Genomic DNA, 288,358 nt, shown 5'->3' with positions numbered 1-288,358 from the left:
CCCCGATGTGATGGCGGTCGGATGAACGTCTGACCGCCATCATAATGAGGCCCTTAAGTTCTGAGATGTGAGTCAAAGCGGGTGAAAAGAATGATGCTTTCTTTGTTATTATTTTGTTTTCATTATTCAAGCACAATCGTGTTCACATCACAGTTTCTTTCCAGATAACATTCTGAAAATGCCAATTATTCAAAGAGGGTGCCTAAAGTTCAGAACAATGTGCTCCTCTGCTTCCTTGCAAGACAAAATCATTAATTACTGATCAATAGCAGTTTAATAGGATCTGCTGAATTAGAATTAGTATAGATTTCTTCCTTTCAAACCATAAGTCATTTCTATGTCAGTGGCATCCCTATCTTATCAACAATTGTTAAAATGTTCAAATAGCTAGGTCATATTGGTTATATTGCCTCAGAATGTGCTGCATAATGTAACTTACTTCACACTTGAAAGTTATCACTGATCTCCTGATTGAAAAATGAGGTCTCAATAAAAAAAATAGCATGCTGTCAGGGTGCAACTTAGCAATATTAAGTTGCACCCTGACAACAGGGGCAGCCCTCTTACCAATAACAGTAGAGCACTTAAATGGAGAGCAGAAAACCACTCAAAGTTTGCATGAATGATAATTGAGGTATTCAAAAAGATATTCCCATACTTAAACATCATGATATAGAAATGTCGTCAGCAAGAATATCGCTGTCAAGAATATTGATTTTAAGGTACATAACATTCATTTTTAAAATATTGAAGTGTTAATATTGTTTGCAAAAATATAGTTGTTTAAAATATTGTTTTTTAATTATTGGTATGTATTTTAGTATACATGTTAAATGTATATGATGTAATTTTTGTTGTAAAATTATTGTTTATGTTTACTATATGTGTTACATTTTTAGTAGTTATTAAATTTAATTTAATTACGTTTTGTGTTTTTAGTTCCATTTCTTTTTTGAAGAAATGTTGTTTATTTTTAATGTTGAACGTACTGGAGTGGGAATAGAACATTTTAACTCTAAACTATCCAACACTTCCCCTACTGTTGTACTGACAGGAGTGGAAATAATAAAGTATACCCCTCCGCTATCTAACACTTTCCCTACTGTTGCACTGACTGGAGTGGGAATAGTTAATTTTACCTCTCCACAATCCAACACTTTCCCTACTGTTACAGTAATTGGAGTGATAATAGTAAATTTTACCCCTCCACTATCCAACACTTTTCTTAATTTTGTACTGGCTGGAGTGGAAATAGTACATATTACCCTTCTGCAATCTAACACGCTCCCTATTGTTGCACTAATTGGAGTGGGAATAGTAAATTTTACTCCTCCGTATTACAACACTTTCCCTACTGTTGCACATAGTGGAATTGGAATAGTAAATGTTACCCTTTGATAATCCGACACTTTCCCTACTATTGCATAGAGTGGAGTGGGAATAGACAATTTTACCACTCTGCAATCCAACACTTTCCCTACTGTTACACTCACTGGGGTGGGAATAGTAAATTTTACCTCTCCGCAATCCAACACTTTCCCTAATGTTGTAATGATTGGAGTGGGAATCATAAATGTTACCCCTTCGCCTCCAACAGTTTCTCTACTGTTGTTCTGGGTGGAATGGGTACAGCACTTATTACCTATCGACAATCCAAACTTTTAATACTGTTGCATTTATTGGAGGGAGATTTGTAAATTTTACCCAGTTTTTATTATTTTTGCGTTTTGTGAAGTGGAAGTGGTATACTTTTTATATATTATTTTGATACTTTGCTTAGTTTTGTATAAATTGTAGTGGTAATAGTATATGTACTAAATTTTATATTTTTTAATTATATAATATTGTGTTTATGTATAATTTGAATTTTAACCTTTTTAATTATTAATATTTGTAATGTGTAAATTAATTTTTACTAAATATAAAGAATTTCAAGTTGTTCATTTTTTTAATTAAAACAGTTTGTTTTTTAAAGAATTTGGGGGTCTTTCAGACGGCAGTTTGACCTTATCCGTCGGCTCATCGGATGCGGTCCAACTGCTGTCTGCTGGTGCGGTCCGATTGATGCAGTACAATGTGTGAGGTCGGAGGCAGCAAGTGGAGGAACAGTCCAACGCTTTCTGACCATCGGAGGGTTAGTAATCCCAACAATAAGGGTGGTGTCTGCTCATGCACCGCTGTAGGGATTACAATGTTGCTTTCTGTCTGCCCTTTTTTGGGCGGTTTGCCCGCAATGAAAAGGCAGTAAGAAAGTGACCTTGGGGGACATTAACGGGGACACCATGCCCCCTAGCCCTCCGCTATGAAGTCTGGGGGGGCACACGGTGCAGGGATGTTTTTACAGTATACACTTTCTATCACGGATTGTGCTGCAGCCTGCAGAACAAGCTAGAATAGAAAATATACAATTTGCAACTGCCGTACAGGCGGTCACATTTTAATAAGGTAAGCTGGAATGCCACCTCCTTTCAGTGCTCTTCCGCTTTCTCTAAGGCATCGTAATGATGCCCTATATGTTAATAGTATATGTGTGTGTGTATGTATGTATGTATATATATATATTCACTGAAAAAACCAAAGGTTTCAGGGGTGTTATAGTTAGGAATTGGCATTTAAAAAACCTTAGAAATTCACTGAAAAAACCATAGGTTGCGGGGCTGTTATAGTTAGCTGGACATTTCCCTCGTACAAAACCCTAGAAATTCCCCTGTTATAGTTAGTTCAGCTAACTATAACTCGCGCCCCCGCAAAGCACTTCTGATGACGTCACATATTACATCACTCATGACATGGTCACTGACATCACTCATGACATCACTGATGACGTCATCCAGTGACTGTGTGTTTCTGTAAAGTTTAAATATGTTTTATATATTTATAGTGAAAGGCCTGTGGAAGAATGAGTGGCTGTACAAGTGTGTGAATGGATGATTTTCTAGGTGCGTAACTGACTCTATAAGTGAGTCATTAAATGTAACTTGCTGCAGACTAGTGACTAAACTGTGTGAATGTCTGTATGTGTCTGTCTGTTGGTGTATGAGTGACTGCATGGTTTTGTGAATAGCTATATGAGTGTCTATATGGGTTATTGATAGGTTGTCTGAGTATCTGTATGGGTGCCTGAGTGTTTGTGTGGGTAGGGTGTGTGTGCATAGATGTGTTAGTGGGTGATTCTATGGGTGCATGGTTTTAAGAGTGCATCTGTGATGAACTGCATGGTTGAGTGAGTGTATGTATGGGTGTGTTAGGGATTGAATATATATCTCAGTGGTACATGTGTGACTAACTACATATATGAAAGGCAGTATATATGCGTCTAAGAGTATATAAGTGGGTATATGTGAGAGTGTGTGATTGTGAGAGTGGCTGTATGGATGAGTGTGTGCTTGCATCAATGATTGTATAAGAGCGTAAGAATGTGGTACTATTTTTATGAGTAAGTGAACTTGAGTGTGTATAACTGCATAGGTGAGTAAATGGGAGTGTGATTAATTATTTGCATGACTGACTAGGTGTGAGAGTACATCTATGGATGATTGGTGGTGTGTGAGTTTCTATGTAGGTGTATAAATGCATATGATAGTCTTGTACGGAGTGACAGTAAGTATGAGTGACTGTACAGGTGAGTAAGTGGAGGTGTATGTAGACCTAAGAGTTAATGAGTGGGTATGTAGTTATTGGTATTGGAGTATCTATGGTTTTGAGAATGTACGTCTGAAATTTTGAGTTGGTGTGTCAACGGTTAAATTAGGGTGTGAGAAGATGCAGTAATTTATCGCATGGCTGATGTCCTCAGTGATGTCATCAGTGATGTCATTTGCAATGTCATCAGTGATGTCACTGACCATGTCATGAGTGATGTAATATGTGACGTCATCAGCAGTGCATTGCGGGGGCGCGAGTTATAGTTAGATGAACTAAGTATAACAGGGGAATTTCTAGGGTTTTGTACAAGGGAAATGTCCAGCTAACTATAACACCCCTGAAACCTATGGTATTTTCAGTGAATGTCTAAGGTTTTTTAAATGCCATTTCCTAACTATAACGCCCCTGCAACCTTTGGTTTTTCAGTGAATTTCAAAGGTTTTTTAAATGGCAATTCCTAACTATAACCTGCATGAAACCTATGGTTTTTTCAGGGAATTTCAAAGGTTTTTTAAATGCTAATTCCTATCTATAAATTATCTCTGAAGATATCATGTTTAATGATTTTGATTGGATGTGTATATTTATCAAATTCAGTGTGTCAATTTCATTAATTAAATTTTTTTTAAATACTTTTTTATCACCATTTTTTAAACTTATTTTTTCAATTAATTCTTTTAAAAATTAAAAAATATTATTTGAACCTAATGTGTTTTTCAAACATATTTTTTTATATTTTTCAAAATATTTTTTTAACTATATGTTCAAAACTTTATTTTATATATTTTTTCAATGTTTTTGGATCCGTGCACCCTATGCGCACCGTTCTCGATCCCTACGCGGTAGCATCTGCGCATGGTATGCATCGGGTACATGGTTAGTGCGCGATTCCAATGCGACCGGTACGTGACTCCCAGCGTATACGCGACACGTTCGATGTACGTAACGCGACGTTTACGCGCTTCCGCGATGCGTCATCTGCGTCTATGACGTGGTAGGTGCGCGGATCCCGTGAAGTATTTAACATTTAAAAAAACATATTTATGTATTTCATGTGAATTTTAATTGAAGACAAACTCTAAATTAGTCTTAAAAGTAATATATTTGTACATCTAATCCTATAATTTTTTTTAATTCAATTTTGCGGATGAGAGTTGGGTGCGTGCTGCGTAAGCGCAGGGTGCGCGGATCCCATGTGACCTGCAAAAAAAGAGATTTGATTGGTTCATTACACTTCCTGTTCTAAGTATTGAAATACCCTACCCCATTCAATCATTCTTCTTTCACCTTCTTTGGAGGAGCATCTCTTTGTAGAGAAGAACATTCTTTAGACTAAGTTTACACTTAGCTCTAACCTTTTTCAACTAAAAATGGCTTCAGGGCAGCAGGCATCACCTGCATCTCCTCACTCATCTGAGGATGAATTTTTGGAGGAGGCACCACCCAAAGAACGTTTTTCTTCAGTGGTGTGGAAATGTTGTACTTTTCCCGAGGGGCAGAATAAGACCTATGCCACCTTGGTCATGTGCAAGATTTGCAAAAGAATGCTGTCGCGAGGGGATCCTAACAAGAAATACTCGTGCGGCACGGCAAGTATGATGAAGCACCTGAGGACCCTTCATCTAAACAATCTTGCACGACAAGAGTGCAAACGGATGAGAAACACTCCTGCTCCGGCGCCTTCCACCTCATCGCAGCCGAGCACCTCAAGAGTGCATCCATCAGCCCACAATTTGAACATCCATCCTCAATTTCAATATTTAAAAGTGCTCTGCACTAAGTGCAATGCGACTTTGTGCTACGGTGAGCAGTCGTTCGATCGGATCTGCCACCGGCAAGAAAGTCACATTTGCTAGTAATTTTTTTTTTGTTTAGTTTTTTTGTTCCCTGAAGTTCATTTTTTGGTTCCTCCTGTTTTTTTTTGTGTTTTCTTTCCAGAAAAAACACAAAAATCACAAAATTGTTAAGAAAAATCCAAAAAAATATATAATAGAAGAAAGAAGAAAAAAAAAGTTCTTGTAAGAACTAACTTTCCTGGTTTAAAAAAAGAGCTACATTTCTTTGTTAGTGTGTGAAAGTTTAGATGAATGTATGTGTAGTACGTAATTGACTGAATGAATGCATTAGTAGCGTATGGTGAATGTATAAGTGCAGAACTATGAGGAAGTGCTGCAGCATCACACAGTAACCTCTTTAACTACAGTGTGCTGTAGTACTTCCGAAGCACAGGGATGCAACATATGTACATAAATATGTTGCAAATCTATGCTTCTCTCTGCACAGCTGCTTAAACTGCAGCCATGTGGTGACACAGGCACCCTTGCACCATAGTGCAAGGATATCTGTGTCATGTGCTGTTTGTTTTTCTGCAGGAAGACACACCTTCCTGCACAAAAATGCATTTTCTCCTTCAATGTATGCTGAACATTTCAGCATGCATTGAAGATATAAAAATGTGGAGAAATGAAAACAATTCTCCTTGTTGTGCTTTCCTACACCAATTTTAGAATGGTGCACCATTCACACACATATCGAGATTCATGATTTCTGATAAATCTAGACATGTGTCTTGTTCTATGAGTTTTCAGTGCAATCATGCACAACAACACTAATAGAACACCCTTTCAACGCAAAGTGGTGTGCATAATGAGGTTGTATTTACATGGAGTATAAAAAGTGCACAGAGTGCCTTTTCCTCTCTTTGTAAATATGAAAGAGTGTCTTGTTCAGTAACTATGTTACAAAAAGTGACATATTTCCGTTTCTAAAATTCATTGCGAATGATAGAAGGTAAGCACAGAGTTTTGTCTGCAAAGATGTTCAAAGAAGAATGATTGAAATAATTGTGGTCCTTCAATAGCTAAAATAGGAAATATTATGAACCCCTCAAATCTCTTTTTTTGCAGGTCACATGATATCTGATTATGGTCAGATTTCAAAACTACATAGGTATAAACAGAGTGTTTTTAGAAACATGTTTCAACTTTGTAGCTTCTTGCACACCTCCTCATTCTGCATATTGAGACTTAGTTAAACTTACCTTCACAGTAATAGGAATAAAAAATGGTACACATTTTTTTCACATTTTCATTCCAATCTAAATTCATAAAAATTGCTTATTTTAAAATTTGAATCTGTGAAAGAAAAGTAAAAAAAAATTATAACATGTAATAATAATTTTTTTACAACACAGCATAATTTCCACAAAGTAATTTTTTGTGCCTTTTTTGCTGTTCTCAGAATATATTAAATTTCACTAAAAATAGTGATTTCAATCATACTCATCACTTAACAGCGGGCAAAAAAAAACAATCTCAAAGATTGTTAAAAAAACCCAACATGCTATTCTCAACAAAAAAAAACAAGATACAAATCACAGAAATATCGAATGCATACAGCTAACAAAATTTTATAAGTTCAACTTACAAAAACTGTAAATGTTGTTGCTTTAAAATATTTACCAAATCTAAGGATGAATTTTTGGAGGATGCACCACGCCCACAACATTTTCCTTCAGTGGTGTGGAAATGTTCTACTTTTCTCGAGGGGCAAACAAAGACCAATGCCACCTTCATCACGCGCAAGATTTGCAACGAGGGGATCCTAACAAAAAATACTCGTGCGGCACGGCAAGTATGATGAAACACCTAAGGACCCTTCATCCAAACAATCTTGCACGAGAAGAGTGCAGACAGATGAGAAACACTCCTGTTCTGTATCTGTAAAAAAGAATCACAAATAAATGTATATTAATAACTTTCAAATTTATACTATTCCATTACTGTACAAACACATTTTATATAAAAACTGACTAAGAAACTATAGCCCTGAACCACAAGTGTGACGATCGTTAAAACACTACGTGCATAGTGCATACTACTTTGAAGCAGTTCATGCCCTAAAGCCTACCTCACTAAAAGACTACATGCTAACTGACTAAATGATTACAGTACTATAAGGAGACACACTGGGTGAGTGACAGGGTGTTTGCTAGAAGTGTATGAATACTAACTAGGGAATTGAAGGTGTGAAAGACAACTGTGTAGGTGATTAGAGGACTGCATCTATACTGGATAGGCATTTAAAGCAGTCCATGTGCTAAGGCCTGGCTCACTGCATGAGTACTTGGGTACTGACTGAAAGATTAGAGTACAGCAAGGAGAGTGCCTAGGTGAATTTATAAGTGGTAGGCTTTTCGCACAGGGAATGGATTAGTACTTGGTACTGAATGGGTCACTAGAGGAGTGCAAAGGGAGTGACAGGATGTTTGCTGGACTGTATGGATACTGACTAGGGAATTGAAAGTGTGAAAGACAAGTGTCTAGGTGGTTAGAAGACTGCATACATAGTGGATAGGGGTGTGAAGCAGTCCATGTGCTAAGGCCTGGCTCAGTGCATGAATACTTAGGCACTGACTGAATGAATAGAGTACTGCAAAAATAGTATCTTGGTGAATTTATAAGTGTTTGGGTTTTGGCACAGTGAATGGATAAGTACATGGTGCTGAATGGGTTACTAGAGGACTACAGAGGGAGTTACAGGGTGTTTCCTGGAAGTGTATGGATACTGACTAGCGAATTGAAAATCTGAAAGAAAAGTGTATAGTATGTTGGAAGACTGCATGCATACTGCATAGACATTTGAAACAATCTATGTGGTAATGTATGGTTCACAATATGAGTACTTGGAAACTGACTAAATTATCAGACTACTGCTAGGTTAGTGCCTGGGTAAAACTTTAAAATGTTCAGTTCTGGCACAGTGAAGAGAATAGTACATGGTACTGCACATTAGTGTCAAACCCTGACTCATTTTATCAATGCATAAGCAAAGAATAGCTTCTAAAGCTACTAAAACTTGACAACATGACCGATTTTAAAACAGTTATCTGTCATCAAATACACAATGTTACCAAATGCTTCTCTCACAATCCTTACCCAAATGTACACAGACTCACAGTGTGATTTCAGACAAGCATCACTATCCCTAGCAGTTTACCAAAACTCATTCACTAGTCTAGAAGAGGTAATGGTACTGCACACAATCTACATACTTAAGTACAGCACTTAGTGTCAAAGCATGCCTCATTTAATCAACGCATAAGCAAAGACTGGCTTCTAATGCTATTAAAACTTGACAACATGACAGGTTTTAAAAGAGTTATCTGCTAAAGAATACAAGATGTTACCAAATGCTTCTCTCACAGTGGTTCCCAAATGCACACAGACTGACTCACAGTGTGATTCTAGACAACAACCACTATACCTCGGAGTTTACCAAAAATCATTTACTACTGTGGAACTGATAAGGGAACTGCACACAATCTACATATTTCAGGACTGCACTTTTATGTCAAAGCCTGACTCATTTAATAAAAGCATAAGCAAAAACTGGCTTCTAATTCTACTAAAACTTGACAACATGACACATTTTAAAACAATTATCTGTCAGCAAATATATGTTACCAAATGCTTCTCTCTCAGTGGTTCCCAAATGCACACAGACTCACAGTGTGATTCTAGACAAGCAACACTATCCCTAGCAGCTTACCAAAACTCATTCACTACCGTGGAAGGGGTAAGGGGACTGCACACAAACTACATATTTCAGTACTGCACTTTAGTGTCAAAGCATGAATCATTTTATCAATGCATAACCAAAGACTGGCTTCTAATGCTACTAAAACTTGACAACATGACAGGTTTTAAAAGAGTTATCTGTCAGCAAATACATGATGTTAACAAATGCTTCTCTCACAGTGGTTCCCAAATGCTCACAGACTCACAGTGTGATTCTAGACAACAACCACTATACCTAGGAGTTTACCAAAAATCATTCACTACTGTGGAAGTGGTAAGGGAACTGTACACAATCTACATATTTCAGGACTGCACTTTTGTGTCAAAGCCTAACTCATTTAATCAACGCATAAGCAAAGACTGGCTTCTAATGGGATGTATGATGTTACAACGCATGCTTTTACAACGCATGCTGTTACAACAACATATTTACAACGCAAATGCAGTGACAACGCAAGTCTTTACAACGCAAGTCTTTACATCGACTTGCACTAGATGGCGTGCTAACATTAAAAAAGTGTAATTTACTATTCTAACTCCAGTCCACGTAACAGTAGGGAAGGTGTTTGGATAGTAAACTACACTATTTTTAATGTTAGCACGTCATCTAGTGCAAGTCGATATAAAGACTTGCGTTGTAATGGCATGCGTTGTCAATGCATTTGCGTTGTAACAGTTTCGTTGTAATGGTAGTGCGTTGTAAAAGTTGCGTTGTAAAGGTTGTTCCCCTTCTAATGCTACTAAAACTAGACAACATGACAGGTTTTAAAAAAGTTATCTGTCAGAAAATACACGATGTTACCAAATGCTTCTCTCTCAGTGGTTCCCAAATACACACTAACTCACAGTGTGATTCTAGACAAGCACCACTATCCCTAGGAATTTACCAAAACTCATTCACTACAGTGCAAGTGGTAAGAGAACTGCACACAATCTACATATTTCAGGGCTGCACGTTTGTGTCAAAGCCTGACTCATGTAATCAAAGCATTTGCAAAAACTGCCTTCTAAGCCTTTTAATGCTACTAAAACTTGACAACAAGACAGGTTTTAAATCAGTTATCTGTCAGCAAATACACGATATTACCACATAATTCTCTCACAGTGGTTCCCAAATGCACACAGACTCACAGTGTGATTCTAGACAAGCATCACTATCCCTAGCAGCTTACCAAAACTCATTCACTACTGTGCAAGGGGTAAGGAGACTACACACAATCTACATATTAAAGTACAGCACATTAGTGTCAAAGCATGACTTATTTTATCAATGCATAAGCAAAGACTGGCTTCTAATGCTACTAAAACTTGACAACATGACAGGTTTTAAAACAGTTATCTGTCAGCAAATACACGATGTTACCAAATGCGTCTCTCACAGTGGTTCCCAAATGCACACATACTCACTGTGTGATTCTAGATAAACAACACTATGCATTGCACTATACCAAAACACATTTCTTCATCTAGAAGAAGTACTACATTTTAGTATAGAAACATAACATAACTCATTTCACAAATTCATAAACAATGACTGGTTTCTAATTCTACCAAAATATAAAAACAGCACAGTTATCTGTCTGCAAACACATGAAAAACACAAATGCTTATCACAGAATGGTTTCTACATGCACACACACTGTCAATAAGATTGTAGAGACAAAAAGTACTCCCTACACTTTAGCAGGAGAAATACATTAGTCTGATTAAAATCAAAATACTCTACATACATCCCCTCACAATTAAATAACTCACCTTTCAAGTTGTTTTGTAGATTAAGAAGTATATCAGTCACACACCAGATATTCTTTTACAGAAGCTCTGCACTGTGCACCTCTCAGCAAAAACAAAGAATGGAAAAGTTTCCCTTTCATTTTCCACACATATACATGTAAACATCAAATCACAATCCTTCACACATAAACTCAAAAGCAAACACACATTTCTATTGGTTAAACATTTCAACCCTTTCCAACTGAAATACATTTCAACTCTTCCCCCAATCTGCCTTCTGCCTCTTACCATAAAAACAGGTCATGAAACACTGCACTGAGCACACAGGTCACAAGGTCAGCACACAATGTTGCTAAACAAGACAGGAAGTGTGCTTGACTTTTCAACATATCAGCTTATCATATATAATGTTCCTTACAATCTGTTTTTGTTAACCAATAAGAATCATACCTTTAACAAACAGAAATATACACCCTACCTTTCAGTGTAGAAAGTAGTCATACAACCAATGATTTCTTGTCTTTTAAAAAAAAAAAAATTCTGTGGATCCGCTCACCCAACGCGAGAGAATCCGTGCACCCAAGGTGATAGGATGCGTGCACCGTGCGCACATTTTCGCCGTTTTTTTTTCTTCTAAAAGGGGGCCCCAGGTGTCCTTCTGGGACCCCCTAAGCACCTCTAGAGGGTCAGAATATTTCCATTCTGCCCCCTTTATATGTTTTACACACTTATTCCCCTTGCTTCTTCAGCCTAGCTTCTACCAAGTCAGAAAATGTCCGCCAACAGTTCCTGGTTTCGAATGTAGACAGACACTCAACAGCCAATTAGCATTCAGCGCGCGATCGGGAGGGTGCGCGCTTGGTTCGGGTAGGGTGCGCTTACGGTGCCGGTAGGGTCCGCGGATCCTCCCCGGCCATAGATATTTATGTACTTTTAACTCTAATTTTCTCAGGAACTACTGAACGGATTCACACCATTTATGCAAAAGGCATGAGTCTGAACTAAGGACTATCTCTTTGCCAAATTTGGTGTCATTCCGTTCAGCGGTTCAGGCTGTAGCTGCGACAACAGATCCTATGGGAAATTGCATAGGAAAAATGCGTTTTGGGACCCCCCATTTTCTCGGCCCCCGCTTGATGAATCACCACAAAACTTTTAGGGTAGGAGCGGAGCGGAGCGGAACTGGCCAAAAGTTTGGAAATTTTCGTGAGGATTCGTCAACCGGCGCCAGACTTATTGGGAATAGAATGTTGCGGATTTCCTATGAAAATAAGTCCTAACTATAACCAGTAGATAATATTATATATATATTTGTTATTTTTGTATTATTTTTAAATTATAATATAAATTACATTTATTGGTTTAATAATGTTTTTTAAGTAGATATATGTAAATATTATATTAATTATTAAATATGTGTGTTTAACTTTTTTAAATTAAATTGATTTGTAAAACACAATATTTATTACAACTATTTTAATGACATCCATATTGTATTTTCTGTATTTTTGTACTTACCATTATAAGTATACGGTGAAGATATTTTTTACATCAATATTTTGGTCAGGATATCTTGGTATAGGGATATTTTGGGGGTCAATATTTTGTCAGTGGACCAATAATTGAGTCAGTAATCAGAGAATTAGAAGGCATCCTGCTCTCTGGGATTCGAAATAACTTGTTCATGCTGACATTATTTGGCCAAATGATTGCTAAACCTGTCTTTCATTAGAAAATGATCAAAACAACCAGGAGCAGCATGATTGTTGACCAATATTATTGGTTCAGTGCCGAATGTTGGCTAAGGATTATTTGGCACTGGCACTAAAAAAGGGACACCATTGCTCCATGGATGGGGAATTAATGTTAAAGAACCACATAAGAAACTATAAAACATTGATATTGAACAAAAAATATTAACTGCGATTTAATATCTCGGACAATCTAAAGCAGGCCACTGAGTTGAGACCAAGAAATTCTGGGAATTTGTGTAATTGGGTTACAATGGATTATGGAGTGGCCACAGATATGTTCTGGGGTCCATGAATGTCTTGCCTTACTTCAAGAAATTGTACACTTGGAGTACAAGTGATTCATCAAAAAGGGCATGCCATAAGTGCCATCGGGATCCAGATGGCTGCTTAAAGATACCCTTCTTAGTCTCAGCTATGGAAATAGTATAGCTTGCCACAAATCAACCAGGTCCCTTCATCAAATGGAAACCAGTGGATTTCATAGAAATGAACCAGACGTTTGGGTCTCTGTTGTTAACAGAGTCTTTAATGGAATATCACCTACTAATGTCCCCAGATCAGCTGCAATCCCACAATTACTCCTTTGCACAAAAAGGTGGCCAAACAAACCCTGCCAATTAAAGAGTGGCATCACTAGTGGACATGGCAGAAGAAATGATGGCCATGTTCTATTGGACCGCATATAAGACTGGCTTGAAGCAGAAAGCATACTTGCTAACTTATAGGATGGCTTCAGGAATGGCATTGGCATTGTTTTTTTTTTTTTTTTTTTTTTTTTTTTTTTAAACCGTTTATTACAATCTCGAATATATACAGGTATGGGCCTACAACCTTCCGGCCAGCCGCTAAAGTGACAGCAATTAGTGACATATATACAATAAGGCACTTGGCGTTACAGAGACGCTATCAGGAGATCTCAACAACGTGGGCCACATGACTCTGAGCTCACAATACGGTTTCGTTTTATACAACACGAACAACAACAAAAAAAAAAAAAAAACCACACCACACCCGCAAGGCAACCCGAGAACAAGAGTGACAACATATGCTCCTCAAATGGGGGGACCCCAACCCTACACTAAAATCGAAGGAGGGGAAGGGAAATAGGTCCGGGACTGGGAAACCACTGTGCCCGGGATTGGGGGAGGGGGTCATCTAGGGGCATTGGCATTGTTGACCAGGCTTTGAGACTTCAAATCTGCTTTTGATTGAATGGAAAGCGTGGTTTGCTTTACATTCTCAAGGTATTGACAAACTCTGATAGGAGCTATAAAGGACTTAGATACTGACACCATGGCAACAGTACACTATAGGCTGCAAATTTAAAGTATTGAAGCTTCTCCTATTATGGCAGCAGTCAATCAAGGTTCTGTTATTGCACCCCTAGTATGGAGTCTATTTTTAACTGACATGAGTTCCTATCTTAATGGCTTAAATATAGGCCTGGGCAGAGCGCGTGTAGTCTTACTCCATGGAATTTTGCAGAGTTGCCGAAAAACTCAGCCGAATTCCGTAGATTTTCGTGAGCGGGACGAATATTGCTTGGTCACCCTAATAATAGTTTAATACAAGCCAGAAGTGACCGACCAGCAGATACTACTCAACATTTTGCTCAGGTGGTAGTAGCTACCAACCTATCTTGCATCAAAAGCTATGGGGCCGATTGCGATGGCGGTCGGATGTGCGTCCAACCACCATTGTTGCAGGAACGGAACCGACCGACAGATTCTCCGTGGTCCAGCCTGCAAAATTAGGATCCGACTGCTGCGGAGGTGGTCAGAAACATGGCTCTTTGTATTGAGGCTTGTGCTGCGGCCCAAAAAAGGTCCTCAGCACAAGCCCTAATACAAAAAGGCATGTTTTCAAACATCCCTGCACCTGCGGCAGGCACCATGCAGTGCCTGCCACACAATGCAGGGATGTTAAGGGGGACACCACAGGTACCCTCCAGAGCCAATAGCAGAGTGCCGTGGGGATAAGGGAACCAAATGTGAAATGGCTATGGGAAAAGTAGATTGAAATCCCCACGGTGGTGCCTGAGAAAGCACCGCCTCCATTGTGGGAAATGTGATCCGACCGACGCCCGACGGGCTCCTTGAGCCCATCAGAAGCTGCTGGTCGGTCCCTGGGCCAATGCTGTCTGACCAACCACATGCTAATGCAGGAGTCTGATTGCAGTTTGAGATGTCGGTGGGACATCATAATGGGATCCAAAGTTTCTGTAGCATACTTTTTTGATATATATAATACAACTTTGCTTTTGTTTGCCCACTTTCTTGTATGTTTACAGAAGGAATTGTATAAATTGATTCTAATAATTGAACAAAACAACATTAGCCACCTGGGTTCTTTTTGTTTAGTAAATGAAAAAATATTGCATTTACCTGCAGGATTTTGTTTTCACCTACTCTGTTCAAATTAAAAAAGACACCCCACAATGCCTTACATGTGTGGAAGCCTGATGTGTCATCTCCACCCTAGCCCCTTCAGGCCTTGTGTCAAGAAGGTGTGACCGGCAGCACCCTGAGGCACAACAGGAGCCCAGCAGTCCACAAACGTGCAGCCATAAAAAAGCTGTTACCTTCAGGCGTAGTAGGTGTTATTGACAGTCCTAAGACCAGGCTGCACGCAGGGACCGACAGGGACTGGCCTCAGGGTCTCTGCACACAGTCCATGCTCAAAGGCCAAGCTGCAGCCAGAAACCCTAAGGAACTGGCCTCAGGGTCTCTGCACACTGTCCATGCCCCAGGTCAGGGGGCCCCATCATTTTGATCTATGTCATAGAGGGGGTGGGGACTGGTGTTTGTCACCAGGGTGAGGACATCTGGTTAGGGCATAAACCTGACAGAATACATACCATGCTCCGCACTCTAGATCAGGCCCTTAATTAACGCAAATAGTTCTGTGGGTAAAAGTTCCATCAATCACCTTAGTGACTCATTGCCTTTTCTACATTGCTGAGCGCTGTCATGTAGTCCTTTTACTGCTTAGTTACTGCAGACTTTTTGTCCTACTTCTATGTTTGTGGAAGTTTCACTTTTTTTGTTTGCAGAATCTAGTCACCCTGTAAGACCAGTAGGAGATACCATTTAAACCCTCTGTAGGGATGATCATGTGGTGCATGTGAGAATTTACCTCTCTCATTGCACCCCTCACTCTGTAAGGCTAAGCCCACCCACTGTTTACACAGCTTTTTTGGCTCTAGGAAGTTTTAAGGACCTGGCAGAACATTGAATATGCAGCAGAAGCACTTCGGCTAATGGGAGGTGGGCACGAGCAGTTGGAGAAGGATGGTGTGTAAATCAAGAAAGGAGAAAACCTTCCTCCATCTGTCAGCTCCACTGGGGCATGTTCACAGTCAAGCGTGGGTGAGCACAGGAAATGCCTGGATATGGCACATCTCTGCTTTTAAGGAAGCACACACACCTGATCAATGTGCAGGTCCCATTCGCTTCTGACACTCCCCCATTCACCCCCACCACCTTTTGCTCTCCACAAATATACTGCTCCCTCTCCTTTTGAGCCGTCTTCTATGGCAGCTATTTTCTCCATTGTTAGGATTAGGGAATCCAGAAAGAGTACCTCCCCCAACAGCCGGAAGCGATGCCAAGAACTCCTTTACTGCTCATGTGAAAAAGAGGCATAGAAAAATGTGTTTCTGCAATACATAGCAGTGGCGCATGCACTACGTGCCAGTAAATCCACTCCACCGGCTGATGCAGAGTTTTTGCTAAACTCCATGCTCCATATGCAAAAGAAACAATTAATTGATGGAACACTGGACAATGCAAACATTCACCCCCAGTCACAAGGATATGGGTTTAATCTATCATTCTTCTGCTCACCACTCCACCCCAGTTTGGACTCAGAATTATGCAAATCAGACTTGACCCTGTTCCTTATGGGAACAGTCCAGCCCGAACTGCCAAGCCAGGTCCTCTCTGGACTAGAAACAAGCATCCTGGGACCGGTTTCAGGGCATCACCCTTAATCAGTCAGGCTAGCTTGACTCCAGTGGTGTAGTGAGCACAGGATCCACGTCTGAGCATACCTTTCCCACTTAGGGCGACATATGCAAAAGCAACAATTGATGAAGGGAATACTGGACAATGCAAACATTCACCCCCAGTCACAAGGATCTGGGTTTAATCCATCATTCTTTTGCTCACGACACCACCCCAGTTTGGACTCAGCCATATGCAAATGTGTCTTGACCCTATTCCTTATGGGAACTGTTAAGCCCAAACTGCCAAGCCAGCTCCTCCCTGGACCGGAAACAAGCATCCTGGGACCGGTTTAGGGCATCATCCTTTATCAGCCAGGTTAGCTTGAATCCTGGGGTGTAGTGAGCACAGAACCCACGTCTGGGCATACCCTTCCCAGTTAGGGCGACATATGCAAAAGAAACAATTGATGGAGGGAATGCTGGACAATGCAACCATTCACACCCAGTCACAAGGATCTGGGTTTAATCCATCATTCTTTTGCTCACCACACCAACCCAGTTTGGACTTAGCCATATGCAAATCAGTCTTGACCCTGTTTCTAATGGGAACAGTCCAGCCCGAACTGCCAAGCCAGGTCCTTTCTGGACCAGAAAGAATCATCCTGGGACCTGGTTCAGGGCATTACCCTTTATCAGCCAGGCTACCTTGAATCCAGTGGTGTAGTGAGCACGGGACCCACATCTGGGCATATCCTTCGCCAAGCAGAGTGCGGAGTGCCAAAATTCAGCAAATTCTGTCTGCGGAGCAGAGTTTGCTGCCCACCCCTAATTAAATCTTGATGCTTCAAAGAGCTGGAACAAAAAGTTGTCACTTTTATTATTTGCAGACAATTCTGTCACAATGCCTTTAACAGAGATATTGATTTGCTACCTAACCAGGGGCATAGTGACTGATTGTAAAACATACCGAAACATAATTTATGATTGTGAGACCTCTTAGCCATCTTGCAATAATGTTATGGTTCTATCACCAGCTAATTAAAGAGTCAACTATTTTGATAACAGATATGTACATTCACTCTAGATTGTCCTAGGTGTAACAAAGGGGAAAATCCACTACTGTATTGAGACAGGCTGCTACAGATGGCTTAACATGTAAGATAGGACTGGGAGGCAAACTAATTAGTACCATATTTCACATCTGTAAAATAAAGGCAGATGTAGCAGCCGTCTACGAAGCCGAGTTTTGGGGGTCATCTTCATTTCACTTCTATAAAAAGAGTGAAAAATATCTTTCAAAGATAAATTTTTACATTAAGGTCAAAGTACCCATTAATTCCATGACATCTTGAGCTTAGTTTTGGTATCAATTCAACTTACGATTATACCACTCCCAATAATTTATTGGCTGAGGCTGCATAAGAACTCACATGCCAAAGCAGGTATTTGGACAAAATATTGAGTTATAAATGTCAGGAGATAGAAATATTGGGCAAAAAGATTGTGATACAAAATGTCATTATGCAGAAAAATCGTTGCCAAGAGTATCACTTTTCAGGTAAGTAATATCGTTGTTAAGCATATCATTGTCAATATAATTTCAATAATATAGTTCTAAACAATATTGTTTTTTAAATTATTTTAATGTATTTTAAGATGTATACTCATTTTATGTATGTTAGAATTTGTAATTTAATTGCTATCAGTACTCTGAAGTGTCGTAGCAGGTTGTTGGGTTTGTGGGGGAATAAGATGGAAAGCTAATTAAGTAATAAATTATGATTAATTAATACATTATTATTATAATTGCTTATATTATTATTATTATAATTGCTTATAAAGCGCTACTGACACCCTACGGGTAACCTGGCGCTATGTTAGAGTGTGTGCTGGGTGAGCAAGGACTCCTGTCAGAATAGAGTTAGAGGGAGGAATGGTAGATGGCCCGGGGATATAGCCAGGTTTTAATTCTTTTTCTGAACTGCGTCAGATTGTCTGTCTGTCTGATGTCCAGTGGGAGTGTGTTCCAGAGTCGGGGGGCTGCTATGCAGAATGCTCGACCTCCTGACTTAACTTTCCTAACTCTCTGCACCCTCACGAGATTAGATGAAGAGGAGCGGAGCAGCCGAGGTGGAGTGTACCAGCTAAATCTTTCCTGCAGAGTTTGGCCCCTGTCCATGTAAAGCTTTAAACAATAGGCAAAGGGCTTTAAATTGGATTCTCTGGAGGACTGGCAGCCAGTGTAGCTCCGAGAGGGCTTGCAAGGTAGAGGAACGACGTGGTCGTCCCAAGGTTATCTTTGCCGCCATATTCTGTATTCTCTGCAATCTCTCAATCAGATACTGTGGTGAGTTTAGAAGCAGAGCATTACAGTAATCTAATCTACCCAGGATGGTGCTTCAGGCTATCAACATATCAACATCCTTGCTTCTGATGAGAACAGTGGGAATATTTTCCGAAAGGCTCGCATCAAACTGAAGCAGCTCCCGACTATCTTGTTAACATGCTTCTCCAGCGTCAGTTTATTGTCAAACGTTACACCCAGGTTACGTACAGCAAGGTTAGGAGTCAATGATGCGCCATCCGTACTTGGCCAAAAATGAGATGGGAGCAGAGGAGGAACTCTTCCTGTGGCGCAGTATAGAATCTCAGTTTTCTCACAATTAAATTGGAGGGAGTTCTCCCTAAGCCAAGTTGCTATATCCTGCAGGCATGCATGAAAATCTGTTACAGGAACCGAATGCTCGCCTTCTAAGGACAAGATAAGCTGAGTATCATCAGCATAATTAACTAAATTGACGCCGTGAGATCTTATAATTGTAGGTAGGGGGCTCATATATATGTTAAAAAGGATGGGACTTATTGCCGATCCCTGTGGGACACCTTGCGGTATGTTTGAAAAACTGGAGCGGAAGGGAGGAAGAGCAATTGCCTGCTGTCTGTTAGAAAGATAGGAGTGAAGCCACTTAAGAGCGGTTCCCGTCACTCCCACCTCTTCCAATCTGGACAAAAGGATCCCATGGTTTACCATATCGAATGCGGCGGACAGGTCGAGAAGTATCAAAACCGCCGCTTGTCCCCTGTCCGCTCGCATTCGTAGATCATCCATAACGGTCACCAGGGCCGTCTCCGTACCATGTCCTGCACGGAATCCAAATTGCATCTTATCCAGGACATCGTTACTTTCTAGGAACTGGGAGATTGCTTTACTAACCACTTGTTCCAGAATTTTTATTGGGAATGGTAGTAGAGAGATTGGCCTATAGTTTTTCATGCAGGTTGGATCTAGTGTTGTCTTCTTCAACAACGGCGTCACTGATGCCTGCTTCCAACATGTAGGTACTGAGACCCTCCATCAGGGACTGATTTCAAATTCGCCGTAATACCGGAAATAGCTCCGAAGACAGTTCCTTCCAGACTTTATGTGGAAGGGGGTCCAGTGGCGATCCCGAGGAGATACTCATGGCCATTTTTTCAAAGTCCCCCGGAGAGAGAGCATTAAAATGATCCAGAGGATGTAGTATCCTCCTTTCTGCATGGTTCCATGGGCCCAGTTTTTTGGGTGAGTGTCGTGGAACAAGATCATTAATGATGTTCCCTATTTTCTCCTCGAAAAAGGAGGCCAGTCCATCACACAGTGTCTGACTAGGCACAATCTCATTCTTGACACACTCAGGCTTGATCAGAGTATCTACAATCCTAAAGACTTCCTTAGAATTATGTTGTGCCTTCAGGATACAGTTTGCAAAATACTCTGTCTTTGCTAGCACGATTTCTTTTCTATATCCTGCTAAGGCAAGCTTCCAGAGGGCCTTATCCCTCTCGGTATAATCTCTGCGCCATCTCCTTTCTGCTTGTTTGCAGCTGAGCTTCAAGGTTCTGAGGTTGTCTGTGAACCAGGGGGCTGACGGTCTACCAACTTTTTTATGAGTCTTTAGAGGGGCAACTCGGTCTAGCTGGGAGATGATATTGTTACAGTAGTCTATATAGTTCTCCTCCACTGTCTTACCAATGTCATAAGTCTCAATTGGTGCAAGAACCGGGGGGGTCTGTACTCTCTTTAAGAGGCCCTTCCAGTTCCTGCTTTGAAATACTCGATCGGTCTTTTGATGTAGTTTATTCAGTCCCAAATTATACAGCTGGAAAATGATCAGACAATGGTCTGACCAGCATACTGGTAGAACTTCAAGAGGTCCCATCAACTGTTCGTTAAAGAACACCAGGTCCAGCGTGTGTCCCCCCTTGTGGGTGGATTCCTTCACCCACTGCTGTAAATTGATAATTGATTGTAACTAAGGACCTCATTACAATGGCGGTTGGATGTCCTCACGAGCCCTTTCCAAACGCTTATGCCGGGAAGCTTCTACCCGCCATATTACGATGCAACCACTGCAGCAGTCGCATAAACGGCGGAGTACAAACCTCCAAATATGTCACTGTAAATGCATGCAAAACTCATAGGAAACATGTGAATTCTACACGTATAAATAACATATGTAGAGATATGCCTTGTGCACCATGTATCGCATTACTGGAGTGTAGCGTGTTGTGCACAGTCCAGTTAATGAGGATGCATACCATATGAAAACTTTCCTATATTCCAGCGCCCACAGGATCGTAGTCTTCGGGGTGCAGCTGCCTAGGTTTAGGGGGGACCTAGATGAAGGGATCCACAGTGGAGGCTGCTGGAAAGAAGATCTCTGTTATGTTATGTAATAATGTTTATATTTAGAGTTTTATATTTTTTTCAAAATGAATACGGTTATTCAAATATGTAATGTGTTTGAAGTGAAGTCGTTTGCCTACTGTTGCACAGACTGGAGTGGTAATAGTAAATTTAATCCCTCCAAAGTCCAACGCTTTCACTGCTATTGCACAGGCTGGATGGGAATTGTAAATCTTACCCATCCTAAGACCAACGCTTTCTCTACTGTTACACAGACTGGAGCTGGAATGGTCAATTAAACTCCCTCAAAGTCCAATGCTTTCCCTACTGCTGCACAGACTTCAGTGGGAATAGGTTATCTATTATTCCCAGACTCCAATCCATTCCTTAACATTGGTTAAATATATGTTTTATTAATATTTGTTTATAATTTTAATTTAATGGTATCTTTTTATATATTTTTAGTTTAACCCCTTCCATGTCCTGGACATAATGGTACATCCAAAGCTGGTGCACTCAGGTGCCAAGGACGTAACTGTTATGTCCAAGGCACACTACTTAGAAATCCCTCTGCTGCAAACAGCAGAGGGATTTCCTTTTTTTTCAGCTTCAGGAGCTGGGGATGATTTTCCCCAGCTGCCTGAGTGTTCTGCTCGATTTTCCCGGCTTTCTTGTGAGGAAAAGATGATTAAATGTGACTTCAGTCTCTTACCATTCAAGTCTAAGGGTTAGAGTAGTGAATGGAGCCTATTTACTAGGCACTTCGACATGATTCTGTGCTCTTCCCCATAGCAGGGCTTGCACACATAGCCTAGGGGATAGATTCGTTAGTATTAGGGATAACCTGTCCTGTAGTGAGGGTATTTCACGGAGCTGTGCTGAATTCAGGCCTGGTAGGCCTCAAACGGGAGAGACTCCATCTTTCTTTCTGCTCCGGCAGCTTGGGATGCTTCTAGGTCAAACGTAATGTTTTAGTTATGAGGTGTTATTCGCTTGGAGAGAACCGGTTCAGGCCGGCCCTTATCGAAGGATTGTATTTTTCTTCATGCCGAAGACACTACATCAGGCCGGCCGGCTGGGAAAGTGTCCTTGGTACGGGAGGTACAAGAATTTGGTGGGCGGCAGGTTACGGGCCGGAATTTTCCATGAGGAAACGCACCTCTATATTAGTGAAAGTCTGAGGCAGTTACATGTTCAGTCCGTAGGCGGCATCTAGCCGTTAGCAGTAAAGCTACTACTTATTCCAGGGAAGACAGACGCCAGAGAGGAGAGAGAGTAGCCGATAAGGAAGAGGTCCCAGTGACTCGGAGAAGGGTGATTCCAGGCGAGCCGAGGCACAGACGAGAAGGGAACCTAGATGACCACTGAGTGCAGGCTACATACTACCAAGGTGATGTCGACCCTTTCTTATTAGAGTGTACAACTTAATCTTTCACTTTTCTTTGCAGGTTATGTGTTATATCGTGATGTTATGTGAATGTGTATGTAATGAGTAATAAAGTATCCAGTTTGTAGTGAACCAACATGTGCTGAGTGTTCTTGTATAAGAGGGTAGCCTATTCTTCTAGTCAGCTGCGGCTACATGAACAGATGTTAACCCTGATCAGGTAAGTGGTAACTGAATAAGGGAAAGAGGAGCCCCTCGAACCTGAGAACAGGCTAGGCTCGAACTGGCAATCCTTGTGTGATCTGATGAATAGTGAGACTGATTCCCTTTTGTATGTTATGGTGATCATAGGATAAACTGTCGTATGGGCAGAGAGGTCTGAATTCGTATGGAATCGCGAGGCCGCCACTTGTGCTGAGACTGCCGTCTGGGTAGAGAGGTCTGGGTTCGTATGGGACCGCGAGGCCGCCACTTGTGATACTGTCGTATGGGCAGAGAGGTCTGGATCCGTATGGGATCGCGAGGCCGCCGATTGTGCTGAGACTGCCGTCTGGGTAGAGAGGTCTGGGTTCGTATGGGACCGCGAGGCCGCCACTTGTGATACTGTCGTATGGGCAGAGAGGTCTGGATCCGTATGGGATCGCGAGGCCGCCGATTGTGCTGAGACTGCCGTCTGGGTAGAGAGGTCTGGGTTCGTATGGGACCGCGAGGCCGCCACTTGTGATACTGTCGTATGGGCAGCGAGGTCTGGATCCGTATGGGATCGCGAGGCCGCCGATTGTGCTGAGACTGCCGTCTGGGTAGAGAGGTCTGGGTTCGTATGGGACCGCGAGGCCGCCACTTGTGATACTGTCGTATGGGCAGAGAGGTCTGGATCCGTATGGGATCGCGAGGCCGCCGATTGTGAGGTCTTGGTATGCATAGTAGGAATCCCCTGTCCTTAGGTGATAGATATATGTGGTTGCAGGATTGTAAATAGGTTCTAGGGAGAGGGTAACGTTCTGGCTGGGTTAGTGAGGCTCTGATGAGCGGGTTCTATCTGATCCGAAAACCCAAGCAGAACATTTGGCGTCACGAACCGTTTACGAAACCTGTGTGCGTTGTGGTTGTATTGTGTTTGCCTTCGGCGCGTGCGTGGTTTTGTTTGTATATTATTTGTATATACCTGCGTGTAGTTTTCTTTTCTCTTTCTTCTTTTTCTTTTTCTCTTTTTTTCTTTCTTTTCCGAGATGTTTTCTAGAAAATCGAAATCTACTTTTAAGTTGCCCGTTGATATTCCCGGCTGGGATTCAACGCCTTATGAAGCCTTAGCCCGTGAGTGGGCTGATTCTACTGGTTTGAGTGAGAATTGGAATTCTTTTTTGGAGCTGGCGGAGCCGGCTAATGTGATTACTTGTTTACAGAAGGCGCCGGTATCTAAGGGTGATGAGCTTCCCGTTTTGGGGCGCAGAGGTTGGATTGTTCTGTCTGCGTACAGAATTCTGCATGAGAGGTTGTTGAAGTTACAGAACTTGCATAAGGATTTGGAAACGAACTTTGTTGAGATTCAGAATGCTCATACTTTGTTGCGGTGTCAGAATAAGTTGCTTGCTGACAAACTTGAGACGTACCAAACTATTGCCGAAAGGGCGGCTGTGCGAATTGCTCGTTATAAATACAAGAATCGGCGTGGTCGGGTTTCGACGCGAAAGGTGCGTCTGGTCGTGGCGAAAGCCGGACTGGATTGGAATCCTGATGAATGGGATGGTATTATCTGGAACTCGAGTGACTCTCCTTCCTCGGGTGAGGAATCTGCCAAGCGCGAGTCTTCTCGCTCCGGCCGTGCTTGTAAATCTGCTTCTTGCGCCTCTGATGGTGCACCCCGTGATTGCGCTCGTCCTTCGAGCGGGGTCGATGCTTCTTCCACTGATTGTTCCTCTACGTGTACTGGTCGAGCTCCTTGTGATGCTCGTCCCGCGGTCTCGGTGCATCCAGTTTTTCGGCGGAAGGTGCAGCAGGCTCCCGGTGCTCCGAATGGTATTGCTTTAGATTCTTTGGAGGATTTTACTCAACAAGAAATTAGTGATATTTTGCAGCGATTTCGGCAGCGAGCTGGTGAGACCTTACTCACATGGATGGTGCGCCTTTATGAACTGGGCGCTGCTGGCATTATGTTGGATGCTGGCGATTGTTTGAAGTTTTGTTCCTTGAGTTCGGATTCTACTGTACAGGATCATTTTCGTAACTTTAATGGTGGTGGTCAAATTTCTTTGCTTCAATTGGCGACTGAGGGTTGTAATCAAAAATATCCTACTGAGTCTGACTGGCCTATGAATGACAAACCGTGGTATACTTTGCGCGATGCTGCACAACGTTTCAAAGAGGAGGTGATGAAAACGGCAATTTTTCTGAATACTGCTGACAGGTTGCTTGATGGTTTCTTGACATCTTCTGTGCGGAATCGTATTATTCGTTCTTCCCCTGTTGCTTATAAGCAGGTCATGATGACTTTATTGATTAATCAGACTGGTAACATGTTATCTGTGGTGCTGGAATCGGTACGCCAACTCGGTGAGTTGGGTGAGTGGTTTAAACCTGAACGGCAGTCCCGGCCTGACACTCGTACTCCTGGTGACAATAAACTTACTAGACGTGATATGTTTTTTGGTCTTATGGCCGATGGTGTGCGGAAGGAGGACATTGATGGTGAGACTACTTCTCGTTTGTGGGAAATGTTTCGCAAACGTGGCTTGGATCGAAAGGAGGGTGCCCGGCGTGTTCGGACAACTGAGTGTGATCGTGGTTTTTCTGACGGTAGCGGTGATGACGACCGCCGTGGGCGCTCTGATCGTCGTGATGATCGACGTTATGTACGTGATTTGTCCCCCCGTCGTGAGAGAGACAGGGAGAGAGAGGGGGAAAGAGAGAGGGGGAGAGATGATTATGTTAACAGCAGACGTAGAGATGATAGGGATCAATCCCCAGAGTTGAGAAGGAGAGAGGATCGACACATATTGGCCGATCGAAACCCGCAGTACAATGCAGAGAACAGTAATCCATTTCGTAATGGAGATGGATATGAACAGGAGGTATCGATACCTAGGAAACGTGAGAGTCTTTATCCTGATTTATCCTGGTACACAGAACACAGTAAAAAGGACTAGGAAATAGGTCAAGCTCCAGTACACAGATGGGCTCACAGAGATAATAGACCCTATGTAGATATTGAGATTTATTGGAGACATCGTAATATCCAAAGGGCCCGAGCATTGGTAGATACAGGAGCGGAGGCCACTCTTATTCATGGAAAATCAAAGAAGTTTAAAGGTCAGCCTTTTACAATTACCGGATTAGGTGGAAAGGAAATTCCCGCAGTTCAAACCTTACTTGAAATGAGAATAGGTAGAATTCCTAGAAAAGAATACTCTGTATTAGTGGTGCCACTCTTAGAATTCATAATTGGAATTGATATTTTGAAAGGAATGACTTTGCACTTAGATGATGGATGTTACCAATTTGGAACTAAACATTATATATCATCCAGGCCTGTACGGGTTGGTCGTTTAAGAATGCCCCCCATAAAAGTTCCCCAGGCGACAAAAGTGGTTCGTCAGAAGCAGTATCGTATTCCAGGTGGTCATGAAGAGATTAGTACCACTATTCAGGAGTTGGTGGACGCAGGAGTTATAACCCCAGTTACTTCTGCTTGGAATAATCCTGTTTGGCCTGTACGTAAGAGTGATAATTCTTGGCGCATGACTGTTGATTATCGAGAATTGAATAGACACACACCCTCTTTGACTGTTGCAGTACCGGATGTTATTACCCTAATTGAAAGAATCCAAAAACATCCAGGTACATGGTATGCGTCCATTGATATTGCTAATGCTTTCTTTTCGATTCCGATTGCCCCTGAGTGTCAGGAACAATTCAGTTTTACGTGGAACGGGCGTCAGATGACGTTTAGAAGTCTTCCCCAGGGCTATGTGCATAGTCCTACGATATGTCACCGGCTGGTGGCAGAGCATCTGGCTGAGGTACCGGTTCATCGGCAAATTCAGATATGTCACTATATTGATGATATTTTGATCCAAGGCGAATCACAAGAGGAAGTTCAGACCCAATTGGATAGAGTCATTGAGTGCTTGCGTGAAAAAGGTTGGGAAATCAACCCGGATAAATTACAAGGTCCGTCCCAGGCTGTGAAATTTTTGGGCATTAATTGGCATGAGGGGCACCGAGAAGTGATCCCTCAGGTTAAACAGAAAATTCTTGATTTTGCAGTTCCGAGAAATAGGAAAGAAGCCCAAAGCTTCATTGGTTTGTTTGGTTTTTGGCGCCAGCATATTCCTCATTTGAGTCAAATATTGGCCCCTTTGTACCAGGTCACTCGTAAAAAGAATGCATTTGAATGGGGTAAACCACAGCAAGATGCGTTTAGTCTGGCAAAAGAAGCAATTCAGCATGCTCTGGATTTATGGCCTGTATGTGATGGTGAGGTGGATTTGAATGTGTCTGTACAAGGCCTTTATGCAAATTGGAGTTTGTGGCAGAAACAAGGCAAGAGTAGAGTACCGTTAGGTTTCTGGACTAAAAAGTTACCTGATGCTGGTGAGCGTTATACACCTTTTGAGAAACAGTTACTTGCATGTTATTGGGCTCTGGTGGATACTGAGCAATTGACTTTGGGACATGATATAGTTTTGCGTCCTGAAATTCCTATCATGCAGTGGGTTATGAGTTCGCCGAAAACTCACCGAATTGGACACGCTCAAGAGGCGAGTGTGATTAAATGGAAATGGTATATACAAGACAGGGCACGTGTGGGACAAAAAGGAGTTGCATCTTTGCATGAGCAGGTGGCACGGGCGCCATCAACTGAGACTGAGAGTGAATGTTCCGTACCTTTAGTACAGGAGTCTCCTGTTAAGTGGGGTAAACCTTTTGATGATTTGTCCGCAGAGGACAGAAACCATGTCTGGTTTACGGATGGTTCAGCAAGGTTCATAGGGACGAAACGGCATTGGAAGGCAGTGTCCTATAATCCGATCACACAAAAATTGCTGAGTACAACTGGTGAGGGTAAGAGCAGTCAATTTGCTGAACTCTATGCTGTTTATCAAGTTCTGAAACAAGAGTTACCTGGCACATGTCGTATTTTTACCGATTCTTGGTCTACTGCCAATGGACTGGCAGTTTGGTTACCGACTTGGCATTCCTATAGTTGGAAAATCCATTCAAAAGAACTGTGGGGAAAAGAATTATGGCAGGAGATTTGGGAAATGCTCCCACAGAGTACTGTTACAATCTTCCATGTGGATGCTCATACCCCGATAGACTCTCTTGACAAATTCTTTCATAACATTGCAGATGAGAAATCTAAAATTGCTGAGGCAGTGGTGGACACGCAAGATTCTGATATTGCGGGATTGGCGAAATGGGCCCACCAGAAAGCAGGACACTTTGGAGAGAAAGCCACTAGCAGGTGGGCTGCTGATCGAGGAATTTATATTCCCCTAGATTTAATCAAAAATGTTATTCTATATTGCCCCATTTGTCAGCATATCAGGCAGCGCAAAGTGCGCCAAATTGTTAAAGGTCATTTACATCGCGGGAAATTGCCCGCTCAAATTTGGCAGATTGATTACATTGGTCCACTTCCTATGAGTAGGAAGCGTCAATATGTTTGCACCATTGTTGATACATACAGTGGCCTGTTGGTGGCCCTTCCCTGTAAGCAAGCTACCCAATTGAATACTATTAAAACATTGGAATTGATTATGATGTATTATGGTGTGCCATTCCAAATTCAGTCTGATAATGCATCCCATTTTCGTGGAAGATTGGTACAGGAATTCTGTGTGGAAAACAATATTGAATGGGTGTTTCATATACCATATTATCCACAGGCCTCGGGTCTTGTGGAGAGGTTGAATGGCCTGCTGAAAGACCAATTGCGCAAATTAACAGATGACAAGTATAAGAATTGGCGAGACTTTTTGCCTCAAGCGTTATTGATTTTAAATAACCGTCCTTTTCTAAATGCTGAATCCCCACTTATGCGTTTGTTTCCTCCGAATGTTGATGCTAAGCCCAATGAAATCAGAGAGACTGTGATGTACTGGGAGATTACTCCCGGAGCTTTGGCTCCATGTAGAGCGACCCCAGGGTCGGCAGGTTTAGACTTGCATGCCATGAATGACACCGTTATAAAAAGTAAGGATCGAGTCATCATTGAAACCGGTGTTGGTGTTCATATACCAACTGGAAATTTCGGATTAATCGCCCCTAGATCGGGGCTGGCTGTAAAAGGCATTCAGGTGCTTGGAGGAATCATTGACAGTGATTATCAGGAAGAGATTAAGGTGCTCCTGCTGAATAGCAGTGAGGTTGACTTACTGATACATCAAACTGACCGAGTGGCTCAATTGCTAATAATGCCTGTCTTCAGTGGTGAGATGACAAAAGGCACTGCCCCAACGTTGCTAACTGTACGAGGCCAGAAAGGTTTTGGCTCCACAGATAATCCTGGGGCCAGAGTTTGGGTGCAGTCGCCTAAGAATCCCCCTGAACAAGCAGAAGTCATTGCAACCGGTCAAGACAACACCATTTTAGTTATGAGACCAGGGAAAGATAGCTGGGAAGCAGTCCCGGCTGACAAATGTTACTTACGAGAATGAATAATGCCTGTATTTGATTCTTTTTCAGATCATTCTTTGGACTGTTGCTGCAGGATGTGTCGGCGTTGGACTCCTTTTGGGCTGGTACGACAAGAGAGGAGGGATCCCATCAACCCGGGCTGAGTTGAGAACCCGAGTGTCGCGTTCCTTCACTGCGTGGGATTCGTCGCCGAACTTTTGGATTACATTGGCCAAGCAAGTGACTAAAACCCCTCATTTCTGCTTGACACCGATGAGATCGGTGACGGATATACTGGCAACTTGTTTGGTTGCTGTCCCTGCTTCATTGGAGACTTTGACTCATATTTTTAATATATCAAATGCTCGCCCCAATGTTCTTCTGGGCGATTTCGCTGCCCATGAGTATTGCCCCTTGTGTACTGTACAGTCAGACCCGATACCGCCCATCCAGTCCCAAATAGTTACCTATAATATCACACAGGGTGATTTATGTTTCTTCCTTACTTGTGATCCTAGGGTGATTTCTGAATGTATGCGTTTAAGATTGAAAGGTGCCACTTCATTCACCGCTCATGAACGAACTTTGTGCCTTCAAAGGACACCGAAAACATGTACTTCTGTTCAGAATAACATGACTTGCAAGAGTATGGTAGTTACCCCCAGTCACTATCGCACGATGTTACTACCTGCCGGATGGCTTTTCTCATGTGGTAATACTTCCTGGCCATATATCCCCGCAAATATTTCTGGAGGCCCTTGTGCCATTACTAGACTGAGCTTGCTCATGTTCTCATCACATCCGAATGCCAACTCTCGTGTGATTAGAGATACAGTGAGGTTACAGGAGGATTGTGACTCATCTTTGCATTTATATTCCAAGTCTGAATACCTTAGCCTGGCTGTTTCAATTGTTGGTGTTCCTGCTTTGGCAGTTTATAATGCCAAATCTATTGGGAAAATGGCCTGCTGGATGGTAAAATCCATCAATCATACTTCTACAGTCCTGTCTGACATGCTATTAGACGCCCAGGGTGAACGAAGGGCTATCCTGCAAAATCGAGCGGCTATTGATTATCTTTTGCTTAAACATGGACAAGATTGTTCTGATTTTGAGGGTCTTTGTTGTTTTAACTTGTCGGATCATACAAAATCCATTCAAGCTCACATTGATAAACTACATGACTTGACAGAAGAAGTTAGAAAACACATTGACCAGGGCTGGTTTGACTGGCTCTTTAATTGGTTACCTGATTTGCATTTGTTACGTCAAATATTAGGAGGTATTCTGATTACTATCGGCATTTTGATTTCTATCTGTTGCTTTATTCAGTGTATTCCTTCACTACTTCAATTCTGCACACCTGGTACTAGACATAGATCAGTTAGTCTTGTTTCATATTATTCTTCCACAGATATTAGTTCCGTTTAATGAATGTATAATAGACTGAAGTCAAGGGTGAAATGTTCTGCTCGATTTTCCCGGCTTTCTTGTGAGGAAAAGATGATTAAATGTGACTTCAGTCTCTTACCATTCAAGTCTAAGGGTTAGAGTAGTGAATGGAGCCTATTTACTAGGCACTTCGACATGATTCTGTGCTCTTCCCCATAGCAGGGCTTGCACACATAGCCTAGGGGATAGATTTGTTAGTATTAGGGATAACCTGTCCTGTAGTGAGGGTATTTCACGGAGCTGTGCTGAATTCAGGCCTGGTAGGCCTCAAACGGGAGAGACTCCATCTTTCTTTCTGCTCCGGCAGCTTGGGATGCTTCTAGGTCAAACGTAATGTTTTAGTTATGAGGTGTTATTCGCTTGGAGAGAACCGGTTCAGGCCGGCCCTTATCGAAGGATTGTATTTTTCTTCATGTCGAAGACACTACATCAGGCCGGCCGGCTGGGAAAGTGTCCTTGGTACGGGGAGGTACAAGAATTTGGTGGGCGGCAGGTTACGGGCCGGAATTTTCCATGAGGAAACGCACCTCTATATTAGTGAAAGTCTGAGGCAGTTACATGTTCAGTCCGTAGGCGGCATCTAGCCGTTAGCAGTAAAGCTACTACTTATTCCAGTGAAAACAGACGCCATCTTGAAGGCGGAGAAGAACCGAGAGACAGATGCTTTCCTAGCAGAATAGCCAGAGAGGAGAGAGAGTAGCCGATAAGGAAGAGGTCCCAGTGACTCGGAGAAGGGTGATTCCAGGCGAGCCGAGGCACAGACGAGAAGGGAACCTAGATGACCACTGAGTGCAGGCTACATACTACCAAGGTGATGTCGACCCTTTCTTATTAGAGTGTACAACTTAATCTTTCACTTTTCTTTGCAGGTTATGTGTTATATCGTGATGTTATGTGAATGTGTATGTAATGAGTAATAAAGTATCCAGTTTGTAGTGAACCAACATGTGCTGCGTGTTCTTGTATAAGAGGGTAGCCTATTCTTCTAGTCAGCTGCGGCTACATGAACAGATGTTAACCCTGATCAGGTAAGTGGTAACTGAATAAGGGAAAGAGGAGCCCCTCGAACCTGAGAACAGGCTAGGCTCGAACTGGCAATCCTTGTGTGATCTGATGAATAGTGAGACTGATTCCCTTTTGTATGTTATGGTGATCATAGGATAAACTGTCGTATGGGCAGAGAGGTCTGGATTCGTATGGAATCGCGAGGCCGCCACTTGTGCTGAGACTGCCGTCTGGGTAGAGAGGTCTGGGTTCGTATGGGACCGCGAGGCCGCCACTTGTGATACTGTCGTATGGGCAGAGAGGTCTGGATCCGTATGGGATCGCGAGGCCGCCGATTGTGCTGAGACTGCCGTCTGGGTAGAGAGGTCTGGGTTCGTATGGGACCGCGAGGCCGCCACTTGTGATACTGTTGTATGGGCAGAGAGGTCTGGATCCGTATGGGATCGCGAGTCCGCCGATTGTGCTGAGACTGCCGTCTGGGTAGAGAGGTCTGGGTTCGTATGGGACCGCGAGGCCGCCACTTGTGATACTGTCGTATGGGCAGCGAGGTCTGGATCCGTATGGGATCGCGAGGCCGCCGATTGTGCTGAGACTGCCGTCTGGGTAGAGAGGTCTGGGTTCGTATGGGACCGCGAGGCCGCCACTTGTGATACTGTCGTATGGGCAGAGAGGTCTGGATCCGTATGGGATCGCGAGGCCGCCGATTGTGAGGTCTTGGTATGCATAGTAGGAATCCCCTGTCCTTAGGTGATAGATATATGTGGTTGCAGGATTGTAAATAGGTTCTAGGGAGAGGGTAACGTTCTGGCTGGGTTAGTGAGGCTCTGATGAGCGGGTTCTATCTGATCCGAAAACCCAAGCAGAACACTGAGGCATTTATTTTTTCAGTGTAGTGACGATCGGCGTGCAAGGCGTGCCAACGTCACTACACTGAATGTGAAAGTGAAATGAGCTGATCGCTCAATTCACTTTCACTGCCTACATGCTACTGGGGCTATCTCAGCCCGCCAAGCATGTAGGCAGATGGGAGAGGTATCATTGGAAAGGAGAGACTCTCTTCCCTAGCGGATCTATGCATGGAGATTGCTGCAGGAGGACGATCCCCAAGCATAAATCCACCTACAAAACACCAGGGAGGAGGGAGCAGCTCCTTGGGCCAGAGAATTTGCTCCCTCCATAGAATTTGGACATATTCAGTCTTTCTGCCTGCCCGAGGGGGCAGAAAGCACACTAGATACTCGGGATTCTGTTTGTATCCCCTTAGCGTTGGGGGCTGCCCTAAATGGGCATTATAATGCCCCTACCTATCGCAAACATTGGCACAGTTTTTCTGCCCGTAATCTGCTCGGGGGGGGCAGAAAGCCCACTGGGCACTGTGGATTATTATTATGTTTTTTTTTTTTAATTAAAGAGAAGGGTGGGGGCTGCCCACAATGGGCATGCCATTACCCCCACTCCAATACAAAAAGGGACAGTGTTTCTGCTACCCCCGGAAGTAGATGGGGTTTATTACCCTAATCTGCCCCCCGGGGGGGCAAGAAGCCCACTGGACACCAGGGATTTTTGTTCCTATCTAAAAGAGAGATGGAGGCTGCCCAGAGCGGGCATGCTAATGTCCCCATCCCCAAAACAAAAGGGACAAACCTTCTGCCCCCCTGGGGTAGAGGGGGTTATTACCCACAATCTGCCCCCAGGGGGACAGAAGGCCCACTAGATACCAGGGATTTTATTTTGGTAAGGTAATGTCCCCACCCACAAATATGAGAACAGAAGTCTCCCCCCGGGGGGCAGATAAAGGTAGTAGCCCCTGATTTGCCCACCTGGGGGGGCTAAAAGCCCACTAGACACCAGGGATTTTTTGCTTTGAATATGTAGGAGTGGGGGATTCCCAAAATAGTCATGCCAATGCCCCCACCCACCCAAACAAAAAAGGGACAGTCTTTCAGCACACCTTGAGGGGCCAGATTGGGGTTATTACCCCTGATCTGCCTCCAGGGAGGGCAGAAATCCCACTAGAAACCAGTTATTTGTTTTTTAATAAAAGATGGGTGGGGCTGCCCATAATGGGTGATGCCATCGGCCCCCTTCCCCCAAAAGTAGCCCCAATTGGGCTGCCCCCTGGGGGGCAGATAGGGGCAATAGCCTCCAATCTGCCCCGGGGGGGGGGCAGAAAGCCCACTAGGCACCAGAGATTTGTTTATGGGCATGTCAGGGAGAGGTCCCTTAGGCAAGAGTTGCTCCCCTTTATTTTTGTGAACACATTTTGATGGGTTCTGCCCCCCCCCCCTTGGGGGCAGATTACCCATATTTGTCGGCTCATCTGCCCCCAAGAGATCAGAAAACTACTAGACACTAACGAAAGTTTCGGTGTGTGTGTGAACTGGAGTTCGGCTTATGGTCTGTGTGCACTGGCGTTTGGCTGGCTGTGCGTGAACCTGCATTTTTCTGGTGGTGTGTGGACTTGCACTTAGCTGGCAGTGTGTGTGGACTGTCGCTTGGCTACTGGTCTGCGTGGATGGCAAATGTCTGGTGGTGTGTGTGGACTGCCACTTGGTTGCCGGTGTGCATGGATGTCACTTGGCTGGCAATGTTCGTGGATGGCATTTGGCTGGTGGTGTACATAGATGACGCTTGACTGGTGGTGTGCATGGATGGCGTTTGGCTGGCGGTGTGGCTTGTGTGAATCCTCCAGTGTTTTATCACCCAGAATCCCCTGCAAACCTTACATTTAGATGGGCTATTTCCTGTTGTGGTCACTATTCCTACCCACACAAGTGAGGTATCATTTTTATCGGAAGACTTGGAGAAATGCTGGCTGGGTGGAAGTTTGTGGCTCACCCTGGATTCCAGAAATATCCTCTATAGAAATGTGAGAAAATAGTGCTTTTTTGGGAAAATGTTTGAGGTTTGCAAGGGATTCTGAGTAACAGAACCTGGTGATAGCCACACGTCAACCCATCCTGGATTCCCCTGCGTGTCTAGTTTTCTGAAATGTACAGGTTTGCTAGACATCCCTAGGTGCCAGCTGAGCTAGGCCCAAAATCCACAGCTAGGCACATTGCAAAAAATGGGTCAGCTTTCTGTGGAAAAAGTGATGTGTCCATATTGTGTTTTGGGCCATTTACTGTTGCGGGCACTAGGCCTACCCAAACATGTGATGTACCATTTTTGCTGAGAGACTTGGGTGGGTGAAAGTTTGTGGCTCTCCACAGATTCCAGAACTTGCCATCACAGAAATGTGAGGAAAATGTGCTTTTTTGACAAAGTTTGAGGTTTGAAAGGGATTCTGAGGGACAGAACCCGGTGCGAGCCACACAAGTCACTCCATCTTGGATTTCCCTGAGTGTCTAGTTTTTAAAAATATACAGGTTGCTAGGTTTTACTTAGGTGCTGACAGAGCTAGGGCCAAAAATCCACAGCTAGGCATATTTCAAAAAAAGGGTCAATTTTCTGTCGAAAAATGTGATGCGTCCACATTGCATTTTGTGCTGTTTCCTGTCACAGGCACTAGGCCTACCCACACAAGTTTGGTACCATTTGTATTGGGAGACAGGAAAACACAGAATAATAGAACAACTGTGATTTCCCATTGTTTTTCTATGCAATTATGTCTTCCAAATGTAAGACAGTGTGTAAAAAAGAAGACATTTTGAAAAAATGCCCCCTAATTCACATGCTAGTATGGTTACCCGCAAATTCAGAGATGAGCAAATAACCACTGCTTCTAAACTCCATATCTTGTTCCCATTTCGGAAATACATAGGTTTCCTTGATACCTATTTTTCCCTCTTTATATTTTATGAAATGCATTGCTGTATACCCGGTACACAATGAAAAACCATTCCAAGGTGCAGCTCAGTTATTGGCTCTGGTACCTCATGTTCATAGTGAAATTACTAGCCCTATATATCCCCATGGAAGTAACAGTATATTAATTTAAAAAAATAGCATAGTTAGAAGAAGTAAAAATGTAGGCACAAATGGCTGTTTTTTTCAACTCAATTTTAATATTTTTTTATTTCTACTGTTACTTTCTATAGGAAAACCTTGAAGGAGCTACACAACGGAGCCCTTGCTGAATTCAGAATCTTGTCTTCATTCCAGAAATGTATAGCTGTCTCGGATCCATTATTAGTTTCTAGCCATTTCTACCTCTAGCTGGAAGGAGGTTGAAAGCCCAAACATTAGAAAAATAGGCTATGTCCCAGTAAAATGCCAAAACTGTATTAAAAATGTTGATTTTCTGACAAATGTCTGCCTGTTCCTAAAAGCTGAGAAGATAGTACTTTTAACACCACAAACCCTTGGTTGATACCATTTGCAGGGAAAAAAAGATGCTGTCTTCTACACCATGTCTTTCCCATTTTTCTCCAAAAACTCAACATTTAGCTGTATTTTGCCTAATTTCTCAGTCCCCTCTAAGGGAATCCACAAACCCTAGGTACCTTTAGGATCCCCAGGATATTGGAAGAAAAGGACACAAATTTGGTGTGGATACCTTATGTGGACAAAAAGGTATGGGGGCCTTAGAGCTAACTACCCCAAATAGCAAAAGAAGGGCTAAAGGGGGCGAAAAGGCCTGGCAGCAAAGGGGTTATATTTTTACAATAATTATTTTATTTTGAAGGTTTTGTATAGCGCGAACAAGACCATTGCGGGTATCAGAGCGCTTTACAGGCAGATGTGAGTAATAGAGACACGCAAAGCAAAAAATATAGTTTCGCATAAAACAGTAATAGTAAAATAACACAAAAAGACAAATATATACAGGATACACCAATAGCTCAGGTGAATTTAGCCATGAGAATAGATGTCCCTTCTTTTTTTAATAATGCCATGGAAGGGTTTCGTCTCGTTTCTGGGGGCAAGGCATTCCAAATCCTGGGGGCCATTCCTGAGAAGGTCCGATTGTAAGTTTTCTTCTTAGAAAATCGTTGTGGTTTCAGTAGCAACTTATATGAGCTCCTGGTGGATCTTTTACCACAGGAGAGCACCAATTTGTCAGCTAAATAACTAGGAGTTTTGTGATGTAATGCCTTGTGTGTCATACAGGCGATTTTCCAGTGTATTCTTGCCTCGAAAGATAGCCAGTTGAGGGCACGAAGGTTAGGGAAAATGTGACAGTTTCTTTTGGAGCCTGTGATGAGTCTAGCAGCTGAGTTGATTGAAGCTTTTAAAGGGGCTGTCATTGACCTGGGAAGGCCACAGAGAGCTACACTCCCATAGTCCACTCTAGGGATTACTAGCGCTTGAACTGCATGTTTGAAGTCATTTGCGGGTAGGAAGGGTTTGAGTTTTCTCAAGGTGTTCCTCTGAAAATTTGCTCCTTTTGTGGAGGCGCTGTTGTGTTCCTGCATATTTAGCTTACTGTCTAGAGTTACTCCCAGTGATTTCGCTGAGTCGATAATGAGAGGTTGACCGTTGAGTGCTGTCAGGTGTTTCATCAACTCGAAGATGATGGTCGATTGGCTGGGCGGGGGGCGATTAAGAGGAATTCGGTTTTGAGGGTGTTTAGTTTCAGATGGTTTTTGGCCAACCAGGACTGTATTGGTTGGAGCCTTGCATTGAGAGATTTAATTTCCTCAAGACAGTGGATCTTTATATAAAGTTGTGTGGCATCTGCATACATGTGATAATGGATATTTGAGGACCTGATAAGCTCGGTGAGTGGTTCCATAATAAGGTTGAAAACTTTCGGTGAGAGGGATGATCCTTGCAGTTCTCCTAAGGTGACTGGAGTGGGCTTGGATAAGGATTGATTGATCTTGAATCTTTGTTTTCTATCTTGGAGGAAGGAGGAGAACCAATTAAGCAGAGACAGATAGACCCATTCTGTGTTTCAGGAGGTCAAGTTGTCGTGTTTGACGGTCTTGAAGGCCGGGGATAGGTCAAGCAGGATTAGTAGACAGGCTTTGAATTGGTCCAGGATTGTTCATGTGTCATCTATTATGTGGGTCATGGCTGACTCAGTGCTGTGTCCGGCATGGAATCCCAATTGGTATTAATTGAGCAAGCTGAATCGTTATATGTGGTTGCCAAGTTGCATGTGAACACATTTTTCTAGCAATTTGGCCAAGGTGGGAATGTTGGATATTGGGCGATAGTTATTCAAGTCTGCAGGGCTTGCAGATGGCTTCTTTAGAATTGGGCATAGCTGGCCTGCTTTGAGGATTTCAGGGATAGTTCCTTAGAGGAGCGATGTGTTTATAATCTTGGTCCATAATGGCAATATCATTGGGATGAAGTCTTTTAAGTAGTTTGCGGGTAGAGGGTCTGTGTAGTGGTTGGAGGGATTCAGGGCTGTAAGCGTTTTCAATATAGTTTCTTCGCTGTAAGTACTGAAGGTGGACCAGGAGGCGTTGTTTTTACGGTCGAACTTTGAGGAGCATAAGTGAGGGGCTTCTGGCGGGGACAATGAGGTGACCATGCGAGTATCTGTATGGGATAGTAGGTCGTTGCGCAAGTCTGACTTTAAGTTTTCTGTCTTCCTAGTGAAGTAGGAGGCAAATTCCTCGCAATTGGGTAATGCGTCTGTGTTAGCTTGGCGGAAGTGCGAGCCACCTTTCGATTGAGATTTGATTAGATCGAATAACTTTTTGGGTCGATTCTTGGCTTGGTCTTATTGCCTACTGAAGAAGTCTGCTTTTGATCTTCTAATCTTTCTGTAATAAAAATTTCTTGTGCTTCTTAATAGTTTGAGATGGACAGAGGATGGTGCCGATCTCCATCGTCGTTCAATTACTCTTAATGAACGTCTTTCTTCGTTTAGCTTACCATCATACCAGGGTTTTGAGTCTTTTGTGGTGACTCTTTTTAACTGTAAGGGGGCTATGTTGTCTAGTACCCTGCTCATGGAGTGGAAATAGTGGTTAGTCAGATCTTGTACATTAGTTAAACCCTCCGGTGGAAGCATGAGGCTAGGACTAGAGGATGTGTGCAGGTTGGGAACTACATTATTTAGGTTTCTCTTCCAGATTTTCTTTCTTGGGGGTCGGACAGAAAGTGGTTTAACTGATTCATTGATGTGGAATGTGATGATGTGGTGGTCTGACCAGTCACAGGGGAGGATCGATTCCAGCTGAGTGCAGTCCGCTTTGGAGATTACAAGATCAAGGGTTGAGCCTTTATCATGAGTTGGGCTGTCGCAGATTTGGGAGAGGTCAAGGTCTGAAAGGAACACTTTGAGGATATTAACCCCTGGATCATCAAGGTTATTCAAATGGAGGTTTTAATCTCCAAGGAATATTTTAGTCTTTTGTTGACCTGCATTTGTAGCTATGATATTCATGAGATGTTCAATGAAGGTGAGGTTATCCCCGGGAGGGTGGTAGAATGCATGTAATGACCATATTGATTTGTTGTTATTAGTGATCTCTAGGCCCATGTATTCACAGGAGGTAGGTAATTGTGAGTCGGAAAGAATCACAGAGAGGTTGCTCCGATGTATGCAAGCAATACTGCCTCCTGGTCTCTCCATTCTATCAAGTCTTTTGATGTGATAGTTTTGGGGTACAAGAATGTCTAGGATGGGTGTGGATGATTGGTTTAGCCATATTTCTGTCAGAATTATAATGTCCGGATCTTTCGTGAGTATGAGGTCGGCTATGTCAGTGGCATGTCTTGAGGCTGACCTACAGTTTAGAAGCATACATTTTAGCCGAGGTTTGGTAGTAATTGTTATGGGGTCGTGTACTATAGGGACTCGCATGAGGTTGTGTTTAAGGGTGGGCGACAATTTCTGTTCCGCTCGCGAAAATTAGACATTTTCTTGTTCCGCGCGGAACGCAAAAAATGTCGAAACTTCCACGATTCGCGAGGGAACGGAAATTGTCGCCTAGGCAGGTGTGCTGCTGTCTCCCCATATCTACCATTAGCAATTTGCTGTCATCCTTGATGGAGCTCTGTGCATCCATGAGTTTCTCGAGCGCAATCCCCGTGTAGTTTCTGACACCAGGAGGTTCTGTCTCCTCATCTGCTGCTCTGATCCGTCTCTGGCCCTTTATAAACAAAAGGCATGTGAACTGCATGGACGCCCTGCCCGTTTGGCCCCGCACCACACACCAGTGGTGTGCAACGTCTTCCCGCCCTTTCCCCCACTATGATGGACAGCTCACTCGAGGGACCACGGCGCCCGTTGGCGCAGTGGCAACGTTACAGACACACATGGTCGCTGTAGACAACTCTTCTGGCCCTTTACGCAGCTGTAGTGTAGGAAAAGCACATACGTTTACCCAACGAGGTAGCACTTACTGATTAGCCAGTAGAGTACTCCAGTTGAGTAGAGGTATTGCACAAAACGGTGGCATCTTCTTGGGCGCCCGTTGGCACAGTGGCAACGTTACAGACACACATGGTCGCTGTAGACAACTCTTCTGGCCCTTTACGCAGCTCTAGTGTAGGAAAAGCACATACATTTACCCAACGAGGTAGCACTTACTGATTAGACAGTAGAACCCAGCTTTCCAAACTTTTCGTGTTGGTGACACACCTTTTTGGCAAAAAATTTACAGGGAGACAGTAATGCGAGCGAGCGCAGCGATCAAGCCCGGACCACATAAGGGGGGTTCCGGGGGGTTCTCCCCCCGAGAAATTTTTGAAAAAGTAGTGGGCAAATGGTGCATTTCCAAGCAAATTTGAGAAAGCAGGAAGGTTAATAAAGCAATTGTTAATCTGGTCTAACAAAGCCAGGGACTGGCAAAACTGAGTGTAAGCAAGGTTAGGTTTGTGCATGAAACAAGAATATAATCATGCACACATTGACACTTGCCCCAGTGATTTACGGCACAAAAAGGGCAGGTGCACAACCTGCCAACCCTTTCAACCACGCACAAAGTCCACCTGCTGCCTTGCTGAATATGACTTATACAAAAATCAGATCAGGAAGGGGGAACACACCCACACACACAACCCCACACACACAACCCCTCCCCCACACACACAACCCCTCCCCCACACACACAACCCCACACACACACAACCCCACACCCACACAACCCCCCACACACACAACCCCACACACACACACACAACCCCACACACCTCCACTCAAAAACACACCCCCACACACACACTCCCACTTTCAGGGAAAAAAAATCAATATAACTGAGAGACATTCAACAGCAGTCCATAAAACCTTTAGGACTGCCCACCTCGACAAGGAACAAGGCCTGTTGTGCACAGTTTGACCATCGTCAAGGTTAACAGCTGCTTACAAGGAAAGACAGAACCCTACTTTTAGCATTCAAACCTTCAACCATCCAAACATGGGCTGGTGATGGCAAAACGCGCATCTTTACTCTTTACCAGTGCTACAGGATTGTTGGCCCAGTTTGGAATTGTATTAAAAAACCTGGGGGCAAATCGTTTGCTCCACATTTGTGAATCAGGACACAATAGGTCTGCTGTTTATCAGTTTCACTTCCCTTTTTTGGCCACTCCTAAATTCCAAGTGCAAATATGCTGATTGCCTGTTCGCCTCCCCCGTTCACTAAACTCGATCAGCTTTCGTCCAGTTTGCACACATGTAGATGTGAAAAGTGTAAGTTTGGAAAAGTGCACATTTTGGTCATGCCCAATATGGGCATTTTTTATTATATCAAATCCATTAGAGAACAAGCTAGAACTAGCTATTGGTGTGATCTTGGGCGAACCACTTAGGTTTTAGTGCCTCCGTCATCCTATTAGCCGAAGTTATCAGTGCTTAGAAACAAGCTAAGAATAGGCGCTACGTAAAACACAGGTTGTTGCTTTTACATGCAACTCCTGGCCTTCAGGTTCCAAGGTGGCCACACACACACACTTTGTTTCCTGGCTGTAATATACTGAAATGAGAGCCAGGTGTCACGTCGAAGGTACCCACTAGGGCTATCTCTGCGAGGGGCAAGGCTTTCCTACATCCTCTGCTTCCAATCTCCATCTAAGGTAGACAATGTTCCATATTTGTTATATATTCAGGTGTAGGCCCCAGTGGGGGTGATGGGTGGGAAGGATTTGTGTCGCATGAGTTTCATCGGGAGGCAAGAGCAGAGCTGGAAATCTATACTGTTTGTATAGCATATACAGCTTAAACTCGGCGAAGGGAGTTTAAAATACAGAGATTTAGCGGTTTAAAAGTGCCCCAAAATGGTCTAAGCTTCACTACTTACCAACCGAGTGCCTGGGATGGTGGGGTAGAGGCGGCTCCGATATCACTGTGTCCCAGCAAGGCCGCGCGCTGAGGGCCGTGAGCAGCGCCGTAGCACTCCCGGTGGGGGGGGGTCAATACTCACTTGAGCTCCTGTCCATGAGGCTCCACTCTGCAGCTGCTCCGCCTTCCGCCTTGCATGTCACGTTTACATCGCGATCACTGAGTGAGGGGGTTTGAGTCGCATTCCCCTAATATCGGCCGGCCGGCAGACATCAACGCGTCGCATCGCGCGACACACCTACGTGTGGGTCGCGACACAGTAACGTGTCGCACCACACAGTTTCGAAAGCTGTGCAGTAGAAAGTACTCCAGTTGAGTAGAGGTATTGCACAAAACGGTGGAATCTTATTGGGTAAATATGCAGGGCAGGATTCATTCTGGCGCGATGCTCCTGTCACAAAAATTAAACCCCAACAAGAAGCACTTTTATTTGACCTTCAACTCAGGCACCTGCTTTATTTATATCTGTAAGTCTTACAGATATAATTCGAAATAAAGCATGTGCCCGAGTTGAAGGTCAAATTCAGTAATGCATTAATCAGCACACCAAAATCTCAGCGATCACGCAAAATTTCGCGTGATCGCGGAGATTTTTTGCCATTTCGCGATATTTTGCGAAAGGTACTTTTGCTAATTCCGCCTACCCTTAGTTGTGTTCCACCATACCACTGGAAGTGTGTTTAATAACTCTGAAGGTATATGAAGGGATGAATTGGATTATATATGTTTTATAAATATAAATATAATATAAATATGTTTTTGTAAAAAAAAAATGTTTTACTTTTTTATTTTATGTGTTGGTAATTTATTTAATGTTTTGTGTTTTGGAATTGAATTGTTAATATTGTTTTCTGATCCATGTTTTATCTATATCTATATCTATATATATATATCTATATATATATATAAATTCACTGAAAAAACCATAGGTTTCAGGGGTGTTATAGTTAGCTGGACTTTTCACTTGTACAAAACCATTGAAATTCCCCCGTTATAGTTAGTTCAGCTAACTATAACTCGCGCGCCCGCAATGCACTGCTGATGACGTCACATATTACATCACTCATGACATGGTCAGTGACATCACTCATGACATCACTGATGACATTTCAAATGACATCACTGATGACATCATCCAGTGAATGTGTGTTTTTCTGAAAATTAAATATGTTTTATATATGTATATCTCAAGGTCGATGGAAGAATAAATGGGTATATAAGTGTCTAAATGGATGATTTGTTTTTGAAAAATTGATTGTGTAACTGACTGATTAAGTGTATCATAGTGAATACATGGCTTAGTGAGTAATGTTTAAATATGTAAATATCTGTATCAGTCTCTCACTTTGTGTATAACTGGCTGCATGGGTTGGTGAGTAGCTACATGGGTATCTATATAGGTTATTAGTTGGTTTTTTGAGTATCAGTCTGAGTGTCTGCATGGTTCGGTGGGGGGTATTACGTAGTGCATAGGTGCATGAATGAGTGACTCACTCTTTGTATGTGTTGAAGACAGCATGCGTGCAGGACTGTATGGGTGGATGAGTGTGTGTATGGGTGTGTTAGTGAGTGAATGACTGTCTCAATAGTGTCTTTATGAGTAACTACATATGTTTTAAACTAGTATATGTGACTATTGGTGTATATAAGTGAGTATATGTGAGAGTGAGAGATTGAAAGAGTTCCTGTATGAATAAGTATGTGTTTCTATAAGTGATTGTTTAAAAGACTAAGTATGTGTAAGTTTCCGTAGAAGTAAGTGTGGTGGTGTGTGTATAACTGTATATGCAAATAAATGTATGTTTGATTCTTTATTAGCAAGAGTGACTATGTGTGTGAGTAACTCTATTGATGAGTGGCATTGTATAACAGGATGTATAGGTGTATGAGTACATATGATGAGTGAATACATGTATGAGTGACTGTATAGGACTGTTGGTGAATGAGTGGATGTGTATGTGGATCTTAGAATTACTGAAGAGGTTGTTGTAACTGGTATTGGTATGTCCATTGTTTTGAAAAGTTTAGTCTCTATTTTTGAATGTGTGTATCAAAGGTTATATTAGGGTGAGAGGAGGTCTGCCACTCTATCACAAGGAGGATGTCATCAGTGATGTCATCAGTGATGTCATTTGAGATGTCATCAGAGATGTCATGAGTGATGTCACTGACCATATCATGAGTGATGTAATATGTGACGTCATCAGCAGTGCATTGCGGGTGCGCGAGTTAGAGTTAGCTGAACTAACTATAACGGGGGAATTTCAATGGTTCTGTACAAGTGAAAAGTCCAGCTAACTATAACACCCCTGAAACCTATGTTTTTTTCAGTGAATTTCTGAGGTATTTTAAATGCTAATTCCTAACTATAACGTGCCTGAAACCTATGGTTTTTTCTGTGAATTTCAAAGGTTTTTTAAATGCTAATTTCTAACTATGCCTACAGAGATAGGACATGTGAAGAAAGAAGAAAAAATGCACAGAAAGAAAAAAAAGAAGTGCAGAAAGAAGCAACAGAAGTCCTCAAAGACGAAGAATAGTGCAGGAAGAAGGATAACGTGCAGAAAGAACAAAAAGATAAGCAGAAAGAAGCCTTGTTGCAAAATCATCCTGTACCCTCAACTTTTTCAGACGGATACTGGTGGTAACTGAGTCTGACTAACCAGTCCTAGAGCCAGTGCTATGTTAAAAGACACTTAGAATACAGTGAAAACACCTACATACACTAGGAACATTATGCGTTGGGGTCCCCCTGTGATTAGCATGACCTCCTCTGTAAGCCCCTTGTATATAATAGGGCAGGGGGGTCAAAACTACCTCTTAAAACAGGCCACAGGGCGTTTTTGCACACGTTATCTCAGGCCCCGTCCCCTCCCTTCACCACTGTGTAAACACGCCCTGTGTCCGTTTTTAGTTGGGAGATTAAGTTCATTTGAATCCCTAGGGTCCAACTAGCCCACTAGGTACCTCCAGTAAGTGCCACAGAGCTGCGTTGCAGAGAGGTGCAAAAAGTAGCAGGGCCTGGACCACCTCTCTGCAATGCAGCTCAGTGGCGCTTACTGGAAGCACTTGGTGGGCTAGTTAGCCCTCAGGGGCCCTCAGTATTGAAGGGAAATTATATCCCCAATTTAAAACGTGCCATAGTGCGTGTTTGCACACGTCACCTCAGGCCCCGTCCCCTCCCTTCACCACTGTGTAAACGCGCCCTGTGGCTGTTCTAAGTTGAGAGATTAAGTCCCCTTGAATCCTAAGGGTCCCTAGGGTCAAACTAGACTACTAGGTACCTCCAGTAAGCGCCACAGAGCTGCGTTGCAGAGAGGTGTAAAAAGGGGCTTGGCCTCAGAACACCTGTCTGCAGCGCAGCTCCCTGGTGCATACTGGAGATGCCTGTTGGGCTAGTTGGCCCTCAGGGACCCTCAGTATTGAAGAGGAATTAATTCCCCAACTTACAACTCGCCAGGGGGCGCGTTTGCAGAGTGCTGCAAGGAGGGGGCGTGGCCTCCGGCACGATGCCAGTCTTTTATTTATTTTAATTTTTTAAGAAGGGGGGCTGTGTGGTTCCCCTTCTTATTCTAATTTATTGGCCCTGATGACCCCATCCCCCAGGGCCTGTCTCCTAATTATATTTTTTTGACCCCAATCCCCAGGGCCAGCCACTGTTTTTTATTATTTTTAAAAAATATATATTTATAGACACACCTAGGACATGCTGGACAAACCGTACGTACCTATCACCATGACGATTTGCGTGATATTCATTAAAAGGTGACTATGCATACAATGAATCCACGTGGAATGTATTTACACCACTAGTGAAGCTCTGACATGTCTGATGCCCTACCGTGCCTAATCCCGGTAGACACCCTTGTCGTTTATTTATACAAACATGGGTAGCTATTGACGGGCACATTTAATACACATGCACACCAAGCCATTCAAAGGGGATTCGACAAAAATTCGACCAAAACTATGCAAGAAACCCCCCTCACGGTTAATGAAACACACATCCACTGCCGGATGTGTAATACTTTTTATTTTACTCTCTGGAAAGGGGACGAACATCACTTGAGAGTCACAGCGCGCTCCTGGCAGAGCCCAATCCTGTGTTACACCCACCATTGCCTGCTGAGTGTCACACACCTCTGTGTTGTATTCCACTAGCTAGTGCATATGCTATGACACTCTCTAGCCCATGTGCACTGTAACACCACCCTGGGAATATGTCATGCCACACTTGTCTTCGCGCGGGTTATATTGCCCCATCTAACGTGCCTTCCTCGATGCCTATGTTATAACGCACAGTGCTATGCCATACATATTACAATCTGGGATCCATATCTTTGTCACAGTGCATATGCAACGTTACACTCCCCAGCACATATTTTATATTACAACTTTAGAGACTAGTTAGGTTACACAACACTGCCCTGTGCATATTACACTCCAAGGCGCATATCGCATAGCACGCGCTAGTGCCTGTGCTATCTCGCGCTCTCCAATGAATCTGTCATTGCGCACAATGTATTGCATATTATATTTCACGCCCGGCTCATCTTATATCACACTTTTTGGTGCATAGTTTATACCATACACTATATCTAGTTTTCATTTTCAATCGTGCTCTCAGGACTATGTTCTATATAACACTGTGTTCACCTACCCTTTTCACGGGCATTACATTTTGCGATAGGGGGTGGAGGGTCAGGGGGTGTTTCTGCCAAGTGAGCCCGGAGTCACAGTCACAAACGTCCTCTTCTTCCTGAATAAAAGTGAGATTATGCTGCATACTTGTTCATATTTTAAGTAGTTCGCACAGACACACGTTTTAAAAACAATAAAGTTCCTAATACCCGCCTTCTCTGAACAGTTAGCTTGCTGCCCCATTCCCCTCCTCCCTATCCTCTGTTGTGTGAATCCATGGACTAGCCTCCTCCCTCCTGCCATGCATGGTCTGATGTGCTGCCACTGCCCTCAATTTAGTATGATGTACCAGTCCACTCCTCCTGCCCTCCATTGCCCAATTCTATGCCCCATCATTGACCTCCTGCTTAAACTCTGTGCTTAGCTTGCTGACCCTATTCTCCTTCCCCCTGCCCTCCGATGTCTTTGTGTATGCCCCTGCTCCATCCTTTTTGCCCACCATGTTCCATGGACCTGCCACTCCTATCTACTCTGAGTGTTCTGTTGAGCTGCCACTCCCCTCCCACCTGCCTAGCATTGTCAGATGACTGTAACCTGTCCCTGCCACCTCCACCCTGCCTGTCCACATGCCATGCCCCTATCCTCTTCATCCTGTCCTACATGGTCCATTGTACTGCCACACCCTTCTGCCCTCCCTGGTCTGTTGTGTTGCAACTGCTCCTCCTGTCTGCCCTGTGCGATCTGTTGTGAGGCCTCTTCCCATGAACTTTCTTGTCTGTGCACAGGTCCTGACCCTCCCTTCTATCCTCCATCGTCCTTTGTGCATGCCCCTGCACCCTCCTTCTTGCCCATCATAGCCATTGTGCTACCACTAACACTCCCACTTGCCATGCATGGTCTTCTGTGCTGCCATGGCCCCTCCCACCTTCCCTGTGTGGTCAGTTAGCTGCCCCTGAACCCCTCCCACCTTCCCTCCATGGTCTGTGTGTATGCCATCACAGTCTCACTGTTGCTCTATATGGTGTGTCTTGCTTCTAGTGCCCATCCTGCCTGACCTCCATGGCTATCTTGCTGCTCCTGCCCTGCCCCCTTGCCCCCAGCCCTCTGTTTACATGTGCAGACCCCTACTCCTTCCCTCCTGGCATGTCTGTTCCATTGTAATGCCCCTGATCCATCCCTCCTGCCCTTTATGGTCTGTTATGCTGCAGCTTTCTCTTCTGTCTGTCCATTATGGTCCTGCCTCTTGCCCCTCTGTTCTCTGTTGTCCATGTGCATGGTCCTGTCCCCTCCCTCTTGCTTTCTATGGATTGTTGTGCTGCACTCCCATCCTGCATGCCCTGTGTGGTGTATTGTGCTGCTGCAAACCCTGATGCCTGACCTCCAGGGTCAGTTTGGTGCACCTCTCCATGTCCCTCCTGTCCTCTGTTATCCAAGTCCATGTCCCTACCCCATTTCCTTCCATGATCCAATGTACCATACTTGCGAACATTTTGAACTTGGTAAGAGGGAGATTTTGAAAAAAAACTGGGGTATTGATTTTCCCCTTTGAGTTACATTGAAAAAGAGGAGATTGTAGACAGGAGACAGATAAAATAAAGCCCATTTGAGCTTAAAAACATTGGACGTTTCCTGGCTGAATCGGGTCTGTTGGCATGTATGGTTGTACTACCATTGCCTCTTCCTTCTGCCCACAATGGTCTATTACATTGCCACAGCCTCTCTTGCAAGTCCTGTATTGTTGGTTTGTTGCCCCTGCCCCCCTTTCCACTGCCCTCCATAGTCTGTTGTGCTGCCACGGCCCTTCCTGCCTGCTCAGTGTGGTTAAATTGTTGCCTTTGCGCCCTCCTACCTGCCTTCAATTTTCAGAGTCCGTGCCCCTGGCCTCTGCCTCTCAACAGTATCCTAATGAACAACTAAATTGCTAACATTCTATATTTATTACAAAAGTGTGGAACGCCTGACGTCATCTTGATGTAATCAAAACTGTAATACCTAGAGCATTTCCTTTAGAAATTACATATATGAGAGGGTCTTATTGGCATCAAAATTATGGTTAGTGCTCTAAAAGACTAAAATAAGGACATATTTTCTGAGTTTTCAAATAGCGAGAAAGCACTTTTAAATTATTTGTTACCTTTATGTTTTTTTATCCAGTTGACCACTTGATTAAATGTTGCACTTAGGGGAGAGGATGTGGTGTTACTTCCAGAACTGCAGACTTTGCAACTGGGGAACCAGGTTGGAGTTTCTGCTTCAGCTCGACATTCTGTGATTCTGGTCAAATCACTTAGTCTCCCCATGTCTACAACCAAAATGAATTTGTTCTTGTGTGATGTAACCAATGCTCATGTAAAGCACTCCAATACCTGACAAGTCTGCACGATATAACACTGCAAAAACACAAAATAATAAGTGTTTTGCACACTTCTGTCATTGGGCTATATTTGGGCTACATCTGGGTGATTTTGGGCTACATTTGGGCTCTTTTGTCTCCGGTGGCCATCTTGGGAGATTTATTTGTTATGAAGTTTCCTAATTTCCTCATGTACTGCAGTCTCCTCAGTAGGAAATGCTTTCAGTTTTTTTACTTTGATTCCATCATGAAGGTATTCAGATATGTCACACATTTGCCATAAATTCTGAATGTTAGCACTCTAGTTGCTCATTAGATCACTGTAGTAAAACTACTGTTCGCCATGGAAGTCTGCTCCTGGTATTAAAAGTGCATGTTTCAGTCTGCATGTCAGAATTTTTGAATGAAATAGAAGAGGATTTGAAAAGTCACTCAAAATGTGCCCTCATTTTCTTTCTTCAGCATTAATCATAATTTCTATGGCAAAATGAACCCCCTCATTGTGTTCCTTTTTAAATTAAATGTTTTAAGTTTTACCAGTTTATTCCAATCAAGATGGCTTCAGGTGTGCCATACTTTTGTCATAATGAAGACAGTAAGCGCTCTAGTTGTTTTTAAGAACACTCTGGGACATTCTGTCATTGGACTATACTTGGGCTACATCTGGGTGATATTTGGGCTACATTTGGGCTCTTTTGGCCATCTTGGCAGACTTATTTGTTATGAAGTTTCCTAATTTCCTCATTTACTGCAGTCTCCTCAGTAGGAAATACTTTCAGTTTTTTACTTTGATTCCAAAGGCATTCAGATGTGTCACACATTTGCCATATATTCAGAATGTTAGCACTCTTTTTGCTCATTAGATCACTGTAGTAAAGCTACTGCTCACCAGGGAAAACTGCTGCTGGTATTGAAAGTGCATGTTTCAGTCTGCATGTCAGAATTTTTTAATGAAATAGAAGAGGATTTGAGAAGTCACTCAAAATGTGCCCTAATTTTTCTTTCTGCGGCACTAATCATACTTTTTATGGAAAAATGAACCCCCTCATTTTGTTCCTTTTTAAATTAAATGTTTTAAGAGTTACCATTTTAATCCAAGCAAGATGGCTTCAGGTGTGCCATACGTTGATCATAAGTAGGACTGTTAGCGCTCTAGTTGTTCTTTGGAACACTCTGGGAAGCTGCAGTAGAACACAAAGGAATCAACTGACAGTCTCTGCCCTTGTTGGATGTACATGTTTTACTGAGAATGTCAGACTTCATTCTCACATGACTGAGAAAGATAATGTGAATTTACAGAAAATAAGCTCTCAGTTTAGCTTATAGATCACCTTCCAAACCTCTGTGGGACAAGCATGAGAAAATATTTTTCTCTCAATCATGATATCCCAGCAGAAGGCTTTTTCACATGGTGAAATCACCTTAGAACATACCACAATTCCTAAAATGAGTATGGTACCATTAACAAATGATTTATAATGTAACTAAAGTCTTAAAACCTTCTATTAACTGCAATGCTTTTTAATGAGGTGCTATCATGTATATTGGTCCCAAGATGGCTGCCAACACTTCGTGGATGAAGTGCTGACAGCCAATCAGATCTCAGGATGAGATGTGTGGTTAGGCTCCGCCCACATATATATATCATTTTACTTTTGATTTTCTCAGGAACTACTGAACAGATTGACACCAGACCTGCAAACGGCACATCCCTGACCTGAGGACTACCTCTCTGCCAAATTTCAAGTAATTCTGTTCAGCCGTTCGGGCTGTACCTTGGACTAAAGGTCACTATGGAAAATTGCATGGGGAAAATGCGTTTTGGGACCCCCCTTTTTTCTCAGCCCCCGCTTGACGAATCCCCCCAAGACTTTCAGGGTAGGAGCGGAGCGCCCCACCTATTTTGAAAATTTCGCGAGGATTCGTCAACCGGCGCCAAAGTTATTCCAAATAGAATGTTGCAGATTTCCTATGGAAACACGGTCCTAACTATAACTATCTACTGGCGACTGCCAGTAGATAATATATATATATATATCTATATATATATATATTCAGTGAAAAAACCATAGGTTTCACACATGTTATAGTTAGCTGGACATTTTACTCGTAAAAAACCAATGAAATTGCCCCGTTATAGTTAGTTCAGCTAACTATAACTCACGCGCCCGCAATGCACTGCTGATGACGTCACATATTACATCACTCATGACATGGTCAGTGACATCACTCATGACATCACTGATGACATCTCAAATGACATCACTGATGACATCATCCTTGTGATAGAGTGGCAGACCTCCTCTCACCTTAATATAAGCTTTGATACACACATTCAAAAATAGAGACTAAAATTTTCAAAACAATGGACATACCAATACCAGTTACAACAACCTCTTCAGTAATTCTAAGATCCACATACACATCCACTCATTCACCAACAGTCCTATACAGTCACTCATACATGTACTCACTCATCATATGTACTCATACACCTATACATCCTGTTACATAATGCCACTCATCCATAGAGTTACTCACACACATAGTCACTCATGCTAATAAAGAATCAAACATACATTCACCTGCATATACAGTTATACACACACCACCACACTTACTTCTACGGAAACTTACACATACTTAGTCTTTTAAACAATCACTTATAGAAACACATACTTATTCATACAGGAACTCTTTCAATCTGTCCCTCTCACATATACTCACATATATACACCAATAGTCACATATACTAGTTTAAAACATATGTAGTTACTCCTGAAGACACTATTGGGACAGTCATTCACTCACTAACACACCCATACACACACTCATCCACCCATACAGTCCTGCACACATGCTGTCTTCAACACATACAAACAGTGAGTCACTCATTCATGCACCTATGCACTACGTAATACCCCCCACCGAACCATACAGACACTCAGACTGATACTCAAAAAAACAACTACTAACCTATATAGACACCCATGTAGCTACTCACCAACCCATGCAGCCACTTATACACAAAGTGAGAGATACACTTAATCAGTCAGTTACACAATCAATTTTTTAAAAACAAATCATCCATTTAGACACTTATATACCCATTTATTCTTCCATCGACCTTGAGATATACATATATAAAACATATTTAATTTTCAGAAAAACACACATTCACTGGATGATGTCATCAGTGAGGTCATCAGTGATGTCATTTGAGATGTCATCAGTGATGTCATGAGTGATGTCACTGACCATGTCATGAGTGATGTAATATGTGACGTCATCAGCAGTGCATTGCGGGCGCGTGAGTTATAGTTAGCTGAACTAACTATAACGGGGCAATTTCATTGGTTTTTTACGAGTAAAATGTCCAGCTAACTATAACATGTGTGAAACCTATGGTTTTTTCACTGAATTTCTAAGGTTTTTTAAATGCTAATTCCTAACTATAACGTGTGTGAAACCTATGGTTTTTTCAGTGAATTTCTAAGGTTTTTTAAATGCTAATTCCTAACTATAACGTGTGTGAAACCCATGGTTTTTTCAGTGAATTTGCAAGGTTTTTTAAATGCTAATTCCTAACTATAACGTGTGTGTAACCCATGGTTTTTTCAGTGAATTTGCAAGGTTTTTTAAATGCTAATTTTTTTTTTTATTCTTCATTTTTTTCAAACCTATTTTTAATTTAATTTTCTTTCATTTTATAAAGACTATGCTTAAATTTTTAAAATCCTTAAATATTTTTTTTTAATATATTTTTTAAAATAAACATGTAAAATTTATTACCAGATTTTTTATTTTTTTTTTAGTACGCGTACCGTAAGCTCACGGTAAGCGTACGGTTTACGCAACGTCCGTAATCTATCTACGCTGCTTGCGTATAGTTACGCAATTTGCGTAGCCGCGCGTACTGCGCGTGGGACGCGTGCGCGCTTACGCCACACGCGCACGTTACGCGGAAGTGCCGGGGAGTGACTGTTATGCGCATGCGCGGAAGCGCGTGTCTTTTTTACGCGCACGCGTACTTTTTGCCGTAAGCGTACCGTAAGCGTACCGTAAGCGTACGGTAGGTCATGTGATCATGAAACACAACTTTTGATTGGTTGAAACTACTTTCAGTTCTAGAACTCTCCTACACCACACCCATTCCCCTCATTTCTGCTTGTGATCCCTTGGGAGAAGGAGCTGGTTTGTCTTTGGGATACGATGGCAGAACAGCAGAGCTCTTCTGAGAGTGAGCCTAGCACCAGCAGCACTGTCTTGAGGCAGAGATCGAGGAAACAAAAGCCTTCTTATGTTTGGGATTATTTTACTTTTCCAGAAGGCCAGCAAAAGGTGAATGCACCCTTAGTTACTTGCTGTCTGTGTAAGCGTGTACTTTCTAGAGGTAATCCTAACAGGAAGTATTCCTTTGGGAATCACACCATGAAGAGGCACCTCCAGGATGTACACGGAAGGACACATGGTCATCTTTTTGGAGGTAACTCTTCAGAAAGACGAGCCAGTACATCCACAGCAGCTCAGCCTGGACCATCATCTGCAGGGCTGACTCCTTCTTCTGCAGGTCAGGTGAGCCCTTCATCTGTGGGGGGAGAATCTCCTTTTGCTGGCCCTCTGGAAATGAACCTTCGATTTCGGAAGGTTGATATTCATTGCACATTTTGTAAAGGTCTAATTTGTCATAGGGAGACCAGTGTTTCCCTAGTGAACAACAAAATAGATCAGCACATTTGTAGCTTTGAATGATTTTCCCATGCTTCCTTTCCTCTGTCCCTGCATGAACACAACGGTTCTTTTAAGAGCCAACCTTATCTTTCATCTTTTTTTTACATATGTTTTTTAAAACCTTTTTTTTTTTTTTTTTACCGTACGCGTACGGTGCGCGTACCTTTTTTTTATTTTTTAAAAAAAACACTAAAAATCAATTATCACATTACAAGGTCCTTGAGAGACTACAATTATTATTATTGACTTACCATACTCACTCAAAAAAATATTTATTCATTTGTTTTTTTAAAAAATAGTTTTAAAAATGGTTGTAGTTTTCGAAAATTTTCTATATCGATCTGAAAAAAAAGAAAAAAGTATTAATATTTTTTTAACAATTTATAATACAGTATACATATTTACATTTTTTTCAAAAAAATATTTTTGCCTTATTTTCACCAGAGCAAGACGCAATAAATCTCTGCCTATAATTCCTCTATGCACACAGAGTCATGTTTTCACATTAGTCCCAAAACGAAATTTCTTTGCCATTTTGAAAGCACACTTACTGCTCTTTTTTTTTGGCAAGTGAAAATCACTTTTACAGACTGACACATTATGAAACCACTTTTTTTGATTTATTTAAATGCACATGTCCAAGCTGTTTTTTTTTCAGACCACCACCATGTGCATTCTCTGTGACTGCCTACACTCCACCAAGGGCAACCAGCCTTAGTGATGCTGAATGTATTTGCATTACAGACTTAAACCTGAAAACCCCACTGGCTTCTAAATACTGTGCATGACTATACATGGCAAGCACATGGGTGTGTGCTAAGCCTCTGCTTCTTCCCCAAAAAATTCGCTCCCCCTTTCCATCTAATGCAACTGTGAAATCACCAGAGCAAGACGCAATAAATCTCTGCCTATAATTCTTCTATGCACACAGAGTCATGTTTTCACATTAGTCCCAAAACGAAATTTCTTTGCCAATTTGAAAGCACACTTACTGCTCTTTTTTTTTTCGGGGCAAGTGTAAATCACTTTTACACACTGTCACATTATGAAACCACCATGTGTAACTACAACAAAAACAATTCCCATTTCTATTATTCATTTCTTAAGTTACCACATACATCCCCTCTCAAACTCTAAACTCACCTTTAAAATTAGTTAGTTGTGAAAGAAATGTGACACTCAAACAGCAGATTATCAGAGCCAGGATCTCTGTTGTGTTCACCTCTCTCCTCTCAGCAGAACCAGATAATGGCAAACTTTCCCTCTATTTTTCCACACATATACATGTAAGTTTCAAATCTCAGTGCTTCCCCCTTTTTTTCAAATGTAATCACACATTTCTATTGGTTGAAAACCAACCCTTTTCCAAAAGTACCCTGCCCCCAACTTGACTTCTGCCTAGTACCCTTCCCCCAACTTGACTTCTGCCTGCTACCATAGCAACAGCTCATGGAACACTGCTGTGTGCAGTTAGGTCAGAAGTTCGACACACAATGTTTCAATTCCACAGAGCAAGAGTGCTTGACTTTTCAAACCTTACAGCAAATCCATAGTACTGTTCTTTGGTTACACATTTTTTTGTACCAATACAAAACATGCTTCTATTAATTTTCACATACAGCCTAGGTTTTATTCTAGAATGGTATGAAACAGCCAATCAGTTCTTTTTGTTTTAAAAAAATATGTATGCCTCCATTTCCAAACTGTCTTTCTTTTCATATTGCCATTCTACTGAAAGACACCTCCTGAGTGCATCCAGTTCTCCTTTGAAGATGTTCACAGTGTGGATTGTAGGGCACAGCTATGTCTTCTGGAGTGAAAAGTTTGCAGAGAAAACAGATATGGTGAGAGACCTTGCTTTGCCAAATGTAGACATTAAATGGATTGGTCAGAGAGGGTTAAAGTGGCACCAATTGATGCCATTGGTGAAATCCTTCATTCAAATCCAACACCCTGACCTCATAATAGTGCACTGTGGTGGCAATGACCTAGGCACTTTGACTGGGGTAGGTCTGGAAATGCTTATGAAGGACACCTTTGCACAACTGTTTACACTTTTCCCTAAAACTGCCTTTGTGTTTTCCAACATATGCCAAAGGCAAAAATGGAACTGGTCCAATCATTTCTGTCCACAGATTGACAAAGCAAGAAAGCACGTCAACAAATCTGTTTCTGCTTTCCTCCGTGACTATGGTATGGGTGCCATTTACCACAACAACTTGCGTTATGACATGCAAGACATTTATAGAGGAGATGGTGTGCACTTCAATGATGAAGGGAACAGAGTCTTCCTCTTGAACCTTAGACTCTGCATCGGTACTTACTTGTAGGTACCACTAAAAAAATGACTTCATAAACACAACAGCTCTTTTTAGAGCTCCCTAATTTCTAAACTCTTAAATCTGCTTTTCATTTATCTATTTTTATTTTTTTTACCGTACGCTTACCGTAAGCTTACCGTACGCGTACCCCGTGATTTTTTTTAAAATCAATAAATGTTTTTTTTGTACTTTTCTGTCCTTCTTTGACCCCCTTACAAATGTTAGGGGGTCTGTAACTCTCCTCATTGCCCCCTTTCCTTGTTTTCACTCTTTTTTTTCAGAGTGAAATACACAAAATGGCGGCCGCCGCTTCCTGGTTTCGGCCGATTCGAATGTTTACTAAGATCTAACAGCCAATCAGAATCGCGCTCGCGCACGCCGCCGTACGCTTACCGTAAGCGTACGGTAAGCGTACCGTAAGCGGGCTCAGATATATATATTGATTTAAAGGCTATTTTCTCAGAATCTACTGAACAGATTTACACCAAACCTACAAAAGGCACTTCCTTGACCTAGGGACTACCTCTCTGCCAAATTTTGAGTAATTCTGTTCAGCCGTTCGGGCTGTAGCTCGTTCTAAAGGTCCTATGGAAAAATGCATGGGAAAAACGCGTTTTGGGACCCCCCTTTTATCTCAGCCCCCGCTTGACGGATCCCCCCGAGACTTTCAGGGTAGGAGCGGAGCGTAGCGCCCCACCTATTTTGAGAAATTCACGAGGATTCGTCGACCGGCGCCAAAGTTATTCAAAATAGAATGTTGAGGTTTTCCTATGGAAACGTGGTCCTAACTATAACTACCTACTGGCGACCGCCAGTAGGTAATATATATATATATATATATATATATATATATATATATATATATATATATATATATATATATATATATATGTCAAAAAAGAGGCTCCATTTTGCCGGGGGCCCCCAATCCTGCAGGACGGGCTCTGGGACCAGGAATGGAGATCCTGGAAACTGCGGGTTTGCCACCAAAGATAAAGAGCCCAACACCGACTTGCTGAAAGCTGACTTTATTCGTCTTGCAATGCGGAAAAGAAATACACTCATGAATCCTTACGCGTTTCAGCCTTAAGCCTTGCTCACAGGTGAGTGCAATTTTATATATATGTAGTCCAAGTGGTCATGTGGTTTGCTGTTATGACCACAATCCCCAGAATGCATCAATTTTACGTTTATGCAACAAGACATGGCACATATTCCAATTCTGCCTTAATAGCGTTTTTTTGCAGCCAAAGTCCAGAAATATCACTTACATATCTGCAGATGCACACTGGTAAAGTTCTATTCTGCACAGTGCGTGTTCCTCCGCATCGTTATTTTACTGCTTGTCATGCGGTGCCACCGGAGAAAGAAACATCCCTCTCTTCTCCCTTTCTCAATCAAAATGCTGCCACATTGCTACGGAAATCCTTCGTGCTGGCGCTTTTGAGAGCGGATCATGCCCCCTCCATTAAATGTCAAAAAAGAGGCTCCATTTTGCCGGGGGCCCCCAATCCTGCAGGGCGGGCTCTGGGACCAGGAATGGAGATCCTGGAAACTGCGGGTTTGCCACCAAAGATAAAGAGCCCAACACCGACTTGCTGAAAGCTGACTTTATTCGTCTTGCAATGCGGAAAAGAAATACACTCATGAATCCTTACGCGTTTCAGCCTTAAGCCTTGCTCACAGGTGAGTGCAATTTTATATATATACATACATCGATTGTCAAGGTGCTACCACAATGCTAAGACTAAAACCAAAGGAACACAAACCTAAGAAAAAAGTCCTTAGAAGGGGAATCCCTAAGGGTCCGCTATGTCTCCCAGATTATTTTTATTATTTTCTAATATGGCCAGCTCAAAAGTTCTCACTGAGATATTTGAGATACAAATGCACACTTACAATGGTTAAGAATTTTGGGGCATATTAACAAGGAACAGGGAAAATTAACGCTAAGGGCGCTTAGCGTTAATTTTTTTAACGCCCGGCTACGCTGGATAATATCACCTGGTTATCGTGTTATTAACAACGCTAACCTCCTAGGCGATAAAAAATCCAGCGATAGCAGCATTTTGGGAGGTTACAAGGATAGGGATATCCTTGTTGATAGCCCATGGTGGACCTAGCCATGTAATCCACCTCCCACTGGATTACATGGCTAAGTCTGAAAATTAGCAGACATAAAAAAGCAGCGTTAACCGTGGTTAGCGCTGCTTTTTTTTTGTCTCTGACAGGGTTAGCGTGAAGCTTGATAATAGGAGAAATGTCGCTTAGCGACATTTCTCCTATTATTTTGCTCTGGAACGCCCACTTTGCATCTCATTAGAGATGAAAAGGGAAGCGTAGTGAAAAAAGGTGCTAACATGCGATTTTGCATGTTAGCACCCTGTTGTTGATAGGGCGATATTTTTATCTCCGCTTCTTTGGCTTTTAAAGCCAAAAAAGCGGAGATAAAGCCCTTGTTAATATGCCCCATAATATTTTACAACAATAGAACCTAATGAGTTGCCATTTACTGGTGCCATCATCACAAGGATTTAATCGATTCATCAGGCACATCAAAAAAGTACATAATCATATACAAGACAATTTAAAAGGGAGGTTCACTCATAAAAGAATTATACAATCAAACCTTAATAAATATCAGGTTCAGAAGATATCAAACCATTAAACTAGGACATCAAATTGGCATTAATAGAGACATTGTCAACTTCTGATGACAATTAATACCTTATAGAAATGTTTGTCAATACTATTATAAAAGTATCAATGCATGTCACTCAGTGCCGCTTTCTGATTAAAAGGGCACCCCTTATAATGTTCACAACAGCAGTATAGATGTCAATAGAGACCAATAGGGGGGCGTGGCTTGACACCCAATGGAGTCGGCGGTCCACGGGTGAAGCTCCCTGGTGGATTTCGGAGCCATCACGCTTACGACCCGTTTCGCGGCGACATAGTGACGAACCTGTGCCTATGAAGACCGGCGGAACAAGATGACATCTACAACACGTTTCAAAAGCCCCAGCAAGTAACTTTATTTTGCATAAGTGTGCCTCACATCGGTCGCGCTATTCCGCGGCCGCCATTTTGAAAATTTGCCGCGATCGCGTTTCACTTCAAAACGCATACATTTGTTCCATTAAGTGTCTCATGATGCTCCCAGGACTATTTCATCCTTGTCATATGCTGTTTTTCTCTTTATGGATCCGTCTTTGATGCTGCACAATGTTCTTAAATATTTTTTTTTTAACCTGATGTGAGGTACTGGGTCTGACAGCCATTTTGAGGTGTTCACTTAAGTTTGTCAGAAACTCTATCGTCCTTTTCCGTACATGGCTGACTGAGACTTGGCTCCTTTTGTTAACAATTCTTCGCACTGGTTGTTCTGCAAAATTGTGGCATCACTTAGCTTTTTGAACAATTCAAGATAATTCAATGTTGCTGATACTGTTGGCGAAGTCTCTGTGGTTTTTGTATATGAGCGGCCATTTTGAAAACTTCGGTACTCTTCCTCAGGAAGTACCCTTCTTCATTTATGGGAAGTTTTTTGGAGGAAATTTATTTATTTATTTATTTTTCCTTCTTGATTTATGTGCAGAATAAGAGTGGCTCGCCATCCCTCTTCCAAGCAGCATATCTTCATAAAAAACTCAAAAAATGTTTCAGAATTTTCCAAGTTTGAAGACTCCCTATCATTTACTTCTCAGTGCCTTGAGACAAATATGGATCCTACCTCTGGCGCCCCTGGGAAATCTATCTCCAAACGCCTTAAAAAAGACCCCCCTTCACCGCCTGTGTCTATGGAGCTCCTACTTGAGGAGATAAGAGCCCTCCGACCTTTTATGGAAGAAACCAACAATAAGTTGCAGACTCTCACAGATAATTGGTCTCAAATGGATATGAGGGTCTCCGCGGTTGAGAACACTGTTGCTTCCTTAAAAGAAACGTGCACCACAGTCTCTCAACTCAAGTCCCAGGTATGCACGCTTCAGAAGCAGGTCGAGGAACTTGAAAAACGGAATAGACGGAACAATCTACGCATTTATGGCCTGGGAGAAGGTCTTGAAGGATCCGACCCAATCTGCTTTTTCAAATCCTTCCTTCCTAAACTTCTTCATCTGCCTGATGGAACTTTACTCAACATCCAAAGAGCTCACAGGTTGGGACGTCTTCCATCTCACGTTTCTTCCCCACAAAGACCAAGAGGAGTCATTTTATATTTCTTGGAGTATACTGATTTGCTGAAAGTCCTTTCTGTGGTCAAAGCTTACCCAAGACTTACATGGTCAGGCTCAGCTCTATTCTTTGCGCAGGACTATGCTAAAGCTACTGCTAGTAGACGCAAAGCTTTCCTCGGCATGAGAGCTGATCTCCATTCCATGGGAGCTCGCTACGGCCTTTTCCATTCTTGTCTTTTTAAGGTTACGTATAACAATAGAACTACGACGTATGAAGACCCGGCAAGGCTATAGAGCTTCATCAATCCCTGCAAAACGAATGCCATGGATTTTTCTTAACCCTCAACCTCTTCTATCACATGACAACAATTTTTCTTTTCACAGTTTCCCTAGTTTTTGATGTTTCTCTTAAGATATCTTGATCTATGAGTTTGTATCCTTCATAGATTTTTCTTTCGTCATATGTGTTGTTTCTACAGAAATATGTTTCCCGCCTAAATTTGTTCTCATCATCGTTGCTATTATTGTTCAATATTTGATTCATCGCTTGTTCAATTCTCCTCCTTTCTTATTTAATTTTAATACTTTTGTTTGTCGCATTTACAGGTTTTATAATCCCTTATCGTGATGTCTCCTTGATCCTCCGTTTGGCTCCCCCAGATTTGTGGCCCTCTCCAAGTGGTTTCATCCCCCCCTCATATATTTTTGAGTCCTCTTCTGTAGGTATGTTACCATCATGTCCTATCGTGGATCTGTTCGTTGTAGTCTTTCTTGTTTCTTGTTTACCTCTATTGATTCGTATTTTCTATTTTGATGGTGTCCTTGATTTGTTCATCCCTTATTGTCTTTTCACTCTTGTTGATGTTGCGGTCAATACAATTTCTATTTCTCTTATCTTCTTATCCTTTTACTGCCTACCTACTTGGTTTTTCCCTCTCCTCCTTCATATTTTCTTCTCTTGCTCTTTTTCAGGTTTTTTGATTCTTATACTTTTTCTTACTTCAATATTGCATTTATTCTTTTCAACTTCTTCTCCTTGACAACTTTGGTTCATCTTACTTACCATTACTAATGTCATTATAGTTGATTACATGGAACGTTAAGGGTTTACACTCTCCCATCAAGAGGCAGAGAGTCCTGACTCATTTAGCTAAATTGGGCGCTGAAATTGTTTTTTTACAGGAAACTCATCTCTCGGCCCCAGAGTCAATAAAGTTAAAAAGAGGATGGCTAGGTGTTCTGCTTGGGTTTTTGGATTGGGTAGAACCTGCTCTACAGAGCCCTTCTGACCCAAAACAGAACGTTACCCCCTCCCTAGGGTCTCTTTGCACCTTTATAACCACATATATATGTACCACCTAAGGACAGGGAATTCCTATTATACATTTATACCGAGGCTTCACAGCCCTGCGATCTCAGCAATACACACACAGTCTCGCGGCCTCAGTCAGACCCAGAATCTCCTACCTATCCGGCAGCAACACACACAGTCTCGCGGCCTCAGTCAGACCCAGAATCTCCTACCCATCCGGTAGCAACACACACAGTCTCGCGGCCTCAGTCAGACCCAGAATCTCCTACCCATCCGGTAGCAACACACACAGTCTCGCAGCCTCAGTCAGACCCAGAATCTCCTACCCATCCGGTAGCAACACACACAGTCTCGCGGCCTCAGTCAGACCCAGAATCTCCTACCCATCCGGTAGCAACACACACAGTCTCGCGGCCTCAGTCAGACCCAGAATCTCCTACCCATCCGGTAGCAACACACACAGTCTCGCGGCCTCAGTCAGACCCAGAATCTCCTACCCATCCGGTAGCAACACACACAGTCTCGCGGTCTCAGTCAGACCCAGAATCTCCTACCTATCCGGCAGCAACACACACACAGTCTCGCGGCCTCAGTCAGACCCAGAATCTCCTACCTATCCGGTAGCAACACACACAGTCTCGCGGCCTCAGTCAGACCCAGAATCTCCTACCCATCCGGTAGCAACACACACAGTCTCGCGGCCTCAGTCAGACCCAGAATCTCCTACCTATCCGGTAGCAACACACACAGTCTCGCGGCCTCATTCAGACCCAGAATCTCCTACCTAAACGGCAGCCTTAGCACGAGCTCATCCTATCATTACCGTAGTACACAACAGGGGAATTGGGATCACCATATATCAGATCACACAAAGACTATTAGTTGAGCACAACCTGTTCTCTAGTTCGAGGGGCTTGTTTTCCCCCTCATCCAGTTACCACTTACCTGACCAGGATTAACCTCTGTTCATTTTGGGGCAACTCTGACTAAAAGAATAGACTATCCTCCTATACAAAAGTACACAACACATGCTAACGTACAATAAGCTGAATACTTTATTTAAATGCCACATGCACATTCGCAGAACACATTATATATATATATATATATAGACAACCTGCAAGGAAAGTGAAAGGTTAGGTTGTACACTCTAAAGAAAAAGGGGTCGACTTCACCTTTATGGTACGTAGCCCGTGCTCAATGGTCATCTAGGTTCCCTTCTCGTCTATGCCTCGGCTTCGCCTGGAAGTCACCCCTCTGCAGTTGTGGGTCTGCTCCCTTCTCCCTCTCCGAGTCACTGGAACCTCTTCCCCGTCGGCTACTCTGTCCTCTTTAGATTCAAGTTCGTCATCTGTCTTCCCTGGAATAAGTAATAGCTTTTCTGCTAACGGCCAGATGCCGCCTATGGTCTAGAAGCAAGTGCTCTTATCTTACTCAGGCTTTCATTAATATAGAAGTGCATTCCCTCATGGAAATTTCCAGCTCGAAACCTGCCGCCCACCAAATTCCTGTACCTCCCCGCACCAAGGACACTTTCCCAGCCGGCCGGCCTGATGTAGTGTCTTCGGCATGAAGAAAAATACAATCCTTCGATAAGGGCCGGCCTGAACCGGTTCTCTCCGAGCGAATAACACCTCATAACTAAAACATTCCCCCTCCCTCTAGAAAGGTCCCAAGCTGCCGGAGCAGAAAGAAAGATGGAGTCTCTCCCGGTGAGGCCTACCAGGCCTGAATTCAACACAGCTCTATGAAATACCCTCACTATAGGGCAAGTTATCCTCAAGGCTAACAAATCTATCCCCTAGGCTATGTATATAGACCCTAAGCTATGGGTAGGAGCACGGGATTGTGTCAAAAGTGTCTAACAGATAGGCCCTATTCACTACTCTAGTCCTTAGACATGGATGGAAAGAGACTGAAGTCATACTGGTCACTTTACAATACAGAAGAGCCGGGAAAATCAAGCACTACATTACACCCTTGACTTCAGTCTATTATACATCTTACTATATGGAACTGACATCAGTGGAAGAATAATATGAAACAAAACTAACTGATCTATGTCTAGTACCAGATGTGCAGAATTGAAGCAGTGAAGGAATACACTGAATAAAACAACAGATAGAAATCAGAACAGCAGTAGCAATCAAAATGCCACCTAATGTGTGGCGTAGCATATGCATGTCCGGCAACCAATTAAAGAGCCAGTCAAACCAGCCCTGATCAATGTGTTTCCTAACTTCATTAGTTAAATCATGCAATTTATCTATATGTGCACGAATGGATTGTGTATGATCAGATAAGTTAAAACAGCAGAGACCTTCAAAGTCTGAGCAGCCATGTCCATGTTTAAGCAGAAGATAATCAATGGCTGCTCTATTTTGCAAGATGGCTCTACGTTCACCCTGGGCGTCTAATAGCAAGTCAGATAAGACTGTAGAAGTATGATTAATAGATTTGACCATCCAGCAAGCCATTTTCCCAATGGATTTGGCATTGTAAACCGCCAAGGCAGGGACACCAATAATTGAAACAGCTAGACTAAGGTATTCAGACTTGGAATATAAATGCAAAGATGAGTCACAATCCTCCTGTAACAGTACTGTATCTCGAAGCACACGAGAGTTGGCATTTGGATGTGAAGAAAACATCAACAAACTTAACCTAGTAATAGCACACGGGCCGCCTGAAATGTTTGCGGGGACATAGGGCCAGGAAGTATTACCACATGAGAAAAGCCATCCGGCAGGTAGCAACATCGCACGATAGTGACTGGGGGTAACTACCAAACTATTGCAAGTCATATTGTTCTGGACTGAAATACATTTCGTCGGTGTCCTCTGGAAACACAAAGTTCGTTCGTGAGATGTGAAAGAGGTGGCGCCTCTTAACTTGAGACGTAGACATTCAGAAATTGCATTAGGATTACATGTGAGGAAAAAACATAGGTCGCCTTGTGTAATATTATACGTAGTTATTTGGGATTGGATGGGGAGTTGCTCATTCGGCAGTTCAGTACATAAAGGACAATATGCATGGGTAGCAAAATCACCCAGAACAATATTCGGACGAGCCTTTGAAATGTTGAAGATGCTCATTAAAGTTTCCAGCGAGGCGGGGACAGCAACTAGGCAGGTCGCCAGGATATCGTGCACAGATCTCATCGGTGTCAAACAGAAGTGAGGGGCATCAGTCACTCTTTTCGCCAGGAGCGTCCAAAAGTTCGATGACGAGTCCCACGCATTGAAGGAATACAACACTCTGGTTCCCAATTCATCCCGGGTTGATGGAATCCCTTCTCTCTCTCCGAAGTAGTCCGAACGGTGTCCAGTACCGACACATCCTGCAGCAACAATCCAAAGAATGATCTGAAAAAGAACCAAATACAGGCATTAATCATTCTCGTAAATAACATTTATCAGCTGGGACAGCTTCCCAGCTATCTTTCCCTGGCCTCATAACCAAAATGGTATTATCCTGACCGGTGGCAATAACCTCTGCTTGTTCAGGGGGATTCTTAGGCGATTGCACCCAAACCTTGGCCCCAGGGTTATCCGTAGAGCCAAAGCCTTTCTGGCCTCGTACAGTTAGCAAAATTGGGGCAGTGCCTTTCATTATTTCACCACTGAAAACAGGCATAATGAGTAATTGAGCCACCCGGTCGGTGCGGTGTATCAACAAGTCATTCTCACTGCTATTTAGCAGAAGTACCTTAATCTCTCCCTGATAGTCGCTGTCAATGACCCCTCCAAGTACCTGGATGCCTTTTACAGCCAGCCCCGATCTAGGGGCGATCAATCCAAAATTCCCCGGTGGTATATGAATACCAACACCGGTAGCAATGATGACCCGATTTTTACTTTCCAGAACGGTGTCATCCATAGCATGCAAATCTAAGCCTGCCGACCCTGGGGTCGCTCTGCATGGAGCCAGAGCTCCGGAAGTAATCTCCCAATACATCACAGTTTCATTGATTACATTAGGCATAGTCTCAACCTTTGGGGGAAACAAACGCATAAGTGGAGATTCAGCATTTAAAAAAGGACGATTATTCAGAATCAATAGTGCTTGGGGTAAAAAGTCTCGCCAATTTTTATACTTGTCATCTGTTAATTTACGCAGTTGATCCTTTAGCAGGCCATTCAATCTCTCCACCAGGCCTGAGGCCTGCGGGTAGTAAGGTATATGAAATATCCATTCAATATTATTTTCCACACAGAATTCCTGTCCTCGACGGATAAATCATCAAAAGGTCTACCCCACTTGACAGGAGACTCCTGTTCTAAAGGTACGGAACACTCACTCTCAGTCTCAGTCGATGGTGCTTGCGCCACTTGCTCATGTAAAGACGCAACTCCTTTCAGACCCACACGTGCCCTGTCTTGTATGTACCATTTCCATTTAATCACACTCGCCTCCTGAGCATGCCCAATTCGATGAGTTTTTGGTGAACTCAAAACCCACTGCATAATAGGAATTTCAGGACGCAAGAATATGTCATGTCCCAAAGTCAATTGCTCGGTATCCACTAAAGCCCAATAACAAGCAAGTAGCTGTTTCTCAAAGGGTGTATAACGCTCACCAGCATCAGGTAGCTTTTTGGTCCAAAACCCTAATGGTACTTTACACCTGCCTTGTTTCTGCCACAGACTCCAGTTTGCATAAGGGCCTTGCACAGACACATTCAAATCCACATCACCATCACGTACAGGCCAGAGATCCATAGCATGTTGAATTGCCTCTTTCGCCAGACTAAATGCATCTTGCTGTTGCTTACCCCATTCAAATGCATTCTTTTTACGTGTAACTCGGTACAAAGGGGCCAATATTTGACTCAAATGAGGAATATGCTGGCGCCAAAAACCGAATAAACCAATGAAGCTCTGGGCTTCCTTCCTATTCCTCGGAACCGAAAAATCAAGAATCTTCTGTTTAACTTGAGGGATCACCTCGCGGTGTCCCTCATGCCAATTAATACCTAAAAATTTTACAGCTTGAGACGGACCTTGTAATTTGTCCGGGTTGATCTCCCAACCTTTCCCACGCAGACACTCAATGACTCTATCTAATTGTGTCTGAACATCCTCTTGTGTTTCGCCTTGGATCAAAACATCATCAATATAATGACATATCTGGATTTTGGGATGAACTGGTACCTCAATCAAATGTTCTGCCACCAGCCGGTGACAAATCGTAGGACTATGCACATAGCCCTGAGGAAGATTTCTGAACGTCATCTGACGCCCATTCCACGTAAAACTGAACTGTTCCTGACACTCAGGGGCAATTGGAATAGAAAAGAAAGCATTAGCAATATCGATGGACGCATACCATGTACCTGGATGTGTTTGGATTCTTTCAATCAGGGTGATAACATCCGGTACTGCAGCAGTCAAAGAGGGCGTGTGTTTGTTCAATTCTCGATAATCAACAGTCATGCGCCAGGAATTATCACTTTTACGCACCGGCCAAACAGGATTATTCCAAGCAGAAGTAACTGGAGTTATAACGCCTGCATCAACCAACTCCTGAATGGTGGTACTAATCTCTTCATGACCACCCGGAATACGATATTGCTTCTGACAAACCACTTTGGTCGCCTGGGGAACTTGTATGGGGGGCATCCTTAAACGACCAACCCGTATAGGTCTGGACGAGATATAATGCATCGTTCCAAATTGGTAACACCCATCATCAAGATGCAATGTCATTCCCTTCAAAATATCAATTCCAATTATGAATTCTAGAAGTGGCACCACTAATACAGAATATTCCTTTCTAGGGATTCTACCTATTCTCATTTCAAGCAAAGTTTGAACTGCAGGGGTTTCTTTTCCTCCTAATCCGGTAATAGTAAAAGGCTGCCCTGTAAATTTCTTTGATTTTCCATGAATAAGAGTGGCCTCCGCTCCTGTATCAACTAATGCTCGGGCCCTTTGGATATTACGATGTCTCCAATAAATATCAATATCTACATAGGGTCTATTATCTCTGTGAGCCCATCTGTGTACCGGAGCTTGACCTATTTCCTAGTCATTCTTACTGCATTCTGTGTACCAGGACAAATCAGGATAAAGACTCTCACGTTTCTTAGGTATCGGTACCTCCTGTTCATATCCATCTCTATTACGAAATGGATTCCTGTCCTCTACATTGCACTGCGAGTTTCGATCGGCCAAACTGTATCGATCCTCCCTCCTTCTCAATTCAGGGGATTGATCCCTATCATCTCTACGTCTGCTGTAAGCATGATCATTTCTCACCCTTTCCTTTTCCCCCTCTCTCTCCCTGTCCCGCTCTCGACGAGGGGACAGATCACGTACAGGACGCCGATCATCACGACGATCAAAGCGCCCACGGCGATCATCATCACCGCTACCATCAGAACAACCACGATCACACTCAGTCGTCCGAACACGCCGGGCACCCTCCTTCCGGTCCAAGCCCCGTTTGCGAAACATTTCCCACAAACGAGCAGTAGTCTCACCATCAATGTCCTCCCGACGCACACCATCAGCCAAAAGACCAGTAAAGATATCACGTCTAGTAAATTTATATTCACCAGGAGTACGAGCGTCAGGCCGGGACTGACGGTCAGGTTTAAACCACTCACCCAACTCACCGAGTTGGCGTACCGACTCCAACACCGTAGATAGTACATTACCAGTCTGGTTAATCAACAAAGTCATCATGACCTGCTTGTAGGCAACAGGAGAAGAGCGAATGATACGATTCCGCACCGAAGAAGTCAACAACCCATCAAGCAACCTGTCAGCAGTGCCCAGAAAAATAGCCGTTTTCATCACTTCCTCCTTAAGACGTTGCGCAGCATCACGCAAGGTATACCACGGCTTGTCATTGACAGGCCAGTCAGATTCAGTAGGATACTTCAAATTGGAACCTTCAGTCGCCAATTGGAGCAAAGACATTTGACCACCACCATTATAGTTACGAAAATGATCTTGCACAGTAGAATCCAAACTCAAAGAACAAAACTTCAAACAATTGCCAGTATCCAACATAATACCAGCAGCGCCTAGTTCATAAAGGCGCACCATCCACGTGAGCAAAGCCTCACCAGTCCGCTGCCGAAAGCGCTGCAAAATATCACTAATTTCTTGCTGGGTAAAATCTTCCAAACAGTCCAAAGAAACACCCTGCGGAGCATTGGGAGACTGCTGCAACTTCCGACGAAAAACCGGGTGCGCAGAAACAACGGGACGAGCATCACAAGGAGTCCGAGCAGTACTAGTAGAGGGACAGTCAGTGTGAGAAGTATCAATCCCGCCTGAAGAACGAGCGCAATCACGGGGTGCACCATCAGAGGTGCGAGAAGTAGACTTACTTTCAGGACGGGAACGAGAAAACTCATGCATAGCACATTCCTCACCCGAGGAACAAGACGTAGTCGAGTCCCAGATATTACCATCCCATTCATCAGGATTCCAATCCAGTCCAGCTTTCGCCACGACCAGACGCACCTTACGCGACGAAACACGACCACGCCTGTTCTTGTACTTATAACGAGCAATCCGCACAGCCGCCCTTTCGGCAACCGTTTGGTAAGTGTCAAGTTTGTCGGAAAGCAACTTATTTTGACACCGCAATAAAGTATTAGAATTCTGAATCTCAACAAGGTGTGATTCCGCATCCTTAAAAGAGACCTGCAATTTCAGCAACCTCTCATGCAGAATCCGATACGCAGACAGAACAACCCAACCTCTGCGCCCCAAAGCGGGAACCTCCTCACCCTTCAAGACAGGTGCCGTCTGCAAACAAGTAATCACGTCAGCCGGTTCCGCCGACTCCAAAGAAGAATTCCAATTTTCACTCAGACCAGTAGAATCAGCCCACTCTCGGGCCAAGGCACCATAAGGCGTCGAATCCCATCCGGGAATATCAACGGACAATTTAAGAGTAGATTTCGATTTCTTAGAAAACATCGCGAAAAAGAAAGAAAAGGAAACGCAGAGAAAAGAAAGGAAGAGAGAAAGAAAGAGAAAGAAAAAGTATACACGCAAATATACAAAAAAGAAAACCACGCACACGCCGAAAGCAAACACAAGACAACCACAACGCACACAGGTTTCGTAAACAGTTCGTGCCGCCAAATGTTCTGCTTGGGTTTTTGGATTGGGTAGAACCTGCTCTACAGAGCCCTTCTGACCCAAAACAGAACGTTACCCCCTCCCTAGGGTCTCTTTGCACCTTTATAACCACATATATATGTACCACCTAAGGACAGGGAATTCCTATTATACATTTATACCGAGGCTTCACAGCCCTGCGATCTCAGCAATACACACACAGTCTCGCGGCCTCAGTCAGACCCAGAATCTCCTACCTATCCGGCAGCAACACACACAGTCTCGCGGCCTCAGTCAGACCCAGAATCTCCTACCCATCCGGTAGCAACACACACAGTCTCGCGGCCTCAGTCAGACCCAGAATCTCCTACCCATCCGGTAGCAACACACACAGTCTCGCGGCCTCAGTCAGACCCAGAATCTCCTACCCATCCGGTAGCAACACACACAGTCTCGCGGCCTCAGTCAGACCCAGAATCTCCTACCCATCCGGTAGCAACACACACAGTCTCGCGGCCTCAGTCAGACCCAGAATCTCCTACCCATCCGGTAGCAACACACACAGTCTCGCGGCCTCAGTCAGACCCAGAATCTCCTACCCATCCGGTAGCAACACACACAGTCTCGCGGTCTCAGTCAGACCCAGAATCTCCTACCTATCCGGCAGCAACACACACACAGTCTCGCGGCCTCAGTCAGACCCAGAATCTCCTACCTATCCGGTAGCAACACACACAGTCTCGCGGCCTCAGTCAGACCCAGAATCTCCTACCCATCCGGTAGCAACACACACAGTCTCGCGGCCTCAGTCAGACCCAGAATCTCCTACCTATCCGGTAGCAACACACACAGTCTCGCGGCCTCATTCAGACCCAGAATCTCCTACCTAAACGGCAGCCTTAGCACGAGCTCATCCTATCATTACCGTAGTACACAACAGGGGAATTGGGATCACCATATATCAGATCACACAAAGACTATTAGTTGAGCACAACCTGTTCTCTAGTTCGAGGGGCTTGTTTTCCCCCTCATCCAGTTACCACTTACCTGACCAGGATTAACCTCTGTTCATTTTGGGGCAACTCTGACTAAAAGAATAGACTATCCTCCTATACAAAAGTACACAACACATGCTAACGTACAATAAGCTGAATACTTTATTTAAATGCCACATGCACATTCGCAGAACACATTATATATATATATATATATAGACAACCTGCAAGGAAAGTGAAAGGTTAGGTTGTACACTCTAAAGAAAAAGGGGTCGACTTCACCTTTATGGTACGTAGCCCGTGCTCAATGGTCATCTAGGTTCCCTTCTCGTCTATGCCTCGGCTTCGCCTGGAAGTCACCCCTCTGCAGTTGTGGGTCTGCTCCCTTCTCCCTCTCCGAGTCACTGGAACCTCTTCCCCGTCGGCTACTCTGTCCTCTTTAGATTCAAGTTCGTCATCTGTCTTCCCTGGAATAAGTAATAGCTTTTCTGCTAACGGCCAGATGCCGCCTATGGTCTAGAAGCAAGTGCTCTTATCTTACTCAGGCTTTCATTAATATAGAAGTGCATTCCCTCATGGAAATTTCCAGCTCGAAACCTGCCGCCCACCAAATTCCTGTACCTCCCCGCACCAAGGACACTTTCCCAGCCGGCCGGCCTGATGTAGTGTCTTCGGCATGAAGAAAAATACAATCCTTCGATAAGGGCCGGCCTGAACCGGTTCTCTCCGAGCGAATAACACCTCATAACTAAAACATTCCCCCTCCCTCTAGAAAGGTCCCAAGCTGCCGGAGCAGAAAGAAAGATGGAGTCTCTCCCGTTTGAGGCCTACCAGGCCTGAATTCAACACAGCTCTATGAAATACCCTCACTATAGGGCAAGTTATCCTCAAGGCTAACAAATCTATCCCCTAGGCTATGTATATAGACCCTAAGCTATGGGTAGGAGCACGGGATTGTGTCAAAAGTGTCTAACAGATAGGCCCTATTCACTACTCTAGTCCTTAGACATGGATGGAAAGAGACTGAAGTCATACTGGTCACTTTACAATACAGAAGAGCCGGGAAAATCAAGCACTACACTAGGGGAGATCTTTTTCTCCCCAGGGTACAGAAGACGTAATGGAGTTATGATATTATGTCGTAAGTCCCTTTCGTTTTTCCTTTTATCTCAAGAGTCAGATGCAGATGGCAGATGGGTGAATGTCAAACTATCCTTGAAGGGGGTTCCTGTCTCTCTTTTAAATATTTATGCCCCTACAGGTGGTACATCCTCCTTTTGGCCCACTTTGGCTAAACAAATCACACAATGTATACAAGATAATTTCATATTAGCTGGTGACTGTAATCAAATTTTTGATCCGTTTCTTGACAGAAATTCAAAATCCCCCTTTGTTCCTAATAAATCACACAGATCTTTTGTGCAGGATATTTCCCAATATAAACTCCTGGATGCATGGCTTCTTTGCAATCCGACTACTAGAGAGTATACTTTTTATTCCCCTTCTCACCATACTCAGTCAAGAATTGATTATATATTTGTTTCACATAATATCTCGCAAACTCTTACAAGTGCTGAGATTGGCCCTATTTTATTGTCAGATCACGCTCCAGTTTTAATAGGCCTCGACATCCTTCCCCCGGTCACTGGTCCTAGAAGGTGGCGTTTTAATAATGCCCTCCTCCTAGATCCGAAATGTACTCCTTCCTTCACAACATTTTCTTATGAGTTCTTTGAAATAAATCAAACCCCTTCTATGCCACTTGCCACGATATGGGATGCATTTAAGGCCTCGGCAAGGGATTTCATAATAGGTTTTGTTGCCTCGAAAAGGAAAATCTCCCGTAAGTTCACTAACGATCTCCTTCAGGACATTAAGCATTTGGAACATACATATTACACTTCACCTTCAAAAGATTGTCTCACAACCCTCTTAAATGCCAAATTACAATTCAATAAAAAATCAACGGAATATGCCTCTTTATTAAAATCAAGTGCGAAATATTATAGGGGTAAAAATAAAGCCGGGAAAATATTAGCCAATTATTTAAAAGTTAAACACAATAAGTTGAATATCGAATCTATTTATGACACTCAATCAGTATTACAATTTAAGGATGCTGAAATTTTGAATGAGTTTTCCCGTTTTTTACAAGTCATTATACACTTCCGATTCACAACCTTCTAATACTTCTCTTTCTCATTTTTTCTCCAACATCCAGAAATCTCCACATAGCATACTTGATTTTTCCTCCTTAGAGCTTGACTTAACCGGTCAAGAATTACTAATAGCTTTGCAACATCTTAAAAAAGACAAAGCCCCGGGACCAGATGGTTTCACTGTAGAATTTTACCAACACTTCTCTAAACTCTTATTGCCTAGGCTACACTCCCTACTTACTTCTTTCACCACAGTGGGTAGTTCCTCAGGCTCTTTTTCAGAAGCACATATATGTCTCATTCCCAAGCCTGGCAGAGACTCTAAACACTGTAAGAACTATAGGCCCATATCCTTGCTTAATACTGACTATAAAATGTTTGCTAAAGCGCTGGCGATTCAATTAGACTCCTACTTACCTGATCTGTTAGGGAAAGAGCAATCTGGATTTGTCAAAGGCAGATTCATTACCGATAATACAAGGCTCCTTTTAAATGTTTTATCTAAGTCTAGACTATTCCCTAGCGGCGATAGCATTAGATGCCGAAAAGGCGTTTGATAGAGTTGAGTGGCCTTATTTATTCCACACACTCCATTGGTTTGGCTTTGGCCCTAAATTTATATCACTGATTTCTCTTCTCTATTCTAACCCTCGGGCGGCGGTTTGCGCTAATGGGTTAGTCTCCGCATTTTTTGATTTACAGAGAGGTGTACGTCAAGGTTGCCCTCTTTCCCCTTTTCTCTTTAATTTGGCATTGGAACCTTTTCTTTCTAAATTACGCCAGAACCCAAAATTACAAGGCTTTCTAACTCCTAATTCCCATATTAAACTTGCGGCTTATGCCGATGACATTTTGCTTTTTATATCAAAGCCAAACGATTCGCTTCCTGCCTTTTTGGCGGAAGTACAAGCTTATTCCCTTATTTCTGGATACAAATTAAACGAAGATAAATGTGAAATTTTACCCTTAAATAGGTTCACATTTAAGTCGTATTTCAGTGCTTCTAACTTTACTTGGAGTCCCAATCATATTAAATACTTAGGTCTACATGTTACTTCCTCAATTTCTGATACAGTAGCTTTATGTATGAATAAATGCATATAAAAGATTTCGGATCTAACTACTAAGTGGCATCCTCTTTACTTATCCTGGTGGGGTCGCCTAGACACTATAAAAATGATGCTATCACCTATAATATTATATACTATTTCTAATATCCCGGTGTCTATCCCCATTAAATTCTTTAAGAAAATTAATTCAACCCTCTCTTCCTTCTTATGGAATAAGAAGAAGTCCTGAATGTCGATACTTAAATTGACACGACCAAAAATAGAAGGGGGGGTCAACTTTCCCGCCTTCCAGGCGTATCACAAAGCATTTCTTTTATGTCAAGCTTCACTTTGGCTACTTAGTACTACAGAGGACTGTCCTTTATGGACTACGATTGAGCGTCTTTTCTTATCCCCCTTCTCTTTTTCTGAATACCTCTCTTTCTCACGCAAACCACAGAGTGCATGCACTCCCATAATTAAGCTGACCTCCAAACTCTTGGATACTACACATGCTTCTACACCTATTACCGTTCATTCCTTTCTTAATTCTACAATTTGGCATAACAAATCCCTGACTATCCACAATAAGCCATTCTATTGGAAAAGTTGGCGACAAAAAGGTTTAATATGGATTCATCAATTATTCTCCAACTCAGATTTCCTGCCCTTTTCTTCACTCAGTCAATCATTTAGCTTACCGCCCACATTTATTCATAAATATAATTTACTCAAGAAAGTAGTGATGGATACTTATACCCAGTTATCTAATACTCCTACTGTTTCCACTATTTCCAGACCCTCCTCACATCTTCATACCCTGCTGAAATCTATCCCTAAAGCCTCTATTATCTATAGCTATCTACGGAATACAAGCAACCCTAGACAGAAATCCAAAATAGAGGAGGCTTGGGAAAGGGACTTAGTATTATCCTGGCCAATATCTCTTTGGAACAGTATATGGGTTAAGATACGTAAATCCTCTAGAGCAGCTAACATAGTACAAACGTTATTCTTTGTTTATAATAGGTTGTTATTTACACCGAATGTCTTAAGTAAAAGGTTTACGAATATACCAGATACTTGCTGGACATGTTCTTCTCCGAATGCAGATTTATTACTTATCTTATTTTTCTGCCCAACTGTATATATTTTTGGAAACAGGTATGGTCCCAAGTTAATTTAATTTTTGGAACTGACATTTCTTTTTCCATTATCCATGTTTTTTTAGGTAGTCTTTCATTTTGCTGGGAGAAAGTTACATTAATGTAAAAATTACTGATTCATTGCTTGCGGTTGCTTTTCAGCAAATTACGGCTAATTGGAAAGATTTCACAAAAATTTCTTACAAAGCATGGTGGTATGCTGTTTGCCATAATCACAGATTGGACACTTCCTTTGTTTATCCTTTACATTTGGCACCGAAACGTCTGGAATTGTGGTCTCCTGTTACATTGTTTTTAGATGAGTGTGCCAGACGCCATTTCCATTTGAAGCCCTCTCAGCAGGAAGTTCTTAAACCCCCTTGACTCCCTTATACGTTCCTAGCTTATTTAATATAACTGGTTTTCTTTTCATGATACTCCATTCATTGTGTTCCGTTTTCTATGCTTGTACCTATCAATCCAATTCATTTGTTCTTTGCTACTGTAATATACTACGATGTACTGATTCAACCTTAACATCGTGAATAATGTATTGAAACCTTTATTTATTTCTTTATTTACCAATAAAGCTACCTTTTGAAAACTTAAAAAATAGAGACCAATAAATATAGATACCTCAAATCTTCTCTATAAGTGCAGGCATGTCGCTTTCTCAATAGTGGGAGCAAAAATCTTATGAGTCGTTTTCTATGAACAGTGGTGCACAGCTTAGCAGTAGAATGAATTTATAGTTGTGTTTTAAAGAAATATTATATTGTCGTTCTTTGAATGTAATGTAGTTTGTTTTTAAGCAAATAGTATCAGCTGTGTTATCTGATATTTCTATATCCATTGTGTAAGATTTAACTGTCTGTTAGTGATTTTAGTTGCAAACAATACAATCTGACTGGCTGACTGGCAATACCTGAGGAGGCACCTGCAATAAAACAAAACTCCCCTGTCTTTCTACTATATGCTTCACACATTTTATTCATTGCTGCCTAATTATCCTATCCTTTGGTACATGATTTAGTCAAACTAGCTGTACAATTTGGGCAAATCTTGGTGCATGATTCTAGTGGAACTGCCTATAGAAAAGAAAGGACATTGCAGTAGTAAGAGAAATATGATTTAATTTTTATGGTCTGGGGTGCAACCAGTTATTCATTAACTTCAGGCAAGATTCAGTCATCTGAGGACTTTATGATAGAGTTATTCAAAAGCATCTATGGAGGCGCATTTGGCAACCCAGATTTAAGCTTGGTTCTGAAATCTACATTTTTCAATGTTTGTTTTGGTTGGGATAGAAATATTTGAAACCATCATGAAGAGGTTAAAATATATCTAAATTTACCACGCTCCCTACTGTAGTCCAAAATGTCAAAAGACATCTGACCTCTCCAAGAAAACTGCAGTAAATCTACTGCATCTTCTGACTCTTTGGACTATTGGGGTGATCATTTAGCTTTGTGTGACTTGTAAATGTTCGCTGATTCGGCACACGAGTTGCCATTAGCCTTAGGTACCTCCAGCAATTGTTGGTGTGCTGCATGGCTAGGTGCCCTTAGCCACCTCTCACACACACATTTCTCTTCTCATTAAAAGAACTCCAAGGATCTCTGCTTCAATCATCTTAGAATTAGGCCTAGCTAAAATGTTAATTGTGGCAGCGTAATCAGAGTAATTCTAGTAATTACATGTTACTCTTGTGCTGCGAAACTACAGAAATTATGAAATTACGTCAGCTTGGATGCAAGGGTGAATTTGCACTAAGAAAATAGCACTACATGCTTGATTACGCCTCATATAATTTCAAGTACTTTTGAGGTAACTATGAGTAATTATGCTAGAGAGAATTGCGCCAGTTACGCCCATCCCTACTTAGAACAGGGTGACTCTGGTCCGTGTTATAAATAACACGGCCATGTTTGATTTTTAAGTTCATCTGCTATTGTGTTATGTATATCCAGTGTCAAGAGTGGATCAAGAGTCAAGAGTGGATCAGCGTTAAACTACTTCATGCCTCCATAATACCTTAGATTTAGATCTGCTTATGCTACATATGTGATGTAATTCATATTTTCTATCATTACTTCTTGTTTTTAAATACGACTTATGAAACGTTACATTTTGCATGAAATACTACCAATAACCTTTTACTGTACTCTAAAGGAGTGCACATATGTAGGTGTTAGGGTCTCATGTCATTGACAGGGAACATGACCAATAAATCTCATCACTGAGGAGACCAAACATAGTTTCTGATCGTTGGCGAATCACAGTTTTTGACCAATCATAAGTTTTGATGAATGTGAAGAGACCAATTGTCATTTCATACCAAATGGAAAGGCACCAATCACAGATTCTGACGAATTAGGAGACACCCAATCATGTACCATGACCAATGGGTGGACAGGACCATGTGTGACTATTGTGCTGCACTTCACTGGATTGGCCCAAAAAAGCCACAACCTATCTGTGAGTGCTTATGTTCCTATCTAGAGGAGACATGCCTGGCCTCATCCTGCTGTAGCAGAACCAAGGCTCAATTGCATATGGCTAGAGTAAGCAAAAAAATGATGGACTGGAATGGCGCCCTGAATGATCACCAACGGCTGCGAATAATTTAAGCACTCCGCCAATCTCTCAGGTGATGGGTTCAGTACCCAGCCACTTAACCGAAATATAGACACCTTGTTCTGGCTTTTACTCTTCAGTAAGTAAAGCACAACGCCAATTTCTTTGCGTTTGTTTCTGCACTTTACTCATTTTCTGGGTAGTCATAAGTTATTGCAGCGCCATAGCATTTAATCACGGATGTTTGTGCTTTGTAAACAGTGACAGGAATGAGGGCTGGAAAACAGAAATATGAATTAATAATGCACTCTGTTCCCAGTCGCTTGCCTCTCCAGAGTAAAGGCGGGGCGGTGCACATTTTTCAAATACAACAGTGTGCTTTTGCAAACCCTGCCAATTGCATCTTAATGAAGCTCTCAAGATTGGAAACATTATGTTTTAATAAAAGGTTTGATCTCCCCAATTATGATCGCTTTAATGTTCACTTACGAAAAGGCCATTTCCACAGCGCTGGGGCGCGGGCTAATATGACAGAGTCAGACGACTCTCCTGACAATTAGCCCTCAATGGCAGGCAGCGAGGACAGGCAAAGACAGACCTATCGGGTCACTTTTCTTCTTTGCCCCTCATTTTACTCTTAGTTTAGTATTTTCGTTATTGTTATTCCTTATCATTCGCATGCCCTGAGTTCCTAGCATACTTTCCTCAGTTCCATTGTAACCAGAAATGTTGTTTCATTTCCTATTATATCCCACTTTTCCATTTGTTTCTGTCTCCTTCCACTAGGTTATTCCTCAGTGATCCTTCCTGCTCCTGTCTGGTCCTTTATTTTTCTGTTCCCTATCTGCTTTACCCTGACACTTCGTCAGCAAAGCATTTATTTAAAAAAAAAATATATATATATATATATATATATATATATATATATATATATATATATATTATCTACTGGCGGTCGCCAGTAGATAGTTATAGTTAGGACCGTGTTTCCATAGGAAATCTGAAAATTCTATTTTGAATAACTTTGGCGCCGGTTGACGAATCCTCGCGAAATTTTCAAAACTAATGGGGCGCTCCGCTCAGCCCCTACCCTGAAAGTCTCGGAGTGATTCATCAAGCGGGGGCCGAGACAAAAGGAGGGTCCCAAAACGCGTTTTCCCCATGCATTTTCCCATAGGACCTTTAGTCGAAGGTACAGCCCAAACGGTTGAACAGAATTACTTGAAATTTGGCAGAGAGGTAGTCCTCAGGTCAGGCATGTGCCTTTTGCATGTATGGAGTCAATCTGTTCAGTAGTTCCTGAGAAAATTGCAGTTAAAAGCACATAAATATCTATAGGCGCGCACCGTGCGCGAGCGTAATTCTGATTGGTGGTTACATGTCAGTCAACGTTCGAATCGGTCGAAATCAGGAAGTGTCGGCCGCCATTTTGTTTGTTTTGGGTGCGAGAGTGAAAAAGAGAAGTGGCGAACGTGAAAAGGGGGCAGGGTAGAGAGTTCCTGACCCCCTAGCCTTTGTCAGGGGGTCCCTAAAGGACCCCGAAGGGTGAAAAAACATTTTTCTTTTTTTGTTTTTTAAATCACGGGGTGTGCACACGGTGCGCGCACGGTGAAAAACCTTAAAAAAAAATAATAATAATACATACATAACTTAGCATTTAAAAAACCGTACAAATTCACTTAAAAAACCATAGGTTTCACACACGTTATAGTTAGGAATTAGCATTTAAAAAACCTTGCAAATTCACTTAAAAAACCATAGGTTTCACACATGTTATAGCTAGGTGGACATTTCACTCGTAAAAAACCAATGAAATTCCCCCGTTATAGTTAGTTCAGATAACTATAACTCGTGCGACCGCCACTCTATCACAAGGATGATGTCATCAGTGATGTCATGAGTGATGCCACTGACCATGTCATGAGTGATGTAATATGTGACGTCATGAGTGATGTAATATGTGACGTCATGAGCAGTGGATTGCGGGCGCGCGAGTTATATTTATCTGAACTAACTATAACGGGGGAATTTCATTGTTTTTTTACGAGTGAAATGTCCACCTAACTATAACATGTGTGAAACCTATGGTTTTTTAAGTGAATATATATATGTATATATGTATATATATATATATGTATATATATATATATATATATATATATATATATATATATATATCGCTTCGCACTAAAACTGGTAAACTGGCAAATAGTTCAGCTCTCCAATTTGTTTACTCCTGCGCTCTACCTTACAAGCAGTTATTATCTCCTTCTGTGCACCTCCTTCTTTCTTTTGTTCTTGCTCAGCGCTTTGACACAGACTTAAAAAAACCATAATTGCACAAACACCAGCATGGCGTCATCCTATTCCCTCCTTCCCAGGAATCGCCTGTCTCGCAGGCCTGCCATGTGGGACGTGGACAATCAGGCTGATTTGCATACGGCTAGTCCCTGACCGCAGAATGTAGTCTTCGTTTCCCATGTGTGCAGTGCTTTAAATGGGGAAAAATAAGTGCAGGTACTCATTAGAATAGAGGCGTGGCAAGTGGGCGGGGCGAAGAACAATATATGATCTACCTAATGACTTCTGTAGAAGTTACAGCACGTGTCAAAACACACGAGAAATGCGTTTATGGCAATAAAACAGATTAACCCATTACACATAATTACATGCTCCTCGGAAGCAGAGCGGAATCTGCCCTGGAGGAGAAACCTAACCTGCGCCTGCCGTGCTGTGGATCAGGGTACCAGTACTCTCCCTGGCTACAGAGAAGTGCCGGTACTGAGGGCAAAAAAAAATCAGAAGTGCCGGTACTCATTACCGGTGAGTACCAGCCCATTTAAAGCACTGCATGTGTGATGCCAATGACCCATCCCTCGGGCAGCATACTGTGTGGCTCTAAACTCAATAGAAGCGGCCTTATGTGTTTGATCTATCGCTGTAGTGTATCTTGCAGAAATAAAGCTTCATCACACTATATCAAAAACCTCCTTCTGGTTATTAGGGTTCGAGAGACACTGCATACGCAGTTCACTGCTCCTGTGAGAGCAAATCCTTCCATCCAAATATGACCCTTAACAATCCTCAACATCTATATCTATATCTCTCCTCAGTTATTGAAAACGCCTTTTCTTTAAATCTTGTTTTGTGCTATACAAATCTTTATACATACATGTATGAGGCCTGTGGCCATTTTTTTTACACATGAATGCACATTTTGAAGTATAAGGTAATCTCTCTGAAATGGTTACATCTCAAGGTCAACCTGGACAATTAGGTAGAAATACACCTCTCCTATGGTGGAACACAAGCATCTCATCAGCATCATTCTCTTTCACACTAGTCATCAAAACATTCGGAGGGCTTGCACCATTGGGGGCGCTGCCCCCAAAGACAGATTCCCAATGCCTTTCTGTGTCGGAAAGGCCAGCACAGAAAAGCAGTGGGAATATGCCATTGTAATCCCTTCGGCCGGAAAGAGCTGGCCGAGGGATTACTGAAGGCTTTCCGAATGGAGGACGGGTTCTTCGAGCCCGTCAGATGCCATTCAGAAATCTGATTTGGATTCCCTTCTGACCGACCTCATCAAAATGGGTCAGTTGGAAAGAAAAACGGCTAGAAAGATGCGGGCCGAAGGGCTCTGACCGATGATCAGAGCCATTTCCGCCCGCATCATAATCGGACCCTAAGTAGGGAGGTGGAACAGGAACATGGGAGCAGTTCTGTTCAAAGGGCCCACCTAAAATGCAGCATTTTCCAAGAGTTCCTCTCTAGCAAGGGCCTTGCATAACGGCATCACTGGGCGTCAATGCCTGGAGCAGGTCCTACCCTTTGGCAGTGTATCACGATCCCACCTGTCGGAAAGTCATCCATTTTGCCATGATCACCCCAATGTTTTGATTGGTACTGTTGGTTACTGACTCTGAAAGTGCTCTGGTCTCTGCTATTCAGGCCCAGGACCAGTGCTCTGCCCTTAAGAGGTATATGGTAATTGGCGTAATTATACTTGGTCAAGACAACCTACCTGTAACTCCCTGGTATATGATAGGGCACGTATGTTTAGAGACCCCAGTGGACTTAATGCACTTAAGAGTGCACTGCTGTGCTGTCTGATGACATTTTAAAGTCAGCCCTGCCTTTTACAGGCTTGTTACATACAAGTCATCCCTAAGGTCTACCATAGGTGCCCTAAGGGTAGGGGGCCTTGTTATAAAAAACAGAGACATAATAAAATATGTTATATCTGCCCTGGTGGGGGTAAAAACGGCCAAAGTCTTTACCCCATTGTAGTACTGCTGGCTCAATAGGCTCATATGGGAAGGCTTTATTAATCGTTATTGAAGTCTAACTTTTGATTGGAAGTAGATAGCAACTTAATTCAAAGTATCAAAATAATAGTTACAATAAATCCAACAACATACCAATGTCAGATGTATTACAACTATTGCAGGAAGTAGTTTTAGATCTTGTTATCCTGAAGTTACCTAAACCAACCCTTTAGCAACCTCTTCTGATTGGCAAGCCTCTGACAGCCTGAGCCAAGCTGATCCCTGAGTCGGTATGAAGAGGCCTGGGGCTGAAACAATACAGCCATTTGGTGAGATGAGATTTGCTTCCTGGAGAAGCTAGGGGCAGGAAGGGGGCTGGGGGATAAACTATACTTTAAAGGTAGAAGCACAGATGTCAGAGGACCCAGGCCAGCCCCCAATCCCTTGATCCCCAGCTAGATGGGAGCCCCCCTATTTAGATTAGGAGAGGGGCTGGAAGGGGAGTGTAGGGAAGAGTTAGCCACACCTGTGGGTTGGGCTAGCCAGACCTGCACTCCAAGGAGAGAAGTTCTGCATTTTGAGTTTCAGAGGACTGTGCATTCTGGGTCAAAAATATGCCACACTTCCCAGGAAGTGGTCATAGCAGAGGGTGACAACTTGAACACCATTAGTTGGCGTGTCCCCCTCTCTTGATGCTCAGAATGGGGAATAAATATGTGAGATCTGCGGGGAGCCCTTCAGATCACTGTGTGAAACATCTGGAGAAGGACTGGACTGCACCACAGAAGGCTTGCACTCGTAAGTACTGCATCTGCTGCACTCTCAAGGCTCCATACAAGAAAGGACTGTGTCTATCTTAAAAGAAAAGAAGTGGACTTGCTGAGCAGGAACAGGCAGAAAAGTTCTAGAAGAAGCCACCTGCAAAATCCACTGAAAGCACTACGCCAGCTGGCCAGCTACAACTGGATTTTCCTAGACTGACCAAGTGCATTGTGGGAGATTGAGTCTCAGACCCCAAGAAGCAAACAAGAGCTTCTGAACCCTTGGCTGGTGCTGTTGGACACTTTTTGACCCAAAGGCAACCTTTCAGAAGAAGATCTGAATGTTTGGGAACTTTATCCCAAAGTTTGATAAAAAGCTCCAGGAGAGGACTGTCTCGACATCGAGAGTCATGCTGCCGCTGTAGACTTCAGAATTGGCCTGACCGCATTGGTTTGTCCCACTGAAAGGTCTCCATCATTGACGTCGAGGACAAAGACCTCCAAAAACCCACTGGGGCATTTTGCTGAAGCAGGCCACTGTCGTCGAATCAAGCATCGGTTTGAAAGACACAAGGACCCACCAACTAGCCCGTCAACAAAAGAAAAGCTCCAAAAAAGTGACTAAGTGTGAAGGTATGATCGTGACATGGACCTAGCACTCATCGTATCCAACACATGCTCCATCACGGTCGGCCTGAAACATTGACTTTATCCAGGTCCAGCGTGACCCGATAACTGTGAGTTGCGCTTTAAACTTTTTGGCAAAAGGGAGCACATTTTTTAATTTAATCTTTAAAAATTCTTATCTCTCGTTCCCTACATTGGTTTTTTATCATTTTGGTGTCATTTGAAACATAAAAATATTCTCTAGTTTTAAAATTGGTGTTGGATATTAATGTGTTGTGTCTTTTACTTATTTACTGTTTTGGTGATATTTAATGCTTTACTCACCTGCCTCCTAAGTTAAGCCTGGCTGCTCATCCGCCAACCTACCAAGGGTTGAACAAGGACTAATTTATTGAGACTTGACTGGACCGTATTAGTGATGACGTTAGTATTACTAGCTGTAGGTACCTACCGTCACCTACTATTAATCCAGAGTGCCCAAATCTAGTTCAAAGGATCTGGAACTAATAACATTCAATAGTGACAAAGGAATCAGTAGTTCCAGGTTCCGATGTCTCCTTTCCATCATCTGTAACTCACTCCAGGCGTGGAGGCTCAGTGACAAAAATGACCCCATGGAATTACCTGCTGGACCTACTTTAGTACCTGCTCTGCTTAAGACAGTTGAAGAACAATACCAAGGTATAGATTCAAATCATAGTTCACTTTGAAACAATAAAAGCATTAAATAGGGAGATGGTACAATAGAATTGGTGCTTCGATAAGGAGAGGTCCTCCTGGTGGTGGTGCCAAATTTCCGCAATAAAACCCAAAACTTAGGGGCATATTAGCAAGGGCTGGCGATATAATTATCGCCGCTTTAGCATCCATTTTCAGGCGATAAGCGGTGATAATTATATCGCAATATCATCAAGGACACGCTAGCACGTGTTTCTTTGATGTAGAGCCCGTTTTTTTACAGCCTCGCCTCGCATCGCTAATGAGATGCAAAGAAGGCATGGCTGTGAAAACAACACATGAAAATATCTCAAAGGCAGCTCCGCGATATTAACAAGGAGGTGCAGCGATAAAAAAAATCGCGCTACCTTGGCCTTAACGCTGGAATTTAATGTCTGTTAAATTCTAGACTAAGGCATACTAATAATGGTAGGTGGATTATGCTGATACGACCACAGGGTCGTATCAGCAATGTTATCGCTGTTTTCCATTGTACATCGCCGGAAAACCAGCGATGTTCCATGGTAAACACCGCTATCACTGACATATTATCTCCATAGCGCTATGTGTTGCTAATATAGCGTTATCATGGCGATAATTTTCAGCGATAGCCAGCGATAATATTTATACCGCTATGTGGGGCCAGCAATAATTATTGCTGGCCCTTGTTAATATGCCCCTTACTCTTTTCAGTGCACAAGGAACACAACAAGAAGCAAAGTTCTTTTTTGCTGGGAGGGCAGAAAATATTCGTACCACTTCTGATTTTCAACACTGTCAATATTTCGTATGTGTGCCAAATATGCTTTGAAGATAAAGCAACTGAACTTAATTGTTCAGCTACTTTGTCTATAGTCATTCCACAAGGGCTCCAAAGGTGTAAATAGTCGTTTTGCTCATTGATGTAGTTAAATTATATACAAGTGAAGTTTTATTTTTGCCAATGCAAAACCAATAGCTCACTAATCAATTATTTTGCATTTTTCCCACGTTTAATGCACTTTCGGCTGAAAAACGGGCAAAGGAGTTCCCCAATAACGAAGATAGGAACGTTTGTTAACCAAGATGTCAATGATGAGCTGTACTCACTCAAGAGAGAGGAGGTTTTAGTTAGAATATATTAAGATGCCAGGTCCTTGTCAAATAATCATACAGCAGGTGCAGTGGTACCTGGGTCCACTGTCTTTAATGGCCCACTCATTCCAGATTATTTCTGTGTTTTACTTAAGCCTGGGCAAAGCACTACGCTACGCTCGCGTAGTTTGCGAAGTTCGCGCTACTTCGCACTACGCGAACTGCACGTAGCACAGTGCGAACACGCGTAGCGTAGTGTTGCGTAGTGCTGCGGTCATTTTTTGCTTGCTCGCGGTCCTCAACGTCAAGTTGGCGACCGCGAGCAAGCAAAATGACATCCCGGCGAGACTTTTTCCTTGTTCGCGATCAGCAACATCAAGTTGGCGATCGCGAGCATGGAAAATAAACCTCCCGGCGAGATTCCCAATGCGAGGAGGTCAGGTTTCTCACTGCGAGTGGTCGCGTATGCTCGCGACCGCTCGCGATGAGAAACTACCAGTTTGCGTTGAGAAAGCTGCCGCTGGAGTAAAAATTTACTCGAGCAGCAGAAAACTACAGCTCGCACTGTGCAAGATGCCATTTTCACTGATTGCACAGTGCTGGTTGCTTGTCCGCACTGTGCAATCATTGAAAACGACATCTGGCACAGTGCGAACAAGGTACTACGCAGTTCGCGAAGTGCTACGCGTAGCTTGCGTAGTGCGAACTGCACTTTGCGTAGCTTCGCGAAGTGCTACTTCGCGAACTACGCCCAGGGTTAGTTTTACTACTCGACCAGCAGTCAAGGAGTCATTTTTTCCTTGTTTGCATTAGGGTCCATGGCACCCCCTGATTTGTCACTGGTCAAATCTCTTGCTTTTGTAGGTATCAGAGGACATGTTATAACAGCAGGGCTACTTTCCCAAATAACCAAGCAGATGAAACAACTTGCAACACCCTGATGCCCAGTTCATTAGGGCACTGACGTAATTCATGTCCATTTAGCCCACGTGATGTAAAGCTAGTGCTCTAATTTTTCACAGACGGATATATGGTGCATACGGAGATTCCAGCCTCCTCCTTTTGAGCAAGCCTCCTTAAACTGATGAGCGTCCAACACATTTTCCATAATTCAGAAGCCAAGCTAGAATTTTGAGATAATCATTTTTTGCAGTCTTATATAGCGCAAATTTGGTCCAATGGCACTGGAGCACTTTACATGAGCACCAAATTATATCTCACATTTTTCTTTAGGGTGAGGGGGGATTACATGGGCTGAGTGGGACTCGAATCTGGTTCCCAGGTTTTAAAGTCAGCAACTCTACCATTCTGCCACATCTCCTCCCAAATCATGGATTAGGCAAATCAATATAATTTAGATTCACAGTTTGTAAATCTATCTCTGTGGTTATTCTGAATACCTGGCTTAGATCAGGACCTTCTAGACACTTAGACCCTGATTACGAGATTTTGGCCGAACGGTGGCACGGCTGTAGGGCCCCCTTTGCTTCCTCACCGCCAGAGGAACCGCCATGAAAAGTTTGGCTGAGAGGAAATTAGCAATGTGCTTGGCGGGACCGTGGCGGTCCCGCCAAGCATATTGCGGCCTCTGACTGCCGCTACTACACAAGGGAAAGGCGGTTCCCTGGCGGACCGGGCGGTGCCAGGGCAGTCAGACTACCCGAGTCATAATTGGGCAGTCAGATGGCCGGTGCGGCGGTGGCTGGATCCACCATCGCTGCTCCACCACAAGTCTGACAGTTCTCGAACCACCAGTCTCATAATAGGGCCCTAAGCTGGGATCACATCTAATGGTGCTGGAACCATTTTCAGGGTGGGTTGCCACCATCAATGTTACATCACTGAAATGTGAATAATTGTGAAAAGTTCAAGGGCCACGCAAAGAACTAGTGTAGTAAATGAGCCACGCCCATTTGGCAACAGAATGGTATCTGTGGTATGTGGATGACTGTGCATTTTGGAGCACACTGTCACAACTACATTACTAAAATATATTGTGGTAGCACACTGTCATTTACAAACAGCACATTGTCCCTTGAAATTACCCGTAAATTTGCAGAGATGTACATTTTTACTGTTAAACCTATACAGAAAACAAATGATAATGTGTGGAAATCAGGTGTCAGTGAATACTTGTCATTTGTACATCACCAAGGGAAGTGTCCGGATTTGTTTTCATCTTATTACATTCTTTGTTTCCATCAGGCTTCTGATTTCCAAAAAAACACCACTCAATTTGTGTTTTCCTGACTGCTGACATATTTGGAAATATTTGTACAGTTCATTTATAGCAATTTACATTTTGTTGGGTGGTAAAAAAAATGTACTTCCTGCTGCCTTTCTTTTCCAGCAACATTCTCAGATAGATCGTTTTACAAAATCTTCTCACTTTTCAGTCAGAGAAAGAAAAGTAAGCACCAACTTCCACGTTACAAGAATAAGCAAGACAAAAGACACGGTAGAACAAACTGAAAAGGCATCCATATTGCTCATTTGCCTTCAGAATTTCAGCACGGATATTTTAGGGGTGGCGCAGCGTCCCTACTTCCCTCGCCCACGCGCGCATAATTTTAAAATCTTCGCCACCGCTGTGTCCTCGCTTGACCCTAAATCTAAGCGGCCATATCTGAAACCTGAGTTGCTCGATGTGTGAAATTATTGATATGCGCCTCCCGCTGTAGGTGAAAAGCTGCACTGCGCGTGCAGTCAACAGCAAGCGGTACGCAACTAGGCCACTCATCTGTGCAAATGCAGTCGGAGCGGATGGTCGGAGCGCAGTGCAGGGTACTTGCTTCAAAGATCTCAGCGTGGCGTGGGACTTGCAAGAAACACCTTGGTCTCCGCGCGGCGCTTTGCATTCCATCAGCATACTCCTGCTGAAGGAAGAGTCGAAGCTGCAATGCGGATGTAACCTTTCTTCACGGTAGGTAATTGGCACCATTTCTTCACTTCGCCAAAGGGAAAAGGTGTGCTGAGCTCCCCATGCCCAGAGACATGGGGTTTTCAAACATTTTTGTTGCTGTTTTATATTTTAGTTACTGGCCCTGGGGCGATGGAAGGCTGAGTCACTTGCTCAGTGGTAATAATTTTACAAAAGAATAGGAAACGAATCACGCAAAAACTAAAACACTGAGTGACAGAACAGCAGATGTGAAATGTCATTCACAGGCTTTTACATGTGCCTTTTTTAATGAGAGAGCTGCCAAGGAGACTGATATTCGCTTGCAAGACCCGGAAATGTGACACGCGCTCTACATGCGACAGATATGACATTTAAAGTGAAAACGCAATCTGCAAATCACGCCAGACACATTCCATTGCAGTGTGTTACATTACCTTTAAGTTAAGTTGACTTTAACCCCTTGGCTGCGGCAGGAATTCCGCCGCAGCGCTGGGGGGGGTTTGGGGGCAGCGCGGTGGCGCTGTGCTCATGACGGAGCCACTCCGTCATGAGTCACGGTTGAGCTGTGCTCATGACGGAGTGGTTCCGTCACGACTCCGCCCACTGCGCTAATCGCCCGCACAGGCGGGGAATTAGCGCCGCGTGGGCGGAGCGGCGGCCAACGGCCGCAGCATGACGGAACCACTCCGTCATGAGCACACGGCACCCGTGGCTCATGATGGAGTGGTTCCGTCATGAGCGGGGAAGGGGTTAATAAAGGTGTGTGTATGTATCGAAACCACTTCGCTTTGACACTGTACAGCAACCGAAAACCCCGTTAAAAAACCTCAAATACCATCTCTCTCTCTCTATGTATATATGTATATGTGTATATATATATGTGTGTATATATAAATATATATTCTATCTTGGCGTGGATGGCACTGTGCAAATCCTATGCTTAAAGATTTTGATAGAAAAACAGACATTTGAGGTGAGCAGATCTAGAGTGTCGCTGGTGTTGAGAGTGCTCCATACAGGAACTGCTTTCCACCTAAACTTGAGAACTACCCAGAGTTCTCTGCTTCTTTTTTGCATAAATATATATATATATATTTATTTTTTTCACAGACTGGCCCACTCGGTTGACGCTGGCACTCTTAGTTTAGGGGCGGTGCGTTTTCATCCGGCAGGGCCACGCCGGTGCATATGAACAAAGTTTTACAGCGGATTTATTTCCAGATGGTAACTGCCATGCCCCAAGGCGTTTCGGTCCAGTCACTTGGACCTTGTTCACGGGAAAACTTTACACAAAAAGGGGGCGTTATTTGTTTCAGTTAGCACACAGTTACTTCCTGGTTTTTTGCTGTGCATTGTAGTTAGTGTAGTTTACATTTTCAAAAAGTGCTCAGTGCAATTATTTAAAGTGATTTGTTCATGCCCAGTTCTTTGTGTGAAATTAAAAAAAACATTTTGTATTAAGTTTATACATTTATATTGGCAGGCATGACTGTATGTCCAAAAGCATCAATTCATTTGCCACTCCCCGGTGAGCTAGTTTTGATATTCTATTTACATGAAGTGTTACATCTTCAAATTTAATCAAATGAGATTTGGGCGATGCAATTTCATTCTCTAATGAGTGATGTATAATGATCTTCTTTTGACAGCTCTCTGGTGAGCATTTCATAAATGCTTGTTGGTGCACATTTTGATGGTTTTGGGTCTTTTTGATAGTTTGTTTTCAGGTGTACATAAAGTTCTTCGTCCTGGTTAAGACCTCTACGAGTTAATTTCCTGAATGCCACAATATGTTTTGACTTCTTTTGTCTCAGAATTTTTTTGCGATTCCCGCCCCTTTCTGATTGTGGGATCTGTTCGGTGGCCCAATATTTCAAGCATTCCCATTTGCTGTCATGTTCCTTTTCCATATGTTTGGCTATAGCATTCGAGCGATCCTTGTGTTTAGTAGCTCGAATGTGTTCAAGAATTCTTTTCTTTACTTCAAAGATTGTGCTTCCAATATAGCGTAATTTGCAGGGGCACTCAACCATGTAGATTACATATTTACTTTTACAGGTTAAGTGCTGTCTGATCTTCCATTTGGTTCCTTTGTTGATGTCAATTTCCTGCTTTTGTACTGCAATTTTGCAAGCCTTGCATTGTTTGCATGGCCAGAAGCCTTCTCTTTGTATCCATGATGTTGGTGATGCTTCTTGGAAATGACTGTGTGTTATTTTTTCTCCAATGTTATTGGCTCTGCGGTACGTGATGTTTGGATGATCCCCAATGATCTTTACCCAATGCTGGGTCAAGTTTTAAAATGCTCCAATATTTTTTTAATGATCTTGGTCAGGCTTTTATTTTCTGCACTGTATGTTGTTATTAATCTTATTGTACTTGGGTTTTCAGATTCATTCATTTTTGTTGTTCTTGAGTTGTTTAAAACATCACCCCGTTTTTGATTTAATACTCTTTGCAGACTCTTTTCAAGTACTTTTTTGGGGTTTAAATCTAGTGCTTGCTTGTTTACTGTGTTTAAGAAATTCTGAATCCGCAGAGCAGTTTCTCCTAAGTCTTAAAAATTCTCCATATGGGATGCTCCATTTTAGTGATTCATTGTGGAAGCTTTCCCCATGTAATATCGCACTAGTGGCTGTTTTATTGCGATGTAAGGTGGTATGTGAGGAGTCTTTTTCGACATATATGTCTGTGTCCAGGAATGTCACTTTTTTAGTGCTAATTTCAAAGGTGAACTTTAATTTAGCTTTGTTGTTGTTTAATTTATCAAAGTATTTTAAGAACTCTGAGTCTGTGCCATCCTAAATGATCAGGAGATCATCTATGACATGAAGTCATAAGATGGTCTTTTCCAAGAATTCATCATTTTCTGAAGCCCAAGCAATTTATTGTTCAAACCATCCCATTGTTAAATTGGCATAATTGGGGGAAAAGGAAAATCCCATGGCACAACCTTTAATCTGTTTAAAAATGTGTTTATTAAACAAGAAGATGTTGTTGTATAGGCAAAGGGCAATCATTTCTATTAGCATGTTGTTATGCTGATGGTATTGGATATTTCTTTTGCCTAAAAAATTCTTGCATGTTTGGAATCCAATTGGATGTTCAATATTCATGTATAACGAAATTACATCCATAGTAACAAGCTTAAAAGTCTGTTGCCATATGATTCCTTCCAATTTTTGTAGGAGATCTGTGGTGTCTCGTAGATAGGAGCTAAGGTCTTTAACCAGGGGTGCCAGGAAGTGGTCAATGTAGTTTGAAATCGGTTCTAATAAGGAGCCATTTGCCGAAACTATAGGTCTCCCGGGGGGATTGACTCTGCTTTTATGAATTTTTGGTAGGCAATATAAAGTGGCTATATTTGGATGATTACACATGAGTTATTTTTGTTCTTCTTCATCTATTAGACCTTGATTTAGCCACTGTTGTAATACAATCTTAGATTGATTTCAATTTCTTTATATATATATACACATAGATAGATATAGTGAGCGATATAGACATAGATATAGTTGTAGATACAGCTAAAGTAATATATTACCTACTGGCGATAGCCAGTAGGTAGTTATAGTTAGGACCACGTTTCCATAGGAAAACCTCAACATTCTATTTTGAATAACTTTGGCGCCGGTCGACGAATCCTCGCAAATTTTTCAAAATAGGTGGGGCGCTACGCTCCGCTCCTACCCTGAAAGTCTCGGGGGGATCCGTCAAGCGGGGGCTGAGATAAAAGGGGGGTCCCAAAACGCGTTTTTCCCATGCATTTTTCCATAGGACCTTTAGAACGAGCTACAGCCCGAACGGCTGAACAGAATTACTAAAAATTTGGCAGAGAGGTAGTCCCTAGGTCAAGGAAGTGCCTTTTGTAGGTTTGGTGTAAATCTGTTCAGTAGATTCTGAGAAAATAGCCTTTAAATCAATATATATATCTGAGCCAGCTTACGGTACGCTTACCGTACGCTTACGGTAAGCGTACGGTGGCGTGCGCGAGCGCGATTCTGATTGGCTCTTAGATCTTAGTAAACATTCGAATCGGCCGAAACCAGGAAGCGGCGGCCGCCATTTTGTCTCTCGCACTTGGTGCGAGCGGACCCAACCCTCCCTCTTACCTGCAGCTCGGAGCTCCGCTCCTCCATCTCGCGGCTCCGCTCAGCGCATTGAACTCATAACATTCTCTCGCAAAACTTGTTGGCTTGAATGGACGGCGCGGGAGGTCCTGGCAGGGAAGGGCGCCTCCGGCTGCCGTGAGCTCAATATCGTCCCTGAGCCCCGACGGGAAGTAAGAGGGCCACGGGTGGAACCCCACCGAGCCCCGTGCTCAGACCCTAGCGAGAACGGGGAGGCTCAACCCCCGCCAAGAGGAGAACGCGTCCTGGGCGGAGGGCTGGGCGTGCGTGCACCGGAGACCGTAGCCGGCTCTGCCAGGACGCTGAAGGGGGCAGGCGGGAGATACAAAATGTAAAAATAGGCGAGTCCCTGCCACTAGGTCCTCCAGGATCTAACGGCGGCCGGTACGGGCTGACGGGGCTCCGTTTTGTATTTTTGCCAGCTTGTTTTCCGCGCTCGCCGTGTATCACCCTGCCAGGACCTGCTTGTATATATCTGATATAAAGAGCATTTCCTGCAGCGGCGGCAGAGGCTCTGGCAGGGCTCCCGCTTTACTTGCGCTCCCCCCAGCACAGGTCTGATGCATTACACATTGCAGCCTTGTGTGGGTTGCAGCCGTTCGTGTGAAGATTATTTGCACAGGGGAGGGGTTAATTATACTAATGCATTAATGCTGGTGCCTAATATTGTGATTGCATAAATATGAGTGGATTCGTGATCAGTGTTAAAGGAGCAACTGCATCTATTTAGGAAAGAAGAGGAGGAGGTGTTGCAGAAGGTCACAGGGTGCGACTGAATGACATGAGGAGGTGGTATTAAGGTCACAGGGTGCAGAGGGTCACGAGGTGCGAATGCATGCTGTGAGGAGCAGCCAGGCGCTGGGTTACAGGTTGAAGTGTCAGAGGGTCACAGGCTGAGCTGTGTACAGCACAGTAAATTATTTGAGAGAAGGGCTAATGAATAATTTTCCCGCTTGTCCAGTGAAGGAAAGACATGTGCTTATGTCTTCAAGTACTTGAACAAGGCCTGCAATGTTTCACCATGCAGTACGGTCATTGTGCTACACCTGGACATGCTCAGGCTGTTGATGGGAGTCCGGAAATATCATTTGCATGTACAGTACTGTCGACGCCTTCCTCCTGCACTCTGAGGAGAGAAAGAAGCCAGACTGCGCAGATGTGGCAGCCTGACGAATATCCCTTTAGTCAGCAGTCAAACAGACATAGACAATTAAACTGTTGAAAGGTGGGCGTGAGGGAGGGGCGGTGATCCCCCCCCCCCCCCTCTCAACGCCCCCGGACAATGCAAGAAATTTAAATTTACATATTTTGGATTTGGGGTCTATATAGGAGTGCGTTATGCCTTTTTTTGTTTTCAAACGCAGGTAGGAGAGGGCACAGAATAGAAAAGGCACCCAGAGGACATCACATGTAACCCCCCACATCCCATGGGCAGTAGCGTAGTCAGGGTACCATGGGCCCTGGTGCCAGTAAAAATAAAAAAAACACTATCCACACTTACCCCACCCCCTGTGCTTTTGGTGGCCGAAGGCCACCAAAAGCATAGGGCTTATGTTAAGGGCAAAAAACACTATCCACACTTACCCCACCCCCTGTGCTTTTGGTGGCCGAAGGCCACCAAATGTACAGGGCTTATTATAAGGGAAAAAAACTTAGCATTTAAAAAACCGTACTAATTCACTGAAAAAACCATAGGTTTCACACACGTTATAGTTAGGAATTAGCATTTAAAAAACCTTGCAAATTCACTGAAAAAACCATAGGTTTCACACATGTTATAGTTAGCGGAAATTTTACTGATAAAAAACCAGTGAAATTCCCCCGTTATAGTTAGCGCAGGCAACTATAACTCACGCGACCGCAATCCTCTGCTGATGCTAATACTGTATTTAGACACTTATTTGCCCATGTCTTCTTCCATACATTTTTAGCTATACATATATTACAAATATTTTTTTTTCATAAAGACACATATGTCATCAGCAGAAGATTGCGGTCGCGTGAGTTATAGTTGCCTGCGCTAACTATAACGGGGGAATTTCACTGGTTTTTTATCAGTAAAATTTCCGCTAACTATAACATGTGTGAAACCTATGGTTTTTTCAGTGAATATATATATATATATATATATATATATATATATGCCTTCACAAGATTTTCACCAGATATGAGGACGCACTCCGTAGCAGGTAGGTAAACCTTTTATTTGAAAAAACATACAGCTTTTCATCCCGATTGAAGTCCCCGGCCTGACGCGTTTCAGGGAAACCTTTCCTTTTCTTTAGAGGCCTCCATGAGCAGCTCCCGTTACACGCCTGCTTTTCACTCTGCGTGCTTCTAAAAAGTCTTAATTGGCCTCCGGTGTGCCATGTGAATAGTTCGTTATTCTGTTGCACGCTGGTTATTGCAGTTCATTAGTATTACCCTCCAGTGGGTTGAGTTGCTCATGTCGATTGCAGGACAATTCTAGCAGCCCCTTATTGAGCCTCTGGATGAGACTCTGAATGTTTAAATTATTTCCCTGCTGCGCCGGATTTGAAGGAACACAGTTTTTCCCTCACACGAACCCGTTTCAGCTCCTCTGGGCGGTGCGATCAACTCCACGGCCTGGCGACGCCGTGATTGTATGCCTTCACAAGATTTTCACCAGATATGAGGACGCACTCCGTAGCAGGTAGGTAAACCTTTTATTTGAAAAAACATACAGCTTTTCATCCCGATTGAAGTCCCCGGCCTGACGCGTTTCAGGGAATCCTTTCCCTTTCTTCAGAGGCCTCCATGAGCAGCTCCCGTTACACGCCTGCTTTTCACTCTGCGTGCTTCTAAAAAGTCTTAATTGGCCTCCGGTGTGCCATGTGAATAGTTCGTTATTCTGTTGCACGCTGGTTATTGCAGTTCATTAGTATTACCCTCCAGTGGGTTGAGTTGCTCATTTCGATTGCAGGACAATTCTAGCAGGCCCTTATTGAGCCTCTGGATGAGACTCTGAATGTTTAAATTATTTCCCTGCTGCGCCGGATTTGAAGGAACACAGTTTTTCCCTCACACGAACCCGTTTCAGCTCCTCTGGGCGGTGCGATCAACTCCACGGCCTGGCGACGCCGTGATTGTATGCCTTCACAAGATTTTCACCAGATATGAGGATGCACTCCGTAGCAGGTAGGTAAACCTTTTATTTGAAAAAACATACAGCTTTTAATCCCGATTGAAGTCCCCGGCCTGACGCGTTTCAGGGAATCATTTCCCTTTCTTCAGAGGCCTCCATGAGCAGCTCCCGTTACACGCCTGCTTTTCACTCTGCGTGCTTCTAAAAAGTCTTAATTGGCCTCCGGTGTGCCATGTGAATAGTTCGTTATTCTGTTGCACGCTGGTTGTTGCAGGTCATTAGTATTACCCTCCAGTGGGTTGAGTTGCTCATGTCGATTGCAGGACAATTCTAGCAGCCCCTTATCTGGTGAAAATCTTGTGAAGGCATATATATATATATATATATGCCACAAGGAATCGCCTCACCAGCCGCACAGCGTTTCAGCGCGAAAGACGAACACGGACCCAAAGTAAGTGCTTGGTGGTTTTATTTAATCAAAAACCCAGTAGCTGCCATGACGCGTTTCGGCCTTCAAGAGGCCTTGATCACATGACGCTGTCTGGTGAAGCCAGAGTTTTTAAAGTGCAAGTGCAAAGGTTAATCATGACATCATCACAATAGATATAGACAACATACTATATCCAATACATTTGTGCAAATGCGCAAAACAGTTAAATGCATTAATTCATCATGTAATTGCAATAACTTCTAAAGCCGCAAATAAAAGTCAAATGCTTTAAAAATACATGTGTGCTGGCCAAAGAAATTTTAAATTATCAAGACTGATGAGACATTCTGTGCAGCTCAATTCGATCTGATAAACAGATCTGAAATTTCTAGTCTATATAAGTTACACCCGAGAACTCCCTGGTAACCCATGCCTGCACAGAAAAAGCCGAAGCTAGTAATAACTGGATCAATCCGGTTAAACTTAATCATATCCTTGCCTCAAATCAATCAGGACATAAGATAAACAATTTAGAAAAACCCATGTAAAAAAGGGAATGCGCAAAGTGATGGTCAGATCAAACCAAAGGAAATTACATACATGTATGAAGTGTTATTCCTTGTAAAAGTGCTAATAAATAAAAAGAGGGGGACATAAGAAAGAAAAACAACAACAAATTGACTACAAAATTTGTGCAATACATAACAGCTAGATGGAAGAAGCTGTCATGGAAATTCATCTACTCAGGAGGAAAGACGAGGTTAAAAAATATATATATATACATATATATATATATGCCTGGAAGCTACCTGGAAACATAATAGGGATGGGTAACTCAGAGTGCGTCAGCGAGAGACACCTGATACAGGATGTTATAGCCAGGTATGGAAGTCCTCACTCGAATTCAACCCATTGGGTGCCTTCGAGTCTAGCTCAAGGATGTACCTAGTCTCCATTCTCCTAAGCAAAGCTTCCCTGTCACCACCGCGCCTCAGTGGAGGTATTGTGTCTATTACAAAGTAGCTGAGGTTTTCAAGGTTACTGTTGTGCTTTTCACCAAAATGCCTGGCTACTGGATAGGACGCATCATGGTTAATGATGGCTCTCATGTGTTGGAGTATGCGCTTGTGTGCCTGCAATTTGGTACTCCCAACATATTGCAGGCCACACGTGCACTCCAGCACATACACTGCAAAATCTGTCTTGCAAGTGAGTTTTTTAGATATTTTACAGGGATTTTTAGAAAACGGAGAGATGTAAATGGACGTACTTTTGCCCAAGGTACAAGCCTTGCAAGAAGAGCATTTAATAAAGCCCTTGCTGGCCTGTAGCCAATTGCTTGCATTGCTCTTGAGCTCCGGACTACTCTTAACCAACATATTGCTCATGGAGCGTGCCTTGCGAAAAGTGATGGCAGGATTCTTCGCCATGCTATTGCCAATCACCGGGTCTTGTTGGATCAATGACCAATTTTTCTTTACAATTTTACGCAAGATATTATGCTGGCGACTATAGGTTACAATCAGTCTAGATGTATCATCCTGGACTGCAGCAGGACTGGGAATGCTCTCATGGCTCGTCACTGTGGTGTTAATACCTAGGATTTGATCCCTGACTAGAGCCCTAGTCCGGGATATTGCCTTGTCAAGAATAGTAGGGGAATATCCCCTGGCAAGAAACCTAAGCTTGCTCTGTTCCTGAGCAACCCTGCAATCTTCATCTGTGCTACAAATCCTTTTGATGCGCAGCATCTCCCCGTAAGGGATGCTGCGTATAAGATGATCAGGATGGTGGCTAAGTGCATGCAGAACAGTGTTGCCTGCCGTGTCTTTTCGATATAACTTGGTGAGGAGTCTCCCTTCAAAGACGAAGACCTCCACATCAAGAAAATAAACTTGGCTCTGACTTAAAACAGCTGTGAACTGTAAATTGAGCTGATTTGTGTTAATGGCTTGAATAAAGTCACAGGCTGAAGTTTTGGAACCCTTCCAAACCACGAAAAGATCATCAATATAGCGATGCCAGGCAACGATGTTATTGGCCATGACATCCCTATATTCCTTGTGCAGGACTTGCTCTTCCCACATGCCCATGTGCAAGCACGCGTAGCTTGGGGAAAAGCAAGCCCCCATTGCCACGCCTCTCAGTTGCTGAAATACAACATTCTGAAACAAAAAATAGTTATTATTGAGGCAGATGTTAATCATAGTTAATATCATTTTGCAATGGTCCTTCATGTAGATCGGTTCCATCTTAAGGAAGTGTTCCACCGCCTTGATCCCGTCTTGGTGGTGTATACTGGTATACAGGGCGGTTACATCCAATGTGATCAGCCAGAAATTCTCCTGCCATTCAATGTCACTGATTTTTCTCAGGAAATCGTTAGTATCCTGTATGTAGGAAGGTAATCCCCTTACATGTTTCTGCAAGAAGAAATCAATGTACAGTGAGGTCTTTTCCAAGATACTCCCCCTGGCCGAGATGATCGGTCTTCCCGGCGGTTTGGCTGCATTTTTATGTATCTTGGGGATCAGGTAGAAAACCGGCATAATTGGGTGATTGACCTTTAAAAATTTCAATTCCTCAATGCTGAGGAGGCCCGCACTCTTCCAAGCCAACAGCATGTTATAAAAGTCGTTCCAAGCAGCTTTTGCCACCTTCCACTCTGTTCTTTTGTAGCAAGCTCTGTCATTGAGATGTAATAGGGCCTCTTCCACATACAGTTGTCTTGGCCATAGCACCACATTACCTCCTTTGTCCGATTGACGGACGATGATATTGTCATCTTTTTGAATTTTCTTCATGAGTTGTCCATATCCATGATTCCAATGTTGTTGGGCCTGCCGAGCACTGTTGACTGATTTGTGCAATGATTTCAATTGGCAGGTTACTCTTTCATTAAAGATTTCTATATTGTCATGCACCATGATAGGATTAAAAGTGGACTTCGGTTTGAACGGAGTCATCGCTGGTTTGTTGGTAACAGGAAATGAATCCCATTGCGAAGGATCCTGAATCCGACCCTCCTCATGAAGTTGCTGCAGATCACAAAGGAGATTGAAATCCCCCACCGTTCCCGCTGGAGGACTTGCAGAAATATCTTCACTCAATGTGGTGACCATTTTCTTTCTGTTCAGTTCGAAAAATTTGCGTAGCTTTAATTTGCGTGTAAATTTGTAGATGTCTACGCGAGTTTGCGCATAATTAAAGTTATCCGCTGGACAGAACGAAAGACCAAGGGCCAAAGTCTTCTCCTCATTGGAACTCAACTGCATGTCCGTGAGGTTAATGACAGCTAATGGTGCAACTGCTGGGATCATTGTTTGCGAGTCCATCGCTTCTGTGTTCTTTTGCCGCTCTGAGGTTTTGAGCCGCTGTTGGATTTTGCGGTGTTGCCTGCGTTCCCTTCGTTTGACGTTGATGCGTCTCCTTCTGCTCTCGTGATCTGTGCCCGTGGTCTTAAAGTGTGGCGTCTGTCCTGCCGTAAACAATCTACCTCTTGTCCCATGGTAAGTTTTGTAAACCCCAATTCTTTATTGGTAGAGGTATGCTCATTTTCCGATTCACTTCCTGGAATGGAGCTTAGATCTGATAAGGAAGATGATGTGTGACCCACAGGATTGCTTGTCGTGGACGCCGTGGCAGATTGGCGCGCTTTTTGTTTGTAGGTGACAAATTTCCTGGCAAATGTAAAAATTTGACCATTCTGATAGTCCATTTTGTCCCTTTGGAACTTGAAGGCCTTGCGTTTTTTGATAGATTCCTCTTCCTTATCCAAACGGGTGTGCATTTCCTCCCGAAGCCTCTTTTCTGCTTCCGAGGGGCCCAGCTTACTGATCTGCTCATTTAACTCCTCTATAACAATTTGGGTTTTCAAGCGATCACTTTCAGCATATTTCACTAAGATCCTCAAGAGATTAGCAGAGGACTGTAGATTGCATTCCGCCCAATCTGCCAACATTTGAGGATCAGGATTTTCATAGCTGGGTGCCAGCATAATGCGCAAGCCTCGTGGCACACGCCCGACTTCCAAGTAGCGCGACAGGGAACGGTGCTCCCACCATTTTGAAGTTTCAACACGCATAGCTTTCTCCAGTTTCTTAAAAAGTTCTTTTAGATCGGCATGGCCCGTCCTCGGAACCTCCTGGGTACTGACCGACACCGAAACCGTGCCGGGTGAGTCATCAAACATTTCTAATGCCGCCTCCTCACGGCTTCTCCCAGCGTATATATCCACCCCAATCGGCTCCGTTCGTAGGACCCCTGGCGCATCTTTATCCGGTGCAGTGCTGTGGCCGAGCCATGCCGTATTGTATCATCACCAAGGATTCACTTCGCAGTGAATCAAATAGCACGCACTCACAGTCTGTTGAATTATCCCAATTTACTTTATTTTTCTTTTAGAAGTTCTCCAGTCTCCAAATCAACCAACGCGTTTCGCCATCCACCGATGGCTTGGTCACGGTAAGTCTGGTACATAACATTTGCCCAATAAAAACATTTGTTGTTAGTCATGTGGGTGTTGATGTCACACCTTCCTCGAAACATGGAATTCTGGTATATGTATTTTTTCACCATACATACATTATTAACAAGGTGTTTGCAACTACAACCAATTGTCGATATGCGGGTCCCTTGCCGTTATTATGTTTTATTTATAACAGAGAACCGGTTCTCAATGGGTTTCACAAGGAACCCATTATTTTAGTAATTGACGTCTCGCTACTTATATGCAAGGTTACCAATTAGTGTTGGTGTGATACCCTCTAGTGGGTTAATCCTCCCAATATTGATGTAAAAACACATTAATTTGTGTCCCCTCTAGTGGGGAACGACTCTCGTCGATTTAGTACATAAAAGTTCTTACTAACTGGAAAGGATGTGTCTGTATGGTATCGACCAAAGGGTGATTTTCATGTGTATTATTTACATGTGTGTTTTTTTTGTGTATGTGTTTTTTTTGGCTATAGGTGTGTGGGTTATGTGTTACTATATAAATGTGACTAACAAAAAGTTAAAACAAACTTAAAAAAACATTTGTGCTTAAAAACGACTTCCTCTCCTGTTCACAGGTATCCCACTAATTAAAGTAACATAGTGAGTCAATGTTTCTACAAGTGGACGTACAGTTCCTCACTTTGGTTGAGGCCCCATGGCGTAAAGGTCCTGAAATTAAGAATCTGGTACGATTCTCTCCGTCTTAAGGTCTTTTCCCGGTCACCCCCTCTTTCATGTAGGGGTATAGTCTCCAGGGCATAGAAACATAGGGATTTCCAATCTCCTCCATGGTTGATCTCCATATGTTTCGCCACAGCATTACTCCTGTCTTTGTTGACCGTGGCTCTGACGTGTTCCAAGATTCTCTTTGTGAGTTCGCATTTCGTACTTCCTATATACTTCAACGAGCATGGACACTCGATTACATATACCACAAACTGGCTTTTCACGTGATTAGTTCCTTTATCTGCCACATTTTTTCGTTTGGTAGTTTTACTTCTGTTGTGTTTTTGGCAATCTGACAAACTTTACACATGTGGCACTTTTTAAAGCCTTTCGTTGTTAACCATTGTGTGCCTTTCTTTTTAGTTTGATCTTGATGGTGACTATGTATCAGTTTATCTTTCAAATTCTTTGCTCGGCGATAAGTGATTTGGGCATGTTTGCCCACAATTTCTCCTACTGTCGAGTCCAATTGTAGAATTTTCCAGTTTCTCCGAAGGATGTTCGCTATTTCTTTTGATTCCTTGGAATAGTCCAAAATTAATCGGATTGTTGTGTTTTCTGAGTGATTCACATTCCTGTTGGTAGATTTATTGATCTTTTGCTGGTTCTCATCAAGGATGTCCTCCCTTCTTTTTTCATAGGCTCGCTTCCAACATCTTTGGATGTTTCCTTTTTGGTATCCTCGGTGCTTGAATCTGTTAGCTGTGTTGTTGCTGTGTTTTTCCCATTCTTTTTCTTCTGAGCAAATTCTCCGTAAGCGCAAGAATTCCCCGTATGGGATGTTATTCTTGACCGAAGATTGGTGAAAGCTAGTTGCATGTAATGTTGCATTTGTTGAAGTTTCTTTCCTATGCAGCGTGGTTTCTAGTTTGTTATCCACGATGTAAATTTCCGTATCTAGGAAGATCACTTTTTCCTTGCTGATATTGTATGTGAATCTTATGTTTGCTTCTGTGGAGTTAAGAATTTTGAAATATTCCTCAAATTCTGCCGTTGTCCCATCCCAAATTATTAAAAGGTCATCGATATATCTTAACCATTTCATTACTTTGTTGACATATTTATCATTTTGGGGGTGCCATGCTATTTCTTGTTCCCACCAACCCATGGTGAGGCAGGCATATCCGGGACTAAAGGAAAACCCCATTGCGCATCCTTTGATTTGTAAAAAAATGTCTTTTCCAAAAAGGAAAGTGTTTTGAGTGAGGCACATATTGATCATGTCCATTAGCATCTGATTGTGCTGTTTCAGTTTTATGTTGCGCTCTTTGAGAAAGTAACTGCATGCTAGTAATCCAATGTCATGTTCGATGTTTGTATAAAGTGACGTGACGTCCATTGTTATTAGCATGTAGGATGGTTGCCATGGTAGTTCTTGTAGGTGTCTCAGTAGGTCAGTAATGTCTTTTAAATATGAGCTTAGGTTAAAGACAAAAGGCATCAAAAAATGGTCGACATAGTTCGCTACTGGTTCCATAAGAGAGCCTTTGGCAGACACTATTGGTCTGCCTGGTGGTTTCAATGGGTTCTTATGTACTTTTGGCAGGAAATAAATTGTTGCCATTATGGGGTGTTCAGTGCTCAGGAATTTTCTTTCGTCGTCATCAAGTAAATTCAGTTGTTGCCATCTTTGTATTTCTTTGTCTAAATGTTCCTTGAAGACTCGTGTTGGATTCCTATCTAGTTTTTTGTAATATTCTTGATTTTTTAGTTGTGAATGTGCCTCTGTCACATAGTCTAGGGTATCCATAATAACGATGTTTCCACCCTTATCTGCCATTTTAATAGTTATTGATTTATCTTCCATTAAATCTTTGAGGGCCAGTCTCTCTGCTTTTTTCAGGTTGTCTCGGAATTTAGTCCCTCTTATTTTGTACATATCCTGTACAACTGCCTCCTGAAAGATGTCGATTTTATTGCCGGGGGGTAGTTGGGGATAGAAACGTGATGGAGGTTTTTTTCCGCTTATGCCCGCTCCTGTCTGTGGGCATGCTGTGGATTCTTCAATGATGTCTGCTTTTTCCATTATATCTAGATTAACCAAAGTTAGAAGAGCTGTCATATCCGTCGTTTTTAGGATTGGTTCTTCTATCTTAGATGGTGTTTTGGTTTTTCGTGTTGCAGTGTGTTTCGTCAGCTCTTGATTTTCTTTGAAGAGTTTGGCAAGTTTGATTTTCCTTATGTATTTATATATATCAATACGTGTTTGCGCTAAGTCCATCGATTGGGTTGGGCAGAAATTAATCCCATGTTTTAGTAAGGATGTTTCATTGTTGGATAGGGAGCGTTTTGATAGATTCATAATGACTAACTCCTCTTTGTCATCTGATTCATCTGTCCAGTTTATTTTGATGTCTTCTGACGCATGCTCCTGGTCTTTGTCCCCATTTCTTCTGATCCAGTTTTTCCTTTTTCCTCTTCTTGTTGGTTTCTTGCTGTTGATACCGGTGTTCGTGGGGTCCATCTGCGTCCTCTTCCCCTTCCGCGTGCGATTCGGAACTGATTTTGATTTTGTTCCCATGATCTCTGTAGGAGAACTAATCTCATGTCTCCTAAAAAACTACTTGTCGTTTGTTCTTCAGTTTGTTCCCCATCGTTATCACTCGCGCCTGTTGAAGTTAATGATGTAAGACTTGAGGAGCTTGGTGCCCCCGTTGATGTTCTGCCCTGATTTTTGAAAATGTCGAATTTTTTCGCATATGTGAATATGCGTCCTTGCGCATAATCTTCTTTATCCCTTTGGAATTTCGATTGTTTTCTCATTTTTACTAACTCCTCGTGTTTTTCTACATATTTTTCCAGGTCTTCTTTTAGTTTGGTCATTTCAGTGTTCATTTCTTCAGACGCTAGATCTTTTTCCAGTTGTGATAGTTCCTCTTTGATTTTTAATAGCGCGAGTTCAATGTGTTTGATCAAGATGGCGATAAGGCCTAGTGACGAATTCAACACAAACTCTCCCCACTCCTGCAACAATTCATTACTTGCATCTTGTTGGCTGGGCATTAGTGATATTCTAAGTCCTCTTGGGACCCAACAAGATGCAAGTAATGAATTGTTGCAGGAGTGGGGAGAGTTTGTGTTGAATTCGTCACTAGGCCTTATCGCCATCTTGATCAAACACATTGAACTCGCGCTATTAAAAATCAAAGAGGAACTATCACAACTGGAAAAAGATCTAGCGTCTGAAGAAATGAACACTGAAATGACCAAACTAAAAGAAGACCTGGAAAAATATGTAGAAAAACACAAGGAGTTAGTAAAAATGAGAAAACAATCGAAATTCCAAAGGGATAAAGAAGATTATGCGCAAGGACGCATATTCACATATGCGAAAAAATTCGACATTTTCAAAAATCAGGGCAGAACATCAACGGGGGCACCAAGCTCCTCAAGTCTTACGTCATTAACTTCAACAGGCGCGAGTGATAACGATGGGGAACAAACTGAAGAACAAACAACAAGTAGTTTTTTAGGAGACATGAGATTAGTTCTCCAACAGAGATCATGGGAACAAAAGCAAAATCAGTTCCGAATCGCACGCGGAAGGGGAAGAGGACGCAGATGGACCCCGCGAACACCGGTATCAACAGCAAGAAACCAACAAGAAGAGGAAAAAGGAAAAACTGGATCAGAAGAAATAGGGACAAAGACCAGGAGCATACGTCAGAAGACATCAAAATAAACTGGACAGATGAATCAGATGACAAAGAGGAGTTAGTCATTATGAATCTATCAAAACGCTCCCTATCCAACAATGAAACATCCTTACTAAAACATGGGATTAATTTCTGCCCAACCCAATCGATGGACTTAGCGCAAACACGTATTGATATATATAAATACATAAGGAAAATCAAACTTGCCAAACTCTTCAAAGAAAATCAAGAGCTGACGAAACACACTGCAACACGGAAAACCAAAAGACCATCTAAGATAGAAGAACCAATCCTAAAAACGACGGATATGACAGCTCTTCTAACTTTGGTTAATCTAGATATAATGGAAAAAGCAGACATCATTGAAGAATCCACAGCATGCCCACAGACAGGAGCGGGCATAAGCGGAAAAAAACCTCCATCACGTTTCTATCCCCAACTACCCCCCGGCAATAAAATCGACATCTTTCAGGAGGCAGTTGTACAGGATATGTACAAAATAAGAGGGACTAAATTCCGAGACAACCTGAAAAAAGCAGAGAGACTGGCCCTCAAAGATTTAATGGAAGATAAATCAATAACTATTAAAATGGCAGATAAGGGTGGAAACATCGTTATTATGGATACCCTAGACTATGTGGCAGAGGCACATTCACAACTAAAAAATCAAGAATATTACAAAAAACTAGATAGGAATCCAACACGAGTCTTCAAGAAACATTTAGACAAAGAAATACAAAGATGGCAACAACTGAATTTACTTGATGACAACGAAAGAAAATTCCTGAGCACTGAACACCCCATAATGGCAACAATTTATTTCCTGCCAAAAGTACATAAGAACCCATTGAAACCACCAGGCAGACCAATAGTGTCTGCCAAAGGCTCTCTTATGGAACCAGTAGCGAACTATGTCGACCATTTTTTGATACCTTTTGTCTTTAACCTAAGGTCATATTTAAAAGACACTACTGACCTACTGAGACACCTACAAGAACTACCATGGCAACCATCCTACATGCTAATAACAATGGACGTCACGTCACTTTATACAAACATCGAACATGACATTGGATTACTAGCATGCAGTTACTTTCTCAAAGAGCGTGACATAAAACTGAAACAGCACAATCAGATGCTAATGGACATGATCAATATGTGCCTCACTCAAAACACTTTCCTTTTTGGAGAAGACATTTTTTTACAAATCAAAGGATGCGCAATGGGGTTTTCCTTTAGTCCCGGATATGCCTGCCTCACCATGGGTTGGTGGGAACAAGAAATAGCATGGCACCCCCAAAATGATAAATATGTCAACAAAGTAATGAAATGGTTAAGATATATCGATGACCTTTTAATAATTTGGGATGGGACAACGGCAGAATTTGAGGAATATTTCAAAATTCTTAACTCCACAGAAGCAAACATAAGATTCACATACAATATCAGCAAGGAAAAAGTGATCTTCCTAGATACGGAAATTTACATAGTGGATAACAAACTAGAAACCACGCTGCATAGGAAAGAAACTTCAACAAATGCAACATTACATGCAACTAGCTTTCACCAATCTTCGGTCAAGAATAACATCCCATACGGGGAATTCTTGCGCTTACGGAGAATTTGCTCAGAAGAAAAAGAATGGGAAAAACACAGCAACAACACAGCTAAGAGAATCAAGCACCGAGGATACCAAAAAGGAAACATCCAAAGATGTTGGAAGCGAGCCTATGAAAAAAGAAGGGAGGACATCCTTGATGAGAACCAGCAAAAGATCAATAAATCTACCAACAGGAATGTGAATCACTCAGAAAACACAACAATCCGATTAATTTTGGACTATTCCAAGGAATCAAAAGAAATAGCGAACATCCTTCGGAGAAACTGGAAAATTCTACAATTGGACTCGACAGTAGGAGAAATTGTGGGCAAACATGCCCAAATCACTTATCGCCGAGCAAAGAATTTGAAAGATAAACTGATACATAGTCACCATCAAGATCAAACTAAAAAGAAAGGCACACAATGGTTAACAACGAAAGGCTTTAAAAAGTGCCACATGTGTAAAGTTTGTCAGATTGCCAAAAACACAACAGAAGTAAAACTTCCAAACGAAAAAATGTGGCAGATAAAGGAACTAATCATGTGTAAAAGCCAGTTTGTGGTATATGTAATCGAGTGTCCATGCTCGTTGAAGTATATAGGAAGTACGAAATGCGAACTCAAAAAGAGAATCTTGGAACACATCAGAGCCACGGTCAACAAAGACAGGAGTAATGCTGTGGCGAAACATATGGAGATCAACCATGGAGGAGATTGGAAATCCCTATGTTTCTATGCCCTGGAGACTATACCCCTACATGAAAGAGGGGGTGACCGGGAAAAGACCTTAAGACGGAGAGAATCGTACCAGATTCTTAATTTCAGGACCTTTACGCCATGGGGCCTCAACCAAAGTGAGGAACTGTACGTCCACTTGTAGAAACATTGACTCACTATGTTACTTTAATTAGTGGGATACCTGTGAACAGGAGAGGAAGTCGTTTTTAAGCACAAATGTTTTTTTAAGTTTGTTTTAACTTTTTGTTAGTCACATTTATATAGTAACACATAACCCACACACCTATAGCCAAAAAAAACACATACACAAAAAAAAACACACACATGTAATTAATACACATGAAAATCACCCTTTGGTCGATACCATACAGACACATCCTTTCCAGTTAGTAAGAACTTTTATGTACTAAATCGACGAGAGTCGTTCCCCACTAGAGGGGACACAAATAAATGTGTTTTTACATCAATATTGGGAGGATTAACCCACTAGAGGGTATCACACCAACACTAATTGGTAACCTTGCATATAAGTAGCGAGACGTCAATTACTAAAATAATGGGTTCCTTGTGAAACCCATTGAGAACCGGTTCTCTGTTATAAATAAAACATAATAACGGCAAGGGACCCACATATCGACAATTGGTTGTAGTTGCAAACACCTTGTTAATAATGTATGTATGGTGAAAAAATACATATACCAGAATTCCATGTTTCGAGGAAGGTGTGACATCAACACCCACATGACTAACAACAAATGTTTTTATTGGGCAAATGTTATGTACCAGACTTACCGTGACCAAGCCATCGGTGGATGGCGAAACGCGTTGGTTGATTTGGAGACTGGAGAACTTCTAAAAGAAAAATAAAGTAAATTGGGATAATTCAACAGACTGTGAGTGCGTGCTATTTGATTCACTGCGAAGTGAATCCTTGGTGATGATATATATATATATATATATATATATATATATATATATATATATATATATATCAGTTATCCGATTATTTCTCCTCCAAAATAATCAAGCAGCACACCAAAGGATTCTTAACAAACGGGTCTCCTTTATTCCAACGAGACACTATATATATATATATATATATATATATATATATATATATATATATATGCAAAAAAGAAGGAGAGAACTCTGGGTAGTTCCCAAGTTTTAGGTGGACGGCAGCTCGTGTACAGAGCACCCTCAACACCAGCGACACTCTAAATTTGCTCACCTCAAATGTCAGCTTTTCTATCAAAGTTTTTAAGCATAGGATTAGCACAAGGCTATCCACGCCGAGATAGAAATGGACAAAGTAGTTTGCCATTTGTACAGCAAACTTTTTAAGCATAGGATTAGCACAGTGCTATCCATGCCGAGCTGTTCAAAGACAAAAGCCATTTATCACTCCAGGGGTTGCTTTTATTCATATTTATTTTTCTTCGAGCAGGTTTCTGAGCAAAGTTCCAGTCTTTGGCTTTTCCTTAGCAGAAGCAGCAACTGTAGGCCAACCCCACACAGCACACAACTAAGGGGCAGTACTCCTCCTCACACCTCTCCAGCTCTTCTCCTTGGCAAAGGTTCCTTTTGAGTCCATAAGTGATCTGAAGTTCTGGGGTTTAAGGTCTACTACCTATACCCCATTTTGTATTTGTTCTTCTTTGTGCCAGGGTCTCTGAGCCTAGTACAAAACAGTTCTGTACTCACTGGTGCAGTATGACCACAGGGTGTGGAGACAGCATTGTTCAAGGAATACAGGCCTTATTCAGGTGCAAGGAAAACTCCTCCCACTGCTCTAAATGCAGCCAAGGTCTGTTCAGCTCAGTTCAGGTCATCCAGGCAGGGCAAGGCACACCTCAGCTCTCCCCAGTGACTGTCTACAGTGAATGCACATCCCCCGCTCCTGTCTCTCCAAAACCAGACAATCAATCCACAAAGAGACAGAGGCACACAGAATGGTTAAACAGGAAAATGGCTACTTTCTAAATGTGGCATTATCAAACACACATTTTAAAATCCATCTTTACTAAATGATGTGTTATTAAATTCTGAGTTCAGAGAGCCTAATCTTTATTCTTCTATATTGTCCCAATGGGAAGTTATACTTGTAAGATGTTACAAAGTATCTCCCATGCTATCCTGTAGCCTTTCAATAGTGAAACACAAAATTGGCAGAATTTCTCTATCAGGGCATGTCACACACACCAGTACATGTCCTACCTTTCTCATACACGGCACCCAGCCCATGAAGGTACCTTGGGCCTACCTGAGTGTTGTCATATGAGTAAAAAAAAATGGAAGGTTAGGGCCTGGCAAGTGGGTGCACGTTCCAGGTCGATATGGCATTTCAAAACAGTGTACAGACACTGCAGTGGCAGGTCTGAGTTATATTTGCAGGGCTACTTTGGTGGGTGGCACAATCATTGCTGCAGTCCCATATTAGCATTTGATTCACAGGCCCTGGGCACGCACAGCGCACTTTACTAGGGACTTAACAGTAAATCAAATAATGCCAATCATGGATAACCAATTGCAATAACAATTTTTACAGGGAGAACTTTCACTTTGACACTGATCAGCAGTGTCAAAGTGCCCAAAGCAACTAAGCCGTACAAAAGGGGGTGGTGATGGACGGAGCATCAGAACCAATCAAACACTCACACCCAGTCAACAGATCTGGGTTTAATCCATCACCGTTCTTTAGCCCACTCTGCCACCCCAGTTCAGACATGGCCATATGCAAATCAGTATGACCCTGTGCCTCATGAGCCAGGGACTCACGTCTGAGCATACCCTGCCAACTTATGACGAACAAAGCAGTACAAAAGGGGGTGGTGATGGCTTGGCAGTTCGGGCTCCGTCCATCAAGAACGGTGATGGATTAAACCCAGATCAGTTGACTGGGGGTGAGTGCTTGAAATGTTCAACACTCCGTCCATCATTTCCTTTGGTATTGCTTTGTTCGCCATAAGATGGCAGGGTATGCTCAGACGTGAGTCATTTGCTCACTTTGCCACTGGATTCAAGCAAGCCTGGCTGAAGACGGCTGAAATGCCTGAAACCGGTCCTAGGAAGCTTGTTTCCTGTCCAGGGAAGACATGGCTTGGCAGTTTGGGCTGGACTGTTCCCATGAGGCACAGGGTCAGACTGATTTGCATATGGCCATGTCTGAACTGGGGTGGCAGAGTGGGCTAAAGAACGGTGATGGATTAAACCCAGATCAGTTGACTGGGGGTGAGTGCTTGCAATGTTCAACTCTCCGTCCATCATTTCCTTTGGTATTGCTTTGTTTGCCATAAGTTGGCAGGGTATGCTCAGACATGAGTCCCTTGCTCACTTTGCCACTGGATTCAAGCAAGCCTGGCTGAAGACGGCTGAAATGCCAGAAACCGGTCCTAGGAAGCTTGTTTCCTGTCCAGGGAAGACATGGCTTGGCAGTTCGGGCTGGACTGTTCCCATGAGGCACAGGGTCAGACTGATTTGCATATGGCCATGTCTGAACTGGGGTGGCAGAGTGGGCTAAAGAATGGTGATGGATTAAACCCAGATCAGTTGACTGGGGGTGAGTGCTTGCAATGTTCAACACTCCGTCCATCATTTCCTTTGGTATTGCTTTGTTCGCCATAAGTTGGCAGGGTATGCTCAGACATGAGTCTCTTGCTCACTTTGCCACTGGATTCAAGCAAGCCTGGCTGAAGTCAGCTGAAATGCCAGAAACCGGTCCTAGGAAGCTTGTTTCCTGTCCAGGGAAGACATGGCTTGGCAGTTCAGGCTGGACTGTTCCCATGAGGTACAGGGTCAGACTGATTTGCATATGGCCATGTCTGAACTGGGGTGGCAGAGTGGGCTAAAGAACGGTGATGGATTAAACCCAGATCAGTTAACTGGGGGTGAGTGCTTGCAATGTTCAACACTCTGTCAACAATTTCCTTTGGTATTGCTTTGTTCGCCATAAGATGGCAGGGTATGCTCAGACATGAGTCTCTTGGTCACTTTGCCACTGGATGCAAGCAAGCCTGGCTGAAGACGGCTGAAATGCCAGAAACCGGTCCTAGGAAGCTTGTTTCCTGTCCAGGGAAGACATGGCTTGGCAGTTCGGGCTGGACTGTTCCCATGAGGCACAGGGTCAGACTGATTTGCATATGGCCATGTCTGAACTGGGGTGGCAGAGTGGGCTAAAGAACGGTGATGGATTAAACCCAGATCAGTTGACTGGGGGTGAGTGCTTGCAATGTTCAACACTCCGTCCATCATTTCCTTTGGTATTGCTTTGTTCGCCATAAGTTGGCAGGGTATGCTCAGACGTCAGTCCCTTGCTCACTTTGCCACTGGATTCAAGCAAGCCTGGCTGAAGACGGCTGAAATGCCAGAAACCGGTCCTAGGAAGCTTGTTTCCTGTCCAGGGAAAACATGGCTTGGCAGTTCGGGCTGGACTGTTCCCATGAGGCACAGGGTCAGACTGATTTGCATATGGCCATGTCTGAACTGGGGTGGCAGAGTGGGCTAAAGAACGGTGATGGATTAAACCCAGATCAGTTGACTGGGGGTGAGTGCTTGCAATGTTCAACACCCCGTCCATCATTTCCTTTGGTATTGCTTTGTTCGCCATAAGTTGGCAGGGTATGCTCAGACGTGAGTCCCTTGCTCACTTTGCCACTGGATTCAAGCAAGCCTGGCTTAAGACCGCTGAAATGTCAGAAACCGGTCCTAGGAACCTTGTTTCCTGTCCAGGGAATACATGGCTTGGCAGTTCGGGCTGGACTGTTCCCATGAGGCACAGGGTCAGACTGATTTGCATATGGCCATGTCTGAACTGGGGTGGCAGAGTGGGCTAAAGAACGGTGATGGATTAAACCCAGATCAGTTGACTGGGGGTGAGTGCTTGCAATGTTCAACACTCCGTCCATCATTTCCTTTGGTATTGCTTTGTTCATCATAAGTTGGCAGGGTATGCTCAGACGTGAGTCCCTTGCTCACTTTGCCACTGGATTCAAGCAAGCCTGGCTGAAGACGGCTGAAATGCCAGAAACCGGTCCTAGGAAGCTTGTTTCCTGTCCAGGGAAGACATGGCTTGGAAGTTCGGGCTGGACTGTTCCCATGAGGCACAGGGTCAGACTGATTTGCATATGGCCATATCTGAACTGGGGTGGCAGAGTGGGCTAAAGAACGGTGATGGGTTAAACCCAGATCAGTTGACTGGGGGTGAGTGCTTGCAATGTTCAACACTCAGTTCATCAGTTCCTTTGGTATTGCTTTGTTCGCCATAAGTTGGCAGGGTATGCTCAGACGTGAGTCCCTTGCCCACTTTGCCACTGGATTCAAGCAAGCCTGGCTGAAGACGGCTGAAATGCCAGAAACCGGTCCTAGGAAGCTTGTTTCCTGTCCAGGGAAGACATGGCTTGGCAGTTCAGGCTGGACTGTTCCCATGAGGCACAGGGTCATGTCTGAACTGGGGTGGCAGAGTGGGCTAAAGAATGGTGATGGATTAAACCCAGATCAGTTGACTGGGGGTGAGTGCTTGCAATGTTCAACACTCCGTCCATCATTTCCTTTGGTATTGCTTTGTTCGCCATAGGTTGGCAGGGTATGCTCAGACGTGAGTCATTTGCTCACTTTGCCACTGGATTCAAGCAAGCCTGGCTGAAGACGGCTGAAATGCCTGAAACCGGTCCTAGGAAGCTTGTTTCCTGTCCAGGGAAGACATGGCTTGGCAGTTTGGGCTGGACTGTTCCCATGAGGCACAGGGTCAGACTGATTTGCATATGGCCATGTCTGAACTGGGGTGGCAGAGTGGGCTAAAGAACGGTGATGGATTAAACCCAGATCAGTTGACTGGGGGTGAGTGCTTGCAATGTTCAACTCTCCGTCCATCATTTCCTTTGGTATTGCTTTGTTTGCCATAAGTTGGCAGGGTATGCTCAGACATGAGTCCCTTGCTCACTTTGCCACTGGATTCAAGCAAGCCTGGCTGAAGACGGCTGAAATGCCAGAAACCGGTCCTAGGAAGCTTGTTTCCTGTCCAGGGAAGACATGGCTTGGCAGTTCGGGCTGGACTGTTCCCATGAGGCACAGGGTCAGACTGATTTGCATATGGCCATGTCTGAACTGGGGTGGCAGAGTGGGCTAAAGAATGGTGATGGATTAAACCCAGATCAGTTGACTGGGGGTGAGTGCTTGCAATGTTCAACACTCCGTCCATCATTTCCTTTGGTATTGCTTTGTTCGCCATAAGTTGGCAGGGTATGCTCAGACATGAGTCTCTTGCTCACTTTGCCACTGGATTCAAGCAAGCCTGGCTGAAGTCAGCTGAAATGCCAGAAACCGGTCCTAGGAAGCTTGTTTCCTGTCCAGGGAAGACATGGCTTGGCAGTTCAGGCTGGACTGTTCCCATGAGGTACAGGGTCAGACTGATTTGCATATGGCCATGTCTGAACTGGGGTGGCAGAGTGGGCTAAAGAACGGTGATGGATTAAACCCAGATCAGTTAACTGGGGGTGAGTGCTTGCAATGTTCAACACTCTGTCAACAATTTCCTTTGGTATTGCTTTGTTCGCCATAAGATGGCAGGGTATGCTCAGACATGAGTCTCTTGGTCAATTTGCCACTGGATGCAAGCAAGCCTGGCTGAAGACGGCTGAAATGCCAGAAACCGGTCCTAGGAAGCTTGTTTCCTGTCCAGGGAAGACATGGCTTGGCAGTTCGGGCTGGACTGTTCCCATGAGGCACAGGGTCAGACTGATTTGCATATGGCCATGTCTGAACTGGGGTGGCAGAGTGGGCTAAAGAACGGTGATGGATTAAACCCAGATCAGTTGACTGGGGGTGAGTGCTTGCAATGTTCAACACTCCGTCCATCATTTCCTTTGGTATTGCTTTGTTCGCCATAAGTTGGCAGGGTATGCTCAGACGTCAGTCCCTTGCTCACTTTGCCACTGGATTCAAGCAAGCCTGGCTGAAGACGGCTGAAATGCCAGAAACCGGTCCTAGGAAGCTTGTTTCCTGTCCAGGGAAAACATGGCTTGGCAGTTCGGGCTGGACTGTTCCCATGAGGCACAGGGTCAGACTGATTTGCATATGGCCATGTCTGAACTGGGGTGGCAGAGTGGGCTAAAGAACGGTGATGGATTAAACCCAGATCAGTTGACTGGGGGTGAGTGCTTGCAATGTTCAACACCCCGTCCATCATTTCCTTTGGTATTGCTTTGTTCGCCATAAGTTGGCAGGGTATGCTCAGACGTGAGTCCCTTGCTCACTTTGCCACTGGATTCAAGCAAGCCTGGCTTAAGACCGCTGAAATGTCAGAAACCGGTCCTAGGAACCTTGTTTCCTGTCCAGGGAATACATGGCTTGGCAGTTCGGGCTGGACTGTTCCCATGAGGCACAGGGTCAGACTGATTTGCATATGGCCATGTCTGAACTGGGGTGGCAGAGTGGGCTAAAGAATGGTGATGGATTAAACCCAGATCAGTTGACTGGGGGTGAGTGCTTGCAATGTTCAACACTCCGTCCATCATTTCCTTTGGTATTGCTTTGTTCATCATAAGTTGGCAGGGTATGCTCAGACGTGAGTCCCTTGCTCACTTTGCCACTGGATTCAAGCAAGCCTGGCTGAAGACGGCTGAAATGCCAGAAACCGGTCCTAGGAAGCTTGTTTCCTGTCCAGGGAAGACATGGCTTGGAAGTTCGGGCTGGACTGTTCCCATGAGGCACAGGGTCAGACTGATTTGCATATGGCCATATCTGAACTGGGGTGGCAGAGTGGGCTAAAGAACGGTGATGGGTTAAACCCAGATCAGTTGACTGGGGGTGAGTGCTTGCAATGTTCAACACTCAGTTCATCAGTTCCTTTGGTATTGCTTTGTTCGCCATAAGTTGGCAGGGTATGCTCAGACGTGAGTCCCTTGCCCACTTTGCCACTGGATTCAAGCAAGCCTGGCTGAAGACGGCTGAAATGCCAGAAACCGGTCCTAGGAAGCTTGTTTCCTGTCCAGGGAAGACATGGCTTGGCAGTTCAGGCTGGACTGTTCCCATGAGGCACAGGGTCATGTCTGAACTGGGGTGGCAGAGTGGGCTAAAGAATGGTGATGGATTAAACCCAGATCAGTTGACTGGGGGTGAGTGCTTGCAATGTTCAACACTCCGTCCATCATTTCCTTTGGTATTGCTTTGTTCGCCATAGGTTGGCAGGGTATGCTCAGACGTGAGTCCCTTGCTCACTTTGCCACTGGATTCAAGCAAGCCTGGCTGAAGACGGCTGAAATGCCAGCAATAGGTCCTAGGAAGCTTATTTCCTGTCCAGGAAAGACATGGCTTGGCAGTTCGGGTTGGACTGTTCCCATGAGGCACAGGGTCAGACTGATTTGCATATGGCCATGTCTGAACTGGGGTGGCAGAGTGGGCTAAAGAATGGTGATGGATTAAACCCAGATCAGTTGACTGGGGGTGAGTGCTTGCAATGTTCAACACTCCGTCCATCATTTCCTTTGGTATTGCTTTGTTCGCCATAAGTTGGCAGGGAATGGTCAGACGTGAGTCCCTTGCTCACTTTGCCACTGGATTCAAGCAAGCCTGGCTGAAGACGGCTGAAATGCCAGAAACCGGTCCTAGGAAGCATGTTTCCTGTCCAGGGAAGACATGGCTTTGCAGTTCTGGCTGGACTGTTCCCATGAGGCACAGGGTCAGACTGATTTGCATATGGCCATGTCTGAACTGGGGTGGCAGAGTGGGCTAAAGACGGTGATGGATTAAACCCAGATCAGTTGACTGGGGGTGAGTGCTTGCAATGTTCAACACTCCGTCCATAATTTCCTTTGGTATTGCTTTGTTCGCCATAAGTTGGCAGGGTATGCTCAGACGTGAGTCCCTTGCTCACTTTGCCACTGGATTCAAGCAAGCCTGGCAGATGACGGCTGAAATGCCAGAAACCGGTCCTAGGAAGCTTGTTTCCTGTCCAGGGAAGACATGGCTTGGCAGTTCGGGCTGGACTGTTCCCATGAGGCACAGGGTCAGACTGGTTTGCATATGGCCATGTCTGAACTGGGGTGGCAGAGTGGGCTAAAGAACGGTGATGGATTAAACCCAGATCAGTTGACTGGGGGTGAGTGCTTGCAATGTTCAACACTCCGTCCATCATTTCCTTTGGTATTGCTTTGTTCGCCATAAGTTGGCAGGGTATGCTCATACGAGAGTCCCTTGCTCACTTTGCCACTAGATTCAAGCAAGCCTGGCAGATGACGGCTGAAATGCCAGAAACCGGTCCTAGGAAGCTTGTTTCCTGTCCAGGGAAGACATGGCTTGGCAGTTCGGGCTGGACTGTTCCCATGAGGCACAGGGTCAAACTGATTTGCATATGGCCATATCTGAACTGGGGTGGCAGAGTGGGCTAAAGAACGGTGATGGATTAAACCCAGATCAGTTGACTGGGGGTGAGTGCTTGCAATGTTCAACACTCCGTCCATCATTTCCTTTGGTATTGCTTTGTTCGCCATAAGTTGGCAGGGTATGCTCAGACGTGAGTCCCTTGCTCACTTTGCCACTGGATTCAAGCAAGCCTGGCTGAAGACGGCTGAAATGCCAGAAACCGGTCCTAAGAAGCTTGTTTCCTGTCCAGGGAAGACATGGCTTGGCAGTTCGGGCTGGACTGTTCCCATGAGACACAGGGACAGACTGATTTGCATATGGCCATGTCTGAACTGGGGTGGCAGAGTGGGCTAAAGAACGGTGATGGATTAAACCCAGATCAGTTGACTGGGGGTGAGTGCTTGCAATGTTCAACACTCCGTCCATCATTTCCTTTGGTATTGCTTTGTTCGCCATAAGTTGGCAGGGTATGCTCAGACATGAGTCTCTTGCTCACTTTGCCACTGGATTCAAGCAAGCCTGGCTGAAGTCAGCTGAAATGCCAGAAACCGGTCCTAGGAAGCTTGTTTCCAGTCCAGGGAAGACATGGCTTGGCAGTTCGGGCTGGACTGTTCCCATGTGGTACAGGGTCAGACTGATTTGCATATGGCCATGTCTGAACTGGGGTGGCAGAGTGGGCTAAAGAACGGTGATGGATTAAACCCAGATCAGTTGACTGGGGGTAAGTGCTTGCAATGTTCAACACTCTGTCAATCATTTCCTTTGGTATTGCTTTGTTCGCCATAAGTTGGCAGGGTATGCTCAGACATGAGTCTCTTGGTCACTTTGCCACTGGATTCAAGCAAGCCTGGCTGAAGACGGCTGAAATGCCAGCAACCGGTCCTAGGAAGCTTGTTTCCTGTCCAGGGAAGACATGGCTTGGCAGTTCGGGCTGGACTGTTCCCATGAGGCACAGGGTCAGACTGATTTGCATATGGCCATGTCTGAACTGGGGTGGCAGAGTGGGCTAAAGAACGGTGATGGATTAAACCCAGATCAGTTGACTGGGGGTGAGTGCTTGCAATGTTCAACACCCCGTCCATCATTTCCTTTGGTATTGCTTTGTTCGCCATAAGTTGGCAGGGTATGCTCAGACGTGAGTCCCTTGCTCACTTTGCCACTGGATTCAAGCAAGCCTGGCTTAAGACCGCTGAAATGTCAGAAACCGGTCCTAGGAACCTTGTTTCCTGTCCAGGGAATACATGGCTTGGCAGTTCGGGCTGGACTGTTCCCATGAGGCACAGGGTCAGACTGATTTGCATATGGCCATGTCTGAACTGGGGTGGCAGAGTGGGCTAAAGAACGGTGATGGATTAAACCCAGATCAGTTGACTGGGGGTGAGTGCTTGCAATGTTCAACACTCCGTCCATCATTTCCTTTGGTATTGCTTTGTTCATCATAAGTTGGCAGGGTATGCTCAGACGTGAGTCCCTTGCTCACTTTGCCACTGGATTCAAGCAAGCCTGGCTGAAGACGGCTGAAATGCCAGAAACCGGTCCTAGGAAGCTTGTTTCCTGTCCAGGGAAGACATGGCTTGGAAGTTCGGGCTGGACTGTTCCCATGAGGCACAGGGTCAGACTGATTTGCATATGGCCATATCTGAACTGGGGTGGCAGAGTGGGCTAAAGAACGGTGATGGGTTAAACCCAGATCAGTTGACTGGGGGTGAGTGCTTGCAATGTTCAACACTCAGTTCATCAGTTCCTTTGGTATTGCTTTGTTCGCCATAAGTTGGCAGGGTATGCTCAGACGTGAGTCCCTTGCCCACTTTGCCACTGGATTCAAGCAAGCCTGGCTGAAGACGGCTGAAATGCCAGAAACCGGTCCTAGGAAGCTTGTTTCCTGTCCAGGGAAGACATGGCTTGGCAGTTCAGGCTGGACTGTTCCCATGAGGCACAGGGTCATGTCTGAACTGGGGTGGCAGAGTGGGCTAAAGAATGGTGATGGATTATACCCAGATCAGTTGACTGGGGGTGAGTGCTTGCAATGTTCAACACTCCGTCCATCATTTCCTTTGGTATTGCTTTGTTCGCCATAGGTTGGCAGGGTATGCTCAGACGTGAGTCCCTTGCTCACTTTGCCACTGGATTCAAGCAAGCCTGGCTGAAGACGGCTGAAATGCCAGCAATAGGTCCTAGGAAGCTTATTTCCTGTCCAGGAAAGACATGGCTTGGCAGTTCGGGTTGGACTGTTCCCATGAGGCACAGGGTCAGACTGATTTGCATATGGCCATGTCTGAACTGGGGTGGCAGAGTGGGCTAAAGAATGGTGATGGATTAAACCCAGATCAGTTGACTGGGGGTGAGTGCTTGCAATGTTCAACACTCCGTCCATCATTTCCTTTGGTATTGCTTTGTTCGCCATAAGTTGGCAGGGAATGGTCAGACGTGAGTCCCTTGCTCACTTTGCCACTGGATTCAAGCAAGCCTGGCTGAAGACGGCTGAAATGCCAGAAACCGGTCCTAGGAAGCATGTTTCCTGTCCAGGGAAGACATGGCTTGGCAGTTCTGGCTGGACTGTTCCCATGAGGCACAGGGTCAGACTGATTTGCATATGGCCATGTCTGAACTGGGGTGGCAGAGTGGGCTAAAGACGGTGATGGATTAAACCCAGATCAGTTGACTGGGGGTGAGTGCTTGCAATGTTCAACACTCCGTCCATAATTTCCTTTGGTATTGCTTTGTTCGCCATAAGTTGGCAGGGTATGCTCAGACGTGAGTCCCTTGCTCACTTTGCCACTGGATTCAAGCAAGCCTGGCAGATGACGGCTGAAATGCCAGAAACCGGTCCTAGGAAGCTTGTTTTCTGTCCAGGGAAGACATGGCTTGGCAGTTCGGGCTGGACTGTTCCCATGAGGCACAGGGTCAGACTGGTTTGCATATGGCCATGTCTGAACTGGGGTGGCAGAGTGGGCTAAAGAACGGTGATGGATTAAACCCAGATCAGTTGACTGGGGGTGAGTGCTTGCAATGTTCAACACTCCGTCCATCATTTCCTTTGGTATTGCTTTGTTCGCCATAAGTTGGCAGGGTATGCTCATACGAGAGTCCCTTGCTCACTTTGCCACTAGATTCAAGCAAGCCTGGCAGATGACGGCTGAAATGCCAGAAACCGGTCCTAGGAAGCTTGTTTCCTGTCCAGGGAAGACATGGCTTGGCAGTTCGGGCTGGACTGTTCCCATGAGGCACAGGGTCAAACTGATTTGCATATGGCCATATCTGAACTGGGGTGGCAGAGTGGGCTAAAGAACGGTGATGGATTAAACCCAGATCAGTTGACTGGGGGTGAGTGCTTGCAATGTTCAACACTCCGTCCATCATTTCCTTTGGTATTGCTTTGTTCGCCATAAGTTGGCAGGGTATGCTCAGACGTGAGACCCTTGCTCACTTTGCCACTGGATTCAAGCAAGCCTGGCTGAAGACGGCTGAAATGCCAGAAACCGGTCCTAAGAAGCTTGTTTCCTGTCCAGGGAAGACATGGCTTGGCAGTTCGGGCTGGACTGTTCCCATGAGACACAGGGACAGACTCATTTGCATATGGCCATGTCTGAACTGGGGTGGCAGAGTGGGCTAAAGAACGGTGATGGATTAAACCCAGATCAGTTGACTGGGGGTGAGTGCTTGCAATGTTCAACACTCCGTCCATCATTTCCTTTGGTATTGCTTTGTTCGCCATAAGTTGGCAGGGTATGCTCAGACATGAGTCTCTTGCTCACTTTGCCACTGGATTCAAGCAAGCCTGGCTGAAGTCAGCTGAAATGCCAGAAACCGGTCCTAGGAAGCTTGTTTCCAGTCCAGGGAAGACATGGCTTGGCAGTTCGGGCTGGACTGTTCCCATGTGGTACAGGGTCAGACTGATTTGCATATGGCCATGTCTGAACTGGGGTGGCAGAGTGGGCTAAAGAACGGTGATGGATTAAACCCAGATCAGTTGACTGGGGGTAAGTGCTTGCAATGTTCAACACTCTGTCAATCATTTCCTTTGGTATTGCTTTGTTCGCCATAAGTTGGCAGGGTATGCTCAGACATGAGTCTCTTGGTCACTTTGCCACTGGATTCAAGCAAGCCTGGCTGAAGACGGCTGAAATGCCAGCAACCGGTCCTAGGAAGCTTGTTTCCTGTCCAGGGAAGACATGGCTTGGCAGTTCGGGCTGGACTGTTCCCATGAGGCACAGGGTCAGACTGATTTGCATATGGCCATGTCTGAACTGGGGTGGCAGAGTGGGCTAAAGAACGGTGATGGATTAAACCCAGATCAGTTGACTGGGGGTGAGTGCTTGCAATGTTCAACACTCCGTCCATCATTTCCTTTGGTATTGCTTTGTTCGCCATAAGTTGGCAGGGTATGCTCAGACGAGAGTCCCTTGCTCACTTTGCCACTGGATTCAAGCAAGCCTGGCTGAAGACGGCTGAAATGCCAGAAACCGGTCCTAAGAAGCTTGTTTCCTGTCCACGGAAGAAATGGATTGGCAGTTCGGGCTGGACTGTTCCCATGAGACACAGGGTCAGACTGATTTGCATATGGCCATGTCTGAACTGGGGTGGCAGAGTGGGCTAAAGAACGGTGATGGATTAAACCCAGATCAGTTGACTGGGGGTGAGTGCTTGCAATGTTCAACACTCCGTCCATCATTTCCTTTGGTATTGCTTTGTTCGCCATAAATTGGCAGGGTATGCTCAGACGTGAGTCCCTTGCTCACTTTGCCACTGGATTCAAGCAAGCCTGGCTGAAGACGGCTGAAATGCCAGAAACCGGTCCTAGGAAGCTTGTTTCCTGTCCAGGGAAGACATGGCTTGGCAGTTCTGGCTGGACTGTTCCCATGAGGCACAGGGTCAGACTGATTTGCATATGGCCATGTCTGAACTGGAGTGGCAGAGTGGGCTAAAGACGGTGATGGATTAAACCCAGATCAGTTGACTGGGGTTGAGTGCTTGCAATGTTCAACACTCCATCCATAATTTCCTTTGGTATTGCTTTGTTCGCCATAAGTTGGCAGGGTATGCTCAGACGTGAGTCCCTTGCTCACTTTGCCACTAGATTCAAGCAAGCCTGGCAGATGACGGCTGAAATGCCAGAAACCGGTCCTAGGAAGCTTGTTTCCTGTCCAGGGAAGACATGGCTTGGCAGTTCGGGCTGGACTGTTCCCATGAGGCACAGGGTCAGACTGATTTGCATATGGCCATGTCTGAACTGGGGTGGCAGAGTGGGCTAAAGAACGGTGATGGATTAAACCCAGATCAGTTGCCTGAGGGTGAGTGCTTGCAATGTTCAACACTCCGTCCATCATTTCCTTTGGTATTGCTTTGATCGCCATAAGTTGGCAGGGTATGCTCAGACGAGAGTCCCTTGCTCAGTTTTCCACTGGATTCAAGCAAGCCTGGCTGAAGACGGCTGAAATGCCAGAAACCGGTCCTAAGAAGCTTGTTTCCTGTCCAGGGAAGACATGGCTTGGCAGTTCGGGCTGGACTGTTCCCATGAGACACAGGGACAGACTGATTTGCATATGGCCATGTCTGAACTGGGGTGGCAGAGTGGTCTAAAGAACGGTGATGGATTAAACCCAGATCAGTTGACTGGGGGTGAGTGCTTGCAATGTTCAACACTCCGTCCATCATTTCCTTTGGTATTGCTTTGTTCGCCATAAGTTGGCAGGGTATGCTCAGACGTCAGTCCCTTGCTCACTTTGCCACTGGATTCAAGCAAGCCTGGCTGAAGACGGCTGAAATGACAGAAACCGGTCCTAGGAAGCTTGTTTCCTGTCCAGGGAAAACATGGCTTGGCAGTTCGGGCTGGACTGTTCCCATGAGGCACAGGGTCAGACTGATTTGCATATGGCCATGTCTGAACTGGGGTGGCAGAGTGGGCTAAAGAACGGTGATGGATTAAACCCAGATCAGTTGACTGGGGGTGAGTGCTTGCAATGTTCAACACTCCGTCCATCATTTCCTGTGGTATTGCTTTGTTCGCCATAAGTTGGCAGGGTATGCTCAGACTTGAGTCCCTTGCTCACTTTGCCACTGGATTCAAGCAAGCCTGGCTAAAGACGGCTGAAATGCCAGAAACCGGTCCTAGGAAGCTTGTTTCCTGTCCAGGGAAGACATGGCTTGGCAGTTCGGGCTGGACTGTTCCCATGAGGCACAGGGTCAGACTGATTTGCATATGGCCATGTCTGAACTGGGGTGGCACAGTGGGCTAAAGAACGGTAATGGATTAAACCCAGATCAATTGACTGGGGGTGAGTGCTTGCAATGTTCAACACCCCGTCCATCATTTCCTTTGGTATTGCTTTGTTCGCCATAAGTTGGCAGGGTATGCTCAGACGTGAGTCCCTTGCTCACTTTGCCACTGGATTCAAGCAAGCCTGGCTGAAGACGGCTGAAATGCCAGAAACCGGTCCTAGGAAGCTTGTTTCCTGTCCAGGGAAGACATGGCTTGGCAGTTCGGGTTGGACTGTTCCCATGAGGCACAGGGTCAGACTGATTTGCATATGGCCATGTCTGACCTGGGGTGGCAGAGTGGGCTAAAGAACGGTGATGGATTAAACCCAGATCAGTTGACTGGGGGTGAGTGCTTGCAATGTTCAACACTCTGTCCATCATTTCCTTTGGTATTGCAAAGCAACTAAGCCAGAAAAAACAAAATCAAGCCCTGCATCAAAAATACAGGAGGTAGAGGCAAAAAGATAGAGGAAACCATGCCAAGTATGCCAAGTCTAGCAACTACGTATTTTGACTTGGAGATGATAGGGAGGGTTGCTCCTTTTCATAATTACGACTCTCGCAGAGAGCCAGTCTCCAGTCACAGTTAGAGGGAAAATGATTTTTGTATCTGTCAGGTAGAGGAATGACAGCCCTACCATGTTGAAACTGAGGATACTGGGTAATCTTACAGTGAGGCTAAGAGAAAGTATTACAAAAGGGCATGGTGAATTGTGAGAAAATATATATTTTGGCTGGTAGATTTTCTGCAAGCACTGGCTAGCACACAGGAAATATTTGGCACCTCAACCATCAACTCCTCAGAATTTTTTTTTCACTTGGAAAGACTCCTTCTAAAAAAGAAATCCCTACTGTAAAAAGGATCCAGACTTCTGAGTCCCACTGGAAGAAGAGGGCTCATACATGGACTCAAGTTCTTAATAACGTCTGAATCCTGCTTGCACACAGGGACTGGAACCGCTCCCCAAGGGACAAGTGGGAGGTTTCCTTTTTTCCTGTTTTAGTGACAGAAAGGACTCCTGACACCAAGAGGGCCCAGCTGAACAAAGAGGAATCGACCCCACAGGAGACCTGGCAGGACAGAGAGCTGATGCCCACTATCCATCCCTGAGGAGCTAGTGGCTGCAAACCATACCAGAGAAGCTTTGCCAACAGTTGGAGACTAATCCTGATGGTGTATCCAACCTCTGCTCCTTCGTTGTTGGCCTGATATAGCGCCTGGGTCTACCACAGACTGTTGTTTTTCCATGGCAATAATTTATTTTGGGTGCTTCTTGCTTTAAAACATTAACATTCATATTTCTGGTTTCCCTTAACCTATGTTGTTGATCGTGGAGTCTTTTAACTCATTAAAATGTTCTCTATTTTTCTAAAATTGCTTTGGTAATTTTATTATGTTGTGTTCTTTACTTTAAATGTGTTGGTGCTGTTTGGGCTTAGTACACACTTCTCTCAGGAGTGCCTGCTACCTGTGCCACATCTGCCAGGTATAAAGCAGAGATTTTCACAGCACTGTGTTTTGACCTTTTGACCTTACCAGAGTGGGTTTATTGAGTTGGTAGGATTCCCAAATCACAAATGAATAACCCTATTTCTGACATTGGTGTTCATCTTTTGGATTAGGAGTTTGTCCAGCATTAGCCATTTAGTTTCAAAGGTTAATAATTAAAAACCCCATTCCGGTTTTAAATTGGAAAAAAGCATTGGTTTTTTTGCAAGAGGTATGTTAATTCAGTTAAAGTTATATTTTAAATTTTGTATATACTTTGATCATATTTTGGCCTTGATGTTTTTTTTTTAGGAAGATAGAGGTGGATCTGTCTGCTCTTAGTGGCATTACGATGGTGGAGATGAAGGCCATATGCAAGGAAATAATCTGAAGCTATGACAGAAAGCCAATAATGAAGAATATGAGAAGTCTTTCAGGACCTGGGAGAAGGTCTGCAAAGCACAGAATACTTCCTAAGAGTAACGGAAATCTGGATGAGCTAGAACGACACTGGTGAAAAGGAGTATTTTCCCCAAGCAGCATATTGTCAAGGGTGGGAAGAAATATGTCCTTTTGCAGTCTGTCATCGTGAGAACTGGAAACTCGCAAGCTGGAAACTGGAGAACAGGAAGGCTGGTAGAACATTGAAAATTAAATTAGCCACCCTTTGCCCTGGATGAGAAAAAGGCTGCCTTGGCTCCTAAGCAGTAAGAGGAAACAGCAGCCATTGAATTGGAGGAGAAAACGTTGGAATTGAGGAGCAGAAAGCCTCCTGGCTCATGAAAGCCAACTTGAGGTGGACTTGAGGACCAAGAGAGCATCAGAGTCCACTGTGGATGGTGCAGCCAATTTGAGGTTCCTAGAAGATGTCTTCACAGAATCATTATTCCAAAAGTTCATGTGCCCTACAAATCTTGGGGGATGATATAGATAGGTAGTTTGCTGCTTATGCGGTTGCCTTGTGCATACACAAAGTACCGGAAGAGAGTTGGTGAAGGGGAGGTGGGTCTGAGGAGGGGAGGGACACCCTATTGATAACAAGACATAAATGCCCCGTCATTCACAAATAAATTTGGTCTCACTCCTGAGAAAGACCACTTGAAACTTAAAGAGGTCCAAAAGCTGTCACAGAAGTCTTGCAAAGAATGTGTTACTGTTTTAATTAAAGTAATTGATGCTTCTGTGAACAGCAACAAACTAACTAAGTATGAGGGGATGTATATACTTTTTGGGGGAGGGAGCACATTCTAATTCATTGTTTTACAGAGTCAGAGTTATGTTAGAACCTAATTGAGTCTAGGTTCACTGACTTTAAGGAGCTTGGAAATTAGCTTGACCACTGGCAGAGCACTAAACTGGCAAAGCGGGTACCAAGGAATGACCAGAAGAAGGATGGTTTTGGCCCTCACCTGAAGGTTAAAAGAGAGAACCCCTCAGTGGCCCAAACTTCTGACCAAGGAAAAAAGTCCCAACCTACTTCATAGAAGTGGAAAGGTTGGAAACCAGGAATGACGAAGCCTTTTGAGAGATGCAGTTGCTCTGACTATCATTAGTCAGAACACAAGAATGGATATTACTCATGCCCCAGGAAGACATTCCATAATGAGCTCTCTGAAGGTGTAATTAGTGTAGCGCTAGGAGTCATTGATTCCCAGAAGGAATGGCTAGAGCAGGCTCTAGTGTTCATTTGTTGGGAGAGGACCCAGAAGGTATTCAATGATTTTATAGAGTTCTAGGAAGTACTTTCAGAGAGTCATAGGGCAGCCTTCGCCAATTGTATGGTGGCACTGCTAGATTGGCTGAAGACCAATAGATTGCAGTGCAACCCTGATAAGACCGAAGTCTTATTACTTGGGCGGGATCCCCTTTCCAGCTGGGTTGGGGTCTGGCTTGACAGTATTCCTCCGCTGAGCCCTCCAACTGCGGTGGCCAGAAATCTGGGTGTGTTGTTTGAATCCCAGCTTTCATTCGGAGCACAGGTATCAGCAGTGGTGAAATCCTGTTTTGGGATTTTTCACATGTTGAGGAAGTTTCTTCACCTGCTTCTTCATGAGGCTAAAATTACAGTGGTCAGAGCACTGATTTTATCTAGGTTGGACTACGCTAATGTCTTGTAACTTGGTCTCACGGATTATCTGATTCAGTGTTTACATGCCATGCAGAATATGGCAGTCCGCCTACTATACAAAATTCCAACATACACTCCGGTGTCATCTTTCGAGGCAAACTTCACTAGCTACCAGTTCATCAGCATATTAGGTAGAAAGCTGTGACCCTAACATACCAAACCCTCCACAATAGGGGACCTAGGTACCCAAATTAATGTGTCAAGGCTTACTGTCCAGGGAGGCAGTTGTTCTCTAGCTCTGTGGGTCTTAGTGTGACTGTGTAGTGATGATCCTTATCTATCTATGTACAACGCTAAGTTAGCATAACCGCGTTTAAATGTTAGAAAGCCATCTTGTCGCTTTTGCTGCTTTTGCACACGACACTGTAGTCACATGTTATTAGAATTGAGAAATGCTTACTCGACTTTGCTTCACATGAAAACTGTCTGTTGTTAACATCTTGAACAGTGAATAGCGACCTTGGTCTGCACACAGTGTAACAGAAACAGTCTGGATCGCTAGACGGTGCATGTTGTTGAGTTCAGGTTGATCGGCCCACTAGTTTAGCCATAACACGCACGCAGCTGCGAATACCTGAAAGTCGAATGCTTTTAATATTGCAGTGCTACATGTTTTCAACACATTCTGAAGAAGAGCGTTCCTAGGAGCAGAGCATAGCTGATCCTGTGATGTGAACTCTCTGAGCTGATCTGTACGGTATGGGGTTCCCCATTCAAGCCTAGAGACCTTTTATTAGTCTAATAATACTATTAGTGTGTTAGAGAAAGGAAGGTGGCCTAGAGCCACTGTCATTTTAGTATGATTGCTCCTTTCATTTTCTATGGTATTGTAACTATGCTGATGGTTTTGATTTTAATAGTTTGTCTGCTAATGTTAGCCAAACTGCTGCATATTAGGACACGAGGTTTATAAAATAAACTCTTTAAACTTTTCCCGTGTCTCTGTTTACTCTGTTGTGGACTGGTACGAGAAAAATTATGAAAAGGAGTTTCTGATTCCCACCATTCCTGAGAAATATACTAAGTCGCTTGTTCTGGGTTGTCTATACATTGGGACCGCCGAGCTAAATCTCGGATAATGAATGGGACACTGATGCTGGCCGGATAGGGGTTCTGAGGTGAGTTTTTGGTACACCGCAATTCACTGAGGGCCTGGGTTCCTGCGCATAGTTCTGCGCATAAGCAGAATCCCTGCAACATGGCGCACCTAACGTTTGGTCTATTGATTTGAGACGCCTTAGTAGTGCTTGTATTAGTCCACAACACCCTCACTCTGGTTTCCGGATAACGGGAGTGACGGTTTAACCTACCTGTGTTTCAACTAAATAGGTTCATTCAAGCTTGATCATTAAAAAGGTTATTTAATCTGAACCCTAGTGCTACTGATATATTGTAGATTTACTGTTTGTGTCCTAATGGCGGTCGATATTCCGGCTCATAGCCGAGCACCCCTGAAACGTCATTTGGCGAATGATGGGGTGCCAGACGATGGTATGACTGTGATTTTTGTTGTGAGTGCCGATGCCTTGTTTCCGTTTGAGTTGTTCTACTCCTGGGTTACTTTTCCGGCGATCAGTGATGACGATGATACGTTCCACAATTATACTCACACGGCGTTACCAGCCAACTATACGCCATATAGGACTCAAGAAATTCCTATTTCTGCCTGGCAGCATAACATTTGGTTTAATGGCGCCCTTCCCCATGCGGTAACTCCGGCGAGAATGGGCCCTTTGTCAATCCCAGGGGCCACATGGCCGGTGTTAGCCGGATTTACGCCTCATCCCCGTTACCTGCAGGTAGCGGTGGCTGAGTTGCGCGTTCTGCACACTGCCCTGATTACAGTACATAGGGCTCTAGTGCAGTACGTGTCACGCAACGTGCAGGTGGTCGCTACTGCTGTTGCGGGACAACCGACGGACCACCACGCGGTGGTCATCAGTCCTGTTATGGTCAATTCGGTGGTAGGCAAGCGGCCCCAGAATATGGATGATTTCCCTTATTGGCTTGCTGAGAAATTTGATCAAATAGAAGCGGTTTATCCGCGTACATCTCCTGTGGAGAAGCACAGGATCCTTACCATTGCTTTGCCTAAAAACTTAGTCCCAGATATGGCAAATTGTGAAAACTGGGGTAAGGTCTTTGCAGCGACATACTCGAAGTGCTATGGCACTCCGTCACTGTCGGTACTGCTCTCCGTTATCAAACGTGTTCAGGAGACTGCTATTGAATTAGGTATGCGGCTTGTCGGTGTCTTTGATGTGGTTGCTACCATGATATTGGGCAACCTCAAAGGAGATGCTATGCAGTTCCAAGTGCTTAATAAATTAGACGCAGTGGACGAAGACGACAAGCCGAGGGAATTCGCAAAGATTATTGCGATGGCCTATAAACAGGTTGGTCGTAGCACTTCAGGGTTAAGCCACCTGTGAAAAATCCTGATTCTCAGCAGACAAAGGCAAACTCGTCTGGTAAGGACGAGCGCCCTAACTTTCCTAAACAAAGTTGGAGGGCGAAAAAACAGGAAAAACAGCAACAGAAACAGGGGTCTCGTCCTGCCACTCCCGTTCAGTCAAGTAGTGAACACACTTATGATTTGCGCGATCGTGCTACTATTAAGTCACCTGATAGATTTCAGGCTTCTGAACAACGCTCTCCTCGTTCTTCACAGGAAACATCGGCTTCACAATCCGGTGGCGGAGGCGCTGGGAAAAGTCGGGGTGCACCGCAAGCATGTGAGCAATCCCGACAGACTGACGGCAAAGGCAAGCAAGAAGACTCTGCACGTCAAAGACCCCCGTTTCAGAAGAAGGAAGTTGCTGCTCTGACAGCGAGGTATGCCTCAGATGGTACGGACGCAGCTTCAGAACCTAACATGGGCGCTAACGCTGCTGGACAGCGCGGCGGAAGTTACAGTAGTGCGACAAGCGCTGCGTCCATATCTGGTGGCGACAGCAACTGATATATTCGTGAATATTGAAACTGCTGACACTCGTGTGTCTTCCCCTGATAGGCTATATAATATAGTTCTTCACATTGAAGGTGACATACGACGTACAATTCAAGGTTTTTTTTTGGGATAATCTGACCACTACCTATGATATTTTGTTGGCGGAGGCAGATTGGCCCCCGGCTTTCGTTTTGGCTGCTCCTAGAGGGGAGGAGGTAATCCTTCCGTCCTTTGCGCACACTGTGCCTAAGGTCCTAGCTGATAAGTATGCCGGGGAATGGGCTCAGGTGCAAGCGCCTGCGTAATATCGGACTCAGGTGGGCTGGGATAAATTTTGCCCCGGCCATGAGATTCCGTTACGGACTACGCCCCAGCCACAAGCCCAATACTCCATGCGTCGTGAAGCTAGATCTCACGTAGCATCTATCCTTGAACTATTGGAATATCAGGGAGTAATCGAAACATGTGTGTCACCTATGAATAATCCCTTGTTTACTGTGACGAAGCCTGACGGGTCGTACCGCCTAGTTTTGGATTACCGGCACCTTAATTCTCATTGCCGGACCTGTGCAGTACAGAACACCCATAGTTCGGCTCTCGTCGATAGTCTCGTGAGAAAAAGGTTTAAAACCACACTTGACATTTCCAATGGCTTTTACAGCCATAACCTGTCCTCTCTTAGCAGTGAGTGGACGGCTTTCACCTCTGGTGGCAAACAAAAACAATTCAAAAGATTGCCAACGGGCTATAAAAACAGCCCAGGAGTCTTTGCCGCTCGCGTGGTCTCCCTCTTGGAGGATGTAGACCCGGATGCGTACTCGTACGTGGATGACATTTATCTCACGGATGACGAGTTAGACCCGCATCTTCAGCGCGTTGATCGCATTATTGTTTTGTTTGCAGACTTCGGTTACAAATTCAATTTTGCGAAGTCGCACATTGCAGAGTATACAGCAGAGCTTTCCAAAGTATGTGTCGCGACACGTTACTGTGTCGCCTGACCTTCGTGGGTGTGTCGCGCAACAGGAGCCTTGGCCCTCGCAGTGAGGGCTTGAAGGCAGGGGCGCAACGGAATTGAGCTCAAAGAGCTGTCTGTGTGTGCGCGCGCCCAGGCTGAGACAGCTTCCCACACACACAGACAGCTTTGAGATTATCGCAGCCGCACCCGGGTACTTCACAGGTCTTTACAAGACCATTAACGAGGCTTTGTTTTTTTTTTCACCCCTCCATCTCCACATGGCGAAAGGGACAAATCCTTTGTTTGTCACCGGTAACCTTTGCCGACTGTCCTGCTGCGTGGATATTTCCTTTTCTATGCAGTGCAGGAGAAAAGAAGTTTGTTTATTCCTGTCACCTTTCCCGACCCCTGCAGCAGTTTATCACACCAGGCTGTGACACACTTTGACTAATAAAGTAGGTAGGAGAATTTGTCACTATTTGTTTTTCGATTTAAAATGTGCACAGGACCAGCAGGACACATACTTTGTGCGTGCTTCATTTAAACAATTTTTTTATCATTATCATGACCGATGCAGGATAAAATAAGACAACACAACATGCCCAGATAACGCTGGTGATTAATGATCCTGCTGGAGGGCAATCGTTTGTCTGTCCGTAGTTTTTAAATGCAGATCAACTGTATTTTATGTGGAAGCTCAGTGGGTTACTGCCTTTGTCACAGAGATCCTTGTGCTACTTGCAGTTCAGAAGTTACAATCCTAACATAGGACAGTGACCAATGAACTGTCACCAAAGAGCTGCATACAAACATGAATGGTGTAGTTAGAACTTCGCTTATTTTTGTTTTGTGATATAGTTAGAACTTCCTCAGTCTTTCATTATTCTAATGTTGCTGAAATGAGTATGTTTGGGCAGATATACATTTTTATCAGTAAAGCTGACCCCCATGTAATACTCTTTAAATCCTAAAGTTGTTTCCCCACACCAAACCCTCTTAAAATATATTGCCCACCAGTATGTATGACGTGATTCATACACCTTGTCATCCTCATTGGCTTATGTGACATTCCCTGTAGACTGATTTACATACTTGTATGACTCATTGTCTCTGTATAATGTGTGCGTGGTGTAAAGTACTGACACACTACACTGACATGAGTAGCGCTATACAACAAATGAAATGCATATGAGAGAGGGTCTACGTAAAGATGAGGGGCACTGTTGGAGGGTGGCAGCGAGGGAATCTGAGGAGGAGGTGGTGGTGGGAGGGGCTATGGAGCAATGAGGGGCACTGTTGGAGGGCGGCAGTGAGGGAATCCGAGGAAGAGGTCATGGGGTGGAGGGGGGGAGCTAGGGAGAGACGAGGAGCACTGGTGGAGGGTGGTAGAGAGGGAGTCTGAGGAGGAGGTCATGAGGGGGAGGGGCTACAGAGAGATGAGGGGCACTGGTGGAGGGTGACAGTGAGGGAATCCGAGGAGGAGGTCACGAGGGGGAGGGGCTATGGGGAGATCAGGGGCACTTGTGGAGTGTGGCAGTGAGGGAATCCGAGGAAGAGGTCAATGGGGGGGCCATGGAGGGATGAGGGGCACTGTTGGAAGGTGGTAGTAAAGGTATTTACGGAGAAAGAGGTTATTAGTGTGGCGCCAAAAAAGACTTTCGCATCAGCGCTAAACCCGGCCCTGTCATGGCCTTTCTGTTTTTGTTTAATTAGCAGTCTGGTCATACAGGCTACTGTGGAACATACTTTAAAGTGCGTGCTAATTATATTTACTGCTTTATTCAATGTTTTAAGTTTGAAGGTGATTTTACTATTGTTTTTACCGGGAAAAATGAAAGTGGAGCCCGATGGTGCCTGATATGGGGCTAGGGCCCAAGGTCAGCTGTGAGATAAGGTGCACTGGAGAGGAGTAGTGGATAATCAAGCCTGTAAGGGAGTGCGTTGCAGAGTCCGGGGTCAGGTGGAGGTAGTAATGAAGAGGGATTCTCCCTGAAGGCTCGCTCAGAGGGAGCCCGAGTAGTGTCAGTTGCCTGATACTACCACCTCAGGAACCTCCTTTTCCCATCAAAGGAACATTTCATAGAAAAAACACTTTTTGAGAGTGATAATATTTAGAAAGAGATTTGGAAAAGAGTGCGTTTTACTGGGCCTTGTAAGACTAAGAAGAGATAAAGGAGGGCACTGAAGCAGGCCTGCCTAGACATATATGCGACAAATCGATCCCGCAGTGGCCCCCCCAAATGCACCCTTGGCCCACCCAAATAAAAATTCCTGGAGCCGGGCCTGATCAGGATAATTAAATAAGAGGTCGCAGGCCATGGGGCCATTTTTACCAGCCCTTTTCTACCTTATTCCATGTCCCTCTCTCACTTACACACACCCAACACCCCAACCCTTTTGGTTAAGACATGTCATTAAACAATCCCTAACGCATGGCTAATGCAACATGTTCACTGCTCTTTAGCAGTTACTGCTTCAAGCTGTTTCAGGCAATACTCTCACCCCTGCACACTGCTGTTTACAAAAAGCTGAACTAAACAACAGGCTTTTCCCACTGAACGATGAGTTGAACAACTGTATTACTTTTACCAGGTAATAACCCGACAAAGCAAAATGACAACTATCAATTATTTAACAAATCCTCTCAATTATCTCACAGCTTTAATGACTGCCGCTGAAAACAAAAACTAAAAATCAATATTAGTCACTGCCAGTAGCACAAGAAACCAAACATGAAAGTTATATGTTTGTTTAGCAGGTCTATCGTAAGTACATTTGAGCTCATTACAATATTTAACAAATTAGATTTTGCTTCGGGGTTGTGCAAAAAAATTATGCAACCCGATGCAAAATCAGGGCCTTAACATGTATTTATTTTTTTAAATCCTGCCACAAAGAAACTGGCAACAAGGAGAAATGCGGCAGTAAATCTGTTCTACTCAACTGGTTGCAAAGTCTGTATTTTAAAATATCATGGGGTTAAGGCACCTGTGGCAGAGATCTTTGTGTGCTCAGTAAAGCTCGGGGAATAATAATAATGGTAAAATAACTATTTGCTGGAGAGGTTTGTGTTTTGTCTAGTCCCAGTTTTGGATCAAAGTAGCATTGAGGGTTAATAGGTCTCCTGGAAAGCACATTATGTAACGCGCAGATGACAGATTTTTATTGTATGTAAATGGGCAAGTGAGTTAGCGCTTTGAACACAGAGATCCTTTTGTTACTTGCAGTTCATACATTGTAATTCTTCTAATATAGCACAGTGAGCCAAGAAGGACATGTGGCTCCTACACCTTGTAACTCTCCCCATCTTATGTAACACTCCCTTGATTTACACACATCATTTATTGTCAATGTATAATGTGTATGTATAAAGCACTCTGACACTACAATGGGATTAGTAGCACTATAGCGCTGTAAAAGAAACAAAACAAAATAGTGGCATTTAAATTGTTTGTGTAAATACTGGGACAGACTAACAAATCTGACATTCCTACACACAAGCATATCTCTTATATAAAAGGACTGAACAAAGTCAAAAGCATGCCTGCCTCTTGTGTGATGTGATGTGATAAGCTATGTGCCTTTGTTTCTCCTCCATTTCATTTAGATGTGAGGCTCCTGATAGCTCCCAGCCTGGATACTCCAAGAAAAGGAGACCTGATGGCCCCTTAACTTCGACCTTTGTTATAGGCCCAGCTGGAATCTGATAAGCCCCTTCCCCGTCTGTACATTGCTGCTTGGAACAAAAGCAAACAATGTGCAGGCACTGTTGAATGTGTCCCGGTGTCTAAAAATTGCACCAAGACAAGTTTACCATATTTCTGTGGGGCCCAATCTCATAGCAGGGTAGACTGCGATCACCCTGTGAAAAGAGTGGATAGACTCAGTCTACCCTCAACTTGTGCCCGGTCTACTACATAGTGCCAAGAGATGCATGTGCATCTCTTGACGCTATGTAGCAGCTATTGCTCATTTTAGTAATGATGAAGTTCACCTGTGTGCCCTAATACTGAAAAGCGAGGGCAAGAGATCTTTGCAGTGTAAGTTAGTAGATAGGTACATAGTACATTTCCTTTACAACGAACCATGAAGCGGTGTTTAGGAAATTATTAATATGCTAGTTAAAACAGGTGCATTTAGAAAACTGAGGCCCAAGCTCCTAACTAGCAGGAAGGCCATTTATTTTCTTGATCTGTGCGTAAGTGGATGAGCTCAAAGGGGTAAGTACACATCACTTATCATTTTGCTGGCTCGGTGAGTGAGGTGAATAATAAAGCCGATCTACAAAGAAAACGAATCAACAGGGTTGGGGCGGGCGGGAGGAGATGGAGTGAGTGAAAACACCAGCACTCGTGTGGAGTGCTCAAAGACAAAGAAAATAGTAGCTCCTATAACGGGAGTAGTGGAAGGACGCAAGCACTTGGTCCATGTTCAGGGGAAGGGTCAAACACAGGAAGAAGCATGACGCTTTTATGCTATGGACTAACGGGAACGACGGATATGAGAGCACGATGGAGCAAACAAGTGGTAAGGCAATGGGCGGGCTGAAGCCCACAGATTGAAAACATGCTGTTCGAGACAGCACATGCGCAGCCTAGACGGGACCTAAAAAAAAAAAAAGGACAGAATATGACAAACAAGGCCAACATGCTTAAAGTTGATTATTATATAATAGCTCACCAGCAACTTAATATTTGGCCCAATACAGGAAATAGGTTTTCTTTTGATAACGTGGCGAAACAAAACTCCACAACCCAACCGACAGTTGATCTAATGTACTGCCTTGTTTTTTTTAACTGGGAATTATTCTAATTTGATTCACATGTTTCTTTTTAGTATTTAAGAAGGAAGAAACGTTTGCCAAAACCAACACTCCATATGCTGTGGGGGTGCCCTTTTTGTGCTGTAAATCACTGGGGCATGTGTCGATGTGTGCATGATTATATTCTTGTTTCAGGCACAAACCTAACCTTACTCCCTGTTTTGCCAGTCACTGTCTTTGTTAAAAACAGATTCACAATTGCTTTATTAAACCTTCTTGCTTTCTCCAATTTGATTGAAAATGCACCATTTGCCCACTATTTTTTAAACCCCCCCGAACACCTCTGTGGTGATTCCGGCTCACTCGCTACGCTCGCTCGCATTACCGTGTCACTAAAGCAGGAATGTCAAAAAAGTGTGTCACCAGCATGAAAAGTTTGGAAACCTGTGGTATACAGTGTTGTTCTTGGGGTACGAACTCAACAATGAAGGTCGAGGATTGGCTCCGCACTTTCTAGAAAAGGCGCATGCCTCCGTGCTCCTACTTCACTGAAGAAATTACAATCCCTGCTGGGTTTTCTGAATTTCGGTCGAACGTATATCCCGGATTATGCCCAGCGTATCAAGCCGCTTTACGCCTTGGTACAATCTACTTTTTCCAAATCCTGTTGGCTGCATGAGCATTCAGCTATATTGCAGTTATTGCAAGCTGATCTTCTTGCTTCTAAGTACTTACTGACACGTGATAACCACACTAACCTGGTCATAAGAATTGTGCCAGGCGCAGTGGGTTTCACATACTTAACATTCAATGAGGGCGACACCGTCCCCATTGCTTACAAATCTCACTTGTACACTTCAGCTGGATACAATGGGCCACTTCCTTGACCTCGCCGGACGTCACCTTTATATTTGACGCGGCACTTCAGACTCAGGAGTTTTTGCAGTATGAATTCGTTCATCCGACTCCTCTGTCCTTGCGCCCGCTCGAGGATTACCATTGTGTCATATACACTGACGGGTCTGCGCAACCCGCAACTGGATCTAAGCACGCCTATTCAGCGGCTTGCGCAATTGTAGTTGGTACTTTCGTGAATGGTGAATTCATGTCCGATGTAGTGCACACGCATTCATTGGGTGATTGTACCACTCAGTTGGCGGAGCTACGTGCCCTGGTGCTCGCACCGGAGTTTGCTGATCCCCGAGTCACTACACTTATAGTGAGTGACTCCTTTTATTGTGTTCAATCTTACAACGACAATCTACACTTTTGGTCTCAGAATGACTACCATGATTCCAAAGGTAGCACTATGAAGCATAAACTGCTTTGGGTTCGAGTGGCAGATCTTAAAGACCGTCTGCCTCTCGTGAATGTAATTCACACTCTTGGTCACCAACGTGTTGGTGTCCATACTGTCGGCAACAGCTTAGCTGACGAGGCAGCAAAAACAGCAGTGGCGACATACTTAGTAGCAGCAGTTACAAGATCCAAAAGTAAGATCGATGATGACATCTTGGCAGCTATTGCTGCTACAGAGCAAGGCACGAAACCACCGAAAGGTTTCCCTGCTCGTTACCATTATCGCTTAAGTCCTGATAAAGTCCCTGTAGTGAGGATTAATGACGTTGGTGACAGATTGATTCCCAACGCGGACTGCAGACCTTCTTTGATATTAGCGGCCCACGAGGGCATCGCGTCCGCGCATGCTGGCGTTGCGGCTACTATATCTTTGTTACAACAACGTTACTGGTGGTGCGGTTTGTACAAACAAGCCAGGGCTTATGTTCTTAATTGTGATATTTGCCAGCAGATTAGACCTTCTTCTGCGGCACGCCCACCACAAACTCAGTTGTACATATCTAGTAAACCATTGGGTTGTGTTTATTTAGATCACTGCGGTCCTTTTACCTCTGATACTGCTTTCAAATACATCTTGGTTGCAGTGGATTCGTGCACACGTTTTCTGTGGGTATGGCCACAAAGGAGTGCTGATTCTCGCACTGTCATTAGGGATTTGCGTGTCTTTGTTGGGAGTTTTGCGTGTGGTACCTTTCATTCTGATCAGGGCCCGGCGTTCGCCTCTAAGGCGTACAAAGAGGCCATGAGAAATTTGGGGGTCCAAGTCAAATTTTCGTCTCCCTACCGGCCTGAGGGCAATAGTGTAGTGGAGCGAATGAACCGTGACTTAAAGCTATCTTTGACAGCCCGAGTTTTGGGTACTGGCCGGAACTGGCTTGCCCACTTGTATGACGTGCAACGTGCACTTAATAATCTCCCTAGAAGGTCTCTGGGTGGGCGGACCCCATACATGATGCTCTTTGGTGTTTCTAATGTTTGTTCCAGACCTTGATGGTCTAGACATGGCGGCGTCAGCCGCACCCTTTGACGTAGATGAACACTGTGCTGTATTGCAGACTCTACAAGAAGCCAGGAACAGTCTAGCGAAGGAACACGTACCCTCCTCATCTGAAGCTGAGGTTCAGATTCCGGTAGTCGGCTGGCTACCCCGAGTTGGTGATCTGGTCCGTGAGAAGGTGGAGAACAAGAAGGAGTTCGGCCCCCCTTATCGTGCATCGGTTCCAGTGCTTGGAGTGCAGGGTACAGGAACTGTCATTTTACCTCCTCTTCCTGGTCGAAAGGAGAACAGGTACATTTCGATTGACAATGTCAAACTACAATGAGTGGCCGATTCTTCTTAGTATGACTCCGGCAGTATCATGCCCTTCGATGCTGAGGAATTCTATTATGGCCCGAGCTTCTGACATAGTGCCTGATGTTGCCGTCGAGATGCAGGCAGTTACTGGTCCCTTGTTGCCACAAACACCTAGTGGCGTGCTTGAAGAAATTGAGTATGCTTATCCTGCGGATGTTACCTTGCCTGTTTTACAATCCACCACAGTTGTCCTCTCACAAGACTCTTTTGATTCTCGTTCAGTGACTTCCAGTGCCCCGTCCAAGGTTTCGATTTTTGTGGCTTGGTTCAAGAGACATTTTTTGATACCCCCTTGGACATACATTTGGCTGGTGCTCATATGTGTTTTTTTATTTATGTCCATTGGCTTTGTGGTGGTGTTTTTTAGACTTATCAATGGACACTACCTGAATGAACGCTCTGCGATTCGACTAATTAATGGAACTTTGGCCCCCCACTCCTCATCACACATAATGAAGAGGGACCAGACTTTTGTGAACATTACTGCCTGGCCTGTACGTGATGGGATTGCTTGGGATGCTGTTAAATTCCAAATCCATGGCCCCACTGAAGTGATTAATGTGCCAAATGTATTTCGTGTTTCTATGGGTGATGTCGTTAAACAAAACATTCACTCAGATGATTGGGATGTTCAAGCCATAGAAGCACTGTTTTCTGATTTGAAATATTATGCTGCGTTTGCTGCTGAGGATTTGTATTTAGATACTGCTAATTATGATGAACAATTTTGTTATCAACATTATGGCACACATTTCCTGCATAAGGCAAATACGTTTAGAAATTTTGTAAATTTTACACAATAGGAACACTGCCCCGCCCCTAGGATGGGCAGCTCTACCACGCAAGTGGGAAAGTTCACTTATTTTTCTGATTTTAGTGTAGCCCATCCAGCGTCCTTTTATTTTAAGGTTGCGCCCGAGGCTGCTTCTAAAATTAGACTGACACACACCAAATTATTGTATTCCAAGTCCTTTATGGACGAGTTGGCAATTGGCGGGTATGATCTGTGGAAAGCTACGGTCGATCTTAAATCGGTTTGGGGTTCCAAACGATGGCAAGTACAGGGAACAGAGGCTTTGCATCGTGCCTGTCTCATCCCGAATCATATGTTGTTTTTAAATTCCTCCATTTTTCAGACGACCTGTTTTGGATTGGCTACCTCTAAAAAATGTAATTCTCCCTCCATGCCCGATCTGGGTGCTTATCCTAATTGGGGTAATCATACGGGTCTGTCCCTTGATATGTTGCAGACACAGGTTTCCAACACTACCTTCAATATTTCTACAATGAACCCGAAGGGGTGGTTGGTGTGGCAAACGAGTGCGGACTCAACATAGGTTTTTGGATTTGCAGCAGGGGTATACACAGGTTTGTGTGGACCCCCGTTTTGAATCCTCTCACACTGTAACTACCTACTAAGTGGGGAAGTTATGCCAGTCTTGGCTGCAACATTCCACTTTAGCGTCTGTTAAGCTCCATTTAGCGCGATTAAATGACAAAATAGATTTGATTGATTTTGTTAAGGGTCCTGCTGTTGGCAGACCCAAGCGATGGGTGTATGCTGTTTATAACGAAGTTTGGAAATTGTCACAGATTGAGGCTGCTTCCAGATTACGTGCTATTGATCAGGCCAATATGGAAAAAGTGCTGGCTGTTATAGATAATAGCATTAACACCCTGTCTTCCAGAATCTATACTTTAGATAACATTGTTTCATCAGTAGTAGACATTGTGCAGGATGATTTATCTGTATTGTATCATGGTCAGAACCAATTGCGCTCCATTATGCAGTTTGCATGGACATTGCGAACATTGAAGACAGGGAAAGTCCCTTGGGATTACATGAATACTTCATCTTTATTCCTTCCCTTTAATTTGACTGCAAAGCAGCAATTCATGTCCATGAAGGATGCTACATATTCATCGCTTCACATTGAAAAGTTAGAACCTTTGCCTTTCTCTGTTGCAGAACTGAATTCGGCCGTGTGGCTTGTACATGGGTTGATCACTCTACCGTTCCCCCTGTTCAAATTTAGTTTGTGCATGAAACATTATGCCTTGGGCAGGTACGAACAATTGGGTACTGCTTTCTTACATGAAGTCTGGTCGCTCCCTTTCACGTACAGATGTGTGAGGGACGGCAAGGAGGTTTACTTGAAAGGTGAAGAGTGCACTTCCGCACCGGATCACTCTGTTGTGTGTAGGCACATTCAATTGCATGGTGCATGTAATGTACAGGCCCCTAATTTAGCTTGCGTCCTGAAAGGGATCCCTGTCCCTGTTATAACCCCGTCTTTTACGCTGCTTGCTAACTGTAGTTATTTGCTGTTAAATAATGAAGCTTGCTGTGGGATGTCAGTGGGAATTCCCTACATAGTGACTGTCTCACAGAGGGTGGTTTGCTGTAATAACGTCCTTTTCCCGCCCCCGCATGGCCGGCTGGATGTATCCATATGGCCTTCAATTCCAACCTTGAAAGCAGAGTTCAATAAGATGAGCAGAATAAGGGCTCTATTGTCTCAGAAAGAGGTCGCTTTGACTTCGTCCCGGGAAACATTTGTCCTTCACGTAGCAAACACGCGCACTAAGGTGCAAGCGCTTTTAAATACTGATCTTCCCCTTCATTTTGGGACCTTGATACAGACTATCTTTAATGCCTCTTCCACAAGTGGCATAGCTCATTTTTTTTAAATCGTGGGCTCCGGCCTCGTGACCTCTTTTCAAACTATTTTTGGAGTGATCCCGGCCTTTTTTCATTCTATTTTTTCCAGTGTCTTCAGAGGTCTCCCTTTACTTCTTGCCCTCGTAGCTGGAATACTGTTGTTGATCTGTGCCTTGCGCTATGGATGCACAACTTGTGTGGCACAACAACATGTCCCGGCTGCACCATCTTCGTAACCAGATGATTGAATTCTATGGCACCTTACCACTGGCGACTCTAAGCGTAGCCTATGGATTGTCCTTCCGGTTTGCCTACTTTACTTGTGTGAAGCCTGTCTTTCATTGCCTAGATTGTCCATTCCAATGGGCTCTGGATTTGTGTCTGTCAAACCCGGTGTCTCCTGATCCGGATTATGATCGACTTATGAGCCCCCTAGTGGCCCACGAGTCGGACTGTTCTGGCGTCGGGATAATGGCCTGTGCTGCAGCGCATGGAGTTCTTGGTAATTGGGACATCGGAAATGCAGCGATTGATTTCTTGGCGAACAGTTATCTTGAGATACCCACCGGTTGTCCTCGCCAGGTGCTAGAGCACGTCTGTTCTATCCCCGTCCTGAACTGGATGGCCGATACTTTTGCGGAACGTTCCAATGATTTCCTCTTGGAAGCAGTAGCAACGTATTGTGCTTACACTTTGATGGATTGACTTCTGTACTTTCGTTCGGTACTCAGTCCTTGATTTTTTGATTTTTGTGGTGTGTGATTTTTTCACCTCCCTTCTACGTTTTTTCTCTTTCCATTGAAATTGTTTTTCTCGTACTTTTTTCACTTCCCTTATGTGGACTTCTAGTTCATGCCCTTGGTTGCGTTCTATCGAACTTGAACTCTGCGTTCTTGCTAGTGCGCCCCCAGTGGTTACTGGTCCAATCATGGGGGTATGTAGTGATGATCGTTATCTACCTATGTACAACGCTAAGTTAGCATAACCGCGTTTAAATGTTAGAAAGCCATCTTGCAGCTTTTGCTGCTTTTGCACACGACACTGTAGTCACATGTTATTAGAATTGAGAAATGCTTACTCGACTTTGCTTCACATGAGAACTGTCTGTTAACATCTTGAACAGTGAATAGCGACCTTGGTCTGCACACAGTGTAACAGAAACAGTCTGGATCACTAGACTGTGCATGTTGTTGAGTTCAGGTTGATCGGCCCACTAGTTTAGCCATAACACGCACGCAGCTGCGAATACCTGAAAGTCGAATGCTTTTAATATTGCAGTGCTACATGTTTTCAGCACATTCTGAAGAAGAGCGTTCCTAGGAGCAGAGCATAGCTGATCCTGTGATATGAACTCTCTGAGCTGATCTATACGGTATGGGGTTCCCCATTCAAGCCTAGAGACCTTTTATTAGTCTAATAATACTATTAGTGTGTTTGAGAAAGGAAGGCGGCCTAGAGCCACTGTCATTTTAGTATGATTGCTCCTTTCATTTTCTATGGTATTGTAACTATGCCGATGGTTTTGATTTTAATCGTTTGTCTGCTAATGTTAGCCAAACTGCTGCATATTAGGACTCGAGGTTTATAAAATAAACTCTATAAACTTTTCCCGTGTCTCTGTTTACTCTGTTGTGGACTGGTACGAGAATAATTACGAAAAGGTGTTTCTGATTCCCACCATTCCTGAGAAATATACTAAGTCGTTTGTTCTGGGTTGTCTATACATTGGGACCGCCGAGCTAAATCTCGGATAACGAATGGGACACTGATGCTGGCCGGATAGGGGTTCTGGGTTCTGAGGTGAGTTTTTGGTACACCGCAATTCACTGAGGGCCTGGGTTCCTGCGCATAGTTCTGCGCATAAGCAGAATCCCTGCAACAACTGCTTGCTTTCAGAAACAGAAGAGAGAAGGTTACTTCTTTACTGTTAAAGCAGCTAAACTGTGGAATAAAGAGCCAGATTGCCTTAGACCGATCCCGGAAGTAGCTACATTTAAAAATTAGCTGAATTTTTTTTATCCAGACTTTATTTATTTTGAAGCTTGTAGAGCACACAGATACCTCCAACGGAGGTGTCCCGGTGCTAACTGCGGATACAAGGCGGTATAGGCAGGATGCCGCATGCTACAGGTGCTAAGGAAAGCCAAAAAGCCAGGTTTTTAGAAATTTACGGAATACAGATTCAGAGTTGGCCTTCCTAATATGTTCGGGCAAGGAATTCCAAAGATAAGCAGTTCTTACCGTAAATGACCGGCCACCTAACCTAGCTTTTGCGAAGTGTGGAGTAACTAGGAGTTCTTTAGGGGGGAGTATGGGCAACGATCTCCTGTCTATTCACCTTTGGCATGCCGAAAAGCACCGGGACACTCCTCTGATTGACCTTGTGCTATAGAAATGCTTTATTCATTCATTCATAGTGAAAAGGATCTATCTCATTGTTCTTAGGGACCCCTGTGTTAGCAAGACCTTGGTAGGGGAAAGGTTGGTCTCCCCAGAGCAGGAACTTCAGGGAGAGGTCAGTAGAGTAGGGAATGTCCACAGCAGGGAGTAGAACCACCCAATGGCCATGGTCTTCTTAGACTAGAATGGAATAGGTGTCCAGAGGAAGGATTTGTCCGTATTGCCAGAGGATTGCTCCCTTGGCAGTGAAGTGTTACAGATGGGGAAGAAATCAGTGGGTGAGAGCTTCCAGGGTGCCCCACTACAGGTCTCTAAGGGTACTGGCCCTAAGGTTATCATACAGTGATCCAAGAGCAAAATAAGGGGTTTGAGAATGAGTGGGCCATGGGATACCTGCTCGGATAGGAGAGTATCCAAAGACTAGCACTGGTGAGGCTGCTTTTTCCTCAAGGTGCTGCCTCTGCTATCACAGAACCAGGCAGCAGGCCAGATCTGACATGATGCAGACAGTGAATATCACCCTTGTATCCTCACTGGAAGTCCTGGACTGCTAGGCAAGTATTTGATCTCAAAGTACAGGCCCTGAGTTAAAGGGCTGATCTTAAGGTGTCACTAATAGGGTGGTGAAACTGAAAGTGGAAGGAGGATAGCTGTTGCCTGAGGTTACAACCCTCCCCGTCTGGAAGCCATAGAAGGTCTGAGAGGACTCTAGGAAGTTCCTTAGCCAGTGGCTTAGGGACAGAAGTGTTGTAAGGGATCACTGATATTGCCCTCGCAGGAAATTTTCAGGAATCCTTCTGTAGGCCTAATAGTGGAAGACGGTGGGAAGGCTTGACACTGGGATGTGCCCCCCCTTGTACAAGCTGATTATTCTGAAAGGGCCTGAAATGTGTCCAGAGAGATCTCAGAGATGGGAAGGTGACTCCCTCAGGCTCAAATTGAGGTCTACACAATGCACTGTATTTGAGCATTCACCTGCGACTGCATAGTCAGTGACCTGATTCCATAAATTACAGTGGTCAGTTGTTTGTGCATGTTGGTGGCCTTGTTGGCATGCCTAGCCCCTAGGTTGGGGACACAGTTCTGACATGGGAGGAGTAGCTGACCACATAAACTTGTGGTACTGTTCACATACTGAGCAGGCTTGTGTTGGTTGTCTCTAAGGTGTGGTCTGAAAGTCAGGTGAAGGGTTCATTATGTTCAAGGTTATTGGCCAAGGCAGATGTTGACAGAAGGATATTGGTGGGCTCAGAGGGTCACAGAACAGATGTGTACCAATACAGAGATGGTGAATTGTCCTCCTTCTATTGCCTGGCCAGGGAATTTTATTAAGGGATTGATTAGTCTACCATACTTTTCCCTGGAGGGATATTGTGAAACACATCTACTTTTTCTGCTTGGCCAACCCAATTATTTCGCCTATTTTCTGGATCCTATTTGTGCTGGGCTTAGGATTCTGTGCACTTTACTACTGTTAAATAGCTGTAAACTGCCTGTACTTCCCCTTTAAAACACGTGCTATACATTGGCACTCACTATTTATCCTATTTAACTTCTCTAAAGGTCCATTGTGAATATTGCCTAAAGTGCACCTAGGAAGAATACAAAAAAAAGTGATGGATGAAATGCTTGAAATCATCTCATCCACTGGTAATTGCCTAGAGCCACATTCCGAACTATAGTTTTCTTTGCTCACCAAGCTACCTCACACCCAGTCATTTGCAAATCAGGCTTGGTCCTGCTCCAAAAGGAAAAATCAAGCCCAAACTGCCAAGTCAAGCCCACTATGAACGGGAACACAAGCACCCCAGGAATTTTTGCCTAATTTTTGGGCCTCATCAGAGGAGTGAATCCTGGTTCCAGTGGCGCAATGAGTACAGGACCCACGTCTGTGCATACGTGTCAGACTTAGGGCTTTGAATGAAGAATGCAAAAAGTGATGAATAGAATGCTTGAACTAATCTCAGCCATTTTCAAAGAAAAAAGAAAAGCGAACAGTAAAGAGAAGAAGTATTTTAACATACCTGAAAAAAATAAGAACAAGGAAGAGGGAAAAACAAACTTTCCCCTTTCCGCTTTTCCCCTCAGCCCAGGCCCAACACCTCAAGCTTTATGCCACCCCACCTTTCTGCCATCTATGAAGTGCTTCCTTCGCTTCTGATTCAGATAAAAAAAAAATGATTGCCCCCCAGTATAGCCTTCAGACGTGCTGGTTCCTGCAGAAATACTTGATCTCCAGTGGTTTTTAGTGGATCAATCAACTGCCTAAGCTGCCATCGCCTGTCCATTGTTGCTTTGCAAAAGTCCGAACGGAAAGAAATGGAGAGAGACTCAACATCAACCGGTGATCTAGGACTAGCCTTCAGAGAAACAGCTTGTCGCAGCAAAGAATTTCCAAAATAAATCTGAAATGGCCTAGGGTAACGAGTATTTTGCCTGCGCTGCACCAACGGTAGTCTATGAGCCCTTTGTACCTGGTAATCCGAATCCCAGTCCCCAAGATCCGGGAAAGCCTTCTGTAATATCTGTACTATAAAGGCTCTGGGGTCTGACCCTTCTTGCCCTTCCAGGATTCCAAACATTTTTAAATGGTGCCTCCTCTGTCGGCTCTCTAAATCTTCAAGCTTAATTTGCATTGCTATTAGCTGGTCATTATGCTGCTCAACTGAGCTAGTTCCTTTAGAAGTAGCTTCCTCCGTACAGACTACCCTTTGCTGTAATTCCGTTATCTCATTTGTCAGAGTCCCAACTTTTGATGTCACTTCTGTCAGAGACTGCTGGATATTATGGTTATCTGCCCTAACTTGAGCAAAAAGCTCTGGTGTTTCTTCTCTTTGGTCTTTCAGAGTTCCTGGACCCTTTTGCCTTGAAGATCTTCTACCATATGTGTCATATGAGATGTTTGAAAGGGCCCGGATGCCGGGGACACCCCATATGACCCGGGGTACATGTTTTATCAGGCGATATTCTTAACGCTGACTCCGAGCTGGATACCGTGTCATCTGCCCTGGCCACTGCCGTCCTGATAGCACTGCAGACATCATCCATTAAGCCAGCATCCGATAACCTAGATATCATGGTTTTTATCCCGCCTTTGGCTTGAACCCACCGCCGCATGGGACTATCGACTGATACATCTTTGGACTGCGTCAACCTCCCATTGCCTGACACCTGGTTAAGCCCGTTATGAGCCTTCTTCACATCCTTCATTATTTTACGTTTAAAGTTCTTCTTTCTAACAACCGCTGGTTGCGCGGTTTGCTTTTTCCTTGTCCCTGTTTGGTATTGCCGACTTGTGGTGCTGGGGTGCTCTGAACCTTCTGTTGTTCTTGATCCCCAGCGGGTATCACAGAGCTAGACAACATGTTAATATTGATACCCAACATTGAGTCAACACCATTAGGGGCAATACTTTCCCCAGAAACAATAGAAGAATTGTGCTCAACCCCAGACGGCACACCGTTCTGCTCTGAAGTCCGGCACCTTGTATTGTTGGTATTGCCCCCTATATGTCAAGATTCTATTGCACCATCTTCCAAAGAAACAGGCTGAGATGCTGGCTCTGTTAACACAGCAGTAGGTATCAGCATTTCCTTCAGTCCCGATTCCCCTTACATAACACCTGAAAATGACACTTCATTTTTTCCTTCAATAGCAACATCAGATTTGGCAGACTGATTCAGAAGCCTCCCTCGCAGTGACCTCCAATATCATAACAGAATTCCCACTGCTATCAGACCTGTCCATTTCTGCAGCTTGAAACTGATAAGGCTTCTGTGAATGGTTTACTTTAAGAGAGCCAGGGGAAATGAGCTCCGCATCACTTTGTAGCTCATAAATTGCATGAGTAACAATTTCTGCTAACTTGTTGCCAGTAATTGCTTCAGTAGCAGCTTCCAAAGAAAATAGCTCCGCTGACTTTCTTGACTGTAGAAAGCACAATACCGGCTTGCCAAGCCCTATGACATGCTTAGAGGGATCCACCCTCAAAACCTCCACATCCCCGCCACCCAATCGCCCCCTGAAGTCACTGCTGTACTCACCGGTAGTCGATAAGCTGCCCGAGTGCCTCTGGCTGAAAGCTTCGGAAGAGCCATGACCCGGGTGCTTCAAAGTTCACATGCGACTGCGGCGGCAGGGTAGAACCGAAAAAGAAGCACAATGGAGATCGCCAAGCTGCAAAACGCGCAGCCACATACGTCGACGGCAAGTGCCTGAAGCCAATCCTCACAATCGCTTGCATTCAGTGCGGCAAGACTTCTAAGCCGTGAGTCCGTGCAGCGGCAGTTCCCCTTTTCCTCTTTTTACGAAGCCGAATTAGTCCTTTGATCTAATCCTCATAGCGTAGCGTTTGAAGAGACATGGGGACAGTAGTCTCGGGAGCCCCTCCGTGTGCTGGTTCACAGAGACGGCGTCAATCCGCCATCTTGCCTCCTTCCTTTTTTCTTTGAAAATAGCTGAGGGGGCGGGTTTGCCTCGGAAGCTGCCTTGGAGTCTCAGTTCCAGTTAGCTGCCAATCCAGCGGCAGCTGTGAGAAGGGGATGATTCCTCCTTTCAGATGCAGGGGGGTGGGTAAGTTTGATAGGGGGGAGGAGGTGTGGGAGGTTATTGGAGGGGGCAAAAAAGGAAAAGGTCAACATGAGGGTATCAAGAAATAAAAGTGAAAATAGGGTTGATGAAAGCTGTACTAAGTTAATTAAGTTAGACATTAAAAAAGGCGCCAGGGAATCATTATCGAGATGGAGTGGATTAAAAGTTTGGCGTGGAATGTGGCAGGTCTGAATAGCAGAATTAAGAGACAATTAGTCGCTGAAGAGTTAAAAATGTATAATCCTCAGATAGTTATGCTAACGGCGATACATCTCTCTTAAAAGGATCGTGGATTGTTAAAACAATTAGGATTCGAAGTGGTAGTGTGTTCAGCACAAAGTGCCTCTATACGGGGGTCGCCATATTGAAGCATAAACGGTTTACATGTGCAGTTTGTAAGACAATGTCTGATAAAGGTGGGAGATTGGCAATAGCACAGATGGCGATAAAGGGAAAGAAATATGTTTTTTGCTCACTGTACTGTCCCAATATAGATGATCCTACTACTATTGATGTAATAAATATTGAAATGCTGAATTGGTGGGGGAATGGGCTGTGATGGGAGATTTTAACTGCGTTATGGATTATGGGTTAGACACAACAACACGAGGTGCTTTTCATAGGATGCGGAGGACATGGGCTGCGATCGGGGAGTTGGGTCGGCTACAGGCTATTAGGGATGTTTGGAGAACGTTATACCCAAATGTATCGGGCTATACGTATTACTCCACTCCACACAAGTTGTACTCTCGAATAGATATGACTTGGGGGTCAGATCAAATCTTATTGTCAACTGACATGGAAATGTGTCCAAGAGTCACCTCCGATCACAATCCTAGCCTCCTTTCATTTAATATTTTTGCTGAGAATAAGGTGCCTAGATCCTTTTCCTTTCCCAGGTATTTATTATCAGATGAGGAGTATGTGGCTAGGATCATGGAACAACTTAAAGTATTTTTTAAGGAAAATACAGGGTCGGTGTCTCCAATAGTGGTCTGAGACACATGTAAGGCAATTATTAGGGGCTTCACCCAACAATATATTTGGCGGCAAAATAAAGATCGAAAAAGTGCAATTAAAGAGACTACTCTAGCTATTCGTATAGTAGAAGATCAACATGCAGAGGAAGCTTTGAGGGGCACTGATGACATGCAGCAATTGGGGCTTATTTTAATTGATCTTAGATCAGCCTTGAAGAAGACATTTAGGGAGAAAAGTATGATAAGATTCAGTAAATATCGTCTGTCACAATATGAATACGGTGAGAAAATAGGCAAGATCCCCGCCTTTAAGGTAGCAGATGATAGGTTAAAGACTCATATAAAGGCTATCAAGGGGCCTAATGATATATTGTATGAGCACCCACAACACATATTGGAACAATTTGCTCTATATTATCAAGAGTTATATACCTCAACGATCCAAACTAAGCAGGAAGATATTTTTAATTATATTCAGAATAGCTCTCTGGCAAGTATGGGGAGAGAAACATCCGACTCTATGGCCAGGGACATTTCAAAGGAGGAGATAGAACTGGCAATTAGTGCTTTACCATCAGGCAAGGTGGCGGGGGAAGATTCCATACCTTTGGAATTTTATAAGATCTTTAAAGATGTCTTGTTGTTACAATTCAGTCAGGTAATAAGGTTCATTGGGACAAGTAGTAAGGTCCCCGAGTCATGGAATGTGACGCAAATTGTCTTTTTCTTGAAAAAAAAGTAAACCAGCGGATGAGTGTGGGTCGTATCGGCCAATTTCACTCATCAATGCAGACGCAACATTTTTCGCAAAGATCCTGGTGAATCGGCTAGCCCCAGTAATGCCTAGTCTGGTATCCCCTCATCAGCATGGGTTTATTCAAGGGAGAGACACTACTGCCCACGTTAATATGGCAGTGGCTGCCTTTGATGTGGCAAATACAAGGTCAACCCCACTCGGTATGATTTTTCTAGACGCTGAAAAGGCGTTTGATCGAGTGGGGTGGGACTTTCTTTGGGCCACACTTTCAGCGTTTGGAATCAAGGGCCAATTTAAGAAATGGGTACAAGCCTTATACGACAAGCCCTGCGCTAAATTAGCATTTTCGATATTGCAGTCTCCTATCTTTCCGATTCTCTGTGGTACCCGTCAGGGATGCCCCCTTTCACCTTTGCTATTCGCCTTAAATATAGAGCCATTTATCTCTGTTTTTTAAAGTCATCCCCTAATCTGTGCTTCTACATCAGGAGCAAACTCTCTCAAGGTTATCGCATACGCAGATGATATTGTGGTCTTCTCAACGGAACCTGGGGATGCATTGAAAGTGATAGTGGAAGAAGCTGGTGGGTTTGGTTCAATTTCAGATTATAAATTAAATGTCGATAAAACCCAAGTTCTTCTTAATTATAAACCTCTAGCTTCAATGCATGGGGTTTGTTCTGTTGCTACTTATTTGGGGGTCAGGATGTCGGCACAGGTAGACAGTATATTTTCTCTAAATTATGAAGTACTGCTGAAAGAGACAGCTAAGTCACTAAAGACCTGGCATAAGCTGCCCTTAGGTATTATTGGGCGAATCAATATTATAAAAATGAAGATTCTGCCCAAATTCCTTTATCTGTTCCGTTCTATTCCACTACGGGTTCCTAATTCATTTTTTAAGTGATTAGAGGGAATGTTAAGCAGTTTTATATGGGGTTACAGAAAAGTGTGATGAGCAATAGATTTGTTAAAACTTCCTTTTAGTCAAGGCGGTCTTGAGTTTCCTGATCTTAAGATATATTTTTGGTCACCTTTTATGGCCGTCTTCGTAGTCTCATTAATCCTGCTAGCACTATTTTTTGTCACAAGTTTATGTTGGGAGAGGAGAGCAATATGTTTCTTTATAGAATTAATTACCCAAATTATTTTAACAGGGTTAAGTTCAAGACTGTACGAGATAGCATATTCATCTGGCGTGCTATTTCGCTTAGGTGCAATACATCACTTTTTCATGATAAGTTCCCTCTTTGGTATAACCCAGACCTGCCGGAGATATTCCATGATGTTGTGGGCAAAAGCTGGACTAGCTGCGGTGTTGTATGCTTAGGGGATTTGTATGACTACAGTGGCTTTTGTTCTTTTGGGAAATTACAGATACAGCATAAATTACCAGATCATATGCTGTTAAAGTACTATCAGTACCGGGATTATTTTCTACGGCATTTAAACTTGATGAATCTATCTGGTTCTGACATCTGGGATTGTCTACATGCTGTAAATGTAAACTCCCTGATTAGCAGGGTGTATAAATGTTTAAGTATTTATAGATCAGATGACTGTGTGAGATTAACTGATCGTTGGAGTAAGGTTCTGGGGACGAATTGCCAAGTGGTCATCTAACAACTTAGTCAGTGATCAGACAAAATGCCCAAGGTGTGATCTGTATGCGGCCGACATAAATCCGTGTTCGTAACGTGCCCAGCGCTTTTAATATTTTGGCAGAAGGTCGGTCAAGTACTGTCTCAGAAGTTGGGGATGAAGTTACCTCTTATGACTATGGAAATTATGATGGGTTGTAGAAATTTGAGCTCCAAATCTAATGGCGTACTTGCTAGTTTACTGCTTTCCGCAAGACTAACAATTGCCCAGGTTTGAATCTCACCAAAACCCCCTTCTGTCACTGACTGGTGGTTGTTAGTAAGACAGACGTACAATATGGAACAAGTGCTGGCTAGGGGCACTCGCTCTGTAGTTAAATGTAATGCAATCTGTGGGTCTCTGTTTTAATTTATTATCAGTCTTATATGGAGTTCATCGCATTTTAATTATGCCCTCTGTTTCACGAATTATTTCTTTGTAATTTTAATTTGTTTGGTGTTTTTTTTCTTCCTTTTTATGTGTGTAATCATTTTCTTTGATATCTGTATGCATTTAATACTGTGTTTTCTTTATTGTTACCCTCTTGTTGACAAATAAAAAATATATATATAAAAAAAAGAATTCATCTCAGCCTGTAATTATTATTTATGACTGAAGTCCGGGGAACAACCTTTACAACGCAACTTTTACAACGCACTACACTTACAACGCATTTTTTACAACGCAACATCCACTATAACGCATTCCATTACATCGCATGACACTACAACGCATTTTTAAAAACTACCTTTACAACGCATTCCATTACATCGCATACTACCTTTACAACGCATACCATTACAACGCATAATATTACACTACACTATCCAACACTTACCCTACTGTTGCACCCCCTGGAGATAGAATAGTAATTTTTACCTCTATACTATCCAACACTTACCCTACTGTTGCACTCCCTGGAGTTAGAATAGTAATGTTTACCCCTATACTATCCAACACTTACCCTACTGTTGCACCCCCTGGAGTTAGAATAGTAATTTTTACCCCTATACTATCCAACACTTACCCTACTGTTGCACCCCCTGGAGTTAGAATAGTAATTTTTACCCCTATACTATCCAACACTTACCCTACTTTTGCACCCCCTGGAGTTAGAATAGTAATTTTTACCCCTATACTATCCAACACTTTCCCTACTGTTGCACCCCCTGGAGTTAGAATAGTAATGTTTACCCCTATACTATCCAACACTTTCCCTACTGTTGCACCCCCTGGAGTTAGAATAGTAATTTTTACCCCTATACTATCCAACACTTACCCTACTGTTGCACCCCCTGGAGTTAGAATAGCAATTTTTACCCCTATACTATCCAACACTTACCCTACTGTTGCACCCCCTGGAGTTAGAATAGTAATTTTTACCCCTATACTATCCAACACTTACCCTACTGTTGCACCCCCTGGAGTTAGAATAGTAATTTTTACCCCTATACTATCCAACACTTACCCTACTGTTGCACCCCCTGGAGTTAGAATAGTAATTTTTACCCCTATACTATCCAACACTTACCCTACTGTTGCACCCCCTGGAGTTAGAATAGTAATTTTTACCCCTATACTATCTAATACTTACCTTAAATGCAATTTAATATTATGCGTTGTAATGGTATGCGTTGTAAAGGTAGTATGCGATGTAATGGAATGCGTTGTAAAGGTAGTTTTTAAAAATGCGTTGTAGTGTCATGCGATGTAATGGAATGCGTTGTAGTGGATGTTGCGTTGTAAAAAATGCGTTGTAAGTGCATGCGTTGTAAAAGTGTGCGTTGTAACGACGTACATCCCTGAAGTCCTAAGTGCGGTATTCGTATGACTAAAAGGAAAAGCCACAATGATCCCTGGTTCTCAAAAGAACTGGCGGATCTTCATTTGCATTGTAAACAACTTGAACGCAAGTGGCGAAGGGGATATGAAGTAACTAATCTGCAAATTTTTAAATCATTTAGGAAACAATATCATTTGGCTATTAAAATAGCAAAAAAATAATATTTCCACAATCGAATCACTATGGCAAAGCATAACCAATAAGAAATATTTAAAATCTTAAAATCTTTCACAGATCCCAAAGCTTTACACTCCTGAATCCCTCCGTCCCTTACACTTTGCAACAAAATTGCACTTTACTTTGAAAACAAGATTAAGAGCATTCAAAAGAATTTCGAGACTTATAGACCTCAGGATTTCTCTGATGGAAAGGTACTATACCACAGTACGGACAGTTCTGCCCTTCAAGCATTCCAAACTGCCTCATTAGCTCAAACGAAAGAGGCGATATTAGCCTGTAAATCAGGTTCTCCACTGGACGCATGTCCCCGACTTTCTTACACCATATCATTGATGTTGTGAATCCGGTGATTAACAAAATAGTCAACTCCTCCCTGGCCTTGGGCACAGTACCAGACGAATGAAAATTTGCTATTGTGAAGCCGCTTAAGAAAAAACAGAATGTCGATCCATCTAATTTATCCAATTATAGGCCTATATCCCTGTTACCAATTTTGGGTAAGATCACAGAGAGAATAGTCTACAAACAACTCTCTAGTTTTTCTATGTCTACATCAATTTTTCATCCCAACCAATCTGGATTTCATTTAAAACATTCAACAGAATCAGCATTACTCGAGATATCAGACACCCTAAAATTTATAACGGATAGTGGCAGGAAGGCAGTCCTGATCCTTTTGATTCTGCCTGCCGCTTTTGATACCATCTCGCATGATATCCTGCTAGCCAGATTGAGATCTTGTGGCATTTCTGACCTTGCACTGGCATGGATTACATCTTTCCTGTCAAATAGAAAGCAGGCTGTCTCTTTGGGCTCCTTTCTATCGTCAGAACGCACCGTTACTATGGGTGTCCCACAGGGGGCCTTTCTTAGTCCTCTTCTATTTAATATATATATATATATGGCCCCACTTATTTAATTGATCTCGACCTTTGGGATCGAAATGACATCCTATGCTGACGATACCCAACTGATTTTGTCATTGGAAGAGAAATCTACGAAAGCCGAAGAAAACTTTAAGGCTTGTTTTACGGCAGTCATCAAATGGATGAAAAACAACCACCTCTGCTGTAATACTGATAAAACATAAATCCTTCCAATTGGAAAAAATAACTTTTTCCAACCTAAGGACTGGTGGCCAGATGATACCGCAGACCCCCATTCAACGGTAGAGGTTGCAAAAAATCTGGGAGTATGGTTTGACTCTTCTCTTTCTTTTAAACCTCATGTTCTAGAGCTAAAGGGGACTTGTTTTGCCATCATTAAAACATTGAAAAAAAAATTCAATCTAATCCCGCTTGCGGCAAGGAAAACGGTAACAGTGGATCTTATACTATCGTGTCTGGACTACTGTAATAGCCTCCTGGCAGGGATGAATAAAGCTACCCTGAGGAAACTAAAAGTAATTCAGCATGCAGCGGTCAGATTGGTTCTAGGGCTTCCCCGTAGAGCGTCTGCCTATGCTACTCTGAAATCTTTGCATTGGTTTCCGATCCACAAAATAATTTTGTTCAAACTATTGTTGACAACTTTCAGAGCATTTCGCTGTTTGGGTCCTGTTTATCTTTCTACAAGATTCAAACCATATTTTACAACAAGGACACTTAGATCTAGCTCTGTAAATTTACTTACAGTATCTGGTTTCAAACTGTCAACTAAAGGAGGGAAATCAGCAACGGTCTTGGGTGCAAAGGCGTGGAATAGTCTGCCAAAGGAACTTAGAGCGATGGAACAGGAAGAGCCGTTTAGAAGGGCCCTAAAGACTTGGATCTTTGGAATATCAGATGTCTGCTCCTCAGCCCTGATTTAGTTTTTACATTGTTACAGCTGATCCTAGTTATCTGCAGCGCCAGGAGACTCTGTTAGCTACACTTTTCATTTCATTTAATTTAATTTCATTTCAATCCAATGTTTTTTGCATGGTGTGCCACCACAGATTCTACATTAGCCCTTATCTATAATAGAAACAATCAACACCGAAATGCCAAACCATGTCCGATCTGAACCAGGCACAGCAACCCAGGACTGGTTTTGGACTATTTGAGTCATTTCAGTCAGGTGTAGCTTGGTTCTAGAGGCACCGTGAGCACAGGACCAACGTCTATACATACCTGTTGTACTTAGGGTATCAAAAATGAAGAATATAAAAAAGTGATGGATAGAATGCTTGAATTAATCTCAACCACTTGTAATTACTCAGGGCTGCAGCCAATTCAAATCAGTCTTGGTCCAGCCCGAACTGCCAAGCCATGTCCTCGCTGAACCAGAACACAAGCAACTCAAGACCAGTTATGACCTTTTTGGGCCTTATCAGTCAGGCCAGAAATCAAGTGTCGCTTTTGCAGTAACTGACCACTGTCAAGTCCAACTCTCCTGGTTCTAGCAGTGGTCTAGCAGCACAATTCCAGTCTCATCAAATGCCAACATATCAACAAGTGTTTAAGTCAGGTAACACCTTCGAGCTCGAAGCCACACCTCAAATAGTCATCCTGGCCCTCTCATTCTGTGTGTCTGCTCATTACAGAGACACTCAGATGTGCAAATCAACGTCACAAGCAGAGCACTCAGTCAGTATTCTCTTCAGTCAGCCAATCCCCTTGAAACACTCCAAGAAAATAAATCAATGTCCCAAGAGTGAAAATTTGGCCGACCCAGTCACTTGTGACTGTCCAGGCACTCGCAAATGAGGATAATTCAGTGCTTTAAAAGAAGTAGAGCAAAGGGCAGGAATTGGTGGCATGGCGCTCATCTGAAAAATGTTTCTTTATAAAGTTCTGGCGAGACATGTAAGTCAAGAAACAAGGGAATGGTCTTATCCTGAGTGCCAAGCAAAGCATAAAACAGGCAAGGTGTTTGCACCCAATTTTAAATAATTGTTTGTGCTAATTGAGCTTGGTCCGGGGTGTTTTTGCATGCGAAAAAATAGCTATAGGAAATTACATGTGAAAAAAAGTGTGCAATTAATGTTTTTGCAAAGGAGTGTGCGCTGTTTTATGGGTCATTGATAAGACAATATGTGGAATACCACATCCATTCATGGAGTAATGCTCTTCTGCAGACCATTGTTACTTTTAAATGCAATTATCTATTTTTTAACATCATTTGTAATAGACTGGTGGGATGGTCAGTCGGTTTGTAAGTGCTCCCAATATTGACAGATTAGCAAACTGAGGGGCATATTTACAAGCCCTTATCACCACAGGAACGTCACTTTTAATGACGTACTGCATGACTTTTCATGGCCTTGTAAATATGGGTCTCTTTCACGCATTACTCTGCATAAAAGGGGTGTTCCATGGGTGTTGCTGTGGGTGATCCCATGCAAAATCCATGGGATCTAGTACATTCCCAGATCTACAGTGTTGTAAATTTGGGAATGCATCAGAATTCTACGCCTCTACAGGGGAGGCATAGGATTGGTACAGCAAGAATACTTTTATTTCTCCTCTCTTTTTCCTCTTTCTATATTGTGCAACACACATAGAAAGAGGAAAATGCCATCAAGTATTGCTTTTGTGCAGTAGGGTGTCACTTCCTACCCAAATACAATCATCCCTGCAATGCAGACACCCTTGCAACATGACACACGGGTGCCAACCCATGGCAGCCAACTGTGCACCAGTGCAGGGAAAAGCACAAGGATGAATCATATTGTTGTTAACACGAATAATTCCTGTGCTTTTAAAATGACACAGCTCGGTGCAGCAAAATGGCTTGCAGTGCCGGGCTGCATCATTTTGTAGCAAATGAAGCCCTAAGGGCTCTATTAGGAGTTTGGCGGTCCACAGCAGTGTTGTGGAGGTTAGGAGGCCACAATATGATTGGTAGGACCGCCACGGTCCTGCCAAGCATATTACAAGTTTCCTCTCCACCACGGTTTTCATGGCGGTTCCTCCTCCATGAAAACAGTGGCAGAGAGGAAACAAAGGAGACCCTTGGGTGCATGCAGGAGGCACAACATGTGCTCCCCCCTGTGTGCAGCACTCCAGTTCCTACACGGCAAAAACAGCCTAGCAGACATGAGAAATCTCGTAAACTTGTGAGTGGCCTGACCACGGTTTGAAGGTGCCGTGGCGGTGAGGACTCGGCGCTGCACTGCCAAACTCATAATCAAGCCCTAAGTGTTTAGGCAGAAGGTCTTACAGTTTCAAGCATCAACCCACCTGTAGTCCTTTCCTCAGCACATAAAGCTTGAAACAGTTTCCCAGATTTGTTGCCACAACACAAAGAAGATGGGAGAAAATTTCAGGGAAAGACAGTGAAGAATTTCTTTCACCAAACGGTTCCTCGTACCTGAAACAGCAGTTTAGGGAGATGCAACACTCTTAGGGCCTCATTTAATGCAAAATGACCCAGCACGGAGCCGCAAGCCATTTTGCTGTGCCGAGCTGCATCATTTTAAAAGCACAGGGATGCGTCTTATTGACAACAATACAATGCATCAGTGTGCTTTCCCCTGCGCTGGCACAAAATTGGCTACCATGCTCCAGTGCAGGCACCCTTTTGTCATGTTGCAAGGGTGCCTGCATTGCGGCGATGACCATTTTTGTGCAGGAAGGGGCACCTTCCTGCCCAAAAATAATCATTGATATCATTTTCCTCTTTCTATGCATTCTGCAGAATGCAGCATGCATAGAACAAGGAAAAAATAAGGAGAAATAATAAAAGTATTTCTCCTTGTTGCGTCACTCCTATTGGTTAACGTTTGATATGTTAGAAAGGCTGGTTCTAGGAATAAGGCAAATCCAAGCAGCCTCCCATAGCACCACCTATAGGGTGGCACCAAATGCCTCTTGGAAACCATCAAACATACCCCTTAATCAGGTAGCGGGCAGCATTTGATTTCCCCACGATCTTCTTACAGACACCCCAAGCGAAAAAACTCTACCCCACAAACACATCTACAGCTTTCCCCTTGTACTGAAATCGGAGCATTTAAATGCATATCAAAGTATATTGTGCACATATTAACAACAGCAGAAAGCTAGCATACTGCTAGTGCTTGGTTTGCCTATTTTGTAGTCTTCAGCGATGGCCTTTGAATTATCCCAGGAACAGAACATTTCTCTTTTGATGAGGAGTTTGTCAGAATAGGTCCTTAATTACCGCTACTGCATTCAGATCAAGGAAGGAAGGAGGCGGACGGCCGCAGACCAGGAGCCTTTATTTGAGATGAATATGCAATACAAGTTTGGCAAGTTTAAGAGCTCGGGCTCTTTTCATCTGATCTGTCAAGGAAAGGCATCTTTGATTAGAGGGTTAGCGACAATAATGCAGCACTAGTTTACATATAGAACGGAGCGGATTCACTGTTTTGCAGCACAAAGCAAATTGCCCACTGTCTGCCTACTCTGATGGAGTGGCGGGTTTTGTCGACAACTGTGCTCAATATATTTGTAGTTCCTCGAGGCTTGGTGCTTAATTCATGAAGCATTGTTCAGAGTTTAAGCCTTAAACCAGGATACACACCTTTGTGCATCAGTCATAACACTGTCTTAAACCAAGAAAGAAAGACTTGTCTAAAACATCTATTTTTAAATTGGTTTATTAAGCTTTTTAAAAGAGCAATAAGCAATATTAAATGTCCCACAAATCTCGGCGACAACAATTACATACTGCATTAACAGATGTGTGCCAAAGTGTGGCACCACGCTCTTTATCACATGTGTAGGAAAGTAGGATCTGCCTCTTATGGTTACCCCCACTTTTTGCTAGATGTAATACTGTTTTTGACTGGTCTGACTGGGATCCTGCTAATCAGGACCTCAGTCTGTCTGCTTTCTCCCTTAACTGTTATGCTATGTACTTAGTTACACTCCAGATTGGATACTGGGGTACCATTGGCAGTCCCTAGTATATGGTACACATGTACCCAGGGCATAGGTACCCCAGAGACCTCCCATCGGCTGAAGCATGTATTATGCCACTCAAGAGAGGCCATGCAAAATGGAACTACAGGCCTGCCATTGCAGCCTGTGTAAGTTGGTGCATGAACACCTTACTAAAGATGCAGGTTTACTATATCTAAGAGTCACTGCACTTAAAACCTAGAAGTCACCACTATAGCAGGCCTTCACAATCCTGAGAACATGGTGCTTGGATCTAAGTGAGAGGGTGCCCCTGCTTGAGCAGGACACCCCAGCAGCCTACGGAGTCCATTCTCCCAGGTTGTCAGTAAATCAGCCATGTACTTTATATAGAGGCGCATTACACAACCTCATGATGACCAGCTCTAAAGCTGCTGCAACAAACCCTATCGTGCTTGGTGTCAAACATGTTGGAATCATACCCCCACACCAGTAACTAGTGTGGGAGGTATGATTCCACCCATCAGAAGCGTCTCACATGGGGCTCCTGGTGTCCCCAGTACCAGCCTTCTAGCTCCGGACAGCACAAAATGGTTGCTGCCGACCAGAGACACATTTCTGCCCTCCTGCTGCTAAGCCAAGCTCGAGCAAGGGAAGGCAGAACAATAGTCATCCTGTCACAGGGAGGTGTGACCACCTCCCAGACAGGATTTAGTGTATTAGGGCTGGGTAGGTGCGCTTGCCAGCGCCTGAAGACCTGCAGGAGGGGCATATTTGGGGTCCCTCTGCATAGTCCAGTTCAAACCAGTCCTGGGAGTCATAAACTCCCGCTCTGGCGCCAAACTGGACAACGGACATAGGAGTAAACCCCCCTGAATCTTTCCAACCCTCTCTCGTGGGTACTTAAGGGATTACCTGGTTGTAGGACCTTAGATTCATCATGGACAAGATTCAGAACTGAAATCGCTGCGCTTCGACCGTCTGGGCACTCTGGACTTCGCTGGAATTCGTTTGGGCCTGACTTCATCTCCCTCTCAGTCTGCTGCATTGTCTGTGTCTGTGCACTGTAAAGGATCCGTGCAAGACCTGTAGAGCATCCAAGAAAACTGAAGAGAATCTCCCTTGGAGTTAAAGAGTCACTTCCCTGCATTCGCAGGCACCGCAACACTGCTGACCGGTCTGCTGATCCCAAGTTCCTACGGACTCCGAAAGGCTCAGCAACACAGGAGGTGGGTTCCTACGTCATCAATGCCTGAGCTGCCCTCTCACAGAGTTTGAGGCCAGATTCCTTTGTTGGGGCTGCAATACACCAAACCCCTGTGCACCGTGTATTTTTGCAAGTGCAAGTGCTTGTTGGCCCTTCTGCAACAAGTGCATTGGGTTCCGTGTAGCCCCAACCTCTGGCAACTTCTCCTACAAAAATCTTCAACCATCTCACACTGAGTGCTCTGTGGCCTGATGTTTTATAAAGCTGCTCAAGCTCCTCTTGCGACTCCTGTGCCTCCGGCCTGTCAGTCCAATTGAGGGTCATCTTTGTTTTCCTTGGATTCCCCTGATTGCTCGGGGCCTGCCCTGACTACCCTGTGTGTGGTGAGTCTCCTGGACCTTGCTAGTCCAAACCATACACTTCCATGACCTTCTGCTTGGGTTGTTGTTGCCAAGACTTGTTGGTGCTCCCGCTGGACACTGACCCCTCAGTACTTGACATTCTTTGTGGGACAGCTCATATCGAGCTCCTGGTCATCCTCGACATCGCCTGGTCCCAGCAGCTGCAGAGTCAAGGTTCCCATCAACTATCCTGAAGCAACCGACATCTGTGGGCATTCGTCTACCGAGCCCCTGGTCACACTTATGTGACCCAGACTCTGTCCCCTCTGCTTTCAGGTACTACTTGTAGGAAAGTAGGATCTGCTTCTTATGGTTACCCCCACTTGTTGCCTGAAGTTACACTGTTTTGACTAGTCTGACTGGGATCCTGCTAATCAGAACCCCGGTCTATCTGCTTTCTCCTTAAAATGTTATGCAATGTTATTTGGTACACTCCAGTGTGGATACTGGGCTACCCTTATAAGTCCCTAGTATATGGTACACAGGTAACCAGGGCATAGGTACCCCAGATGCCTCCCATGGGCTGAAGCAAGTTTTATGCCACCCATGAGAGGCCATGCAAAATGGAACTACAGGTCTGCCAATGCAGCCTGTGTAAGCTGGTGCTTGCACCACTTATTTCACATATAGGTGTACTATCTCTATAGGTCATAACACTTAAAATGTATAAGTCACCCCTATAACAGGCCTTAACAATCCTGAAGGCAGGGTGCTGGGTTTTATGTGAGAGGGTGCCCCTTTGGAGACAATTCTCTAGGTTGTCTGTGACTCAGCCAGACATATAGGTAGAGGTGCATTATAACCTCGCAGTAAATGCTATCTTGAAAACGGCTGAAACAAAATGTCATATTTGGTATCAAACACCTTGGAATCATACCTCCACACCAGTAACCGGTGTGGAAGGTATGATTCCACCCTTCTGAAGCGAGCTTCGTGGGGTCACTGGTCTTTCCGGTGCCAGCCTTCTCTAGCCGAGCAGAGGAAGGCATCATGATAGGCATCCTGTCACAGGGATGTGTGACCACCTCCCAGACAGGATTTAGTATATTGCGGCTGGGTGGGTGCACTTCCAATGTGCCTGAAAGTCTGCACCTGGGGCACATTTGGTGTCCCTGTGCATAGTCCAGCTCAAACCAGTTCTGGGAGCCATTGGCTCCTGCTCTGCTGTGAAACTGGACAAAGGACATGGGAGTAACCTCTTATCTGTCCTGACCCTCCCCTAGGAGGGTCCCGGAATCTGTCCAACCCTCTCCCGTGGGTACATAAGGACTTACCTGGCTGTGGGACCTTAGATTTGATGTGGACAAGATTCTGAAACAAGAAACCACTGACCTTCAACCATCCGAACACTCTGGACTTCGCTGGACTTCGACTGGGCCCGACTTTGACTCCCTCTCCATCCAAAGCATCGTCTGTGCCCTTGCACCATACAGGCTCAGTGCAGGACCTGTGGAGCACTAAGCACAACTGCAGAATCTCTCTTGGGGTGAAGGAGTCACTCCCCTGCATTTGCAGGCACTGTAATGCAACTGACCGGTCTGCTGATCCTAAGCTCCTGTAGGCTCCAAAGGCTCCAGCAACACAGGAGGTGGATCCAAAGTTCCTTGAGGTTGAGCTGCCCTCTCATCGGGTTTGAGGCCATTATCTCTTGTGGGGACTGCATAACCTGAACCCCTGTGCACTGTGTACTTTTGCAAGTACATATGCTTGTTGGCAATTCCCAAGCTTGTGCATTGGATGCCATGTAGTCCTTACACCGAGCAGTATTTCCACCAAAGAACTCCGGCCTCCTAGCGCCGAGTGCTCCATGGGCTGGTACTTTGTGATCTTGCTCGAGGTCCCCTTACGACTCCTTGTAATTTGGCTTGTGGGTCCTCTTGAGGGTCATCTTGATTTCTATTGGGCTTCCCTGGTTGCTCTGCTGGAGCGGGTTATGCAAATTTTTGTATACCCACCCCATTTCGCATGTTGTTTTATTAATTAGATTAAATAATTAATTATAATTGCACTAAAGGATTGGACTGATGTGAAATATATTTACCAACCTAACTAATATATGAATTACACGTGGGATTTGCATCTGCTTGGCTTAATTAATACGTGAACTAAATTTTGTACGCATACCATGATAGACAATTAGAATATTGCATGATAGATGTCACTTTTGTGATGTATTTGTGATTCGTGCTTTATTTAGTAAATACAAATCGCATTGAGTGTTGCTTTGGCTAGATAAATACACACACATATGGGTATTTGCGAGGGAATAACATTTAATTAGTCATTTCTATGTATTAATTACGTTCTTGTGTTTCTTTGCTTAAGTTGACCATTTTGGCCTATCGAAATATGGCTGCCTTTGGTGCCTAACCCGACTGCCGACGCTGAACAAGGCTTGGGTGAAGTGCGCCTGCGCTGAGAACAGATACACAGTGGCCTCGTCCTGACCCCAGATGAACATGTACCCTTCAAGGTTGCTCTGGGACGCAAGCCAGCTTTTCTGAATGAACAATAATGTGCTACTAAAAAAACGGATAATTCAAGTACAATTACATAAGAGACTTTATTTTGATGAGAATCCTGTCAGACGATTTCCATGGACCAATCAGAACATTTGAAGACCCTTTTTCGATACAAATTGTCAATGATTTTTTACTATAAATTATGGTAGAACAGAGAGGTGGGTGCGGGTTCGTTTCTGGCCTTTCTCGATTTCCTGACGTTATGCTGACGGAGAGGACGGTGACACTGCAGGACAGCTGTTAGCCTGAATCTTTGACGGACTGAATTAATGCCCAAACTGATGAACTGAACCTACTAAATTGATGGGCATAGATTTGCGAGACTGCCAGATATGACATAGAGGACGACATTTAGCCAGAATAGGTAAATATGAATGGCAACTTGATCAAATGAATGATTTAATCTGCAATATTAATATAACATTTGAATTGAATATCTACAGAAATGAGTTGGGTTGTTTATTCATTGAAATGTGTTAATGAAAAGGTTAATTAGAGAATTAGAAATTCACTTAAACCTGCAACTAACTGATCCGTCCTGAATTAAGAGAAGGAATACCAAAGGTGAAGTTTAGGGCCTAATGAGTATCAGAAGGTGGTGTAGATTTGTCGCTCATTGGGGTAAAATTGGTATTTCCTTCTCATTTCCAGCGCTTGGAAGATAATCACCTCCCAATACGGACTGATGGTGAGTGAATGTTGGTGTTATGGGCCCCACCAGCGAATTTATGGAGAGTGTGTGTATGTGAGATCTTTGGTCCGTGACGGTAGGGAGAGATTTTGCACTCCGCGCTGGAGCAGTTTTTCTGGTAGCAAGATGATGGTTGTTATTGTTTTGGTTTAGTGATTATTGCTTGTATATTGCTTATTGATTTTGGTTATTGATTGGTATTGATTCATGTACTAACACTCTATGTTGAGTTACGTTGAGTTATATGTTGTATGCACGACTTCTGGGATGTAGGAAGTTGGAAGTCGGAAGTTTGTAACGGTTCCGTAGAAGGGCAGAGGTAAGCGCTGCTCTCGGGAAAGACGGAATTGTTGTTGCCCTGTACGTACACAGAAGAAACGTGTGACAATTGAAGTTGCACGGCGCATTGTCTGGGTTCGATTCGGTAGCATCGTCGCGTGTTGCCATTAGAAACATTTATAGTGTGAGAGAAGAGTGTATGATAGCGAAGGGTACCTGTGAAATTCTGGTCTTAGGTACCAGGGATCCAGCTGGCATTCTGATAACGCTTATCACTGGAAAGGTAATAGGTACTCTCTGAGCTTGTTAGAAGGACAAAGGAGAGGTAAGCGCTGCTTTGTTAACATATGTTATAATTCTGTAGTAGAACAGACTGTTCGCTGTTCTCGGGAAAGACAGGATTCTGTGTGAATGTACTACATTCTTCTTGTGTGAAAGAGTGTGAATGTAAAGGCATTTGGGTTGATTGCAAAACTCTAGGTTTGTTTCTCAGGAGCATTGGGTCTCCAATTATGTGTCTTAAATACTAGAGAAACAGTTAGCTAATGCTTGTTAGAAGGATGAAGTAGAGGGATGTGTTACTTTATCAACGGAAGTAATGATTCCGTAGTAGGGCAGAGGTAAGCGCTGCTCTCGGAAAAGACGGAATTCTCGTGAGAAAGGTCTTTTTGCTGTTCTTTGGTTAGCGAAGCGGACAATGGAGATGTTTCTATGTTGTTACTAACAGAAGTGTAGAAATTGAAACAAAAAACTTACTGAGCGGATTTGTAAAGGAGGGGTAGGCAGGAGCTGCCGCAGCGGTTGCTGACGTCAGAACGACCGCACTGGGATTGGACAGTCGGTCAGAACTGTGAAACGCCCCGGATTGGTGCGTTAGTGTACGCCGCACTAGGATTGGAGAAAAACAGGGTGACGTAGATGCTCCTTATTGGTGTGTTAGTGTGAGTCGCGCTGGGATTTGAGGATTGTGACAGTGACGTGGACGCTCTGAATTGGTGCGTTAGTGTGAAGTCGCGCTGGGATTGGATAGACTAGCGGTACGGTTAAAAGAGACTAGCGATACCAGAAAAGCAAGAAAATGTATTACGACCCACCAGAAAAAGATAAGAAAACCTGGTTAGGGAGAATCAAGAAGTGGTTCAAGAAGGACAAACCAGTTAAGACTAGGGAAGGACAGTTACTTCTTCCACCGAAAACACCTGCATCCTTTATGATTGCGAAATATGGGTATCATACTTGTATTTGGTTGGATAACTGGGTGAGGTAAACCAAGGACGACGGAGAATTAGCTTTTCCAGAGCATGGTTCATTTAATTTGGCTGTTTTGAGAAATTTGAGAGAAAAGATTATGAATTTAGAACCAAGACCTAGACCGACGCAGTTTGAGGCTTTGACGGAATGGGAAGACGAAATGCACGAACGAGAAAGACAAAGAAGTGGTAGAGGATAGAGGTACTGGTTTGGAAGACCATACGGACATGAAACGCATAGTGATCGAATGAAAAGATGGCGAGATGCAAGCATGACTGAGGGTGTGTTCCCTGTAAGAACTGTAGAAGAGAATGAAGGACGAAAGTGTGCAGAAAAGAGGCATAATGTGGAGTCAAGAGGGCATGGAGCGAATGAGTCTGAGGATGTTGTTCTTGATGATATGTTCTATAAAAATCCACCACCGTATCGACCAGAACCAGAAATATTAACTCCAAGTGCCCCAATGAGAGAAATGATGCAAATTATAATATCGGAACCAGAATCCCTAAGTTTGAGTAAAAACAGTGCTACTAGGGAGGTAGAATAGAGATCATAAGAAAGAAAAGATGGAGAAAACTCTGCAGAATTAGCAAAAACAACCCTGGAATTAACTGAGAAAATAAGAGAATTGACTAAGAATCTAAAAGCGGTCACTGTTCCAGTAACGATAGGTCCAGTAATGCCTATTTTTGGACAGTGAGCATTGTTTGACAGTCCCTTATAGAAGTAATAAACCAGTAGAACAACCAAGAGTGAGTCAGAATGAGAATCCATGGAGGCAGACGATAAGTGTAATGGAACCAAGTTTTACAAATAATCCATTTGTAGATCAGAATTGTGCAGAGAGACGTATGACAATGATAGAGACAGTGTCAGAAACACAAAAAGATTTTGGACACGGAAGTATAGAAAAATCAGTAGGACCATCAACAGACGAGTTAAGTGAATGGTTAGGAAGCTTGCAGAGGAAAGAAAAAAAATCCCAATCAATTGATGTGGCCAAGTTACGAATGGTATTGGAAGAATTAATAGTAGGGACTATCCAGAAAAATTGAAAACCTATTGGGATGAAGAATTATTATTTTTGTGCAAGAGTGTGACCTGGAGAGCGAAAAACTTGCATGAAAGGTTAGAAGAAGTAGCAAATGAAATGGGCATAGATATTGAAAAGGTAAAAGCCTTACAGAAACCATATCGAGTAGAATTCACTGAAAAAGACATTGAGAATATGAACACCACAGGACGAATAGGTCAAATTAAGGACATAATCATTTTGCTGAGAAAATGGGGAGACGTGGATAAATGGAGAAGCAGGTGGTATAGAAAATGCGATGATGCCTCGGATAAGACATTTTCAGCCTTTCCTGTAAGAGAAAAGGAGAAGGTAGTGACAGAGTATCCTATGAGAGAGATTCCAGGAGGAGGATATGTACACGTCCCATGGACAAGACAGGATATTTTGTCTTTTACGAATGATTTCCCTCGACTACGTGAAAAGCCCGTCGAGTGGTACAGGCAGGTAGATAGATTTGTGAAATTGTCTAAAGTACTATGGATTGATTTGAATAGTCTGTTTGACATAATAGTACCAGCAGATCTATGGTCAGAGTGCAAGTTAATGATAAATTGGCCAACCAAGGAATATCCTAGGGATCCTAAAACAGGAGCTCCGGACCCCGAGGTAATGAAGAAATATGAGCAGGTTATGGTATTTCTGAAAAATAAAGTGCCCCCTAAAGAGACAGACTGGGTAAAAATTGATCGAACACACCAGGAAAGTAAAGAGTCAGTACATGCATATTACGAGAGGCTAATACAAGCTTTTAAGCAGTTTAGCGGAGATGAGCATCTGAGTGAAAAGCATTTGAGCCATTTTGTATACAGATTTGTATATGGTTTACGTCCAGAAATTGGTGAGATGATTAAACAGCATATGGTAGATTGGCAAAATAAGAAAATAGATGAAGTGTTGAGACATGCTAAATCCTTCAGTGATGAAATTGAAGCAAAACAGCGGAAGTTAAAGGAGAAGGCAATGTGGGCACAGGTAAAGGTAGCGGAGAGACAGGAAGCACAATTGGTGGAACAAGCAGGGTCAAAGCCTAAATTTAATAATGGAAGTATAAAGGGAATATTAAAGAAGCTAAAAAGAAATTCCTGTGTCATAATTGTGGCAGGATAGGGCATTGGAAATCAGAGTGTAAGTTTCCCCCGAGTACTAACAATGAAAATCCATAATTGAACCCACAGGTGCAGCATGAGGTGAGTGGTCAACTGCAGCAACAGCAGCAAGTTGTTCCCCCACAGAATCAGGTGCCAAAACCGCCTTTTCCACAGAGCAGAAACACACAGAAGTATAGTAGTGAATCAGGATTCTACAATGAAGAACAGGTAAATAAGCTGCCACGCGCTAGCGCTGTCTCGCAGTGTTGGCTGCAACGCGATGAGAGTGACGCAGAAGAGAGCTATTGAGGGTGCCGAAGGGAGGAAGAAGAGCGCGTACTTGGCGCAACTCTAGAAGTAGACCAGATAGGACCTTTTGTAGATGGGAGGGTTAATGATGAAAATATTACTTTCCTACTGGATACTGGTGCTACTCGATCAACTGTTAGATCAGCTGATGTTAAGAATCTTCCTCTCTCGGATGAAACAAGTTGTTGGTGTGTCCAAGAGACAGATTAAACCATATCTTACAGAAACAGTGAAAGTTAGCATAGGGAAATTTTCAGAAATGCACCGCTTTGTGGTGTGTGACACCAGTCCTGTGAATTTATTAGGTAGGGACCTGTTGTGCAAAATGAATTGCACTATATTTTGTACTCCGGATGGAATAGCTTTTGAAACACCAGATGATGATGTATTGTACAGGATGACCCTAACAGAGAAAATGAAGTTACTGAAACATATGCTGTATTCAACCCTGATGAATTACCTAAAGAATTGAGACAATCTGTAAAAGCAGAAGTTTGGGATTTCACTGGAGAAGATGTAGGACTAATGAGAAATGTAGATCCAATCAAAATAACTGTAAAGGAAGGAGTAACATATCCAAATGTTCCGCAATACAAATTGACACCTGAAATAATTGAAGGTGTAACTCCGGTAATAGAGAAAATGATCAGGCAAGGAATTTTGAGAGAAATAATGAGTAGTCCATGTAATTCACCGATAATGGGACTGAAAAAGCCTACTGGGAAATTCAGGATAGTGCAAGATCTGAGAAAGGTGAATAAAATGGTGGTATCATGTTGTCCCATTGTACCAAATCCATCAGTGATTTTATATCAGATTCCCCATGATGTAGAATGGTATACAGTGATTGACCTGTGTCATGCTTTCTTTTCCATCCCATTGCATCACGACAGTCAGCAAATTTTTGCATTTCTTTTTGGTGAGCGTATTTTGGCATGGTGCTGAATCCCACAGGGGTATACAGAAAGCCCCTCAATATTTAATCAGCTATTAAAGAAGTCTTTGGAGAGTCTAGAAATGCCCGAAAGCTCAGTATTGGTCCAGTATATTGATGACCTTTTGGTGGCATCAAAAACACGTGAAGCCTGTGAGGTAGATAAAATAGCCTTGCTGAATCATTTGGCAGATGGAGGACTTAAAGTGTCACCAGCAAAATTACAGTTTTGCAAAAAGGAAGTACAGTATTTGGGATATAACATTGAGAAAGGACTGAGGAAAATAACCATAGACAGGATCAGAATAATAAAAGTAATGAGAGCTCCCATGACTCAAAGAGAAGTGAGAATGTTTTTGGGAATGGTTGGGTACTGTCGTCAGTGGATAGGCAACTTTTCCTTGATCGCAAAGCCTTTGGCGCGATTAACGAGAAGTGATGTGAAAGATCCCCTTGAATTAAACAAGGAAGCATTGGCAGCATTTAGACAATTGAGAGATGGTCTGTGTGAAGCACCTGCATTGGGTATGCCTGACTATGAAAAAGAATTTGAGTTGTATTGCAGTGAGAGAAATGGATGTGCACTTTCTGTGTTGACTAAGAAGCATGGAAAAATGAGAAGACCAATTGCATATTTTTCATCAATGCTAGATCCAGTAGCAGTAGGTTTACCTGGATGTTTGAAAGCGGTGGCCGCAACATGTCGAAGTTTGGAGCAGAGTGAAGGAATTGTGATGAGATATCCATTGAAAGTGTTTGTACCTCATGATGTAGAGATCCTGTTAACAAGGTGTCGTACTCAGTATATGACACACAGTCGGCTGACAAAGTATGAAAAGGTCATATTAGGTGCAATTAATGTGAGTCTTGCAAGATGTGTGAATGTGAACCCTGCAACATTGTTGCCTGATGCTGAAATTGTGGAAGTGAGAGATGATGTGGATCATGATTGTCTGGATGTACTTAATTTTTGTACAAAACCATGACCAGTTATAAAAGATGTACCTTTGCCAGAAAGTGATTTTGTGATGTTTGTTGATGGGTCATGTTTGAGAACAGATGAAGGAGTGCTGAGTGCAGCGTATGCAGTATGCACAGTTGCAGCATAATAGAAGCATCATATTTGAAAGGAGTGAAATCAGCCCAGGTAGCAGAACTTGTGGCTTTGACTAGAGCATGCAAGATTGGGAAAAGTGTGAGAGTGACTGTGATAACTGACAGCCAGTATGGCTTTGGAGTCGTCCACGACTTCGGCCAGCTATGGCTACAAAGAGGTTTCCTGACCTCAAGTGGAACTCCTATTAAGAATGCAGAAGTGGTTGGAAAAGTGCTTGAGGCGATACAGCTGCCTAAACAATTGGCTGTTGTAAAATGTGCTGCACATAGTCAAGGTGGTGATTATATTGCCACCGGGAACAGGTATGCTAAAGACATGGCACAGTATTGTGCACGAAATCAGAATTCGGTCAATTGGCCAAGGAAAGAGAAATGTCTTCTTGCTCATTGATGTTCACTAACATTGTGGGAACTTGGGAAGAGGTAAGACAATTGCAGGATGAGGTAGGAGATGAGGAAATGAGACAGTGAGTTAAAGCAGGATGTGCCCCAAGGGAAAAGGATCATGTGTGGGTCTATCGAGATGGAGGACCAGTTATGCCTGATAGCATGATGTCTACCATGGCACGGATGTATCATGGCCAGGGACATATTGGGAGAGATGCCATGATCAGGTCATTTAAGCAGACCTGGTACAATGCAAAATTCAGACTTGTAGCAGAAAGTCTTTGTCAGAGATGCTTAATCTGTCAGCAATACAATCCTGGAAGGAAGACAGTAGTGAGTCTGGGAACAATAGGTCGAGAAGGAGGGCCTTTCACCAGAATGCAAGTAGATTTCATTAAGATGCCTCCCTGTAACAGACTTAGGTATGTTTTGGTTGTGGTCTGCCTATTCTCCAGGTGGGTGGAAGCATTCCCAACAAGAAGAAATGATGGGTTGACAGTAGCTAAGCTACTGCTGAGAGAGTTCATCCCCAGGTTCGGGTTCCCAGTAACAATTGAGTCAGACCGAGGAGGACATTTCCATAATGAGATTGTAGGATTAATTTGTGAAGCATTGAATGTACAAAAAAAACTACATTGTGCCTACCGACCAGAGGCTTCTGGTGTGGTTGAACAGATGAATGGTACTATCAAAAATAGAATAGGGAAAATGTGTTTGGCCACAGGTATGAAATGGCCTGATGTCTTGCCTCTAGTACTCATGACAATAAGGTCAATTCCAGACAGAACTACAGGATTGAGTCCTCATGAAATAATCATGGGACGTGCTATGAGACATGTGTCCATGTGACCAGTCAACAAGCTGATGACAATAACTGATGACATGGTATTGGAATACTGTAAAGGCCTGGCTGACGCAGTTCATTCTGTGTTTCATCAGGTTGGACCAGATGCCACCACATTTGAAAAGAAGCCAGCCCATGATCTGAGGCCAGGTGATTGGGTAAGGATAAAGGTCCACAGAAGAAGAAACTGTTTGGTTTGTGGGGAAAACCACGACAAGTCATTCTGACTACGACCACAGCTGTGAAGTGCGCTGGACTGAAAAACTGGATCCATGCAAGTCATACATTGAGAATTCCGAATCTGGTGGACAGCACAGGAAAAGAATACTTTGATGAATCAGAATCAAGTACTGAGTCAGATGACGAAGGGTCAAAGACACGAGGAAACTCTGAAAGGGGGGAAACAGAACAAAGTTCAGCTGTGGTCCCCAGAAGTAGCTCTCTGAGAAGAAGATTGCAGATTTCTGAATCCAGCGATTCTTGAAACGAGCAAGAAGCGCAGGGTTCCAAAAAAGAACATAGAAAGAAAAGAGGAAAGAGTACTGAAGACACAATAAGAGAAATTTGTGAAAAGGAAGTGCCAGATGAGAGACTGAGAGAAATTCCACCTGAAATAACAAATTTGAGTGAACAAGGGACAGGTACAGAGAGAGAGGGACAGATTTCTGCGGAAGACCCCCGAGAAGGTGTAGGGAACTGCAACATCCAGTTAGGTGAAGGGACAAGTAGCCAGCAGGAAGATTGCATGTCGGAGATCCGAGGAGGGACAGCAGTAGGGAAAACAAAACAAGTGGTGGAAGAATAAGTCACTGAAAAGACAAAGCAAGTTGAGACAGAGTCTGAAGAGAGTGAAAATGAAATACCTGAAGGTCGAGTTCTAAGAAAGAGAGCTTGGAGGAATAAAAGAATGACAAAGGGAGCAAAGTAAAAAGAGCTGCAAGAGATGATGTTTGGCCCAATAAAATAAGGAAACTGAGGTAACGACTGACACGAGGGAACTCACCAAGAGCTGAATAGGTGAATGAAGTGACAAGTCAAGAAAAATCAAAAGAAGACGAATTAACTGAAGACAAAGAGAGTAGAAGAACAAGGAAACCTAACCAGAAGTATAAGTCACCAGAATGGACGTACGTGGCTCTGCCTGAAAAGGGAGAAGAGGCAGATAGTCAAGGAAATCCAGAGGAGGCTGTACTGAAAGTGGTTGAGGATGAAATAGAATCGGAAATCCTGAGAGTTCTCTTGTCCGACATTGGAGAAGAAGAAACGGAAGTTCAGGAAAATCCGTATTTGGATGAGTGAAGAATGATGAGATGCCAAACTGAATAAATCAAGAAAACTATTGATGATGAAAACAAAGTATTGAATCAAAAGATAGAGACTGGCAGAACCAAGTAGGTGTTAGAACCTTAGGTTAGGAAAATTTGTTGTGAAGTAAAAGAGGCTAAGTCAAAAGACACGGTCCATTTTAACAAAGATGGCTAACATAGAAAGTAGTAAAGGTAGATGTACATTCATGAAAAGATGGTGTAAAATGTGTTGTTGTTGTACAGGATTATTAATGCTTTTATGGAGCATCCTTGCTCATGTCATTTCTTTTAAGGCCACTATAGATACATTAGAAGGACATAGTGAGAACAAAACTAATATAGGGAAAATTCCAAAAGTAGTTCCAACTAGAATAGATAATAATTATTTGCATAAAGACAGGTCAATAACAGATTTTTCTAATAATGTGTTTTCAAAATAATTGTATGAATATGTAAAGACAATGGGCGTACGGGACTGCTACGTATGTATGCAGTTACCTGCATCTGTTTCTGAGGGAGTGACATATCATCACCTTCCGGCAACGTATGGAATAACATGTAGTGTAATAGCTAGTTTATTTTATGAGACAGGGAAATTAGAATATTATTTTTCAGATGTAGATAACATTTTTGCGCAAGTGCCTTCTTATAATAAATCAAACAAAGTAAAACCTGCTAAGGTGTTAGGTGAATTCTTCTTAGAAACTAAGGAACTAACATTAGAGTATATTCTTAGAAACAATCTGACATGCAGTTTCAAGAAGGAGGAAAAGACATTCCTAGACATGGTTGAGGAAAGGAGATTGAAAATGCAAAGAAAGGCAGCAGAAGGAAAAGTGGAGAAAACAGTCTGGGATATAGAGAAAGAAAAACATTTGAAAGGAGAAGCTAGTCCAACTATAGCTTTAGATTGGCCTCAGAAAGGAACATTTTGCATTCGAAGAAATCAAACTGTGTATGATAATTATTTTCTAGGTAATAGTGAGTGCCATGATACATATCAAATCATGGGTGGATGGGGATTCAAAGGTGGAAGAGATCCAGTCTTTCCTGGATTATATTTTATTTGTGGGAACAGGGCATATTATCGTTTGCCAGACCATTGGTATGGCACATATTACGTAGGCCTGGTTTTTCCGAAAATCTTTCATATGGTTAGAGGAGAAGATGGTGTACATAGCTTAAGTAATCATTTAGCAAGAACCAAGAGAGAATCTTGGGCAGAAATTGTAGGTGATATTTTTCAGGCATTGATACCAGCAGTGGGAATAACTCTGAATGCAAACAAAGTTAGAAAATTATCAACAGTAGTAGATCGCTTGTCAACAAGCACCGCTGGAGGATTTTTATTGGTTAACACTGAAATGGTGCCATGTGTGCTATGGTAATGCAAAATCGACTTGCCCTTGATATATTATTTTTAACACAACAACAATGTCTCAACTGGATATCATTTAAAATAGCAAGTTTAAACGCAGTGATATAAATCACAAAGGGAAGGGGAAAGAAGGAAGGGAGACCACAAGAAAATTAGAGAAAGGGTATATATTGTAGGTAGTTAACAGCACTACGGTACAATAAAAGTACAAATGACCAAAAGACACACAAGTGAGCACTGGGCGTGCTGGTGATAGTGAACGGCGCAGTGACACAATGGGTGAAAACAGAGTGAACGGCGAAAAACAATTATAATGACAATGTGGTCAAGGGAAATGATTATATACAGTCTGGTATGAACACATTTTAGATGACCACAGAAAAGCCAAAGTTCTTTGCTGAGGATTGTCGACGGCGTTTCAGCCTGACGTAATTTCAGGCCATCATCAGGACAATGGTCATAGTTTAACGTGTGCTGTAAGGGCAAAGGAAAGGTAAGGTTTTTAAATTGTTCTCAAAGAGAAAGGAGTGAAAAGTGACCCAAAAGTGAAAAAAGGAGAGAGGTACCTGGGCGTAATACAGGTAAGTGCAGGGAATCCAATAGAGGTGGAATATACGCAGGGATAAATCAGCGCATGATCTAGGAAGAAGAGAAGGGAGGAGGGAAAAACGCGGTTACTAAAACTAATTATAAAAATAAAATCATATGACCAAAAAGGGGGATAATGGTCTCGTAGTTACCAAGGATTTAAGCAGTCAATGGTCAGCGTCAAATTGTGCTGTGGCCGGGAACAATGGATATCCGGGGGCCAGGCATAGGAGTCAAATCTGTGCGTAAAAATGGAGGAAGGGAGTTAAGGGAGTGGAAGGTAAATACGGAACGGATGCAAATTCATCCTAAGCTGTCGGGTCTTACCTCGAGAAGATTTTGGAAGCAGTGGGTCCAAGGGTGATTGAATCGATGGACGGGAGCAAATCCTGAAAGGTGAAAGGCGGGCGAATAAAGCGTCCGTGCCGATAGCGGCGTGCGTATAGAAAACACCATTAAAAGCCAAGTGCAAGATGTCACATGATCGGGGCAGGGAAGAAAAAAAGAGAGAAAGCTGGACCTGTAACTGGCAAGAGTCAGATGGTGCCCCGGGGGGAACGGTTGGGGTGGGAAGAAAGGGAAAAAAAGAAGCGGTGATCGTGTCTAAAAGTGAGCGGTTCGAGGCTGGTGTTAGCCATATTTAGACACATAAAATTTACATTGGTATTAATCACATTAAAACAAATATATTATTTATATTTCAAACAACTGTAAACTTAAAGGTAAATTTAACAACAAAGAATTCAGGAAGGGGGTTGGGTTGGGGTGGGGGGGGAAGGGGGAGAGAGAGAACAAAAATCAAAAAGAGATTATTAGGACACAACATTAAATGACACTGTGAAAATGAATGATTAACACAAATTATAAGTAAAGACATATGTAACAATTATATTTATACAATAATTTGCCATAATAAAAAAAAAATTGAAATACGGAGGCGGCATATCCATAGTATGTTGAGCATTACTCTATACATTGTGGAAAAGGGGAAAAATGAAGAAGAAAAGTTCAAATAATGTACAATGGACAGACAGCTTAGGATGAATTCGCATCCGTTCTGTATTTACCTTCCACTCCCCTAACTCCCTTCCTCCATTTTTACGCACAGATTTGACTCCTATGCCTGGCCCCGGATATCCATTGTTCCCGGCCACAGCACAATTTGACGCTGACCATTGACTGCTTAAATCCTTGGTAACTACGAGACCATTATCCCCCTTTTTGGTCATATGATTTTATTTTTATAAATAGTTTTAGTAACCGCGTTTTCCCATCCTCCCTTCTCTTCTTCCTAGATCATGCGCTGATTTATGCCTGCGTATATTCCACCTCTATTGGATTCCCTGCACTTACCTGTATTACGCCCAGGTACCTCTCTCCTTTTTTCACTTTTGGGTCACTTTTCACTCCTTTCTCTTTGAGAACAATTTAAAAACCTTACCTTTCCTTTGCCCTTACAGCACACGTTAAACTATGACCATTGTCCTGATGATGGCCTAAAATTACATCAGGCTGAAACGCCATCGACAATCCTCAGCAAATAACTTTGGCTTTTCTGTGGTCATCTAAAATTTGTTTATACCAGACTGTATATAATCATTTCCCTTGACCACATTGTCATTATTATTGTTTTTCGCCGTTCACGCTGTTTTCACCCATTGTGTCACTGCGCCGTTCACTATCACCAGCACGCCCAGTGCTCACTTGTGTGTCTTTTGGTCATTTGTACTTTTATTGTACCGTAGTGCTGTTAACTACCTACAATATATACCCTTTCTCTAATTTTCTTGTGGTCTCCCTTCCTTCTTTCCCCTTCCCTTTGTGATTTATATCACTGCGTTTAAACTTGCTATTTTAAATGATATCCAGTTGAGACATTGTTGTTGTGTTAAAAACCATTGCCCGGTCTCTGCTGGGAAAACGGGTTTACTTTACTCCTGTTCATTTTTTCTTTGTTATTGAGCAACCACTGGGTTGCGAGAGTGTCATACTCATATTTACACTTACTCATGTGTAACATAATGTGCAATTAATTTACACGATTATGTCATTTAGGGAGACCCCACATATACGGATGACTATATCCAACGTATTCTTAGTGGCCCTTCCCTACTTTCACATACTTCCACTCCTTTCACAACAGCACCCAACTCCTCAAGGGTCCTGTTAGATAAACTTGAAAACCTCAAAAACAAGCAGATATGCACAGATCTACATGCGCAAATGTTAACTGAGTACCTTGAATCTGACACCATACCAATGGGCCTCCAGATACTTAATATTCCCGCCATCTTCACACAAGACCCTAAATTCCGAAACGGCTTTAGCCATCTTGCCACAACTTGTTCCAGACATTGGATGGTCTTAGGCATTGAAACAGCTATTGAACACAGCAAAAAGGAACTTGAGGAAATCGCAGAATTGGAAAAACGTATTCTATCAGACACATCCATCACTGATGCAAAAGCATTATTAGATAAAGTAAATAACACCATTGCAACATTTCATACTTTTGAACAAAACAAGAAGATAAACAAAATACAAAAAGATATCAAGAACTACAATAAGGACAACACCTACCCATACCTCCTGAACACATTCTTCAATACACCCTACCAACCTCCTAGAAGCCGGAATTGGGGCAAATACCGAAATAGCCAGGCCATCACCTTCTCGGACTCATCCAACACCTCGTTTGAAAACTCAGATCCCGGTGAAGGCACCAGTAGCGAACGTCCTCAGAACAGACCGCTACTCCATCCTCCACCTCCTCTATTACCTTCAATTTTTTTATGCACACGCCGCGGCCGAGGACAATCCAGAGCAAATTACCAATACCAGTACGCAGGCGAGAGACAAACCCGTCGGAAATTTTACCAATGGTGCCCACAATGATGAAACGTACTGATACACAATCTCTGATCCATTATCTAGATCCTCAAGTTGGTCCACCAACACAAACGTTGAATTATACAATTCCATCGGGTCCTTCTACGCTATCTATCCTACCTCTTATGCAAGAGGATACTATATTAACTGAACCCACAACCACATTGGCACCTGTCATTGGACATCAGACTGATACATCCATTCCCCCTACTATTGCGCCTGCACCGGAACTTACTATGGTACCCCATTGCCCACTCCCCACGGTTTCCTCCATTCCCATTTTTAATCTATCTAAACATGTTTTGTCCACTGAAGAGATTTCTATCCTTAGTAAGGGCCTCTCCTTTGTTCCAACAGACCGTAGTAATTTCTTTAAATTACAGGAAGATCTCCTATTGTTCTTTAGGCGTATTCGCCTAAAATATTTCTTTAGGGATGAAACTGACCGAAACTACTTTAATGAAAAACTTTTTCACCCTCCGTCCACTTTCCTTCCCCCTGCCTCGACCATGCCACCTGAAATTTTGACCTTTGAAAAACTGGTCTTACATGAAGTAAAGGAAATACAGGCCAAATCTGAGTTTGTTCCTTATAATATACCTATCAGTGAGAAACACGCTCTTAAAAACCTCAGCGAAAACTCACAAATAGTTATAAAACCGGCAGACAAGGGTGGGGACATTGTGATTATGGACCTAGACAAATATGATACCGAAATCTTACGTCAGCTCAACAACACTGCCCACTACCGCCCTTTACCAACACATCCCTTGTCAGATATCCGCAAACAAATACAGACAGTCACCACCCAAGCTTTACACTTGGACATCATTTCCAAAAAAGAATATATTTTCCTAAATAACACACACCCCCGTACACCAGTCATTTATGTACTACCCAAAGTCCATAAAGACTCCGTCAACCCCCCAGGACGACCAATAGTGTCTGGTTGTGGCTCCATATTGGACCCACTACGGAAATATATTGACTCTTTCCTAAAAATCTTTGTTCCCTTGACAGATACCTTTGTCAAAGACAGCACACATTTAATTAACATCATTGAGAATACTGCCTTTGACAGCGACCATGACCTCATGGTACGTCTAGACATTGAATCTTTATACACCAACATACCCCATTTGGAGGGTCTCACTGTCATAAAATCACTTCTAGACACCCGTCCAAGACCCACTCGCATTCCGTCAGATTTCCTCATGGATTTACTACGTATTGCACTCGCCAATAATTACTTTCTATACAAAGACACCTTTTTTCTACAGATCAAAGGTGTAGCCATGGGGGCTTGTTTTGCTCCGAATTTTGCCATACTGTATGTCCATCATTTGGAAACCACTGTCTTTTTTACCCCTTTGAATCCTTTTCTCAATAGGATTAATCTATGGCGTCGTTACATAGACGACATCCTCCTACTTTGGCGTGGTACACATGAACATCTCGTATCCTTCATGACCTGGCTCAATAACTCTCAGAACTCTCAGAACCATCTCACTTTCACTAGTGATGTTAGGATTAATGACCTTCCTTTCCTTGACCTTATGTTGCATGCAGAAAAAGGAGCCATAGGTACCAATCTGTATCGAAAACCCACAGAACGTAACACCCTTTTGATGTATTCCAGCTACCATCCAAGAGGCCTAAGAGATGGACTACCCTACGGCCAGTTCCTTCGCATTCGAAGAAATTGCAAATGGCGCAAGGACTATTTTAGGGAGGCTGCCATTCTATCTGAAAAATTGATCTCCAGAGGCTATCCGAAACGTATCGTTTCTCGTGCCGAAAAACGAGCATGGTATTGCCACAGGGAGATCCTTCTCGCCCCTTCAGTGAAAAAAACTAATTTACGTATCCCCTTTGTTTCACATTATAGCCCTTCAAGCAATTTGATTAGCAAAGTGATAAAAAGAAACTGGTTGATCCTTCGGACTCATGCCCAATTCAAAGAACCCCCACTCTTTTCATATAAAAGGGGTACCAATTTGTCAGATAAATTGGTTCACGCCATTACATGGCCCACAAAAGAAAAGAATACTCAATCTGTGACCACCCTCTGGGGCCTCCCCCCGGTTGTAAGCCATTACAAATGCCAAACCTGTGTTGCCTGTAACTTCACGCATAACACCAAGGAGTTTGTCACACCAGATCGAACATACCAACTGAAAACCTTTTACAATTGTAGTACAAACAACGTTATTTATGACATCCGTTGTCCGTGCAACCTTCTCTACATCGGTCAGACAACACAGATGGTAAAACAACGGATTTTTCAACATCAAAGCCGCATAAGATGCAATGTAGAAACTGCACCTCTTGTTGTACATTATAAAGACAAAAACCACTCGGAAACTGATTTGTTTTGGCAAGTAATTGATCGCCCAGTACTCCCACTGCGAGGGGGTAATCTCCAACTCTTGCTGAATAAGTGCGAATGCCGATGGATCGCAAGTTGTGACTCAGTAAATCATGGATTGAACACTTTGGACGAATGGAATACAGTCACTAATACAGCTTAAAACTTTGCTAACTTTTTCCCTTGATTGCCTTTCACAATGAGTGCCCCACCGATCCCTGAATAACCCGCTGGTCCTTATGTTATTTTTTCCTTATTTTTCCTTTTCCTCCTCTCTCTCCCCCAACAACCCCCCCGCCCCCTTCCCCCCTCCCCCCTTTCCCCTTTTTATTTGGGATATATGTTACCAATGTACAAATGTATTCTGTGGCCTATTACCTTTGGTAATAATGCTGACCTTTTCCAGATACATATCAGGGACAAGTCTGTCCATTGTATTTTATTTGAATTTTTCTTCTTCATTTTTCCCCTTTTCCACAATGTATAGAGTAATGCTCAACATACTATGGATATGCCGCCTCCATATTTCAATTTTTTTTTTTTTTTTATAATGTCAAATTATTGTAGAAATATAATTGTTACATATGTCTTTACTTTAATGTTGTGTCCTAATAATCTCTTTTTGATTTTTGTTCTATCTCTTCCCCTTCCCCCCCCCAACCCCAACCCAACCCCTTTCCTGAATTCTTAGTTGTTAAATTTACCTTTAAGTTTACAGTTGTTTGAAATATAAATAATATATTTGTTTTAATGTGATTAATACCAATGTAAATTTTATGTGTCTAAATATGGCTAACACCAGCCTCGAACCGCTCACTTTTAGACACGATCACCGCTTCTTTTTTTTCCCTTTCTTCCCACCCCAACCGTTCCCCCCGGGGCACCATCTGACTCTTGCCAGTTACAGGTCCAGCTTTCTCTCTTTTTTTCTTCCCTGCCCCGATCATGTGACATCTTGCACTTGGTGGAATGATGTTTTCTATACGCACGCCGCTATCGGCACGGACGCTTTATTCGCCCGCCTTTCACCTTTCAGGATTTGCTCTTGTCCATCGATTCAATCACCCTTGTACCCACTGCTTCCAAAATCTTCTCGAGGTAAGACCCGACAGCTTAGGATGAATTTGCATCCGTTCCGTATTTACCTTCCACTCCCCTAACTCCCTTCCTCCATTTTTACACACAGATTTGACTCCTATGCCGGGCCCCCGGATATCCATTGTTCCCGGCCACAGCACAATTTGACGCTGACCATTGACTGCTTAAATCCTTAGTAACTACGAGACCATTATCCCCCTTTTTGGTCATATGATTTTATTTTTATAATTAGTTTTAGTAACCGCGTTTTCCCCTCCTCCCTTCTCTTCTTCCTAAATCATGCGCTGATTTATGCCTGCGTATATTCCACCTCTATTGGATTCCCTGCACTTACCTGTATTACGCCCAGGTACCTATCTCCTTCTTTCACATTTGGGTCACTTTTCACTCCTTTCTCTTTGAGAACAATTAAAAATCCTTACCTTTCCTTTGCCCTTACAGCACATGTTAAACTATGACCATTGTCCTGATGATGGCCTGAAATTACATCAGGCTGACACGCCGTCGACAATCCTCAGCAAAGAACTTTGGCTTTTCTGTGGTCATCTAAAATTTGTTCATACCAGACTGTATATATTCCTATCCCTTGACCACATTGTCATTATAATTGTTTTTCGCGTTCACGCTGTTTTCACCCATTGTGTCACTGCGCCGTTTACTATCACCAGCACGCCCAGTGCTCACTTGTGTGTCTTTTGGTCTTTTATACTTTTATTGTACCGTAGTGCTGTTAACTACCTGCAATATATACCCTTTCTCTAATTTTCTTGTGGTCTCCCTTCCTTCTTTCCCCTTCACTTTGTGATTTATATCACTGCGTTTAAACTTGCTATTTTAAATGATATCCTGTTGAGACATTGTTGTTGTGTTAAAAACCATTGCCCGGTCTCTGCTGGGAAAACGGGTTTACTCCTGTTCATTTTTCCTTGATATATTATTGGCAAAAGAGGGTGGAGTCTGTGGAATGCTGAAAGTTCAACATTGTTGTACTTACATTCCTGACGAAAGCAAAGATCTGAAAATTTATATTAAGAATATTACTGAGTTGCATGATGAACTTGTACCACTGGAGGTTGAAGGTGTTTGGGAAAGAATTGGAAAGAAAATAGCTGCTATTAAGAATTTCTTAGTAAAAATAGGTAGTATTCTTATAGGTAAAATATTGTTTCCATTAACATGTGTAATCTGCATAATTTTAGTGATAAGATTAGGTTGTATGTGCTGTAGAAACAAGAAAAATAAGAAAAGAATAAAAAGCGGAAATTCTAAAAGAAAAGATAAGAAACAAGAAAGAGAAATTGAAGAAATAGAATTGGAGGAGTGGAAGGAGAGTATGTACGAATCAGTAATAAGAGAAGACGTAGGTGAAACTGAATTATGATTAAGACCAAGAAAACATTTTAAAGATTTCGTAAGATAGAACAAAATGGCTTGCACCACTTATTTCACACATAGGTGTACTATCTCTATAGGTCATAACACTTAAAATTTATAAGTTACCCCTATAACAGGCCTTAACAATCCTGAAGGCAGGGTGCTGGGTTTTACGTGAGAGGGTGCCCCTTTGGAGACAATTCTCTCTGGTTGTCTGTGACTCAGCCAGACATATAGGTAGAGGTGCATTATAACCTCGCAGTAAATGCTATCTCGAAAACGGCTGAAACAAAACGTCATATTTGGTATCAAACACCTTGGAATCATACCTCCGCACCAGTAACCGGCGTGGAAGGTATGATTCCACCCTTCTGAAGCGAGTTTCGTGGGGTCACTGGTCTTTCCGGTGCCAGCATTCTCTACCCGGACAGCGCAAAATGGATGCTGCTGACCAGAGACACATTTCTGCCCTCCTGCTGCTGAGCCAAGCTCGAGCAGAGGAAGGCATCATGATAGGCATCCTGTCATAAGGATGTGTGACCACCTCCCAGACAGGATTTAGTATATTGCGGCTGGGTGGGTGCACTTCCAATGTGCCTGAAATTCTGCACCTGGGGCACATTTGGTGTCCCTGTGCATTGTCCAGCTCAAACCAGTTCTGGGAGCCATTGGCTCTGCTCTGCTGCGAAACTGGACAAAGGACATGGGAGTAACCTCTTATCTGTCCTGACCCTCCCCTAGGAGGGTCCCGGAATCTGTCCAACCCTCTCCCGTGGGTACATAAGGGCTTACCTGGCTGTGGGACCTTAGATTTGATGTGGACAAGATTCTGAAACAAGAAACCACTGACCTTCAACTATCCGAACACTCTGGACTTCGCTGGACTTCGACTGGGCCCGACTTCGTCTCCCTCTCCGTCCAAAGCATCGTCTGTGCCCTTGCACCATACAGGCTCAGTGCAGGACCTGTGGAGCACTAAGCACAACTGAAGAATCTCTCTTGGGGTGAAGGAGTCACTCCCCTGCATTTGCAGGCAATGTAATGCAACTGACCGGTCTGCTGATCCTAAGCTCCTGTAGGCTCCAAAAGCTCCAGCAACACAGGAGGTGGTTCCAAAGTTCCTTGAGGTTGAGCTGCCCTCTCATCAGGTTTGAGGCCATTATCCCTCGTGGGGACCGCATAACCTGAACCCCTGTGCACTGTGTACTTTTGCAAGTGCATATGCTTGTTGGCAATTCCCAAGCTTGTGCATTGGATGCCATGTAGTCCTTACACCGAGCAGTATTTCCACCAAAGAACTCTGGCCTCCTAGCGCCGAGTGCTCCATGGGCTGGTACTTTGTGATCTTGCTCGAGGTCCCCTTATGACTCCTGGTAATTTGGCCTGTGGGTCCTCTTGAGGGTCATCTTGATTTCTATTGGGCTTCCCTGGTTGCTCTGCTGGAGTGAGTTATGCAAAATGTTGTATACCCACCCCATTTTGCATGTTGTTTTATTAATTAGATTAAATAATTAATTATAATCGCACTAATGGATTGGAGTGATGTGAAAAATATTTACCAACCTTACTAATATATGAATTACACGTGGGATTTGCATCTGCATGGCTTAATTAATACGTGAACTAAATTTCGTATGCATACTAATGATAGACAATTAGAATATTGTATGATAGATGTCGCTTTTGTGATGTATTTGTGATTCGTGCTTTATTTATGTTATGTTATGTTATGTTATGTTAGCCGGATTTATAGAGCGCACAGATGCCCCAGCAAAGGGGCGTCCCGGCGCTATAAAGGACAAAATACCGGACATAAGCAATACCAGAGACAGGAGCAGCACTAAGAAACCTGAGGGAAGAGGAAGGTTTTAACGGCCTTTCTAAAGGCCAGAAGTTCATCAGTTGCGCGGATATGAACAAGAAGAGAGTTCCAGAGCCCAGCAGCAAGCACTCTAAAAGAGCGGCCACCGGCCCTAGCCCTCTTAAAGCGTGGAACTGTGACCAAGTGAAGTCCAGAGGACCTTAGGGACAGCGAGGGTACATAGGGCAGAATAAGATGCTCCAAAATCTGAGGAGAGGAGTGCTTCAAGATTTTGAACAATAGGCATAGAGACTTGAACTTAATCCTCTGAGCAACAGGGAGCCAGTGGAGTCTGCTAATGGTTTTTTTGGCCGAACAAAATCTCGGTAAGCCAACCAGGGCCCTGGCGGCGGTGTTTTGGACGCGTTGAAGTCTAGAGAGTTCGGCCAGGTTAGCTCCTAACAGAAGAGAGCTCGCATAGTCCAACCAAGACAGAATCGTAGCTTGTACAATAAGCTGTCTGGTTGGGGCATCAAAAAATTTAAAGGTAGGTCTAAGCCTTCGAAGAATCCCGAAACACGTGGCAGCAGTTTTCTTTGTGTGGGGAACAAAGCTGAGTCTGGAATCCAACCAAATCCCAAGATTTTTAACCTCAGTGGCAGGGAGAGGAGTTGGATCAAGCTCCGATGGCCACCAATGATCGCCCCATAGATGACTCTGCTTGCCAACAATGAGCACCTCGGTTTTTTTAGCGTTCAATTGCAGGCAATTATCTGTCATCCAACGGGCTACTGAACTAATTCCCTCACGGAACTTAGCAGCCTCGAGGTCGGAAGCACCACTTAATGCAACCGCCAGCTGCGTGTCGTCAGCATAGGACACCATAGTCAGGTTCCAACGTTTGGCAACAGCAGCCAGCGGCTGCACATAAAGATTGAAAAGAGTGGGGCTGAGGGCCGACCCTTGCGGCACGCCCTGGGCAATAGGGTAAGGTTTAGATTGAAAGGGAGGTGTAACAACCCTAAACGAATGATCAGATAGAAATGATCGAAACCATTCAAGTGCCATGTTACCGACACCTGCCTCACCCAGACGCTGTAGTAAAATAGCATGGGAGACGGTGTCAAACGCGGCACTGAGATCAAGGAGCACCAGTGCCGCCGTTTGACCAGAGTCGACCAAGGTTCGCAAATGATCGACCATAAAAAGCAGCGCCGTCTCAGTGCTATGGCCGGGTCGAAAGCCATTCTGCGAGGGATCTAAAATATCAGCACAATGAAGATGGTTAGATAAGATGGCGTTGACATGAGCCTCAATCAGTTTAGCAACCCACGAAGAAGAGATATGGGGCGGTAATTCTCCAATTTAGATGGATCCAGAGCAGGTTTTTTTAAAATAGGTGTCACCTGGGCTTGTTTCCAACTAGCAGGGACAGAGCCAGACGTCAAAGATAAGTTGACAAGATCGCGTAGGGGAGGGAAAAAAAGTGACGCAGATTCTCTAAATTGAGCAGGTCGAAGAGGGTCCCTTGGTGAACCAGATTTAACTTTCACCACGATTTTATCAAACTCCTCCATCGAAAGCTCTGGGAGAGAGCACAGAGACATAGTTGTCCTTGGGCGAGGTTCCAACTTCTCCGAGGAGGCGGAAAAATCGGGGAAGGAACGGTAAATGGCCTCCACCTTTCCCACGAAAAAGGCGGCCAAGTCCTCACAGTGCGAAGCTGAGCAAATCTCAGCAAGTGAGGCTCTGCTGGCTGTGAGATCCTTAAGCACCTTAAAAATTAGTTTGGTGGGATTCGTACTGATATTAAATTCGCGGGAAAAATAAGCAGCCCGAGTTTTACAAACCGCTCTATGATATAGCTTAGTCCTGGCACGATACTCCGATTTCCTATCGGGCAGATATGACTTACGCCAATACGGGGGCCGATAGATAAGTAGCCCAGAAAAAGTGAAATGAGGACTGACCGAGATACAAAAATGAACACTTTCACAGCCAGCAATGTCCAGCAGTAAATATAAACCGCATTGAGTGTTGCTTTGGCTAGATGAATACACACACATATGGGTATTAGCGTGGGAATAACATTTAATTAGTAATTTCTATATATTAATTAAGTTCTTGTGTTTCTTTGCTTAAGTTGACCATTTTGACCTATCGAAAGATGGCTGCCTTTGGTGCCTAACCCGACTGCCGACGCTGAACAAGGCTTGGGTGAAGTGTGCCTGCGCAGACAACAGATACACAGTGGCCTCGTCCTGACCCTAGATGAACATGTACCCTTCAAGGTTGCTCTGGGACGCAAGCCAGCTTTTCTGAATGAACAATAATGTGCTACTAAAAAAACGGATAATTCAAGTACAATGACATCAGAGACTTTATTTTGATGAGAATCCTGTCAGACGATTTCCATGGACCAATCAGAACATTTGAAGACCCTTTTTCAATACAAATTGTCAATTTTTTTTACTATAAATTATGGTAGAACAGAGAGGTGGGTGCGGGTTCGTTTCTGGCCTTTCTCGATTTCCTGACGTTATGCTGACGGAGAGGACGGTAACACTGCAGGACAGCTGTTAGCCTGAATCTTTGATGGACTGAATTAATGCCCAAACTCCTGATGAACTCAACCTACTAAATTGATGGGCATAGATTTGCGAGACTGCCAGATATGACATAGAGGACGACATTTAGCCAGAATAGGTCAATATGAATGGCAACTTGATCAAATGAATGATTTAATCTGCAATATTAATATAAAATTTGAATTGAATATCTACAGAAATGAGTTGGGTTGTTTATTCATTGAAATGTGTTAATGAAAAGGTTAATTAGAGAATTAGAAATTCACTTAAACCTGCAATTAACTGATCCGTCCTGAATTAAGAGAAGGAATACCAAAGGTGAAGTTTAGGGCCTAATGAGTATCAGAAGGTGGTGTAGATTTGTCGCTCATTAGGGTAAAATTGGTATTTCCTTCTCATTTCCAGAGCTTGGAAGATAATCGCCTCCCAATACGGACTGATGGTGAGTGAATGTTGGTGTTATGGGCCCCACCAGCGAATGTATGGATAGTGTGTGTATGTGAGATCTTTGGTCCATGACGGTAGGGAGCGATTTTGCACTTCGCGCTGGAGCAGCTCCAGATGTGCCCTGACTCCCCATTGCTTGGTGAGTCCCCTGGACCTTGCTGGTATACACCGTAACCTGCTTGACCTTCCTGCGTGGGGTGCTGTTGCCAAGGCTTATTGGTGCTCCAGCCAGACACTGACCCCTCAGCACTTTACATCCTTCGTGGGACAGCTCACATCCCGCTCCTGGCCATTCTCAACATTTCCTGGACCTCATGGCTGCAGAGTCAAGCATCCCTTCTTCGCACCTGAAGCACCCGACCTCGGTGGGCATTCGTCTACTGAGCCCCTGGTCACCCTCTGCTTTCAGGTTCCTTCCATCACGAATCCACCCCTGGATTCCTATGGATACTTTCTTCCTTCCTGGCAGCGGCTCTTCTTTGAAGCCCTCCATTGAAAAAAACAGCGGTTTCCAACACCACCCCAAACCTATGCACCAGGCTCCACTGGGATAGGTAACTCGGGTACTCTGGTATCCATGGGTGGGGTTGCTTTCCAACCTCCTAAGATCCAAAGGGTTTCCTCGAAGTCCACAGAGAAAGGTCCTTAAACTTTAAAATTGTAACCGCGACTTCCCCATAGAATTGTGCGGTCGTGTTAGCACACTTCACCCATACTCCGTGGCGTCCTTTTTTACTCACCTTGGGTGGTTCCTTGGGGTCCCAGTGATTCTACATGTTCTAGACACTGTCTCGAATCCAGTCGTGGTTCTTATAAGACTATTTTAGTATATGTGTTGGTCTCCCACTGGAGCCCATTGTGTATTGTGCTACTTACAACTGTTTATTTGCTAAAGTATTGTGTGCCTTGTGTTGTACCCTCGTGTAGAGGATACTAGGGAGTGTTATATAAATAAATACATATTTTTATAACTATTGTGTGGTACTCCTTTCATTTGATCAATACTAAAGGTGCTATTCTGGTAAAACAAGCTGCTTTACATTCCTTCAAGATTAAGCCTGAAGGCTGCTCTTCACAGCTACCACTAGGAGAGCTTTCTAAAGGTCATATATCATAAGGGTCGTTTGAACTGGTGCAAGGTGCCCACTTTAATTAGTGGACAGCATATACCAGGCCAACCTCTCACATTGGTTCGCAGCGGTTGGGATTCAAGCTTGCAATTGTTTTACCAGATAAATCTTTGTAGTCATTAACTGAAAACCACTAAAATACTAGCTACATATAATACCAGCTTTGAATAAGTAAGCTCTACTGAACTTGGTGTTGGGTAGTCAAGGGTCTAGCAAAACCTTTCTCCAACCTAAGAGAGTTTAGTTTCCCACAAGGTTAGGTAGGTGCATACACCACCCCACACTTAGTATGTCTTCTAAAGGAGAAGCCAACAGTGGCACCCTGCTTTCTAGGTATAATGAGTTTACATTCCAGGACCTGAAAGCCATGTGTGTCTCTAGAAAGCTGAAGACAGGAAGAAATGCCAACACTCAAAGCCTCATTGAGGTGTTATTGTTTGATGACCTTAGGAAGACCCCAGGGTCAAATGTGCAGGAAAGAGTGAATGGGGCAGGGAATGAAGACAGGTCAGGAGGTGACACCTTCTGTGATCTAGATTCGAACCCTGGCCAAGAGGATCAAGATGATTCCCACCTGGACAACTAAGATCTTCAGGGAGATGGACACAATGGCCCTCTCTTTACTCCTACTGGAAGAGTGCAGAGTTTACCAAGGAGATCTAGATCTCCCTCTGCAGAGATACATCACTCAGGACAGTCCGTATGGACCTCTGTATCTAGCTAAAGAGACCATTCCTTAGACAGCGAGTATCAACTGTTTGAATTTGAGAAAGCTAGGTTTAGGCTCAGACAAGAGCAGTTGACCCTAGATAAGGAATCTCTAGAAGTCTAGAGAGCTGGAAAGAAATTGGGACTGGAGTCCCATGGTGGCAGCAACAGTGTCCCTAGAGTTAAGGAAAATTCTTTTGACAATAGGAACCTGAGCAAGATTGTCCCTTCCTACCATGTTGGGGATGACGTCCATAAATGGATAACTGCTTTAGAGAGGGCCTGTAAAGTTCAGAGAGTCCTTCAAGAGCAGTGGGCAGCTATCTTGTGGCTCTCCTTTGCTGACAAAGGTAGAGGTAAGCTCCTCACTGTTAGAGAAGAGGATGTTGACAATTACTCAGTATTGAACAGTGATGTCATTAATGGGGTTGGCTTAACCACTGAACAGTATAGGATTAAGTTCAGAGACACCCAGAAGGCACAGACTCAAGACTGGGTAGACTTTGTAGATTGTGCTATTAAGGCTCTGGAAGGCTGGTTGATTAGTAGCAAAGTGAATGATTTCAAGGGATTGTACAATTTGATTACGAGGGAGCAGATCCTTAATAATTGCCAAAATCAGTTGTTGCATCAGTACCTGGTTGACTCTGATCTGACTTCTATCCAATAATTGGGAAAGAAGGCAGATATGTGGGTCAGAACCAGGGTGAAGTAGAAAAACCAGAACTATGGTGGTGACCAGAAGAAGCAAGATCCTAAAACTTCAGATAAGGGTGGGAACAAGGGTAAAGATAAAAAGTCTTCATCAGGACCCAAAAACCTGCATCTGGGGGGGAGTCACAATCCAACAAGGGAAAGGGCAAAAGGAAACCTTGTGTTACTTATGTAAATAAAAGACCCATTGGACAAAAGATGGCAGTTGTCCAAAGGCCAAGGATTCAACTCCAACCAACACTGCCCCTAAGGCAACTGTTCCCCCTAGTTCAGTTTCAAGTGGTGGTACAGGGAACAAGGGATTAGAAGGGTTACCCTTGGGTCTTAGGTGTGTTCTGGCCTAGTCAGAACTCTAGCTCAGGCTGTGCTTGTCTGTGATGGTGGCATAGATGTTGCCACGTTATTTTTAAGTCCCAGTAACCTGGGCAAATACAGACAACAGCCTTTAATTAATGATAAGGAGGCCATGGCATACAGGGACACAGGTGCAAGTGTCACTATGGTGACAAAAGATCTTGTGGACCCTGAACAGATCATAGTTAGTGAGATGTACCAAGTGAGCAATGCTAACAATGTCAGGACAGACCATTCCTTTGCAGTTGTTAATTTCATCTGGGGAGGGGTAACTGGCCCAAACAAGGTTGTGGCTAGCTCAGACCTCCCTGTGGAATGCTTGTTGGGCAATGATTTAGAGACTTCAGCCTAGGCTGAAGTGGAATTCAGGACACATGCAGCAATGTTGGTCATCTCTGCAGATGTGTTTGCTGTGACCAGGTCACAGGCCAAGCATATGTCTACTGAACAGGCCCTGGATTCTGAAAAAATGGACCAGGTGCCTTCCAAGAGAAGGAGCAGGGGGGTAAGGCTGTGTCTTTCCGCCAGGCTCAGAAAGAGGATCAGTCTCTTGAGGGAGATGACCCCAGTCCCTGTGAAGGAACTGTCCCAAATGAACTGTAACCTGATCAGGTTGAGTTCATGAGGACAGGGGGCCATTCTACAGCAGATCTGAGTCAGGAGCAGCAAACCTGCCCTTCTCTTGAACCCCTCAAACAGCAAGCTGCTGCTGAGGCTGCTGTGTGTATCAGTGGGTCCCATAGGATCTTTTGGGATGAGGGACTCCTTTACTCAGACGGTAGAGACCCCAAGCCTGGTGCCACCAGGAGGTTGGTCATACCTCTGAAGTTTAGGGGCTTCCTACTCACCCTAGCATATGATATTCCCTTGGCAGGTCACCTTGGCTAAAGTAAGACTTGAGACTGGCTTGTCCCTCACTTTCACTGATCTCACATATCAGAGGACACTAAGGAGTTATGTCGCTCCTGTTCCACCTGTCAAGCCAGTGGTAAGTCAGGTGGTACCACAAACGCCCCCCCCACTACCACTACCTGTGGTGGGGGTTCCCTTTAAGAGGGCTGGGATTGACATAATTGGTCCCATGAACCCTCCAACTGCATCTGGGTACAGTTATATTCTAGTGATGGTGGACCATGCCACTAGATATCCAGAGGCTATACCCCTTAGAACCACCACAGCTCCTGTGGTGGGCAGGGCCCTCTTGGGAAATGTTTCCAGAGTGGGTTTCCCTGAGGAAGTCTTCACTGACAGAGGTGCAAAATTTATGTCTAGTTACATCACTGCAATGTGGAAGGAGTGTGGGGTGAATTACGAATTCACCACACTCTTTCACCCACAATGCAATGGGTTGGTTGAAAGGTTCAACAAAACCCTAAAGGGCATGATCATGGGCCTCCCAGAAAAGCTTAGGCGAAAATGGGATGTCCTGTTGCCCTGCCTTCTCTTTGCCTACAGAGAGGTCCCACAAAAGGGGGTTGGCTACAGCCCTTTTGAACTTTTGTTTGGGCATCCAGTTAGGGGTCCCTTGTGTAGGGTTAAGGAGGGATGGGAGTTACCTCTCAAACCTCCCAAACAAGACATAATGGACTATGTACTTGGTCTCCGCTCCAGGATGGCTGAGTACATGAAGAAGGCCAGCAAAAAATCCTCTTTTGGACCAAGAAGACTGCCAAGAAGAAGAGCTAGAGAAGCTGTGAGGAGGAACTACCACTTTGTTGTGTGCTTTGCTGTGTTGGCCTGCAGTTGTTGCTTCTGTCTTGGGCAGTGAAAGGACTAGATTGAACTTTCTGCAATCTACTTTTGTGAGTTTCTCCAAGGGCTTGAGGTAGAGCTTGCCCCCTTTTCAAGAAGTCTCAGGAACAGCAAAGACTTCAAGCTCTTCTGCCCTCATCACTGGGGAATGTGGGTTTTGTGTTGTAATATAAGAAAAATAAAACAGACGCCGTCTACAATGCCACTGCCGACTCCGTGTCCTGAAGGCACAGCAGAGGGCACCTTCACAACGCTGCATCACGACCCTGGTCTCACTGATGGCACCTGCTGATGCTGCCACAGAGCCACTGCTCGCACCGTGACCTGTGAGCCCCGCACTCCGTATCGCCTTGCTTCACGACGACGCCTTGGTATCCCTGATCACGGCACTCCACGCCGAAATCGTCGCTGCTGCTTGAACTGTGGTTCGAGGGCACTGCTCGTAAAGTTACACGATGCACCGCTCTCATCCCACACCGCAGCCTTGGCCTACCGACTCCAGCGCCATCGACTCCAGTTCATCAGCTGACGACAGCACTTCAGCAACGACGACGCCGCTGCTTGCACCGTGACCTGCCAGCACCGCCATGATCACTGCATTCACTTTGCACCGTGACCTTGGTCTCACCAACGACACCATCTAACGCCGCCACCGAGCTGGTGCTCGCACCACGACCTGAGGGCACCGCACCGATCCACTTTGCACTGCAGCACCCGACGCCTGCCGATGCCAGCGCTACTGACTTCAACAGAGAGGAGTTCGATCTGCAACTCGTGTGACTTCGAGGGCCCGATGACTCCTGCACCAACCTCAGGAACTGACACCTGCGGATGCTGTCCTTTTGGAAGCTCAACGAGAGGTTGCCGACACCCTGCATTTCTAAAAGGTACTGTTGGCAGGTCTTCCCGACACCGTAGCTGGTCCGCGACACCGCGGTCAGCAAAAACTGTTTGGATTTGTTTGCTCACTACGCCGTAATAGCCCAAGACGGAGCTATCAACATCAAGGAACTGTTTTTCAAGCATGTTTTAATAACCCAAGATTTTTAAGTACTGTATTGTGTATTTTTATCGTTTTTGGTCTATTCTTAAGTATATACAAATATTGGATATTTTTCTAAACTGGTGTGGTGTCCTTTTGTAGTGCTTACACTGTGTTACTGTTGGTTATGTGCAAATGCTTTACACACTGCCTCTAAGATAAGCCTGATTGCTCGTGCCAAGCTACCAAAGGGGGTGAGAAGGGGTTATGTTAGGAGTGTAACTCCCTTATCCTGACTAGAGTGGTGGTTTCTGCCTGGCTTTGGCACATGCCCCAGCCTACCAAAAATCTAATTTCTAACAAGCCTCCACAGAGTGTTCCATGTAAACAGGCTCAACCCCTATGTGGACAGGGCAGACATGGGCTTGCTCATGGCTACTGATGAGGGACAGAAGGAAGAGAGTGACCCCCTCCCTGACCTCCTCTCACAGAGCCCTGATGATGGCTCAGTTGATGGTGTGGCCTTGGCAAGCAGCCTCATTGAGCAACAGCAGATGGATTTCAGGAAGGTCCTCAATCAATACAGGTATATGTTCTTTTTGACTCCTAGTCAGACCATTTGGTGTACTCATGAAGTGGAGACAGGCAAGAGCTTGTCTGTTAAAAATAAGATTTACAGGCAGCCTGACCATGTCAGAGATTGCATCCGGACTGATGTCCAAAAGATGCTTGAATAGGGAATAATTGAAACCCTCAGATAGCCCTTGGGCTAGTCCAGTGGTACTGGTACCCAAACCTCATACCCAGGGTGGTAAGAGAGAAATTAGGTTTTTGTGGACTACAGGGGGCTCAATGCTGTCACTAGGACTGATGCTCACCGTATTCCTAGGACAGATGAACTCACAGACACTTTGGCCTCAGCCAAGTTCTTAAGCACATTTGACCTCATTGCTGGATATTGGCAAATCAGACTAGCTGAGAGTACCAAGCCAAAAACAGCATTGTCAACCCTTAGTGGGCATTATCAATTTATCGTACTGCCCTTTGGTTTGAAGAATACACCTTCCACATTCCAAAGGTTGATGAACAAAGTCCTTACAGGCATGGAAGCCTATAGTGCAGCAATTCTTGATGATATAGCTGTCTTTAGCTCCACCTGGGAGAATCAACTGGTCCACCAAAAGAATGTTTTGGAGGCTCTGCAGAAGGCAGACCTCACCATCAAGGCTACCAAGTGCCAGATAGGGCAGAGTAAGGTTGTATACCTGGGCCACCTTGTGGGTGGAGGCCAGGTTCAACCATTGCAGAGCAAAATCCAGACCATAATGGACAGGATTTCTCCCACTACCCAGACTCAGGTCAGAGCGTTCTTGGGCCTGAATGGGTACTAAGGGAGATTTGTTAAGGGTTGTTATTCCATAGTGACTCCCTAAATGATCTCATATCAAAATCAAAGAGAATGCCCATGAAAGTTCATTGGACGGTTAGCTGTCAAACGGCATTTGATGATCTCAAGCAGGCCATGTGCACTGCTCCCATTCTGCAAAGTCCTGACTATTCCAAACAATTCATTGTCCTAACAGATGCATCTGAGTTGGAGGTAGGGGCTGTGTTCTCACAACTTAGGGGTCAGTATCAACCAGTAGCTTTTATCAGCAGAAGATTGACCCCCAGAGAGAAACCTTGGTCAGCTATTGAGAGGAAAGCCTTTGCTGTGGTTTGGGCTCTGAAGAAGCTGAGGCCATACCTGTTTGGTACTCACTTCATTGTTCAGACAGACCATAAGCCCCTCTTATGGCACAAACAGATTAAGGGTGAAACCCCAAACTTTTGTGGTGGTCCATTTCCCTATAGGGGATGGACTATACAGTGGAACATAGACCTTGGAGTAACCATGCCAATGCAGATGGACACTCCAGATATTCCCACTTAGAACATGAAGACTCAACTGGGCAAGGTTAGTCTCATCTCCTTACGTTGGGGGGGTAGGAAAGTAGGATCTGCTACTTATGGTTACCTCCATTTTTTTCTTGATATTACACTGTTTTGACTAGTCCCTCTGGGACCCTGCTAGTCAGGATCCCAGTCTATCTGCTTTCTTCTTAAAATGTTATGCCATGTACTTTGGTACACTCCAGATCGGATACTGGGGTACCCTTATAAGTCCCTAGTATATGGTACACATGTACCTAGGGCATGGGTACCCCATAGGCCTCCCATGGGCTGAAGCATGTATTATGCCACCCATGAGAGGCCATGCAATATGAAACTACAGGTCTGCCATTGCAGCCTATGTAAGCTGGTGCTAGCACCACTTACTTTAGATATAGGTTCACTATATCTGTAGGTCACTACACTTAAAATGTATAAGTCACCCGTATGGCAGGCCTTAACAATCCTGAAGGTAGGGTGCTGGGTTTTACATGAGAGTGTGCCCCTGCATGAGCAGAGCCCCTCTGCAGCCTTTGGAGACCATTCTCCCGCGTTATCTGTGACTCAGCCAGTTATATGGGTAAAGGTGCATTATCACCTTGTGGTAAATACTATCTCGAAAAGGGCTGAAACAAAACATGCTGCATTTGGTATCAAACACCTTGGAGTCATAACTCCACACCGGTAACCGGTGTGGGAAGTATGATTCCACCCTTCTGAAGCGAGCTTCGTGGGGTTACTGGAATCCTAGTGCCAGCCTTCTTGACCAAGACAGCACAAAATGGATGCTACCGACCAGAGACACATTTCTGCCGTCCTGATGCTGAGCCAAGCTTGAGCAGAGGAAGGCAGCACAATAGGCATCCTGTCACAGGGAGGTGTGACCACCTCCCAGACAGGATTTAGTGTATTGGGGCTGGGTGGGTGCACTTCCAAAGTGCCTGAAAGTCTGTACCTGGGGCACATTTGGTGTCCCTGTGCATAGTCCAGCTCAAACCAGTTCTGGGAGCCATTGGCTCCTGCTCTGGCACGAAACTGGACAAAGGACAAGGTAGTAACCTCCCCTCTGTCCTGACCCTCCTCTCGGAAGGTCTCCTGAATCTGTCCAACCCTCTCCCGTGGGTACATAAGGGCTTACCTGGCTTTAGGACCTTAGATTTGACATGGACAAGATTCTGAAACAAGAAACCACTGACCTTCGACCGTCTGGACAATCTGGACTTAGCTGGAGTTTGACTGCGTCCGACTTCGTCTCCCTCTCTGTCTAAAGCATTGGCTGGGCCCTTGCACCATATAGGCTCCATGCCGGACCTGTGGAGCACTAAGGACAACTGAAGAATCTCCCTTGGGGGGAAGGAGTCACTCCCCTGCGTTTGCAGGCACCGTAACACAACTGACCGGTCTGCTGATTCTGAGGTCCTGCGGACTCCAAAGGCTCCAGCATTACAGGAGGTGAGTTCCAAAATTCCTTGAGATTGAGCTGTCCTCTCACCAAGTTTGAGGTCAGTATCCCTCATGGGGACCGCATAACCTGAACCCCTGTGCACCATGTACTTTTGCAAGTACATATGCTTGTTGGCAATTTACGAGCTTGTGCATTAGACTCCGTGTAGTCCTGTCCCCAAGCAGTGTTTCCCCTAAAGAACTCTTGCCTCCTTGCACCAAGTGCTCCGTGGGCTAGTACTTTGTGATCTTGCTCGAGGTCCCCTTGCAACTCCTGGTCATTCGGCCTGTGGGTCCTCTTGAGGGTCATCTTGATTTCTATTGGGCTTCCCTGGTTGCTCCAGATGTGCCCTGACTCCCATTTGCTTGGTGAGTCCCCTGGACCTTGCTGGTACACACATTGAACCTGCTTGACCTTCCTGCGTGGGTTGCTGTTGCCAAGGCTTGTTGGTGCTCCAGCCAAACACTGACCCCTCAGCACTGGACATCCTTCGTTAGACAGCTCGCATTCAGCTCCTGGTTGTCCTCAACATTTCCTGGACCTTGTGGCTGCAGAGTCAAGCAGACCTTCTTCGCACCTGAAGCACCCGACATCGGTGGGCATTCGTCTGCTGAGCCCCTGGTCCCCCTAAAATGACCCAGACTCTGTCACCTCTACTTTTAGGTTCCTTCCAACATGAATCCACCCCTGGTTTCCTACGGACACTTTCTTCCTTTCGGGCAGCAGTTCTTCTTTGAACCCTCCATTGAAAATGATGGCGGTTTCTGACACCAATCCAGACCTATGCAGCCGGCTCCTCTGGGATAGGTAACTCGGGTACTCTGGTATCCACGGGTGGGGTGGTTCCAAAGGGTTTCCTCAAAGTCCAGTGATAAGGTGAGGAACTTCGATTTCCGATCGCGATCGAATTGACCCCCCATTTTGTGCTCCGCCGCCATTTTGTGTTGCCATCACTCAGGCAGCACGGCGAACAATGTCTATTCTGCTTTTTCTACAGCTTCGTGTTAAAAACAGCCTTTCTGCCTCTATTTGCAAAGCTGGTGTTAGGACTGGCCGAGTACACTAATCCCTGTCTGGTTTTTCTAATCCCCGTTTCAACTATCTGTTGGTTCACACTATTCTTTTCTGACTTTATCTTATCGTCTGGCCTTCACTGTCCTCTGCTAGCATTCTCGCGTTTCACAACTGTCCTCCAACACACACAAGCGTATCTCGCCACCTGCAAGTTAGTTACGAATCCGTTAATAAATTAGTTTGAGGGAGGGGTGACAAACATAGTTGGAGGAGAGGTTTCTTCGAGACATCTGACTCTTTTGTTTTCCAATCTCTCCTATTGGTTCTGTCCTGTTTTCCAACTTTCCTTATTGGCTCTTTCTTGTATGTTCTGGGAGTGTATTTGGTTAATGTATATGTTACCTATATGGTATATAAGTTAGTGCGCCACAGAGTGAAGTGGCAGTCTCCTGAGAACCTACCTTGTGTACTTCTGGGATAACTGTACTAGCTGCAGCTAATTAATCTGATCTTCTAACGCCGACAGAGTGTCCCATGTCTCTGTGTAGCTAGGCAGGTGAATCCAGGAGATTAAGGCGTACCCTGCGCCTCCAGGCCCAAAAGGTTCTGGTTCTTCAACTGGCGCCCAACGTGGGGCGGCTTCAGTGGTACCGGTTCTGCCCGAAGGTCGTGAGGAACCCCGCAAGAAAATTCCGGAGGGTTCGCGAGCCACGTTAAGCGACCCCTGTATGTTGAAAGTGGTCCGAAGGTCTTTTGCAGTGCGGTTACTCCTTCCTGACGGCTACTGCCGCCCTGCCTTGGCCCTTCTTTTGATGATGTATGGTAAGGCGAGACGATAAACGGGCCTCTGTTGGTGTAAGAAGACGTCCTTAGTTAAGTATCTTCGTGGGTCGCGCCCACAATTTTTGTCCTTTGTTTTCTTAGTATTTGTGGTCCTTAGATTCGACTATTGCAATAGCCGAAGCCGAGGGTAAGTGCATTTGTGCTGCGTAAACTGAGTTTTACCCCCTTGAAGTTTGTGAACAGTCTGGTGAAATCACGAGATGCCTGGTCTGACTAAGTTTGGAAAATTTTGTTGCTTTGGTTGTAATAGGGATTCCCGACTTGAGGACTCCTGTCCGATTCCTTCGGTTGGAACTCCCACATATGAGCTCTATTCGAAACATGGTATTGGCCCCATTGCCTTTAACGAGGCATGGACCCGATACACGAAGAAAGATGGTGTTCTAAAATGGCCAGAAAATGGTAGCTTTGATCCCGATGTGCTAGATAATTTAGAAGCAGTTCTATTCAAAAGAAAAGCCCGGCTGGCAATGTTTGACTCTTTCCGCCTTTGGCGTAAGGGAGCCAAACAGAAAGAAATTAAGCAAGCAAAACGAGATAGAAAAGCACAGGGTATGACAATTATACAGGCTGCCCAACAATTCAAAGATGATGAAATTGATAATGCGACTGAAATTTCAGAGAGACAGCATCGCATGGCGATAGATAAATGCTATCCGGTGTTGCTTGTTTCCCCTTCCGATAATAAGAAAGATATAGAAGAAGATCCCCTAATGTCCCATTTATTGAGGTTGCCTCCGCCCTATGCACAAAATGCCAATGCACCCCAATTGTTACAGCCTATTCAGCCTCCAGCGGTACCTCCGCCTGTTCCGGCTCTTCCGCATTTGCCTCCTCCAGTATTACCGCCTCTGCCAGTTTTACCATTAACTTCAACTTCTTTGACCTCATCTCCTGATCTTAGATCTCCTTTGCCTTCTGCTCCTCCTACAATTATCGGTTCTCCTCCTGTCAGTTCTCCTAATACTTTGTCTCCAATTCTTATGTCCAATTCTCCGTCTGTGCGTAAGCGTCTCACAGACACTGTCACTGGTATTTTATCTCCTTTCTTTGAAGCTTTAAATGTGTCTCCGGCTTTTGCTCAAAGACAGTCTCGTAGTCAGTTCCCAGATTTTGAAGAACGAGAAAGGTTAGACTCTCTTGCACATAAATGGATCAAAAAGGGTCCTCAATACAGTGTGCTTGATATTATGTCTACTTTTTCACAATGGAATGCGCCTACGCAAAGATATGTTTTTAACGCAATGTGCGATACTCTCATCAAAGAATGTGAAGATGTGAATTCGAGTCCGATCCCACAAGATCTGTTAGATGTTCAGACTGATTTTGATAAAGGACTTGTTGTGGGTTCTAAGGTTGAGAAAGCTGTAAGGACACTTATTTCTTATAGATCCATATTGTTCTCTCAGGCTTTCCTTGATTCCGATCCGTCGGTTAGACTGACGTTGAAAAATTATCCCATGAGAGAGGTTCCTCCAGTATGGAAGGAAGAGGTTGCAGCAGTAGGTGCTAATCCACTTATTCCTGCTCATTTTCAGCGTATATGGCTACATGTCCCTTGGAAAAGATCTGAAGTTTTGGCCCTTAAACAGACTCTACCGGATCCTCGTAAGAACCCTGCGGGTTATTATAAAGAATTATCACAGACAGTTGATGCTTGCATCATGAATCTAGCTGATATTGATATGTTGATGGGAAATGTAGTCCCACAGACAATATGGGCCAAGATTCGTAAAGAGGATCACGCCCAGGAATTAGGCGCTACTTGGAATGTTATAACTGCCACAGATAGAGATCAAGTGGGTGGTGCAAAGCCTGACCCTTTGATTTCGGAACTCCCTGGTAGGATTATTACATTAATGAAAACGATGATGCCTGCATTGAGAGTTAACTGGGAGAAACTAGCAGCATGCAAACAAAAGTAAGATGATAGTGTCTCTGATTTCTTTACTCGTTTCGAAGAGACATTTATTGATCACAGTGGTCAAGATATGGCTACAGAGGGTGGACAGCGATTATTTGTGGACAAATTCGTATTTAATTTGCTTCCCGAGCTGTCACACAAATTGAAAGATTCAGAAAGCTCATGGGCTGTTTCTTCTTCTGCCCAGATATTGGCTACTGCACAATATTATGAAAACAGAGATAAAGAAGAAAAAGAAAAGCAAGAGAAAAAGACGAAAGAATTAAAAACGAAGATTCTCTTGTAACAAGCTTATCCTCCTCGTTATGCTCAGCCTCAATTACAACAGCCTTCGCAGTTTCAGAGGTTGTATCAAAAACCTGAGCCATACATTCCGCGACCTTTGTTAGGACCTAATCAATGTGCCTATTGTAGAGAAGAAGGTCATTTTAAGAATAGTTGTCCGGTTTTATTGCAGCGCAATGGAGCATTATCTGCTCCACGAGGTCGTGCTGGCCTCCAGTCAGCAAACAGAGGTAGAGGTCGGGGTGTGTTGACTCAAGAACAGCGTGCCCTTCCTTCTCCCAATTCCATGAACTACTTTGACCAACAAAATGTTAGGTCTACTCAGTACTACAATGAAGATCATTATATTGAAAACGGAAATGAAAGTCTTCATGCCAACTAGGACAGCCATGGACAAAGTAAGGGAGTTGTGTCGATTCCAGTAGACCAGAATGGACCTTATGTTAACGTCACTACAATGGGTGTTTTAGAGCCATTTCTTCTAGATACTGGGGCGATGAGAAGTTCAATCATTCATTCTAAACTCCCTGGGGCACCTTTGTCTGGCTTAACGAATGTTTCCATAGGATTTTCTGGCGCCCCTGTTCGCAATCCGGTTTCTTGCCCTTTGCCTATTTCAATTGGCCCTTATGATTTGGAAGCTCCACTTCTCTTGACGAATGGTTGCGGTGAGAATCTGTTGGGTTTGGACTTGTTGAAAAGAATGCATGCTACGATATATTGTTCTCCTTCTGGTGTACATCTTACTTTAGGAGAGAAATTGATCTCTCCAATGTATTTGTCTAAAGATCAGTTTCCACCTGAATTGCTTTCTCTTCCGGCAACACTTTGGGCCACGGGTCCGAACGATGTGGGTTGTCTTGAAATTCCACCTTATGTTATCACTCTCAAGCCCAATGTTGAATTACCGCGCATCCCGCAATATAGGATTTCTACTGAAGGCGAAAAAGCGCTTTTGGAAATCATTCATGATTTGATTCAGAAAGGTGTGGTTGAAGAAACAAGAGGTAACACATGCAATAGTCCTATTCTTCCTTTTCTTAAACGCACTGATCCTTCTCAGCCACCTGTATATCGTTTCGTAATTGATCTGCGGGAGGTAAACAAAATTGTTGTACCACAATTTCCTGTTGTTCCAGATATCACTGCTCTGTTGACAATGACACCTTCCACAGCGACTTGGTTCTCTGTTATCGATCTAAAAAATGCCTTCTTTAGTATTCCCATTGCAGAAGAGAGTAGAGACATTTTTGGCTTCTCTCTTGGAGGCCGAAGCTTCCGGTTTAAGCGCGCACCTCAGGGCTATTATGAAAGTCCCTCCATTTACAGCCAAGCTCTAAAATGTCATCTTGATACTTTTCATTTGCCGTCTGGTGCAGCTCTTATCCAATACATGGATGACTTGTTAGTCGCTGCTGACTCAGAAGATATTTGCAAAAATGCCACCGTTGCATTGTTACGCCATTTGTTTAAACTGAATCATAAGGTTTCACCTTCCAAATTACAATATGTCCGTCGAAAGGTTACCTATTTGGGTCATCTCCTATCAAAGGAGGGACGACGATTAACCCCAGAACGAATTCAGGCGATTATGCAAATGTCTGTGCCATCCACACAAAGGGAGGTACGTGCCTTTTTGGGTATTACTTCTTATTGTAGGCAGTGGATCCCTAACTTCTCTCTGATGGCCAAGCCTTTGTTGGCACTCACTTTAAAAGATACGCCTCAGCCCCTTCCTTGGACTGATGAGTGCCAAAAGAGTTTTACCGACTTACGTACTGCTCTGTGTTCTGCTCCTGTATTGGGTACTCCCGATTACAGTAAGCCTTTTACGCTCTATGTTCACGAGAGAGAAGGTTGTGCGTTGTCAGTTTTAACACAGCAATTCGGAGACAAACAGCGGCCATGTGCCTATTTTTCGGCTACGTTAGACCCAGTAGCTAAAGCATTGCCCAGTTGCCTCAAAGCGACAGCAGCAGCAGCAATTTCTATTCGACAGTCTGCTGGAGTGGTGTTGGATAACACTCTCATTGTCATGGTACCACATGCAGTGGATACCTTACTAAATAGAACGAAAACGCAGCATCTTACGAGTGCTCGTCTAACTAGATACGAGCTGACACTTTTGTCTAGTCACATACACATCAAACGATGTAATACCCTAAATCCAGCCGCTCTGTTGCCCCTACCAGATGAGAAAAGTGTTGAGGAGCAACATGATTGTTTATTTCGTACTGAGGAAGAGACAAAAGGAAGAATTGATTTGAAAGACACACCGCTAGAGAATCCGGATGGAACTCTCTGGGTAGACGGTTCTTGTTTTAAAATGCCAAATGGAGATACAGTTTCAGCCTATGATGTAACTACTTTACATACAATCGTGGAAACAGCACGTATTAGACATAATTCAGCTCAAGCAGCAGAATTGATAGCTTTAACGAGAGCATGTGTATTGTCAAAAGAGAAGAGAGTGAACGTGTACACCGACAGCCAATATGCCTTTGGTGTAGCGTTTAATTTTGGGCGTCTTTGGAAGGAAAGGGGATTTCTCACTTCACATGTGTACTGCTCGATCTTTCCGGTCTTATTGTGTTGAAGGGTGATTTAGGTGACTTCAGTCTCTTTCCATTCAAGTCTAAGGGTTAGAGTAGTGTATAGAGCCTATTTATTAGGCGCTTCGACATGATCCTGTGTTCTTCCCCATAGATCAGGGTTTGCATATATATATCCTAGGGGATAGATTCGTTAGCATTAGGGGTAATCTGTTCTGTAGTGAGGGTATTTCATGGAGCCGTGCTGAATTCAGGCCTGGTAGGCCTTAAACGGGAGAGACTCCATCTTTCCTCCTGCTCTGGCAGCTCGGGATGTTTCTAGGTCATAGGCAGTGTTTTAGTTAGGAGGTGTTATTCGCTTTGAGAGAACCGGTTCAGGCCGGCCCTTATCGAAGGATTGTATTTTTCTTCATGCCGAAGACACTACATCAGGCCGGCCGGCTGGGAACGTGTCCTTGGCACGGGGAGGTACAAGAATTTGGTGGGCGGCAGATTACGGGCTGGAATTTTCCATGAGGAAATGCACGTCTATATTAGTAAAAGTTTGAGGCAGATACTGGCACTTGCTTCTTGTCCATGGGCGGCACCTGGCCGTTAGTAGTAAAGCTGCTACTTATTCCAGGGAAGACAGATGACAAACTTGGAGGTGGAGAAAAACCGAGAGATAGATATTCCAAGAGAAGAGAGTAGCCAATGAGGAAGAGGTCCCAGTGACTCGGAGAGGGAGACGGGAGTAAACCCGTGATTGCGGAGGTGTGACTTCCAGGCGAAGCCGAGGCGCAGACGAGAAGGGAACCTAGATGACCATTGAGTGCAGGCTACATACGACCAAGGTGATGTCAACCCCTTACTATTAGAGTGTACAACTTAATCTTTCACTTTTCTTTGCAGGTTATGTATTATGTTCCGTGAGTGTGCATGTAATAACTAAATAAAGTATTCAGTTTGTAGTAAAGCAATATGTGCTACGTGTTCTTGTGTAAGAGGGTAACCTATTCTTCTAGTCAGCTGTGACTTAACATGAACAGATGTTAATCCTGATCAGGTAGGTGGTAACTGAATAAGGGAGAAAGGAGCCCTTCGAACTGGGGAACAAGTTGTGCTCAACTAGCTGTCTTTGTGTGATCTGATATATAGTAACACTGATGTTGTGGTAATTATAGGATGAACTCGTGCTAAGGCTGCCGTCTGGGCAGGAAGTCCTGGGTCGATTTGGGACCGCGAGGCTGTGACTGCCGTCTGGGCAGGAAGTCCTGGGTCCGTTTGGGACCGCGAGGCTGTGACTTGTCTAAAGCTGCCGTCTGGGCAGGAAGTCCTGGGTCCGTTTGGGACCGCGAGGCTGTGGCTGCCGTCTGGGCAGGAAGTCCTGGGTCCGTTTGGGACCGCGAGGCTGTGGCTGCCGTCTGGGCAGGAAGTCCTGGGTCCGTTTGGGACCGCGAGGCTGTGGCTGCCGTCTGGGCAGGAAGTCCTGGGTCCGTTTGGGACCGCGAGGCTGTGGCTGCCGTCTGGGCAGGAAGTCCTGGGTCCATTTGGGACCGCGAGGCTGTGGCTGCCGTCTGGGCAGGAAGTCCTGGGTCCATTTGGGACCGCGAGGCTGTGACTGCCGTCTGGGCAGGAAGTCTGTGGCTGCCGTCTGGGCAGGAAGTCCTGGGTCCATTTGGGACAGCGAGGCTGTGACTTGTAGGTCTTGGTATATATAGTAGGAATTCCCTGTCCTTAGGTGGTACATATATGTGGTTATTTAGGTGTAAATAGGCCCTAGGGAGGGGGTAACGTTCTGGTTTGGGTTAGAGAGGCTCTGCTGAGCGGGTTCCGAAAACCCAAGCAGAACATTTGGCGTCATGAACCGTTTACGAAACCTGTGTGCGTTGTGGTTGTCTTGTGTTTGCTTTCGGCGCGTGCGTGGTTTTGTTTGCATTTTATTTTTGTATATTTGTGTGTATAGTTTTTATTTTTCTTCCTTCTTTTCTTTCTCTTCTTTTCTTCTTTTTCCTTTTTCACGATGTTTTCTAGAAGGTCTAAATCTACTTTTAAGTTGCCCGTTGATATTCCCGGATGGGATTCAACGCCTTATGAAGCCTTGGCCCGTGAGTGGGCTGATTCCACTGGTTTGAGTGAGAATTGGAATTCTTCTTTGGAGCTGGCAGAGCCGGCTGATGTGATTGCTTGTTTGCAGAAGGCACCCGTATCGAAGGGTGAGGAGATTCCCATTTTGGGGCGCAGAGGTTGGATTCTTTTGTCTGCATACAGGATTCTGCATGAGAGATTGTTGAAGTTACAGATATCTCTTAAAGATGTGGAAGCGCACTTTGTTGAGATTCAGAATTCTCATACTTTGTTGCGGTGTCAAAATAAGTTGCTTGCTGATAAACTTGAGACTTACCAAACTATTGCCGAACGGGCGGCTGTGCGAATTGCTCGTTATAAATACAAGAACAGGCGCGGTCGGGTTTCGACGCGAAAGGTGCGTCTGGTCGTGGCGACAGCTGGGCTGGATTGGAATCCTGATGAATGGGATGGTAATATCTGGAACTCGACGGATTCTTGTTCCTCGGGTGAGGAGTCTGCCAAGCGCGAGTCTTCTCGCTCCCGCCATGATTGTAAGTCTGCTTCTCGCACCTTTGATGGTGCACCCCGTGATTACGCTCGTTCTTCGAGTGGGATCAATGCTTCTTACACTGATTGTCCCTCTACGAGTACTGATCGGGCTCCTTGTGATGCTCGTCCCGCGGTTTCTGCGCATCCAGTTTTCCGTCGGAAGTTGCAGCAGTCTCCCAATGCTCCGCAGGGTATTTCTTTGGACTGTTTAGAAGACTTTACTCAGCAGGAAATTAGTGATATTTTGCAGCGATTTCGGCAGCGAGCTGGTGAGTCCTTGCTCACATGGATGGTGCGCCTTTATGAACTGGGCGCTGCTGGTATTATGTTGGATACTGGCGATTGTTTAAAGTTCTGTTCCTTGAGTTTGGATTCTACTGTGCAGGATCATTTTCGTAACTATAATGGTGTTGGTCAGATTTCTTTACTCCAATTGGCGACTGAGGGTTGTAATCTAAAATATCCTACTGAATCTGACTGGCCTGTGAATGACAAGCCGTGGTATACTTTGCGTGATGCTGCTCAACGTCTCAAAGAGGAGGTGATGAAAACGGCAATTTTTCTGGGTACTGCTGACAGGTTGCTTGATGGTTCATTGACATCTTCTGTGCGGAACCGTATCATTCGATCTTCCCCTGTTGCTTATAAACAGGTCATGATGACTTTATTGATTAATCAGACTGGTAACGTATTATCTACGGTTTTGGAATCGGTGCGCCAACTCGGTGAGTTGGGTGAGTGGTTTAAACCTGAACGGCAGTCCCGGCCTGACACTCGTACTCCTGGTGAAAATAAACTTACTAGACGTGATATTTTTTCTGGTCTTCTGGCTGATGGTGTGCGGAGGGAGGATATTGATGGTGAGACTACCGCTCGTTTGTGGGAGTTGTTTCGCAAACGTGGCTTGGATCGAAAGGAGGGTGCCCGGCGTGTTCGGACCACTGAGTGTGATCGTGGTGGTTCTGACGGTAGCGGTGATGACGACCGCCGTGGGCGCTCTGTTCGTCGTGATGATCGACGTTCTGCACGTGATGTGTCCCCCCGTCGAGAGAGAGACAGGGAGAGAGAGGGGGAAAGAGAAAGGGGGAGAACTGACTATGTTTACAGCAGACGTAGAGATGATAGGGATCAATCCCCTGAGTTGAGGAGGAGAGAGGATCGTCACAGTTTGGTCGATCGTAACCCGCAGTACAATGCAGAAGATACGAATCCGTTCCGTACTGGGAATGGATATGAACAGGAGGTACCGATACCTAAGAAACGTGAGAGTCTTTATCCTGATCTATCCTGGTACACAGAATGCAGTAAGAATGACTAGGAAATAGGTCAAGCTCCGGTTCACAGATGGGCTCACAGAGATAATAGACCCTATGTAGATATTGATATTTATTGGAGACATCGTAATATCCAAAGGGCCCGAGCATTGGTAGATACAGGAGCGGAGACCACTCTTATTCATGGAAAATCAAAGAAGTTTACAGGTCAGCCTTTTACTATTACCGGATTAGGTGGAAAAGAAACCCCTGCAGTTCAAACTTTGCTTGAAATGAGAATAGGTAGAATTCCTAGAAAAGAGTATTCTGTACTAGTAGTGCCACTTCTAGAATTCATAATTGGGATTGATATTTTGAGAGGAATGACTTTGCATCTAGATGACGGATGTTACCAATTTGGAACAACGCATTATATATCGTCCAGACCTATATGGGTTGGTCGTTTAAGAATGCCCCCCATACAAGTTCCCCATGCAACAAAAGTGGTTTGTCAGAAGCAGTATCGTATTCCAGGTGGTCATGAGGAGATTAGTACCACTATTCAGGAGTTAGTGGATGCAGGAGTCATAACCCCAGTTACTTCTGCTTGGAATAATCCTGTTTGGCCGGTGCGTAAGAGTGATAACTCTTGGCGCATGACCGTTGATTATCGAGAATTGAACAAGCACACACCCTCTTTGACTGTTGCAGTACCGGATGTTATTACACTTATTGAGAGAATCCAAAAGCATCCAGGTACATGGTACGCGTCCATTGTTATTGCTAATGCTTTCTTTTCAATTCCGATTGCCCCAGAGTGTCAGGAACAATTCAGTTTTACGTGGAACGGGCGTCAGATGACGTTTAGAAGTCTTCCCCAGGGCTATGTGCATAGTCCTACGATATGTCACCGGCTGGTGGCAGAGCATTTGGCTGAGGTACCGGTTCATCCCCAAATTCAGATATGTCATTATATTGATGATGTTTTGATCCAAGGCGAAACACAAGAGGAAGTTCAGACCCAATTAGACAGAGTCATTGAGTGCCTGCGTGAGAAAGGTTGGGAAATCAACCCAGATAAATTGCAAGGTCCGTCCCAGGCTGTAAAATTTTTGGGTATTAATTGGCATGAAGGGCACCGTGAAGTGATCCCTCAGGTTAAACAGAAGATTCTTGATTTTGCAGTTCCTAGAAATAGGAAAGAAGCCCAGAGCTTCATTGGTCTGTTTGGCTTTTGGCGCCAGCATATTCCTCATTTGAGTCAAATATTGGCCCCCTTGTACCGGGTCACGCGTAAAAAGAATGCATTTGAATGGGATAAACCACAGCAAGATGCGTTTAGTCTGGCAAAAGAGGCAATTCAACATGCTCTGGATTTATGGCCTGTACGTGATGGTGACGTGGATTTGAATGTGTCTGTACAGGGCCTTTATGCAAATTGGAGTTTGTGGCAGAAACAAGGCAGGAGTAAAGTACCATTAGGTTTTTGGACCAAAAAGTTACCTGATGCTGGTGAGCGTTACACACCCTTTGAGAAACAGTTACTTGCTTGTTATTGGGCTCTGGTGGATACCGAGCAATTGACTTTGGAACATGATATAGTTCTGCGTCCGGAAATTCCTATCATGCAGTGGGTCCTGAGTTCGCCGAAAACTCACCGAATTGGACACGCTCAAGAGGCGAGTGTGATTAAATGGAAATGGTACATACAAGACAGGGCACGTGTGGGCCCGAAAGGAAATGCTTCTTTACATGAGCAGGTGGCGCGAGCGCCATCGACTGAGACTGAGAGTGAATGTTCCGTACCTTTAGCACAGGAGTCTCCTGTCAAGTGGGGTAAGCCTTTTGATGATTTGTCCGCAGCGGAAAGAAACCATGTTTGGTTCACTGATGGTTCAGCGAGGTTTATAGGGATGACACGGCACTGGAAGGCGGTGTCCTATAATCCGATCACACAGAAATTGTTGAGCACAACTGGTGAAGGTAAAAGCAGCCAATTTGCCGAGCTTTACGCTGTTTACCAAGTTTTGAAACAAGAGTTACCTGGTACATGTCATATTTTCACTGATTCTTGGTCTACTGCCAATGGACTGGCTGTTTGGTTGCCAACTTGGCATTCCCATAATTGGAAGTTACATTCCAAAGAATTATGGGGAAAAGAGTTATGGCAAGAAATTTGGGAGATGCTCCCACAGAGTACTGTTACAATCTTCCATGTGGACGCTCACACCCCGATAGATTCTCTTGACAAATTTTTTCATAACATTGCAGATGAGAAGTCTAAAATTGCTGAGGCAGTGGTGGACAGGCAAGATTCTGATATTGCGGGATTGGCGAAATGGGCACACCAGAAGGCAGGACATTTTGGAGAGAAGGCCACTAGCAGGTGGGCTGCTGATCGAGGAATTTATATTCCCTTAGATTTAATCAAAAATGTTATTTTACACTGCCCCGTTTGTCAGCATATCAGACGGCGTAAGGTGCCCCAAATTGTTAAAGGTCATTTACATCGCGGCAAATTGCCCGCTCAAATTTGGCAGATCGATTACATTGGTCCACTTCCCATGAGTAGGAATTGTCAATATGTTTGCACTATTGTTGATACATACAGTGGCCTGCTGGTAGCCCTTCCCTGTAAGCAAGCTACCCAATTGAATACCATTAAAACATTAGAATTAATTATGATGTACTATGGTGTGCCATTCCAAATTCAATCTGATAATGCATCCCATTTTCGTGGAAGATTGGTACAGGAGTTCTGTGCGGAAAACAATATTGAATGGATATTCCATATCCCCTACTACCCACAGGCCTCGGGCCTGGTGGAGAGATTGAATGGCCTGCTAAAGGACCAGCTGCGTAAGTTAACGGATGACAAGTATAAAAATTGGCGAGACTTTTTGCCCCAAGCACTATTGATTTTGAACAATCGTCCTTTTTTAAATGCTGAATCTCCACTCATGCATTTGTTTCCCCCGAATGCTGAGGCTATGCCTAATGTAATCAGAGAAACCGTGATGTATTGGGAAATTACTCCCGGAGCTTTGGCTCCATGTAGAGCGACCCCAGGGTCGGCAGGTTTAGACTTGCATGCTATGGATGACATTGTTATAAAAAGTAGAGATCGAGTCATCATAGAGACAGGTGTTGGTGTTCAGATACCACCTGGAAATTTCGGATTGATCGCCCCTAGATCGGGGCTGGCTGTAAAAGGCATTCAGGTGCTTGGAGGAATTATCGACAGTGATTATCAGGGAGAGATTAAGGTGCTCCTGCTGAATAGCAGTGAGATTGACTTACTGATACATCGCACTGACCGAGTGGCTCAATTACTCATAATGCCTGTTTTCAGTGGTGTATTAATGAAAGGCACTGCTCCAACGTTGCTAACTGTACGTGGCCAGAAAGGTTTTGGCTCCACGGATAATCCTGGGGCCAGAGTTTGGGTGCAGTCGCCTAAGAATCCCCCTGAACAAGCAGAGGTCATTGCCACCGGTCAGGATAATACCATTTTGGTTATGAGACCAGGGAAAGATAGCTGGGAAGCGGTCCCGGCTGATAAATGTTATTTACGAGAATGATTAATGCCTGTATTTGGTTCTCTTTCAGATCATTCTTTGGATTGTTGCTGCAGGATGTGTCGGAGCCGGACTGTTTTCGGACTGGTACGACAAGAAAGGAGGGATCCTATCAACCCGGGATGAACTGGGAACCCGAGTGTTGCGTTCCTTCGCTGCATGGGATTCATCATCGAACTTTTGGACCGCACTTGCCAAAAGGGTGACTGACGCCCCTCACTTCTGTTTGACACCGATGAGATCTGTCCATGACATTCTGGCGACCTGCCTGGTTGCTGTCCCCGCCTCATTGGAAACTTTAACTCATATTTTTAATGTCTCGAAGGCCCGTCCCAATATTCTCCTGGGTGATTTTGCTACCCATGTATATTGCCCCCTATGTATTGAATTGCCGAACGAGCAAACCCCCATCCAGTCCCAAATACTTACTTATAATATCACACAAGGTGATTTGTGCTTCTTTCTTACGTGTAATCCTAGTGCGATCTCTGAATGTCTACGCCTCAAACTAAAAGGCGCCACTTCATTTACCGCTCACGAACGGACTTTGTGCTTTCAAAGGACACCGACCACATGTGTTTCAGTTCAGAACAATATGACTTGTAATAGTTTGGTAGTTACCCCCAGTCACTATCGCACGATGTTACTACCTGCCGGATGGCTTTTCTCATGTGGTAATACTTCCTGGCCATTTGTCCCTGCAAACATTTCCGGAGGCCCTTGTGCCATTACGAGACTCAGTTTGTTGATGTTTGCATCGCACCCGAATGCCAACTCTCGTGTGCTTCGAGATACTGTAATGTTACAGGAGGATTGTGACCCATCTTTGCATTTATATTCCAAGTCTGAATACCTTAGCTTAGCTGTTTCAATTATTGGTGTTCCTGCTTTGGCGGTTTATAATGCCAAATCTATTGAGAAAATGGCCTGCTGGATGGTGAAATCTATTAATCATACTTCTACAATTTTGTCTGACATGCTATTAGACGCCCAGGGTGAACGTAGGGCCATTTTGCAAAATAGAGCAGCCATTGATTATCTTTTGCTTAAACATGGACATGATTGCTCGGACTTCGAAGGTCTCTGTTGTTTTAACTTGTCTGACCATACACAATCCATTCGTGCTCACATCGACAAGTTGCGTGACTTAACAGAAGAAGTTAGAAAACACATTGACCAGGGCTGGTTTGACTGGCTCTTTAATTGGTTACCTGATATACACGCGCTACGCCAAATATTAGGTGGTATTTTGATTACTGTTGCTGTTTTGATTTCTATCTGTTGCTTTATTCAGTGTATTCCTTCATTATTTCAATTCTGCACACTTGGTACTAGACATAGATCAGTTAGCTTTGTTTCATATTATTCTTCCACAGATGTTAGCTCCATTTAATGAATGTATAATAGACTGAAGTCAAGGGTGAAATGTACTGCTCGATCTTTCCGGTCTTATTGTGTTGAAGGGTGATTTAGGTGACTTCAGTCTCTTTCCATTCAAGTCTAAGGGTTAGAGTAGTGTATAGAGCCTATTTATTAGGCACTTCGACATGATCCTGTGTTCTTCCCCATAGATCAGGGTTTGCATATATATATCCTAGGGGATAGATTCGTTAGCATTAGGGGTAATCTGTTCTGTAGTGAGGGTATTTCATGGAGCCGTGCTGAATTCAGGCCTGGTAGGCCTTAAACGGGAGAGACTCCATCTTTCCTCCTGCTCTGGCAGCTCGGGATGTTTCTAGGTCATAGGCAGTGTTTTAGTTAGGAGGTGTTATTCGCTTGGAGAGAACCGGTTCAGGCCGGCCCTTATCGAAGGATTGTATTTTTCTTCATGCCGAAGACACTACATCAGGCCGGCCGGCTGGGAACGTGTCCTTGGCACGGGGAGGTACAAGAATTTGGTGGGCGGCAGGTTACGGGCTGGAATTTTCCATGAGGAAATGCACGTCTATATTAGTAAAAGTTTGAGGCAGATACTGGCACTTGCTTCTTGTCCATGGGCGGCACCTGGCCGTTAGTAGTAAAGCTGCTACTTATTCCAGGGAAGACAGATGACAAACTTGGAGGTGGAGAAAAACCGAGAGATAGATATTCCAAAGAGAAGAGAGTAGCCAATGAGGAAGAGGTCCCAGTGACTCGGAGAGGGAGACGGGAGTAAACCCGTGATTGCGGAGGTGTGACTTCCAGGCGAAGCCGAGGCGCAGACGAGAAGGGAACCTAGATGACCATTGAGTGCAGGCTACATACGACCAAGGTGATGTCAACCCCTTACTATTAGAGTGTACAACTTAATCTTTCACTTTTCTTTGCAGGTTATGTATTATGTTCCGTGAGTGTGCATGTAATAACTAAATAAAGTATTCAGTTTGTAGTAAAGCAATATGTGCTACGTGTTCTTGTGTAAGAGGGTAACCTATTCTTCTAGTCAGCTGTGACTTAACATGAACAGATGTTAATCCTGATCAGGTAGGTGGTAACTGAATAAGGGAGAAAGGAGCCCTTCGAACTGGGGAACAAGTTGTGCTCAACTAGCTGTCTTTGTGTGATCTGATATATAGTAACACTGATGTCGTGGTAATAATAGGATGAACTCGTGCTAAGGCTGCCGTCTGGGCAGGAAGTCCTGGGTCCATTTGGGACCGCGAGGCTGTGACTGCCGTCTGGGCAGGAAGTCTGTGGCTGCCGTCTGGGCAGGAAGTCCTGGGTCCGTTTGGGACCGCGAGGCTGTGACTTGTCTAAAGCTGCCGTCTGGGCAGGAAGTCCTGGGTCCGTTTGGGACCGCGAGGCTGTGGCTGCCGTCTGGGCAGGAAGTCCTGGGTCCGTTTGGGACCGCGAGGCTGTGGCTGCCGTCTGGGCAGGAAGTCCTGGGTCCGTTTGGGACCGCGAGGCTGTGGCTGCCGTCTGGGCAGGAAGTCCTGGGTCCGTTTGCGACCGCGAGGCTGTGGCTGCCGTCTGGGCAGGAAGTCCTGGGTCCATTTGGGACCGCGAGGCTGTGGCTGCCGTCTGGGCAGGAAGTCCTGGGTCCATTTGGGACCGCGAGGCTGTGACTGCCGTCTGGGCAGGAAGTCTGTGGCTGCGTCTGGGCAGGAAGTCCTGGGTCCATTTGGGACCGCGAGGCTGTGACTTGTAGGTCTTGGTATATATAGTAGGAATTCCCTGTCCTTAGGTGGTACATATATGTGGTTATTTAGGTGTAAATAGGCCCTAGGGAGGGGGTAACGTTCTGGTTTGTGTTAGAGAGGCTCTGCTGAGCGGGTTCCGAAAACCCAAGCAGAACAACATGGCACCAAGATACAACATGGTCAGTTAGTGACTGATCTTCTTGAATCACTTGCCTTACCCACCCAAATAGCGATTGTGAAGTGTAGTGCACACAAAAAGATTACAGATGATATTGGTCGAAGAAATGCATTTGCAGACGAAATAGCGAAAAAGACAGCGAGACATGCAACAAGTCGAATGTATGTGGCGGATCCTGCAAATTGGGTTAGAGAGAGAGGAATGTATGAGGATACAGTGGAAAGTGTAAGAGCGATTCAGAAAGAGGCTTCGGAGAAAGAGTTGAGCAAGTGGAGAGAAAGTACAGGAGTGTTGGATGAGATGGGTTGTTGGGTGGAATTATCTGAACACCAACGTTGGCTGTTACCAGATGCCTATGTACTCCCAGTGGTTACTATGGCACATGGTCCAGCTCACTTAAGTGCAAAAGGTATATGCAAACTTCTAGCTCCAGTGTGGCAAAATGAACAAATCCCAAAATGCGCAGATAATATAGTGAAACATTGTGTTGTTTGTTTAATGTACAACCCAGGAAAGGGAACCCCAACTCCAGCAGGTCACTTTGCTCCTCCGACATACACATTTGAGGTGTTGCAGATCAATTATATTCATATGGAGCGATGCAACAACCTCAAATACGTTCTGGTGGTAGTATGCACCTTTTCAAGATGGATAGAAGCATACCCTTTAAAAGACAACACAGCCTTATCCACAGCTAAAGCTTTACTAAAAGAATTCTTCCCCAGGTTTGGTTTGCCGCGCATTGTCTGGAGTGACAATGGGAGCGAATTTGTTGGCCAAGTCATGCAAAAAGTTTGTGCGGGTCTTGGTATCAAGCAAAAGTTCCATGCGGCAAATCATCCACAGTCAGCGGGTTTAGTAGAATGCTACAACGGAACCTTAAAGTTAAAACTAGCAAAGGTTCAGGCTAGTACAGGACTCAATTGGCCCGATGCTTTGCCATTAGCTCTTCTGTCCACCAGAACTGCAGTACACTCTCGTTTGGGACTTAGCCCTTACGAAGTGGTTTTTGGACGCCCGGCTAATGTATGGGGAGTCCCTCGCCCTAAGAAATACTCAGACTTGCCATATCCAATGTTGATTGACTACTTGCATGATTTTACGACTAAATTGCGTGTTCTCCATCAACAGGTTCAGAGTGCTCTGCCGGAGGCTTCCACCGACCCAGGTCATTCCCTCCGACCAGGTGACTGGGTCTGTACCAAGAATTTCCAAAGGACGAGAAATTTGGAACCCAGGTGGAGAGAGCCCCGAATGGTTTTGCTAACCACGAGAACAGCAGTCAAAGTCGAAGGAAAGAAAAATTGGATTCACGGCGTGCATTGTAAGAAAGTGCCTTTGCCTTTACCCTACGATCAATGGGTGCGCAGGGGCATTGGTGACTCTGAGAATGAGAAGGTTCCACGATTCGGGCCTTTTAGTGACGCACGCCTGAATGAGACACTGTCTGAGAAAGAGGACGACGACATTCTGCAGGAAGCAATACCATCACATCGCCGCTTGGATACGACAAACCCACGAACATTGTTCCAAGATCAGACCACACCTGGAAAAGAACACTACAATCTAAGACCTAGACAAAAGAACTCTTAAGATTTCTCTCTTGTGTAGTATTCTGTCCCGGTTGCAGGGTCACGGTAGGAGTCTTAATTGTGACCTGAGTAGTGGCAATAGGCCTGCAGGACTTGCAGTGTCATAGGACGTCAGATAATCATAATTAAGTGATTGAGGAAGATTGCCGTGAGCATCCATTAGAAAGATGGAAACTACAGAAAGCAAAAGAAAGGGAAAGGACGAAATGAAGAAAAAATTCTGTAAATTAATGTACAGTCGTTTTAAAATAACCTTATGTATTATTATATTATTGTGTACTGCTTTGGCGTTTATAAGTTGGATTATTTATGCTCTGCAGCAAAAAGTTGTCTCTCCTTCTTCCTCTTCGTCTTCTTCTACTGTCTCTCCACATCTCTTTCATACTCTTCCTCAACATGAACTCATTAGAAGAACTGAATATTATAACAATTCCTTTGTCCAGTTATTGCATCAGCACCAGTTAGTGGTCAATACGACTGACTGTTGGGTGTGTGGACTTATGCCACATACCACAGAGAAAGGAATGCCATATTTAGTTCTTCTGTTCTCTTATGAAGGTTCTGCTTGGGCTTACTTCTCCAATGCCTATCAAAGCAAATTCAGACGATCCGTTAGTTCACGTGTTAATGATCCGGATTTTAGTCATAGTTCGTTGATAAAGGGAATGGTAACTATGGCTAAAATCATGGAAAATAGTAAGATCTCCATTGACGAAAGAAAGGCGTACACTAACTGGAACGTCACCCAATATATATCAAGCCTTAGTGATAAAGTTAAGAAAGGAAAGTCTTCACCGATTTGGACTATTCCTCATCAGGGAAATTTCTGTCTGCAAATTAACGATCGCTATTCTGACACCATACAAAGAAATAACTGCTCCCACACGTACATTTATTCCTCTCAAAACTCGCCTCCTCTAGTGCCGTCTCAAGGCACATATTTCATCTGTTACAATAGGGCTTACACAAGGTTACCAACGGGTTTTTCTGGTACCTGCTATATAGCTTTCCTTCTTCCCTCTACACACACCGCTTCTGCAAACTATCATCGAAACAGATATGGCAGAGGGATTATTGATTCAAAGGATACAGCAGGACAAGAGGGAGGAGATTTCCTCAAAGAATTTCTTCCCTTCTGGGGTCCAATGGCTAACAGTAGAAATATAAGGCAACTGGTTCGTGTCGTAGAGAACACCATAGACATCACTGTAGGAGCCTTGAGTAATATCACGGCAGAACTACAAGCGGACCGTCTTATGACCTTACAAAATCGAGTTGCCCTAGATTTTGTTCTTGCAGATCGTGGTGGAGTGTGCAAATTGATCGGGTCAAGTTGCTGTATTTTCATACCTAATTACGCTCTGACAGTATACCAAGCTATCTCCAAGTTGCACATAATCTCTGAGTCGATTCATCAGGACGAAGGAGATTGGTCTTTTACGGAGTGGTTTTGGGGACTACTGTCCAAATGGGGTTGGAAAGTGTTGACATTCCTTGGAATAATTTTGACCATTATTTTCTCTTGTTGCCTTTGTATGCACTGTGGTCCCGCCATCTGTGACCTTTGTGCTACTATGTGCATCCCAAAACACAAACCACAAGTAACAGAAAACATAAGAATGATGTTACAGCAACAGCTCGATGACCTCATGGCTATCGACATTGACTCAGATTAACATGAGTCTATCTTGCCTGAGTTCTGGCAAAAGGAGGGTCTGAGGAACTTCGATTTCCGATCGCGATCGAATCGACCCGCCATTTTGTGCTCCGCCGCCATTTTGTGTTGCCATCACTCAGGCAGCACGGCGAACAAAGTCTATTCTGCTTTTTCTACAGCTTCGTGTTAAAAACAGCCTTTCTGCCTCTATTTGCAAAGCTGGTGTTAGGACTGGCCGAGTACACTAATCCCTGTCTGGTTTTTCTAATCCCCGTCTCAACTATCTGTTGGTTCACACTATTCTTTTCTGACTTTATCTTATCATCTGGCCTTCACTGTCCTCTGCTAGCATTCTCTCGTTTCACAACTGTCCTCCAACACACACAAGCGTATCTCACCACCTGCAAGTTAATAAATTAGTTTGAGGGAGGGGTGACAAACATAGTTGGAGGAGAGGTTTCTTCGAGACATCTGACACTTTTGTTTTCCAATCTCTCCTATTGGTTCTGTCCTGTTTTCCAACTTTCCTTATTGGCTCTTTCTTGTATGTTCTGGGAGTGTATTTGGTTAATGTATATGTTACCTATATGGTATATAAGTTTGTGCGCCACAGAGTGAAGTGGCAATCTCCTGAGAACCTACCTTGTGTACTTCTGGGATAACTGTACTAGCTTCAGCTAATAAATCTGATCTTCTAACGCCGACAGAGTGTCCTGTGTCTCTGTGTAGCTGAGCAGGTGAATCCAGGAGATTAAGGCGTACTCTGCGCCGCCAGGTCCAAAAGGTTCTGGTTCTTCAAAGGGTCCTTAAACTTTAAAATTGTAACCGCGACTTCCCCATAGAATTGTACGGAGCCCGCGGTTGTGTTAGCACACTGCACCCATCCTCCGTGGGGTCCCTTTCTACTCACCTTGGGTCCCAGCGATTCTGCGTGTTCTAGACACTGTCTCAACTCCAGTCGTGGTTCTTATACCGCTATTTTAGTATATGAGTTGGTCTTCCCCTGGAGCCCACTGTGTATTGTGCTACTTACAACTGTTTCTTTGCTTAAGTATTGTGTGCTTTGTGTTGTACCCTTGTGTAGAGGATACTAGGCAGTGTTGTATACATAAATACATATTATGATAACTGCTATGCGGTTCTCCTTTCATTTGATTAATACTAAAGGTGATATTATGGTGAAACAAGCTGCTTTACATTCCTTCAAGATTAAGCCTGAAGGCTGCTCTCCACAGCTACCACTAGGATAACTTTCTAAAGGTTATCTTTGACCTCATACATCATAAGGATCATTTGGACTGGTGCAACATGCCCACTTTAATTGGTGTTACAACAAACAAATGATGGACGGAATGCTGACAATGCATACATTCTCCCCCAGTCAAGAGATCTGGGTTAAATCCATCGTTCTTTTGCCCACTACACCACCCCAGTTTAGACATGGCCATATGCAAATCAGTCTTGACCCTGTGCCTCATGGGAACAGTCCAGCCCGAACTGCCAAGCCATGTCTTCCCTGGACCGGAATCAAGCATCCTAGGACCGGTTTCTGGCTATCAGCCGTCATCAGCCAGGATAGCTTGACTCCAGTGGCGTAGTGAGCACGGGTCCCACGTCTGGGAATACCCATCCCACTTAGGGTGAAAAGCGTTACAACAAACAAATGATGGACGGAATGCTGACAATGCATACATTCTCCCCCAGTCAAGAGATCTGGGTTAAATCCATCGTTCTTTTGCCCACTACACCACCCCAGTTTAGACATGGCCATATGCAAATCAGTCTTGACCCTGTGCCTCATGGGAACAGTCCAGCCCGAACTGCCAAGCCATGTCTTCCCTGGACCGGAATCAAGCATCCTAGGACCGGTTTCTGGCTATCAGCCGTCATCAGCCAGGATAGCTTGACTCCAGTGGCGTAGTGAGCACGGGTCCCACGTCTGGGAATACCCATCCCACTTAGGGCGAAAAGCGTTACAACAAACAAATGATGGACGGAATGCTGACAATGCATACATTCTCCCCCAGTCAAGAGATCTGGGTTAAATCCATCGTTCTTTTGCCCACTACACCACCCCAGTTTAGACATGGCCATATGCAAATCAGTCTTGACCCTGTGCCTCATGGGAACAGTCCAGCCCGAACTGCCAAGCCATGTCTTCCCTGGACCGGAATCAAGCATCCTAGGACTGGTTTCTGGCTATCAGCCGTCATCAGCCAGGATAGCTTGACTCCAGTGGCGTAGTGAGCACGGGTCCCACGTCTGGGAATACCCATCCCACTTAGGGCGAAAAGCGTTACAACAAACAAATGATGGACGGAATGCTGACAATGCATACATTCTCCCCCAGTCAAGAGATCTGGGTTAAATCCATCGTTCTTTTGCCCACTACACCACCCCAGTTTAGACATGGCCATATGCAAATCAGTCTTGACCCTGTGCCTCATGGGAACAGTCCAGCCCGAACTGCCAAGCCATGTCTTCCCTGGACCGGAATCAAGCATCCTAGGACCGGTTTCTGGCTATCAGCCGTCATCAGCCAGGATAGCTTGACTCCAGTGGCGTAGTGAGCACGGGTCCCACGTCTGGGAATACCCATCCCACTTAGGGCGAAAAGCGTTACAACAAACAAATGATGGACGGAATGCTGACAATGCATACATTCTCCCCCAGTCAAGAGATCTGGGTTAAATCCATCGTTCTTTTGCCCACTACACCACCCCAGTTTAGACATGGCCATATGCAAATCAGTCTTGACCCTGTGCCTCATGGGAACAGTCCAGCCCGAACTGCCAAGCCATGTCTTCCCTGGACCGGAATCAAGCATCCTAGGACCGGTTTCTGGCTATCAGCCGTCATCAGCCAGGATAGCTTGACTCCAGTGGCGTAGTGAGCACGGGTCCCACGTCTGGGAATACCCATCCCACTTAGGGCGAAAAGCGTTACAACAAACAAATGATGGACGGAATGCTGACAATGCATACATTCTCCCCCAGTCAAGAGATCTGGGTTAAATCCATCGTTCTTTTGCCCACTACACCACCCCAGTTTAGACATGGCCATATGCAAATCAGTCTTGACCCTGTGCCTCATGGGAACAGTCCAGCCCGAACTGCCAAGCCATGTCTTCCCTGGACCGGAATCAAGCATCCTAGGACCGGTTTCTGGCTATCAGCCGTCATCAGCCAGGATAGCTTGACTCCAGTGGCGTAGTGAGCACGGGTCCCACGTCTGGGAATACCCATCCCAATTGGTGGACAGCATATACCAGGCCAACTTCTCACACTACTCAACAAGAATCCACGCTTGGATTCCAACGGACCCTTTCTCCCCTTCCAACATCAACTCTTCTTCGAAGTCCTCCATTCGGTTCGACGGCGGTTGCTGACGCCACTTCACACCTATGCACACGGCTTCCCTGGGTTAGGTTACTGGGGTACTTTTAGTATCCACTAGGTGGAGTCGCTCTCCAACCTTCAGTCTTCCACAGGGTTTCCTTGAAGCCCTCTGGGAAGGGTCCCTAATGTTTAAAATTCCAACCGCAACTTTCACATAGACTTGTACAGAGCAAGCGGTCGTGTTCACACACTGCACACGCACTCCGTGGGGTCCCTATCTACTCAGCTTGGGTGGTTCTTTGGTGTCCCAGCAATTCTACATCCTCTCGACACTGCCTTGACTCGAGCTGTGGTTCTTATCCCACTTTTTTAGTATATGGTTTGGCCCCCCCTGGGGCCCACTGTATATAAGTTCTATTTACTGTCATTTATTTGCTTAACTATTGTGTGCTTTGTGCCTGTCTTCGTGTAGGAGATATTGTAACATACTAGATAATGTTAAATAATAAATACATATTTTTGATTTCGCACTGCTCGATGTCATGGAAGCACAGTGCTCAACATGCTAATTAAGCCTGCATCAACGCCCCAATACCTACTACAGGTTTGATAATTAGCTCTAAAATCAAACGCACATTGAACTTACTAAAAGGGGACTGTTTGCGCGCATCTGGGAACTCTATATCCCATCATGCATTATAAAAGAGAGTGCTTTTTAGCACACGCCCATTGGGGGCGTGCATGTTAATAAATCAACTGGAAAAGGAAAGAATGCGTGCCTCTTTGTGTGTTTGTAGCAGCCCAGGAAGAAGCGGCGTGAGGCCGTGAAACGCGTTGGCATATATTATTTAATTGGAGCAAGAAGCAAGCTGCATTCTAATTGCCGGATGGCTGAGCACTGTCGAGTGCTCTCTCAATGCTTTGGGAACTTTGTTGGAAAACATAATGCACTGCATCCCAGGCGTGGAGAGAGCACCATCGCCAGCTGGAAAGAAGGTTTGCAACCAGCTGACTGAGGCTTTTGATTTCAAACTGCTCGATGCCATGGAAGCACAGTGTTCAACATGCTAATTAAGCCTGCATCAATGCCCCAATACCTACTACAGGTTTGATAATTTGCTCTAAAATCAAACGCACATTGAACTTACTAAAAGGGGACTGTTTGCGCGCATCTGGGAACTCTATATCCCATCATGCATTATAAAAGAGAGTGCTTTTTAGCACACGCCCATTGGGGGCGTGCATGTTAATAAATCAACTGGAAAAGGAAAGAATGCGTGCCTCTTTGTGTGTTTGTAGCAGCCCAGGAAGAAGCGGCGTGAGGCCGTGAAACGCGTTGGCATATATTATTTAATTGGAGCAAGAAGCAAGCTGCATTCTAATTGCCGGATGGCTGAGCACTGTCGAGTGCTCTCTCAATGCTTTGGGAACTTTGTTGGAAAACATATTTTTATAACTACAGTGTCGTTCTCTTTTCATTAATCTATACTATAAGATTGCAATCTGGTAAAACAAGCTGTTTTAGACTCCTTGAAGACTAAGCCTGAAGGCTGCTCTCCTCAGCTACCACTTAGAGAGCTTTCTAAGGTTGTCTGAGACCTCTTAAATCACCATAAGGATTGTCTGGACTGGTGCAGGGTACCCACTTTAATTAATGGGCATCATGTACATATGCCAGCCTCTCACAACATGTCTTTGCCATCAATTAATGTACCTGTTCAAGTCGCATGGCATACTGTAGCATTACAGATTCGATAATCAGCATGACACATAGGGCTAATACAAATAGAAGCAAATATTGAAGGCCGACATGGCACTTTAGTATTGCAAGAGTGCACCAGCTCCTTGTAATAGTCAGACAGTGCGTATCATTCCATCACAGAACAATCAAACAGTTTTGAAGTCAGTGGTCCCATCTCCCGCCCGGCTACTCTGCTCCTGATCCCACTAAGTATGTTGGATCAGATACACACCAAATGGCCCCCAGATATCAATTAGGCGGGATTTGATCACCATTAGTGACCCATACTCATCTAGCTGTTCTTGGCTATATGCAACAACCTTCCACCAACTTTTTTCAAGAGGACGAGTTCCAAAGCCCCAGTACATTGTCAGAAGATAGTTAGCCAGCAGCAACACCATAGCAGTAAGTTTGCACACACGGGGCAGGACATCTTTAATATATCCCAGCAGAGCAGCCAGGGAGCAGCGCTGAGCATTATAGCCCGATACTCTGTAAATGCAGTCCTAGACTAGTGGCCAGAATCCAACCCAGGAGGATACGTGCTCCACAAATGCAAAAAGTTTGCGTCAATAGCACAGCGCAAAAGTAGTGAGACCTGTGACAAACCCACGTTGCATAGCATCGCTGGGGTGCAACACATTTTGTGGAGATATTTGACATGTATCAGACACAGCCTATAATGTGTTGACAGGGCTCCAGTCTGGGCACAGCAGTAGTACCCCTACTCATCAAACATTTGAGTCATGGTCTGACTGCCAATGCAAGTTTTACCCAAGGGCTGACCACAGGCTCTAACTTGCCTTGAACATGAAAGACAGTCTTCAGACTGTTGTCCGCCAGAACCAAACCTTTGCAAGTCATGCCTCATATTCGAACATACCTTAAGTCAAGAAAGATGGTATTAAACTATCTTAACCTTGGGCAGCAACCTTCTAAAATATGCCTTATAGTCTTTACACTGGCTGTTGCAATGAAAACAGCTTTAAGGCATTAAGTTGGGAACATTTGAAAGCCTTGGATGGTAGACTTAAGATTGTCTTTAGCCACAAAAGACATCCTTAGGACTGCCTCATGCATGGAAACACACTTGTAAACCATGTCTGATGATCTTATGCCAGAAAAAAGAGACCATTAAGGTTCTGATTATGGGTTGTGCGAAATAGGGTGGGCCATTAATTGTACCAAGTAAACTCCAATACCCCGAGGCGGGGCATTTACTGTGAGCTTGTTTTAGGCCTGAAAATGAAATATGATATGTGAGTGAGGAACTTACTGCAACAAATTCTGCACGTGTTGCCTCTTTTCTGATTTAGGAAACTGCAATAATCTCAGCTTGAGAGTACCAGGAGGACTGAGGAATTGCCAGGGGAATTGGGAAAGCAGTTACTGAATCTGTTTGTCCTCATTCTGAAGGGGTCTGCCCGGGTCCCACTTATGATCCTTGTTAACTCTAGCCCCACTATCTCCAGAGCTTCAGATCCCCCACCCAGTATTGGCACCGAGACACTGGTAATGAGGCCTCAAAATAGTCTGTAAGTGCCATTTAATATTAGAAAACATATCACCTCATCCCGACATGGCCTCAAAATTCTGCTTAGTACAGTTCAGTGACTATTTTAAGCACCACTTGACACGCTGTCAAAAAAATTGCATTTTAAATTAAGATAACATGTCAATCGTTTTGGGTACTATCTAGTACACAGTAGAAGAGCGCGTGTTTCCTGCCCCAGGGAGAACACCTGCACTTCTGAAGAAAAACGTAATACTTTAAATTAGAGAGTACTGGCACTTGTCACAAGCAGGTACTCTGGTAGAGTACCTGCACTTCTATATCTCTATTTCAAGCACTGCAGCAAGGTCTGGGCGGGCACCGACAGGAGGGATCTGAGTCTACCTGAGATAGTTCAGAGAAGACTAGAGTTAAGAGATCTTAATGGAGATCCTGGCCCGCCCCCGTGAATGAGGGAGGGTGGTCTCGTGCACGCAGTGGCGTCTCTAAAACTATAGCTTTTGAGGTCTTTACTACATTGTAACTAGTTCAGTAACTTTTACTCTGGTCTCAAGATAATTACAGGGGAGAGGGCCCATGATTCTGATGGACCTTCCTCCATTTTTAAATAGCCACGAAAAACTTTTATCGATTTGAACCAAACCAGTAACATCTGTTTGAAGATAAAAACACCACAGGTGAGCAAACACTAGAGCTAATGATATCTGTTTTGGGCGCTGTCAACCATAAATGAGATAGGGCAGCTTCCAGCCCCATTCCTGCTATATATACTGCTTATAATTTGCTCTCACGCTGACTGCACAGTGGTGTAATGGTAGGAAGCGGCTTCTTGACAGTGGCAGTCGTGGCTGGCATGACTCGCGGGTGAGGGGGGCGGGGGATGCACGGGGAAGGGGAGGGAAGGTTTTATTTAAAATAAAAAACTTACCTTCGCCGGCCCGGTCCCGCGTCGTTCTGTACAAAAGGAAGCAGGCAGCCTCCCTCCCCTATGCCAATCACAATGCTGCAATGGCAGCATTGGGAATGGTTGGGACGCCGACCACACAGGCGTCAATGTGGAGGCCATTTTCTCCATGTAGGCTGCATGCAGGCTACATGGAGAAAATAGAGAGTGCGCATGACTGGTTTGGACGGCCCCAGACCGAGCAAACAGATAGCACCCACAACAGTGGGTAAGCCACTCCTCCCATGCACTACAGCAGGCCCGCCCAACCAACCAAAGCCTTCTGCTTTCTCGCAGTGCGAGAAGTAGAAACATAAAATGATATTTATAATACCTTTTTATGTTTCTTCTTCTCGCACTGCGAGAAAGTAGTGGGGTGACGCTCCTCCTCCCACATGGAGTAGCTGCCCCTGGACAGTGGCACTGCTTTCAGCTTCTGGCACCCATGTTGTGAGTAGGAGCTGGGGCCTGCCAGCACCCTACTGCTCACCCCCTGAGGTGCCATGTGATAATATTAGGCCACTGTCCTTAGGGCAGCCAGGAAGAATTCTGTGCAGGTCGCCACATCTCGTACGACCTCGGGTGACCAATCACCTAATTGCGTACATACACACTGATGGTTGATTGCCAATGAAGGTGCCCCTTGATGTAGGGGTTAAACCAGTGTTTGAAATGGAAAAATAGAAGTGCAGGTACTCTGTACCAGAGTACCTGCTTGTTTCTGAGAACTGCTGGTACCCTCTAATCAAAAGTATTGTGTTTTTCTTGAGAAGTGCAGAAGTGCCTCTCAAAATAAAAAAATGCTGATACTCAGTACGGGCCCATTTAAAGCACTGGGGAAAACTACAGACAATGGGGCATATGCATCAACCAAACTAATACCGATTCCTTAATAGCGAAAAATAAGGAATCGCCATTAAGGAATCGGTAATTGGCATGCATCAACAGATTCGGTTAAATTTAGCGATTCCTTAAAAATCGCTAAATTTACCGATTCCTTAATAGCGGGGCACGCAAACGGCCCCACTAGCAAATAGCGAGTTCGGTAATACCGATTTGGCTAATAGCGAGTTCGGTAATACCGAATTAGCAATTACCGAATCGGTAATAGCGAAATCGCAAATTGCCGCGTCGCTCCGGGAACAGGCTGATGACATCACCAACCAGGAAATACTGCTGCCCCACCCACATAGCCTCGACAGAGGAGCAGACAGGAGCTGGAAAGAAGGACAGGCTGTGCAGAGTGAGGCCACACAGATTTTGCCAGTCACAGCACACATCCATCATGTCGCAGGAAGTGCCATCCAGCGCTGAATCTGCACGCAAGCGCAAGAAGAAGTTTTCAGATAGGGAGCTGGAGTACCTCATCGAGGGAGTGTCCAGCAAACACGACCGCCTCTTTGGCAAGCTGTCCCTCAAGGTGCCTGAGACCGAGAAGCGGCGCATCTGGCAGCGCATCCGTGAGAGGGTCAATGCGGTTGGCGTCACTAGCCGCAGCATCGACGACCTGAAAAAACGGTGGTATGACCTCCGGAAGCGCGCAAAAGAGAGGATTGCTGAGAGGCACCGGGAGGCAAGAAGGACTGGAGGCGGAACAAGCACTGCACCATCCAACACAGCCCTGGAGGACCTCGTGGAAGGGACGATAGAGCGGGAAGCCGTCGTGGGGGTGATCCAGATGGATACGTCCGGCGCAGCCACAAGTGCCCAAGGTAAGATGCATGCCTGTGCCACACCCAGCATAGCGTAAATCCATACCCATGCCCCCAGCCCAATCTCACTGTGTCTGCAGCTCTGGCACAGACAGTTCCACACATGACACTACTGCATCTTGGGAGTTGTAGTCTAGTCAGCCCAGAGTGCAGGTACAGGCGTAAATCCTCACACAACACTTATTTTGTACATGGCTGTAGACTGTTCATTTGTTGGACCACAGAGGGACATTGATGGGTACAACACTATGTAGATGTAATCATCCCACTAATCATGCACTGTTTCACACACAGATGCATCACCTGGGGACTCTGACGACAGCGACCAGCTGATCATATCTGAGACACCCGTGGAGTCAGACCAGGAGACTGTGCAGGATGCGCACGCACCGCCAACACCTTCCACCCCACCAGCACCACCTCCACCAGCGCCACAATCATCGGCACCAGCACCAGTGCCACAAGCCAAGGCACCTGCGCCACAAGCCAAGGCACCACCACCTGCGCAACAAGCAACGGCACCAGCAAGCCAGCCTGCAGCCAGTACAGCCACAATACCGCAGAGGCACAGGCACCAAGTTGCGCCCTTGCAGGAGATGGCAACCCCCCCCCCCGCAATTGGCACCCACGCAGCGCACATCCACACCACCTGCTGCACCACATGGAGGCTCAAGACACGCACGGCGTCACAGGGCCCGTCGCAGTTCCGTCTCCTCAGCTGACCAGGATGTCCCAACAACCTCTGCAATTGAGGAGAGGATGCTGCGCACACAGAACCTGCAGGGAAGACATGTGGCTAGCATCAGCTGCAACATCGTGCGCCTAGCGAGGGAGATGCGCGCCATGACTGCAGCAGTCACCGACATGGGCTCCGCGGTCAGGGACATGGGCACGGCGGTCAGGGACCAGACCACTGCGGTTGCTGATGGCAATGCTCAGCTGAGGGAGGAGGTACGTGACCTTACCCGTGCCATCAGGGAGGGCCATGAGTCCCAGAGGAGGAGTAACCGGCAGCTAATGTTGCGTTCTGCCGCCGCTACCAAGGCCATACAACGGCACAGCAACTGCACCGCTGTGTTGGCACGCCGCACAGTCTCCCTGCAGGTGGACCTTGGGCACTTCTGCGGTGATGTTGCCAAGTCACTGGGACACATCACCACTGCTGTGGAACAACTTCAGAGCAGCACATGCAGTGCTGCAGCATTGGGAGGGGATGACACCAGTGAGGCTGCCTCCAGTGTCAGCAGCGTGTCACTGGCAGAGGCCAGCACCAGGCGCCGAAGTTCGCGTGCCTCCACGGGGACAGGCCGTGGTGAGGGTTTGGATGCACCTGAGTGGAGGCTTGGTGTACGTGGCAAGCGCCACTAGAAATTTGGACATGCTGCAGGTCCATGGTGGAGCAACCATGGCCATCCAATTATTCTGTTTGCACAGGCCTGACTTTAAGGAACCTTTTATTTACATTTATGCAGTCGGAGCATGATTCACAATGCTAGTTCTGTTGCACAATCCTCAGTGCTACTGTGCATTAAACAGTTGCACCCAACACCAACTTGTAATGTCTCATTTTACCCAGGGTCAAAAATGATTTTGCGTTATGTCTGTCCGCCTCCTATGGCCCTCTGCTGTGTTTGGGATGTGTGCCGGTCGTCGTTGGGCGGGTGGTTGGTCAGCCTGGGGGTCGTCATCCCTGTCCACCTCCATGGGTATCCCCCTTCTGGTGGCAATGTTGTGCAGCATTGCACATACAGCAATTATTCGACAGCATGTGTCTGGTTGGTATAGCATTGCGCCGCCAGTCTTGTGGAGGATACGGAAGCGGCTCTTGAGAATCCCAAAAGTCCGCTCTATCACATTCCTCGTGCTGATGTGTGCAGCGTTGTAGCGATGTTCCTGCGGGGTTGCTGGATTTAGGTATGGGGTTAGTATGTATTCCCGCAGGGCGTAAGCGCTGTCACCTAGGAGATAGAAGCATAGACTTAGCATTGGTGATGTACATACATGTGTGGTGTTGGTGTGGGGAAGCGTAGTTCTACTTACCTAACAGGAGTCCCTCTCCAAATTCGCCATTGAGTAGTCGCCTGTGCATTCCACTGTTGCGGAAGATGTATGAGTCGTGTGTGCTCCCTGGGAATTGTGCCACTAGGTCCGTTATGATGTTGTTGGCATTGCACACAACCTGCACGTTGATCGAGTGGTATGACTTGCGGTTCCTGAAAAGGTACTCATTTGCTGACGGAGGGCATATGGGGATATGCGTGCAGTCGATGCATCCAATCACATGTGGAAATTGTGCCACCTGGTAGAATGCCTGTTTGGTGCGGTCCAACTGCTGTGGGGTTGTGGGGAAGCTGATGTGTCTGTGGAGCATTGTCAGCATGGCATCTAGGAATTTTTGGAAGAAGCGTGACAGTGCGCTTTGCGAAACACCTCCGGCAACCGCAATTACCCCCTGGAAACTCCCTGAGGCCAGTAGGTGCAGGCTGCATAGTACCTGAACGTGCGCAGGGATTGCATTTGTCCGGTGGGTCTGGTGCTGCAGTAATGGTTCCAGGTCTGCAATCAGGCGCATGATCATAGCGCGATTGAGGCGATATTTCTGGTACACCTCGTCCTCATTCTGGCCGAGCAGGGTTATGCGCAGTCTGAACACTCGCTCCTGGACCCTTCTCCTGCGCTGTCCTGCTGCATTGATCCGCATCCTCCTTGCAAGCACGTAGAGGGCAGCCATTTTGTGGGAGCCAACAGGGTCTCCTGGGCCAAATTTAAGGGTTTAGTGATTGCCTCAATCATTTGCACATGTGGGGAATTTTTTTTAAATTTTTTTTTTTTTTTTTTGTGACTTTACCTCCAGGTTTTGATTCCCCTTATTTAGCTCTGGCAAAATAGCGATTTTTGGGATTTTCGTTATTAGCGAGTTTTGTTGCATTGGGGTGCGAATCGTTATTTGCTATTGGCAATTTCCGGGAGCTAATAGTGATTTCGGTAATTGCGAATTCGGTATTTAGCGATTCGGTAAATTAGCATTGTGGGTATTAGCGATTCGGTAACTTAGCATTTTGGGTATTAGCGATTCGGTATGTTCGAGGTTTTTATTTAGCGATTCGTTATTTGCTCGGGTTTTGGGTTGATGCATTGGGATTGGGTATTTTTCACACAATACCGGGAGCTATTACCGAATCGGTATTTTACCGACTGGATTTTGGCTTGATGCATAAGGGTGAATGCTGGGTGTGGTGAATGTTGTGCCGGAACTGATAGTCTGGATTGGTCTGATGTGTACAGACCCAGTGGCATGGTTCCGCACAGGGAGGGTTACATCAAGTCAGTGGTAGGAAGATGTGGTACTAGGCATGGTTGCCCTTTTCATTTCTGTGGTTCACCCTTGCACGAAGCTCAGGCTTATTATGCCTGTGTTAAAGAATGCTCATATCAACACCCATTGCACGTCCCTTTCACGCATGTCACGCCCCTTTCACGCAGATAGCTGCGTGAAAGGACATCATGTTTACAAAAAGTGGCTTAACGCCATTTTGTAAATATGGTGTAGGTATTGCGCCACCGGAACGTCAAAAAAAGTGAAATTACAGTTGCGCAATCCCCCTGTCAATATGCCCCTATCACTCAAACTTGTTTGAAGGTTTGTAGAAAATACCTACTATGCATGTTCAAAACAGACCTGAACAAAGGAAAGACAACCTTGTATGCACACACACTTACATTTAACCCCTAAATCCTCAAAAATAGTGAATTAATTTTAGAAATACTGCTAAAATTCCAAACAATCAGGAACTTAACGCCAGAAGAGTTTATGATCTATTTGTTCGAGTGACTTTGAGGTATATTCACAAGAACGTGTGATAACTACTGCAAGAGTAGCTTAACGCAACTCTCAACATCGCAGCCCATCGCTGGAAAATAACCCCGTGTCAACGTGGAATTCACAACAAGGCGGTACCATGCGATAGTCTTCCGAAACCGCGGACAATGTCCGCAATAAAACCACCTCGTTGGAGATAAAAACCCAAACCACAACACAAAAAAACCTGCGACGGTCCAAAGCGCGATGAGGACATCAGCGGTAAGCAGCGCCAGGCCTGCAACACACACCTGGCAGGCGGGAAAAATCACCATAAAAGTAGAGAAAATACCCAAACACAAACTGACCAACACCCAAGCACCATGGATGCAGCCGGAGCAGGTGCAGAGGATGAGCGCAACCTCACAAGAACCCCGGACGACCAGCCCGGGACCTCGGGGACAGGGAAGGGCAAGGACAAGAAGAAGAGGAAGACGAAGTTCAGTCCGCGGGCGAACAGGATCATAGTCACGGAGGTGATGGAACACCATCAACAACTGTTCATCACCTCCAACGTGTCATTGGACACCAAAACTGGAATATGGCGGGACATCGTGGACAAGGTGAATGCCGTTGGAGAGCACAAGAGGACAATGGATGAAGTCAAGAGGCAATGGAATGACATCAAGCGGAAGACCAAGGAGAAACTCGCAGCCAACCAGAAGGCAGCAATGCAGGCTGGAGGTGGGGGCCCAGCGCCACAGCTCGTGCTGGATGACATGGAGGAGCTGTGGTCGACAGTCATCAGTGTGGTACTGTGGCCGGAGTCGGGGGACCGGACACTGCTCGACAGGACACAACTCAACCGCAACAGGGTGAGTGACCACCAGGTACTGGGGGGACGGGTTGAGATGGCCACGATGGCACACATGCACAATCAAGCAGAGCACAGTGCACACCCTCAATGATTCTGGGTCATCGCCCAGATCTATAGACTGTCACAATGTACAATGACATGCTGTCTGAATGTCAACATGTACCATGCGGCTACATACATGTGGACACATTACAATACACCATCTCTCCTTCACATTGCAGGGCCACCGTCAACACCCCCTGCAGAGCAGTCCCAGCCACTCTTCACTGATGACGAGGTGGACAACCCCAGCATCGACGCACAAGCCCTCCTAGACCTCATTGACATAATCTGCGACTCACCTTCAGGATCAGGGCTGACCAGCTGCATTGAGGAGACCCCACCACCACCCAAACCACCAGCAGGAGGCACCCATGACCCCGGCAGTCTCCCAAGACCCCCAGGAACAACACACAGCCTTCCAACGACGTGTGCTGGAGGACCAGATGGAAACGGAAGAGCAGGTGCAGGTGGGGTTCGACCTCATGGCCACCAAACTGGACTCCATCCATGGCTGATTAGGCCCGCTCCATGGTCTCCAACGAGCCCTGACTGACATCACTGGAGTCCTGACGTGGAGAGAAGAACACCTGCCTGCTCAGAGGGGCACCAGCAATACCAGCCGTGAGCTGGCACACATGCGGAGGCTCATGGAGGACATGGTGCCAATGGAGGTGGAAAGGATGGCAGCCACGCTGCACATTATCAAAATGTAGCTGGGATCTACCATGCCCTGCAGATCATCATCATGTCATTGCTGCCACAAGGCGTGGCACTGATAAATGCTGCTGCCCCCACACCATCCACATCTCCACCCCCTGGTGTGCCATTGCCTCACAGTGCGGCAGACGTATCCATTCCAGCACATGATGTGTCCGTGGCACACAGTGCCTCAGCCGGTACTGCAACACCCACAGGTGGGGCAGGGCACACATCCGGGGACGAGGACGTGAATGGGTTTGTGATAAGGAGGCACTAGCATTCATTTCCGCCACCTGGCCTGTTTCTGCTTGGTGCCGCACATGGCCTCATGACCTTCCGCTGACCCCCAATACACTCTGATGCACTCACGTTGGACAACGACATGGACTGCCATATCCCGTTTGATGACCAATGACACAGCGACCAGACTGCGGACTGTACCCTTCCTCTTCCGCAGTACTTGTCATCCCAGGATGGACTCTGGCTGGCCCGCCACGGGCCCATATTGTGTAGTATGCTCAGCATTGCCCTGTACTGCTCCAGCTGCAGAGCTGCACTGGATGTGCAATAAACATCCAGTGACGCACTGCTGTGTCATGTCTTTCATCATTCATGTATGAATATGTGGATGAATGTAGGGACAGTGATTTCCCTTACGTCAATGATGCTCATCCTGCGGGATGCCAGTCAGAGGGTGCTACATTGCATATTGTGTACCGGGTCCCGTGGACACTACAAAAGGGACACATGCATCAGTCACTTCCATGTCCGGACATGGACTGAACCACGCCCAGAGCCCACGAGTCATTGTTGCACGCCCTGCGCTGGTCCGGCATACGGCAGGCTAGACCACTCAGCTAACGCTCCAAGGGGGGGGCACTCGTTGCCACCCATCGCAGGCGTACTTGCTGGTGATGTGCAGGTCACTGGTCTAGTCATCAGCATGTCACAGCCACTCCCTGAGGGCAGGTTTGCATTCACACCACACCCATCCGGCACAGGCGTCACAGGCCATGTGACTCTGCCAACATAAGGGGCCGATGCGTCACATTCCCCTCTGCCGGTGGCGACTAGATGACGGACGCTCCACAGTTCTCAATCATAAAGGGCCCATGAGTTGTTGAGCAGAGGGTTAGTGGCACCCGAGGCCTTGCGGCCAGCATGGGCCTACCACCATGTGGCGCTGACTGGGGTTGCACAGGGTTAGTGGCACCTGGAGCATTGCGGCCGGCACAGGCACCCCGCCACGGGACGGTGACTTTGGGTGCACTGAGTCAGTGGCACCTTAAGCTGCTGAGCGGGTGTGCAGCCTGCGATGATGCCCTGACCCGGCAGTCCGGACAGTTCAGGTTTTGTGTGCCCTGCTGGACCGCAGTGTAGGCCAGAGCCAGCGGGCAGCGCGGGCCTACCGCCACGTGGCGTTGCTTCCGGGATCCCAGAGTTAGTGGCACCCATTGGGCTGAGCGGGTGTGCAGCCTGCGATGATGCCGGGTGCACTGGTATGTCCAATGCCATGGAGTAATCAAGACCCAGCACCAAATGTGAGACCTGGTGGCCTGCAGAGCATGGTTGCATGGTGTGGAGGGTGCCATGTCCACGGGCCCCGGGCTTGTGGCTTGCAGCGGCGTGTGGTGGGACCTCCTGTCCACATGCCGGTGGCGGAAGGTGAGCAGTGAGGCCTGGGTGTGCATGGGCGGGCATGCTCCGATGGGCGGCAGGAGGGGCTGGGGGGCCTCCGCCTGGGTGTGCATGGGCGGACAGGCGATGTTGTCTTGTGCAAGTGTGTGTACTGTGCCAATCATCATATAGTCTTTATTCGAATTTAAAATAATTCATACAAGACACAAACATATACAAAAACACAAAATTATTACTGATCACATTCTCTATAAAATATATAAAATCATCCATTAAATACCTAAAATTTGGGGTTAAAAGAGGAATTAAACATATCAGCAGACTGAAAAAATAAGACTACATTTGGGACTGAAAATTTTTTAACCAATGTCCCCGAAGGGTGAAGCCCTACGAGAGAACTCCCACAGTTTCCCTGAGAGCCTTGTGCCTTAAGACCCATGCCCAGCCCAGGTATTTAGCTAGGGCAATTGAATGGGCTGGAAAAGTGCTTGTGCTTAGAACTCTTAAAGCAACAGCGGAACTCCTTGTGGCCAATGTTTTGCACAAAGGAGACAGCCATGTTCGTCTGGGGTTGGCATAAGTTGGACAAACAAACAGGAAGTGGGCAATTGATTCCTCTTGAGCGCCACAAACGGGGCAAGGTCCTACACTTGCACCAAACCACCCGCTAGTTAAGGCCCTAAGTGGGAGAGAACCTGCTCTAAATTGGAAATATAGTTTCCTATCTCTGGGTTGAGTAATCAGATCCCAATAAGGTTCGAAAACTGGAGTTACCTTCGCCTCTAAAAATCGGCTAGTCATCGTGGGGGAGATAGAATCACACCAAACCCGATCGTTTACCCACTCCCAATAGAGCATTTTCAAAAGCCTCTTTGTGCCAATCATGTATCTGGACTCTGTTTCAGATGACGGCTCTGTCTCAAATCTGTGGCCTGGTGTATTGCTATACATACCGGCAAGTGGTTGGAGACACACCGGTGGCAGCAGGTGAGCAGTGTGGCCTGGGTGCGCAGGGGTGACACTCTCTCTCTCTCTCCCCCTCGCGTCTTCTCTCTCACCCCCTCTTTTCTTATCTCTCTCTGTCCCCCTCTTCTTCTCTCCATCTCTCTCTCTCCCCCTCTTTTCTTATCGCTCTATCTCTCTCCCCCTCTCTTCTCTCTCTCTCTCTCTCTCTCTCTCTTTCTCCCCCTCTTCTTCTCTCTCTCGCTCTCTCCCCGTCTCCCCCTCTCTCTCTCTCTCCTCTCTTCTTCTCACTCTCTCTCTCCCCCTCTCTTCTTCTCTCTCTCTCTCTCTCCCCCCGCTCTTCTCTCTCTCTCTATCTCTTCTTATCTCTCTCTCTCCCTCTCTTCCTCTCTCTCTCCTTCGCTCTCTCTCTGTCCTTTGATGTGCGCAGGATACACCTTCTCATCATGATTTTTGTCTTGCAGGCTGTGACCTACGAATTGTCCCGAGGGGAGCCGCCATGTTTCTTCACTTCATTTCAGTGTTCGTTTTAATAAAGTTTAATTTGTTGCTTTGGACCTGAATGTGTGATGCTAATTTCTGTGACGCTTCATGCATGTCATCAGTTGTGATTGTGCGCCATCAAGCAGATTATATTGTACATGTTTAGGTGTAGCTGATGTGGCATGTCTTAGGTCGGGGGTGCCGGGGAGGGGAGGGGTGTCCTGGGGGTGGTGACGGTGGGTGTTGTTGCCCTTTCGGCCGTCCGGGCTGCATGTTCAGTTGCCCGGGTGCATCTGTTGTTCTTCAGGTGTGGCTCTGGACTGTGCTCCCTTTTGTGGTGCAGGCTGTGGTCCGACTTTGCACAAGGTCAGAACAGGTTTTATTTTCCTGCTGCTAGCGCACCTTATCGCCTGTTTTGTGTTCTTATCGCAGTTCTGTCTGGTCATTGTGAATGTTGTGAAGTGGTGTTGTCGTGGCTTTTGGCACAGGAACGCCTACTCTGCATCTCATTAGCGATAGTTGCGGGGGTCATTGTGGCAATGTTTTTTGCGGCTGCTATCATGGGTAAACTGGTGCTGTGGGCTGTTTCCACCGGCTTGTGAATGGGGAGGTAAATTTATCACGACTTTGGCTGCTCTAAAGTGCCGTTAAATCAGAGATAGCTCCTTGAGAATATGGCCCTTTGTTTTTAGTAAACTAGAACCATTACGATCTTACCAATATACAGTAACAAAACTCACGGTTTGTGATTGTAAATCATCAAGGCATAGAGCAAACTTTCAATAGATATTTTTGTAATTTTCCCTCCTGAAATACTGCATTATTAATTGAATATTGAAAGTTGGCAGGCACAAGGGTAAACGGCATTTAAAATAAGGTTACTTTCAAAACATACAGTGGAAGCAGAATGAAGTGCTTAATAAAATAAAGTAGGCTGTAAGAAGCAGAATAAATAATTTACATTCGCACTGGAAAGAACGTTGTTGTAAAATTGCAAATACATTTACATATAAAAATCTAACTGAGAAGAGTTACATAGGCTGTCCTGGTAATCCCGAAAAGCTGGCGTGAATGCCCAAGATATTGCAGCAGGAAGAGGAGCGACCAGACTACACAGCCCTCACCTGCCTTCGACACCTATCGCCGTATATCAGGTTTATCCTATTACCCAGGGCTTTAAGTGGGCTGGGTCTCACCGGGTCTGAGCACCAGCAGTTTTTTAAAGGGGGCCTCGAAACAGGTCTCTATCGGGCTCTATTTTGTGCCTGCTGTCACTGCAGTCCATTTTTTCCTGGCAGTCTGTTTTTTTCCGGACTGCAGTGACAGCAGGCACATCGATGTGCGTGTGCTCACACTGCTCACTTCTCACTAGTGGAGAAGTTACGGCGTGACGTCATGCCAGGGGAGCGCTGTAGGGGGAAGGGAAATAGGGAAATCTTTTAAAGAGAGCCATTTTCTCTCTGGATTTCTCTTCTCTTTTTGAAACTCCGGAGCAGCAACACTGTCCTGGTGTCACCAGGGCTCTAAGTGGAAGCTTTTTCAACATTATATACAACAAGCCATAATTGCTGCGTATTTATCTAATGCAAATAACAACCATTGCAAAGCCAATAGTCCTGACTTATTGTAGGTATGATGTTACTTGTATCATATATCTAGATGCAATGACCGAAACAGCAAAATACAAGTCGGGCGGCACACTATGCTAAGCACAGATTTTTTAGCTTAACCTCTTCGGTGCCCGTGACGAGCTGGACTCGTCATGGGCCGCGGTGGCGCTGTGCCCATGACGAGTCCAGCTCGTCACAAACCCCGCCCGCTAATGTAACGGCCGGCACAGGGCGGGGAAAGGGGCGGGCACCGAAGGGGTTAAGTGTTTTTAAGCCACGCCCTTAATTACTTTGACCACGCCCCTTGGAAAGACCCTCCAGTTTTTTCAACCCACTTAAAGCCCCTGCTGTTACCCATTTGCCTTTATCCTTTTCTCGGCAACACTGTTTCTCCAGACGCTTCACTCGTGGTAATGACAAATGTAATGTTTTTTTCTCTAATACACTGGGAGCTCGCTTCTCTGGTAAAGCCTCACTACGTTTCTCCTGAACTGGGCAGGCGATCTACGCAGACGCGAAAGCAGCTACAGGGACAGTAATTAGCTCACTGCCTACATCTACCTGGAGGATTCAAGACGCTACTCTGGGCCATTGGCTCACTTCCGGGAAAGAGATTACAGCTGTTCCTGCGAGCTCGCGCCACACAGAAATACACAAAGATCTCAATGCCGGGCAGTCGGTCCGTGTCCATAGCCTCCTGGCTTGCAGGCTAGAGTGGTACCAGGTGTCCTGGATTTGTCAGGGCAGTCCCGGTTTTTCACCAGCTGTCCCAGCAGATTTCAGGAAATTTTGCTCATGTCCCGGTTTTTAGAGGGTCGGCTGAAAACAGAGGACGGTGATTTTTTATGTTTTACAAAGCAGGGATAGTTAGCAGTTTTTTCAGGAAGACAATGTAATTAACAGGCAAGCTTACTGGGTTTAAAAAATGTATTTTATGTATGTTCTTCCTGCCTGTTCTGCAATTCTCTACTGAGGAGCGCTGTCATCTGTGCACTTACTTGAAGTAAAATTGTAGTCCTTCTTCTGTTTTTGTGAAATGTACCAGTTTGTGGCTTTAAAATTCTGGTCACCCTAGGCTAGAGGCTTAATGGATGATCCGATGGGAAGATGGCTTCGGCAAGCACAGCTAATAATAATATTCAGTTTACCTTGCTTTTTTACAGAGCAATTCATGCTGTATTTATGCAGTGTCTAGGAGCTGTAAATTAAGGGTGGGCGGAATTTGCGAAATTGCCTTTAGCAAAATTTCGCAACATGGAAAAAAATCTCCGCGAACACGCGAAATTTCGCGTACTCGTGGAGATTTTGGGCTGATTAATGCGTTACTGAATTTGACCTTCAACTCGGGTACCTGCTTTATTTATATCTGTAAGTGCTTCCTCTTGAGGTTTAATTTTTGTGACAGGAGCATCGTGCCAGAAGGAACCCTGCCCTACATATTTATCCAAGAAGATGCCACCGTTTTGTGCAATACCTCTACTCAACTGGAGTACTTTCTACTGGCTAATCAGTAAGTGCTACCTCGGAGGGTAAATGTATAGTGCTTTTCCTACACTACAGCTGTGTAAAGGGCCAGAAGAGTTGTCTCCAGCGACCATGTGTGTCTGTAACTTTTGCCACCGCGCCGATGGGCGCCGGGGTCCCTCGAGTGAGCTGTCCATCATAGTGGGGAAAGGGCGGGAAGACGTTGCACACCGCTGGTGTGTGGGCTGGGGCCAAACGGCGGGGCTTCTATGCAGTTCACATGCCTCTTGTTTATAAAGAGTCAGAGACCAACCAGAGCAGCAGATGAGGAGACAGAACCTCCTGGTGTCAGAAACAACACGGGGATTGCGCTCGAGAAACTCATGGATGCACAGACCTCCATCAAGGGTTACAGCAAATTATTGACGGTAGATATGGGGAGAAAGCACACCTGCCTAGCCTCCACCGTGCTCTCGAATCTTTTGTGCTGATTAATGCGTTACTGAATTTGACCTTCAACTCGGGCACCTGCTTTATTTAAATCTGTAAATGCTTCCTGTTGAGGTTTTAAAATGACAGGAACATTGTGCCAGAATGTATCCTGCCCTGCATATTTCCGTTCCGCCGCAGATCTCGGATGTTTCGACATTTTCGCGTTCGAAATTTTGCAATTTCCGCGAGCGGAACAGAAATTGTCGCCCACCCTTAAATGACGGATTTTGCTATTACCCGATTAAATGGGAATCAATCTACTGACATAGGATGGAAGGGTGTGTTCGTGTTGGTTGAATTCAAATGTGTTTTCTGCAGATCACAGCAGATACCAGCATAGTTCGGATGCCCATGGATTAAAGTGGAATGAGTAGAGTACTATTGTAGAGATCGCATTCAAAGTCGTTGAAATGCTGAACTGATGTAATTGATTACAATGATTGGGTTATCGAGGTTTCATTAAAAAAAGCGCCATTAGGTAACTCTCCTAGGATTATTGTTCTAATCAAACTCTAATCACACCAAAATCATACCATCCTCTCACTACGGCTGTGTCAGAAGAGGCAGGGGACAGTTGAAACTGCCCTAGGCTCCCCTGCCATTGCCATAGATGTAACAGGCTGACACTTAGATTGTTCCGCTGCAGATATTGAAGTCTGTTTATTATGTCCATAACCTGTGTCGGAGGACGTACAAGAGTTCTAAGTTGCCCTGGGCCTCCTCCATGGCAAAGAAGCTGTTCTTCACTGTTCTGATTAGTGCCAATTAACTGTTAATAAAAATGGATCAACAAAAACGTTTCAGAACAGTTTGCACTGATGAATTTGTGCCAAATTACAAGAAGGTAAAAGTCAAATGTGAGTGAAGAAGATTAAACATTTAAGCTGGAATCAGATGGCATCATGCCTAGTCACCCTATGGCATCCACGTGTGGTGTGTGTCGCGTAAAAGGTCCAAGGTTTTACCTTGTTAATGAAATCCATATCTTGACTGCCAAAGGGCAGGCTTAGCTTGATATGTTCTATCCAATTGAAAGCAGATGCAGCAGAAATCCAGAAAATTGTTTGGCAGTAATGAGGTCAATATGAGGATGGCAGCTGTGGGACCACTGGATTCCCAAATGCACAGCCACCAATGGCTCCATTGTGGGAAATCTTCCACCAGTAGTTCATCTGTCACAGAGGAATCAGCTTATGCAAGTTGGAAAGTCAGCAAGAAAAATCAGCAATTACCCCAAAGCATAGAGTCATTGTTTTTTTTTGTTTCTACAAATCAAAATGTCCTTGGCCTCCATGAAATTGTGGTCGGCAGCCATTCATTTTTTATCAAAAGTGCTCATCCCATGCTAGTGGAAGCACTTTCAGCAAAAATGCTGAATACAGTGATGGGAACTTTGAATGTGCCAGCCAGTTCATGACCAGAATTGCACAAGCAGACCACTAAAGTGGACAAAATATCCATCTACCGTGTTGTCAATACAAGAACCACGCAGAACAGCTTCCTGGCTTGGTGTGTCTGCTGAATTGATGTTTGTTTATTAAAGGCAGATGCATTCCACTGGCCTCCTGGGAATTACTGGCATTGAAGTAGTACTGTGGCTTAATTATGGCATAATCCGCCAGATTTCAACTTCAGAAACATTATATTTTTAAAACATATATTCAGGGTATCATTTGAAACATACAGTTAAGGCCCTGCTAAATTTCTTTGTAGACTATGGCTGGCATCCCGAAAAATAAACAATGAGCCCTTCTAAGGCTCGCTCTTCACCCTGCTGCCAGATTTTTGACTGATACCAAAAACAGTGATTATATTTTGCCTAATTTTCATGACCTCTGAGTTGATGGAGGAATGATGTTTCAAGGGAACTGAGAGCCTCATATACAAAGCTTTGAGCCTCAATACTTCCGGAAATTTAATTCAAACACTTTCTACATGTGAATTGTTGTGGTACTTGCAGCGGTATTTAAAACACCTATCTTCACTTATCTTTTCAAGAAGACCACAGCAATTGAGTCCTTCTCGAGATATACATCAATAACCGGGAATGCCCTCCCTCCTCGCAAGAGAAATGTCCTATCTCCAAATCACTCCTAAAGAACTTGCTCTTTGAAAAACACTTACTTATGAGTGTATGCTCTCATTGGTTTAGTCTCCACCGTGAGTATACTTGCAGTAATTTCCTTTAATTTCTTATATGTTCTGAATGGCATGTCATTTATTCTGTGCTTCTGTTCTTGCTCTTCTGTTGATCTGGTTGACTGTATAATCTCATACTTACTAGTCTTCATTGTTGTAGGAAATTGGGTTACTGGTTTAGAGGGGTAAAACCCTACTCAAGCAGCAACTACAATTTTTCTTCAGGGTGAAACACAAGCAAACTCCAAATTAACATGTGTTTAACCCTCTAGTAACTTGGCAGAAAGCAGTCATGCTTAACTTAGAGGCAATATGTAAAGTATAAATGCAGCACTCCAAACATTAAAAAGTGAAAACACAACACAAGAAAACAAATTCCAATCCAATTTAGAAACATAGAGTAAAATGTAATAAATTGTTCAACACCAAAATGACAAAAATGCAATCAGTTTAACCAGAGAGCAGCAATTTAAAGCTTTAAGCAAAAATAGTGCTTAAAGCACAAAGTGCCAACTGTGATTATCTGGTCATGCTGGACCGAAGCAAAGTCACAAGTTCAGGTTGACTGCGATGGAGCATTGGCCAGGTACAGGCATCGAGTTAGGCTTGCTGGGTATTGTACCACATATCTTTGGTGTGGTGTCTGCGTGGCATTGCTCTGCGAGGTTTCGCACCGGTTCCGAGGAGTTGTAAGGGCTGCAATGCAATGTTTTGCATTGAGTTGCTTTGTGCGGTTCTGATGAGGAACTGCAAGGGCTGCTGTGTAAGGTCATGTGTTGAGTTGCATCGTGCGGTTCCAATGAGGAACTGCAAGGGCTGTGAAGTGAGCTCATGCTTTGAGTGTTGTCAGGCTACATAGGTTCCGATGAGGGTTGGCGGACAGGATTTGAGGGGCTTCACGTCACTCTGCGTCGTTCCATTGAAACCTGAAGATGTGAGGTGAGGCTTTAATGGCATCACGTTGCCTCGCGCTAGATTTGGTGCGGACCACAGCTAGGCTGGCAAGGCACCTTTATCCCCACTTCCATGTGTTGAGGACTGGAGGGACACTACTTGGTGAGTTAGAACTCACAGGAGACAGAATCCAGGTGCAGGGGTCAAGATGGTTGGAGCCTTTTCTGTCCCTGAGGCTCTGATCAGGAGGTCAGTCAACTAGCCATTGGAATCACTCAAGTGGCCCTTGGCTTAAGATGCAGGTCCAGTGCTTCTCACTCAGACAGCAGGTCAGCAGAGTAGCATGGCATCAGGCCATGCCTTCTTGCAGCAGAGCAGCACAGCAATCTTTTTCTGAGCCATCCACAGGCCTAGAACTGTACTGAAGAGTTGGGTTTGAGGGTCCACTATTTATACTGGTGCCCACTTTGAATTGAGAGAAGCTTCTAGAGTCCTCCCCCTATGGAAGTATCTGGAATTTGTTTTCCTCCCTACTTTGGCTCCAGTTTGACTGGGGGCAAAAAAGACTAGTATGAAACCCTGTGTGACGGAGCTGAGGCAGAGTCTTTGTCATGTGCAAGTGTAGTAGGTGATAGCTGCTTCCCCTCATCCTGCTAGAGATGGCCCATCCTGACAACACCTACTCCCCTTTGACTCACTGCCTGGGAATAATACACAAAGACCAACTGCCAGCTACACCTAGTTATGTGACCCATGATACAGGCTGCAAGCAATAAAGGAATGGGGCAAAAAATGCCAACTTTCCAAAAGTGGTATTTTTAGAATTGTGACTTAAAATGTGACTTTACCATTAAAGAGGGTTTTAAATAACAACATCGACAAAACTCGATATTCCTACCTGCTCCCAGTTGAACATTGTTAGAAGGTGGTTCTGACACTATCGGCCGCCCAGATTTTTTTGCTTTTTGAATGCCTAATTGTTGAGCTTTCACTGTGGGGGAGCCTCATAAGTGGGGACTCACCCACAGTGAATTCAGGATGTAAGAGACTGCATGGGGATTTTACTGGTGTCCCCCTGGCTTGTCCAGGCCGCTGCGCAGCAGCTGGAGTATGGGGCACCGGGCTGGTTACATGCAGATACATGTGTACATGCGTGTGCACACGTGTAGGGGCTGCGCAGGGGAGATTCCTAGCGTGCGCAGTCCAGGAGCAGGTACAAATTGAATGGTGTGGCAGGACTTATGCAGAATTTGGTGGTGACATGGAATAGGCTTTATACACTGGGAAGAAACATGCTAGGGAAAGTCAGTGTGTTTTACTGTGTATTCACTTCATTATTCCCCCATGGGGATGTGGGGCCCATGGCTAGAATGACTACCAAAAGGCCTACAGATTCCATTTGTACTGCTTTTGGGTCGTCCAGAAATTACCTATTTCTCTGAGTCCCTGGCTGGGGTCTGGCCCTGGCAGGTTAGAATAATGCCCTTTCTTCCCTGAGCGAAGATCTTCCCTCCAAGGAAGGGAGATAGGTGGAGCTACAAGCCAATTCATTAACCGCTGTCAGTGGGTGCCAGGCACCAAGCTGAACCCAGGTGAAGGCAGCACTGGGGGGAAGGGGAGCATGTGGCAAGAGACACTGGATGAAGCCATGTTTGAACAAACCCACAGGCTGGACAAGAAGGAGGAAGCAGGGGCAGGGAAGTGATGTGTCACTGTTTGATAGGCCAAACAGAGACTTCCTGCCAGCCCCCTACTCAAATTCTAAAAAGTACTTGCACAGGAAGAGAAGCTCTCTCTGGGGTGTGGTCTGCTGAGACGGAAGGTGCTGGAGCCTGGCAATGGGCAGTTGTAAGGAGAGACCCCCTGATTGTCACCCAGGCCCCTAACAGCACCAGAAAAAGCTCCCAGGACCAGTGCGCAGAAGCAGGGGCCTCTGCGCAGGGAGAAGAGAGGCCCAGGAGGAGAGCCAGGCGAAAGGCTGGCACAGGGTGCCAGTGAAGACCGCTTCCTGCAGAATGCACACTCTTAGAGACCCAGAGGGTGAAAGCGAGTGCTCCCAGTGGCTGGGGACGCCACCAGGAGCAAGAAGACACGAAAATGGGGCAGATCGGAACCCCCAGGGGCTGAGATATGGCCCCCGGAAGGTAGGCGACCTTTGACCCCTAAGAAGACCGACGACGATGTACGTGGGGCTCCGCCGCCAGTCTCAGAGATGCCCCCGGGGTGGATCAGGAAGAAGCAAAGTCGGGGTGCTCCGTCGCGCACCCCGTGTAGTTTCCACCCGTGGGGTGCCAGGAGCCCACCCTGGCCCCTGCTGAACCTGAGGCTGGGGTGTGCCATCGTGCTCCTCGAGAAAATGTGCCCAAGGGGCCCGGGACCCCATACCCGGGCCTCGAAGCAAAGCCAGGGAGCGCTGTCGCGCTCCCTGTGAACATTCACCCCTACGGGGTGCCAGGAGCCCACCCTGGCCCCCGGGGAAGAAGGGACAAGACAGGGAGCGCCGCTGCACTCCCCGCGGAGAGGAGGAGGGGCCCGGGACCCCAACTCCGGGCCCCAACAAGAACGCAGAAGTCACATCCCCCCGTGAGGTTGGCCTAAGGGCCTGGGCGCTGAAGTGTGGCTGGTGGAGGGGGGAGTGCCGTTGCACTCCCCCGAGGCTGGCGCAAGCTTCCGTGTCTGCCCGCTCCAGCGGACAGACCACAACTGCAGGGCCGGCTCCCGCAGCAGCACGTGAGGGTGCTCGCCGTGCGGGGAGCCGGCGGGGGCAGCCGGGGGCGGCTTCCCCAGGCTGCCCTCCAAAGAGTGGGCATGCGGCTGTCCCGGATGGGACCGGGAGCCCCAAGAAGAGCACAAGAGGTGTCGAGGGCCCGGGTGGGACCGGGCCCCCCAAAAATCGGCAGATCGGTCGGGGGTGGGCTCCCCAAGTCAAATGACTCACCTGGGGGTCCGGGTGGGACCGGACCCTGCTGCGAATGTCCGAAGTGGCGTGGGGCACACATCGTGGCTCTCCCCGGCACAGCGGGAGAGCCGCTCATCTAATATGAATGGAAATCGGCATGAAGCACCCCAGAATGCCCTGCAAGGCATTAGTTTGGGTACTGGTGGCCCCCAGAGGAGGGGGGTCACCCTCATTTGTTGAAGGAGGGGCAGGGGAAGCTGCAGGAGCAACACAGCCTCCCCCAGCCCAAAGAAGAAAAGTCCCACCCTAGGTGTCCTGGGGACTAGGAGGAATAACCCCACAAGGGCTCAGCTAGCATTTGAACATCTCCTGGGCTGGAACTTTTGTTTTACAGTTGGAGGTGTGTGGAGAAATGTGCCAAGGCATGAAGGGCTGAGTTGGGGATGTCTAGAAAAGGGCATCCCCTGGAGGTGAAGAGGTGCAATTGCATGAAAGACATTTTTAATGTTATTTCTGTAACATGCATTGACCAATGTTATTTCTTGTTGAGTGGGACTGAAAATCACATAAGTAATGTGAAGTACATGTGTAAGATGGAGTCATAAGCAAAAGGGATTTAAGTGGCTAGACACTCCTGCTAGGGTGTTTGACTGTATTTACTTAATCCTGTGATCATCTGTGATGCCTTTAGGGGCTGTAATTGCAATGCATTTTTAATGATATCCAAATGTTATGAGTACGATGATTCTAAAGTGGTGCTTAAACAGGTAATCTTGCTGCTGCTGTTAGGTGAGGAACAACCCAGACTGTTAGCCCTTAGGATGTAGAGGTGCATACTTTATGGTCAGTAGGAGCTGCTCAGTCAGGGTTATGTGTCACCAAGGCAAGTGTACCCATTTTTAATGCTGGTTGACATAATGGGGGGATGTTGCCACTGGGATGGTGGCAGTGCGCAGGGCCCTCGCTCCAGGTTAAGTCCAATTCACTGCATTGGGGGCAAGATGATGTGCATACATGGGAGTGGTGGTACTAGACCACACCCCCCTGCGGGAGGGGTGGAGATGTTACGCAATGTCACAAAGTAATTCCAACAGCTTATGTATATTTGTAAATTGGTTTATAGTATTGAGTAGTGTGTGTGTTTAATAAATGTACTCTTACTTTTATAAAGCAAAGTACAGACTGGACAATCAATTATTGAGTGTTATTTTTGCGCACCTGCAAATGGAGATTACTAGCCCACACCACCTCCCTTGAGTAAGCCTCAGACTGCTCTGCAACTCTACCCTCTGAGTGTCAAGCGCTACAATTGGGTGTTTGGTTCCCAGTGAAGGACAAATGTAGTCATGTTATTTGTGCAGGCCTCACAGATGCTGCCTCGTTTTCCAACAAACGTTATCACTTACTAAATGTAATAGGGGAGCCCAATGTTATCCTATGAGAGACGTAGGCCATGTAGTGCTGGCAAACAAATGTAAGAGTTGTTCACTTCCAGGCCACGTAAAACTTAAAAGTTAATGCCCAACTTTTTAAATACACTGCATCCTGCACTAAGGCTGTTTAGAGCCTACTGTAGGGTTGACTTTATTGTATTAAATAGGAAGATTTAGGCCAGGCAAAAGGTTTATTATGTCAGGTCCAAATGGCAACATAAAACTGCACACTCAGACAGCAATGGCAGGCAAGACATGTTTGGTTACTTCAGTGAGTGGCACAGTCAGTGGCGCAGTCCTGAGATCAGCAAAAATGGATTCTGTGAAAACAGGAGTAAGGTAAGACGTTTTGTTGGGAAGACCATTCCAAGGCTGATAGTTCTAACAATTGTTATTGCCCATGTCTCAGTTAATAATGCCTTTTTGTGCTGCAGATCATTCTTTTCATTGCTTTACTTATTGAGATGCAATATACATCACTTGGGTAGAACTTAGTCTGGACCGACAGTGGCTAGTAATTCTTACATTCCGACCATCCATTTTCTTATTTCAGTGGTTCCTTGTTTCCGTCTCTGTTATGTACATATCGGCTGATTCTTAAATGTAATATGTTCATATATTAATGAACACTGAGAGTGAATACTGCAAAGTTATAATACAAATGTTTTTTTTGCTTTCAACATCAAAATGTACAACTCTCTAATACCTAGGTAGGCACATCTATGCTCCTTACACCTTGCTTTTACTGTATGTTTAAGAGGCAAGATATGATTGATTCTGAGACAGATATTTCCCCACGTGGTTCATAGGCCACCATTCAGTGCTCCGGGGATGGCGAATAGTAGATGGGTTAAACATCCTCCAAGGGGGTCTTTAACAATGCAAGTTATTATTATTATTATTATTATTTAAGTACTTATAAAGCGCAGGCTATCACCATTGCAGGCATCCTGGCGCTGACAGGGACAGATGAAGAGCGAGAGAGGACCGGCGAGCAATAGGTTAACCAGGGAAAAGCCAAGTTTGTACCTTTTTTCTGAACGGCAAAAGTTCATTGGTGTGCCTAATCTCGATAGGGAGGGTGTTCCAAAGTTTGGCGGCAGCCACCTCGAAGGATCTACCACCAGCTCTAACCTTCCTAAACCTGGGGATGACTACCAACTTAGCATCAGAGGAGCGAAGATGTCTGGTAGGAACATACCACCCAAACTTAGCTTTAAGAGAGGTCGGCCCGGTACCATGGAGGGCCCTAAAGACAATACAAAGGGCCTTAAACTGGATCCTCTGTCTAAGAGGAAGCCAGTGCAATTTGGCCAAGGCAGAAGGTCCGTGAGATCTTCTCGGCAGCCCCAAGGCCAATTTAGCAGCAACAGATTGGACCCTTTGGAGCCTGTCCAGCAGAAACTCAGGGGACCCGAGCAGGAGGGCGTTGCAATAGTCCAACCTGCTCAGGATGGTACATATAACCACTTGGGCGCGGGCCTGAGAAGGTAGGAGGGGCAGGACCTTTCTAAGAGAGCGGAGAATGGCAAAGCAGCAGGCCGAAGTTTTTTGGACATGGGTCTCCATGCTAAGCCTGTGGTTAAGCAGAACCCCTAGATTGCGGACCGAGTCTGCAGGCTGTACATTGGACCCTGATTCCGGGGGCCAAAAATTATTGGGGAATGAACGAGGGATCCTTGAGCCACCGCTAAAGGGCACCTCAGTTTTCCCTGCATTAAACTGGAGTGAATTATCCTTTAGCCATTTGGATGTGTCCCGTAAACAGTTATGTAGAACATTCACCGAGATAGAATCCTCTCCTTCCAAGGAGAGGATCATCTGCGTGTCGTCGGCGTAATTGACGGTTTTAATGCCGAAACTTTTGATAAGAAGAATTAACGGCCTAAGATAGACGTTAAAAAGTATGGGGCTGATAGCAGAGCCCTGAGGGACTCCGTACAGAACCGGAGAAAAGGCAGATTGAAAAGGTGGCAGGGATACTGCCTGCTGCCTGTCCTGCAAAAAAGAATGAAACCATTGCAGTGCCGAGTCCCTCACTCCAGCCTCCGACAGCCGCATCAATAAGATCTTATGATTTACCGTGTCAAAGGCGGCAGACATATCAAGTAATATCAAAAACGATGCCTGATTCCTGTCTGCCCGCCTCTGCAGTTCGTCCAGAGCGGTGATGAGGGCTGTTTCGGTACCGTGGGCCGGCCGGAAGCCAAATTGGTCCCCGTCAAGCAATGAATGGTGTTCCAGATATTTGGAAAGAGTGTGACTGACCACCCGCTCCCCTATCTTAGCAGGGAAAGGCAGCAGTGAGATGGGCCTGTAACTTTTAGAGCAATCCGGATCTAGGGACGTTTTTTTTAGCAGGGGGGAGACCAGCGCTCGTTTCCAGTGGGCGGGAACAGAGCCCGTCATCAGAGATTGCTCAGAGATTAGGTGGAGATGGGGGAAAAGTTCATCTTCAAATTCCTTCCAAATTTTGGGAGGCACAGGGTCCAAAGGAGACCCGGATACAATCGTTCTTGCAATTTTGGTAAAGATATCGTATGTGAGCGGAGGAAACCTGAGAAGTAAATCTTCGGGAATCCTATCAGAGTCAGGAGAGAGATCTATTGAAGCGACAGGATTCAGGACTAAGGGAGAATCAAAATCCAGAGATGAGTCCAGGTCTTTAAAGATAAGATCAATTTTCTCCTTGAAGAAAGTAGCCAAATTGTCACAAAGATCTTGAGACGGGACAATCGAATTTTTGCAGGATTCCGGGTTGGTGGCGCTGTTTAGGATATTAAAAATGCTCCTAGAGTTATTAGTAGTATTACAGATCAGAGAGGCATAGTGATCAGATTTAGATTTTTTAATAAGAGTTTTATAAGCATGGACCTTAGTCTTCCACGCTTCTTTGGACGTTTCCTTATAGTCACGTCTCCACCTTCTCTCTGCTTGTTTACATTCAAGCTTTAATACTTTAAGGTCTTCGTTAAACCATAGGGTGGAGTCTTTACCTCTGTAAGTACGACTTTTAAGAGGGGCATGGTTGTCGACCACCTTTGAGATACTGGTGATAAGAGAGTTATAGTTGTCATCTGTACTTTTGTTCACATCGAAGAGCTGTTGCAGATGGAACACTTCCCCAGAAAGGTGCAAGCGTGAGAAAGCTCTCCAGTCTTTATAAGTAATTTCCTTGGTCAGTACAGGGGCCTTATGGAGGCCAGCCAATTTACAAAGAAAAAATTTAACCAAAAAGTGATCGGTCCAGTCCATCGGGAGGGTTTCCCCCATTACCACCAAATCAGGTGCCGCAAAGACCAAATCGAGTAAATGGCCAGCTTTATGGGAGGCCTTGGAGGCCAGTTGAGAAAGGCCCAAACTATCCAGGTAAGAAGTAGGTTCTTAAGAGCTAAGTCAAGGGAGCCGTTGTGCCAAAGATTGAAATCCCCAATTATTAATAATTTCTGGTGCGATAGAGCAATGTTAGTCAGAGTGGTAATGAGCGCTTGTTGTTGCCGAAGACAAAACGCCCCTGGTGGGCGGTGGCAAACTATCTCTGTGACGGTCGTCCCAGAGTGAGTCTGAATTAGAAGCCCTAGCATCTCGGTACCCAAAGCAGGGTCAAGAGTGAGGACCTTAATACTACAAGAAGCTCTAAACATAACAGGTAGAGGGTTGTTCCAGATCCTCATCAAGATCCTCCAAGTTATCTTGAGGATCGAAAATAAATTCATCAAACTCTGAGTTTTCAAAATCGTGAAAATTATAGTGAATAGGTGGAGGATTGTCAAAATCATTTGTACCGTAAAGGTTACCCAAATCTCTCATGCAACTCTTCTCTCTGTCCCAAGAGAATGGGATCGCTCTTTTGTGTTGCTAAGAACACCAAGATCTATTGTAGCGCGCGGGCTACCATACTCATTGGCATGTGTTAATGCTTCATCCGTATGTTTCCTTTTTGTGAAACTTTTTTTATGTCCAGAGGTAGAGGGTGAATCGCCATCTGAAAGAGAGAAATACATCTCTTCTACAGGAGAAGTCCTCTTTCTTTTAGTTAGTGCGGCATTGACAGCTTCTTTGACAGAAGACTTAAGTTCTTGCCCCAAAAATTTCTTCAAGGTTTCACCCAGGAGCTCCTTAGGGGGCTGTTGTGGAACTAAAGGATCATTATCCATTTTTATAAAGAGGATCCTTCGATATATATATCTATTAAAAAATATATAAATGTAAATATAATCAGATATAATATCCTTTAGGACTACTCACGTTCACAGGCAAGGTTAAATTAATATCAGAGCGAATGCTGAAAGCAAATATTGCCTGCGATATGTAAAGGGGGCACCGGGTGGTGTAATAATCTCAAGTAAACTCTTTATAAGTCCAAAGAATTAGGCAGGAGAGGCACCGTTACGCGATTTAATTCGTAACTATGGTAACCTGCCGAGTCGGAAAGAAAAGACGTGTTGTCAGGGGCACGCGTTTCGAAATAAAGCATAATGTTAGCCTCCGTATGTCTTTAATGAAATCAAGATTCTCTCTGCATGAAAATTGGAGAATCGTCATTCTCTGTATCATGATTTAATGTTTAACTTTTCTGATATTGTGAGGGACAAGCATAGTGTTGTTCCCTCACGAGCCACTTACTCCTATTAATTGATTACCCAATTACCAATTTTTATCAATTGAGGGGTCCATTGATCATGATTGAACTTAATCTAGTCAGATTCTTACAAAATATACACATGTTTATTGATGTGCGCTTTTCATGTCTTAATTTATCTTAAAATTTATGCACCACCATGTGAACCTGTTTTAGAATCATCTACATTGTTTTAATCTAGAGAAATTATTTTTATAATGGTAGGCTGTGATCATGTAAATTGCGCTTTTTACATAGTTTTAACGGATTATTGACTACACTGTATTATTTTCTTTGTGGGAATGTTAATGTTAATAAGGTGTTCTATGATGAAATATTAGTTGTTATGGCCAATTTTGGCTGCAAACAATAAACATTTGATTTGATTTGATGACCCAATTACCCAAGCTCCTTCACAGTCTTCTCTCCCACTGTTTAAAGATTCAATGTTCCCTGTATTGCATGTACATACTGGCTTTGATGCAAATCATCCCTGTAAAATCAATGACAAACGCTGTTTAAATGTTGCAATGGACAATACATGGCTGACCTAATGTCAGTTTTCATTGTTCAGAGCTCTGAAACCCTGTTGTGTTGAGTTTTTCTCTATAAAGCAATAAACAGATAATTCCACTTAATTACTTGATTGTGTAGGGTAATGAAACTAACAAAGAGAACTGAACATCTTTTCTTGTTGTTGTTAATATTACTATATGTTCCTGGGGGGCCCACAGGATAGTGCAACATTTTTGAAGGCCAGTTCAATGCCAGTTCAAAGAAAACTTAATTTGTAATCCCTTTCGTAGGAGCAGGCTCAGCAAAGTTCCCTGCATGCTCTTTCCTTTTATTCCTCACCATCAACAGACAACAATCCATTATATCTAAGGCACTCATTGTGAGTGGCCTGGTGTGGGATAAGTTATTTATTGGCCCTGATAAATGCCACTACCCTGGGCATTGTTATTTATTATAGCAGATAAATATCACCGAATTACTTGCAGAATTTGGTGCTTCGGAATCAAAATCTGCATGAACCAGACATTGCAGGGCATGTTTTACCCATTAAAGTTTGGCAGGTTTGCCCTGCTGAAATGTAACTGTGAGGTACTGACTTTATCACGCGATGGCACAGCGGCTGCAATTTACCGGATCACTGGTAAACAGAGCCTAAGAAGAGGAAGGCTGAGGTACCTACGAGCTGTCACGAGCTTTCCCCTTAATAGGCAGAAAAGACAGACTTATATTTCCATTACAGAACATTGCTCCGGACATCATAGTCTGTCTAACGTGTCTATGTTTGCAACTGTCAAGGGAATTCTTGTTTTGGCATAACTGTAAACGATTATGCTTAGAGCGATAATTATATTGTATCAATGATTATGCTAGGACACTTACCTGGATGGTTAATGAAAAAGTAGTAAAACTGGCTATTGCAACAATTGTTTCCAAACATGGAATCACCTGAGTACATGGGGCAAGACTATAGGACAGTCTGATATCACAGCGAACGTAGGGGCATATTATCAACGGCCAGCGATAACTATCGCTGGCCGTGCTTAGCGATAATTTAGTTATCGAAGGCTATCTCTGGAATTTATCGCCTTGGTAGCGCATTATTAACAACGTGTTTCTCCAGGGTGATAAAAATTCCAGAGATAGCGAGGTTATCGCCGTTTTGCAGGGAACATCGCTGTAAAACGGCGATAACCTTGCTGATACGACCCACAGGGTCTTATCAGCATAATCCACCCCAATGTGAGGGGTAGGTAAGTCTGCATTTTAGCAGACGTTAGTTTTTGGAGAAAACATTGGTTTTCTCCAAAAACTAACGTGTGGTAAAATGTTGGGCCAGCCTTGTAAATATCGCGATGTGAATATCAGTGATATTTACAAGGTTGTCCTGCTCAGTGACGCCCACTTTGCATCTCATTAGAGATGCAAAGGGAGGCGTTGGGTAAAAGGGTGCTAACATGCACTAATGCATGTTAGCACCCTCTTGTTAATTGGGCGATCGTTTTATTTCCGCTTTTTTGGCTTTAAAAGCCAAAAAAGCGGAGATGAAGCCCTTGTAAATATGCCCCATAGTTCCAGCCCCGAGTATTCACATGTCGCTGAGGATAACACAGTGGACACTGGTCATTCTCCCACTCTGACAGTTATGCAGTGGCCTGCAGGCTTGAGGTCGTCTTTCAGACCTGGATGGGCTGCTGGGACCAAACCAACCCACCCTGGTTCCAGACTAGTTGCAGTCTCCAGCAGGCGGAGGCTATTTAGAACATTTTTGTCCAGTTTCTAGCCCAGACTTGGAGTTACGTATCAGAAGAATCCATAAGTAGTGCATTATAACACCCCAATGCACTGTCAGCGCTACTTCACACAGGAGAACACAGGGTGAGTTCACCACTGTGGAGGCAGCCTCAAGCCAAGTGCAAAAACACAGGAGAAGAATGCAAGGGCTGTTTGCAGTATGACGGGCAGAAATCCACAGGCTCAGCATAACTTCATGGGAACAAGCACTTGGGACTGATAGGCTTTGCCAATTAATGTTTCCATGCTGCAAAGCATATATGATGCTATGCAGCATGTCTATTTAGCAGCAAAAAACACAAGCCTACGCGGCTGGCTCGATTATTTTGTAGACGCAAGTACCAGGCATGTGTACTCCTACAAAATGATGCAAGCTTTATTTTTTTATTTACTGATCCAAGTCAAAGCGATAAAAAAAAAAAGGAATGCGAGTGAGTGGGGGTTAAAAAATGCGCAGGGGAAAGAATGCAGGTGGGGAAAAAAGCAACACAGAGTGCGGAAGCACATAGGGCGGTGAGGCACATGAGGTCAGTGGAAACAACCCAGAGAGGCAACATGGAGGACCATATAAGGAAGCAACACGGAGGCTCTGAGTGCGGAAAGCAACATGGACTGGGCAGAGATAGAATCAAACAGAGACAGAGGTGTGGTCCGTCGGCTGCGCTGCCGACTATGGCGCAGGAAACCAGGGTTCGAGCCTCGAGGTCTCGTCCGCATCCTGTGATTCTGAGCAAATCTCTTAATCTCCCCGTGCCCTAATATGTAATGTAAATACGGTGCTATGTAAAGCGCTCCAATACCTTCGGGTCGAGACCCCGCTATATAAAAGATGGGGGGAAAAAAAGTGGAGGGGGTTGGAAGCGAATGAACAAGAGAGAGCGCAACATGGATTTAAAGACAATAGTGAAATTGTGCTTTTTTTGCTAATCATGTAACAGAAATGGTACATCTATATTTTGTCTTAAAAGTAGGCGCATCTTTCAAATTAAACGTGAAGCACACGTATTTTCTTCATTAGTTCTAACACAAACACCACAATAATAATGTGCACTTTGTGCCATTCTGAGATTGGTGCAAAAATCATTTGCTCAATTCCCTATTGCTCAAGCAGCCAAAAGAGTGCAACCTCATGTGCCCTGTTCATTTTTGGCATAGGGAACTTAAAGATATATATTGACTGATTTACAAACAAACAGTAGTGAATCTGCATTCTGCACCCATACACCTGCGAACGGATGCAGATTCCTACTTTTTGGAATCCACAACATTGGCAGGATTAGGCTTGGAAAGCTGCTCCAGTTACAGGTTTTTAGGTATACTCATGGCAATGGCATGAGGCATTTTGATCATGTAACATTTTGATTTTACTATTAACAAAACGCAGATAGTACACACAGTACATTTCCTCACTGGTAAATAACACTTTATGGTTGGACTTTATGTTTTCAGCACGGAAAAAACATTTTTCTCCCTGGTGATCCCCATACATTTGGGATATTTCATTTCCCTTAGGACTCTAGAAGGGGATTTACTAAAGTGCTTTACTGTAGTAAATCTCCGACCATTCCCAAGGCCTACATTGTCCAAAAGGGATACAAGTACTCTTTTCTGATGGTGGACTGTGATCTGGTACAGCAGGTCAAAACAACGTAACAAACCTGCTGGCATTGTTATGGTTTATGTTGGGAAGCTAGATTTTGGGGTCTTACTACTGATTTGACCGCCATTTTAAAAATAATACTGGATTAAAATCCATGTGCTTAGTTAAAAAAATAAAAGGCCTACCTTTTATGTATGCAAGATCCCTTTGGTAATTGCACCCCTCGACCCTGCTGCCTGCCACTTTGTTAGTTGGGAAATTCTGGATTCACACCTCCCTAATCTCATGGAACACGGTACCCATTGAGTGCATAGGCGTCTTGAGGGACGAAGCTGTATAGAGGTGAACGCTCACGTAAGAGAGCCTTGAAGGACAAAGTTGTGAAAAATGAATTTTTTATAGCGTTATTAAAAGAGATGTGCTTAGATAAGTGGGCAAACACTCTGAATAGTAAAAACGCATGCACTCTCACGTTGGAGGAAAAGCATATACTCTCATAGAGTGCTTTTAGAAAAAGGAAAAAATACGTTCAGACAGACAGACACTTGTGGAAGGATAAAAGACAGATCAGACAGACAGATGGTAAACAGGTTATGCTCAACAGGAGGGACAAAGACTAGACGAACAAGCTAAAAGAAATAAAACCATTTAATAGAATGCAAGAAAATGAGAGTAACAAAACAAAAGCCAATGGAGAGCAATGGGTGGAGTTGCATTCCAGGTCAGCTATTGACATCTTCCCAATAAATCTTTTGCAAACAGAAAACTGCTCACTCTGGCCAGCTTCTACCTAAAAGGCCTTGAGAAGAAAGTTCACACAGGACTTGATTCTGGTGCCTTTTTTCAGATAGTGCAATATTATTACTCTTGTTTGTGTTTAGCAATTACTGTCTGTGGTCAAATACTGTCTGTTACTAAAGGGAAGATAGAAACATGAGCTGTACAGGCCCCACGACTTGGTGATTATTTAAAATTACCACCATTTATAACTGGATTAGCCGGTTGTCTCAAATGATCGAAAAACCCCTGTCATTTACACTCAAAATAAGATCAGCTCTGAGCAGATCTCAAAAAGGTTCAAGATTGGAACCAGCAGGCACCACATGAAGGCACGAACACTCCTTTTTTTGTTGAGCTTCCATGCAAATGGTAATAACTGATTTGCATCATATAATAGTTTGGGTACGTATGTTCAGCACACAACTTGGCAACCTGAAAAGAGTAAATTCTGCTCCAGATCCCAATCACAGCCTCCATAAATCTCAAATCAGTTCTGGCCAGTGGTAATTTTTACCACCAGGACAGGACGGTATTTGTTTCACTGAAGCAAACACTACTAGCAGCATGAAATCATAATCCCGCTAGTGGTATTCTCAGTGCTGACAGTCATTGACAGCGGTGGCAATGCCATGCCATGGTCAATAATGAGGAGAAGCATCACCGTCCCCTGTGGTGGTATTCTCTGTCAAGTGGTAAATTCGAACTGGTAATTTATATCCATCTCTCTCTTTTGGAACTGACTACTTTGACCAAACATATGTAGGTGGTCTAAGCAGTAATTATCAGGTACTAAATGGAAGATGAATATGGTCTGCTTTTTTGATTAACACCTCATCAGTGTGAAGACATCAAGGCTCAAGATAACTCAGTCGATGCAGCACAGACCATCTTTGGATCATAACTATGTGCACAATGTACACATTGAGCCTCACTTTATTCCCTCCTTTTGTGTTTGGGAGAAATTTACGCATCACAGAAAGATCCGCATTCACAATTTCACTTCCAGCGAGCGCCTTCCTTGGCTGTGTCAAGAAGCCGAGTGTGGAACTCGCATGATGTGCTATTTGTGAGTCGATCTGGGGCACTTTGTAGGAGCAGTCATGTACCATTCATTATTTAGCACACTCAGGGAATAATGTTATGAAAAATGTATTAGCGCCCTTCCATTTGCAAACTCGCATCAAGGGGTTTGCGGATTTACTTCCACTTTATTCTCGAAAGAGGAAGGGAATTATTGACGATGTGTCGACTCAAGTGTTTCTTTTTACAGAATCTTCTGACACGTAGATGCGTTCTTGACGGTATTTAAGGTAAGCTGTGACCGAATGTTGAGGTGAACCGAAAGGATCCTTAATAGGATTATTAGCATCCTATCGACTGAAACCACTTGCCACAGTCCTTGAACACAGCTTCTGGCCCTCCCACATCCATGACATGAAAGCCATCACGTGAGTTGACGAGGACTCAAGTACAGGGTCAATAGAGGCTCGTGGGCCTCAGTACCCCTCACTGGTCTGCATCTTCTGCATCTCTCGGATGGCGCCCATGTTTTACAACCTGGGCATACAGACTGCATCGTGGGTTTGTGCATAATGCGCTATTTTAGAAGCCTGATCTTGGGTAGATACTGATAATTGGCTAGTGCCAGCTTGTACAATTTCCTGTTTTCTCCACACTTATGCCGACAGCATACATTGCTGTTGCAGGAGAGTTAGCTTGAGCAGAAATATCTTGCAGGAACTGTGAAACAAGATGTGTGCCATATACAATGCACTAGCAATGTTCTTCCAATGATTTACGGAAACCAAACAGTGTAGAATTGCGGAGTAAAGGTATACCAGGTAGAGTATGCTCATGAACAGATGATGAGACTGGAGATCTAAAGAAGGAAAGCATACTTAGCATAGTTTCTGTCTCTTCCTCTTGTGTAGAATTATACTCGTCTGTCCCCATGCAACTTCTGTTTCATCTTCCAGACCCCCACCTGTTCCCACGCAGATTCAAGATAACAGATGGCTGGCAGTCCTACACACCATGACCTGCATGATCTCCACACAGAGCAAATTCAACACCATCGTCCCCCAGTAAAGCAATTTCATTATGACCCTCTTCTGGCCCACTTCATATTCATATCCTCCCACATTGCCTAGAAAATGAGGCTGATAGACTTGACATGTTTTTCCCAATTTTGGCATGGACAGTCTCCCTTGTGTAGCACACATAAAGCTTGCTGTTCTTCAGGAATTGCGCTTGCTATATGAAAAGAAAAGTCATAACAGATTTGCCCACCCGTACCTCATTCTAGCTTATTTCTCTCAAATTCACAAACATTTTTCTGAAAGGACATCTTAAGGTCCCCTCATCATTACCATAACCAGTATAATGCCTCAGCCATATACACTTCCCCTTATGTTGTGTAATGTCTATCTCACCCCCTAGGTGCTTTTTCACCAAATAGGCCATATCCCTCCAAAAACAACTGGCAATACTAAAGTCTTAATCGATGTGTCATTGGTTAATGACTGGTCATGACTGGACATGGTCAAATGTTAAATGTCTGGAACTCAATCCAACTGTGCTGGTTTGTTCTCATGAAAGGTGGCACATTTCCACCATGGAATAAGGCTACGCTGCCCTACATGAGACTAGAAGGTTTTCTTTCCTTACACATCTAATGAATCAAGCCATGCTCCTCAGCTTCTGCAAAGAACTGAACCTGGCCTTGAACGACCAACTGTAGTAGAACTACCAGCTGGTCAATTTCTGTCTCTTCCTCTTGTGTAGAATTATACTCGTCTGTCCCCATGCAACTTCTGTTTCATCTTCCAGACCCCACCTGTTCCCACGCAGACTCAAGATAACACATGGCTGGCAGTCCTACACACCATGACCTGCATGATCTCCACACAGAGCAAATTCAACACCATCATCCCCCCAGTAAAGCAATTTCATTATGACCCTCAGTTCTGGCCCACTTCATATTCATATCCTCCCACATTGCCTAGAAAATGAGGCTGATAGACTTGATACGAGCCCCCCCAAAAATACACGTGGAAGCTGACCTCCTCTACACCGTCCCCAAGACTATGGAATGAGCTGCTCCTGCATCCTAACTGTGACCCTATTTTCATCGTTGCCAGAAAGAACCAGCGACCATCGCTTTACCTTACCATGCTTCATGTATGGATGAAATGAATCTTCCCTTAAAATACGAAATATACTTGCTCTTATTGAGCTTCACACACGCCCTCATTGATGAGCATTAAAACTCTGATCTTTCAAGTTCGTCTTCTTGGTGGTGGTGACCAATAAAATCTGAATGTGACAAGAAAAGCTCTTTAGTTATGATGAACCTTAGTCACCTTAGACTAAATAGCATACTATTATTAATGTCTCTAATGTTAAATTATTCACTACTTTAAGCTATCTCTAGCTCAACTAGCCTAATCTTTAACTTAGAGACAATGGCAGATGTCAGTCAGTCACAACTATAAGGCTACAATAAATGTTTATCACTCCAACAGACACACCCAATCAGCACCACAGCCCAATGACCCGTTCGCCTGCCATGGGGCACCAACCATAATGGGCTGCTCCCCACAATTGCTCTGGAAACTGTTACAGCCCTGGAAAATGTCCCCACATTAGGATGCTCCAGTTTGAAAGTAACTGGGCTCTGTTGATCCCTCAGCGTGTATACAACAGTGCAATAGAAGTCCTTCTTTAACCTTTAATGTAGAAAGACCAGGTGAAGTGTCCTAAGAGAAAGCCAACTGAATGGTTCGCTGTACATCTCACTTCATCCCTCATTCTCAGTTTGGAAAAAATCTTGATCCAAGAGCAAGCTGCTGTTTGCACTTGAATCAGGATGCCAACTGGGGTTCCCCCACATGATTGCCTAGCGCGAATCCTGAAGAAAATAGGTAAAGGTTTGGGTTTGCACACCTGGGAATGGGACAAAATAGGTAGTAAATTTGCATTTGCCTTCTGTGTTGTGGGTTAAAGCTCTGTCCCTACATAGATTATTGCACCATACATTATCATGATTCATTTTAAAACTCCTTTAAATATGACAACTGGTAAATGTAACCGTAATACGTCATAAAAAATCAATCAGACAACTTCTAAAGACACATTGTAGAATGGTAAATGTTGGTGATTGTTATTAATGTAGGAATGATCTTTTCAATTTACTTAATGACCCCTTTAAACAGATTTGATTTTTTAGGATCTGTGTTTTAATAGATTTCTACTGTTTATAACTTACTCATACAAAAGGTCTCAGATCTACACAATACATAGCCACTATTCATCCCGTTATAATGTAAGGATACATCAACTATACCAGCAGGTTTAATTTTGTAGACTTTTTCCGACTATGAACATAATCAACATGAATAGAGATTGGATATTTCTTTATCTCTGTTTAGCAACGCACTTACATGATCTTGCTATCTGAACTTCTGAGGTCTAATGGGTGACCTTGTATACATTTATACACAAACGCAGATGATAAACAAAACACAAAGCTCGTGTTGCAATTGATTAATTTACCAAATTTCATATGAATAATTGTACTTCTGTGATATCAAGTACAGGAATATTGTGGCACATAAATATCGAAGCCACAATATTGGTTGACAAGATATTGAAGGGTAAGTCCATACAGCAAAGAATAGATTTAACATTTTTAACTCTACATCTATGTCCTTTAGATATATATATCATCAAGGTACAGATATGAGAGGTTAGTTAAAAAAAATCTATACATGTTTACCTTTCGATATTTTGTCCCTCAATATTTTGCCCTCAGTATAAGTGTCCCATGATATTCTGTATTTGATATTCAGGATCCATACAATATAAATCAGTATTTTGACTATTAGAAGATGTTTGTTGTTTCACATATGTACAACTACAAAGTTTTCCATGTTTGCAAATCCCTAGTAACGGTAGTACCATAAATTTGCTTTTGTCTTTCCAACATATTCCATGGAATCACTAGGACTTAAGATGTTCTTAAGAGTTTCCCCTTAAGAAATTTATTTTTGTTTTCTCACTATTACATTTCCTAGAAAAAATGAATATACTTTCATAGGTGCCAATGTCCTTGGAGTATTTAATAAATCTGATTTATTTCCATGAGTTGTGTTAACTCTTCCAAACAAATCTGTATGTTTTGTGTTTCCACCTGATATATTGAGCACTTATTGTATATAATTTACTTTGCTTTTTTGTATGCTGCTTAAAACATTATTGAGGTAAAAGTTTTCTATAAAAATTACCTTTGATCTTGCAAATTGCTTGCATAGAACCATACACTGTTTGGCATTGTATTGAATTATATTAATATTGTAATGATACCTACATGGACAAATTTTATGTAAAGACACTAAGGGACAGATGTACGACCATTTTCTTTTACTACTCGCAAATTGCGATAATTTGCTAATCACAATTTGCGAGTTGCAAATCTACAACAGTGTCAGAGACACTGTTAGCGATTCACAATGGGGTCGCAAAATGCAAAGCTCATGAATAATAATGAGCCACTCGTAATTTGCGACCCCATTGGGAATGGCAGGCCCTCCCAGGGATGGTGGCCTGCTGGGCTCAGCAGACCTCCATGTCTGGGACTGCTTTTCAATAAAGCTGTTTTTTTAATGCAGCCCATTCTCCTTAAAGGGAAACTGGATGAATAAAAAAAACAAAAAAAGTTTCTGTTTCATTTTTTAAGGGCAGGTAGTGGTCCCTGGAACCACTGCCTGCCCTTAAAAAATATTTTTGGAGCCAGTCACAAAGGGGTAGGGGTCCCCTGGGGACCCCATCTCATTTGCTACTCCATGACCACCCTCTTGATAAGGGCAGTAATTTTGAGTGTTTTGCGACCGCAAAACATTCTTACATAGGGTAAAGACTCACTATTTGGATGGGACCCCCTTGGCACGCCCCTTCCTAATGGCGACTCGCAATTCCTAATTAGCGAGTCGCAAATACATTGGAATTGTACATGGCCCTGTAACATTTTGCATGCGCAAACTGGTCGCAAAACCATTTGCACATGCAATCTAGGGTCGTTCATCTGGCCCTAAGATTCTGTTTTTGCAGAAGTAATTAATTTCTGATTTTGGGTCTTCAGCTTTGCAGCTTTCTTCTTCTGTGAGGCTGCTAGATAGTTGGGCATGGTGGGTTACTTTCTTGTTTTTCTTGTCTAACATATTCTCTTTTCTTTCAATTTTGATTTCTTTAGTTCCTTGTTGTACCTCACCCCTTAGTTTCCTTGTTGCCACTGTTGTATTGTGTCATTGTTACATATTCAGGTACAACAAAAAGTGAGTTTATTTGTAGATACAGGTTACATATAAGATTCAATTACTTAGGTAACACTAATATTACCCCTCCCAGGAGCTACTGATATTTCCAGACGAGCCTCTAGGTCCTCTCTGACCCTTCCAATAGACTCAAGTAAAATCAGGAAAAGGGAGCAATCTACAAAAAGACAACATTCCGTGCACCAGAACACTCAGCCAGGGCAAGGGAGACACAATATACTACAGAAATGTATGCCAAAGAAAAGTGAAACTTCACCTTGAGCGAATCCTGGAATCTTCACCGACTTTGCAAGAGATCAAGTTTTCCAAATGCAAGCACTTCATTGGTGAAGACTAAATGTTTTATAACCTTATCGGCCCTCCCTACAACCATCTAATTATTTACAGTTTAAGAGTCCAGGTGCTGATAAACAGTTGGATCATTTTTACAAAGGAAAAACACAAAAGTATGGGTGAGAATCATTGTAGTTTTGGGATTCGCAAACATTCCTAAAAGCACACCCCGCTAGGCACAGGTTTTGAGTTCTCCATAGCAGAAAACTCCCCACATAATGAAAACATTTTTCTTTGTGGAGAAATCCCTTCCCCTACATACCAAGGAAGTCTGAGGTGAACCGTTCCCTTTTCTGCTGGAAGCAGTGGCAGCACGAGTTCTGGGGCTGGGCATCTCCAAGCCCCTACCCTCTTACCTTCATCTGTCACGATAAATGCAGGAATAGGCAGGACCCAGCTCTTACCTGCATCCGTCGCAGGCGCGGGGCGGCAAACGCAGATGCCGCTATGGGCGGTCAAACGTCTAGCTAGCTACTGCTTGGAAGGGGAGTTACTCCAGCCCTTGACTTGAGGAAATCTCTGGCCACTTCCAGGGTGGAAAGGAGTGGGCTTGGAATTTGGGAATGCCCACAAATATACTTATTCAAAGCAAACCATGCCTTAGAATGCCTACTCCACTCCCTTGAATGAGACTTTCTACTGGACTTTCTACTGGATATTTCTCAGTATCTGTGGAAGAATAATTTGTGGTAGTAACAGGATTTACCTCTGCCGGGAATTTATTTCTGTATGCTTAGTGGGTGTAAGAAGGGTAACTTCGGTCATAACCGAATTTACTTTGTGAAGAGAGCCCTATTTTGGTCTACATCTCTAGCTCCGCTTTTGACAATTAGGGCATATTTACAAGCCTCTACCTCCACAGGAACGTCACTTTTAGAGACGTTCCTGTGGCGATATGTCCTTCACCTTTATTTTCAAGGCAGCGTTAAGCCACTCAATGTGGCTTAACGCTGCCTTGTAAATAAGGCCCTCTTTCACGCTATACTTAGCGTGAAAGGGTGGGAAATGGGTGGAGTGGTGGGCGTTCCACTGCAACACCCAATGATTTTGGCGCTGCCCCATATTTACAAGGGCGGCGTGAATATAGGACAATGCCAAAATTAAGACCAGGGAAAACCTGGTCTTAAACAGGCGCAATGAGTAGAAATTTTAAATTTCTCCTCGTTTTTATGGTTGTCATATGGGCTGTATTGTGAAGCACACATAGAAAGAGCAAAAGGCCTTTGATTGTTTATGTGCAGGAAGGGACACCTTCCTGAACATAAGCAATCTTCCCCTGAAAGCAGACACCCTTGTACTATCGTGCAAGGGTGCCAGCGTTGGAGCTAGGCTGCTCAATTTATTCCCAGGCTGGGGGAAATCAGGGCTGCATCATATTGTTGTAAATATGGTACAGCCCTGTGTTTCAGAAGTTGCGAACGTGGCGTTAAGCCCAGGAGGCTAACGCAGTGCTCCGTCACTTCTCTAGTATAATATGTCCTTAGTCCAGCTGCAAAAATAGTTTTCATTTTACTTACTAACTTATTTAAGTGCAGAAATAATTGGAATAATTGAATGTTTGCCTCATGCAAGTCAACAGCACCTGGCTGTCCACCCCTGCTCCGCGCTGGTGCTGCATTCCGCTCTGATGAATAACTCACTGCCACCACTGGTAAATTAAAACAAAAAATGGATCCCACTGTTTTATTTTATTTTAGATGTCTTGCTGTTCTGCTGGAACATGAACCAATTAGCAGCTTTGTTTTTTTTTCTCTGGTTTTTGTTGTGCCACTGGCTTTGTAGCTTCAAAAAGGCAAGTTTAGACCAGCTGAGTTGAAAGGATTCATCTGTTTATTATTGTTCATTATTGCCTTCCAGTTTAGGAAATTCTAGGCGAGGATTCCTTTGAAAGCAGTTCAGTTCTCAGAGAAAGCGTGAAAACTGTTTTGTCTTTCAGTTAGTTTTCAGGCTTGCAGATTCTATATAAAGCTCTTCTGCTCTCTTGTATCTATACCTCCTCCCTTGACCCTTTCTCATCTTCTATCTCTCTCGTTCAAAGTGTCTTCCTATACCTTTCTCTTTCTATCACCTCTTTTACTCTCTGTCATCACTCACACATGCATGCACATCAGGACGGTGGAACAGCTACGCACGTCACAACTACTCTATTTTACCCTCCTTTTGTGATTCTGAATCGAGCTGTGGCTTCTCACAGTCACGCGGCTCTCTATGCACATGATTAAATGTTATGTTATGTTAAATGCCATTTGTATACTGCAAAATCACCAAGGGTCTCTTAGCGCTTGTGAGAGAATACAGAACAGTACCAGAAGTTAACCATCCCCGTGCCTATTCAGTCAGAGCTTATCTTGTCCAAAAGCCTGTGTGAACAGAAAAGTCTTTAGTTTTTTCCTAAATGGAAGGAGAGTGGCTCCCCTGCGCATACTCTCCGGCAGCTTATTCCACAACTGGGGAATCAAAACTTAGAAAGCTCGTCCACCCATGGTGACTTTGTCAAACCGTGGGCAGGACAACAGGCTTGCCTCGGATGATCGGAGGCAACGTCCCGGCACGCATCTCTTCAGGTGTTCCTTAATATAGTCCTCTGACATCCCATACAGGGCTTTGTGTGCAATACATAGGCCCTTAAACCTGGCCCTCTGCTTGATTGGGAGCCAGTGTAATTGTTGCAACAGTGGTGTAACGTGATCTTCTTGGGAGCTTGAAAATCAATCTTGCGGCATCGTTCATGACTACTTGAAGCTTCCCTGATACCTTTTCTGGTAGCGTAATATATAGTGCATTACCATAGTACAGTCACAACACAATCAGTGTCGTCACCACAGTACACATAGTCGAAAATGATAAGAGGGGTACCAATTTTCGAAGTTGCCTCATAAGGCCCACACAGTTCCCTACCACAGTAGTCACCTGGTTTGTCAGTGTTAACTTAGTGTCAAAATAATGCCTAGACTCTTCACAAACACACCGGTATAGGTGTGGCACCTAGCTCTTGTGACCAAAAGAAGTTAGACCAGGGGTTGCCCCCTGTGGTGATTGCTAGAACCTCGGTCCTATCAGGGTTTACTTTAAGTGAGTTAGCAGTCATCCAGTTCATTGTAAACCAGAGAATGTTCTGTACGCTAGACTGTGCTTGCAAAGATTTACAATCCGAAGGATCAGTTGAGTGTCGTCCACATAGATGACAGTCCATTTGTGCTAGTGCTGCCACCAGTGGCTGAAGATAGATATTAAAGAGTACTGGGGACAGCATAGAATGATGTGGGACTCCACAGAGCAAAGCGCCTTCTCTGGACACACAGCCCCCCAGCTGAACCTTTTGTGTCCGTTCCTTCAAGAAGGATGAAATCCATTGATACACAATGCCAGAGATTCCCAACTTCTGGATACGGGTCAGCAGCTAAGCATGGTTCACCGTGTCAAACGCGGTTGTAAGATCCAATAGGATCAGCGCTGAAGAATTCTTCTTATCGGCCGCAAGCCTGAGCTCATCCAGCACCAAGAGCATCACTAGCTCTGTACTGTGGTGGGCCATGAAGCCCACTTGCCGCACATGGAGCAGCTGATGTTCCTCTAAAAACAGGGAGAAGGTTCTGAGCACATGCTGCTCCACTACTTTGGCCAAGAAGGGGAGCCTAGACATTGGTCAATGATTCTTCAGGTAATTGGTATCTGCCCCTGCTTTCTTCAGTGGTGGAGTTACCATGGCTTCCTTAAAGCTAGGTGGAACCTTCCCGGTTGCCAGGGACTGGTTTAGCAAGGAGAGCAGTTCCATCCCCACCAGAGGGAGAGTCATTTTGAACACCTTAGGTGGGGAAGGATCCTCTGGTGACCCTGATTTAACTCTGGCAATAATGTTTGACAGAGAGTCTGGATCTAGTGTTGGAAATACTGAAAGATTGTCACCATGAAAGTCAGGTGGTTCCTCCACTAGCAGGGGGCATGGACTGATGTGGGGGTTACTTATTTCCATTAGAATATCCTTAACTTTCACGAGAAAGAAGATCTGTATCTTATTGAAGACTTCCAAGTTGGCATGTAGCCTTCTGCTCCTTCTTTTGGCTTAGTTCTCTCAGCACATTAAGGGTCTCCTTCTGAGTGTCATTGACCTCCTTGATCCTAAACTCGTGATATGCCGGCTTCCTTGCAACTATGGCTTTTTTTAAAGGGCTAGCATTTCATTATATTCCTCGAAGGCCTCTGGGTCATACAACTTTCACCACTGCCTTTCATACTGGCGTAAGGTTTGTTTCTTGTCTCTTAGTTCCTCTATATACCATGGGGCACCCTTACCTCTGTTCCTTACTTTTTCCCCTCCGCGCAGGGGCCACCTTGTCAATGGCTTCTCTCAGCTGTCTTGTGAGCCTCTCATACTCTTAATCTAGGTCCTCCATCTGTCTCCCTGGGTACGTTGTCTCTTTTAGTGCCTCCCCTAGACTGGCTTCCTCCATTTTACTCCAATCCCGTACCGTCCTCCATTAAGGGGGTAGGTACTTTGGCCGACTGGGCAGTGGGATCATGAAACTGATCAGGTGATGATCTGACCAGCTGCATGGTCTAATCTCTATTAGTTTTGCAAATGATTGTGCTGAAGTCCCTAGCTGCCCTGTTGGCCATATTTGTGCCTCCAACTCAAGCTGGGCATAGTGTAGGGGAGGGGGTGTTAAAATATACCTCTCCTGTTCATGGTCATTGCAGTCTAGGCTGGTGAAACCTGTAGCAGCACCCACCCTCGGACAAGGCAGAGCAAGGGTGCACATTTCCACTCGCTGCACTTGGACAATGCCTGATTTTAGCCATATCCTCATCCTTGGGAAATGGACATGGATGGGAAGTGAAAGTTGCAAATGTTCACCCCCCACGACTAGCGGGGTGGGTGCTAAATTCTTCACCCATTGAGTTATAGACTCTGAGCTGCACCGTACCATCCAACTCCTCCTTGGAGTGCAACATGTGGCAGGCTACCCTCTACCCCTGCAATATGTTCGCCATAGTAAACTGGCCTTTGGGGCAGCTAGCTGCAAGCTGCACTGATCCGCTCTAGTCTGCACAACATAGTGAGCCACAGAGGAAAAGGCAGCTACCCCTGAGCCTCTCTGCTATATCCTATTAAATGCAGGCCAGACGGGCAACCAGTGGATGGCCATGCCACCCGGAGGGGGACACTAAAGGGGACAGCCCGTTAGTTTTTTCTCACTGTCTGAGGGGTAATATGTCTTCTGTGGCCACCTGTTTGAGTAAGGTAGCAACAGTAAGTACAAGATTTTAGTCCCTGACCACGGGCAAATGAAATTACATCTGGCCCACAGATTTGGAGTGGTATTTAGGTGGGCTCGCCACCTTGGGCTTCCTATTTTCCAGTTGGGGCTGCATCCTTGGGCCATAGGGAGCCATGAGAAGAATGCAACGGTGACCCCGCCATCCCACAAGGGACAGTTGTTATCCTGACAGATGGGGTTGGCCTTACTTCGCTCTGTAGTGGCAGGGGTGCCGCAACCTTTAAATTATATTGGCCGGCTGCCCTAATGCGAAATACAGAGCATGTACGACATCACTGTGATTCCCAGTAGCTTAATATTGGTTCAGGATGAGTGTCAGTGGCTAGTCCTAAATGACGCTGAGGAATTTGGAGTGCAACATATGGCAGGTTACCCTCTGCTCCTGCAATATTTTTTCAGTAGCAAATTGGCCTTTGGGGCAGCTAGCTACAAGCTGGATTCCTCCTCTGTGGTCTGAATAATCCAGTGAGCCACAGAGGAACAGGCAGCTGCCCCCTGACCCTCTCTGCTGCCATCCTATTATGTACATGCCAGAGGAGCAACTGGTGACTTCCCCAGTCGTCCATGGCTTGCCAACTGGTGCCATACCAGAGAGAGCAGGAAAGCAGAAAAGCTGTTAGATATCTCATTTTTTGTAATCCCTCGTCCTTGGAAAAACGAGAACACATATAGTCCTATGCCCTTAGGTAAGGCGTCAGGAATCTAATAACTCCAGTGTCAGACTGGCCTATAGGGTAATCTGGCAGTGCCCGACCTTCATGTCTGACAGGACAGTGTACGGACTGGTTTTGTGGCAATGTGTTGGCTGGTTTTGTGGTGTGGTGGGCCGGTTTTAAGGCTGTATGTGAGCTGGAGTAAATATAAATAAAGACTGGGCAACAGTACTGTATAGGCTGTTTATGCTGTTATCTCATTGCATGCAGTGTAGATGGACCAATTGCACTTTGTGAGTAGAAGAGCAGGGGTGAGTCAATCTTTTTATCTTTTTGATAGGAGGAACATAGTGAATTTCTCTGCTGCATTTCTCTAATAGTATTACTTGCATTGCTTGCAGCAAGTACACATTCATTTGGTTCACTCAGAGACTGTCCAGACAGCACGTCTGAAAGATTCCAGAGTTGCTCGATAAAAAATGTGGACCACATTTTTTACTACCCAGCTCATAAGTGTGGGCCACTTTTAATCTGGTGTCTGTATGTTTTTTCTTCCCCAGTTCGACCTTCTATGATCAGTCGCAGCCGGCACGGCTAGCGGGACTGGTATGTCGCGTGGGGGTGGGAAGGGTCGCACATTTTTTTTAAATTAAAAATAATCTAAACTTACCATTGCGCCGGGTTCCGCATCTTCGCTGCTGCTTGTCTCCGGACGGAAGCACAGTCAGGTCCCACTAACCAATCACGACGGTGCAATGCAGCATTGTGATTGGAAGGCACCCAGGCACTCCTGACCAATCGCAACCCTGCAATGCAATGTTGTGATTGGTTTTGAGCTTCCTGGTTGGACGCTCAAACAGGGAATAGGAGCCTGGGCTTGTCCTCCATGCAGGCTGTAATGCAGCCTGCATGGAGAAAGGAGAAGGTCCGCATGACTAGTTTGGGCGGCCAGAGAGTGCTGACCAAACAGTCATTGTGCACTTAGGAGTGATCAAACCACTCCTCCCCTGCTCCATGAGCAGAGCAGCCCCGCCCGCCCGCAAAGCAGCATAACACATCACGAAGCATAAAATAATAATAACTTGAAGTTATTATCATTTTATGCTTCTTTGCATTGCTGAAAAGCAGTAGGGGGTGACGCTCCTCCGCCATAGTGGAGAAGCCGCCATTGTGTATGACTCTTCCCTTCTACATTTAGGTGCACCTTGTAGGAATGATTTCGAGCAAACACATTTTTATTGATAAGTTAGACACAAAGTGGGACCGATTACAATTTAAGCCTGCATTGGATTTAGAGTAATTTACACAGAAAAAGAAAACAAGCAGATACAGAACTTTGTAAATAAGAAAGAGAATACATTGCATCCAATTGAAGGAAAGATAGTGTTTTATTAGTAAAGAGCAGTGTGATGTACTATATGTATGCAAGATTGAATTTTCCCATTTTGAAGGAAGAATTACTGTGATATGTTTAGTCTAATTAGACAAAATGAGGCACTGTATTCTAAAGTAAGATCCCTGTTAGATCTGGGGGTCTCCACTTGGCAGGGTAGGTACCACTGTCCAAGTAGGGACCCTTGCTTCTAGTCAGGGAAAGGGGGATACACTGTTAAGATAACCCCTGCTCACCCTCTAGGTAGCTTGGCCTGAACAGTCTAGGCTATCAAAGGCAATGTGTAAAGTATTTGTACCAACACTCACAGCAACACAGTGAAAACACCACAGATTTACTCTACAACAGTTTTAGAAAAATAAGGTATCTTTACTAAAAACTTCACAAGACCAAATACTACAGAAAAACCACCATACAATTAAAAAGGTTACTTTAAAGATAGTTCAAGAGTTTGGAGAAAGTACTCCAGGATGTAAAAATCAGTGTCCTGCACAAAGCGACTCTCAATGCACAAAATGCAACACTCTCGTGGCCAACAGTTCCTGTAGTTGCGCTAAGGTTCCCAAAAACTATAACAATGAAGATGGCAAAGGCGATGCAATACTCCTGAGACCTTGGGGAGGCTTTGCAGCAGCCCTGCTTCACGCAGCAGAGGTGGATGCGCCGGCTCCGATCTGTAGGGGGAGGATGCGATGACTTTGGCTTTCGTTGCGTAGGTTTCTTAGGGGGAAGCTTCACGCACAGGTACGGTGCGACGACCGTGGATGGTGACGATCTTCGATGCGACGCGATGCGTGGCGCAGTGTTGACTTCTGGCGCCACAAACCTCGATGCGCCACGGGATGGGACTCTGCGTCGATGCACGCAGCGACTGGATACTTTCACGCACCGGCAGTGGTGCGGCATGCAAACTGGTTCTGCGATGACCTTCACAGTGTCAGAAATCTTCGCGCACCGGGACGATGCTCGACGCACTCGGCGATGCGGGGACTCTGGGTGCTGCGATGACGCCGCGATGAAATTCTTCTCGCACTCTCGATCTTGCGACTCTCACCTGGATGATGCGATGAGTACCAGTTACTCTTGTTCACGCTTTCTGCTTTCCAGCTCCCAAACACAGCCAAACGACCTCCTGAGGCCCCCAGACTAGGCAAGCACTCCAAGGCAGGTCAGAACCCCCTCAGCAGAGTTCCAGGGGAGCTGGTGGTGAAGTCCTTTTGTTCCTGGGACTTCTTAACAGGGAGCCAGCTCTCCTCAGGCCCTTGGAGATCAGAATCTAAAGAAGGGGACACAGCAGAATCCTTCCCCTCTCCTTGGCAGCAAAGCAAAACAGCAAGCAGGCAGTCTTCTCCTCTTCAGTTCCTTCCAGCTTTCTCCTTGGCAGAGGTTCCTTCTTAGTTCCACAGTGATCTAAAGTTTAGGTGTCTGGGGTCCTCTTCTTATACCCCTCCAAGTCTTTGTCTCTCTTTGTTTCAGTGGGGGGTTTCCCCTGCTCAAACCGGTTCCTGGGTGTGCTCTGCCCTGGAGCACCTGGTTCCTTTCAGAGTGAGGGTCAGGGTCGTTAGACGCTCAGCAGGAGGTGGAGCCTTCTTTGTGCTGGCAGAGGCAGAGTCCTCAGCCTGGCCAGCAGGGGGTGGAGCCGGCATTGTGCTGGCAGAGGCAGCCCTATTCAAACCCAAGGGCTACTCCTCCCACCCATCTAGAGCAGATCTCCCTATTCACCCTGCTGCTGACTCATCCCGAGTCCTGGAGCCACCTAGCCCATCACATGACACCAGTCAGCCAATCTGCACACCGGCACACAGGAAGATTAAACAGGAGAATAGCTACTTTCTAAAAAGTGCCATTCTCACACAGTGAATTTAAAAACCATCTTTCTAAAAAGATGTATAATTACATTCTGAACACAAAGATACCAAACTTGGATTTTCTATCTTGCATTTAGGGGAAGATAGGCATGTAAACAGCCTCCCCCATTCTGTCCTATGGGCAAGATAGCCTCTCAGCAGTGAAAAACGACAATGGCTGTAATTCACTACCAGGGCATGTTACACACCTCAGTACATGCCCTACCTTTCAGATACACTGCACCCAGCCCAGGGGGGTACCTAGGGCCACCATAGGGATGCCTTACATGTACAGAAAGGGAAGGATAAGGCCTGGTCAGTGGGTCCACTGGCCAGGTCGACATGGCAGTCCTGGACTGCACATAGGCACTGCAAGCAGGCCTAAGACATCATTTTAGCGCTACTCCTGTGGGTGGCACAATCAGTGCTGCAGCCCACTAGTAGCATTTGTACTACCAGCCCTGGCACTCTCAGGGCACTTTACTAGGGCCTTACAGGTAGAACAAATATGCCAAACATGTATAGCCATTTACATCACAATTTTCCTAGGGAGCACTTGCACTTTGACACTGATCAGCAGTGGCAAAGTGCCCAAAGCATCTATACCAGTAAAAACGACATCCAGCATAGCATCAAAAATACAGGAGGTAGAGGCAAAAAGTCAGGGGTAACCATGCCAAAAGATGCCAGGTCTAACACGTGTCTCCTCCAGCTGAAATGTGGGGAGAACTACCCACCCTCTTGGGAGTTCTCATCACTAAGGCGGAAAAACCTGGACAGACCGTCAGCGTTGGCGTGGTCTGTACCGGGACGGTGTTCCACCGTGAAGTCCATCCCCTGTAGGGAAATGGACCACCTCAACAGCTTAGGATTCTCACCCCTCATCTGCATCAACCATCTATGGGGCCTGTGGTCTGTCTGAACACGAAAGTGAGTCCCAAACAAGTAGGGTCTCAGCTTCTTCAGAGCCCAGACCACAGCAAAAGCTTCCCTCTCAATAGCACTCCACCTCTGTTCCCTGGGAAGTAGCCTCCTGCTAAGGAAAGCTACAGGTTGGTCCAAGTCCTCATCATTTAGTTGTGAGAGCACTGCTCCCACTCCATGCTCAGGAGCGTCTGTCTGTACTATGAATTCCTTGGAGAAGTCAGGCGCCTTGAGTACAGGTGCTGTACACATGGCCTCCTTCAGGGCATCAAAAGCTTCTTGGCAGGCACTGGTCCAAATCACTCTCTTGGGTAACTTCTTGGAAGTTAGTTCTGTCAAGGGAGCAATAATGGTGCCATACCCCTTGACAAAACGGCGATAGTACCCGGTGAGTCCTAAGAAGGCTCTCACCTCTGTCTGGGTCCTGGGGGTTCCCAAGCCCGGATGGTATCTATCTTGGCTTGTAGGGGCGCCACCTGGCCGCTTCCTACCTGGTGTCCCAAATACACCACTGAAACCTGCCCTATCTGGCACTTACTGGCCTTGATAGTGAGGCCTGCACTGTGCAGAGCCTTCAACACTGCGCAGAGGTGTTGCAAGTGTTCTTCCCAAGTGGAGCTGAACACAGCAATGTCATCCAGATATGCGGCACTGAATTGCTCCAGCCCAGACAGTACCTGGTTGACCAGTCTCTGGAATGTGGCAGGGGCGTTCTTCAACCCAAAGGGCATGACACGGAGCTGGAAGTGCCCCTCTGGCGTTGAAAACGCAGACCTCTCTTTGGCCCCACCAGTTAAGGCAATCTGCCAGTACCCAGAAGTTAAATCAAATGTACTGAGGTAGTTGGCAGCTCCCAACCGATCCACAAGCTCATCAGCTCTGGGGATGGGGTGTGCGTCAGTCTTCTTGACCGCATTGAGCCCACGGTAGTCCACACAAAACCTAAGTTCTGGAGTGGCACCTGGCGAAGCAGCTTTTGGTACAAGTACCCCTAGTTACAACATCTTAGAAACCTCCTTCTTGATGCTTGCCCTGACCTTGTCAGCCACCCGGTAAAACTTTTGTTTTACAGGCATGCTATCTCCAGTGTCCACATCATGGACACACCAGTTGGTGATACCGGGGGTCAGGGAGAACAGAGATGCAAACTGACCCAACACATGGCGACAGTCCCTCTGCTGTTCTGGGGTCAGGGTGGGCGAGAGGACCACTACATCCACTGACCCATCTTGCTCCTTAGCTTCCAGGAGGTCAGGAAGAGGATCGCTATCCTCCTCCACCCCGGCAACTGTAGCAAGTAGCATTGTTACTTCAGACCTCTCAAAATGGGGTTTGAGGCGGTTCACATTTAGGACCCTCATGGGGTTCCTGGGAGACCGCAATGTGACCAGGTAGGTCACTTCACTCTTGCGCTCCACCACCTCATATGGCCCAGTCCACTTGTCTTGGAACACGCAAGGCTCCACTGGTGCCATCACCCACACCATCTGCCCAGGTTGAAACTCCACCAGAGTGGTATGCTGGTCATACCATCTCTTCATCTCATCCTGGCTGGCTTCCAGGTTCGCATGAGCAAGTGTCCTGAAGCGCTGTGTCTGGTTGCGGATGGCCAGCACATAGCTGAACACATCCTGGGGGGTTTTCCCAGGGGATTTCTCCCAACCCTCCTTCACCAGACTGAGAGGTCCTCTAACAGGGTGCCCGTACAAAAGCTCAAAGGGACTGAACCCTAGAGGCTTTTGGGGTACCTCCCTGTAGGCAAATAATAGGCATGGCAAAAAGACGTCCCACTTCCGTCTCATGGGCTCTGTCAGCCCCATGATCATGCCCTTCAGGGTGTTCCACCTCCTTCCATGGGGTACTCTCCAGGTCATTACCTAGCAGACATTCTACTGGCATGGATTGACTCACAACAACTCTTAGAGTCCCTGAGACCCCCTCCCCCACTCAAAGGGAACATGTGCCATCTTGCAAAGGCGCATGGAGTTGTCAGCTGACACTACAGGGTGAAGTACATCGGGAATGATCAGCTCCTCAGGGACCCACTGACACCTGACTGAAGTTACACTGGCTCCAGTGTCCCTGAGAGCCTCCACCCTCTTCCCATTGATGGTCACCCACTGCCTGTACTTCTTAGTGTTATCAGGCACAGGGGTTTCCCGGACCATCTCTGTGTCTCCTAAAGAGACAAGGGACATAACTGCTAATCCCTCCAAATCACTGGAAATTAAATCCCCACCAAAAGCTACACTAGCTATATCCGGTGTTGGAGCACCAGAGGGTGCCTAGGATTTCTTGGGACACATAGGGGATTTGTGACCCAATTCCTGACAGTGATAACACTTAATGGGACCCCTGTAATCCGACCTGCCCTTAGGGCGCCAGGTTGGTTTGGGTTTTGACTTGGGGGGCTGGGACTGGTTACCCTGGGAACTGTTTTGGGGCCCTTGTGAGAACTCCTTTTGGTTACCCTTGTCCCCCTCACTCTTCTGCTGGGGACCCTGCCCACCTTTGACTGTGGTACCCACAAAACCCCTATGGACCCTGGTACTGACCCAGCGGTCCGCCTCCTGTGCAAGCTCAAGGGGATCAGTAAGCTTGCGGTCTAAAAGATGCTGGCGCAGCTCTGGAACACATATACTACTCAAGTGCTCCCAAATGATCGAATTCAACAACCCCTTATAATCATTCACCTTGCTGCCCTTTATCCAACCTTCCAGTGCACGTGAGAACAGATTTACACATTCTACCCAAGTCTGTGACACCTCCCTCCTGGAGTTCCTGAACTGTACCCTGTACTGTTCTGGGGTTAAGCCAAACCTGAGGCATAAGGCCTCCTTCATATGGGGATAGGTCAGGTTACCTGCTACTTCCAAGGGCTCTAGAGCACTCCTCCCGGAGGCCTCACAATGCTTCCACAGACCTGCACCCCCATCTTCTTCAGGCACTCTATGCATCTTACAAGAAATCTCATAGGCAGAAAACCACCCATAGATATCATCACTCACTCTGTAACTCTGAACCACATCCTTGGGGCTATATACCTTACCCCCTTTCACTGGCTGTTTGCTGACACCATTTGAGCCGGTCTCCACCTCTCTGGCTTTGATCTCCAGCTCCTTCATGCTCAACTCATGAGCCAAAAGCAATTTTCTTTCCTCAAAAGCAAGGGCATTCTTCTTCTCCTCCTTTGCCATTTGCCATTTTCCATTTTCATTTTCATTACTTCCAGCTCATGTTCTCTGATTCTTTGATTCTCTTGTAACTCCTCTGCTGGGGAGAGACCCCTGCTGGAATGGTGGCTCCCCTCCCCGCTGGTGGGGTTACCCACTGGCAAATCATTTGCCCAAAACCCATTCCCTTCATTATTATCATCTGCTCCCTCAGCCTCTTTACCCTCCCACCAGGTTTTCAGAACCTTCTGCAACTCCTCTTTTCTGAAGTTGCTTTTTATGGGACAACCAAAATCCTTGCAGAACCGCTTGAGCTCCTCCACCTTGTATGAATACAAATCCTCAATGGTGAACTCTAGCTCTCTTTCTACACTGGCTGCTTTCTCACTTGGAGCCATGATAATTCAAGAGTTACCTCAAAAATAGAACCAAAAATCAACAATCAGCAGTATGTGGCTGTGTAATGGTCTGCTCTCCTAGTGACGTACACCAATTACTGTGGGTCAAGTACAAATAAACGTTCAATCCTCACTGCTGACCACCAATGTTAGATCTGGGGGTCTCCACTTGGCAGGGTAGGTACCACTGTCCAAGTAGGGACCCTTGCTTCTAGTCAGGGAAAGAGGGATACACTGTTAAGATAATCCCCGCTCACCCTCTAGGTAGCTTTGCCTGAGCAGTCTAGGCTATCAAAGGCAATGCGTAAAGTATTTGTACCAACAATCACAGCAACACAGTGAAAGCACCACAGATTTACTCTACAACAGTTTTAGAAAAATAAGGTATCTTTACTAAAAACTTCACAAGGCCAAATACTACAGAAAAACCACCATACAATTAAAAAGGTTACTTCAAAAATAGTTCAAGAGTTTGTAGAAAGTACTCCAGGATGTAAAAATCAGTGTCCTGCACAATGCGACTCTCAATGCACAAAATGCGACCGTGGATGGTGACGATCTTCGATGCGACGCGATGCGTGGCGCAGCGTTGCCTTCTGGTGCCGCAACCCTCGATGCGCCACGGGATGGGACTCTGCGTCGATGCACGCAGCGACTGGATACTTTCACGCACCGGCAGTGGTGCGGCCTGCAAACTGGTTCTGCGATGACCTTCGCAGTGTCAGAAATCTTCGCGGGACGATGCTCGACGCACTCGACGATGCGGGGACTCTGGGTGCTGCGATGACGCCACGATGAAATTCTTCTCGCACTCTCGATCTTGCGACTCTCAACCGGATGATGCGGTGGGAACCAGTTACTCTTGTTCACGCTTTCTGCTTTCCAGCTCCCACACACAGCCAAACGACCTCCTGAGGCCCCCAGACTAGGCAAGCACTCCAAGGCAGGTCAGAAACCCCTCAGCAGAGTTCCAGGGAAGCTGGTGGTGAAGTCCTTTTGTTCCTGGGACTTCTTAACAGGGAGCCAGCTCTCCTCAGGCCCTTGGAGGTCAGAATCTAAGGAAGGGGACACAGCTGAGTTCTTCAACTCTCCTTGGCAGCAAAGCAAAACAGCAAGCAGGCAGTCTTCTCCTCTTCAGTTCCTTCCAGCTTTCTCCTTGGCAGAGGTTCCTTCTTAGTTCCACAGTGATCTAAAGTTTAGGTGTCTGGGGTCCTCTTCTTATACCCCTCCAAGTCTTTGTCTCCCTTTGTGTCAGTGGGGGGATTCCCCTGCTCAAACCGGTTCCTGGGTGTGCTCTGCCCTGGAGCACCTGATTCCTTTCAGAGTGAGGGGCAGGGTCGTTAGACGCTCAGCAGGAGGTGGAGCCTTCTTTGTGCTGGCAGAGGCCGAGTCCTCAGCCTGGCCAGCAGGGGGTGGAGCCGGCATTGTGCTGGCAGAGGCAGCCCTATTCAAACCCAAGGGCTACTCTTCCCACCCATCTAGAGCAGATCTCCCTATTCACCCTGCTGCTGACTCATCCAGACTCCTGGAGCCACCTAGCCCACAACATGACACCAGTCAGCCAATCTGCACACCGGCACACAGGAAGATTAAACAGGAGAATAGCTACTTTCTAAAAAGTGCCATTCTCACACAGTGAATTTAAAAACCATCTTTCTAAAAAGATGTATAATTAAATTCTGAACACAAAGATACCAAACTTGGATTTTCTATCTTGCATTTAGGGGAAGATAGACATGTAAACAGCCTCCCCCATTCTGTCCTATGGGCAAGATAGCCTCTCAGCAGTGAAAAACGACAATGGCTGTAATTCACTACCAGGGCATGTTACACACCTCAGTACATGCCCTACCTTTCAGATACACTGCAACCAGCCCAGGGGGGTACCTAGGGCCATAATAGGGATGCCTTACATGTACAGAAAGGGAAGGATAAGGCCTGGTCAGTGGGTGCACTGGCCAGGTCGACATGGCAGTCCTGGACTGCACATAGGCACTGCAAGCAGGCCTAAGACATCATTTTAGCGCTACTCCTGTGGATGGCACAATCAGTGCTGCAGCCCACTAGTAGCATTTGTACTCCCAGCCCTGGCACTCTCAGGGCACTTTACTAGGGCCTTACAGGTAGAACAAATATGCCAAACATGTATAGCCAATTACATCACAATTTCCCTAGGGAGCACTTGCACTTTGACACTGATCAGCAGTGGCAAAGTGCCCAAAGCATCTATACCAGTAAAAATGACATCCAGCATAGCATCAAAAATACAGGAGGTAGAGGCAAAAAGTCAGGGGTAACCACGCCAAAAGATGCCAGGTCTAACAATCCCTCTCCAAATAGGTATGTACTGGAATTCAACTATAGGCAGGTCCACTGGAATTATGGGACTGTGCGGCCGCTGCATTTTTCACATGATAGATTTACAACATTTGCCACATAATCCATCATCGCTGCATAATCTGCAGATTCAAAAAAATATATTGTTTTTATCTCAAACGTTTCAAAAGTTACTAAACATATAGCAGCACATGTTTCTGCACAGTGGAAGGCCCTTTGCAAAGGTTGACTGGTCAACTTTCTGTTGCTTATTTCTCTATTTTATATTTTATACTGTTACTAATTGGGTGCAACTAATACCTAGACAGTGTTAACAAGAGTAAAAATGACAGTAATGAAGTTATACTATAGCAAAACATGCCACATTACACTGCATAATCTCCCTTTTCTTGCAGCATAATTTACTCAAACCAGCCGCATAATTTGGCCGTCCACAGCCGCATAATACCAGTGGCCCTAATGATAGGTAACATTTTGGAGTCAAATAGTTCGGAGGGGACCTAGTCTCAGGTGGCTGAGATACTGAGAAGTCATCTCCTGTTTTCACCTCACAGCATCAAGATAAACTAGGAAAGCCTTTCAATTGAACTAATTTGAGAGTATAGCTTGTATTATCTCCCAGTACTTAAGTGATGACGAAGCATGCTAAGAGTGTCTCATTAATGTATTGTGGCACTTGTCAGTAGTTCACCTTTTTGCCCCAAATTTCTTTTTGTATTTTTCAAGTTTGGGCACCTCGTATTTGGGCCTTTGGGCTACCATACGACCCTCAGTGGAATATGCACTTGCCTTAAGATTACATTTGATTTTGTGATTAAATATAATTTTATCTGACACTTTGGTAAGTCAGCTTTAATGTGCATATATGAAGTGCAATGTTCACAAAGATAAAATCTCAATGTATGCTTGCGAAGATTATTGCCCTGTTAATGCGCAGCGAAGATGTACCCTGTAGTTAAACACCACACGTGGATACACTTACTTCTAGGTCTGTGCTTGAAAGAAAAAGGAAAGCCTATTTTGCAATTAAGATTTAGCAATTTAGAAGATCAGCTTTAAATGGGCCGAAATCATCCGCTTAGTGTTAAAATTTGAAACATAAGATGTTTCTTCTCTTATATTTAATAACGTAATATGCTCGCAAGGCAGCGGTGCGTGGGCCAAGCTTGCCCTTCAATTTTCGAAGGCCATTAATGTAAGTACTCTTGAGTTGGGAAACTGTAGCAGGTCTCACAAGTCAGTTTTAGAATTGTTTTGTATTTCCTATGTTTGCATTAGGAACTAATATGTAAATGATTCTACAATAATTATCATTCTTTACTTTCCTAGCTGCACAAATGTCTAAGTGCTTTCACACTTGGCACAATGTGCCATATCCTCAGCCGCACTGTCTGCCTGTCCTCGAGAGACTGAATCCCATTAGAGGTGGACTCCAAAGAACACCTCCTTACTGTCCCCACTGATGAGATTAACTCCGATCAAACTGGATTATGTATTGAGCTAATGGCATTATCTCCTCACAACGAAGTACGCCTGTCCGAAAACATCATGCACAGAATGTAGCAATGTCCCTGGGTGCAACATGAGGGGTAGTGCTACGACGCGAATGCAAGGAGGCATAGCATACAATACAACACAACTAAACAGACAAATCAAGCAACACGATGTCTAAAAGAGTATATAAAAATTGATCACAATTACCGGATCAGGAAGTGCAAAAGGATGCAAGGGGAAGTGCGGTTTCAACATTAAAAAGATAAGGTAGGGAAGGGGGAGCTAAGCCTGACCAGGATAGCTGTCTCCTGGTCTAGCTCTGCTGATCGACATTGCAACACACGGTGGTTTGTCACACAGTGGCTTCTCACAGGGTGGTGGGCCTTGCAGTTACCAAAAAAGAGATGCAAGATCTAGAAGCCCCGCAACACAGGATAGAGAGACGGAAAAGTCTGTGTCCCTCTATGGATGCTGACTGACCAACAAAGATTTTGGGGCCTTACCCTTGACACGCTTTGACCCCTGAGAGCAGCCCCGCACTCTAACGCCTCAGCTGTGGATTAAAAGTGATGATGCTGCTACCCTAAAAAACTGGTGACGAGCGAGAAAATGCGATTGGTATAATCACCGAGAAAACGTACTCACACCCAGGGAGGAAAGAACTAACTCTCGCATCCCCTTTGTCTCTACATTCTCACCTACTAGCAGCAAACTTTCAAAAGTCATCAAAACTAACTGGAATATATTGGCTCCACTCAATATATTCAATGAGCCACCATTGTTCGCATACCGAAGGGGAAAAAACCTCTCTGATCATCTGGTGCATGCCATCACATGGCCACAAACGAATGCCAGACAGACAACTGTCAGAGGACTGTGGGATCGCCCGCCACTTATTGGACACTATAAATGCCAAAGGTGCTCTGCATGTCCACTAACAGTGAACACAAAATGTTTTGAACACATTGGACAAAAAAAGATCTGAAATCTTTTACCAACTGTAGATCACAGAATGTAATTTACTCAATACATTGCCCGTGCAATCTCCAATACATTGAATAGACCACCCAGATGGTCAAAGACTGCAATCTGCAACACCGCAGCCGTATCCGGTGGGGGGTGACTACAGCACCATTGGTCACACGCTTTCAGGAACACAATCACAATGAGACTGACAATCTGGATGGTGATTGACGAACCGTCTATTCCCAGAAGAGGTGGCGACATTCAGAGACTTCTAAACCGATGTGAGTGCCGTTGGATAGCCCGTCTTGACACAATCGAACGGGGCTTAAACATGTTGGATGAATGGAATACCACACACACTTAACCCTCTTCTACATCAATCACTCTGCCACTTCATCTGAATAATTTCCGATTCCTCTTTCCCAAGATAACGCACCCAAGACGGGTACATTCTCTTACCCCTTTTCCATATTAGACTTTGTAACAACACAATAAATAACAGATCCCCGTCTATCAAATTATTCTTTTTCAAAATATGTACCAAAGCATTACATGGTTAACTGTGCCTGTAAGGTCTGTAATGCAATTGTGAAATTATGTGCCACTCTTACCAATTGTTCCACCGTACAATCCTTGTTAACAATTTAAACTACACTTCATTACACCTGTTGCTCCCACTCCGGGCTTCGGTGCCCCAATACTAATCGAAGTACTTCCTCACAAACTATGAATGTAATCCATTGGTGTTCACCATTATTCACTAACACCAATATGCCTGTTTGATATTTCCTGCCCGTTGCCCTATAGCAATTGTTAAGAAATGAACTCTAAATGACAACAACTTGTTTGTATTTGTTCCCTCCTTTAATCGTTGCAACCTTTGTGGCCCCAGCCTACGTTTTAACTTATCACTTACTCTGTCTTCACTTCTCCTCCAAATTGTTACAGCACGCATTCTAGCATTTCAATCCCGCCCCTATCACGTGATCGGCTAGGCGTTCTTTACCTCGCCCACCATCACTACCTTACACACAGCCTGACTCCTGCCGGCCGTCGTGATTGATTCCTGCAAAGCGTACGGATAGCCAGTAAGTGCTCCTCTCCCTCCCTTTGCCGTGGTTATTCCCTCGCCGTCCGACACCCGGCACACTTCCCAGCCTCAGGGTCCTCCGCATTATTGCCAACCCTTGACCGCATGATCTTTCACCGCCAGGCACACGGCACGCTTCCCACACTCCCAGTCATCTGCCTCATCGCCAACCCTTGACCGCATGTTTAATCCCCTTCACCCAGTGATCATTCCTTTACAGGCAGGCACCCGACACGCTTCCTAGCATCCCGGTCCCCTCCTCCCGCACTCGCCACTTATATCCTATTAGACTAATAACCCCCATATCACTCCTCAGCTACAAACAGCACCATTTTGTTGCCCCGCATGGGTGATATTCCTGGATTCCTAGTAAAGGGAACATTTTCACCTCAACTCCAAATCCCAAACAGCGGCAATGTCCCGTGCCCACCGTTGCTCTCCATGCGCCCTACTCCCAGTATCCCACACGGCCATCACCCCCTGGATTTATGCTCCACGGTTAAGTCCCCACATGGCTGGTACTTCACACCCATGGCTCGACCGTAGCTCCATGCCTGCCTCTCAAAGCTTCCTGTCTCTCCTTCACAGGTTTCCATCCATTGCAGCTCTTCAATAGCATTCTCTGCATCCCATCTCTGGGATTATAAAGTCCAGGGACGACTAACCACTTCTTGCATTAATCCCCATTGTTTTTTTCTCGAGTGAGTTTACCTCCATACCCTCAAAGCGCTTCTCCCACCTTTCTCTTTTTTTCAGGAGCCTAGTCACGCGGTATTTTAAGCAGCGTTCTCTATATACTCTTTGACCTTATCAGGGCTCCACTTCTACCCTGTTATTGTCACTTTAATCTATCTGTCCCTCTTGATCCACTGATTACATGGAATCCTCCATATTTATTCTTCTATCCCCAGCACTGCAATGTAACCTGGTCCTGATGATGGCTTAAGACTTCTGCAGGCCGAAACGCCGTTGACTCCCACAGCGGAACTCTTGGCGCTCCTACCCACGGATACCCTACTCATTTGAAATTTTGAATTCTCATAATATTAATTGTCGTGGTATCCGAAACATGTAAATCGTGGTTTTTATCTCACTTGCCCGTTGTTGCGCCCACCATTCTCGCTGTCTATACCATGTCACATGTCACTTGCGCCGTGACTATACTTCACGAGCACTTGTGCACAGTATTTTGTTGATTACATGTCATTTAATGTAACGCAGTGCTACTGACCCATGTGCTTGAACATATGAAGTTTAATATGTCCAGCATGTCTACTATAGGAAATATACTCTACATTTACATGAAATGTTTCCCTGGTGTTTTTCCCCTATGGATTCAATCCTGTGCAATTAACTGTGTCACCACACATATATTTGTCCTTTGAATAATACCCTTGAGACATTGTTGTTTGTTACAGATTATTGCCCTGGTCTCTTTAGGGTTTATGGGCTACCTCCTGTAGTCTGTTACTGCCTACTTTGAGCAACTGCCTGTTGCGAGAGGTTGTCCCGTTTGGGACTTATCAAATTGATTAATTCTTTTGCCATCTGTGTAGTCCCCACACAGCATGGTCTCCAGGGATACTCCTAACTACTCGGACGAGTACATCCAAAGAATCCTCAGTGGACCCTCCCTCCTTTCCGCCACTACTACCCGGACTACCATGGGAGAGAGCTCCTCGAAAATCCTACTTGACAGACTTGAGAAACTTAGGAAAAAACAGATCCGTACTGATCTGCATGCCCGCATGCTCACAGAATACTTGAAATCGAACGTTATCCCTCTGGGACTACAAATCTGCAAAGTCCCCGCTATCTTCACCCAAGACCCCAAATTCAGATCAGGATTCAGCCATCTGGCAACAACGTGCTCCAGACACTGGATGGTCTTGGGTATAGACATGGCTCTGGAACATAGCCATAAGGAGTTGGCAGAAACCGCCGAATTGGAAAAACTTATCCTGGAGGACAACACCATCGTGGATGCAAAATCCCTCCTGGACAAAATAAACAAAACAATTTCCAACTTTGATACATTTGAACAAAATAAAAAAGAAATAAAATCCAAAAGACATCCGTAATTACAGCAACGAACAGACCTACCCATACCTGAGGGATGATTTCTATGATACACCCTACCAACCACCTAGACAACAGAGAAATTGGGGAAGGTTTCGTAACCACCAACAAGTGTCTGTCTCTGAATCCTCCAATACCTCAGCTGAGGAGTCCAGCCCAGGTGAGGGCCCAAGTACCTCAAGACAACAAAGAGTCCAACAACCAAGACCCCAACCACTGATACCAGCTGGTTTTTTAGATGCAAACCGAGGCATAGGACGACCGAGAGGGAACTACCAGGATCAATACTCCGGGGAACGACAAACCAGACGCAAATTCTATCAATGGGGCCCGAACTAACAACAGACAACAGTAACAGGAATGTCAGCAAAATGCTCCCCATATTCACCTTATCCCAACATGATCTTTCCTCCTACGAAATTAGTCTTCTAAGCAAAGGACTATCCTTTGTCCCGACGGATAAAAGTAATTTCTTTGAAATTCAGGAGAACCTACTAAGATTCTTCAGGAAGATCAGACTTAAACAGTTCTTCTCAGACAGACCACCACTTGAACAAAGAAATCACTCACCTTTCCGACCCCCTTCTACCTTCAATCCACTCTCTATACTAATGTCAACTGAGATACTGACTTTTGAAAGAAGGGTTCTGCATGAGATGAAGATCATTCAAAACCAACATGAATATGTTCCCTATAACCTCTCAATATAAGAGAAACAAGCACTCAATAACCTCAAAATCAATCAAGAGATAATCATCATGCCCGCAGACAAGGGCAGAGGTATCGTCATTCAAGATCAAACTAAGTGTGATATCGAAATCCTACGCCAACTGGGCAACAAGGAACATTACCGCACTTTACCGGGTGACCCATTACCTGGAATCAGGGCTAAAATCCTACAAGTGACTGAATTGGCAAAAGGTAACGACATCATAACAAACAAGGAAGCTCTATAGCTGAATACTAGCCATCCATGCACGCCTGTACTGTATGTCCTTCCATTTATCCATAAGGACCAATAGAGCCCACCAGGCAGACAGATCGTGTCAGGCTGCGGCTCAATCCTTGAACCAATTGGGAAATATTTTGACAACATCATTAAGAAATTTGTGCCCCTCACTGATACCTATGTCCGTGACAGTATGGATCTTCTCAATCTCATCAAGATACCCCCTTCACACCGGGCACAGAATTGATGCTTGGAATGGATATCGAGTTACTATACAGCAATATCCTGCACCAAGAGGGCCTGGTGGTATTAAGGGGAATTCTGGACACAAGACCACAACCTACAAAAACTCCCTACTGACTTTGTGATGTCCCTCTTAGAAATTGCCCTGGGGAATAACTATTTTCTCTACAAAGATACATACTATCTCCAGATTAAAAGGGTATCGATGGTCACTTGCTTCGCCCCAAACTTCGCCATCCTCTATGTCCACCATCTGGAAAATACCATCATTCTCACTAACCATAACCCATTCAGAAATAATATAACCTTCTGGCGTCGCTACATAGACGGTATTTTACTCATCTGGTCAGGAAACAACGCAACCCTACTCCAATTCGTGGATTGGCTACATGCCCAACAACAGCACCTGAGATTCACTGTTGACCCCAAAGAAAACAACCTGCCATTCCTCGATCTATCTCTCCAAGCAGAGGACAACAAAATTGGGACTGCACTGTTCAGAAAACCAACTGAGCGCAGTACCCTATTGCATTACTCCTTCAACCATCCTCGAGGCCTACCTGATGGCCTACCATTTGGCCAATTTTTACGGATTCGCCCCAATTGTAAGTGGAGAAAGGACTTTTTCAGGGAAGCCATGGTCCTGACAGAGAAATTCATCTCATGCGGCTACCCTAAACAACTGGTGACAAGAGCAAGAAAACGCACATGGTACAATCACCGAGAAAACGTACTCAAACCCAGGGAGGAAAGAACTAACTCTTGCATTCCATTTGTCTCTACATTCTCACCTACCAGCAACAAACTTTCAAAAGTCATCAAAACTAACTGGAATATATTGGCTCCGCTCAACATATTCAATGAGCCACCATTGTTCTCATACCGAAGGGGAAAAACCTCTCTGATCATCTGGTGCATGCCATCACATGGCCACAAATGAATGTCAGACAGACAAATGTCAGAGGACTGTGGGATCGCCCGCCACTTATTGGACACTATAAATGCCAAAGGTGCTCTGCATGTCCACTAACATTGAACACGAAATATATAGAACAGAAAGGAAAAAAATACGACCTGAAATCTTTCACCAACTGTAGATCACAGAATGTCATTTACTCAATACGTTGCCCGTGCAATCTCCTATACACTGGACAGACCACCCAGATGGTCAAAGACTGCGTTCTGCAACACCGCAGCCGTATCCGGTGCGGGGTGACTACAGCACCATTTGTCACACACTTTCAGGAACACAATCACATTGAGACTGACATAATCTGGATAGTGATCGACCAACCGTCTATTCCCAGAAGAAGTGGCGACATTCAGAGACTTCTAAACCGATGTGAGTGCCGTTGGATAGCCCGTCTTGACACAATCGAACGGGGCTTGAACACGTTGGATGAATGGAATACCACACTCATCTGAGCCTCTTCTACATCAATCCCTCTGCCACTTCATCTGAATATTCTCCGATTCCTCTTTCCCAAGATAACGCACCCAAGACGGGTACATTCTCTTACCCCTTTTCCGTATTAGACATTGTAACAACACAATAAATAACAGATCCCCGTCTATCAAATTATTCTTTTTGAAAATATGAACCAAGGCATTACATGGTTAACTGCACCCATAAGGTTCGTTATGCAATTGTGAAATTATGTGCCACTCTTACCAATTGTTCCACTGTACAATTCCAGTAAGCAATTTAAAATAAACTTCATTACTCCGGGCTTCGGTGCCCCAATACTAATCAAAGTACTTCCTCACAAACTATGAATGTAACCCATTGGTGTTCACCAATATTCACTAGCACCAATATGCCTGTATGATATTTCCTTCCCGTTGCCCCATGACAATTGTTAAGAACTGAACTCTAAATGACAATTACTTGTTTGTATTTGTTCCCTCCTTTAATCGTTGCAACCTTTGTGGCCCCAGCCTACATTTTAACTTATCACTTAGTCTGTCTTCACTTCTCCTCCAAATTGTTACAGCACGCATTCTAGCGTTTCAATCCCGCCCCTATCACGTGATCAGCTAGGCGTTCTTTATCTCGCCCACCATCACTTCCTTACACACAGCCTGACTCCTGCCAGCTGCCGTGATTGATTCCTGCGAAGCGTACGGATATCCAGTAAGTGCTCCACTCGCTCCCTTTGCCGTGGTTATTCCCTCGCCGTCCGACACACAGCACACTTCCCAGCCTCAGGGTCCTCCGCATTATCGCCAACCCTTGACCACATGATCTTTCATCGCTAGGCACACGGCATGATTCCCACACTCCCAGTCATCCGCCTCATCGCCAACCATTGACCGCATGTTTAATCCGCTTCACCCAGTGATCATTCCTTTACCGGCAGGCACCTGGCGTGCTTCCTAGCCTCCCGGTCCCATCCTCCCACACTTGCCACTTATATCCTATTAGACTAATCACCCCCTTATCACACCTCAGCTACAAGGGCGGCCTGGAGGGTGGTGTCGGCCGTGGATGTCGAACGGCAAGGGGCCCATGCTGGGGCCCTTTGCCGGTCTCCAGCCTCTCCAGCCTGCTGTTTCCTGGCCCGAGGGGGTCGCAAGGACTAGCGGTGTCTCTGCATTAGCCCTGGAACTCTGACTCCGATCATGCCACCTCCGGAGGCTAAGTGGCAGGTGGCGGGGGCTCTCGTCCGCATTAATTGAGCGGCATGCCGACTCAAGTAAATACCTCCCCTGCTGCCTCCCTGATTTGTGCACCCCCTACCTGCCTGGGTCCGTGGGTCCGCCTTGCTGAGTCCTGGCCGTGGCTCCTACGTCAGCCTCCCACTGCGCTGCCTGTGCTTGGGGTTGGGGCCTGATTCAGGGACATCGGCCGCTGCCGTCGAGCGGCGTGGGGCCCCAGGGGAGGCCTCCTTCATTGGCCACTCCACTACTGCCCACCTCATGTGATGCCCGGTGGGGCCCAGACGCCTTGGGTGCGGGGGCCTAGACGCAGCCCTTGTCTGGAACCACATCCCTTTGCCACTGAAGTGCGGTCCTGTCAGGAGGGGTGGGCTCGGCCGCACACACTGAGCAGCATGTGTCTTGAGGGAGTCTTCTCCTTTGATCAGACTTCTGGGGTGGACCGAAGACCCCCTGTTACGACATACTTTGGGAGAGATCCTAAGGGCCCCCACTACGCAGTTTGAACATCATCATGGGCAGAGACAAACCGGCCAGGACCCCTGCTACTCAGACCAAAATGGACCGTTTCATGACTACTGATATGGTGGCAACTGGGGGACCCACTGACAAGGAACCCCCAACACCTGCGGACCTGTCTATCATCCTACAAGCGATCCACACCTCACAATCCTCTGTGGAGGGCAAGATCGCGGAGGTATGTGTGGACATGACCCTCATCCGGCAGGATCTCCAGAATGCCACGGCCCGGATCAAGGAGACCAAATCCTGGATCTCCACCATGGAAGACGACTTCCAGCAACTGAAGGGACAGGTCGCTTGTCTCCAGTCGCAAACCCAAGAACTGCACCGGCGAGCAGAAGACGCAGAAAACAGGTCCCGACGCAACAACCTCCACCTGGTTGGTTTTCCGGAGGGGGTGGAACAGGGCCATACTGTGGACTTTCTGGAGAAGTGGCTGCGATCATGGGTCCCCGAGGGCTCCCTCACCCTCTGGTTCGCAATCAGGCGGGCTCACCAATCCCTTGCCCCTAAACCACCACCGGGAGCAGCTCCCAGACCAGTTATCATGCGGGTTCTCAGCTTCAAGGACCGCAACTCTATCCTGGCCGAAGCCCGTAAACAACAACGACTTCGCTATGAAAACCATACGATTATGGTCTTTCCGGACTACACTCGCGAGGTCCAGGGCCAACACCGCTCGTTCGACAAAGTCAAGCAAAAGCTAAGGGCCCTTAACATTCAGTATAGGCTCCTCTTTCCGGCACGTCTGCGAGTGGTGTTTTCCAACAAAACATCGTTCTTTGATACACCTGCGGAAGCTTGGGCTTGGGCAACGGAGGAGCGTCCTCTACGGATTGGCGAAAGGAATCCATCGCCTGGTGATGTGGGCACTGGGTCTGCCCATAACGAGCCTCAACGTAACCGTTCCCGCAGGTGTCGTGGCCTATGGCGGGCCCACTCCGACTCCCCATTGGGCCCCTCATGGCAACCAGTATTGCTCTCTGGAGAATCATTGGATAGGAGGCGATCTGGCTCCTCTGGCTGCCGGGACCATGGAGGTGTCTCGCCCCGGCCTTCTCTGCTGTACCTCCCAGACACAGATCTCCCATGTAGTCCAATGCTTCTGAGGGACCCTGCCTGAACTTGTTTCTGCCTGCCGGGCTTAGCTTCGGAGACGGCGCTTCGGCGCACCTTTATTTTCATTCCCAAAGGACTCGATTATGCATGAGGAGGGGTCCTCCACGCTTCCCCGTTCCGAAGCGTTTTAGTTTGGTCCTGTGTTAAATTTGTTCATTGTTCGGGTGACAGATGCTTCCGTTACTGAATGTAGGGTGGGGGGTGGGGGATGTTGTCCCATGTTCTGTTTTTTGTTTGTTTTTGTTCCTTCTTCATTTTGTCACACCAGCACTCACATTGTGCCCTGTTACATTCCCAGTGGGACACAATGGCTCCCCTTTGGACGCCCAACCAGGCCTATAGACGAACCAGCTCGTGGCCGGGCTTCCCTTTGAGACTGTTACCCATCACCGACACCGTCTACCACTATACCTGATACACATTTGCTAGGGTCTTCCCTGCGCGTCCTGTCCTGGAATGTTAACGGCCTCCTAGACCGTTTTAAGCGCATGGCGATATTACGGTATGCGCAGCGCCTCGGGGTAGATGTCCTATTGCTACAGGAAACACATTTGTTGGATAACCACTGTTCCTTTTTAACACGTTACGGCTACAATAGGGTTTGGCATTCAGGTTTCACTCGGGGCTCCCGTGGGGTGGCGATCCTGGTGAAGCGTTCCCTCCCCCTCGTGACCGTGTGTGTCATTCACGATGCTCAGGGCACCTTCATGGCCTTGAGTGGCAGCTGAACGGTGGCCCCATCAATCTTGTATCACCTTATTCTCCCCCTTCGATGCTGACAGTGACCCTGGCCAAATCAGTC

The sequence above is a fragment of the Triturus cristatus genome, chromosome 4_2, assembly GCF_964204655.1.
Source record: "Triturus cristatus chromosome 4_2, aTriCri1.1, whole genome shotgun sequence".
Taxonomy (NCBI): domain Eukaryota; kingdom Metazoa; phylum Chordata; class Amphibia; order Caudata; family Salamandridae; genus Triturus; species Triturus cristatus.
Note: the sequence above shows the minus strand (reverse complement) of the source record.